General features: G+C 39.1%; 8 protein-coding genes across 15 annotated transcripts; 5 read left to right on the top strand and 3 right to left on the bottom strand.

Annotated features, from left to right (window-relative positions):
- The first annotated feature begins 7,830 nt into the window (after positions 1 to 7,830).
- Positions 7,831 to 11,232, top strand: LOC135462042 (uncharacterized). The gene is made up of 3 exons (XM_064739379.1): positions 7,831 to 7,925; positions 9,846 to 9,977; positions 10,710 to 11,232. The coding sequence occupies exons 1-3, from the start codon at positions 7,850 to 7,852 to the stop codon at positions 10,955 to 10,957; spliced, it is 456 nt and encodes a 151-aa protein (XP_064595449.1). The 5' UTR covers positions 7,831 to 7,849; the 3' UTR covers positions 10,958 to 11,232.
- A 12,545-nt stretch (positions 11,233 to 23,777) lies between these two features.
- Positions 23,778 to 29,483, top strand: LOC135461672 (uncharacterized). Its single transcript, XM_064738863.1, has 3 exons — positions 23,778 to 23,919; positions 26,519 to 26,650; positions 28,625 to 29,483. The coding sequence occupies exons 1-3, from the start codon at positions 23,835 to 23,837 to the stop codon at positions 28,876 to 28,878; spliced, it is 471 nt and encodes a 156-aa protein (XP_064594933.1). The 5' UTR covers positions 23,778 to 23,834; the 3' UTR covers positions 28,879 to 29,483.
- Positions 29,484 to 34,132: 4,649 nt separating this feature from the next.
- Positions 34,133 to 46,409, top strand: LOC135461326 (uncharacterized). 2 transcript variants are annotated; one of them, XM_064738363.1, is made up of 6 exons: positions 34,133 to 34,253; positions 37,146 to 37,277; positions 40,815 to 41,021; positions 42,757 to 42,894; positions 44,682 to 45,760; positions 45,855 to 46,409. In XM_064738363.1, exons 1-5 carry the CDS (start codon positions 34,169 to 34,171, stop codon positions 44,933 to 44,935), a joined length of 816 nt encoding a protein of 271 aa, XP_064594433.1. In that variant the 5' UTR covers positions 34,133 to 34,168; the 3' UTR covers positions 44,936 to 45,760; positions 45,855 to 46,409. The 2 variants fall into 2 exon arrangements, with proteins under 2 accessions (XP_064594433.1, XP_064594432.1); XM_064738362.1 differs by having other exon boundaries at positions 40,815 to 41,039; positions 45,855 to 46,407.
- Positions 46,410 to 50,257: 3,848 nt separating this feature from the next.
- On the top strand, positions 50,258 to 61,428 carry LOC135478834 (putative leucine-rich repeat-containing protein DDB_G0290503). Its single transcript, XM_064758654.1, has 7 exons — positions 50,258 to 50,318; positions 50,960 to 51,003; positions 51,783 to 54,162; positions 55,787 to 55,988; positions 56,526 to 56,636; positions 57,764 to 57,856; positions 60,035 to 61,428. The coding sequence occupies exons 3-7, from the start codon at positions 52,892 to 52,894 to the stop codon at positions 60,302 to 60,304; spliced, it is 1,947 nt and encodes a 648-aa protein (XP_064614724.1). The 5' UTR covers positions 50,258 to 50,318; positions 50,960 to 51,003; positions 51,783 to 52,891; the 3' UTR covers positions 60,305 to 61,428.
- A 429-nt stretch (positions 61,429 to 61,857) lies between these two features.
- On the bottom strand, positions 61,858 to 69,814 carry LOC135482263 (uncharacterized). Its single transcript, XM_064762155.1, has 6 exons — positions 69,522 to 69,814; positions 66,248 to 66,876; positions 64,637 to 64,838; positions 63,733 to 63,861; positions 63,045 to 63,134; positions 61,858 to 62,385 (listed from the first exon to the last, which is right to left on the bottom strand). The coding sequence occupies exons 1-6, from the start codon at positions 69,807 to 69,809 to the stop codon at positions 62,068 to 62,070; spliced, it is 1,656 nt and encodes a 551-aa protein (XP_064618225.1). The 5' UTR covers positions 69,810 to 69,814; the 3' UTR covers positions 61,858 to 62,067.
- Positions 69,815 to 74,367: 4,553 nt separating this feature from the next.
- LOC135476020 (WD repeat, SAM and U-box domain-containing protein 1-like) lies at positions 74,368 to 87,999 on the bottom strand. Its single transcript, XM_064755969.1, has 12 exons — positions 87,960 to 87,999; positions 86,088 to 86,651; positions 85,388 to 85,593; positions 84,914 to 85,012; positions 83,882 to 83,975; positions 82,173 to 82,206; positions 81,766 to 81,806; positions 81,026 to 81,132; positions 79,771 to 79,980; positions 78,959 to 79,039; positions 77,606 to 77,677; positions 74,368 to 76,177 (listed from the first exon to the last, which is right to left on the bottom strand). Exons 2-12 carry the CDS (start codon positions 86,498 to 86,500, stop codon positions 76,023 to 76,025), a joined length of 1,512 nt encoding a protein of 503 aa, XP_064612039.1. The 5' UTR covers positions 86,501 to 86,651; positions 87,960 to 87,999; the 3' UTR covers positions 74,368 to 76,022.
- Positions 88,000 to 88,098: 99 nt separating this feature from the next.
- Positions 88,099 to 120,953, top strand: LOC135464640 (uncharacterized). Its single transcript, XM_064742107.1, is given in 20 exon segments — positions 88,099 to 88,114; positions 88,628 to 88,817; positions 95,440 to 95,488; positions 95,864 to 95,940; positions 100,553 to 100,630; positions 100,632 to 100,677; positions 101,475 to 101,586; positions 101,624 to 101,694; positions 102,224 to 102,390; positions 102,737 to 102,864; positions 103,529 to 103,563; positions 108,306 to 108,332; positions 108,644 to 108,697; positions 109,207 to 109,280; positions 110,841 to 110,927; positions 112,416 to 112,580; positions 115,057 to 115,158; positions 115,456 to 115,560; positions 119,790 to 119,927; positions 120,819 to 120,953. Coding segments are annotated over 19 exon segments (1,719 nt in total). The 5' UTR covers positions 88,099 to 88,114; positions 88,628 to 88,748.
- A 3,600-nt stretch (positions 120,954 to 124,553) lies between these two features.
- LOC135461773 (protein TANC2-like) lies at positions 124,554 to 217,102 on the bottom strand. 7 transcript variants are annotated; one of them, XM_064739002.1, is made up of 22 exons: positions 216,498 to 217,102; positions 177,285 to 177,464; positions 176,095 to 176,316; positions 155,756 to 156,040; positions 155,346 to 155,588; positions 150,051 to 150,221; positions 147,950 to 148,057; positions 142,007 to 142,054; positions 140,152 to 140,273; positions 139,746 to 139,887; positions 137,953 to 139,135; positions 135,315 to 135,546; positions 131,603 to 131,839; positions 130,891 to 131,067; positions 130,436 to 130,520; positions 129,778 to 130,035; positions 129,291 to 129,466; positions 128,841 to 128,973; positions 128,280 to 128,371; positions 127,837 to 127,983; positions 127,440 to 127,540; positions 124,554 to 127,060 (listed from the first exon to the last, which is right to left on the bottom strand). In XM_064739002.1, exons 1-22 carry the CDS (start codon positions 216,556 to 216,558, stop codon positions 126,835 to 126,837), a joined length of 4,629 nt encoding a protein of 1,542 aa, XP_064595072.1. In that variant the 5' UTR covers positions 216,559 to 217,102; the 3' UTR covers positions 124,554 to 126,834. The 7 variants fall into 7 exon arrangements, with proteins under 7 accessions (XP_064595072.1, XP_064595073.1, XP_064595067.1 ...); XM_064739003.1 differs by lacking the exon at positions 216,498 to 217,102 and adding an exon at positions 210,052 to 210,065; XM_064738997.1 differs by lacking the exon at positions 216,498 to 217,102 and adding an exon at positions 197,198 to 197,899.
- Between the last annotated feature and the right edge of the window lie 3,566 nt (positions 217,103 to 220,668).

Genomic DNA, 220,668 nt, shown 5'->3' with positions numbered 1-220,668 from the left:
AATGTTTTAGAGGCTTGTATGCGTGGGTTTGAATCCCGCTCCGCCGTATACCAAACAAAGGCTTTCATGTGGTACAAGGTTATACGAATAGTGTGATCCTAATAAAGTTACTGCATTCCTGAGCCGTCCCCGGATCTATACATAGGTCACTGGTCTTCTCCGGTGAGAAACATACCTTTACTTAACCGTATAATGAGCAGCTATGCACGCATAAGTTTGCAATTAAACTTTTTTGTTTTGTCAAGATTTAACCTTTTTATGTTAATGGTAATCACTGCAGTTAATATTCACATCGAGTGATTAAGCAGTTTGCTGGGGTGAGGGAGGTATGCGAAGAGGCTTTATTATGCACATATTAAATGTAGGTATAAGACAGGTCAAGTGTCCTGGAGACACACACAGGCTGACTTGTTTTGGTTTTTTTTTACGCCGCTGATCGCTCGACAGACTGCCCAGTGATTCGCCAGCGTTGGCCTCTGGTATGATTTCTCTGTACAATGACAAACACCATCTGAACAATATGTCCTTGTGCACATCGTATAATTAATTGTGAGCACTTATTAGAAATTAAGTTTTGCGACATGAAATAACAGAGTAATCGATTCATGTCTGTTCTTTATTTGGGTGTTATAGGATGGATGCTATTACGCGCGTTTCTTGGCATACATCGCCTCCATATCTTTTAATCACATCGGTCACGTGATACGTCCCTGGATCCCCCCTGAGGCGCTAGACAGAAAACCCGTTTGACAACATCTCCATAGAACTATAACTAAGATAAAAGTGTAAGTAGATATCAACTACAGGAATGTGTGCATGCACGGCATATATGTATAGGACCCAGAGGCAAACGTTCTCCGCACAACAATATGGTTAGATTGGTAAAGCCTGTATGATAAGTTTTCATTGCACTAGTGTCCGGACGATAAAAATCAGTACCTTGCATAAGCTAGAACATTGACATTCGTCTGTATATATTGTATAATTAGGCAATGTAGATTAATCAAGAAAAACAACCTAGGGGAATTCACGTATTGAGATCAATCGCATAGTTCCAGTTGCAGGGGTATGTGACTTGTGAAAATCCACGTGGCATGAAAACGGTTTGCTCTCCAGTTTTCGTTACATGGTATGAACACGGTTTGTTCCCCAGTTTTCGTTACATGGTATGAACACGGTTTGTTCACCCAGTTTTCATTACATGGTATGAACACGGTTTGTTCACCCAGTTTTCATTACATGGCATCAACACGGTTTGTTCCCCAGTTTTCATTACATGGTATGAGCACGGTTTGTTCCTCAGTTTTCATTACATGGTATGAACACGGTTTGTTCCCCAGTTTTCGTTACATGGCATCAACACGGTTTGTTCCCCAGTTTGACAATGGTAAAAAATTCTCTAAAACTTTCCTGGATCCAGATCTGGATCATCACTAAGATTTAATGGACTGACGCTTGATCCAAGCTGTGCATCAAATGTCACCCGAATCCACATATATAACGTCTCAGGTTTATCTGCTGACATACAGACAGACACACAGACAAATAGACAAACAAATAAACGCCGGTGAAAACTTATATACATGTAGCCTCATTTAGTAGAGGTAACAGAGGACACACAATCACAAATCGCATATTATATAAGCTCACATCCCTGCAGGTGTTTATATGCACGTATGAAAATATAAACACCTCAGTCATGACAATGTCCACATGCAGTTCTGTCCTCGTGCATTAAGGTATTATCTGTATTCGGCAGACCGAAGTATCAAAGTCGTGGGCCTAATATCCTCTTGTATCATTCATCCTAGCGGAATTTGTCGCTCAACCTGGGCGTTTCACTGAGTGTAGCTAACACCTGATCGTTTATAAACCACACAGATAAAAAAGGTGTATATCATTCTATACATCCTGGCCGCCGGCATAGACATCTCATTTGTTTGGCGTGCAACAAACGATGACTTAGAAAAGGTCATGTGTCAGGTCAATCACCGCGAGACCAGTGTCCCCGAAGTGTTATGACTGAGTATGTGTTTACATACGAGAGATGGCCTGGGTTGCAGCGAGAGACGGCCGGAATCGAGTGGTACACTTAGGCCTACAGGTCACGCCAACGCATTCATTGTCCTTAATATCGATAAATTTATCAGCTTCAAATCATAAAATATGTATCGCCAAACGCACAATATGAAGGCTTTTTTTTTCTTTACTACTTGTCACAAAATGCAGCCTTGAATTCCATTTTGTATCAGTTGCAGTCGGGAAGTCAGTAGCTATAGTAATATGGACGGGCGTCCGTGGTAACTGTGGGAAAATATTTTCCGTTCTCCCTAGGACATCTCGCTACCCTGACCTTTCTAATGCAGGGCGATGCAGCGAGGTAACGAGGTAGCGAATATAGGTAACGAGGTAAAGAAGTAGCGAGATAGCGGTGCGAGGCAGCGAGGTAGCAATGCTAGACTGCTAGGTGGCGAGATTAACATAATCTGCAAAGGACCAGGTAGATGAGGTAGCGATGCGAGGCAGCGAGGTAGCAAGGTTATGTTAATTTCGCTACCTCGCTGCCTTGCATATCTACCTCGCTGCCCTGCATCGCTACTTCGTTAACTCATTACCTCGCGTCGCTACCTCGTTACTTTGCTTCACCACCTCGTTACCTCGCTGCCTCGCCTTCTATTAGAAAAGTCTAGGTAGCAAGGTAGCAAGATGTCCTCTATCGGCTTCCATAACTAGATGCAAAATACCAGTAGAGAAATTTACAGCGAATCAACAATGTGTGATTAATGTCTGTGTGGCAGTATTATACAATAAGTACTTAACACCAGCAGTTCGGAGGTATAAATCTTTCACGGAATTCCATGATTGGGCGTGTAACGACATGGCGTCCTTGGATTCATCGTTACAGTTTTAAGACATGTGACTATACTGTATCAAAGCATAAACGCAACACTTTTGTTTTTGGAGTATTTCACAAGATAAAGCTGTCATTTTTGCCAATATAATACTGAGGGATGGCCAAGAGCAATATGTTACACCAGTGTACATTCCAGCCTCTAAAACCCAGTCGTTTTCAAGCCTATTTACCATTTTGACCCGTTGGACAGGCGGCCCTATCTGTGGTATTCAGTGATCTGTACGGTCTACCCGGCACTCCTTGCCCTCAGATGTGCCAAAGGCCACCTGTACAGTACAAGTTCTGTCAAAAGGCATGATGCCATCGGCATGCTTGACGCGTTATGTTTTCAGATGAATCCCGTTTTCAGCTACTCAGAGCCGATGGGAGGCAGCGCGTTTGGCGGGGGGTCAGCAAGCGCTAGGCTGGCCCCATTTGTTCGACGCCGTGGGGTAACATCTCAGCACGACAATTCCCGTTCCCATGTTGCTGTTGTATGTAGAGCATTTCTCCAAGCCGAAAACATTGAAGTGCTCGAAGTGGCCAGCGCATACACCTGAACTGTCTCTAACTGAACAACTGGGATGTCCTCGGCCGGCCTGCTCTTCGGCGACTTCCAGTTCCGGGTAACATCGCGGAGTTGCATTCGGCCCTCACACAAGAGTGGGAAAACATTCCACCAGTCACAATTGACTACAACTGCGTCGACGATGTGTAGCAGTGCAGCAGGCAAACGGCGGGCATACTCCGTACTGAAGTGTGGAATTTGCCAAACTGACCCCACCCCTGTCTCCTAACCTGCCTCAGTGTTTCCATCGGATGTCCGTTTCTATCAGTTATGGAAATGTATTGCATTTTATGCCCCCCAAGAAAACGGTGTTGGAGGAATATGATAACGCAGTTAATTTTATTAAAATATTGGGTGTTGCGTTTATATTTTTGTTCAGATTACATTCTCTGACTGGTTACTTTCGACGGCCTTCAGATTATTTTGATCATACTGACATCGACTATTAATATCAGTAATACATACATATAGGAACGCAGACAAGTCACACGATCTTCTCGGCGCAACTGTGCAATCCTTGGCACTGTGACAATATCTTGGAGGATGCACGCCATAAAACTTATTAATACAACTTCTCCTTTTGAACAGTTTGCACGTGTTCCAAACATGATCTGTAACCGCCCATGGAAGTACCGGTACTTATTTATACAGGTATTGGCTTAGCACACACATAGGGACACTATATCGTTCTTTCGCTCATTCGTACAATGATGGAAATAACAACTTGATTATTGATGACTAGGCCAAGGGGGTTATGGGTTAGCTCTGTTCACAACCCCCGCGTCCAAAGGCCTGTGTCAAACAGAAGAGAAACATGAGCCTATGGCGTATTATATGGGAAAACACATGGGTAAACGAAATATAATGTAACGGAAAGACATTGAAGCAGCTGTGGTCAGTGATTCCAGAAAGAAATTCTAAGCTCGAAGTGTAATGAACAGGCCTATAATAAGTCACTGTTTGTATATTAGATAAGGCTACAAATATGAGACTGAGCTTTAATTGCATTCGTCTATACATACGGTTTGTAGTTATGTTCCACAACATTGATTTTTGTACAACCCGAGCTTAACACAGCCTAGTTCTTTGCTCTAAGCCTATGTGATACGCTGTTCATACAGCCCTGGCTGCCGGTATAGACGTATAAGGCACTGTTATGAAGCAGAGATCCTGAAGACTTTCTACACACAGGCACCAACAGGTCAACAATAGTGGACTACTGTATACCTTGAAACTTGAACAGGTATTAATAAAAAATATCGAAGGTGTTTGATGGAGTACTAGCTCGTGATCAACTAGTTTATTTCGGGCTTCTAACTTATTACGCATGTAGGCTGCAAAACAAATATACAATATCTGACGTATGGAAGCCGATAGAGGACCATCCGCTACCCACCTGCTTGGTTACCTCGCTGCCTCACTATCCCGTCCTGCTGTACTACAAAGGTCGAAACAGCAAAGGAGCAAGTTAGGGCGACTCACCCTCAATACTTTGCGTTACAAAGGGCAAGGTAACGAAATGTCCTCTAACGGCTTACACAGACTTCAGAAAATAAATATACAAATGACTATATGTAAGCCAATTCACATTATTATAATTCAAAACTTATTTATATGCCTCCAAACAATATCTAAAAGTAAAACCCCTCTATAAAGGTTGTTTCTGAACTGAAGGTTTAACTCTGACACAGCATTAGGTATACTTTTGAATGAACGGCCCCTGCTAAGTTAAACGCGAAGATCAAGGTCGGAACAAAGCTAGACAAAGCGATGGGCAAACTAAAGCTATATGAACAATGCTAAACGTGACATATAGAGACCCAGGCTTAACAAATGTACACTGACAGGGTGTGGTGCTATAGATAAACACAGCAAAGATCACGAATAGCATGCACGGTAACTTTAATAAAGAGTGATGACGGTTGTTAACAAATCCCGTCTGACATCTTCACCCACACAGTTCCTTATCTGTTCAGAGTCCGTATACGTACACAGCCCGTAAGTCTTTTCTGATCACAGATTACTGATTACAGATTACAGGACATGTAGATTTCCTGTAATGAAAAGGTAATCATGGAAGTCCACATATACGTGAACGGGGATTTGATTATGACTGCTAAAAACTGTACCAGTCGACTTTGCATCACAATTAATTATTCAGTACAAGTAACGAGTCATTAAACAAGGGATTTATTAATATATTATATTATATTCCGTAGGGCTGAACTGTCGTCCATAAAGATAAGATATTAGCAGCGGAATGCAGGTTATGGCGAGGGAAGACTTTCAGAGAAATCATACGGATGGATTACATCTTGCAACAGAATGGCTTCAGCATGAACACATGCATAGGATGTGAAATACAGACAACGAAAAACAACATTTAAAGTACAGCACTTGGTTTAGTTTATATCACAACATGACTACGTCAAGACAACGTACTATAAACTGCTTGGTGTAGTGTGCAAATGTGGTTTAGGCTTGTCCTAGCGTCAAATAGACTCACATGCAACAAGTCTACATTGTGTTCATAGCGATGGTCATTTATGCTGTAGTTGGTTAGCGCACTAGCGCAGCGTTATGACCCAGGAGCCTCTCACCATTGCGGTCGATGTGAGTTCAAGTCCAGCTCATGCTGGCTTCCTCTCCGGTCGTACGTGGGAAGGTCTGTCAGCAACCTGCGGATGGTCGTGGGTTTCCTGTCTGTACGCCTTTAATTATATCATTTACCAGTATGCAAGGTCGCATGTTGACATGTGCAATGGCTCAGTGACCAGTATGCAAGATGGCATGTCGACGTGTGGAATGACGCAATTACCAGCACGTTGGATCACATGTTGGCATGTGAAGTGATTTACCAGCATGAAGGATCACATATTGAAGGATCACACGTTGACAGGTGGAATGTTTCGGTTACCAGTGTTGGTTGTCCAGCACTGCACATGTTCACACTGGCTCAATTATCAATATGCCGGATCACATGTTGACAATGGAATGGTTCACTTACCAACCTGTAGGATCACATGTGGAGTGGTTCAGTTACCAATCTGCAGGATCACATGTGGAGTGGCTCAGTTACCAACCTGCAGGATCACATGTGGAGTGGTTCAGTTACCAGCCTGCGGGATCACATGTTGATATGTGGAGTGACTCAGCTACCTGCCTGCAAGATCACATTTTGACACGTGGAGTGGTTCCGTTATCAGAACGCAGAATCACCTGTTGACATGTACAATAGCTCGGTTACCAGCATGCAGACAACAAAATTGTTTAGTACGACAAAGGACACATACATACATACATACATACATACATACATACATACATACATACATACAGCGTGCAGGATCACATGTTAGCATGGAAAAGTTGAATTACCAGCATGCAGGATGAACTGTCGACATGTGGAATGGCTCAGTTACCAGCATGCAGGATGACCTGTTGACATGTGGAATGGTTCAGCTGCCAACATGCAGGATCACCTGTCCACTTGTTGACTAGCTCAGGATGACCTGTCGACATGTGGACAAACTCAGTTACCAGCATGCAGGATCACCTGTCGACATATGAACAGACTCAGTTACCACCATGCAGGATCACCTGTCGACATGTGGAATGGCTCAGTTACCAGCATGCAGGATCACCTGTTGAGATGTGGAATGGTTCAGCTGTCAACATGCAGGATCACCTGTCCACTTGTTGACTAGCTCAGTTACCAGCATGCAGGATGACCTGTCGACATGTGGACAGACTCAGTTACCAGCATGCAGGATCACCTGTCGACATGTGGACATTTCAATACAAACGTGGTAATAGGGAGGGGAGGACAAAAAAGCTAACCAAGAAGATACAACTATTGTAGATAGACGTGTTCAAATTGATGAAAACAGCACGTATTTGAGAGGCCTGGCTGATGCGTGACTGAATGGAGTTTAGTAATAACACAGTGTGCACTAGTCACCTTCCGCCTATTAACTCAGTGCAGAGACACGCTGGCGCCTGCCTTCGGGCAGTACCAGCTACTCAACGTGACCGTATACTACACAGCCTCGAGAACTGTGTCGAATTCACATTACAACGAAGATAATATTAATTTTATACGCACAACTTTCACTCAAATGAGGCTTTGTTACCAAATCAGTAGTCTGCAGAATTTTCATATATACCATCGATGAGTAGGCGTGGGCACTACAGTACAGAACTATAACCTATGTAGATATGCGCACATGGATATAGCTCATGTTCACGCTTCGTTGACGCATGGTGAATCATCCAATCCGGTGAACGTTGCGTGATTAGCATACTGCCATGACCTAGCCCTGTCAAAAAGGTCGACCTCTCCGTGAATCCGTCAGTTGCGGTCCTAGCCTTCTCGTCACAACATCAATATGGTTGCTCTTACCTTAAACCGAGGCTTTGTCCTCCTTGGTCTAGTCGTCGCTATTTTTGGGAATGTTGTCGAAGGTAAGAAATTTTTAGTGTTGCTTTTTTGGATTTATCTCTGACCGGTAAAATTGTGGATGATGTGTTCATGTGACTTTTTCCAAAATTTCCGAAACGAATTAAAATTTCCAGGAGCAAAGGTAGCGCAAATCGTTATAATTAACGGAACAGGTCATTAATATCTACAAAAAAGGGTAAATTGATATGTATAGTTCATTACAATCTGTTTAAAACACACGTTATGATTGAAATGCGCTGTGCAAAAATTGCTTTGTATGCAGTGTAGCTAGATCGAAACTATCTAGCTGATGCTGCTTTCCCTTCCCTCCCCAGAGGTGATTGGCTTGTCACCTTACTTTTACATTTGTTAGTTCCAAACCTTTGCTCGATTGCTCACTCAGGTAACACTTTAAGACAAGTAATACAAATATAAGGAGAGCAAAAACTGCTAAAACGTTCTGTCAGTGCGTTGTCTTAAAAGAAATAAAAATGACGTTGAAGTAGCGTGAAATTTTGATCAGCAGTTAGGTTTTTTCCTATTCGAATTCTATATGTTCATCTATGTATACATTTTCTTTTATGTATATCATTCTTGAATTTTGAAGCCTTTTTAAATACCGTAACTTTGAAACACTTTTGTGCAATCATACAATAGTCGAAAACATAGTTTAATATATGAAACACTTATAGTTGTTTATTAAAAAATTGAAATCATATCTATGTCTTTTTCTTATCTTCTTAACTTTCTTTTTCCACTCTTTCCGCGTTTAAAAACTGCTTCTACACGGAAACACCACTTGGTATAATTTTTTTACAAGATGAATCTCTTCTAGGTTTCGTGAATTGAACAGTTCGATATTAATGTACGTGTGGCAGGCCTTTTACACCAAAGTCACCAATTGGCGTTCTAAACAGCGCGTACATAGTGCTTACACTTGCAAATAGGCACCTTAGTATTATGCATCGGGTGCAAAATTTACCGGGTATGTAATACTGAAGTTACCATTTTCATTTTGCAGCCACACACTTGTAGAAAATCCAGTGTGATGTATGAAACACTTTTATAGTTGTTTATTTTCACATTTGTTAGTTTCCAACCTTTGCTCGATTGCTCACTCAGGTAATATATAAAGAGGGTAATACAAATATAAGGAGAGCAAAAACTAAAAACTTTCTGTCAGGGCGTTGTCTTTCTGTGCTTTGTGAAAATCTTAATGATCGAATGGTTTCAGCTTTCTTTAGCACGTGACCTGTTTTCCACGCCCCCATAAATGTGATACGCACGCCCACACTCTCATGGCAGTCAGAACTTTTCAGTTAATTCTTTTATTTTGTTGCAGTATGTGAATATTCTTTTTAATTTGATCACGACTTAAAATACGTTTCCTACACTGGTGCCCGTAAACCAAGGACTTATTTCAATATTTCTTTTTAAACATGGATTTTCATTCGGTAAATATTTCATAATCGAGTTTCTCCAAATTGTTTACACGGACAAACCTGGTACAGGAAGATGAATTTTTGATACATTTTTCTTATGATATAATGTATGAGGTGGACAAAATTTTAATTCCTAGTTAGGGCCCGGATATAAGTTCTAAAATAGTAATTCGACCATGTACTTCACGCTCCAGTATACAAATTTTCTAGTTACTTGTTTGCATAATAATCATTTGCGGACACCTGACATGGTACTTGATGTGATTAAAAGAACATTTGCTTAGATCTTGATTATATTAATAATTTAATCGCGCTAAGTCAGTACAATTCAGTTTCATACACTTTTATTTGAATATGAAGTATGCATTTATGCTTTAAAAGATTCAGTATTTCCTGAATGAAACTAAATTTCCAGGAAAGCACGAAAAATCACAATGCCACTACAACATAGGCCATGTCCTAATAACTGTTTCTGTTTTTTCTTTTTAAACTTATTTTCAGGTCTGGACTGTTATAAGTGCAAAACGAACGACCCTAATGACCGCTGTTTGAGAAAGCCGGACAGCACCTCTCGGGTGACCACGTGTGTGGGAGGGGTCAATAAGTGTGTTGTGAGGTTAACATATAACACAGGTAAGACGAATTGAGTGCTAAATGTATCAAGATGTGAATCTGTGGTATCTCGACGGGGCTACCTCATACATAACTATACCTCTTGGAATGCTATGCACAAGCTTACTCTAAATGTGTATAGACTGACCATGAGCGGATAATAGCCCCCAGCAAGCATTCCCTACCCCACTGACGCTGTATGACAAGTGGGTGGAGAATGTTGGCCGACCGGGGACGGGTTATAGGCTCAAACGCCTCCCTGTTTGTATGGCTGGTAGAGAGTCGTATTCTGGTTACCGCCACATACACCTGCGTGACCACTGTCTTATTAGACAGGTGAAATCAGTTTGTACACGGCAGCGTATGTGTATAAAAAGCCAAAGTAGGCCGCAGGGTCAGGGGAAACTGGCTGTAATGCGAAAAAACGGGACGAGCTATAGAGAATAGGGGAAAACTGCTGAAAGTTAATTATAGGGGGTTATTCCTGTGGACGTATATTGCTGTCCACTTCGTATCGACTATTTTCGTCTCTTTTTTATCCTTTTTGTGCCGGCCTCTGACCAGCTTTCACCTACCAACTTTCGGCCGCACGCCGATACCACGATATACACGTACATGCATGCTCACTCCACCTTTCACCCAACAACTTTCGGTCGTACTCCGATATCACGATATACATGCATGTTCACTGCACCTTTCACAAAGTTCTTGACAAAGTTTAACGTGTATGCTTGTTTTTGTGTGTTTTTTCAGTGAACAACAGGATGAGTGAATTTGAACGTGACTGCGAATTTAACGCGCCCATCGTCGGCGATGAAACAGAATGTCGCACAAATGGGCAGACCCGCGTGTGTCAGGTGGTCTGCTCTGAGGACAGATGTAATGACATCGACAAAAATGACGTGGAACAATGCGTCACCGACAACTGCAGCAGCGCATCTATCCTCATAGTGTCCCCTCTTCTTTTGATAGCATCTGCCGCCATAAAAATGCTCTTTTAAACCTGCACTATAAATTATTATGGACTGACTGTAAGCAATCAAAATTTGCTCAAGCCCGTTGCTTTAACAGAAACAAAAATGACGTTGAAGTAGCGTGAAATTTTGATCAGCAGTTATGTTATTTTATTCGAATTCTATCTGTACATCTATGCATACATTTTCTTTCATGTATATCATTCTTGAATTTTGAAGCCTTTTTAAATACTGTAACTTTGAAACACTTTTGTGCAATCATACAATAGTCGAAAACATAGTTTGATATATGAAACACTTATAGTTGTTTATTAAAAAATTGAAATCATATCTATGTCTTTTTCTTATCTTCTTAACTTTCTCTTTCTCCTCTTTCCGCTTTTCAAAACTGTTTCTACACGGAAACACCACTTGGTAACTTTTTTTACAAGATGAAACTTTTCTAGGTATTATGGATTGAACCGTTTGATATTTATGTACGTGTGACAGGCCTTTTCACTCTAAGTCACCAATTGGCGTTCCAAACAGCACATATATCGATATAGTGCTTACACTTGCAAATAAGCACCTTAGTATTATGCATCGGGTGCAAAATTTATCTGGTATGTAATACTGAAGTTTCCATTTTCATTGAATTACCGGTATTAGCATAATATTGAGTAAACTTGGTACCTATTCCCACTGGCACTGAATTACCGTAATGAACATGATACTCAGTGAACTTGGTACTTGACCCCCCTGGCAAATGAATTACCGGTATTAGAATGATACTGAGTGTCCTCCCACAATCACTTACGTACTGGGCGAGCCTGGTTACTTGACCCCATCTGCTACTGGACAGGCTGAAGAGAGTTTCCTCCCATAATCATCTACGTCCAAAAGTAAACATGGTTACTTGACCCACCTGTTATCCCCTCCCCCCCTCAATCCGCTACGTGTAAGAGTAAACCTGGTTATATAACCCCGCCAGTTTCTAAACAGACTAAGGAGAGTTTCCTCCGACAGTCAGCTAGTAAGCCTGATTACTTGACTCGTCTGTTACTCAATAGGTTGAGGAACTCTCCTCAACCTGTCACTGTAACAGCTGGGTCACAGTGAGCATGTGTAAAAGAGACCGATGTATTCACAACGTTGTCAGTTATGTCGGCCCAGTGTGGGCATACTACAGCGCCAATGTACCTCTGACACTGTCATCGTTTTGTTGGTTAGTGTATTGAGAGTTCCCCAGTTACTTTACTTTACTTTCAAAATACATGAGTGGAGTGGTCAGATACATCCGGAGTTGCCACAGTTTGAGTGTATTTGGTGAACACAGCCATGAGGACCAATACATTCTCTATTAAACAAGGCTTCTCCAACACTCGGTCAGTACCGGTAACTCTAAAGGCGCCCGAGCACAGAGAGCCTACAGATGGGCTCATCTTCGCCCAGACTAGGATAAAGCACATGTCTGACAGGTTTTCCAGTATTCCTGAAAATTCCCTGTCGTTTCAGGCCATTTACGCCTAGACTCTAGCTAGGCTAAGGGATGTGCACGTTCCTGATGCGGCCCAGACCTCACGAAGTTCTGTTAAGACCGTTTGTCGCAGACTGAAAGGTAGGGACAGCTGTCTGTTTTCACATCTGTAATCCTTGTTGAAACAGGAGTCCATTAACATTTTGAATCCTGCTACAGCATCTGTTACGTCTGTCTGACTTGTACTTGATGGTAAAGTCGAATTGTCCAAGCGCATGCAGTGGCCCAGCTGGATTCCAGTTTTGTTTTGTGGCTCCCAAAAGCATGTCCCGGAAGTTTTTCTTCTCGTTTATCTTTATCACCCACTTGAGGTGAAGTAACTCCAGCTTCATGCTGCAGTACAGCCTTGCACGACTTTTTCACTTGCATGTTCTCCACTAGCATACACGATGACAACGTTTCTGTTTCCATGCTACTGGATGATGAAATAGCTCCAAGTCCGTGACAGCTAGCGTCAATCTTTAGTACCGTTAGAATTCTGAAGCCACCATGATTGATAATGTCTTCACAAATTTTCACAATGACTATCTTGTCTGGAATTCTATTAACTGACATCATTAACCACTTTCCAACATTCCATATTTTTAAAACTTTATAGCTACTCAAACCATCAATAAAAACTATAAATTTCAAGTAGATTACTGATACCAAACAAGAAATCTTCAAACAACAAATACAGAGACAACTAATACAATATCTTATCTCAATATCAGTTTTAATACGCTTTGTGCTACGTTTATCAACTTTCACAACAAGTGCTTCCCTCTCACTTCTTTAACTCAAGCCGAAACTCACATCACTAAACCAACATGATTGCAACATGCGTGCTTATATATATCCTCGGAGAGAACAAGCTGTTTCGGTAAAAACTAATACAGTTCCACGGTATCATATCCCTCAACACCCATTTTTTATCACGTGTCGCCGCTCCTGTTGTGTGGTACATTGGTAGATTACAAAGCAAGCATTAAAACATACTTGACCTCCTTCAGTCCCGCAACGTCACCTAATTGCTCAGAGACATGAAAAAATTTCCGACTGTTTTTTCACGGCATAGGAATCGCGAGATATGACTATCTTCATCCATTCAAATGTCAAGACAGTTCATTTTATGTTAGCTAGGCCATAGGTATGCATTGTGTCCTTTGGACACAAAGTATTTGAGGTTTAATACATCCTGAGTGGTACAGACCAATACGTGACAGACGTGGATTGATGAAATATCAGTGTAATTAATCATCTTTTGGGAGGAGAATCAGAATATTTAAGCACAACTGAATCACCGGTAAATTCTAATCAAATCGAGCAGCGGATCAACTAGAGTCTGAGCAGTGTTGTTCAGAAAAATATCTTAGGAGAGATTTAGTTTTGTGCTCGGTGAAGCTTCAGATATATTAATGCATTTATTGCCTATTATATTGCCAGAATACAATACACATCAGGTATTTTTGAGGACATTTTTTAAAATGTATACTTGTCCCTAAAATCGTTTCCCGTATGTCACTAGGCCTATACAGGTGTAGGCCCCTACAGGAAAGCAGTATTGTTCAACGTCAGAAAATTTTGGAGATTTAGGAAATTTTATCTATCTATCTATCTATTTATTTAACTGAATGATGTTAACGCCGTACTCGAGAATGTTTCACTTATCTAATAAACTTATCCCATAAACCATCAAACCTTCGCAAGTCACTGACAAACTACCCAACGTGCAAGAAAGTTTGGGAAATATTACTGTGTGATTGACTTGAATCTGTTTAATCTTTTTTGCTACACCTGACAGTATGCATGTTGTAAACTTGATATATACATGACTAATACTTGAAACTGTTAACCTTTAAAGGGAAACAGTGATATGAACTCGTAAATGTCACAGCATTTCAGATGAGCTCTCAGGTGTACTTGAATTATAGCAAACGGTGTCAAATCCTGCGGTCGTGTGAAGACCACGGATCGTCATGTTCTGTAGGTTTAACCCACGGTAGGAAATTATGCTTGTCTTTCCGAGGGGTTTCCCTGGGTGTTTTGGGTCGATTTCAAAATAAGCTGGATAATATAACGATGGAATTTCATTATAACAGGACAGTCTGAATTGAGGTCACCATACGTGTTAAACTATTTCATTCCACGAAATTTTATGCTCGAAGACATCACCAGGGAGAACACTTATCGCGTCAACACATAATGACACCAGCTGACCAGATACACTCTCTAATACTATAACAGGAACCAGAAAGTACGGAGAATTTCAATGATGTTTAACTCGACTCGCACATGGGCTGACTCCAGGTGACGCAGTCTGCGTTGCTTTAGAACGACACGCTAGCTGTTGTTGTAAAGTCAGTGACCCAGAGCAAATATAGGGATATTTCGTATCAGGACAATGAACTTGCTCTCCCCGCCCCCCAAACACCCCCCCCCCCACCCCTCTGCATTTCTATGGGAGGTCAATGTCCTTTATAGGTGTACCTTCAGTGCATTTACAGTTTTACTTTTTTTTTTAATTGTGAAGACACATTTATATCGAGACGCCTTGCAGACATGTGGTTTTTGGTAGGTTTGCTCTCTCAGTGAGATGGTATTACCGCCTACATTATGGTTATAGGTTGACTGACTACAACGTCAATTTAATGATGACGCATTAAAATTATCCCCTGTGATGTATAAAGTATGTTACTAAAGAATTCTTTCTTAAAACACTGAGTATTAATTTGTCGACATTTTTCATGTGTCAAAATTATGCAACACGTGTTGTTATATGTGAGTGGCTTATAGTTTATTTACAAGTTGTAACATGTTAGATTACAAAATTCCGATAATGTCGAAAACAATTCCTAAAACTGCTGTTTTTACACAGTGTTAGATTACAAAATTTTCTAAGCGTTTTGTAAAATTGCTAAACTTTAGAAAGTGTTAGTACCTGACATTAGAAAATGTATTTCCTCCCCACCTCTTGCTGGATGTTGTCAAAATGTTGGATTTAACATTATTAAACTCGCATTTAAGTTTTAATGAAAGAGATTAGGATAAACGTCAGTCTTCTTTAGTACATATTTCAGTAGACTGTCCGTTAATGGCTTCTAAAATAAGTAGGTCATCGGTCGATCAGTCAGTAATGTATATACGCTCCATATATGCTCCTTGGAAGACATCAGCACAGTCACGGGATGAGATTATTCTGTTCTTCCGAGTGGGTACATCAAATAATAGCTTGAGTATCACATACCGGTTCCTAAATAGATATCTGAAATGCTGTCCTTGCCATTCGACGCTATCTGCTGATTATTAGACTCGGGTATGAGTCCTGCAGGGTGCCAATGACGAGGAAACGTGAGCGCATACTCCTTACAGCGCACGCGTCCGTCCCTACCTTTCGCTTCACTGCCACCACAAGAAAATTTTGTTCATAAATCTGGAACAACGCCTAGGTCACTGGGGTCACGGTGATGTGGCTGGAAGTGATGTCAGAAAACAAAAACAATCCGTCTCTAATAATACTTTACACATATGAATTCTCTTTATCTAGAGTATGTACAACATAATTCTAACTAAACAGTTTAATGGATGAATGATGATTAAATAGTTCCTCGGGAGGAGACAAGTGATTAGGCTAAGCCTAAACAAATCTACTTGCGTCCCACAGGCTCCAAAGGTCAAACTTATCTATAGGTGGCAGTGATATAAAGCGAAAGGTAGAGAGCGACGCATGCGCTGTAAGGAGTATGACGCAAGTGCAGCGTTATCATGAGACGGTTAGCCATTACAAGTTATCTCCCCTAGTAGCCCCCGCTAGTCTAATGAAGACTTGGCTGTTCTCCACTCGGTGTTTCAAATAGCAATTGAAAGTAAGCCGGAATCGTCATGCAGTGTTTTACGTCATACCACGGTGGAAAGTTTATTGGTGGAGGTACCTAATACACCTCGCTAATTTACAGCTGATCTAGCACTGGCAGTCTATGTTACATGTCCGTGTTAAAATGGAGTATTAATTGCTTACTGTAGACGGACGTAAGCTGTACATATGTGTGATGATTAAATATGTTTAAATGAATGTTAGTGGCTGCAGTGGACATGCATGTTTTCAAGAGCGACATTCATCGGGAAAATCAGAGGCTTTGGTCATTCATAATGAAGTTCTCATTTGTCACGTTGAATATGTCAGTTTAGATAATTTCTTACGATTTAAAAACTATTTCGATGCACTACAGATCCTGTTGTACACTGTACAGTAAGATTCAATTTGCACGCAGGTCTGTGAGCAAACTACAGGACCCAACACAAAGGGAGGGAAGACGTCAGTGACGTGTCACTGAATTGGCTGGGCGATACAGTGAAGGGCACAGGAGGGTCTTACAGAGTGGTTGCACGTGACATCAGCAATAACAATAACCAGTCAGCCATTTTGGAGTCCTGTTTACAGGGGCTGGTATAGCCATAGTATTTCAATACGGCTGTCAGAAACAGGTCATGCAGCCCCTCTATTTGTCTGCAGCGTTGTCCACCAAATTTAGACCATCATTAGTTTAATCTGCTTAGTGTTCATAACACAACAGAAAATGCGAATAAATGTGTAACCGACCTTTGTCAGGTGTACCTAATAAACAGCTTGACTTAAAACCAAAGCGGAAAATATCAGGTCTTTGACCTTAAACATGTTAGATCCAACCAGAAAGTCGCCACGATATGGCTGGGATATAATCAACTATTCATTCTAACCAGAGAGTCGCCATGATACGCCTGGGATACAATCAACCATTCTTTCTAATCAGAGATTCGCCACGATATGGCTGCGGTATAATCAAGCATTCATTCCACCCAAATAGTCCTCACGATATTGCTGCGATACATTCAACCATTCATTCTAACCAGAGAGTCGCCACGATATGCCTGGGATACAATCAACAATTCATTCTAACCAGAGAGTCACCAGCATACGCCTGGGATATAATCAACAATTCATTCTAACCAGAGAGTCGTCATGATATGCCTCCGATATAACCAACCATTCATTCTAACCAGAGAGTCGCCATGATACGCCTGGGATATAATCAACTATTCATTCTAACCAGAGAGTCGTCATGATACGCCTGGGATACAGTCAACAATTCATTCTAATCAGAGATTCGCCACGATATGGCTGCGGTATAATCAAGCATTCATTCCACCCAAATAGTCCTCACGATATTGCTGCGATACATTCAACCATTCATTCTAACCAGAGAGTCGCCATGATATGCCTGGGATATAATCAACCATTCATTCTAACCAGAGAGTCGCCATGATACGCCTGGGATATAATCAACATTTCATTCTAACCAAAGAGTCGCCATGATATGCCTGCGATATAATCAACCATTCATTCTAACCAGAGAGTCGCCATGATATGCCTGGGATACAATCAACAATTCATTCTCACCAGTAAGTCGCCACGATATGCCTGGGATATAATCAACCATTCATTCTAACCAGAGAATCGCCATGATACTCCTGGGATATAATCAACTACTCATTCTAACCAGAGAGTGGCCATGATATGCCAGCGATATAATCAACCATTCATTCTAACCAGAGAGTCGCCATGATACGCCTGCGATATAATCAACCATTCATTCTAACCAGGGAGTCACCAGCATACGCCTGCGATATAATCAACCATTCATTCTAACCAGGGAGTCACCAGCATACGCCTGCGATATAATCAACCATTCATTCTAACCAGAGAGTCCTCACGATATGGCTGCGATACATTCAACCATTCATTCTAACAAGAGAGTCACCAGCATACGCCTGCGATATAATCAACCATTCATCCCAGCCAGAGAGTCGACACGATACGCCTGCGATATAATTATTTCATTCTAACCATTCGTCGTAACCAGAGAGTCGCGACGATATGACTCCGATATAATCAACAATTCACTATAAACAAGAGAGTTGCCACGATATCACCACGATATATTCAACCATTCATTCTGAATCAAAAACTAGTCAGATGAACTTCAGAGATTCAGCAACTATTGATACAGAATGCCACCCACTATTAGTGTAATCAAATGCTTGCTCCTGTTTGTATTATATGTCAATTAAGGTTTATTATGATATAGGCTAAACCGGTTGTTTGTTTGTGCACAGTATAAAGAATCGAATATGAATAGAGTAAATGTTGTTATATCAATAATGTGAACACAACCTGTGGTTTATATCATACACACATATACAGTAATATTTAACGTAAGTACCATTTTTACAAGTTAATTATCCTATCAGCTCAAAATTATGACTCACGTCCAATAAAAGTGATCACTTATAACCTAAAATCCAAGATTAAAATCATCATTGTATAAACTCGACTTTATATTTCTGAATGCAAACCATTACTTAATTGCTATGGTGCAGTCTTTATATTAGTATTGTATACATAACAAGCCAGTCTTAGATGAAATGGAACAGTGTAAAATTACCCGTCAGTTACAGTCATGAGAGCTTTTGACACCTGAACATACAGAAGGGCAGTTCGCACTTAGCAACAATCAAACAAATATCAGCTATCATGTTAGAAAGTATAATTACAAATGGGTCTTTGGGCTTATCTGTATGTTGTTTGACTACGGATCTGGTACGGTAAGGCAAAGAATTGGTCCCAGGGCGGTACGATAAGAAAGTGTCAATTTGAAAATCCCAGCACAATTCTGTAAATTTCCAAATCAAAAGTGTAAAACTTGGTGGAAGCACCCACAAAGTTGTATGATCATAAAAGAAATAGTTGCTTAGTAATAACCTACAAAACTGCACTCTTGATCAAAAACGCCAATTTTTCGTTCAAATGAGGCACCGTATTTTTAATGTACCGAATGAAGATCAACGTTAACCACAAAAATATCTTTACTGAAACCTTCATGAGCGTATTTCTAGGTGCTGTCAAACTTTCGTTTTGGTTAACGTTTGTCTTCATAGGTAAAGCATAACCTTCATAATGGGATCAATTTTGTCATATTTTGGCAATGTTTAAAATCCGCATTTTCACCATAACCTATCGGCCATATTTAATAGTACAGTCACTGTGGAGAACAGGTTGCACCTCGGAGAAGAGACCCTTTTGTGTGGGTATAGATATAGACGGCCTTGCACAAAATAAGTGTATATCATGAAAGAATGGGTATGCTATGGTCTTACTAAACTTTGGCAACTATGTCGAAATCATACGTGGATCCTGTTTGAGACTACATGTGACTCTCGATCTATCATTGACATTAACATGTCATGCGTACCGGAAGAATACGGCAGAACGTTCTATTTGTTAAACATTTACTTAATTGTGGTGCAGTGATTTTACCTACACTACAAAATGTCTATTGCTAAAACAATATTTCAGTGTTTAATACAACAGGCTACCATTTTTTCCATTTTATGACCTATACATCGCTTCAGTGCATGGTTGGAGTTTTACAAGTCGCTTACCATACAGCAGGAGAAGAAGAGTAAAACAAAACTGAAAAAGGAAGTAGCCTTACCAGTGTGACAGCAGTTGTCACTCACAGCTATAACCAGTTTTGAGGTGCATAGTTTCCTGCGCTGAACCGGTTCACAGCCTTACCCTACCAGGCCCTTTGAAAACTCCAAGATTGTGTACATTATTCAGTGTACCAAATATCTACTTTGTACAATTTAGCGCATGTGGAAATAAATATGGCTTATCCTTCATGTTAAAAAATAGTTTTTAACTTGATGAATTGGCAGTGTAAGCATAAAATTTGATGCACGTTCCAAGGTTGGTATCTGTATCAAGTACTACTTTATTGAGATAAACTTTAGTATATTCCCTGTCTAACAACTTTACCTGCATCAAGAAGCTTGTAAGTTATCAGAAAGCACAACTTCTTGGTGATCTGAATACAATTATCGGGCTGTGCCCATTTAGTTGAACTGCCCGTGGAAATCACATATGAGCCCTGGAGATGTCATAAACACAAATGATATATTTTAAATTAAATCCAAAAATAGGGTTAGCGGTTAAACCAGCTGCTCTTTGCATGTGACACCCACCACCACAACCCTCGGGCAATAATGCTGTGTAAATTCTCTGACACTCGCGTCTCGGCTGTCTGCATTTGAAATATTCTTGCCAAATTTGTATCTCCAAGAGGTGTATTTATATGTTATCTGTTATTTAAAGTTTTTTTACTATTTAGTTTGGCCGGAAGGCAGTTCAATAACCGACTGGTTACAGTAGCCTGGCTGACATGAGACAGGCAGTGTGGATAACTAATTGGTTACAGTAGCCTGATTGACATGAGACAGGCGGTGTGGATAACTAATTGGTTACAGTAGCCTGGCTGACATGAAAAAGGGAAAGTGGAGATAACTGATTGGTTACAGTAGCCTGGCTGACATGAGACAGGCAGTGTGGATAACTGATTGGTTAAAGTAGCCCGGCTGACATAAAAGAGGGAAAGTGGAGATAACTAATTGGTTACAGTAGCCTGGCTGACATGAGACAGGCAGTGTGGATAACTGATTGGCTACACTAGCCTGGCTGACATAAAAAAGGGAAAGTGGAGATAACTGATTGGTTACAGTAACCTGGCTGACATGAGACAGGCAATGTGGATAACTGATTGGTTACACTAGCCTGGCTGACATGAGACAGGCAATGTGGACAACTGACTGGTTACAGTAGCTTGGCTAACATGAGACAAGCAGTGTGGATAACGGATTGGTTACAGTAGCCTGGCTGACATGAGACAGGTAGTGTGGATAACTGATTGGTTACAGTAGCCTGGCTGACATGAAAAGGGAAAGTGGAGATAACTGATTGGTTACAGTAGGCTGGCTGACATGAGACAGGCAGTGTGGATAACTGATTGGTTACAGTAGCCTGGCTGACATGAGACAGGCAATGTGGATGACTGACTGGTTACAGTAGACTGGCTGACATGAGACGGGCAATGTGGATAACTGAATGCTTACAGTAGGCTGGCTGACATGAGACAGACAATGTGGATAACTGATTGGCTACAGTAGGCTGGCTGACATGAAACAGGCAGTGTGGATAACTGATCGGTTACAGTGGCTTGACTGACATGAGACAGGCAGTGTGGATAACTAATTGGTTATTGTACGCTGGCTGACATGAGACAGGCAATGTGGATAACTGATTGGCTACATTATCTTGGCTGACGTGAGACAAGCAGTGTGGATTGCTGGTGTATGACAGACATATACATAGACGTAGGCTTTGGGCACAACCAAACTGTATTCACAGTCTGTCATACACAAAATATTGTACATCTATACACGCCGCAATGTCAAACTCGTTAAAGGTTCTCCTAATTTATCCCCTCCATAAAAACCAGACACTTTTCCTTGTTATCTCTCGCCAATTTTTGAATTGGACTTTAGTTGTTTTCAGCTATCATCAGGTCCACGGGTTTGGGATATCCAAATAATGGTATTTGATTTTGACTTGAGTACTAAGGGAGACAACCTTTAAATCTCAAGCTGTTCTCCGCTACATAAACATCACGTTGTACGCGGTTATACGTGTACTTTGTACGTAAGTGTATCTGTCCACCTGATGTCAGAATGCTGTGACAGGGTTGTGCGTCAGGTCTGTGGTCTTTCGTTCAAATTATGTTGAAGCAAAGTTAAACCGAAAGTAAAAATACAAAAAAAACCTACTGTGCTCTAATACTACATGTAAGCCTCTAATACTACATGAAAGTGTCTTTCTTGTACGAAGCCACATTAACATCCGATATGTTTTCAGTTACCTAATAGCCTATATTCTGCGGTGATTTTTTTAAAAACCTTTTTCACTTCTCCATGGGTGGATGAAAAGGGTGCAGATACTGTCTCTCAGACGACTCTTGGCACAGAATGTACAAAGCGTTTGTTTCTTTAAAATAGAAAATAATTGTCTCATGTAATGTTATTCATAAATCTGCGTCTCTTGTTTCTGACACTGGGCATGTCAAATCTAACCATTTCTTAACCAATTGCTTTCAGTACGTTTAAACATAAGATTTCTGACAGACACTAATCACTTTTGCTCTGGGCGCCTTGGATATTGAAGTAAACAAGACCTCACAACGAGCTTGGTGGATCTTGCTGAGATTTCGTCGTCTTCTAGTTTTACTCTTAGAACTGTTTTGAAAAGGAAATGAGAAAAGCTCAATTTAGATGCTCTGCATTAGACCGACCGTAAGTGGAATGCTTAAAATGTCACAAATAAAAGGAAGAAAATACAGTTAAATTAGTAGATGGATTTACGTTTGTTATCAGCACCTTACTTTAAAATAGGATGCTACTGAATCTTCAGTCCATTTGAATCTCTTGCCTTCTATGTTCTAAATATATTTTGGGCGGTGCGTTAAGAGACACGAAGCATATCAAAACTGTAAAATCTGCAACTTCAAAAGTAAACGGTTTGATTGGTTTTGTTTCAAGTAAGGACTATAGCTGATAAGCTGGTTTTGTCATTAATTTACATTAATATTTTGTTACTACTATGATGCCTATGAAGCAGTGCCTGTCGGAGGTTTGATGAAAAGTATTTCACTCAGTAAGTCTTTAATCAAAACTGTTTCACCTCGGCGAATTATCTGATTTGTCATCGCCATTGCGAAATATTTGACTCAGTACAGAGTAAGACCAAAGATTTCGTACCATCCTTTAGTACTTATTTTCGACATAGAGTGCTTTAACGTCATATGGTATAATTTGTAAAATGTGCACTCTAGCCTGCCTTAGCTGACAACTATGTACTTTGATGGTTGGTGATCATTTACACAATCTCTTAAACTCTCCTGGAGGGCGTATGTTATGGAAAGTACTCGAAAACTCACATGTCATTTGATCAATGCATGACGTTTGAATTTGTCCGTTGTGGAGTAAGGGTTCGCCTTAAATTAGTAGCAGTGGAACATCAAGAGAATTCTCCCTTCCTTATATTTTCTGAAATGTGTCACATTTTATAATACTTTATTACACCTCAGATAAATCAGGTAATTAATTTGAGAAATGGCCTTTCCGTTTCCCATACAAATAGTATTTCTGTCTATTGTCTGCTTGTTTTAAGCCAGTTAGGCATGGTACGATCACCAAAATCTCATATACATTTCTTTAAAACAGTGCTTTGGTAACTGGGCGTTGTCATGTCGATGGAGTGGCCTCCTGGACGAATTCATGTCACAAAATGTCTGCCCAACCTGCATATTTCGAGGCCTGACGTCAGAAAAATACCTCCGCGGCCTTGTATTTCAACTCACGTGATCGTCATTGATTGGTCATCGATACTTCGCGGAGTACACCTTAAATCTGGAATAAAAGCTTTTCTCACACAGATAGGTGCGTCTGGTTCTTTCTTGCACAAAGACGAGGAGGTAAAACATGGCGCCGTTCAACCACATAACAATCGGCAGAGCTTTCGTTCTCCTAGTTTGCTTTATTGGACTGTTTCCCAGTACAAATGCAAGTGAGTATAATTTAACAACAAAGAAATTTCAGGATCGGTGATGACCATTATTTACCAGTAAATCATTCAGCGCTAGATTTACCACAGTTTGGTGCTAATCCGGATGTCTTCTTTGCGGGATTATCACAAGAGATTTAATTCGCAAGAAGTTCAATTCAAATCGCTGTGACAATTTTCACCGATAATATTTAAAGTAACACAAAAATGTCATGGTAAAGCGAAACATTAACAATCCGAAAATTTTTTCGCAGAAGATATCATTTATGCTGCAAGTTTCTTTGAATCATCTAAGAAACCAACAAACGTATTACTACGATGCGGTATTTTTGTGCGCTTGGTTTTCATTGGGGAACCTTTACGGTGGAAGTAATTCGAGCCCAAGCTGTGCAGTCTGTTTTTCATTCTTACCTTTGCGGTGATGATTTGCGGACAAACTTGTATGTCTTCCAATGCATTACCAGTGAACAATTATCGCTCCGTTTTGGATCCTAGTCGCCATTGCGCAGGAAAAGGTACCCATTTCAACCACATTAAGCAATATTACGAATACTTCGCAGTCGGTCTGGTATACAACTAAACTAGTAACAAAGGTTGTGACATGGTCATTTTGATGTTATAACAGAAATTATTTGATATAATACGTTTTTCGGACAAACGTCACCTAAGACTTCATGCTGAATGCACAGATTCTAACACCCAGTTAGGATATGCTACGAAAACATCGGACAGTTGACAATGACGTCTATGCTGACACAGCGGGGATTTAGGATGCTTTCCTCTGTAGTATCCATGATATGATACCAGGATTCCGGAGTTGTTAGGAAGATAAGGCTGGCCAGACTTCGCATTGATCACCAAGCTACACACCCATATACACATAACGTGTAACCCAGTCGATACATGTTCAGGATTTACACTGGTTATATGGGATAAGGACAAAATAGAGAAAATCTTATACGCCTCGGTACATCTTGGCCGCACGGTATATACAGGAGCTGCGGATAGCCTCTAATCAACCGTATAGTTTTCTCTCTGACGTGGAAAAATGAAGTAATGTAATCAACTATGAACTTATTGTGAATTTCACCGGTCGTTCAAATGATTTAGGGAGAAATTGCGCAGAATAATTTAAAAGGTACATATACCCACATTAAAACTTATATAAATCCACATAAAAGCTTGTATAAAAGTTGTGAATAAGTAGCGCTTCTACATTAATGAGGACAAGGTGTTTAAATATAAACCTGAAGGCAGAGGCAGACTTTTGTAAGCATTAGGAATGTCAAGATTTTCTTAGACAAGATTTACCTTATTTTATAATGAAAAGAAAAATGTACTTTAAAATATTATGTACCTCGTTTTGCGAAGTGATAAAAGGCCTGTTATATTTTTATCAGGTAAATTCTGACTGACTGATAGATTGCCGTTTTTAAGACTATACTGTCTTAAATTTCCATTGGATAAATTCTAGCTAAATAAAAAATAAGCTATATATCCCTACTCTCAACTCATATCGTAAATTTATTTCATAAACATATGCATGAAGGAACATACTTATTTTGATTTTGATATGATTTCGCAAGATATATGGTCATTATTATTACTAGTTTCTCAGATTTTTTTTACCTAAAACTGCAATGGCAGTCACATAAAATGAAGTTTTATTTACATCTTGATTGGGTGACTCATGAAAACAAATCTGGAATATCCATATAATTCTATACATCGTATCAGTGAAATACTGTTTTATCAGCATTGATATATGTTGAAGGATTTTTTTTCTTCATTAAAATGTTTACGACGGCTGCTTCACAAACGCTTTAATCTTGGACAAAACTTGTTGGTTTTACTTCAAGCCCTTGTGGAATACTTCCAGAGGACAAGCTACTGGAGGTACTGCATTTCTTGTCCTTTAATGATTTCCAGAAAGCTAGCAAGGGACCAGTCTTCAGTGGTTTGTATGGCAGTTTGGCTCCTTTGACCATATGCACACGCCGTGGGCACGATGTTTTGTAATATTTTGTCGTAAGTTGTGATATTGCATCGGTTATATTTCGTCAGTCGTGTAAGTATTTTTCATTATAGCTGAATGTTACAGGCAAAACGACGAGGTAATGACAACCCCTGGGCAGTGACATACCAGTTATGTTCTTGTGAGTTACGTCATATCTCGACACATGCGGAAATCATTCGAAATAACATATATCGCTCAACCACGAAAAACATACGCACATTCCCAAACAAATGGGATACATGACTCAAGGAGACGGTAAAAACCATACGGAAGCTAACTGAAACTACCGGTCTTTCGCCAATTCTCGTGCAACCATTTTATCTTGAGTAAGGCAAATTTTGCATCGCACAGGATGAGTGGGTAAAGATTCATCGACCAAATCCACGCTTACGTCAACAATGCCGTGTGGCCATCTCCTGCAAAACAACAATCACATAAATCATAAGCGAGTCTGGAACAAATAGATATAGTTTAGCGACAAATGATTAAATGGAAGGGGATTTAATACTATTAATAAACGTCACACAATTTATTAATAAAATACGTATTTTCTCATACATGCTGTGTCTGTTTTTGTAATTTCAGCCATGAAGTGTTACGAGTGTGAAGGCATGACCGCAAGCGACTCGTGTGCCACCAATGCGAGTAAGGCAAAACAAGTGAATTGTGGAGGTTTAAATTTAAGCAAGTGCAGCATCACTCGTGTCTCTAACAGCAGTAAGTATCACATCAAATGTGAAGTGGGACTGGTAAGTTACACTGTTAAAAATGACAGATTCATCAGAAGATTTGCCCTTTGTGACTACTGTGCAGTCCTGCCTCAAAGGCATAAATCTCATGTGGAATCGGGTGTTGACTGTGTTTTCATATAAGCTTTATTTAGCATTGAATCATTAAACGAAACTTATATTGTTTCTCGCTCATGATGAGACCAAGTATTTGCTTAGTAAGTGTATAGTGCATACATGCATTATTGTGCAGTGGGGAAAAATATACTTTTTTTTCCTTTTTTCCTTCTGTGTCTTTGGCAGGGGAGATAATAAATATAACCCCGTGGCCGTTGCCATACACATTTGGGACAACGTACACCAACACATACCTAAATATGCATGTATAGATATACCGGCATGCAGGCATTGCTAATTTGTACAACAACAACAACAACAACAAAAAAAAAACGATACACACATACTTTATCTAGTATGTATCTATTCTGTAAGTATATATGCACTTACACGCGCACAAACAAACAAGCTGAAATTTGTACATAGACAATGACATGAATACCGCTAAATATAACTCGTATATGTGTCGACACGACAAATCGAACAGAGCGAATATGGCGTTGTTTAACTCATTGATTCACGAAGGAGGTATTAACTTGTAAATCTCTTTGTGTCTATTATAGATGTGGATAAAAAGTAGGTAACAGTTCATTTGGTAAATTTTTGTGCACATTTTATATTGGTTCTTTTACTGTTGATGGAAAAAAGGCTTTTTGAAAAAAGTTTGTCTGACAGAGAAATGGGGTAATACTGTTCTTCGGTCGCTGTGGATATGGATTACGTGTAGATGCTAAAAATGGAAGTCTATGCGAAAAGCAGTGAGGAGGGTGGGAATGGGTGATTTTGAAAAACATACAGAAATTCGGAAGATACACTTCTTGTCAAACCTGTGATAGTTCTGAGGGAATCTTTTTGGATTTTTTATTGAGCCGGTGTGCGTGGTTTTCGGGAAGATTATTCCATACAACATCTGCATATTCTAAACTAGGTCTTACAAAGCTCTTGTACATTATTTCCAGACTCCTTCTGTCTCATTTATGCTTAAGGGCAGAACAGATTGGTGACTCTCTTGTGGCTGTAGCTATTATATTTTCTATATGTTCATTCCAAGACCCGTCAGGAGAAAACGTAACACCAAGATGTTTATGTGAATCGGATGGGTTGATATTTGCAGTTCATGTGATTCGGATGGGTTGATATTTGCAGTTCATGTGATTCCGATGGGTTGATATTTGCAGTCTGAACGACGGTACCATCACACCTTCGCCTAGAAAAAGTTGGCGGCATTAAAGTCAACAAACCACTCTTCATACCAGTGTTCAATTCTTCGGAGAAGAGATTGATTATTTGGAGTTTCCAAGCAGTTAACTCATATTAGGTTATGATCTTGTCCAGGGAAAGACCACTGATATTTAGTGGTTAATAATAATAATAATAATAGCTGTTAAAACAGTGATGCCGGGGCTCAAGACGGTATTTTGGGGCTATTCGGCATCATTTCCGGTTAGGTAAAATTTTCCTCCTTTTCTAGAGATGATGCCAACTTCTTGTTTTGAGGATGTCACTTCCGGTTTTACAAAAATTGCATTTTCTGATTCACCACAATTTGCCACACATCATCTGTAGAAATGTTGACTGCATTATAGTTACAGAGTGCGTCATGCGTGCAACATTTCTACGTTGAAAGGTAAATGGCATGATGTTCTATATGCAATTCTTTATTTATTGCTATAATTCCTCCGGTGCTCTTTGTTTTGTGTACATTCTCTCATGATTACATTATATTATATTGTATTTTATTGTATTATATTACAATCGATCCAGTGCACATAAAATTAATCCTATGCAACCTAGTTAATTTACAGGCATGTTTTCATAACACGTCTTTGTTTTTTCTTCCTCACAGAAACGAACACACTGGAAAAAATTAAGCGCGAGTGCCATATAAATGTGCTAAACCTTGGGAAGACGGGATGCGAAGAGAAGGATGGAAAAAAGACCTGCACAGTGTTTTGCGACAAAAATTTATGTAACGATATTGAGGAGAGCAAGGTGGACGAGTGTGCCGCAAATAACTGTAAAGGAGCGGCCACTTCCACACGCCCGACGTACTATCTCTTCACCGTAATTATGATGACTTGCCTAAAGATTGTCTTCTGATTGAAGACAAACAGCAATGAACTAATTCATTGTAAAGTTTCATTTTAATAGAATAAAACTGAAGCTCTTTAATATACCCGTATAATAGATAAAGTCTATCAATGTGTACTCATGCGCAAACATGCAATAAGTTGGCAAAACTGTAATGATTTTTGTTGATTTAACATCGTTAGGCTAGAGTAATGACACACTGTGACACACCTGTGTGGCCATTTATCCTATGTAGAAAGTTCTAAGCATACAGCTACGTCAAGTAATTTCACGTGATAATCACGAAGAAAAGAAATCAAGTAGGCCATTGGCCGATAACAGAAAACAAATGGTAAGTTTTGTTCTGATGACGCCATGCACACCTGCTCTTCCATAGATAATTCTGCCCCTTCCCTTTCTTACATTTCTACGTTTGTAGAAAATGCTGTTCATATATCTGAATCCCTTTATATCTGAATCATTGTACAGTGTAGCGTAACCTTGTCCAAAGTTGTTAAATATTAATTCATAAATCATATGTAAAATAATAATGTTGGTATCTTATAATAAGCAAATACTATTTCACAATGTAACTCTCTTGGCTAATTTTGTTAATAAAACTCAGAAATTACGAACTGCGCTTATTTTCATATATATGTATATATAGTGGTACTATAGGAAATTATTATTTTTGGGGGTTCACGTGTGATATTTCTTTTGTCGCTGCAGTTAAGAGAAGGCATTTCATTCCTTGTCAGAAAAAAACGACCACATAAATAGTGAGCCATCTGACCTTGTCTATGAGTCATTGAGCTCACCCTTTGAATCATGTCACCGACTGATGGGGAGATTTAAATAGGTTCATCATAGGGTGGATGACTTAAAGATGGTTGTGTGTTGCGTGGGGGTATTGTGGAGAAGGGCTGGCTTTAAAAGCGTGTCTTGAAGCTGGTTGTTGATGAGGGTATGGTAGAGAAGGGTGTGCAGGACGTGATGACATGAAACTTGTTGTGATGTGGATGTTGTGTAGAGGGGTGTAATGAGCGTGACTTACAGCTGCTTGTGATGTGAATATTGTAGAGAAGCTGAATAAGTCGTGATTACCTGAAGCTGGTTCTGATGTGGGTATTGTGGAGAATGTGTACAGGGTGTGACATGAAACTGGTTGTGATGTGGGTATTGTGGAGAATGTGTACAGGGTGTGACATGAAACTGGTTGTGATGTGGGTATTGTGGAGAATGTGTACAGGGTGTGACATGAAACTGGTTGTGATGTGAGTATTGTGGAGAAGGGTGTAAAGGGTGTAACATAAAACTGGTTGTGATGTGGGTATTGTGGAGAATGTGTACAGGGTGTGACATGAAACTGGTTGTGATGTGGGTATTGTGGAGAATGTGTACAGGGTGTGACATGAAACTGGTTGTGATGTGGGTATTGTGGAGAAGGGTGTAAAGGGTGTAACATAAAACTGGTTGTGATGTGGGTATTGTGGAGAATGTGTACAGGGTGTGACATGAAACTGGTTGTGATGTGGGTATTGTGGAGAATGTGTACAGGGTGTGACATGAAACTGGTTGTGATGTGGGTATTGTGGAGAAGGGTGTAAAGGGTGTGACATAAAACTGGTTGTGTTGTGGGTATTGGAGAAAAGGGTGTACAGGGCGTGGCAAATTGGAAATGACATGGCCTGATTTCAAATTATGGCTAAATATATGGTTGTCTCTTTATTCGAGTATATAGATGGATCACCTGGGGCTGGTTGTGATGTAGGTATTGGAGAAATGGGTGTACAGGGCGTGGCAAATTGGAAATGAGATGGCCTGATTTCAAATTCTGGCTAAATATATGGTTGTCTCTTTATTCGAGTATATAGAGGCGGGTGTCATTGGACGATGATGGAACTATGGTAAGATAGAACCAGCGAGGGTAGACGGGGGCGTCCTAAACAAGCAATCATCAGTAAACATTGCGAACATCGACTTTGCAATGTGGCGATGTTGCGATGACATTCATGAAACCTCAGTTCATTGTTAAAGGCAAAGGAATCACTGGCATGAAGTACATGTAAGAACATAGACAATTAAACACTGTCCAGAAACATAGATCGATCTATTTTTAAGACGTTTAGCATAGTAAAATGCACTTGAAAACTTCTGCGGAGGCCTTTCTTGACCATGTACTGTGATCAGTGACAGTCATCTCAGGTTTTTGGTACTTATTACATATGGGCTATTTGACTTCTGAAATTACACCGGTAGATCTGAGCCACGAATACATTTGTCGAATAGACCTTGAAGCAAACTGTTTCAAGGAAAACTTGCAAATGTGACGTTACCGATGCTCACTGGATCACAACTGACCACCGTAGAATCCAATGTTTTGTTATGATTTTTTTTTCGTTGGAGAAGTTCGAAAAGAGTAAATCAAACTACTTTCCTGAGCGGTGTTTGAAGTTCTTTCATGTGACACATATTTCATTTTAGAGTTCCGTATTTAATGTACAGTTTAACTGCTAACAGACTGGTTTTGGATTGTGTTATTCGTAACGGTATGAGATTACGCAATCACGAGATGTCAAACTTGTTAAATTTTCTCATTCTTTGGAGAAAGTTCCCTCTCCATGAAAAGTAAGTTACTAGTCTTTCCAATATCTCACCAATTCTTGAATTGGACGTTAGATGTTGTCAATAATAATCTGGTGCGTGCGTTGGGAATATACAAATAGTAGAATTAGATGCTGAGGCAGAAGAGATTAACCGAATTGACTTGTGTACTAGGGAAGACAACCTGTAAATATCAAGCTGTCATTCCACCGCTATATTCACATCTGTTACACGTTTATTTATTGATTGACTTGACTGGTTTTTTACGCCGCACTCAAGAATACTTCACTTTATATGACAGCGGCCAGAATTATTATGGGAGGAAACCGGGTAGAGGCAGGGGGAAACCCAGGACCGTCCGCAGGTTGCTAGAAGACCTTCCCACGTATAGCCAGAGAGGAAGCCAGCATGAGCTGAACTCACAGGAACCGCATTGGTGAGATGTTCCTGGGTCATTACGGCGCTCTGGCACGCTACCCTACTTGGCCACGGAGGCCCTATCTATTATACGTGTACGTGTGAGTAAGTGGATGTGTCTATCCTATGCCAGAATGCTATGACAGGGTTGTGTCTGGGATTTTACGGTCGAATTATTTTGAGAGCAAAGCTACCCAAAGCAAAAATACAGACAAAACTACTGTGTTCTAATACAATATATACATCTCTTCCTTGTATGAAGCCAAATTAACGATTTAAAATCCGGTATGTTTTCAGATAAGATACCCTGCTTTTTGCTTTTTTGGATTTTTCAAATCTCAATGCATGTGTGAAAATGGTACAGACATTATATCTCAGACGACAGTTGACGCAGAAACTACAAAGAGCCCTTTCTTTAAAACAGGAAAAAACTCTCTCATATAAATGTTTTTGTCTCTGACAAATGTCAGAAACAATGTCAAAAAACAACAATGTCAAATCTTACCATACTAAGTCGCTTTCAGCACATTTAGACTTGGGATTTCTGACAGATACTGATTACTTTGCTGTGAGTGATTTGGACATCAGGAAAGATTCCATAATAAAGCTGTTTGCTTCTTGCATTGGGATGTTCCTGACTTTCTTGGTAATGGGAAAACATATTTAACACGTATAAGAATATGATTTGTGGTTTTGATAAATGAATGAATATGCTCGTGTGAAGACATTTTAGAAGACAAGTTCTAAATGGCTATCAAATCGTCTTTATTATCTTTTCATAGGGTTTTTCTGACTCACTATTATAATCTGGAAATTCTTTATCCCACATGTCGACATTCAATGTACAGACTGTGCAATTATATTGGGTTATTCTTGAAAGTTCATCAAGAATAGCCTACTCATGTACTCTTGTAAGCATACTTTTACAACTACATGTATGGTGAAAAAGGAATGTCGAAAGATACAATTTATGTTCCGTTTTCAAAGATCCTCTGAGCTTGAGAAATGATTAAAATGTCACAAATGAAAAGACAAATACCGTTCAATTAGGGGATGGATTTACGTTTGTTATCAACAGCGATAATAACAACCGCCTATTTACCGCCAAAACAGACTGATTTTTAGTCTTCTGACATTTTAAAATATTGCCTTCTATGACTAAAACATATTTTAGGTGGTGCGTGAAGGGACACGGAGCATATTAAAACTGTAAAATCGGTAAGTTCAAAAGTAAATGGTTTGATTGGTTTTGTGTCAGGTAAAGTCGATATAAACCTATTATAAACCTGTTTGATGGACTTGTATCGATCATAAATGTTTTCAAGAATTAATATCCTTTGCGAAATATGCAGCTCCGTTTCTATCCTTGAATCAGTCATGATATGATTATTGCTATAATGGCTATGAAGCAGTATTAGTCGTGGATTCGATGTCTTTGACTCAGTTAAAGTCTTCGATAAAATGGTTTCACCTAGGCGAAGTGTTTTTTTTTACTTTTTATCGCCATTGCAAAATATTTGACTCGGTATCATAGTAAGACCAAAGATTTCGTACCATTCTTTAATACTATACACGTGCTCATCATTAAATGGATAGATCCGTTTTGGCTATACTGTTAAGTGATGTAAAAAAATTATTTCATCGTGGATCACTTTTCGTTTCGAGTTTGAATACTTTATGGCATATGGCATAATTTGTAAAACGTGCACTTTAGCATGTCTAAGCTGACAACTATGTACTTTACCCCCAACCCCAAGAGTTGCTGGTCATTTACAAAATCTCTTAAGCTCTCCTGGAGGGCGTATGTTATTGAAAGTACTAGAAAACCCATGTTATTTGATGGGTTGCGGAGTGAGAGCTTGACTGTTGACGATAAATCAATAGTGTGGAATATAAAGAGAATTATCTCGCTTCCTTGTAAGTTATCAAGTTTGTCACATTTGATAAGGCCCGAGAAAAATAGGTAATTCATTTGAGAAATGGTATTATCGTCATGTTTGAAGTGACTGATGTGAGCAGTAGGTCAGTTTATTGCCTTCTTGTTCCAAACCAGTTATGGTACAATCACAAATAACTCCTGTATATTTCTTTAAACAGTGCTTTGTATTGGGGCGTTGTCATGTCGATGGGGTCATCCCATGTTCGAAGTCATGTTACAGATTACTGCTTAAGCTGTTTCAACTCCACTGATTGGTCATCGATACTTCGCGGAGTAGACGTTAAGTTTATAATAAAAGATATTGTCGCACAAATAGTTGCGTGTAGTTCTTTCTTGCTCAAAAGGACGAGAGTGTAAAACATGGCGCCGTTGGATGACAAAACACTCGGCAGAGCTTTTGTTCTCCTCGTTTGCTATATTGGACTGTTTCACAGCACAAATGCAAGTGAGTATTATTTGGTAACAGACAAATTTCATTGAGAACTGCAATAAGTCTTCTGTGCCGGATTATCACGAGTAATTTAATGCGCAAGACGTTTCATTCAAATCGTTATGACACGTTTCACATTAGTTTTCATCATCCAAGAAACCTACCAACGTATGATTGAGACGTGGTATTTCTGTGCGCTTGGTATTCAGGTGTGGGGTGGGGGGACATTTCCCGCCGGAAGTGATTCGGGGCCAAGCTGCGCAGTGTGCCATTCTTACCTCTGATGATGATTTATGGACAAACTGGTAGCGTTGTAGGTCTTAAACTATTGTCGTTCCGGACCCGAGCAGCCACTGTACAGGAGAAGGTATACACATTTCCGCTATATTACGCAGTATTACGAACAGTTTGCAGCCGGGTTGGTGCACATCTAGAGTACTAGTAAAGGTCTTGAACAATTGATGTGGGGGTGGGGGGGGGGGGGGGATACTCGCCCTTGCTAAGTCATCACTAGATAAAAGATTAAAGAGCAATGGAAATCCGTCCTGCAACAAAGAGATACATAACATGCACTCTAAGGACTCCTTCGTCGTCATATGACTGAAAAATTGTTAAGTACGACGTTAAAACACAGGCCACAGGGAATTGTCGCACTTGAGGTCATTCTCCCATGTAAAAGCTGCGTTTTCAGGAGTAAGATGTGGCTGGATCTCTCAAAGTTTCTCATGACAAGCTTCTGAGTGAAAGCGGAATAAGCCTGTTGAAGACCTGGCTTTAAGGCAGATTTTGTAAAGTTTGTTTGGAAAGCCCAGGATAAATTTTTAGATAATTTAACAATCCTGGCCCTAATTAATTACAATAGACCATACTTCTTACAGTGAACGCGTCGCTCTCTACATTTGCTTTACATCAGTGCCACCACTAGCAAATTTTGTACAGAAATTTTGAACAACGCCGAGGTCAGAGGGTCACTGATGAAACAGAAAGTGATGTCAGGCAACACAAACGCTCTGTTTCAACCTTTGTTTCTGATAATACTTTATACAAATATATCCTATTTATCTAAAACATGCACAACATCATTTTAACAAAGACCTGAAACAATTTTACTGATGAGGGTTAATTAAATAATTCGGTGCGAGGATATTAGTGGTGAAGCTAGGTCTATATGCATCGCACAGCCTTCAAAGGTTAAGCTCGTCTGTTTGTGAGAGTGGTGTAAAGCGAGCGTAGAGAGGGGCGAGCTATTCTTCCTAAGCTGAAAAATATTGATTTCATCTAAGATCTCTCGACATTTCTGTGACTCTCAAGGGCTTGTATCACTTTTTTAACATCCTGTTGCCTAGGACAGATTTATCACTGTCGTAACATAACCTACATGCTGCATGCTTTCATAGGTAAGTTTCCACTTCTCGTAGTTTCACGCTTCAAAAGCTAATATCTCGTCACGTCATAGTCGCTGTCGCGTCACAAGGGAAGTAATTCAGAGCAGGCCTAATCGGAATGTCGATGATTTCGCAGACAAGGTGTAGTGGATTTTTATAATGAAAAGAAAGATATATGTACATTTAAATATTATGTTCACCATCTTGTGAAGGGAAAAATTATAGACAGACGAAATACTGATTAAGAGATAGACTACCCGGTATTATTTTTTTAAAGACTGTGCTTAGGCCTACACCACTAACCATACAGAACATATGAAGCCGAAACAATCCCCCACATGGGATACCGGTACATACGTGTAGGAATTATAGTGGGGTATAGATGAAACCAAATCTACTCAGCCGTAATGCTATCTCCTTCGGAGGCAGTGGCACTGTTACGCTTCTGTATATCGTTGTACCGTGCATTCGTTGATGCCATCTTCCAGAAATGGTCAGTTTTATTGAGCTTTAACTTTCGACTTTCATTGGCTAAAGTTCAAATAATATACAAACTCCAGGTATTAAGGACAAGTCTTGTTGCCTTCTCTTCACTTATCGTAATGAAATTTAACCCATTTATCAGTGACTAAGTTTTCATCTACTACATTTACAGGCCTACTATGGACCAATAGTCTTCTCAAATAAGCCTTTGTGTGGCCCAAATATCCTTACATGTAGCTAATATACCTGCTGTCACCATTTGTAATTTAAGATTAACAGACATTTTAAATCTGATTTCTTAGTTATTCCTATAAGAAATACTAATTAAAAATGAGACATTGGTAATGTTACATTATTACAGTAATAACTGTAAACTTCATATCCTGCAAATAAAGCAGTGCATGTTAGATTCTATTTCACTTCATTTTTACTGAATCTCTTGCATTTCCATGGGATAAATTCTACTTAAATATGCAATAAACTAGATATCCTTACATGCAGCACATTAATCTCATATGTCATATGCATGAAGGGATTTTGTTTGTAACCCGTTCGTACGTTGTGATCTATATTTTCATATCATTTCGCAAAAAGGTATGGTCAGTTATTTCCAGTGGCTCAGTTTTTTTTAAAATTTAAAACTGCATTCGCAGCCGCATAAATGAAGTGTATTAACATCGACACTTTTTTTAATGAGCATCGATATATTGAAGGACTTTATTCCATCCAAATGTATATGACGGCTGTCATATACGCTTTCATCTAGCACAAAACTTGTTGTTTGTGACGCCCCTTGCAGAAGAATACTTCAAGACAGACAACTAGCAGGGGATTAATCTTCAATGAGTTGTATGACAGTTTATCATTCTTGTATTTTTCACTAATTATAAGCAAGACTTGAACAAATACAGGTACATAGTTTAGCGACAAATCTTTGATTAATCTTTGAGATTAAAAAATATAAACATAAAAGACAAAGCATCTAATAAGTAAAATACGTATTTTCTCATACATGCTGTGTCTGTTTTTGTAATTTCAGCCTTGAAGTGTTACGAGTGTGAAGGCATGACCCCAAGCGACTCGTGTGCCACCAATGCGAGTAAGGCAAAACAAGTGAATTGTGGAGGTTTAAATTTAAGCAAGTGCAGCATCACTCGTGTCTCTGACAGCAGTAAGTATCACATCAAATGTCCCGTGCAACTGGTAAGTTACACTGTTAAAATGACAGATTCATCAGAAGATTTGACCTTTGTGACTGTCGCCCAATCGTGCCACAAAAGCATTAATTCAGTGTGGTATCTGGTATCGATTATTTGGGGTTTTCAAGCACGTTACTCATAATTAAGGGATGACCTTGTCCAGGGAAAGACCAGGATCAAAGTATTATCATGTATTTTACATGAACTTACATGTACGTGTCTGTTTGAAAACCATGACTAGTAAAAAGATCGGCTTATTTGGCTATTCCGTCTTTTACGGACTATCGAGGAAGACAAGAAAAAGGAAGTATGTTAACAGTGACCTACGTATGAGAAGTACGATGGTTTGATATTGGCTCTGTATGTGTTTTTCTTCAGCCATTTTTCAGTCATATGACGACGAGGAGTCATAAGCTGTGTGTACATATACTGTATATTCTTGTGGCAGGGCGAGCCTAGGCCGCCAAAGTGCTGCCGCCACTGAAGTATCATGCCCAAGATGAGCTTCTGGAGAAAATTTTCTGCTCGTATATCACATTTTTCAGAGTTTATAACAAAGCGAAAATTATTAACAACAAGGGTCGGAAGACTATTACACTTCCGGTTACCACTTACTTGTTACCTGGACCAACGCATATTTGACTGTGGTAGGGCTTTTATCCTATAACTGCCAGTGGACTTTTGAGCTATTTTGATAGTGCGTTGTGCGATGGCTTTACACTTACGATACGCCAGAATGTCATGATACTGACGACTGTGAGTTGCTTTGTTTTTAGCTACTTTTCGCCCACGAATACCATTGGTGCACTCATCGTTCGACCATAGGACAGGAGCCTCCAGTAAGCCTTTCTCTCTTTGTAATAGGCTCAGCAGTAGCTGAATTAATGGCCCATTTTACCATTGCCATTAGCCACAACCTCGCTGGAACAAACGTAATTGACAAGTGTAATGGTCCCTCCTACAGGGGGACAGCTGACCTACTCACCACATAATGGCTGGAAAAAGATTGTTGGAACAAACTTGCAACAGAAAGGAGTAATGGTCCCTCCTACATGGGGACAGTTGACATACTAACAACATAACGGCTGGACAAAGATCGCTGGAACAAACGAAATAGACAAGTGTAATAGTCCCTCCTACAGGAGGACGGTTGACCTACTCACAACATGACGGCTGGACAAAGGTCGCTGGAACAAACGAAATAGATAGGTGTAACGGTTCCTCCTACAGGGTGACAGTTGACCTACTCACCACATAACGGCTGGACAAAGATCCCTGGAACAAATAGTATGATGAAGAGCATACATATTTTCCCATAGAACTTTGCCATAGAGGATTGTGACCATTAGATCTCCATATAACACAGCTGATGGCCATGGCAACAACTTATTATTTGGTCATGGTCAACATAATCTAATTTTTTACAAGGTTTGTAGACGTGTGCAACATTTACACACCACCTGTCTTTCAAGGCAATCAGAAAGCCTTGAACCTTGATTACCTTTAAGTCTGGAAAGTGGATTTCTGTGAAAGAAAGGCCATCTTTTATAAATATAGCCAGCCCTTACCTGGAACCTCCAAGGCGGTTTGTTATTTTTATCGCCTATCCAGGGAAGGTAAAATGCAGCTCTGGTTGCAGAAAGGTCTCCTGATGACATACAATCTCTGGAGCATTATTTTGGATAGACCAATAAAACTTGATTTCCTGTCCATGACCATAGAGTCCGCATATTCTGTTGTAATATGTTAAACAACATTATGCCGATGAGGATAACAATAAAAGTTACGAAATGCCTAAAGTAATCTGTTATTAAAAAGTAAGTCTACTTTGCCTCAGTAGAGCTTACCAGATCTGAAGGAACAATAGCACAGTCCCCTATGTGACGACGGGCTGAGTGTACAATGAAGTTAATAACCTCAGGTTTTTTAGGGACTTTGGCACAGTTGAACAATATTTCAGTGATCAATACTACTGCATTAGGTATGATTGCAGATGGCAACAATTTAATCTGGACGGCCACTTTCTTGTCATTTTGAACAGGCACAGACTTCATTACTGGGCCGTATGGCATTTCGTTGTTATGCCTTCTCTGGCAACCTTCACTTGAGATGATTCCCGTAACCTGGCTAGTTGACTGACTGGAGTGGGGACTTACAGACTTCCCCTGTAGACGACCCGATAGTCCTTAAAGTCTCTGCATATGACACATTATCTGTAATTTTCAAAAACGGGCCCACTTTGCTGGCTGGGTATCTGCTCGTCCGAATTTTCTGACTGGAACTTCCAACAGGTATTGTGATAAGCCTGATAGCATAGTGCAGGTTTATCACAGTATCTGCTGCAAGTTCTAATCAGAGAATTCGGACTAGTTATGTGCTGTGCGCCACACTACGATCACCGCCACAGCTCACACATTTTGGAGCATCACAATTCGAGCAGTCATCAAACTCGCGACGTCTTCCACGGCGCAAATATAGCCCAGTTAATTCCCAAAAGCAATTTCAGTTGCAACCGATCAGCATGCGAAAATACAATGCTATAAGAACAGTATATAGTATCGTACAAGAACCCAAAACTACATGTCTTGCAGGTGACAAACCCGCATGACATTTCACAGAATTTTGCTAATATACATGTACGTTTCGAGAGAGGTTTACGAATTTAATATTATACGTTAGTCAAACTTTTTCTTTCTTTTTCACAAAAGCTGAGAGTTATGAATATGGGAATATAAAATAAAGCTGGTATGGGACGCAGTTTTCATGAACGATGCACGGTAGATCGACAATCGATGTTTCCATCGGCTAAAGTCCTGTACAGTGTCTTTTAAACTGTTGTTCCCATTTTATATTATGATAATGATGTTATTTTATATGTCGACAAAACTATGTACACTTTAGCTATCAATAACTGGGTCATATTTTACCATGTGATAGAAGACATAATATAACAACCTAAAAGCGAATCGTGTACACCAGACAACAATGTATTTCGCAATTTCAGGTTTGTTCTACTTTCATGAAGAAATCTCTCATTCTGTCTTTTGCTGGAATATGTATTGATGCGCACTAGCTGGCTGCAGCGTTGTAGTAACATAGTACATCGCCAGATAGCTCTGAGATCAGCTGGCCATGTTCCCAGCATCTCCCACATTAACCGCTCTGAATATTTATTTATTTATTTGATTGGTGTTTTACGCCGTACTTTAGAATATTTCACTTATACGACGGCGGCCAGCATTACGGTGGGGGGAAACCGGGTAGAGCCCGGGGAAAACCCATGACCATCCACAGGTTACTGGGAGACCTTCCCACGTACGGCAGGAAGAAGTCAGCATGAGCTGGATTTGAACTCACAGGAACCGCATTGATGAGAGGCTCGCTAATCAACTGAGCTTTGCATTTGTAGTATATAATATAATATTATGTGCACATATAATTAGTTATATGCAACCTAGTTAATGTACAGGCATGTTTTCATAACACGTCTTTGTTTTTCTTCCTCACAGAAACGAACACAATGGAAAAAATTACGCGCGAGTGCCATATAAATGTACTAAATCTTGCGAAGACGGGATGCCAAGAGAAAGGTGGAAAGAAGAGCTGCACAGTGTTTTGCGACACTGATTTATGTAACGATGTTGAGGAGAGCAAGGTGGACGAGTGTGTTGCCACTGACTGTAAAGGAGCGGCTCCTTCCACAACCCCGCTAGTCAGTGAGCAGTACTATAAATGTGCGTTTCTGTCACAGTTACTTAAGTGAGACAGCGCTATACATGTACACAACAACACACGAAGTGGGGGTTCAAACCCAGACAACGTACATTCACAGGCTGCAATAGTTCGAATACATTTTGAATTTATATACTGTTAGTATACAGCGACTACGTAAGACTTCCAGAAATTTGTAATATTATTTTACCATTATTCCTATATGAAATACTAATTTTAAAATGAGGTATCCGTAGTAGCAATAGTATTGTAATAGCTTCATGTCTTCCTAATAGCACATTCATGCTGGATTTAAATTCACTTCATTTGGACTGAAGCCCATGCAAAAAAGTCTACATAAATAAACGATAAACTAGAAACCCGAACTCCCAATTAATATCGTGCATTTATTTACTATTTTGTAATCGAATAGGGGGGCCTCTGTGGCTCAGTCGGTTAGCGCGCTAGCGCAGCGTAATGACCCAGGAGCCTCTCACCAATGCGGTCGCTATGAGTTCAAGTCCAGCTCATGTGGCTTCCTCTCCGGCCGTAAGTGGGAAGGTCTGCCAGCAACCTGCGGATGATCGTGGGTTTCCCCCGGGCTGTGCCCGGTTTCCACCCACCATAATGCTGGCCGCCGTGGTATAAGTGAAATATTCTTGAGTACGGTGTAAAACGCCAATCAAATAAATAAATAAATAATCAAATATAGTTTGTTACCCGTTCGTCTCTTACTTGGAATTTTTTTAATTTAAAACTACATTAGCATCCGCATAAATAAGTTTTGTTGATATCGTGACTGAAAAAGTATCTGGAATATTTAAATACTTTTACAGATACATTAATATGAATGAGACACAATTTTATCAGCATCGATATATTGAAGGATTTTACTTCATCCAAATGCATACGACTGCTGCTTTACAAACGCTTTCATCCAGGACAAAACTTTTTTTGGCCCCATTGTGAAAGAATGTACACCTCACGAAAACAGTTTACTGGAGGGCCTACATTCTTTGTCCTTTATTGCTTTCCAAAAAACTAGTTGACGAACAATCTTCAAAGGCCTGGTTGTGTGTCAGTTTGGATCCAGTGGCCATGTGTACATGTAATGTGGATCATATTTTTTTGCAATTTTGTCGCAAATTGCGATATTGTATGGCTTAATTTTCTTCATTCTTGCAAGTATTTCTCACTAGCTCACGGTTACCGACAAAACAACGACAATCCAAGGCCAGTCACGTATCAGTCATGTTCCTGTAATTTAAGTGATGACATGAATGTCATATTTTGACTCTTCTCAAAATTATTCCAGGTAATATAAATGTATGTCAGCCATGAGAATATGGCAAACAAATGCATGGGATTCATAACCCAAGGACAGGGTCAAACCATATACAAGCTAAAGAAAACTGCAGATCTCTCACTAGCTCTCGTGCAATCGTTTTATCTCGAAAACGGCTAACTCGTGCAAATTTTTAGCCCTTGCACTTGGCAGTATACGGGATCAGTGAGTAAAGGTGCAACGACAACATGCACGCTTGGACCAACAATGTCGTGTGTTCGAAACCACTTCCTAAATACATATTACAAAATCATAAGCTACTTTTGAACATATACAAAGTTTCATGACAAATCCCTAATGGGATAGTATATGTAATAATATTGTAAAATGTTAATAGAAGTCAAAAGATTTATTAATAATATAGGCATTTTCTAATTTATACATTATTTTTACAGCTTCCTCCATGAAGTGTTACGAGTGTAAAGGCATGACCCCAGGCGACTCGTGTGCCACCACTCCGAGTACGGCACCACAAGTGAATTGTGGAAGTTTGAAGATAAGCCAGTGCAGCATCACTCGTGTCTCTGACAGCAGTAAGTATCACATCAAATGCCCCGTGCAACTGGTAAGTTACACTGTTAAAAATGACAGATTCATCAGAAGATTTGCCCTTTGTGACTGTCGCCCAATCGTGCCACAAAAGCAATAATTTGGTGTGGTATGTGGTATCGATTAATGGGAGTTTTATGCACATTACTCATAATTAAGTGATGATCTTATTCAGGGAAAGACCCGGATCAAAGTGTCATCATGTATCTTACATTTATTTGTCTTCATCAAATCATCATTAGTACAAAGATTAGCTTATTGACTTTTCCATCTTACACGGATTATCGAGGATGACATCCAGACCACGCTAACAGTGACTGTACACTTTTGAAGTACGATGGTTTTCTGTTGGCTCTGTATGGTTTCCTCTAGCCATAAAATTGACTACCATCATAATATTTCCTTGGGTATTTATTTTAGTAAAACACCAATGGCAAAGATCAATCAATAAGCATTGCTTAAACTGTTCAATCACGCATGTAGTAATGAGCGATATAAGCTCCAAAATAACGTCTCCAAAAAATAGCAAGTTGCGAAACACACGCTCACAAAACGCTGCGTACCGAAAATGGAGTATAAATGACGAGTGGCGAATGGCTTGAAAGCCAATATCTCCAAACCCGGTAAAATCCTTGACAATGACTGACAGTAAATATGACTGCTCTCGAGTGGACTTGAGAAAATGATTGCTCTCGTATGAACTTTCGAAAAATGACTGCGTTCTTCACACCTCCATCGCTCATACTTATAGACTAAAGTCAAGAAATTCTGGATGGTTTGATCGTAAACATGTTTACAACTCCGATACAAATTTCCAGAAGGTATACCCTACACGAAATAAACATTGAAGCCTCGACTTAAATACAGTGCAGGCTAAAAGGTAAACAAAAGGGGAAAATGTAGGACAGACACCTATCCGGTAAAATAAAAAATAATAGTAATACAATATTTAAAAACGGGGTTTCGTAACAATATATATCCTGCAATACAATTTGAAAAAGTTAGAATATGTGAATTACGGCATTTCGTTTTAAGTTTATAGTTTCTTCTGTCACTGGCTACTGCAGCTATTGTGGACAATGACATTGCTTATCTATGACTTCGTCGGGGTACGCCGCCTAGTTAATCCGCACAAGCAATTTCAGTTGGAACCGATCAGTATAGGAAAGCACGATGCTGTAAGCACCTTATACAGTACGTTAACGTAGTATAAGAACCTAAAAGTAGGCCTACATATATCTATCTCATTCGCCCTCTTGGACGTCTTACAGGCGACAAACCCGTATCTCGTTCATCGATTATATTTTACAGGATTTTACTAATCGAATACTAAAAATACGCACCTGTATGGTTCGAGAAAAGTTCATGAGTCTAATATCACGTGTCACTCTTTTTCTTTTTTTCAACAAAAGTGCAGATTTGTGAACATGTGAATATAAAAGTGAAGCAGGTGTAGGGTGCAGTTTCCGGCTTGTTCTAGTTTGGTAAATAAATCACTGTACCTGTATGTTGTAATATTACTGTGTTGAACATTATAGTTACAGGGTGCATCGTCAATGCAGTATTTCTATGTACATTAAATGCTAAATGGCACCATGTTTTGTATGCAATTCTGCGATCATTGCTATAATTCCTCTCGTGATATTGTTTTATGTTATGTTATTTTGGTGGATATGCTATAATATTCTGTACTCATAAAATTAGTTATATACAACCTTGTTAAGACTACACTCAGGTTTTTATAACACGTCTTTGTTTTTCTTCTCCACAGACACACACGTGATGCAATCAATCGAGCGCAGGTGTCATGCGAACAATCTAGTTCTTGGGAAGTCGGGATGCGAGGAGAGAAACGGAAAGAAGATCTGCACAATGTTTTGTGACACTCATTTATGTAACGACGTTGAGGAGAGCAAGATGGACGCGTGTGCCGCAAATAACTGGAAAGGAGCGGTGACTTCCACATCTCCGATGCGCTATCTCTTCAACGTTGTTATCAATGTCTTTGATACACGTGGTAAATAAAAGAGAGTCTATCAGCGTGTCTTTATGCGCATACATGCAAAACTGTAAATGTTGATTTATGCTAAAGTAAACACATTGTATGCAGCTAATCCGGCCTTTGCGGCCATTTATACTATGTAGACAGTTGTAAACATACATCTATGCCAAGACAAGTGAAGTAATTTCATGTAATAATCACAAAGGGAGGAAATCAAGTAGGTGGTTGGCTGTTCTGATGACGTCACAAAGGGAGGAAATCAAGTAGGTGGTTGGCTGTTCTGATGACGCCACACTTGTTGTTCCATAGTCAATTCTCCCCCTTCTCTTTCTTACATCCTAAGGTTTGTGGAAAATGTTGTTCGCATATTTGAATCAGTTTCTATCTGAATAATTTTTTAGCATATCGTAAACTTATCCTAAGTAATTAAATATTAATTCATAAATGTACAATATAATAACATTGGTATGTTATAATGTAGACAAATACTATTTCACAATGTAACTTTTTTGGCTAATTTTGTTTCAAATTAAAACAGAGAAATTACGAACTCTTTTATATATAAAAATATGTTTACTATTAGTAGTAGTAGGAAATTATTTGTTTGTGTTCACACGCGATATTTCTTTTGCCGCTCAGGCAAAAGACATGGCATTTCATTCTATGCCAGAATGAAGCAGCTAGTGCCCCGTCTGACGTTTGAGCCTTTGAGCTTACCTTCTGAGTCATGTCACTGATGGTGTGTTCATAATAGGTTTAGAGCGAAGCAACTAGTGCGTCGTTTGACCTTTGAACCTTTGAGCTTAGCTTTTGAGTCATATCACTGATGGATGGTGTGCTCATAATAGGTTTAGAACGAAGCAACTAGTGCGCTGTCTGGCCTTGTCGGTGAGCCTATAAGCTCACTGTCTGATTTACTGATTGATGGAGTGACCATAATAGATTCAAAATGATGTATGCCATATAACCTGTGAGCTCACCTTCTGATTTGTCACTGTCTGATGAAGTGATCAATAAAGCTTCAGAATCAAGCAACTACTGCGCCGTCTGACCTTTGAGCCCACCCTCTGAGTGGCGTCGCTGATTGATGGAGTGTTCATAATAAGGCCAGAATGAACGCACGGTACTATTCCACCCATGAAAGGGTCGAATTAAAAATTACTTTATATTTGCCTTATTATTTTTTACTGTATTGATTTAATTTGTATAATATTGTATTATTATTGGCAGGTGAGTTATTTTACCCACGCTACTCAAAATACTGCAGACTGAATTCGAGACACTTAAGCCTATTCAGGTAAATCACGGGCATGATGTGTTGGGACGGCATGCGTGTCAGGGAGACATTCTGGCGTTGGTTAGCATGTTATCTTGAAAGTTCTAGCTTAATTGCAATACATAAATCAGTATGACCCACTTAGGCCACTATGGGTCGATAACACAAGACAAAAAGGTCCACACGCATTAGGCCTATTACTTGTAGAGCAATAAAAGAACACATTAAGGTCAAAGGATTTCGTTATACAATCAGGTTAAAGGATTACTGGCAATCAGTCCGCCGCAGGACACGCTTGCACAAAGAGATTGTAGCTACAATCTATTGGAGACCGATTGTACAGATGCGCTTACAATTGATTGTAAAATATGTTGCACAGCTTGCATAAAGAAAAAGGGGAATTTCGAGTTCGAAGTAGACAAACGAAGGAGCTGAAGTTTTCGAACTTGGGAAGTTTCTATAGGATGGGTTCTTGTTTTTGCCTCTGCAGTACTGTAAGACAAGTGATCGGTAAGTAATGGCTACAAAGGTTGTCTAACAGTTTTCCTACGTCACATGATACAGGAGGACTGTTTTTACCTTCAACAAAAAAGAGTTCGAACTCGATACTCCCCTATTGTAAGGAAATTGCAATTTTTGGAAATTTCACTCACGATCGCAGGCCAAATTTGACAAAGGTGGCCTGTGTAAATGGACAATGTACCGGTCAATACCTTTTGTGGGCTTCATTTTAAGATCTACATCATAATGATTCAGCATAATGATTACAACATGTGAAAAAATGGTCGTAACATCTTTTTGAGACAAATGCATGGCACACCTTTGGAAACCGAGTCGAAAAGTATCAACTAACAGTCTGCTTACGGAAAGTATTTGTACTTAACGTTAAGTTTTGGGCGATTGTAAATATTTACAGCAGGGTCGACTCGATGGTAATTTCTGATTTGTAAGTTACAACTATTGTAGCTTACTTATAATCCCTATATGCAAGAGGGTATCGATTTTAAGCTAAGGCTACGATCGTTACCTTAGTGATTTACAGTCAACTTAGGCTTCCAGTCCCTTTGTGCAAGCGGTGCCTGTACTATGCAACATTCTGTCACAAGACAGTTGCTTCAGAGTGAGTGAGTGAGTGCTTGGGGTTTAACGTCGTACTCAACAATTTTTCAGTCTTATGACGACGAAGGAATCCTTAGGGTGCATGCACGTGTAATGTGCCTCCTTGTTGCAGGACGGATTTCCACCGCTCTTTTATTTAGTGCTGCTTCACTGAGACGACTTACCGAAGGCAAGTAAGCTGCCCCGCCCTAGCCATTATACTGATACGGGTCAACCAGTCGTTGCACTGTCCCCTTCATGCTGAACGCCAAGCGAGGAAGTTACAACTTCCTCTTTTAAAGTCTTAGGTGTGACTCGATCAAGGATTGATCCTGGATCTACCGGTCCCGAAGCGGACCAGTTGCTTCAGAGAGGTAGCACTGTTCATGTACAGAACGACATACATGAAAGGTGTTCATACCTGGCGTTGGACAGGGACACTGTCCCCGGCTATCACTGCATGTGGGACTTCGTGATAACAAACTGTCGACAACACTCTTGTGGCAGTTTGTACAGGCTAACTTTTCTTAAATAAATAAATGATTAAATGAACAAATAAATGAATAATTGAACGACAGCAATGAAATTGAGATTTTCAGTTATACTTGGAGCAAGAGGCGTTACAAAAATAATGATTCTCTGGGAAAGCCCAAGGTTTAAGGCCTATTTATTAGCTAGCAGAATTGAACGCACATGTATTTTGAAGTGCGGTAAATATAGAATGCAATGGTTCAGATCTATATAGCGCTGTTTCATTTGTCTTTCGCAAAGTTATGCGTGTTGCAATTTATGCGCGCTTCCGTGTCATGACCATGCATGTAGCTGATTCATGTGTCTTAAGGTTGGACACGTCCAGCAAAGTGGGATTTAATGTAATGGCTTAGTTCAAACAAAAGCAAAACATTACACATCGTTCGAAAAGTATTTATAATATATATTTTCTCACGTTTAATATAAAGGCCTAACTTATTCATGTATTAAGTTAACGATGGGACTGTGGGATGTGTGTCGACACAGCAGACATCAGGGTTACAATATTTTGCCGAACCAGTTATATGGTTCAACGAGTCAATTTATTTAAAGTTTGCATCTCCAGCATGCATGTGCAGTACAGGTACTGTGATGAAAGAAAATTCTGTAATACATTAATAAACTGCCGACAGATCGGCTGATCTGCTATGTTCCGAATTTTATGAGAACATTTTCCCGAAATGATCCTATTTATTTGAGACAGACTTAAATGAGAGTGGGTCTTTCAGGGCTCAGATAGTTAAAGTGCTGACTTACTGTAACCATCGAGCCTCTATGTAAAGAGGTTTCTCAGGTACAATGCGGTAAGTCGGTGGTTTATTCCGAGGACTCCGGTTTTCTCTCTCCATAAACCTAACACTCTTCGATAAAGAAGTATTAAAACGGATACCTAAAGTAATTTTAATGATAAATGCTGATTACAGTTCGGTGCAAGGACATAAGCTAATGGTTAGGCTAAACAAGCCCACATTTGTTGTGCGCACTCCAAGGGTCAGCAAAACGAGTGGAACGGTGCATGCGCTGTATGGAGAGTGAAATACTTCTTGATCACGACGTTAATTTGTTTCACACCACAATTAATTTCCCATTTACTTACATGTTGACGACTGGCCCCACAGCACTGTCCCTAAATCTGCAAACCCCGAAAACTTCGGGCTTGATGGCCATCGTCAGTGCAACTCCATTCAAATTCCCGATAGGGGTTGACCGATGAAATTTTTTAGAAAACTGACAAACAGCTGATAGGAGTCAAACCCACCCAGACCGAGGCCGGTGAAACAGGATTTTTACTACGTTTGCCTTGTGTGCATCTGCAACCATTCTCTGAAAAACACACAAATTTATACCTAGAATGAAACCTTGAAGCCTTTGCTACAAAAAAGATACCACCCAACAAGCAGGAACAAAAAAACGAAAAAAAAAAAAACAAGGTAGCCCAAAGAAGTACAAGAAAATATGTCTAAAAATAGGAGATAACAGCCGACCCGTAAGCATTAATTGTGGAGTGTAGCCAAATACCAACCAAATAAATCAGTGTATAAATACTTGTGGGGCGTGCCATGTCATGATCTGGGATGGTACAAACAGGGGGAGATAACCCACGCAAGTAAACATCTCACCGTGGTTCACCCACTCCTGCACGCTTCACTTGAATATATTATACATATACAGACGCCCCTGATCAGAACACAGCATCATTCCGTGGCCACAGGTTCTGTACATAATTTAATTTAACTACTTAAAAGACTTGAATGTAATACAATAAACTGAGTAGGCCTATGTGGTTTATTCACTAAAGTTCGACATACACGGGAGCTTAAGACGTGCGCGACTCTACACAGTTCATCGTACGGATCGAGTAAGTTCCAGTCACCGATGGCCATGGGATTTTAAGGCAGAGCTCCATATACGTAACAAGACCAGTTGAGTAACGACGTTGTTTGGCATACACGAGCGTTTAAGACCTAACGTACCAGTCGAACTGAGTTGATAGATTTGACAGATGCCCTGTAGGCTGAGGTTTACAAATCGGACAAGATGTCTATGGTCAGACCTGTTATTAAGCAGGTCAGCATGCGTCTGCGCTCCATCTTATATCAAAAAGCTACACAGATCGCCGCAATGGCTGTCAATAACACAGGAGAAGGCGTTCCTTAATAGTGACTGACAGCCTAGCTGCATTTCATAGAAATATTGAGGGTCAAGGTCGTTGGGAATTTTCCACAGAAAACGAAACTGAAAGTACCTCTAGAGCAGAAAAGGGGTTTGCTTGACAACTTGCGTATACAAAAATTTCCGTAAGAGGGGGAAAGACGGCAGCCAAGAGATCACTGTTACGGCTGTCTGTACATATATTACTTCTCGATCTGTAAGTGTAAAGTGTAAGGTGTTGCAATATGTGGAAGTACTTGTGTGGCCCTCTGTCGAAGCGTAGGCCTAGGCCTAAGCAGAAAGACAAAGCCCGAAATGAGAGCAGTAGACCAATTGGAGGTGGACAGGAGGTATGACTTACCGCTTATTATACTAGCTTAGCAATCCACTTTTATTTATGGAGACATGTGTTGCAATGGTTGCAAACTTGCGTTCGGCCCCAGAGTCACTGCAAGCTCTAACTGTGACCATTTACAGTAACATCACAGTGGGCCCATATTCAGTTTTATTTGCCACGAACAGCTAGTATGGTAGTACATGTAACGCCTATACTTAATAGTTACTACAACCTGACTTCACTTTCTACAACCACTAAGAAAAGGGTGGTCATGCCAGGCTGTTTTTTGACATGTTGTGGAGATAGGTAAGTACAAGCTACATCTGGAGGTGTGGCATGGTATAGTGGATAAGCCTATATATTTTGAGCTTGAAGTTGACAGATTTTCTACATAAATATTAAGGAAAATGATGAGTGAAATGATTTGTTTGCCTAGGTATGTGTCAGTTGACAGGTAGAATATAATCCCAAGGCTGTGTTCTAGCCAGAAGTTCAGTCTAGATTGCATATATATCGTGGTTTTCGATATTGGTCTGCTTGTTCATTAGACTTCGTCTTAATATATAATGCAAATGTCTCTCGTTTACTTTTCTTGCTCTGAATACATGATAATTTATGATTTATGTTTTCAACCAAAACTGTGTCTTGGAACAGAAAAGATCAAGACAATATTCGAGTCCCACAGAAGATGAGTCATAGTAAGTTTGTTACTCTTATGTATATATATTCCTATAACTATAACTGTTTATATAAGCCTATAGGTTAGTATGAGCGAAATGAGTTTCTAGGAAACAAACGTGGTCACAAGTATAAATTCATGAGCGATTTAAGTGGGCGTAAAATGCAGACCTCGGCGTACAGTCAACTTTCTACCGTTTTTTTTCGAGATATCTAAGCATTTAATTACATATTGAATGATCTGGAGACGCTTTGATGAAACTATAATATCAATGAATTATCTAGTCAGTGAAAATATCCTGCTTCGTTTGTGTGTAGAAGATGTACATAAATATCGTAATTACATTGAGAATAATGGAAACAAGTGATTGTAAAATAATGAAAATATTTTGCTTAAGTTTAAATTCTGGCCAGGAATAAGGTATAACATTTTAGTTAGCCCGTAGGCCTACAAAGTTAATGATGGTGTCTTAAAAAGCAATGCTTGTATTGAGATGATGTTTTGCATACATGTAAAACAAACAACAGTGGAAAATTTCTAAAATTTCGCATTCGCGTGTCTCCTGCAGGCATGTTAATTTCCTTGCTGTGCTAACAAATCTTCTGGATCGCAGAGATATACAGATATCCGTAGTCATGCATGTCATTCATGCGGTACGTTCAAAGACTGGTGACGTACAAAAAGTGTTGGAAGAGATTGAACTTCAACATTTGATATTGCGAATTTTCTTAAATGCCATGAATACTTTAATTTAAGAACGATTGTTACATAATTCTGTTTTTCATTCTTCTGTATCAGCACAAATCGTTCTGGAGAATGTAGATCCCATACGGGACATGGTGACAGATCAAGAAATATCTCAGTCAGCTCAACATACATGCCTCCAATACAGGTACTGAACCAGTTGGATTTGGCTTCCAAAAATGTAATAATGTATGTGGATCTAAAATACAAGAAGTAATAACCATAAATAAAAATCACGCAATATACAACCGTAAAGGAAAAGTAAACGTAAAAAAAAATCAACAACAGAAGAGAATTATGAACTGCATGCCCAAGATATTAGTTTGATATATTCAGTGATTTAACAGAGTATGTTTTTGGTTTAAGCAATTTGTAACACGGCTCATCATTATTGCGAATTCATTTGCACCACGTGTACATGAACACGTGTTTAAGATGCAGACATTTAGGAATCAGAGCCCGTATATTATTGGCAAATATTTCCTGTCACGTCACTGGACCATAACACTGTCCTATCACCACTATAGAATACAATATAATTTTAAATGCTTCTATTTCGATCTGAAAAAACCCTTAAAAAAGACATCAAACTATTTCCAGGGACATTTGTTAATTGTCACGTTTATTTTTCTGTTAAGTGTATAGTCTCTTAAAAAAGAAAATTAAAATCTTCCAAAGGTGCATAGAAGTTCGGCGGGGGAGGCATCGGTTGTGGAAACTTTTAACCTGTGTAACGTCAGAATGTCGCCAACAGGAAAAAGGGCTCGGTTAACAGGTTCTCATGGTTCTACGCGTTCTTATCCATGGGGAGATAAGCATCTAATCCAGGCCAGTAGCCTGCCTGATGTATCAAAACCTCTCTCAATCACTAGACTTCATTCCTCGCAAGACTCGAGCAAGAAAGCAGCGGAACTGAGTGAGAAAACAAATAAACGCAAACGTCCAGAGGAGAAAAAACTACATGCACTTGAAGCAACGCTTGGGCCAAAGCATGGACAAGGAAAGGAAGAACCCATAGGGATACACTCCGCCAGTTTGCAAGAAGAAAACGCTGACTTACGGCAATATATATACCAGCTATTAAGCTCTAATGAAGAAAAAGAAAAGAAAGTTCAGAATCTGGAGATTGTCTGGAAAATATTAAGGCTGATAAGGCTGGGTTAATGAAAGAGGTAGAAAGCTTGTTGTTGATTGAGAAGAAAGGATTTGAGCTGATTGAAGAGCTGAAGAATGAAAACAAAAAATTGAATAAGGAAAACATGAGAGCAGTCAAAGACCTCACTAACACTGTCGAGGATCTGAGCAGCCATAACCAGAAATGGCATAGTCAATTGGAGTACCTACAGCGGGATAACGATAGACTTAAAGGAGAACGTGACAAAGAAAAAAAGACTGTGAGGAAACTGGTCGCTGAAAAAAATGAGCTTGAAAACACACTAAAGGAGTTAAAGCAAGTACACCCTTTGACACCGGAAGAAAGTAACAAAATAAGAATATCATCAGTACCTGGATCACAAATTGGTATACTTCATCAAATACATGAATATGAGAAGCAAATAAAAGCAAAGAATACTGAAATCAAAAGGCTACAGGAGGAACTTGAAGACGAGTCAGTGAAAGCTCAAAATCTGTTACACGAAAGAGAGAAGTATAATTTAGAATTGACAGACCAACGGTATGAATTCAAATCAGTTACTGATAAGACCAGTAAATCACAGCTGTTTGTAGATAACTTACAGCAACTGTTAAAGGATGCCGGTATTCCTGAATTTGGTGGCGATCTGGATAAATGTGTGGGTCATCTGCTAGCTGTGTATCAGACATGTAGACGAGAGGTGGAGAGGATGCAAAAGGAAAACGACAAATTGGCTCAGCAAACAGACCAGGGTCGAGAACATGAGTCTAGTCTGATGTCACAGACAACAATGTCGTCAGAATTACGTGATCTCCGGCAAATATTTCAGGACAGTCAGAGGGCAGTCAATGCAAACAGGGCTGAATTCAGTAAGCTCCAGCAAAACTATGAAGAGAAAATCAGCTCTGTTATAAACGAGAAGAACGAGTTGCAGCAAATTGTAGAATCACAGTCACATCTTGGAAGTCAACTCGAAATGGTTGATAGAGAAAATAACCAGTTAAAAGGAAGTATAATGCATCTACAAATGGAGCTTAAGGTGAAAGATGAACATCTGGCGCGAACTATCAGTGATTTGCAAAGACAAATTGAGCATGGTGAAAGAAATATCGATGAATTAAAAAGTAAACACGCAAAGATCCAACTGGAGCTTGAAGATAAAAATAACAAATTACGCCAGTGCGTGAGTGACCTGCAGAGTCAATACCAGAGGCTTGAACTAGAGTACAACAACTTCAGACAGACGTCCAGTCTTCAGATACAGGAAAGAGATGACAAACTAAAGCAGTCCTCAATAAGGTGAGTGGAGTTAGCTTTTCGTGAATATATCAAAGTGGGCGGCATCCATGTTTTCGTGAAGAGATCAAAGTGACTAGTGGTCAGGTTTTCGTGAAGATATCAAAGTGGGCAGTGGGCAGGTTTTCGTGAAGATATCAAAGTGAAGATATCAAAGTATGCAGTGGTCAGGTTTTCGTGAAGAAATCAATGTGAGCAATGGTCAGGTTTTCGTGAAGAAGTTAAAGCGAGCAGTTGTCAGGTTTTCGTGAAGATATCAAAGTAGACAGTGGTCAGGTTTTCGTGAAGAGATCAAGGTGAGTAGAGTCAGGTTTTTCGTGAAGAGGTTAATGTGAGCAGTTGTCAGGTTTTAGTGAAGATATCAAAGTGGACAGTTTCCAGATTTCGTGAAGATATCAAAGTGGGCAGTGGGCAGGTTTTGTGGAGCAATCAGGGTAAGTGGGGTTAGCTTTTCGTGAAGATAACAAAGTGGGGATAGTTACCAGGTTTCCATGAAGAAATCAAGGTGAGAAGTGGTCAGGTTTTCGTGAAGATGTCAAAGTGGGTAATGGTCAAGTTTTCGTGAAGAAGTCAAGGTGAGCAGTGATCGTGTTTTCGTGAGGAGATCAAAGTGGGCAGTGATCAGGTTTTCGTGAATAGATCAAGGTGAGCAGTGATCGGGTTTCATGAGGAGATCAAAGTGGGCAGTGATCAGGTTTTCGTGAAGAGATCAAGGTGAGAAGTGGTCGGGTTTTCGTGAAGAGATCAACGTGAGCATTGGTCAAGTTTTTGGAAAGAGAGATTAGTTTTATATTGCAATGGTCATGTTTTTTTTGTTGGAGGTGAGTACTGATAAAGTATTCATGAGAGGAAGATAATTTATCCATTGAGGTGAGATCTTATCATGAGGAGAGGATAGAGTGTCCATCATTTAAGTCCATATCAATATTTTAGTGCATATGAGCACTGTTGAAGAGGGATTTTTATACGGGAATCGGTATGTCTCAATACGAGTTGCAAAGTCGCCATACCGTGACGTCCCATCTTCGCTTCACGGCATGGTGGGGCAAATCGGTGCGTGTTAATATGGGTTGGTGTATACAGTTACTATTATACGATAAATCGCATCATGTGAACGCAGATTAAGGTGACTTAGTTTAAAGATTCTCAAGTTCTGCATTGTCGGCTTTACCTTAAGACTACAATAATGTGACAAGGCGTGCAGTCAGTTGGAAAAACAGTCGGATTATTGTATTGTATTATACAATGTCACATATGTACCTTATCTTTCGAACACCAGGACTAACTTTTTCGAACTGTGAATTCATCGGCTATCTCTTCAGCTCCTAGTTTCAGTAATTCTATATAATCGTCAAAAATGGCTCAAGATCGTTTTAACAACAAAATATGAAAAAAGTTTGCGCTGCTAAGTGCATTTGTATAGACTTCCTAAGCATTCAATATTTTAGGATATAATATCCCAGGAATCCTAAGGAATTGTTGGTCAGTACAAAGCTCATTAAATCAGAAGAGTTGCATGGCTGACAGCGTACATTTGATTTTTTCTTTGAGAATCTCTCAAAGGCATCCGATGATCGTGTGGTTAATCATTGTGCATTTAAATACCCTTTTTACTTGTATCATACAGGATAAGTAAATTGGTGGCGGAGAATGTTGGCAGAAACAATCCGTTCCTGGAAGACCTGGGTTCTCAGAATCGCTCGATGAAAATAGCGGAGAGATTCCGTGGTGACTTGTATGGGGACATCTGGTGTGACACTCTTGACCTCCTCATGGACGACGGAATGCCGGAGGAGGAGGCTCTGAAAGCTATCTGTGATACATTGCTGGTAAGGTTGTTACACTTGTATAGACATGCATAAACCCACAATACCTGCTACACACGAAAGAGCATATGCATAATTTTGGTATCCCTGGCATATTTATTATTGCGACCTATGACAGAATGCACAGCGGGAAAAGCTTGAGTGAACTGACTCAAAAATTTGAGTTTCTCATGCGAACTTTAAATCACACCCATAAGACTGACTCATGTGACCAGATTGGCTGAGTTACTAAAAACACCATGTGATTGTTGTCGTCTTATAAGGCCTCAGTGACTCGGTCGGTCTGGTCAGTCTTCCGAGTGAAATTAGTTAAATTGGATACCTCAGATTTTCGATTGAGTTGACTCTAACCTTCTTCTAACCTTTGTTGGAATACTTACATTTCAGAGTCAGGTGGCCTACACATTTCACTTATATGTATTGTTCAACTGCAGTGTACCGCCAGTACGTCAGCATAGTGTGCTTATCCTGGCTAACGTCGTCAGTTGGCTTGCTCTGTAATAATCAGTGTGTATTTGCGTGTGTTTGTGTGAATTACAGGCTGTATACCAGTTTTGCAGGGATCACTTGGCCCGCGTTGTACAATGCGCCTCTTCCTTCCTTATGAACCTCACCGATACTGGGTTAGACCCCTCCCTCACCGGAACACAGGTATGATAATATCAGCAGAGCCCGATGGAGACAGGTGGTGATAGCGTCTTAAGCAAACTTCTCAGGTTAAACACACTGCAAAATATACTTAATTTCTGCATCACTATTTTTTGTTGTATTGTCAGAAACGTGCTATGTTGTGTTGTGTTGTTTTTTTCTTGGCACACTTTTATCACGATATTCTTCTTTTGATCGCTTAATATAGTTTGATTCACGTTTCATTTCATTGTCGATCCCGAGTGTGATCATACTCCACCACCTAATATCCACAATAAATATTTTCCAGCGTGACGAACAAAGATAGACCAAGCACTGTATGACAACAGTTCTGCAGATACAGACACCCTCGACATATATTGCAGAAATGACAATGAAACTATCGTTGAATTTTAAACAAAATAAACAAACAAAATAAGCAAGCAAATTTTTTCATTTTCATGACATTCTAATGTCGACATTGCAATTTATGAAACGTAGATTTTGGCACATATCATAATCTCATCTAGAACCTCGAACGTGCCGTATGTTTTGCCATCCTGTACCCAACTTCTAAATTCAGTGTGCCGTTGTATAGCCTAGAGAATGAAATGGGAAATATACACCCGTTTACAGTGGTCTCTAGTAGTGTTACATTAGCCTGTTATAATAGTCTCAGTTATTGTAGCCTGTTTTACAGTCTTTGTTACAAGAGTCTTATAGTAGTGTGAAGTGGTAGTCTGATACTGTAGTCTCCTAGGATAGTGGAGGAACTGGAGTCTCAAGTAACTCACGCCCACGGTTGGGATGTACTCAACATATTGTGTATCTCAGCGACTGAAACCCGAGTAACCATAACCTCTCAGCCACAGAAAACGGTTGGCAAATTCGAGAGCAAGATCATAAAGAGCTCCATACCGACAAGTTATGGGAATTCTATATGTGAAACTCGAGAAACTTCCTACAACCAACATGTTAATCCCTAGCATATTTAAAGCACTGACTGAGTGTTATGTCCAGTATACCTCTTAGAGGTACATGTACGTACTGCTCGTACTGCACACCATATGATGTTGAAAAGCATGTCATTGTTCTCACCAGCCAAGGCTTATTATTTACCCACTTGACTTTATCATGTACTCTCGTTTTAGGAGTTGGGAGGTGATCTTGTTCATCTTATGTCAGCGATGAAGGATTTCCTGAGGGCGAGCGCCATGACCGTTACACTTGACAAACTGCTACAGGTGAGTCACAGTAGACAGTTACCGTGCTATGGGTCCCAGTTTCAAAAACAGTACTTGGTCTGATTAAGTTACACTAGACAGACTGCTACAGGTGTGTCACATTAGAGAGTTACTGTGCGATGGTCACAGGTTCAAACACAGTACACAGTCTGAGTAAGTGACACCTGACAAACTGCTATAGGTGAGTCACAGTAGACAGTTACTGTGCGCTGGGTCACAGGCTCAAACACAGTACACAGTCTGAGTAAGTGACACCTGACAAACTGCTATAGGTGAGTCACAGTATACAGTTACCATGCGCTGGGTCTCAGGTTCAAATACAGTATACCGTCTGAGTAAGTCACAGCTGTCAAACTGCTACAGGTGAGTCAGAGTAGACAGACACTTACCGTCCGTTGTGTCACAGATTCAAACACTTTACACAGTCGAACTGAGTAAGTCAAACCTGAAAAACTGCTAATGCATGGTCAGTCTCAGTAGATAGTTACCATGCGGTGGGTTACAGGTTCAAACACTGTACACGGTCTGAGTAAGCCACACCTGACAAACTGTTACAGGTGAGTCACAGTACAGAGAATTACCGTGCGGTGAGTCACAGCTTAAAACACACTACACAGTCGAAGTGAGTAAGTCACACCTGAAAAACTGCTGCAGGTGAGTCACAGTAGATAGTTACCGTGCGGAGGGTCACAGGTTCAAACACAGTACATAGTCTGAGTAAGTCACACCTAACACACTGTTACAGGTGAGTCACACAATACATTTACGGTGCAGTGGGTCACAGGTTCAAACACTTTACACGCTGTAAGTAAGTTACATCTGACAAACTGCTACAGGTGAGTCACAAAATACAGTTACGATGCGGAGGGTCACAGGTTCAAAGACAGTACATGGTCTGAGTAAGTCCCACCTGACACACTGTTACAGTGGGTCACAGGTCCAAACTCTTTACACGCTGTAAGTAAGTTACACCTGACAAACTGCTGCAAGTGAGTCACAGTAGACAGTTACTGTGCACTGGGTCACAGGCTCAAACACAGTACACAGTCTGAGTAAGTCACACCTGACAAACTGCTATAGGTGAGTCACAGTAGACAGTTACTGTGCGATGGTCACAGGCTCAAACACAGTACACAGTCTGAGTAAGTCACACCTGACAAACTGCTATAGGTGAGTCACAGTATACAGTTACCATGCGCTGGGTCTCAGGTTCAAATACAGTATACCGTCTGAGTTAGTCACAGCTGTCAAACTGCTACAGGTGAGTCAGAGTAGACAGACACTTACCGTCCGTTGTGTCACAGATTCAAACACTTTACACAGTCGAACTGAGTAAGTCAAACCTGAAAAACTGCTAATGCATGGTCAGTCTCAGTAGATAGTTACCATGCGGTGGGTTACAGGTTCAAACACTGTACATGGTCTGAGTAAGCCACACCTGACAAACTGTTACAGGTGAATCACAGTACAGAGAATTACCGTGCGGTGAGTCACAGCTTAAAACACACTACACAGTCGAAGTGAGTAAGTCACACCTGAAAAACTGCTGCAGGTGAGTCACAGTAGATAGTTACCGTGCTGAGGGTCACAGGTTCAAACACAGTACATGGTCTGCATAAGTCACACCTAACACACTGTTACAGGTGAGTCACACAATACAGTTACGGTGCAGTGGGTCACAGGTTCAAAGACTTTACACGCTGTAAGTAAGTTACATCTGACAAACTGCTACAGGTGAGTCACAAAATACAGTTACAGTGCGGAGGGTCACAGGTTCAAAGACAGTATATGGTCTAAGTAAGTCACACCTGACAAACTGCTACAGGTGAGTCACAGTAGACAGTTACTGTGCGATGGTCACAGGCTCAAACACAGTACACAGTCTGAGTAAGTGACACCTGACAAACTGCTATAGGTGAGTCACAGTATACAGTTACCATGCGCTGGGTCTCAGGTTCAAATACAGTATACCGTCTGAGTAAGTCACACCTGCCAAACTGCTACGAACGAGACACACCTATACAGATTGCTACAAGCAAGTCAAAACTTTAAGTGAATCACACCTGTCAGTGCTGCAAGTGAGTCTCGGCAACTTTCAGTTAACTTTATCATCTGATAAACAAAGTACATATATATAATCATTATTTTTTAGCCAGTTTCTTTCATCCTCCCTTACAGCTGTACACTAGAAGGGATGGGACAGACATATTACCGCTCCCTGAAGCACTTGTCGGCTTTACCCGGCAGGCGCTGGCGATTTGCTGGTGCATGGTGACCCAGGATCCACCCATGTCTCTTCTCCACACGCTGGACCCGGGGGGTGGGTACGACCCCAGCAGTTTTCAGGCTTACCGTTCATCAGGGATTCGGGCGAAGTTCCTGGTCTGGCCTGCGCTGTTGTTAACCGACTCGGGGCCGCTCATGGAGAAAGGTGTAGTGTTCACATGATAGACGCTCAGAATGGTCGAAAACACAGCACCAGGTCTATAACCAGACGGAGTTTTTCCTTGTAAGGTTTTCTCTACAAAACTAGGTGTTTGCATTTGTCCACAAAGCACCCCACTTGCGGCGGGGGAACTTTTGTAATACAAAGTTTAATGATGTAATCACTATAGGCCTAATTCATGAGGAAATCCGATATCTTTTACACGTGCTCAAAAATCTTTTGACACTTTCTGGGTTGAGTGGCTGTACTTTATGAAAACGTACCATATATCTGCTGGTTACATGATGTGATAGTGATGCAAAACAAGTAAATAGCTAAACAGTAGTTCAGTAGGCCACACTGTATTGACATTTGCCAAAACATGTAATGTGGATCAGATACTGTATGTATACATACGGCAGTATTATAACAACTACTACATTAAATATAACCATTGAATGTATTGATGTGGAGACAATTAGACCTGAATTTCTTCACGAACTCTTAAAGCAGATTATGCATATCAATTATCTCCATGTGAAGGCCGTAGTATTGCAGTTTTGAGCTTATCTCTGTGAGAAGGCCGTAGTATTGCAGTTTGGAGCTTATTTACCTCCATGTGAAGGCCATATTATTGCAGTTTTGAACTTATCTCCATGAGAAGGCCGTAGTATTGCAGTTTTGAGCTTATTTATCTCCATGTGAAGGCCGTAGTATTGCAGTTTTGAGCTTATTTATCTCAATGTGAAGGCCATATTATTGCAGTTTTGAGCTTATTTCCATGAGAAGGCCGTAGTATTGCAGTTTTGAGCTTATTTTCTGTGTATGACGCAATTGTTTCCAATATAATGGTATCCTGTGTTCGCTACTTGCTTATCTTATTTTCTCAATTTGCTTCTGATTTGTCCTAATCAGTTTATTCAATGGATAATTGTATACGCAATTTGTAGACATTCAGTGATTCTTTTTCCAATTTTACAAAAATATACGGAGATTATGCTGTTCCAAATCATTCCTTGAAATCAGGTAGGCCTTTGTAGACCGTCATGACATCCTCTATATCAGTTATATAGGCCTAACGCATGTAAACGTACCTATTCTTGATGGCCTTTGTAAGTTTTGTGGTTATTATTAAACTCTTTCAGAATTGGGCTGTTGGTATCTGTACATTTTAATTGTGTTATCTTTTAGTATTCATTTATCCAAGACTTTCTGGGTAGGAAAGGGACGGAAACGTTGCTCTGTGATTGCATTACACACAAGCCCGTGAATACAATTTTAACTGAAAAACTATGCCCGATGAAAAGCTTTGACATATGTGCTTCAAATGCATGCGTAGTTTTGTGAACAGAAACCCATGCATGTTGGTCAGAATTAAGGGGTTACTAGACTTTAACCCCAGTAGTTTATACAAATCGATCTCCGTCATACTACAACCCATGAGACACTCGCTTACGTTACTTCACTGCACATATATAGACCTCCCACAAAAAAAGAAAAGTGTAAAATGACCAAGGGAGCATACTGATGTTACAAGGTGATCAAGAATGCTGAATGTAGTCATATATAAGTCTATATACCATTTTATTCATCACGGTACATGGCCATGGACTAAATGGTTGGGAGTGACAATCATGTATAGCCTATGAAACACTGAAGTTGCAGAAGAAAAACTTAAGGTCTCTATACCGAGTTCCTAATGAAGACTAATACATTTGCCAAAATGATTTTAGCATTAACTGATGATGGACCCACCACGGTCACATAAGAGAAGTTGTAGTGGTTATTACTCCGTTGGATTTGATCCAGGTGGTTCATCAATAACGAGCACTTCACCCTTACATAACACGTTTCCTGCAGAGTGCAACAACAACGCTGGCCAGATAACACATCTAGCGTGCGTTCCTGCTTTCTTGTAAAACTGGTATAGGCTATGATCCACGATCTTGTCCTCAGGTAACTGGAAGTACAAAACCATTGGCGGTTCCTGAATAGCAAACAACCAGCAGAGTTCCAGAGAAAGGGCAGTGAACGCGGCCATCATCTCCCCCTTAATAGGTGGCGTCTGTGGATCAGGCTGCCTTTGTGTGGCTACATTGTAAAGCTGAAAACAGACAACAGTATGGTTCAAGAAATAACTTAAGTTACATTCACTAGTGTGAATAGCACCTCCAGTGTTTCTCGCTCTGAACAGGACTGAAAGTCTGTGTTCTTCTTATCATTGAATTAAGGCTGAACTGATCTAATGACTGAACAACTGGGTGGTTCTTATCACTGAAAGACAGGGTGGTTGTCATCACTGAAAAACCGGGCGCCTCTCATCCCTGAAAGACTGGGTGGATGTCATCGCCGAAAGACTTGCAGATTGATTGTCACGGATTTACACCAGACTCCCGCCACAATGCTGGACGTCGCCGTATAAGTCGTATAAGTGAAATATTCTTGAGTATGGTATAAACTACCAAATAAATAAATGAATCATTTAAACACTAAGCAAACGGGCGGTTGTCACCACAGAAAGATTGAGCGGTTCAAGGCTTCAGTGAACTTGCGAACATGAAAATGAATTAATGATTATGGCTTGACGCCACTACGGCAATTTTTCAGCCATATCGTTTCGAATGAAAAATATAATACGATATGTGCGACAACACATCCTCTACCGGGAGATTGAACAATGGAGGCTTTCTTACGGACTACTCCTGTACATGTATTAGAACAAGAAAACTGGAACTCTGTCCCCATGTACATATAGATATTTACCTGTTGGAGGGATGCGACCGTCTGTGGGCTGAAGGTTTTCCGTAAAAGATCCATAACTGTCTGCTCAGTCATTCGATCAGGCTTAGCTGCCTGTAAAGAAGGTTAATTACAAATGTTATCACAGTTAATCCAGGCAACTTGTGAGAACGCTTGACACTGTTATTTATTTATTTACTTGGTGTTTTACGCGAATAATCATGCTTATTTAACTTATACAACGGCGGCCAGCATTATGGTGGGAGGAAACAGGGCAGAGCCGGGGGTGGGGGAATCACGTTGCTTGGAGACCTTCCCACGTACAGGTGGAGAGGAAGTCAGTATGAGCTGGACTTGACCTCACAGCGACCACATTAGTGAGAGACTCCTGCGTCATTACGCCGCGAAGGTAAGCTGAGCACCTCGGCCACGGATGCCCCGATTGACTTGGAATTAATCGTAATTGTAAGCTATCACATTCCTTACATTTGCTCTCACAATATCCACGTAGTAATAAATGTGTAGACTTCCGTAATTTTTTATCTCTGTTGTATTTTATACTTACAGTATACGGTCAGTTTATAAAAATTATATAAGCACACTTTCTTGCCTCTGAAACCATTGTGTTTCACAACGAATCATATTTTAGATAAAGGTGTAGTAATTCACAATATGGTCGTCACATCCTTCAAATTGTCACACCTTTACATACCGGATTGCCTGATATCGAGGAAGAACAAACGGTGACATTTTTCTGTGTATCCGGTTTTGAAAAGAACAGATCATTGAAATTTGCTGTCAACAGCCGATGTCGGTGGGTCAAGCTGAATTTGTAAACGTCCTAAAAACAATAAACATATAACCACATATACAGACACATTATGTAACATCTCATACTGTAAAAATCATGTAAGAATTTGCACATCAACGAGCATATTTCTTTATAATACTTTGCTTTTGTGCTACCGCACTCCCTCGCCATCTATCATAAAGGTTCTGATACACAGGAAGGGCGGCAGCGAGACGTCTCAACTCGTCTCATTAGTTCACGTCGCCACCTTGTTATATGGCTGCCTCGCCTTGTATTACAAAGTCCCCTTAGATATTATTTCTTACACATTCTTTGGGAACTTGTATTTTAGGTTATTTGGAAATGGACTGAAACTACTGACTTGGAATGACCCTACCTATACACTTTAGACTCCCTGGGCTTCCATACAAGCCTGTACGTAGCAAAGAACTCGTATTGAAACACCTTTCATTTCAGCAAATCATACAACTGCGGTCGAGCTAAACCTGACTTACTAAACCAGCGCCAACTCTATGACTTGAAGGTGTAAGATGTGTATCATAACGAATGGCATCATCTTCTTGTAAAACCCACCACCTATACAAACGGTTCACGGCCCAGTTCACGCAAAATTAGAGTTCGTAGTGTTTTATATACAATAGGTATAAATTACATCTTTTACGTTTTGTGAACTACTTCCATGCATGAGATAGAGCAAGCCATAATTTCATGCCAACAAGCAATGTCATTTACCTGAAAAGTTGGATGTACATGGGACGAATAACTCTGTTGTGACTGTAGTTACTTACTCCTGTTAATGACTCACCGTGACGGTGTCGTAAAGCCTTAGTAAAGCAGACTCCTCGCTAATTCCACCGTCCGTCAGCTCACACAGCGCATCACACCAAGCCCCGCCATACAGGTCAACCCGGTAGCGATCAGCCAGTGTCAAAGGCCGGTTAGCTGTGCTCAGGTCCTCTAAAGCTGGGTTCCCCAGTCGAAGGTTGTCACTTACTGCCTTACTGAATCTAGAAACAGATCATCCTAGCAGTCAGATGTCTTTTAAAGTGAACATAAAGTCTGTCACTATATATCATAGAAAATATGATGGAGGACATGGTTATCACAGAAAAAATACGTAAAAAAAAATATGAAGTTTTGAAAGCCGAGAAGATGAAGTTCAGCATTAGGAATATGGCACTGACGGACAATTCATTCTGAGTAGGCATGTTGTAGATGCTCTTATGAACTTGGCCAATCACTAGCGCTGAAAGCGTCACGTGATAATTGGCTGAAACATCAAAAAGCCTATTCGCTCTAGATTCTCAGTTTCTTATAGTGGATAGACAGATATCGATGCTATAAAATTGGATTTTGCGGTTAGTTTAAGTGTTAAACTGATGTATTTTGGATCACACATTTATGAACAGGGAACTGTGAACGGCTGCCCGTGTAACAATGCGTACATTCTGGGCAGGATACTGTAGTAACTTGTCAGGGTGATCTGGCAAGAAAACCGCCTCGGAAGAAAAAAAGAAGAAAAATATTGTATCAATATTGAAAAATCTGATTGAAAGGAACTTCTGTTATCAATCAGAAGGTCCTGCTATGTTCGGTAAATTCCGTAAGTCGATACAGCCAGCTTTGCCAAATGCTTACACCCTTGCAGGACGTGGACAATCTGGGCCGCTAAAACATGACGCTTGTCTCCAGGAACATGACCGAGCGCTAAAAGAACACCGGCGCTTTGAACATGAAACAGAGCTGATACTCTTTGGCTGGGTATGGTTGTTTGTATTTTCCCATTTGTTTAATATCGATGGTACGGGTGAGTCTCTAGGTTTTGTGACGTAACTCTAGACAGCTATAACATGGCAAGACGGAGTCACCAAATGAGCGGCTGGATACTGACGATTGTTTGCTATTTATTTTGTTGATAAGCGGTGCGCAATTTTTTTTAGAAATAATAAAACTGCAAGGAGTTGATTTCCTTGGTTTACGTCATGACTATTCATAAACTATACATTACTTCTTAATGCGTGAAAAGAGAGAGAATCGTCTATACTACTAGCTTTAAAGATTGTATGAGCGATTATGCAGTTAGGGACAACTTTACACTTCCGTCAGTGTATAACTTACACTATGCTTTTCACAAAAAATTAATAAAATAAAACGTAATTTTGTTCAGCCTAATAAGAATTTCCAATCAAAATTACAACATACATGTTTAGATTCCATGGAGCTCGTTGATAAGAACTAGAGTAAGATAATGTAACTTTTCTACATTCATTGAAGCTTTCTTTTCTCAGCGGAAGACTTTGCCGTCCTCATGTGTATGCGATCTTAGTGAATCCTAACACGACTGATAAAAATACACCCACAACAACGTGTCATGAAATATGAATTGTCCGTCGTTCTCAGAAGGTTGATGACTTACCGACAGGTCATGTCCTCCAGCTGTTTCTGGCATGCTCTCAGTTCTGACTCCTTTTTTTCCTCATTAGTCCGTAATAACCCAACCTTCTTTTTAAGCTGATTATTTTCTGTGGTAATTTGGTTGAGGTCGTTTACACTCCGTGCATGTTGATTCTCTAATTGCTCACATCTATTTTGCACCTCACTTATTTTTGTAAAATAAGTACATATCTCCTTTTTCAAGCGCTCGTTTTCCACCTTCAGCTTTTCTACCTCTTGTAAATCTGTTACATCGCGTTTTAACCCATCGCTATCATTTCCCAGTTTCTCTGTTCTTCTAGGTAGTTCCAAGTTGTAATTTCGTAATTCGTTAAGTTCTTTCTGTTCACTAGCAGGTGCTCGATTGGGTTTCGGGCTTTCACTGGATTGTTGGATTGTTCCCTCTTGCAGACACTTACGAGAGTCCAGCTGTTCAATCTCCGATTCAGTGTCCACTTCAGCATTGGTACTAGCAGACCGAATTTGACACTGACTTCTCTGGCTGTTGTATTTCACGGTTCCTTCTTCCACACGTGACTCCGCGCTTCCACGTGGACAACACCCGCCCATTCCGCTACCCGACGGCCTACGCTTTGTGACGCACACACCCCGCTGTCAAGCAAGAAAGCTGTCTTATCATCCTGGTCCTGTATTATTTTAGACGTGCATATGCATATAGCCTCTGTTTCACAGGTAAGCAACATAATGTTCACATACGTACATGTGAACTCTGTATATTAGATATGCATATAGCCTCTATATTAGATATACATACTGCTCTGTATGAGAAGTTCATGTACACTTTATGTTAGATGGGCATATATGCTGTACATTAGATTTCCATATAGGCATAAATACAAGAGGTGAATACATACGCTCATTATTAGATGTGTCTATATTAGACCTGCAAATGTTCTGCATTTCCTATTTAACGGTTGTACATCACCTAAGGTTAAATTTCAACTGTGGTCAAGATTTTTGTTTGACTAGGGGTTAATGTCACTTTCAACACTATTTCGGTCATATCATAACGGTGTCTCCTTGCAGCAGGCCGAACTCAATGTCGACATACACACTTATAGTGCTGCCTCACTGGGACGTCGTAGACACCAGACACCATGACGTCCGACTTAGTCACATTGTTATGTTGACACCCACAACATGGGACATTTCTCATATTCTGAACGTCAACCACCATCAAAACGTATGCTCTCCCAGAGCTCCCTGCACAACATGTGCTCATGATCTACACCTGATGTTATCAAGCTCTACATCATATCTCTATACAACAAGTGCGCAGGCTCCACACCAGATGTGCTCAAACTCTACACCAGCTGTGCTCTGGCTTTCTACCCGATGTGATCTGGCTCTACACTAAATATGCTCAAGCTCTACACCAGACGTCATAGACTCTTCACCAAATGTACTCAGGATCTATCCCAGATGTTCTACGGCTCTACATCAGACATGCCGGGAGCTAAATTTCTACATCAGATATGCTCAGGGTCTACACCAGATGTACTAAGGCTCTACACCAGAGGTGCTCAATTTTTACACCAAATGTATTCAGGCTCAACCAGATGTGCTCACGTTCTACATCAGATGTGTTCAGACTCTACACCAGATGCACTCTGGCTCCATACAACAAGTTGGTAGGCTCTACACGAGATTCACTCAGGCTCTTCACCAGATGTGTTCAGGCTCTACGCCAGAGGTGCTCAATTTCTACACGAGATGTGTTTAGGCTCTACACCAGATGTGCCCAGGCTCTACATGAGATGTGCTCAGGCTCTACACCACATGTACTCGGGCTCTTTACCAGATGTATTTAGTACAGTTGATAGAGCGCCCGCTTCGGGATCGGTAAATCCGGGATCAATCCTGGGTCGAGTCACACCTAAGACTTTAAAAGAGGAAGTTGTAATTTCCTCGCTTGGCGTTCAGCATGAAGAGGATAGTGCAACCCGTAGTGTTTGTGGTTGTGGTAAGTCGTCTCAGTGAAACAGCACTAGATAAAAGAGCGACCCGCAACAAGTCCGCCCCGCAACAAGGAGGCACATTACATACACCCTAAGGATTCCTTCGTCATCATATGACTGAAACATTGTTGAGCATGACGTTAAACATTGTTGAACACGACGTTAAACCCCAAGCACTCACGACGTTAAACCCCAAGCACTCACGACGTTAAACCCCAAGCACTCAATCGCTTCACGAAGTCAGATTCTACACCAGATGTGCTCAAGCCATTTACCAGATCTACTCAGGCTCTACATCAAATACGCTTCACGTAGTCAGATTTTACACCAGATGTGTTCAGGCTCTACACCCGATGTGCTCAGGCTCTACACCACATGTACTCGGGCTCTTTACCAGATGTACTAAGGCCATACAACAGAGGTACTCAGGCTCTACATCAGATGGGCTTCACGTAGTTAGATTCTATACCAGATGTGCTCAGGCTATATACCAGATGTGTCAAGACGCTACATCATATACGATCACACACAGTGGCCATTCCCGTCCAGATACAGGTATATGTTCATCTGGATAGAAATGTAAACACTCTCTCGGTACATACACACGTAACGCCTACAATAACATAGCCTAAACCTAGTGATATAACACTCGAACGACCCACTAGACTTAATAAAGCCTAGTGCGGTATGCTCTTGTAACACCAAAGTAGTTCTCAAAACGTCCTGGGCGTCCTAAAAAATCGTAAAAATGGTCTGTGGTCAGCGCAGAACGTGTAACTTTGGCCAAATGATGTCTAAAATATGATGCTCATCAACACATCAAATCTAGGAGCCGGGGCGAGTTGGGTCTGTCTGCGAACGGGATGAACGAAGTACAAACGGACCCTGTGGATGTACACACGTACTGCAATTGATGGCGACTGCACAACGACGCAACACGTTCCCAGTAGGATCGAAGTACGGCAATTCCGTTCGTAGTACGTCCATATCGTTTTAAGTTTATTGTCACTGAAAGGGATAGCCGTTAGACAATTTTGGGCACACTCGAAGTGCTAGTGCACATGAAGTTTGCGTAAAGGCTGTAAAGAGTTGCAACAACGTCCACTCTGTTCGCACGCAGTCCATTCGGCAGTAATTTTAAGAACCTAGTGAGAACTTGTTTGGTGTGATGGGGTATAACTCATATAAGCCAATAACAGAAAGAGTGGGGTAGTATTAAATGCCTCTTGAATAACAAGATTAGCCTACGTTGGCTTAGGTCGTCTGGGATTCTCTTACCTTCTGTTCAAGTCTCTTACCCTCGGCTCTGTGCTGTGAGCCGGGTAGCTTACGATATCCCCACAGCCATGGCAGTCGAGGTCGCGGTAAGGACAGGCCGCGGACTCGAGAGACAGCAGTACCCACGGCTGAACATACGAACTCGACCAGGCTAAGTGTTAACTGTACGCGAATAATCGGTGCTGATATCCAGATTAATGGTTGAACCAGAATAAGTAAAAAGCTGACTGGGTGAGAAAACAAACGACGCACAAACGAACGTTTTCTCCGACGGGGCTTGTCACGCATCTCAAGAACTGTGCGACATCTGTATTTATGATAACAGCGACTGGATGACGTGAGAAGCATACCGAGCAGGGTTAGTTTCATTTTCGATATCCATCGACTGACTTCATACTCTCGAGTTACAGGATGCACATACGTTTGTATTGTAACTGCATGTATTGTAACTGCACCACTCAACTAGTATGGTTTTTAAGCGGTATTAGCCTACATTTGATTTTCATAGTGTCACATGAAATAGAGTCTGACGACTGACTCTTTTGATCTGCGTACACAAAAACATTGCCGGTCCACATCACGTCATGGAATTGTAACCATTCCACATATGGCCATTTCTCGTCAGCTGAGGAACACAATCTTACTTGCCTCAATTTGGTTTCTAATAACGGTAAAACATGCTACACAATTCTGAAGAAGATTAAAAATATAGCACTCACAAATTCATCTCGACTATAGTTTGTTTCTTTTGGAGAGTCGCCTATATTCAGCTCTCTGTATTATCTGTCATACTCGCTACCAAAATTGCCTTCAGTCAGTGACATGTAACAACCCAAGCTGTACACATTGACACGTTAAAGGTCCATATTATTACAAGGAAAATGCATTTAGAATATTTTTTTCTAATTCATAATGTTAAACTCCATGAGCTTAGTTTCGACACCAATAACTCATTGCCTTGGGTGACGTCATAATTATTCAAAGTATCAAAGTATGCAGTATTATTTGCATACTGGACAATGAGCGTATAGAGTAATTTGTTTTACAGTGGCTGCTCCAACAAGCGGTTAGAACAAACTCCACGCAGTAACACAGCCTACACTACTTTGTCTGCAAATAGAGTACATGGCTTTTTTCTTAATATCCATCTCCGTGGGAAGGTCTTCCAGCAACCTGCGGGCAGTTGTGGGTTTCCTCCGGGTTATGCCTGGTTTCCTCCCACCATAATGCTGGCCGCCGTCGTATAAGTGAAATATTCTTGAGTATGACGTAAAACACCAATCAAATAAATAAATAAATAATATCCATCTCTAAATCCATACCGCCGTGAGATCATATACTACAAGAGATAAAATAAAATTCATTTATTAAGATTATATCATTCTAAAACGTGTGAACATTTTCAAATATGGCAGTGTCAGTATTAATAACTGGTGTCACAGTTCAGTCGATAGTTGTTTAAGTAACTGGTGCTGCCCTCCGTCAAAACATGTTGAACTCCGCCCAGTATCCAGCATGCAACTGTTTTTGTAATAATTATGACGTCACCCGAGGCAGTGGGTTCTTGCCGTTGAAAACGAGGTTATGGACTTTAAAATTATGGATTAGAAAAATTTTTTATAACTTCATTTTCTTTTCAGATTTCCAACAATTCATGTGTCGAGCGTCTGCTATTACATGTCACTGACTACAGGCAATTTTGGTAGCGAGTATGACAGATAATACAGAGAGCTGGTTATAGGCGACTCGTTAAAAAAAAAAATAGACTATAGTAGTTCTATACCAGACTAGCGCTCGTTTCAGTACTATTTCAGTAATAATGTATAGCCCATTTCTTTTAGAGAGTCGCCTATATTCACCTCTCTCTAAAATCGGTCATACTCGCCACCAAAATTGCCTTCAGTCAGTGTCACGTAACAGCCCAAGCTCTATACACATTGATACGTTGGACGCCCATATTATTACAAACAATTTGCAGTTAGATTCCTTTTTCTAATTCATAATGTTAAACTTCATAAGCTTAGTTTCGACATCAAGACCTCTTTGTTTCGGTTGACGTAATAATTATTCAAAAGCAAGTTGCATGCTGGACAATGGGCGTGGAGAGTGATTTGTTGTATAATGGTTGCACTAACAAGTGGTTGGAACAAACTCCATGCAATAACCAAGCCTATACCACTGCCTCTAGATTGTGAATAACTAGATCGCTTTAATTTCCTAATATCCACCTCTAGAGCCATACATCCGTGAGATCATATGCAACAGGAGAAAAAATAAAATTCACTTAATAAGATTATATTCCACTAAAACGTGTAAACAATTTCAAACACGGCAGTGTCAGCAACATGGTTTACAGTAAAGTCAACAGCAGTTCAGGTAATTGGTGTTACCCTCCTTCAAAACACGTTGAGCTCCGCTCAGTATCCAACATGCCACTGGTTTTTGAATAATTTTGACGTCAACCGGGGCAACTGGTTCTTGCCGTCGAAACAAAGCATATGGACTTTAACATTATGAATTAGAAAAAGTATTCTAACTGCAATTCTTTGTAATAATATGGAAGTCCAACGTATCAATGTCTAGAGATTGGGCTATTATGTAATACTGATTAAAGGCAATTTTGGTAGCGAGTGTGACTGACTTTCCGGGGAGAAGAATACAGGGGACTCTCAAAAAGAAATAGACTATAGAACAATTTCATCCCTTAACTCGCTACCGACCGGAACATCTGGGAGCAAGACAAATGCCTCAGTTTGGCGCTTACTTTAAAGCAAAACATTTCAGTTCATGACTAAGGTCATAGCCGAGTACTTGGTTAAGACAGATGTCTTTCAATCGCTACATACACGAGGTACATGTATTTGTTCACTCCCACTCAGGCAACGATCCATCTATTCGCCGTCTCTTCTTTTGTTCACTAAGTGGTTGACCGCGCTTGTGTGGTCTCACGTGATCTTTTAGGTGATCATTTCCTTTCCATCAATGAGACATACCCATTTCCTTTCCATCAATGAGACATACCCATTTAAATACGTCACAACTGCTATTGTCAGTTACTGTCAGCTACTTGCTTAAAAAGAAAAGGCGGTTTACTACCCGCATTATCGGTTCCTCCATCCAGTAAAATGACCGCCGCAACCTTGTACAAGTGGACATCAATTTCTGAGAGGCGTTAAATCTACTTAAGATCTAAATAACGTCTATATAAGTTCTTTGTTACTGAACAACTGTCAAGATACCGATACATCTAAATGTACATACAGATCTATAACCAGGTGACCAAGTTTTTGTTTTGCTCTGAATTCTTCTACAGTGAAACTTGGTTCCTTTACGATGCAGATTAGGCCTGTGAGAATATAATATTTTCACTTCAAAAAAAAAGATGAGCTTACAGCTTCTCACGTAAATCAAACAAACACATGTTACAACAATGGTTACATTTTCTTCAAGGTATTTTACACAGGTGTCTGCAATGTGCATTTCATCACAATGCACAATTACTTCACACTTGCAGAAAAAACCATCAGATGCAAACATGTAAATTTTGCATTCAAAAAATTAAAATGGTTAGATTGACAAAATTAAAAGCTGCGATAAATTGACAGTGAATTCTGACAAACTAATAAAGCTCTGCTTAAATTATTTCTGTTTGTATATACACTACCGTAGGTATACGGGATACACGTGGTAGACATTTAATATAACTATTAAATCAAACACTCACATATACTTTGCCAATATTAATATTGCAGAAATTTATATCTCAGATCGCAAATATCATTCATTTGTAGGCCAACACATTCCATCAAGTTCTCAGACCAAATATCTATCACACGTATAACTTACATGTACCTACTGTGTCCAACCTAAGAGTCTGAACATGACTACATATACAAGTAAGGTGCTCATTTTGACTCATTCTGAAAGTTTAATTCATCTCAGATAGATGATTGTTGGGAAGGTTGGGCGATTTCAGCACCACAAACGATATTTTATGACCATTACCTGCCTCCAAAGACTCATTTTTTCTTGTGAACATTTAGGGCACTCAGTATGAACTTGTCTCAAAGCATGATTTTTTCTGATTATGTTTTCAACAATATCCTCTTTGACTCTAAAGTTGATGCATAGTTTTACCCTGAGCAACAATATGTGTGTAGTTTAATATGCCATACAAAGAAGGATAATTTCAGGTGGCTTACGTCAGCTGTGTTTGGTACTTGTTAAATTGATTAACAATGAAAAAAAGAACAAAAAAAAAAAAAAACACAGCACAATCATTAAAGGAAAAACATGTAAATAAACACGAAAGGTCCTTTTCCATGGACCAGGTATAAGTTCCATTCCAGGTACACTGTTTGATTCATTGGGTTCAACAGTGTTTCCTCACTGGAATGCCATGCTGAGGTCATTTCCAGAGCCTATTGCCACACCCACTCACTGTATATTGACACCAAGCGCACCAGGCCTATCCATTTATGCTGCCACACGTTTTGTATTGAAACTTGGCTAGATATTGATTCAGAGCTATGACTGTTTTGTTCCAGCAAAAACCAGATGTTACCCTACAACTTCAGTCAGCTAGACAGTGGTCAATAGAACTATGTAACCATATGTATCAGACACCTAGTTACAATCTCACTGAGCTCAGACCTAAAAGCCACTTCCAGGTCTGACATACCCCTTATCGTATCTGAAGTTATGTTGACATGTGGCCTGTTTGCAGATGCATGTTTCCCAGGTGAGGTGAAATCTTAGAAGCAATGATACAACTTCATTTCCCAACATACATGTACATCCATATAGTAACAATGAATTGAGTCAAGCATATAACAAATGATCTGGGGGTTCATTTTATTTCAGATTTATAGTCTACAGTGATACATCATTACATTTCTCCCTACGGTGATTCAATCTCAGTGTAGTCTTTTCTTCATTTGCAATGACAGGCTGCCAGCCAACTTGTGAATTATGTAGTTCTCATATGTTTCAAGAGAATGATGGCCGACTGACTTAGACCCAAGTTGCCACTGCCCAGGAGAAAAAAACTCACCTTAAAACTGAAACAAAAGTTACTTTTATTATTCATCTGTTTCATTGAAACACACATAAACATGAAATATACTCGCGCAAACGTTCATGTTACCTAGCTTTAGTTCTTCAACCTGGGACAAACACATTTGGATTACCTCTCTTTACAAGTCCTTTCCATGATATAGCTAAAATATTGCTGATGTGAAGTTAAGCCATAATCATTCATTCTTTAAACATCAATGTGCATAAAACACAGTACAATGTAAAATATAAAACTTTATAAATATAGGTAAAACATTTCATATATTAATAAACTTCAACTACACTTGATAATACTTTCAACATGAAAATATGATACTATGACATCATGGATTATAGATTTATCAAGATATACATAATTCACAACAAGTCAAGATGCAAAGGGTACACCTTCCGTCAGTCCTCCAGTGTTTGAGTCCTTTCTTCAATTAGAATCTTGTATACATAGCCTTTCTTTTACTTCAATTTCTATTTTTTGATTTACACTTTTTTGCTCAAATAATGCTAGATCTTCATCACTATCTCAAGACAGTCTGCAATCAAAACAAACTTTTCTTGGACACGAGATAAAAGCATAGTATTGCATAAACATATCAGCTCATCAAATGACGCAAAAACAGCGCTGTTAAGTGACTAACACATACCTGATTAAGTTTTGAGGGCAAAACTGCACCACTTAGCAGGACTTAACAGCAGAGAGTTATCATACACATAATCTAGATTTGCCCTAACCAGGTCATCCAAACATATCACAATATCAAGCTAAATAGCCCCTGTAAAACCCTGCAATGTGCCACCTTCAAGGCTGTGTCCATTATTATATCCAGCTTCAAAATGACTTCAATCTTTTCTAGGTATGAGTCCAGTCCAGGTTTGAACTGATACGTGAAACACTTGGTATTTATTTCTTAATACAGAGAATATGACGTGGCCTAACATACAAAAGTACAAACAAAGCTTCTCAGCTTTCTTCTTGGGGCGTAAAATCGGCTTTGAACTACAGTTTTTCTAAGGCCCCAGCAGTCAGTCTGGAAATTGTGTAGCATGCTGTGATGTCAACAGTTATATCTGTCAAAACAGCTCTGTTGGTGGGAGAGACCGAATTGGTTCTGCTTTCCCAGTATGTTCATTGATGATGTCATTTTCATATATTTCCCCATCACTGACAGAAGAGTTTTTAAGAAATATAAAGTATACCTCATAAATAAAAATTTGTTCTCTTTTCTTGGGGGCATATATTTCTTACCATACTCGTTGCTTTACAGCACCCTTTGACGTATCCTTTAAACCAACTATTTGACTCTCAGCTGTCTATCAGGGTTACAGTGGGTTACACATATGTTTCCATCTGTATGAGCAGTTAAGGTTTCTCTTCATGACTAAGAGCAGGTGTGGAGGATAGGGGAAGAGTTGATGGGAATTTTATCCTCAGTGGCCTTCATGGACATGACGCTGGATTAACATCTTCAGGCTGCGGTTAGGAGTCAGCATGTAGCTAGCCAACACAGCATTTGTCATGGGACTTCTGCTCTTACCACTCTTCACCCAGGACTCAATGGCAGACTTTTCGTAGGTGTAGCCATCTAAAACACACAACGGAATTTCAACTACCATTACATACCAGATAAATGACAAATGAAAGCAGCAGACAAACATTATGTACAACATCATGTGAAAAGATTTATTCATTTATTTGTATTTTACACCATACTCAAGAATATTTGAATTCTACAATGTTGCCAGCATTGTGGTGAGAGTAAAGTGCAAAGGAAACGCACACTCAACCATCCACTAATTGCTGACAGGCTATCCCACCTATGACCGGAGATGAGCTTGACTTAATCTCACAGCAACTGCACATGTGAAAAGAGGAAAATCATTCAAACTCAAGTGAAAACATAAAGACACAATGTGTGGCTTGTGAGTTTTAAATGTTATTCCTTGAAAAGTATTTATTAGATTAGAGCCCAAAACTGTATTACTGCCACACTGTACATGTATTGATTAAATCCTCTATATGAGTGAGTGAGTGAGTGCTTGGGGTTTAATGTCGTACTCAACAATTTTTCAGTCATATGACGACAAAGGAATCCTCAGGGTGTATGTAATGTGCCTCCTTGTTGCAGGACGGATTTCCACCGCTCTTTTATCTCATGCTGCTTCACTGAGATGACTTACCGAAGGCAAGTAAGCCGCATCACCCGAGCCATTAAACTGATACGGCTCAACTAGACATTACACTATCGCCTTCATGCTGAACACCAAGCGAGGAAGTTACAACTTCCTCTTTTAAAGTCTTGGGTGTGACCCGACCCAGGATTGATCCCGGATTTACCGCTCCCGACCAATTGTGCTATCCAGGCCGGTCACCTCCTCTATTTGAAGATATCATTTAAATCTATGTACATGTATTATTACTTACATGTTTACTCAGTAATTGGATACAGAAATATATGGTGTCAGTAATCTTCATATACGAAGGTTACTGACACCATATATTTCTGTATCCTTTCACTGAGTATCATGCAATGAATTTATCCTGCAAAGACCCATCAATTCAGTGCAGAAGACGGATGTTTAGGTGAATTGCTTAGGCCATGTGACTATTGTATTCACAACCCGACAAAAGGGAGATAACCTACTCAGCAGATACATTTGACATTGTCTGCAGGATTCGAGAATATACCTGTACGTCACGTGACTGTTGTTGTCAAATGAAAGCAGAGTGTTTTGTCTGATGCGTGATAAATATATGTACAAAAGTGGTGGGGTGCTTTCAACACCGAGGGGCTGAGTGTAAGTTTCTCGGCACAAAAGGGATGTGATTAGTGTCCTCAAGACACTTGGGACTAGATCCCTGTTCTTCAATTACTGAACATTCTCCCTCCCCTGCCACCCCCCCCCCCCCCAAATTCTATCACCCCAGATATAGGCACTTCCATGCTCATCTCTCAAATCAAGCAGAATCATGAAGTACAATGCACAGTCCATTATGTACTACAGTAGCTCACCTGCAGCTATCACTGGGTCCCTCATGATCTCGCGTGTGATTGGACAAAGGTACTCATCAGGGGCAGATAAATCTGTAACACAAGGGCAAGGATGCATGTTATCAGAAATGGTTAAGTCAAACGGGGATTACATGAGTATACAGTGACTAAAACCCAGATTTAGGGTCAACACTATCCTAGTAGGGTATGTCTTAAAATCATTCGGAAAATTATTATTTCCAGTCAGCTCATAAAATTGCAATATCTCGTAAAGCAAAACCAATCTTTGCAGCTTTAATAAAGAACATTTGAAGCAACTTTTGACGTATTGTGCTGTTAGGTGAGTCGTGGTTTTCACCTAACTGCCAATAAACTTCAGAAATGGTTCTATTTTTCTCCAAAATTCAACATGTGAGCTTTATGTTAGACTACATGAAACTTGTCACTGCAGTTTTCCATGGGAAAGACTATCAACTTGCAACAAAGTATTCTATCTGTTTTTGTTCTTCAGCACCAACTCTGCAACAATGCATTGTTTCTGTCATTTGTTCTATGTTATCAGTAGATGATCAAAGCTGGCAAATCTCTATGCTAGTCTTCCTTCTAGGCCCATTGCCAATGATACCTGGCAGTCTAGGGTTCAAATCCAATACAATGCTTTCTATATTCTTTGCACTTTTTTCTTCTTATTTTTATCATTCAGCATACAATTTTGGCAAAGCATGCAGAGCCAATCCCTGGCATTGTGTGTACACCAGGTACGACAACATAGTTAACTCTTTCTCTAAGGGGAAAGATGTGAAACTACAAACTATCATCTTCACGAATTAAGTAAAATTATATACATATATTATGCATTAATCTTCAATTCATATTAAGTTGACTCATTTTTGCTAAATATCTTGTAATGATAATATATTTTCACACTACAAGGACCAGGAGTTCAGGTGAACACAACATACGCCCCTACAAATGCATTTATTTGAAATGTATAAAAGAATATCAGCAGCATTGTGGTGAGTATAACCACTGAGGGAAATCTTCATGGGTGCTGATGATAGGTATGTAATCACTATGACAACCTGTAAATGATTAAATATGTCCACCAAAAATGAAAATTCTAGCCAAAAACAGTTGGAGATATAGCCCGAACATGAAATCATATCTATTTACATAGTATATATATATAAGGTAAATGGCTATCTGGTTACCATGACAACCATGTAAATGGACAAATGTGAGTTGGACAGATGGTCAGAACTCGCCATACGCTAATTCTAATGGCGGGGTGTATACAAATTCAGATAATATAAATTGACAGGTAAATGAAGAAATGCTGTCATTCAAGTAGAGTATGTGTAATGTTGGCAGTACCTGAATCCTTCCTCTGCCTCACAGGACAGCTGTGAATCTGTTTGACTGCTCGCAATATCTTGTTACGATGTCCAAGAGCAACTATCAGATAAAAAAATATAATATTTATACATTCATTTTTTGACACCATTTCTCATTAAATGATAAATTGTGATTTTAACACTAACAGAATATGGATCAAATCATGAAAATAATTAAAAGATACAAAAATTGGGAACAAGTTTAGTATATTTGGTGTCCCTAGGAAAATTTGATGTTAATTATTGTCAGAAAAGAAACTGTTCATGTAAACGATTTCCACAAGGATTAATATCTACTTCAGTTACCTCCCCTTAAGTACCTTGTAACATACTTAGAGCACGCAAAATACTTAGGAATGACATACTGCTGCAAGACCCCAGGTAAGACATGTGCAATGTATATTTTATCTTTCAGAGTATGTTTTGATAAAATATACATTATCCAATACAGAAATTTCTTGCCCTTTTTTCATCAGCTTATTTTCATGATATCAGTGCATTAACCTATGAACATTTAAAAAAATGTACCTTTGATAAAAGCCTAATAGGGGTCAACCCGACTCAATGAAGCTCAATCTTCAAGACCTGCTAAATATGATGCAAATATTTGGTTCAAAGCTGCCCTTCGTTTGGAAAATGTTGGGGAATTACAGCATGTTTAAGTCAGCAATGTGGACAGGCTATTTCTTCAGCTCCACAACCACTACAGTTTAACCAAGGTGATCAGGGCAAGGGTTCCAGCAAAAAGCAAAATATTTAGAATGTATATTTACAAACAAAACTCCAACTCACCTATTCCCAGGGGTTTCTCCAGTGTACTGTGAGTCAAGGTAAGTAACTCTGTACCATCAATGGCATTGGATGACATTGTTTCCTTGTACTGGGGGAGTCCAATGTGCTCCAGCCAGACACCCACCTCCTCAACACTCCACCTCTCCATGGGTGTCTTCTCAAACACCACCTCCTCACTCAGGTCAACAAGGTTACCATCAGTAGCAGCATCTGCAACAACACAACACAATCCACCTCTTCATTTTTCGCAAGTTATGCGAAAGTTCCACAATCACAAAGCTGTCTTAGGTTAGGGTCAACCTTAAGCTTAACTTCCTAACAGTTAATTGCAGAAATATTGTGATTTTGTCTAGAGACTTTCATGATAAAAATTAAAACTAGCAATCAAATTTAAATCTGTCCAAGAATAATAATACATGTTAAGACTACATCTAACTTAAGTCTAAGTCTTTGTGATCCTCAGACCTGAACACAGAAGTGGGACACATTAACACAATGTTACAGCGATCAGACCAACTACCTCATACATAAAACCCATATCATGCATTATATTTGATGTTTTGCAACAGAAGACTCATGATGTGGAAGTCCTAATTCACCTGCAATGTCATTTGTTGCAAGAGGAAAATATGCCAGTGCCTCAATGCTTTCACAAATAATGGAGGAGGGGAGATAACTCATGGAATATGTATGTTTTGCGAGAATGTAAAAGCGCATTCTTTTGAAAATTGAGATGTGATTCTCATAAACATGGAAAAATTCAACTATGAGCTAACAAACAAACCAAACAAAGCAATAGGTAGCTTTGATGTCGGGTACAAGAAAATGTCAAATATAGAAGTAAAACCTCTGTAGGTATTTTTCTCGGCTGACCTGGAGAATGTAGAATCAGGCAATATTATTTTCAAAATTATTAGTTTGAAACACCTGAAGTCTTCTGTATGGTCTCATGAGACAACAGAGTGTTCTCCCTTAGTGGTGTGATGTACCATAATTCCTCAACCTTTTTCCATGTTTACAAGGTAAGTTTTTATACCCCCTCCAGAAGAGTCAAGTTGTTCTCCTTCATTTGACCTCATGACAGATTAATACAACAGACACAATGGACAGGCACAGGTTTCCAAAAATTGTCATCCAACCAGAAAGTGCCTTATTTGCATTCTGTATGTGATTATCAAACTACTGTTATGGAAAGCCTCCTCTGTCCAATATGATGAGTTTTACACCTGGATCTGTGAGAAGGTATGTAGCTTACCTGACAGGTCAGTTTCTGTGGTCACTCTCCACACCATCACTGTCCTGTCATTAGAACCTGATGCCAAAAGTTTCCCATCCTGGGAGAAGGCACAACACGTGACATACCTGTATGAATCAGTGTGTACAACAGGTGACATAGCAGTATAAACATACAGGTGACACACATGTAAGAGCACATGTATGGATCAGAATGTACAACAGGTTACATAACTGTATGAATCTACAGGCAGCATACACATAAGAGTACCTGTAAATCAAAATGACATACCTGTATGAATCTACAGATAACATACCTGTATGAATCAGAATGTACAAGAGGTGACACACCTGTATGAATCTACAGGTAGCATACATGTAAGAATCAGAATGTACAAAAGGTGACATACCTGTATGAATCTACAGGTAACATAGTTGTATGAATCAGAATGTACAAGAGGTGACATACCTGTATGAATCTACAGGTAGCATGTATGTAAGAATCAGAATGTACAAGAGGTGACATACCTGTATCAGCAGACACATAATACAGGTAAGCATTTAATTTTTGTTGTAAAGGAAAATGTACAACATATCAACTTGTAATAGGTTTGTAAATTCCAGTACATTGCCATAACAGCTAACACTGGGTATATCTGGGCTTTCAAAGAATGACAAAAAATTCAGAGAAACATATTAGTACATCCAATTTAAGAATTTCTTCACATGTAGACATATGCATACACTGAAACAATCACAGACCTGGAATGAGCTTCCATCACCTGAAGACATTCTCCTTTTGCCTGTAAGATGAAAAAACATCAGCCTTTTAGTATGTTTCATGTACATAAACCAGTCAAAATTCTACAAACACTTTGTTTTCATAACAAATTTATTTACACACTTATTTCATTGTTGTCTAACACTATATTCAACACAACAAATTCTAATACTATCTGCTGAATTTCTTTCAAGGTTTAATATTACACCAAAGGAATTAGTAGTTGTACACATAAGGATAAATACATGAATAGGTGAATATTCACATTCTGAGTATGCAGCGTTTTCCAAAAGCGCATGATAGCTACATATACTGAATCAATCCCATTCCTAATGGTGAATCCTGTCTAACTGATCAACAGCAAGTGGAGATTTCACTGGATACTTACCGCATCCCAGAGTCTCACAGTCTTGTCACCTGACCTAAAACAGCAAGACCACATCACTTCAATGTAAATAAGTGTACTGTGTTTGATGTTTAACACTCATCAATCAGTATATGTCACAGATGAGATCTCCATTGTTTTGAGAGATGTCACATAACGCTTACAAATGTACATTATACAATGTACATTATACAGAAAGTGTACATTATACAGACAGTACTGAAGGATGGGATATCAGGAATTGTCTTGAGAAAAATGAATATCACTCAAGTGTCGAGAGCTGACAATTCCATCACCGGCATGCACCATATGTTTTATTATACCAAAAAAATAAAGAAGGGTAATTGCTCACTTGTATGTGGATAGCAAAGATAGCCCTTGTCTGGTTGTTTACATCAAAAACAAGCGCACTCCAGGGATGCATACAAAGGGAGGTCACTTCAGTAGAATAAATGCACATGATCGCTGGCTATTGCCCCATTAACGGGGAATATCACATTGTAAGCATCACACTGTTTTACTTGAGGGCATGATCACTGTATATCATGTTTTGCGGAATATCATGTGACCGTGTATTGACCAGTGGATACCATGAATCACTATGAGGTATAATAATGTCAAATAGTGTTTTTATACATAAACGACACATGACCGTGTATTGACCAGTGGATCACTATGAGGTATAATAATGTCCAATAGTGTTTTTATACATAAACTACACGTGACCGTGTGTTGACCAGTGGATACCATGAATCACTATGAGGTACAATAATGTCAAATAGTGATTTTATACATAAACGACACGTGACCGTGTATTGACCAGTGGATACCATGAATCACTATGAGGTACAATAATGTCAAATAGTGATTTTATACATAAACGACACGTGACCGTGTACTGACCAGTGGATACCATGAATCACTATGAGGTACAATAATGTCAAATAGTGATTTTATACATAAACGACACGTGACCGTGTATTGACCAGTGGATACCATGAATCACTATGAGGTACAATAATGTCAAATAGTGTTTTTATACATAAACTACACATGTATAAACTACACATACTACATAGTGTACATGAACTATGACATCAGTAATACATGCAAATTATAATGCAGACAGATTACATATTTGAAACACCAACACATATTAAGTTCAACAATGTTCATCCATGTCCGCTGTCAATTATTTCTAAATGTACAGATCTGACTTTTAAAATAATCACAGATAAAGCATAAGCCTATTCGGAGTGCGGAAAGTAAAACTAATTAAATCAGAAAATGATTTGTGGAAATTTCTGTATATGCTTGGGCCAAAATTCAGCATGTCAAATCTAATCTCAGAACTTGATATTTTTTTTTTGCAGTTTTGTTTCTGTCCAACAATGATCTATACTCTAAGGGACAAATTATTTATTTATTCATTTGCTTGCTGTTTTATGTCATACTGTAGAATATTTCCCTTATTATTGTGGGAGGAAACCGGGCATAGCCCGAGGGAAACCCAGGACCATCTGCAGGTTTCCGGCAGACCGCAGAGACAAATGAGTACAGGCTGAAAATCTTTTGCACACGGTGGACACAGATAAACAACATAAAATATTTCAACCTGCTGCATATTGTAAATTTGATATTATCATAGGTTCTGTACATCGTTGCTGAATCTCTTTATCTTCACAGCTATAACACAGTGTTAAGAGCCTTACCCAGAAGCCAGCAGAGCTCCTTGTCTGCCAAATGCAATACACATGATTGGTCCAGTATGTCCCAGTAGAGTATCTCGTAATGTCAGCCTCATATCTGGTAAAATCAAGAGCATAATGGACATTGTGTGTTTGGTTAAGGATTGTGTAATTTTCTCATGAGCATTAATTAACTGCTTCCCGCTTAACATGGAATGGCTGTGTTTCACCTAAAGTTTGGCATGTAAAAATCCACTTTCAAAATCACATAAAGGTAATTAAAATGATACTCTTAATGTTAACATTTAAATTTTTCTGATAAGAAATTAATCCAACCTCACAAGAAACTCTCAACAGGCTGTATAAGGTGGATGAATAAATGGAAACCAAGCAAAATGTATCACTTGAAAAAAGTTAAACTTTAGGTGAAATACAGTGTTTTCCATTTTATGTCGTAAATTTTTATTTGAGTTAAATATTCATAAACACATTTACTACACTAGTATGACATTGAAGCATACTGTAAACAAGTGTGTTAATCCAAATTTTGCTAACATTTGATACTTGCACAAACTCTTCAAAATCTTGTGAATTCAGCTTAAATACAATGTTCGTTTTACATAAGCTTATCATAAGATCTTTCCACTTAAAATTTATGATTTATAAAATTTTTTTATCGTAGTTTCAATTTTCTTGGCCAGGCTTCCATGAATGAATGGAAACCAAGCAAAATGTATCACTTGAAAAAAGTTAAACTTTAGGTGAAATACAGTGTTTTCCATTTTATGTCGTAAATTTTTTTTATCGTAGTTTCAATTTTCTTGGCCAGGCTTTATACTTTTTATGATGCCACTCTGGAAAGCCTGTCTGAGATGTTCAAAACAGAGAGTTTCAACTTATTTTATTTATTTATTTGATTGGTGTTTTGCGCCGTACTCAAGAATATTTCACTCAAACGACGGCGAAAGAGTTTCAGCTTAAGATATGTGAGCTTAATTTGTGGACACAGTGTCTAACTAGTACTAAACACTATATACTTGGCAGTGTTGCACATACTTAGGGATCCCACATCTGCCACAAGCTCCCAGATCCTGATAGCATCATCTTGACCAGCAGTGACCAGAACATAGTGAGCCGTCTGAGTTGTTCCTGAGCCTGAAAGCAAGATTAAATACAACTGCTGGGTGTTCAATACCACACTCTACAATCTGTCACTGATCAGATGGTGGCCAAGCTTACGATGAGAAGGAAACAAGCACGGCATGGGAAAAACCACAGCCCATTACCAGGTACACGATAATTCAACAATGAATGCCGATTCATTGGTAAATAGCTTTAGTGACATCACAGCCACACAAAGGGAGATAACCTTGTCAACAAACACACACATACATAATGCATCAGCTGTAGGATACCGGTTTTTACGCATCCTCCACATGACCATTATTGTCCAATGAAAGCTGGAGAATTCTGTCTTATATGGGATAAATAGTAGAGTGCTGGAGTGCTCATTTTTTAACCAGCACTTACTGTTTGGTCCTTGAACGTAGGTTGGGGAAAATTCACAACACGTGACTCCTAGATCGTGAGCATCCAGCTCTAAGAGGAGACATTTGCCATGGCCATACTGACCATCCCAGATCCTTATGTCACCAGCTGGGCTTCCGGAGGCCAGGTAATTCCCATCAGGTGAGAAATCACAGGCCACAACGGACTCCTCATGACCTGTTAAAGTTCTGAAAGTAAGGGGATAACACGAAAATTATTAACTGGGCATCTGTCACAACCAGGTCCTTGTCGAATGTTGATTTTACCTTTGATGTATTTACAGGGAATTAAATGTTATTTAAAGGTGTGTTGCTGTTTAAATCCTGGCCAAGATCCAGACAGCATCTGGATACAATAAAGGTGTAAACTGAAAAATAGTTAAGAAACAATACACAGTAAAAATGTCACAATCATACTGCATTTTTTCTCATATGTCAGACATAAGCAAAACAGTTTACCATCAGAATTTTCAATTAAGGATGTTCAAGAAGCACTATTATATGACTGATATGGACATATGCATTCATGTGAAATGTGTTTGTAAATTATACTGATAGCATACTTGTACTTTAAAGTAATGCATTAGATACTGTTACCACTGGCTCAGATATAAACACACATTTACAACCTATAATACATGACAATGGCTGCTAATCAGTGGCTGCTAATCAGATGTTCTCACTTGGTTAGTTTTCCTGAGGATACCTCCCATAGACATAGGCTGTTGTCATCACTGCCAGACACCAGCATGGACGAGTTGGGAGAGAATTTACACACACGTATACTCGTGTTTGATGGGTGGCGCAACACTGCTGACTGTTCTCCAGTCTTCACATTCCATAGAATAATGCTGCCGTCCATGGAGCAAGACGCCAGAGTTGTACCAAACGGTGAGAACTGACACTTGTAGACGACGTATGTATGACCACACAAGGGAGATATGGGAAGCTCTGCGAAGTCCTCAGTGCTCCACAGCCGTACTGTCTTATCCCCTGAGCATGTGGCCAGCGCTGAGGTAGAGAAGCACAGCCCATTTACATCAGTGTTGTGGGACTGGACAGTGTGAAGGTGTTCTGCTAGAGGCATGTTGGACATGACTTCCTACACCACAAACACCTACACCCTCAAACAGCAGGTGGTGTGATAGCAACTTATACAAAGATAAAAGCTCTGCTTCTTTGTTCAGCTGATTATTAGGTAGTCAGCACACAGCCAAATGTGAGTTCTCGGCTGCAATACATTTTGCCTGTGGATGGAATAAAAAACAAAAAAAATGGTTGATTAACAACTGGTTGATTTACGTAGGTCCTACCATGAGATTAATGAACAATGACAGCAGGGGAACCATGAAATTCCCTGTTCAAGGCTGGATTTGAATCGACATCTCTTGTGCTAGTCCATATAGACACTGTACCAGTGTTATAATGAATGTCAAAAACTTAATGTACATTAACTACTCATGTGCCTGACCTACTGCATTTCAGTAGTTATAATTTCTGTGTCAAGGAGGAACTATAAATATACAGCCTAGTCTGAATTAACAGTAAAGTTTTAAAAGCTCCCAGCACCACAACATCAGCTACCACTTTGCAAGCACTGCAAAGTCCTAGTTACAGAATGGAGTAACTCTTATTGAGCAATGTAGGTGCGAGAGTAACAGAGAGAAAGAGTGCCAAATGTGTTGGATTGACAAAGAGGAACCTTTACCGTTGTTCACGTGCGCATTAAGTCTCCTTAAGTCGATGTCAGCTGCATGTTCCTACAACTTAAGCTAAGTTATAATACTTAGGTTGGCCTAACCAAATATAGTCCACGGCAATAACACAAATTGATAAAAAAAAAGGACAATTTCAGGGTCTATTGTCTTGTGACCATCATGTCCAGAACTTACAAACTGCTATGGCATAGGCTTGGAAAATGTGATTATTTTTCATGAACAGTCGGGACTGTCATGGACCCTTATGGTTTGGCGAGTCTCACAACAGGTTAGTTAATTATAGATCTCAAGGCCACACCCTTGATGCAGATTTACACAAGGGATGATTTCATGTGTGTCAGAACAACAGCAAATGTTCCTTACCATCAATCTGACAAATTTGGGACTGTTTCTCTCGGTAACACGCTAATGCTTGACAAGAGTCAAGCCCACTCCGCAACTAAGCAAAGATGCACACTGCCAGTATTATACATAAAAATATCTGAACGCATAGTTATGCCACAGATCATGCACTTAGGGGTAAAAAATACACAGATAAATGTCATCACCAATTAAGTCATGACATGCCTGTATAGCAGTTTATATTTCGGTCACGATATTTAAGCCATCATCAGGAATTCCCGATGTTACATCACAGCTTCAATATTCGTATCCAGTACTTGTACTTGGGTAAGATACGGAATAACAGGTTAAGTGGACCTAAAATTGTTACCGTGACTGCAGTTTCGACCCCAGACGAAATGACACGTGAAGCCAGAAAACGCCAGAGTGAAAAAAATCGACAGCCTAGTCAAGTTACTATTCTAAACTGCAAATTCGAAGAAACTAACACCTTACTTCATTATTTTCCTCCCGAAACCTCACCACAAATGTTTGGCCGCCATTTTGACCTATCAATATGACGTTCAGTCATGTGATACCATAACGCGCGGACGAGTTCAAAATCAGTTGAAGGGATGATTGCCGCTGCACATGACTGACAAGAAATCCAGGTTGGTGGGAACTTTTGTCTCTTCTTTTGTGTCGCGATTAGAAATAATAATACGTTACGGTCATGAGTTCTGAAAATTTTAAATGTCAGGTTGGGGTTTGATGTGCTGAAGGGTGATAATTGTTAAAAAGCAATCTGTTCATGCGTAAGAAGTGTATCGTACGTGTAGAACATATAGCAGTAGGTGTGATCAAGCAGACAACCGTTGGCAGGTCTGTCTGTCAGTTTGTCTGTCTGTCTGTCTGTCTGCCTGTACTTGGGGCCGTATGAAGGTATAATTAGGTGCAACATAGCAATACCAATTTCTCAAAAACAATGGTCCACCGTGACTGTAAGTTTAACCTTTTTGGCCCTAAAACAGGAATTCAGTTCAGTTTATTTTCCTGTTAACACATATACATGTATAGTCCTAAATTTATCTCAGTTCTGCACTGTGAATAGTGTATGTGTGTTTGAAATCTAGATATCCATTATTATGTGAAATGATTCAACTACTTTTGCATTTCCTTTTCAGGTGCAGATTTTTAGCATTTGGAATATTGCATAATAAACTGAAGTGGGGTGATGTTTAATAGGATGTGATTGTCAGCTGAATTAAAAACACATCTGGTTGTGGCTCACCCATATATCTCAGAATGGCTACCTCCAGCATCAGTGGGATGCAGGAAAACATTACTGCTCTAAAGATGAAACTCTTAAACCAGGTAGGCTGATTGTGATTAAAAGTCTTGTATTAGTATGTATATTATGGGGATTTTGTTTGTATTAATTTTAATGTGTATGGGCAACATTGATCAGTAACAACTGTGATGAGCTACAGTGTGAGACATATAATTTCATTTTAGGTAAAAACCTTTAGGGTTATTTACCTGTGTGTTGATAACATTTATTGATATGTTACTTTCAGAATAAATAAAGATGTAGAGACAGCCTTGAGTGTGAAGTTGGGTACTCATTACCTTCTTCTCTTTCATGAAATGTTTCTAAAATATTGTTTAAATTTTGCCTTTGTTAAATGTAGATTCATCTTTAGTCTTTCAAATGTACAATTAAAGTGTACATGGGTTTGTTTTAGTGTACATGTATACCATACCCATTATTGGGTATTTGGTACCACAACTCTGATAGAGAAAGTTATTATTGTGTAGTTATGCATCTGACAAGGGTGATACTATCAGCTGTATTCTGTCAAATGTAGGAAGATATATATCTATTTGCATGAAATAATACAGTGTGTGACCCCACCCTGGATACAGCCATGCCTGTATTCAGTAGGCTCAAACATTCTCAACTGAACGGAATTTCAACTTGGGACCCATACTATTTTTTTTTACATATATTTGCAGATATGTACTCTTGAGTACATGTACTTGTAAAATTTTCATTACACTTCTGTTTGAGTGATACAATGTAGCCATTATTAAGTAAATCCCTGTTTAGAGGGAGGACTGTTAAGGCAGCAATGTGTCTTCTCTCACTACACCCCCTCCCATAAAAATATATTGGTACCTGGTATCATTTTTATTTTTATTAATTCTTTTTTTCTTACTATGTTGCCATACCATAGGTGCAGGCAGTCACTGAAACGGTATGATTTTGAGCAGATAGACCTTCAGATACATGACAGAAAAAACGTTTATAACAGAACATTATATCCTACCCATCAGAGGACGTACCCTAATCTTTTTTTTTATTTTTCCTGTGCAAATTAAAATATTATTGCATGTAAACATCTAGCTTGTGAGCCAAGATGCAGAAGAATTAGTGTAGGTCTTCTGATACTGATTTGGTTCAGGATTTGTTTATGGTAACCAACACAGAATGACTGTTCTAATTTATGACTGGTGTTCCCTTTGTGGGTTATTGCTTTCACCCTTATGTTCAGTGGGACATTTAATTTCTACTCTAGCTATATGTCAATAAACTGTCGTAAGTGGGATGTATGCGTATGCCTGCCTGTGTGTATACTCATGTCGACCTGATATAAGTATACACACATATACGGTATGATACCTGAATTTACCTAAATCGTTCTCATATATTAGCTTATCACTACACTTTTGGCGGACATTCCTTTGGCATTATATTTGAAATGTATGTATCTGTATTAAGTGGGTAGAATATAAGCTAAGAGTTATCATACTGTAACCAAGGAGATTACACAATCCGTGATGCCCACTTAAGCCAATTAAGTAAATATTTGTGACAGACACTTTCTGTCTTAAATAAATAGTTCATTCTGTGTTATGACAGATATTACACAGAATGTGTATTTCGGGTGTGTAAAAAACTGAAATGTAGGTTTGCCATTCCAGCCATATATTCTTGGATTTACCAGCAGCACGTCTATCACAATCAACCACTAAGAACCTGCATTGGGGGAAATCAGCAAAGCCATTACTGACTAAAAAGATACGTGCTAAGGCACTCTAAGCAGATTATGGTTTTAAGCTAAATCAAAAGAGTTACACCAAAAAAAAAAAAGTCATACTTATGTCTCTTAATAACTCCTGTATTTTGTGCATATTTTCTGTCAATGGCTGGAAATTTTTGGACATCATTACTGAACTTTCTGAGGACCTGGGACCAAATTAGCACCCCCAACCCCCCAATTCACTGTTTGCCCTTCAGAGTTGTTTTGACAACTAACACCATTGAGATCACCACTTCAGGCTACTTACTCTCTGGACTGACCACTGTAGCCTCTGGAAAACTGTAGTTTAAAGCCATTCTTCCTTCCAAAAAGAAAGCCCAGAAAATTTCTTGTATTTCTATATGCTGAGACTCAACCTAAACTGCATATTAAGAAATAAAAACAAACCTTTTAAAGTTTCCATGTAAAAATTTAAAATAAAATATTGGGCATATTTTTAGCTCTAAAAATTTGGAGCTTTAGACTTTTCCAGCTTAGTTTTGTCAAACAGGTATGTTCTGTAATCAGCAGTACAAGTTGTTAGAGCTGCCAGGTGATTGTACCTCAAAAAAAACTCAAAATGTTCAAAGATTTACTGTCAGATTCGGGAGAGATGTCCGAAATCATTAATCTTGGGGATTCATATTAAGGATTATTGGGAATATTTTATTTCTTTTCAATTTCTGGAAGTTTTCTCTTAAATTTATGCACAGCTGGTACCACATAGTTTCCTTCTTGCTGCAAGTTTCTTGTGTCGGTATTTGTAAGCATCATGTTCCATGCTTATATATGTTTATATATATAAGCATATATGGCTATAGTCAGGCCTGAGAGTTTAATGCATAAAATTTTTCTGTTGACATATTACATCTATTTAGCTTTTTATTTTATTTAGTGCTGCCCGTATATGTACCACACGTTTTAATAACAGCAAATGCATTTAATGCTGTGTGGGAAGCTCATTCATGATAATGGTCAAGTTTATTAACAGTTAGGTCTGAATGCCTACTGTACAGCCCATGAAGGCTGGATCTCTGGTATTGTAATAACAGGTAGGCCTATTCAGGTAAATCTTTTGGCTTTTATTAAGCTGTCATTGAGTGCTGATACTTTAGGCACAGAGATTTAATGTACTATGGTTGACTGATTTTGCTGTCTTGCACTATTTAATACTGTTAAGCAGAGTTGTTACTGTTAATACCATGCAACTTTTGATGTCATGGAAAAGGCAACAGCAGATATTTATTTCATATTAAAGAGGTGGGTGATCAAGCTGTCGTTGTACAGGTGTGTGAGTAAGGGATGGATCAGGTGTAGTTGTACCCTGATGTGAGTAAGAGAGGGCTGAGCTGTCATTGTACAGGGTTGTGAGTAAGGGATGGATCAGGTGTAGTTGTACCCTGATGTGAGTAAGAGAGGGCTGAGCTGTCATTGTACAGGGTTGTGAGTAAGGGATGGATCAGGTGTAGTTGTACCCTGATGTGAGTAAGGGAGGGCTGAGCTGTCATTCTACAGGGTTGTGAGTAAGGGATGGATCAGGTGTAGTTGTACCCTGATGTGAGTAAGAGAGGGCTGAGCTGTCATTCTACAGGGTTGTGAGTAAGGGATGGATCAGGTGTAGTTGTACCCTGATGTGAGTAAGAGAGGGCTGAGCTGTCATTCTACAGGGTTGTGAGTAAGGGATGGATCAGGTGTAGTTGTACCCTGATGTGAGTAAGGGAGGGCTGAGCTGTCATTGTACAGGGTTGTGAGTAAGGGATGGATCAGGTGTAGTTGTACCCTGATGTGAGTAAGAGAGGGCTGAGCTGTCATTCTACAGGGTTGTGAGTAAGGGATGGATCAGGTGTAGTTGTACCCTGATGTGAGTAAGAGAGGGCTGAGCTGTCATTCTACAGGGTTGTGAGTAAGGGATGAGTGAAGTGTAATTCTACGGGTGTGTGAGTAAGGGGTGGGTGAACTGTCATTCTGCAGGTGTTAGTAAGGGGTGGGTGAACTGTCATTCTACAGGTGTTAGTAAGGGGTGGGTGAACTGTCATTGTACAGGGTTGTAAGTAAGGGATGGGTGAGCTGTCATTGTACAGGTGTGTGAGTAAGGGATGGGTGAGCTGTCATTGTACAGGTGTGTGAGTAAGGGATGGATCAGGTGTAGTTGTACCCTGATGTGAGTAAGAGAGGGCTGAGCTGTCATTCTACAGGGTTGTGAGTAAGGGATGAGCGAAGTGTAATTCTACGGGTGTGTGAGTAAGGGGTGGGTGAACTGTCATTCTGCAGGTGTTAGTAAGGGGTGGGTGAACTGTCATTCTACAGGTGTTAGTAAGGGGTGGGTGAACTGTCATTGTACAGGGTTGTAAGTAAGGGATGGGTGAGCTGTCATTGTACAGGTGTGTGAGTAAGGGATGGGTGAGCTGTCATTTTACAGGTGTGTGAGTAAGGGATGGGTGAGCAGTCATTGTACAGGTATGTGAGTAAGCGATGAGTGAGCTGTCATTGTACAGGTGTGTGAGTAAGGGATGGGTGAGTAGTAAATGTACAGGGCTATGAGTAAGGGATGAATGAGCAGTCATTGTACAGGTGTGTGAGTAACAGATGGGTGAGCAGTCATTGTACAGGTGTGTGAGTAAGGGATGGGTGAGCAGTCATTGTACAGGTGTGTGAGTAAGTGATTGGTGAGATGTCATTGTACAGGTGTGTGGGTAAGGGATGGGTGAGCAGTCATTGTAAAGGTGTGTGATTAAGGGATGGGTGAGCTGTCATTTTACAGGGCTGAGAGTCAGGGATGGGTGAGTTGTCATTGTGCAGTATTGTGTGTAAGGGATGGGTGAACTGTCATTGTACAGGTGTTAGTAAGGGGTGGGTGACCTGTCATTGTACAGAGGTGTGAGTAAGAGATGGATGTTGTATTAAGATTGTACAGGGATATCAGTAGGAGAATAGTGGCTGTTGTGATTACCCAGATGTGTTTTTTTCTAGGAGTGGGGTGATGTTGGTCTATGGATAATGTGCCTTATGAACTTTATGACATGTACAAATACATTTCACCTTATTTATTTGATTTGATTGGTATTTTGCACCATATTTATGGATATTTCACTTCTAAGGCAACATCCAGCATTGTGGTGGTAGGAAACTGGAAAGAGCCCAGGAGAAACTCCCAACCATCTGCAAGTTGCTGCAAGACCCTCCCACATGACTGGAGAAGAAGCCATCATGAGTTAGATTTGAACCCACAGTGACCACATTGTGGGAGGCTCCTTGGTCATTGTGGTGTGCCAGCACGGTAACCACTATGCAGAGAGCTTACAACATATAATGGAATGTTCATGATTTGGCAAATATACATTCCACAGGAACAAATAAATCCATTTTGTAGTGTTTGAGGCCTGTCAGTGTTTGAGCTCAAATGACTCTAAGAGAGGATGGTTTGATGGGTTGACTACAGAGAATCTCCCCTCTTGATCTCCTAATACAGCCTCAGACCACAAAAGCTGATTGGCAGCTAGTAACATTACACCTGTGTGAAAACAAGTTATGTAAACAGTTGTGTTATGTAAACACAAGATTAATATTCCTCAAAGAGTTTCTCTGGAAGCAAACACATAGGTGTAAAACAAGTTATCTGTCTTGTTTATTGTGATAATATTTAAATGGTATTACATATATGTGAACCATAGACATAACTGCAAAATGCAGTTGTCACTTTCTGTATGGATAAGGGTAAGCCAACCAAAACCACTGATTCTTGCTGTAAATTTGGTACAAAAGACATGAAGGCTTTTGAGGCAAAGGTACATAGTGGTTGCCAAGAGAGAGAGCGTTGTAATGGATGACACTACAATTTTCACCCATGGAAACATTATATTAGGCTTTTGTTACAGATAAACTATGAAAGTGTTGGATTATAGTTTAACATGTGTTTCAAGACCTTAGACCTATCACTTAAACATGTTACGTCTCACTAGTTTTGTATTGTCTGTGTGTCTGAGGTGTAAAAACAAGACCATTAAACTGTTGAGGTCTGTTGGCTTTGAAAGACTTCTAACACAGTTTTATGCTCAATACAGCTGGTTGAACTTACAACTAAAGGTCACCAGTTTCTAACAAACTGAGGAAATTGCACTTCTAGCTTTCTTTTATCAGCCTGACAAACCAGAAAAAGGAATTGTGCACAGTTGCAATCTGGAATAGTTTACCAGCAAATTTTGTCCTGATTTATATAATGTCATGGAATGATTGGAGGTATGTACTTCTGTTAGAAATATTAGACATGCGTTTAGTTTTAAGATAAATTTGTATTTTTGGTATGTGTACTATTTGATAGACACATACTTTGCTATAGAGTGTGAGGCCCCGACGATGCAACAGGATGCTATTGTAGGCTATAGAATGCATTGGTGGGTGTTACTTGTGCTGAGGTTATTAACAAGTTGATAAAGATATACTTGTTCCTATGCTTATGGTTAAGTCTGGCATGGAACATGTGCTAAAGGTACTTTTGTGCACTCTTCAGAGATATTAATTGGTTCTCATAACATGTATGTATGTTTGTTCTTGTGGGGATAGTTTTTACAAAAATCACCAGTGGTATCTTGAAACTGAAGGTTTACATATTCATTAGGCCAGTCTCTTTGGCCACAGTTTTGTTTGGTCGTGCATCTGGTGTTGTATCGTACTTAAGCTGCCATGAATTTGTAAACTGGTAGCTGAAAACCACTTTTTTCATTTCAAAAAATTTGGTTATCCTCACATTAGTTATTAATTGGTACATCTTTTTTTTTTTTTTTTTTTTTTTTGATATAATGCTTTGTAATAGAGGATACCATGGTTCAGTTCTATAAACCTGTACTGCATTGACAACTATGGTATCTTATCTGGAAGGGCTTATACATGTAACTGACAAACTGTGTAATTTGCAGAAGCTTGCCAATGAAAGAGAAAGACTACACAGACCTGACTCTGGAGATGGTATGTTATTCTCTAACACAGTTTGATTATTTCATACAGCTACTCTGCTATAATTTTGTAATTGACTATAAAATGCTATAATGTGAATGGATTGGGCAGGAAGTTCTTTTGCTTGTGGGTCAATTGTTGGGTGTTGGTACATTGTATTTATATGTTAATACATTGTATTCGTATGTTTAATATTACATGTATATTGCATATTTGTATGTTGATACATTGTATTTGAATGTTTAATAGTACATTTATATATTTGTATGTTGATACATTGTATGTAAATGTTAATACAAGTATGGGTTAGTATTTGTATGATTATGAATTGATATACATTACACCCATAGCTGTGCAGAAAGTGATCTTCCTCAGTATTTTCTCCAGGTGAGGCATTGACAGACGAGAATGTCAAGTTACATCAAGCTGTTCTGAGGAGACAGGAGCTTCTAGACAGATTACGGGTGAGCAGATGAGACACTAACAAAATCTTTCCGGCATCGTTTCAGTTGAAAATATATCTGATATATATTTCCTTTTCTTTAAATTTTGTGTCTTTCATGTAAATCTATGAAAATAGTTAAAGACCACCCCTATAATCTTAAAATAACACCATATTCGTTTCTTATTATACAAACAAAAGAGATGCAGCTTCCACATCCCAGGAGCAAAATGGCCTAGCTAATCACATGCATGGAGATATGTACTTGATGTAACATACTGATAACCGCATACTTTTTGTTCATAGTAATGGCCAACTGCTAGGGGTATCAATAATGAATTCACTGCCAAGAGGAAATATTTCTTCACATAGAAACATTCTTCAGAGAGGGAATGTTTCCACATGTTGATGTGTTGCACATGTATCTCTTGTTCTCTTCACTGAGGGAATGTTTCCACATGTTGATGTGTTGCATGTGTCTCTTGTTCTCTTCACTGAGGGAATGTTTCCACATGTTGATGTATTGCACATGTGTCTCTTGTTCTCTTCACTGAGGGAATGTTTCCACATGTTGATATGTTGCACATGTATGTCTTGTTCTCTTCACTGAGGGAATGTTTCCACATGTTGATGTGTTGCATGTGTCTCTTGTTCTCTTCACTGAGGGACTGTTTCCACATGTTGATGTGTTGCACATGTATGTCTTGTTCTCTTCACTGAGGGAATGTTTCCACATGTTGATGTGTTGCATGTGTCTCTTGTTCTCTTCACTGAGGGAATGTTTTCACATGTTGATGTATTGCACATGTATTTCTTGTTCTCTTCACTGAGGGAATGTTTCCACATTTTGATGTGTTGCACGTGAATCTCTTGTTCTTTTCATTGAGGGAATGTTTCCACATGTTGATGTGTTGCATATGTATCTCTTCTTCTCTTCAGTGAGGGAATGTTTCCACATGTTGATGTGTTGCACGTGTGTCCCTTGTTCTTTTCACTGAGGGAATGTTTCCACATGTTGATGTGTTACATGTGAATCTCTTGTTCTCTTCACTGAGGGAATGTTTCCACATGTTGATGTGTTACACATGAATCTCTTGTTCTCTTCACAGAGGGAATGTTTCCACATGTTGATGTGTTACACATGTGTCCCTTGTTCTTTTCACTGAGGGAATGTTTCCACATGTTGATGTGTTACACATGTGTCCCTTGTTCTTTTCACTGAGGGAATGTTTCCACATGTTGATGTTTTGCACGTGTGTCTCTTGTTCTCTTCACTGAGGGAATGTTTCCACATGTTGATGTGTTGCACATGTGTGTCTTATTCTCTTCACTGAGGGAATGTTTCCACATGTTGATGTGTTCCACATGTTGATGTTGTTCTCTTCACTGAGGGAATGTTTCCACATGTTGATGTGTTGCACATGTATGTCTTATTCTCTTCACTGAGGGAATGTTTCCACATGTTGATGTGTTCCACATGTTGATGTTGTTCTCTTCACTGAGAGAATGTTTCCACATGTTGATGTGTTGCACATGTGTCTCTTGTTCTCTTCACTGAGGGAATGTTTCCACATGTTGATGTGTTGCACATGAATCTCTTGTTCTCTTCACTGAGGGAATGTTTCCACATGTTGATGTATTGCACGTGTGTCTCTTGTTCTCTTCACTGAGGGAATGTTTCCACATGTTGATATGTTGCACATGTATGTCTTGTTCTCTTCACTGAGGGAATGTTTCCACATGTTGATGTGTTGCATGTGTCTCTTGTTCTCTTCACTGAGGGACTGTTTCCACATGTTGATGTGTTGCACATGTATGTCTTGTTCTCTTCACTGAGGGAATGTTTCCACATGTTGATGTGTTGCATGTGTCTCTTGTTCTCTTCACTGAGGGAATGTTTTCACATGTTGATGTATTGCACATGTATTTCTTGTTCTCTTCACTGAGGGAATGTTTCCACATTTTGATGTGTTGCACGTGAATCTCTTGTTCTTTTCATTGAGGGAATGTTTCCACATGTTGATGTGTTGCATATGTATCTCTTCTTCTCTTCAGTGAGGGAATGTTTCCACATGTTGATGTGTTGCACGTGTGTCCCTTGTTCTTTTCACTGAGGGAATGTTTCCACATGTTGATGTGTTACATGTGAATCTCTTGTTCTCTTCACTGAGGGAATGTTTCCACATGTTGATGTGTTGCACATGAATCTCTTGTTCTCTTCACAGAGGGAATGTTTCCACATGTTGATGTGTTACACATGTGTCCCTTGTTCTTTTCACTGAGGGAATGTTTCCACATGTTGATGTGTTACACATGTGTCCCTTGTTCTTTTCACTGAGGGAATGTTTCCACATGTTGATGTTTTGCACGTGTGTCTCTTGTTCTCTTCACTGAGGGAATGTTTCCACATGTTGATGTGTTGCACATGTATGTCTTATTCTCTTCACTGAGGGAATGTTTCCACATGTTGATGTGTTCCACATGTTGATGTTGTTCTCTTCACTGAGGGAATGTTTCCACATGTTGATGTGTTGCACATGTATGTCTTATTCTCTTCACTGAGGGAATGTTTCCACATGTTGATGTGTTCCACATGTTGATGTTGTTCTCTTCACTGAGGGAATGTTTCCACATGTTGATGTGTTGCACATGTGTCTCTTGTTCTCTTCACTGAGGGAATGTTTCCACATGTTGATGTGTTGCACATGAATCTCTTGTTCTCTTCACTGAGGGAATGTTTCCACATGTTGATGTGTTACATGTGAATCTCTTGTTCTCTTCACTGAGGGAATGTTTCCACATGTTGATGTGTTGCACGTGTGTCTCTTGTTCTCTTCACTGAGGGAATGTTTCCACATGTTGATGTGTTGCACATGAATCTCTTGTTCCCTTCACTGAGGGAATGTTTCCACATGTTGATGTGTTGCACGTGTGTCTCTTGTTCTCTTCACTGAGGGAATGTTTCCACATGTTGATGTGTTGCACGTGTGTCTCTTGTTCTCTTCACTGAGGGAATGTTTCCACATGTTGATGTGTTGCACATGAATCTCTTGTTCCCTTCACTGAGGGAATGTTTCCACATGTTGATGTGTTGCACGTGTGTCTCTTGTTCTCTTCACTGAGGGAATGTTTCCACATGTTGATGTGTTGCATGTGTCTCTTGTTCTCTTCACTGAGGGAATGTTTCCACATGTTGATGTGTTGCACATGTATGTCTTGTTCTCTTCACTGAGGGAATGTTTCCACATGTTGATGTGTTGCATGTGTCTCTTGTTCTCTTCACTGAGGGAATGTTTTCACATGTTGATGTATTGCACATGTATTTCTTGTTCTCTTCACTGAGGGAATGTTTCCACATTTTGATGTGTTGCACGTGAATCTCTGTTCTTTTCATTGAGGGAATGTTTCCACATGTTGATGTGTTGCATATGTATCTCTTCTTCTCTTCAGTGAGGGAATGTTTCCACATGTTGATGTGTTGCATGTGTCTCTTGTTCTCTCACTGAGGGAATGTTTTCACATGTTGATGTATTGCACATGTATTTCTTGTTCTCTTCACTGAGGGAATGTTTCCACATTTTGATGTGTTGCACATGAATCTCTTGTTCTTTTCATTGAGGGAATGTTTTCCACATGTTGATGTGTTGCATATGTACTCTCTTCTTTCTCTTCAGTGAGGAATGTTTCCACATGTTGATGTGTTGCACGTGTGTCCCTTGTTCTTTTCACTGAGGGAATGTTTCCACATGTTGATGTGTTACATGTGAATCTCTTGTTCTCTTCACTGAGGGAATGTTTCCACATGTTGATGTGTTGCACATGAATCTCTTGTTCTCTTCACAGAGGGAATGTTTCCTACATGTTGATGTGTTACACATGTGTCAATGTCCCTTGTTCTTTTCACTGAGGGAATGTTTCCACATGTTGATGTGTTACACATGTGTCCCTTGTTCTTTTCACTGAGGAATGTTTCCACATGTTGATGTTTTGCACGTGCTGTCTCTTGTTCTCTTCACTGAGGGAATGTTTCCACATGTTGATGTGTTGCACATGTATGTCTTATTCTCTTCACTGAGGAATGTTTCCACATGTTGATGTGTTCCACATGTTGATGTTGTTCTCTTCACTGAGGGAATGTTTCCACATGTTGATGTGTTGCACATGTATGTCTTATTCTCTTCACTGAGGGAATGTTTCCACATGTTGATGTGTTCCACATGTTGATGTTGTTCTCTTCACTGAGAGAATGTTTCCACATGTTGATGTGTTGCACATGTGTCTCTTGTTCTCTTCACTGAGGGAATGTTTTCCACATGTTGATGTGTTGCCACATGAATCTCTTGTTCCCTTCACTGAGGGAATGTTTCCACATGTTGATGTGTTACTGTGAATCTCTTGTTCTCTTCACTGAGGGAATGTTTCCACATGTTGATGTGTTGCACGTGTGTCTCTTGTTCTCTTCACTGAGGGAATGTTTCCACATGTTGATGTGTTGCACATGAATCTCTTGTTCCCTTCACTGAGGGAATGTTTCCACATGTTGATGTGTTGCACGTGTGTCTCTTGTTCTCTTCACTGAGGGAATGTTTCCACATGTTGATGTGATACACATGTATCAGTTGATCTCTTCACAGAGAGAACAGTCAGAACGTGATCAGCTGTTACGGACCTCGACCCCAGAGTGCAGGACGCCGCCGCTCCTCATCCCCACGACCCCCACCTTCACGCAGGTCACTCCCTGACCTCTCTAAACAGCCAGGTAAATTCTGTTTTTTAGTGAGTTTAACCTAAAGTTTGGTATGTCAAAATGCACTTTGAGAAGTAAATAAAAGGATTCTTTTTGTTGCCAGCGTTTTGGTTTTTCTGGTAAGAAATTCATCAAACTTCCCCAAAAAAGTATTAAGTGGTCCTCTATGGTGGAGAAAGCAGTCAGTATCAAACAAAATGTCTCACATGAAACATGCTAATTTTAGGTGAAAAAAAAGTATATACATATAAAGTCTTCCTCCCTGTCCAACCAAATGCTTCGTCTAATCCCACAGAAGATTTAGCTGCAGAGATGTGTATAAGCGGTGTGCAGTTTTATTTTGTGTACTTGGTGACTGTTCATATGACATAGCCTGGTAATCTCCCACATGACCCTGTTAAACACATGCATTCATAGAACTGCCACAGAACAATGTACTGATAAGCAGTTAAAGTGTTTTATATGAATGTCTGAGCATGGAGTCTAGACTTCTATCATCCTTCTGCCTTTTATTGGCACCCTGCATGTGGGACAAAACTTAATTTTGTCAGCCCATGTAAATCAGCTATGACTGACTAAGGTGTCATGTCTAATTGTATCATAGGCAATAGGCTCCAGTGAGGTGGCATTGAAAATGCATTACTTGACTTTTGGAACACTTTTGCTTTGACTGGCTGATTCACAAGAAATATATTTCAGGCAACCCTATGCTTAAACCAGAACAATTTGGAACCAGTGATGAGATTGTTTCACTTACACATAGCATGTATATGTAACATGTATCATGCATATGTTCGCATGTGTTTCAGACCCCCCAGTTGTCATTGTCCCCGAAATGCCCTACAGATATGTGCCAGACCACCAGCTATCCCCACGTGCATATTTCTTGCCACCAGTGCAGCAGGCCCCTCCCCTTCCTCCGCCTCCACCCCCACCCCAGCCTGTGATCATACAACAGCCATACGTCCCTCAGCCTGTTGCCCCCGGCACCTCAGCCTCATCAAGGAGGTAGTTCTTGGGGCAAGGGAGGTAAGACTTGCAAAATGGGACAATTTATTTATTTGTTTGTTGTTTAACGCCATGCCATATTGTGGGCTCATCTTACCATTTAGCTACATTCCAACATGATTTGTGGTTGAGATACTTACATGGGTAACGTAAATTGTAAATCGGCAGTTTCTTAAATGGAATGATGCCCTCACTTCAGACCACTATAGAATACGATGTTTTTTTAACTGGGGTGGAAAAATTGTGAAAAACTTAATCAAACTATTTTCCAGGACAGAATTTATAGGTCTTTATTTTATATACTTATATTTTTTTATATACTTCATTTTGGTATTTTCTTAGCCTTGAAGTATGGCCAAATATCAGATTCATGTAATAGAAGCTAACATTTGTGACAGGTGAAATGTTGCACTGGTATATTAAAACTGCTGTTAAAAACTCGTTAAAACAAGGCATCAGTTCTTGATGCCTAGAAAAAACTAGTTAAGTATATTAAAGGTAATGGTGCTGGCTCTGACTTTTAAGCTGCTGCAATATTAACTTTATTCAGATTTTATTGAGATGATGATGATGCAGAATGTGCAGATGCATCAGATGGTGATGCAACAGATGATGTTGAGTTCATTGCCAGGAAACAAGCTGCCAGGCCCACCAGCTGCAGCCGCCCCTCCAGCACCCCCTCAGCAAGCATCCCAGCCTGTGGTGCAGGTGGCGCCTGTGAGTTTTATAGATATCAGACTGGTAGATGACAAATGACAAACACTGATTCACTTAGCACTGTAGAGTCATTTGCAATGCATTTACTTCATTCTTCACATTATGTAAATTTTCATCATTTAAAGAGTAATGTAAAGAAAACTTTTTTGCAAGGAATCCATATAATAAATTTGATACCATTAATTTTTCACACCACAGCGTGTAACATGTGTCCAGTATCTTTGGAGAAATCCTATTTTACCTTCGTCTTTAGAGGAATATTCGCATGCATAGGCTTTCTTTATGTACTTTAAAAGTTGAAGTTTGATTTTTGAAAGCTTGTAACAAGGTATTTACTAATTTTCAGCTACGTGAAAGAGATGAAAAGGGTCCCCCCGCTGTGCATCACCACCATTATTCCCTGCCCCCGAGTTATCGACCTCAGCTATTGTACCGACCCCCTGTACACCACTACACCCTCCCCCCTATAGACATGTAAGCTTTTGGTTGATAATTATTGTGCTTCATGTTAGTTTAAAATCCTTACCTGAAAAAAACACATATTTCACCCATATCATATGCTCACTAGACATTAATTGTAAGCTTGATTAGGTCAAGGAATTTTACCTTTAGCCTTTTACAGATACTTTGTTTTCTCCCACCTTGGTTTCTCTTTTTTTTTTTCCCACGCTGTTTTTTGCCCTTCAAACTGATTTTGGGCTGGTGTGCAGATCACATTAATATGCTGTGTTCTTTTGATTTATTATTTCTTTGATTGGTGCTTTACACCGACTCAAGAATAGATTTTTTGCCACTAACAATTAAGGTGGGAGGAAACCAGGCACTACCTGGGGGAAACCCACAAACATTAGCAGGTTGCTGGCAGACCTTCCCATGTGCTCTGAGGTCAGAGTGGAAGTGTGTTATGTGAAGAAAACAACTTGAATGTATGTTTCACGTTTCAGCATAATTATAATCAATTTTATTTCTATACTGGCTAAATTTTTGGTAATGTTATCCATGGCCAAGAAATGTCTTCATAAAATTTAACTGTCATCTAGATTATACTATTTTTTTTATTATGGAAATAATATTTATTGAACATTTATAGTTGTCTCCCTTAAATCTAAGTTGTATGACTTCCTTGGGTTTGTTTCAGGCGATCAAGATACTTCCCTGACAGAAATGTGTCAGGTAAGTACATCAGTTCTTCAACAAATATAAAAACATGATTTGTGAATGTGTAGTTCAAAGTAATGGTCTATTAATACTACACTAAAAGAAGAAAATGGACATAAAATTGTATGTTTTAGTGTTATGTGTTACATTAAGTAGTATGTGATATATCAGGAGTGGAAAAACCTTTATCTTAATTATTGTCATCTTTATAGTAAAGGTCTGCATACTTGAGCAGGTTTTATCCAGCTTTTCATAATACAATATGCATGAAGTACATGTGCCAATTTTTCACAGTTAGGCCTACTGATACCGCAGACGACTTGAAGCACGAATCTCATACCAGAGGCAGAGCAATTGTACTATTATTCTGATTCAATAAAACGAACTTCTTCCAGCTCTTTGACTTCTGTTTTCATTTTTCTATATTTCAGGGATAGATCCATATTACCAGGACAACATTTACGATGACAGAGACATTTACCATCCATATGGCTGATGCTCGGTTCAAGGGACATAACTCAAGGCTCAGATCAAGGGAGATAATCCATGCCTTATCCACTTCCATTGCCACATCCAAAACACTAAAGTGATTTCTATTCGTGATGATATTAAAGTTCAAATCTTCACCAGAGGAAGGAAGACTGCAGTAACATAACAAATGTTTGATACATATGTGTGGATTGTGTATGGATTGTTGGCTCCCAGAACAGTGAGCAAGGCCCGAAGCTTGGATGGAGTTAAAGATGACCTCTAATCTACACTTATCTGTCAAAGTCATTCTACTCAGGAATTCTGTCTCCTCAGGAAGGCTACTTTTCTAATTGATTAGCACAGAGTACCTATTGACCTGCATCTTCTTTGTGGACTTTTCCTCCTGGGAATTAAATTATTACCTTCAGCCTGCATTTACTAAGGCGTGAACATTTTTTGTGAAATTTCATAATTTTCCCAGCCAGTTGTCATCTTGTATGATACTGCAGTGCTACTAATGTGAAAAGAGGGAAGAATTTCAGAAAATCATAAAGGAGATTTCCTCTGAGGCAACTTTGTCTTTTACATGAATTTCAAACTCATTTAATTTTTTTCAAAAGCTTCATAAGTAGATGATTTAGAACATACGTATAAAGTACAGCAGGATCATAACCATCAACCCTACACCCACTGTGGCCGGAGGATATGGCGATGGTCGGCCCATGGTCAGCATACGAGGCACCAACCAAGCACTTTCATACGCGTACCGTGGCACGATCCTCCGGCCATCGTATGCGGACTCTCGGCGGACCATCAGCAGGCTGTTGGCTCATGATCTTCAAATGTTTTAACGCTGAATACGGACTGATTTCCTGTAAACCATGATGTCTTTTATGAACACAGTGGTGGATCACAGCATATTTACTAACACATGGATTTTGCACAAAATTCGAGTTTTAATAGCTTACAGTTTGGGACCCCTGCTGCTTTGGACAGCCCCACCCCCACCCGCCACCCAACCCCAATCCACTGTCCTTGAGAACAGGGGATTCAAGTTGGTATAAAACAAGCTATAAAATGTTTTACATATTTTGAGAATATTCCTCTACCTATCCATGTATAAACTATGAAAATACAACAAAGAAAGTAAAAATCACATCGGTAGATTTTTGGTACCTGTAAAAGAAATTCATTAACACAGTTCCAATCCAATTTTTGCTGTTACTTTCGAACAGCCCAAATAAATACCTTCCACAAAATATCAGCCTCGTCTGTGCACATGTTATGTTAAAAATCGGTAAGTTCTAAAAATTTATAGAAAAAGTTGCACAAATAATACAAGGCCTACAGTGTACATCTGAAGTCGTCACATCAAACTCCAGCAAGTGAATGAATGTCGTAAAATGATATGCTGACCATGGCACCATCACGCACGGACTGTTGGCGGACCGTGGGCCTACCCTACGCCAACCCTATGTTGACGGGGTGTTTGATAAGGGTCCGACCAGGGTCAGCATATTGTGAGCGTATGATACATGGACCATCTGAGCACCATGGGCATAGAATTGATAGGATCCGGCAGTACTGTAACTCAGTGGTATGAAATGTTTACCTCACAAAAAGCCTTGTACGTCTGATAAATCCATATGAATTCTTTTTCACTATTATAAAGGAATCATATTTTTAAGATTTAAATAAAATTAAAACATTGGAGACAATCACATTATCACTTTCCTGTGATCTTTTATAAATATTGAATGTAATGTTAGTTTTGGATGACTAGTGGGTTTAACATTTTCCTTAATTTTTTAAACTATTTTATGGCTCAATCTATTCGTTTTACTTTTGAAGAGCTGTGATAAAATTTTATTTATAATTTACGTAATTTTATAGATGCAATAGTTCAGTCATATGGTACATTGTTTTAGTTTAATCCATTGACAAGGTTTAACATACCCTTTGAGTAGCTTCTGAACATTTTACAATTGACCCATCTATCTTATGTGCATGTCAAATAAACTGTACATGAACTCACCTGTAAACAGGCTGTTTATTGTGTTGATGTTTGTTTTAAGAGAATAGTTATTGTACCCTTATCCAATATCTTCACATAACTGTCAGAAAAGTATAAATTAAGGCCTGTGTGCATTAAAAGCCATTTAGTTGTCTGTGAAATTTAAAAAAAAAAAAAAAAGAATCAAGTTATGGTGCTAATTAATCATGGGCAATTATGATTTTTTCTAAACTCTGTCATCATCAGCTTTGACGATATCCCAGAATTGTAGCTTTGAAAAAATCCCGACCATCATATTATGATTTCACATTTACAACATTCACATTTACAACATTTCACATTTACAACATTCAGAATTCACAGTAGAAGGATGTAAATCGTGTAGTAAGAGATTTTAAGATAGTACAATGTAGTTGTCTGTGTGTAAGAATTATACAGTTAATGATGTCACTGGTAGGAAAAAATCTGACAGAAAGACTTATAATTATTGAATAATCATGTAAGCTATAAACTCAAGTTTGTTGAGTCAGCTGCTTCTAGCTTTGACAGGTATTACAGTAAATGGCTGACAGTTTCACCCAGAAAAGGAAGTGACAAATAAGTAATGCAAAACATTACTTCTAGTGCTGAAACTAGGAGAGCAATAGAACTCCCAGGATCAGACGAAAATCTGCCACTTATTTATGGTCGTGGGTGAATTTTTGGGTCATTTATGGTAATGATACATCACATAAGGAATCCTGACACCAGCTACCAGTCATTGATGTATGTCAATCAAGTATTATCTCACGCTCAGATGCTGTTCTGAGTCAAATTTGCGTTATTTGATGCCATTTCTGCCTGATTTAAAGTAAAACAATGCTAAGTATGAAGTAAAGTTCAACATACAGACAACTGAAAACTATGCATGAAAATGCTTTCATTTATTTTTTTAGATTTTTTAAGCGTGTTGAAAGGCATTCAAATATTTGAATACTATGGTGAGCTTTATGAGCCATACTGATGGCATCTAGGAACTCTGATGTCAAATCACCTTTTATCCTGATGTTAACCAGAAGTAATTTCAGTAATTGCTTACTCATAGGTAAAACAAGTTATTCTAACAATCAGTGTTGTGATAGAGTGAAATAAACTTCCTGTGATGTGAATTCCTAATCTCTGACGGTCCATAAAGCCCACCTAAGAATTCAAATGTTTGAGCACCTTAAACTTTCACAAAAATCTAAAAAAAATAATTTTGTGCATAGTTTTAAGTGATCTATTTAGTGATGCCTACCTTGATTTTTAGAGGTCTTTCAACAGCACGGAAGGAGTGTTACTTTCTCCCATCAAGTAAAATGAACACTTCCATAGGGTTGTATAGTGTTTTTTTTTAGTGTAATTCCATTTGAACTATGGTGTTGATTCCATTTTGCAAGGTTTCTTCCTCACATCAATCAAGATTCAGCCTAGCTTCTCTTGGAACTGGGATAGCTCTTCAAGTGTTGTTCTGGGCACACTTAATGGGGACATAACTCTAAAGGCATGCATTTCGAGGACTTTAACTCTTGCATGTGCATTTTTCAATCAAAAGAAAACTTCTAATTACAAATGCCAGTATCGAATATTCTGTATACTGAAGATGAACTTTTGGTTTTCTTCATGTACTCATAATAATGAAATTACTGTCTGTGTATTAAATATATTATTAATAGAAGTATTTGTAAGTCACTTTATATGCAGAAGCCTGCAAACATGTACATGTTATATATCCTATATTAAAAAGGAAAAGATCAGTTTAAGACCACAGAAGACCACATGGACCTATTTTAAGGACAGTTTCATAGCTTTAGCTTTACTCCTATACTGGACTGGCCCTATGAGTCTCAATGTACAGTTGTGTTATTTTGTTCACTGTTTGTGCTGTTCATGTTGATGAGTACTTCCCTCTTGACTGACTTTCAAACTGTATTATTATAACATTGTATAGATATGCCCAGAAAACTTCTGAAAATTATATGTATGTATGTAAGTAAAATGTGCGCTTTTAATGACAGTGGCCGACATCATAAAGTGCTGTACTGAACCAGGGGTAATTGAACAAGGCTATGAAGACACAGTTTGATGAGATTGGACAGGGCCGTGAAGAAACCACTAAACCGCTCTATCCAGCGCCCCTCTAGTGTACCTGACAAACTTCTGGACATAAAGCTATGGCTGTGAATTTTTTTCGTGAACACATTTTATCATTATCTTTTAGATTTATCCTATTTTTTGTATCCTACCTTTACAGGAAAAGTGGCCAGGATGAAGCCAAAAGGTACAGATTTGGATATGTCTATGCTTAAAAACAAAATGGAAATTATCTTAACAAATAATTGTATGAAAAGAGTAAAAGTGAAAGTATGGTCCATAAAAAGGATGCACATGCATGCGGCTGAATGTTGTCACAGTAGTATGCAAAGATTTAAACCATCATGATTGTGTCCATGTAGTCCAAATTAAAAGCTGAGAAAGTGAAACTGAAATGAGTGTAATGAATGATTGTGGTGTAGATATATTCCTAATCCCGTTTTGTTATTAATACATTTTTGTGTGTGGGATAAAATAAGGGATATTTTATCAATTCAGTGCAACCAAAGGAGGTAAAGAGAGATCAGCGGCCCTATCCCTTTCCAGGAAACAGTGAGTATATTTTCTCTAGATTAATTCTGGTCAAAATGGTAAGCTGTCAGTTATTTATGTAGCACCGCCTATGAAAAGTAAATCTGAATTCAGCTGATGTTAGAAGAGAAATGAAGAAGGTTGGTGAAAAATGGAAGTGTCCAAACTTGTCACATCCTTCCCAGCAATACCTAGAATCAGTTTGCCTCCATGTCTCACGTGATTAAGACTGAAAATCTACCTGACAGTAAAAATGTCAGTTGATTGTGACCTCTTTCCACAAGTGGCTTTAGTAATAGTCACCCTGTACAGTGTATGAATTTGTCTGAATTCCTGAGGTAGTTTTCACACGGCATATAATTTATTTACATCATTACTGAATTTTTAAAATTTCCGTGTTTCCTGGAAGCTGAAGTTGTGTATTGTTGTGTTACAGATAGTAATACATGTGGGGTATATAAATGTTAACATTGTTAAGGGGAACTCAAAGATTCATAAGCACTTAGATGTTTTCTACCTTGATTTTTCAGGGCATATTAGAAAACTGCGCCATCTATTCTATGCTGCATGGTTTATAAAAATCCTGCAAGCTTTAGCAAATAAGGTAGAACTACTCTTGATGACTTGGTGAAAGGGTGGAGAAACAGTAATAACCGTTCATTGAATGTATTGTGCACTTTGATGTTAATTGATGAAATAAGTAAATTCTGAAGACAAACTACGTATTTTTCATAAGGACATTTATTTGGAAATGTTCACTTTGTGTTTCAAATATATAACATAACACAAATTAGCCTGTGTGGAGTTAAACAATGTCCAGACATACTTTATGCCTTGTATTTGTAGCTAGATCCTTATATAGTAAAGCTGTATAGAAGCACCTCTGCATCTAGTGAATGTAATCTTACGTTTTGATAAATGATTGCATAATTCCTCCTGTATTACTGTAGTTTAGAGACTAACTTGCATTCCAAATGTAGATGTAGTACACGCTGAGTGCTCCTATAGACTGTTTCTTTTAGAGAGTCGTCTATATTCAGCTGTCTGTAAAATCAGTCATACTCACTTCCGAAATTGCCTTTAGTTAGAGACATGTAACAACACAAGCTCTGCACATGGATATGTTGGAAGTTCATATTCTTGCAAAACAAATTAAATTAGAACACTTTTTCTCATTCATAATGTTAAACTTCATAAGCTTAGTTTCAACACCAGGAACTCATGGCTTCGGGTGACATCATAATTATTAAAAAAACAGTGGCATGCTGAGGATTGTGCTTGGAGAGTAATTTGTTTTACAGTAGATGCATCAACATGTGGTAAGAACAAACTCCACGCAGTAACACATCCTACACTACACTCTCAGCGAATAGACTACATTGTTTTCTATAACAAAATTTCATAACATGCAGATTTGTCATAAGACACTTAATTTGACATGTAAGGAGATGAGTAGCAGCTTGTACATCCAAAAAATCTCACTGTTTCCTTGTTAATGTAGTAATATCTCAGGTTGATTTGGGCTACATCAGTGATGGTGAGTGACACAAAGGTAGATGAGCAACATTCATTTGCTCTGTGATGAGGAATGTTGCACCCATTAGAATGCTAATTAGAAACATTTATTAATGGTGGGAGATCAATCATGAATCTCATGCACTTTACACTATCTGAATCGAATTCCTGTTATACACGCATGAATGTACTACCATGACACACATGAACATGTCAAGCCAGTGTTAGCCTTTCTGTTTTACCATTGGTAGTAAGCACTTTAGATGCTACATGTAATGTCCTGCTAATCACAGATACACTTTAATAATATGCTGGTTCTATCTCCCGGTTTTCCTATAGCTTATTTGTGTCCTTAGAAGTTATGATTTGTTTAATTTCATAATCTTATATACTGAAAACTTAGATATTATAAGAAAAGGAACAAACCTGATGTACATGTATACTTGTGAATAAATGAAAAATTTGAAGTTTTTGTAAAACACAAGAATATTCCTTTTTAAAAATACAGAGCATTGTCATTTTAGATATCATACTGTAGCCACATTCCACAAGGAATTGTATACATATAGAATTCTTTCTTTCTTTGATGGTTAAAGTTTAGTTCACATGTGTAGTATATTGTCCAAGTATAGTAAACTTACTGTTCCAGAACAAAGGTACCCGTCCCAGCACCGTGTTTTTGTTTGGACTGACCCTGAAGGAGATAGTTGCTGCTCTCCACAGGATATACCTGAATGTGAGCATTGCCATAGTTTTATAGGTTAATTTATTTATTTATTTATTTGACTGATGTTTTACGCAGTACTCAAGAATATTTCACTTATACGATGGCGGCCAACATTATGGTGAGAGGAAAACATGCAGGGCCTGGGGGAAACCCATGACTATCTGCAGGTTGATACTAGACCTTCCCACGTTTGGCTGGACTTGAACTTACATTGATTGCATTGGTGAGAGGCTCCTGAGTCATTACGCTGCGCTAGTGCGCTATCTTTATAGGTTGATTTTTGTACAACCTGTCAATAGTTGTTTTGTGGTACATGCTGGTTATGGCAGGTTGTTTTATGGTACATGTTGGTTATGACAGGTTGTTTTATGGTACATGTTGGTTATGGCTTTGTCCCTGTGGTACATGTTGGTTATGACAGGTTGTTTTATGGTACATGTTGGTTATGGCGGGTTGTTTTATGGTACATGTTGGTTATAGCTTTGTCCCTGTGGTACATGTTGGTTATGACAGGTTGTTTTATGGTACATGTTGGTTATGGCTTTGTCCCTGTGGTACATGTTGGTTATGACAGGTTGTTTTATGGTACATGTTGGTTATGACAGGTTGTTTTATGGTACATGTTGGTTATAGCTTTGTCCCTGTGGTACATGTTGGTTATGACAGGTTGTTTTATTGTACATGTTGGTTATGACAGGTTGTTTTATGGTACATGTTGGTTATGACAGGTTGTTTTATGGTACATGTTGGTTATAGCTTTGTCCCTGTGGTACATGTTGGTTATGACAGGTTGTTTTATTGTACATGTTGGTTATGGCATTGTCTCTATGTCCATCTTATATGTACTACATGTAAGTATTGTTTTAAGCATAGTTCCTAGAAAACATCAATCTTTGTAGAAGTGATTCTTCTACTAGATACTAGATTCCAGAAATGAACTTATCAAGATGAGTGTCTTAATTATTTACCACTCACACGTGTAGATACCTGTATGTACCTAATTAGAGGTACATGTAAGACTTTTTGCTTCCTAACAGACTTTCAATCAGTGTGATTTCAGAAACAAGTTAACGTACTTGTACATTTGTACTGATAGTAATTAATCAGGGCCAGATAATTTTGAAAAATATATATATTCCTGCCATGCCATGTTTCTAAATCTTTTTCATGAATTCTAGAAATTTAGTACTTGTAACCTATATAAGGTTTTAGATGAAGTCATGAAAAGTAGATTGAATCCTGCTGGTTTAAAAAGGTGCATTTCAACATTTCTTTTTCCGACCTGTAGATGACTAGTCTCTGTGATATTGTATTCATCATGCTTCAGACAGCAATATTTCTCTCTACCGAATGATATTAAACTGATTTGTTGACCAGTGCGGTACTTGCGTTGTCAAAACATGAAAGTCATGTAGGTCCTCATAAACCTATGAACCCATCTGGTCAAACATGACATTCAGCTGAAGAGAAAATGTTTGTTCTCTTTCCCATTTGTAGCCAGAAGGTGCATTGTTCCCAAAAATACAAGGTCTGATATCCAACAATGCCTTGGACCTCACCCAGCTGGTGAGACCCAGGACTGGAGGAAACCCAGAAAAAGTGCTACTGGATGAATTTCAATATGTGGTGGAGCAGATTGTCTTCCACATCACAGAAATCATGGTGAGTGCAGTGGATACATGTATGGTGGAACAGATTGATGTCCACATCACAGAAAACATGGTGAGTGCAGTGGATACATGTATGGTGGAACAGATTGATATCCACATCACAGAAATCATGGTGAGAACAATGTATACATGTATGGTGGAACAGATTGATGTCCACATCACAGAAATCATGGTGAGTGCAATGTATACATGTATGGTAGAACAGATTGATGTCCACATCACAGAAATTATGATCAGTGCAGTGTTTACATGTATAGTGGAACAGATTGATGTCCACAACACAGAAATCATGATGAGTGCAGTGGATACATGTATGGTGGAACAGATTGATGTTCACATCACAGAAATCATGGTGAGTGCAATGTATATATGTATGGTGGAAGAGATTGATGTCCACATCACAGAAATCAAGACCAGTGCAGTGTTTACATGTATGGTGGAAGAGATTGATGTCCACATCACAGAAATCATAGTGAGTGCAATGTATACATGGATAGTGGAACAGATTGATGTCCACATCACAGAAATCATAATGAGTGCACTGTATACATGTATGGTGGAACAGATTGATGTCCACATCACAGAAATCATGATGAGTGCAATGTATACATGTATGGTGGAACAGATTGATGTCCACATCACAGAAATTATGATGAGTACAATGTATACATGTATGGTGGAACAGATTGATGTCCACATCACAGAAATCGTGATGAGTGCAATGTATACATGTATGGTGGAAGAGATTGATGTCCACGTCACAGAAATTATGATGAGTGCAATGTATACATGTATGGTGGAACAGATTGATGTCCACATCACAGAAATCGTGATGAGTGCAATGTATACATGTATGGTGGAAGAGATTGATGTCCACATCACAGAAATTATGATGAATACAATGTATACATGTATGGTGGAACAGATTGGTGTCCACATCACAGAAATCATGATGAGTGCAATGTATACATGTATGGTGGAACAGATTGATGTCCACATCACAGAAATCGTGATGAGTGCAATGTATACATGTATGGTGGAAGAGATTGATGTCCACATCACAGAAATTATGATGAGTGCAATGTATACATGTGTGGTGAAACAAAGTGATGTCCACATCACAGAAATTGTGATGAGTGCAATGTATACATGTATGGTGGAAAAGATTGCTGTCCACATCTCAGAAATCATGATGAGTGCAATGTATACATGTATGGTGGAACAGATTGATGTCCACATCACAGAAATCGTGATGAGTGCAATGTATACATGTATGGTGGAACAGATTGATGTCCACATCACAGAAATCATGATGAGTGCAATGTATACATGTATGGTGGAACAGATTGATGTCCACATCACAGAAATTATGATGAGTGCAATGTATACATGTATGGTGGAACAGAGTGATGTCCAGATTACAGAAATCGTGATGAGTGCAATGTATACATGTATGGTAGAACAGATTGATGTCCATATCACAGAAATCATGATGAGTGTGGTGTATACATGTATAGTGGAACAGATTGATGTCCACATCACAGAAATCATGATGAGTGCAATGTATACATGTGTGGTGGAAGAGATTGATGTCCACGTCACAGAAATTATGATGAGTGCAATGTATACATGTATGGTGGAACAGATTGATGTCCACATCACAGAAATCATGATGAGTGCAATGTATACATGTATGGTGGAACAGATTGATGTCCACATCACAGAAATCATGATGAGTGCAATGTATACATGTATGGTGGAACAGATTGATGTCCACATTACAGAAATCATGATGAGTGCAATGTACAGTGTATACATGTATGGTGGAACAGATTGATGTCCACATCACAGAAATCGTGATGAGTGCAATGTATACATGTATGGTGGAACAGATTGATATCCACATCACAGAAATCACGGTGATTGGATTGATTTGGTGTTTAAGGCTCAAGAATTTTTATGATGACAGAGGTGTAAACCACTAACCTTCACTGACAATTCTCTTGAATGTGGCCAAAACCACAACAGCAGGATTTAAACATGCAAATCATGTTTTAACCGTGTGAGCCACCAAGCCCTCCATAAATCATGGTGAGTGTAATACATATGGTGGGCAAGATTATTGTCCATGCCGCGGAGATCTCCGAGTGCAACAAATCATCATAGTCATAATGGTGAGTGCAATATAGATATATATGGTGGGGCAGATCTCACAATCAGGAGTTGTGGTGAACTGCAGAATTTTGTGGAACACAGTGTCTTCAGCTTCACAAAATTCAGGCAATATTATTGTTACTGTTTTCTGCAGCAAATTTTTTTATCGTATTAACATAATGGAAACTGTGGTGGATTCTAATATCTGTACAAGAAAACATTTATGAATTCATGAAGAGCCTACATGTATCAAAGGACAATCACTGTTTCAGTGCAATATTTTAACATTCCAACATTACAATAATCTTTTGTAGCCAAAAACTGGAGTACTTGGCACTCATAAAAAGGCTGGTGTGTTCGAGATGATAATGAGTGGGAAGAGGTATCCAGACGGCTATTTCTGGAAGGTTGAAATGGTATGTGTTACATTTTGGATTACACAGAGTGTAGATTCTGCACACCATCATGTATGTCATTGTAGTGTTAGGTCTAGCTTGGGTGATGACACCAACTATGATGTTGGTGCTTTTTAGTATAGATTTTACTGTGTTAAGGTAAACCCTCATTTGCTCAGATTTAGTTTTGTCAAATATATATAAAGGTTTAAATGTATAGTTTGTATTTTACAATCTATGAACAAACTTAAATATTTCACAAGCCTTGATACTGTGTAATGGCCAACAATGTTAATCTTACTTTTTTGTTTACAAAAGGATAAGCTACAGTTCAATGAATCTGGTCGCACGGTCAATGTAGGAGATGCGGAAGCCTATTTGCTAATGACCGGTATATTTTTCTCCCGTGGCTTGGTGTCAACAGTAAGTGTCTGCTCACTGTAGCTTGGTGTCAACAATACATGTAAGTGTCTGCTCACTGTAGCTTGGTGTCAACAGTACATGTAAGTGTCTGCTCACTGTAGCTTGGTGTCAACAATACATATAAGTGTCTGCTCACTGTAGCTTGGTGTCAACAGTACATGTAAGTGTCTGCTCACTGTAGCTTGTTGTCAACAGTACATGTGAGTGTCTGCTCACTGTAGCTTGATGTCAACAGCATATGTAAGTGTCTGCTCACTGTAGCTTGGTGTCACCAGTACATGTGAGTGTCTGCTCACTGTAGATTGTTGTCAACAGCATATGTAAGTGTCTGCTCACTGTAGCTTGTTGTCAACATTACATGTAAGTGTCTGCTCCCTGTAGCTTGTTGTCAACAATACATGTAAGTGTTTGCTCATTGTAGCTTGGTGTCAACAGTACTTTTAAGTGTCTGCTCACTGTAGCTTCGTGTCAACAGCATATGTGAGTGTCTGCTCACTGTAGCTTAGTGTCAACAGTGCATGTGAGTGTCTGCTCACTGTAGCTTGGTGTCAACAGCATATGTAAGTGTCTGCTCACTGTAGCTTGGTGTCAATAGTACATGTGATTGTCTGCTCACTGTAGCTTGTTGTCAACAGAACATGTAAGTGTCTGCTCACTGTAGCTTGTTGTCAACAGTACATGTAAGTGTCTGCTCACTGTAGCTTGGTGTCAACAGTACATGTGAGTGTTTGCTCACTGTAGCTTGGTGTCAACAGCATATGTAAGTGTCCGCTCACTGTAGCTTGGTGTCACCAGTACATGTGAGTGTCTGCTCACTGTAGCTTGTTGTCAACAGTACATGTGAGTGTCTGCTCACTGTAGCTTGTTGTCAACAGCATATGTAAGTGTCTGCTCACTGTAGCTTGTTGTCAACAGTACATGTGATTGTCTGCTCACTGTAGCTTCGTGTTTACAGAACATGTGAGTGTCTGCTCACTGTAGCATGGTGTCTACAGTACATGTAAGTGTCTGCTCACTGTAGCTTGGTGTCACCAGTACATGTGAGTGTCTGCTGACTGTGGCTTGGTGTCAACAGCATATGTAAGGGTCCACTCACTGTAGCTTGGTGTCAACAGCATATGTAAGTGTCTGCTCACTGTAGCTTGGTGTCAACAGTACATGTAAGTGTCTGCGCACTTAACCTTGGTGTTAACAGTACTTGTGAGTGTCTGCTCACTGTAGCTTGTTGTCACCAGTACATGTGATTGTCTGCTCACTGTAGCTTTGTGTCAACAGTACATGTAAGTGTCCGCTCACTGTAACTTGTTGTCAACAGTACATGTGAGTGTCTGCTTACTGTAGTTTGGTGTCAACAGTACATGTAAGTGTCTGCTCACTGTAGCTTGTTGTCAACAGTACATGTGAGTGTCTGCCCACTGTAGCTTGTTGTCAACAGCATGTGTAAGTGTCTGCTCACTGTAGCTTAGTGTCAACAGTACATGTAAGTGTCTGCTCACTGTAGCTTGGTGTCAATAGTACATGTGATTGTCTGCTCACTGTAGCTTGTTGTCAACAGAACATGTAAGTGTCTGCTCACTGTAGCTTGTTGTCAACAGTACATGTAAAAGTCTGCTCACTGTAGCTTGGTGTCAACAGTACATGTGAGTGTCTGCTCACTGTAGCTTGGTGTCAACAGTATATGTAAGTGTCCGCTCACTGTAGCTTGGTGTCACTAGTACATGTGAGTGTCTGCTCACTGTAGCTTGTTGTCAACAGTACATGTGAGTGTCTGCTCACTGTAGCTTGTTGTCAACAGCATATGTAAGTGTCTGCTCACTGTAGCTTGTTGTCAACAGTACATGTGATTGTCTGTTCACTGTAGCTTCGTGTTTACAGAACATGTGAGTGTCTGCTCACTGTAGCATGGTGTCTACAGTACATGTAAGTGTCTGCCCACTGTAGCTTGGTGTCACCAGTACATGTGGGTGTCTGCTGACTGTGGCTTGGTGTCAACAGCATATGTAAGGGTCCACTCACTGTAGCTTGGTGTCAACAGCATATGTAAGTGTCTGCTCACTGTAGCTTAGTGTCAACAGTAAATGTAAGTGTCTGCGCACTTAACCTTGGTGTTAACAGTACTTGTGAGTGTCTGCTCACTGTAGCTTGTTGTCACCAGTACATGTGATTGTCTGCTCACTGTAGCTTTGTGTCAACAGTATATGTAAGTGTCTGCTCACTGTAACTTGTTGTCAACAGTACATGTGAGTGTCTGCTTACTGTAGTTTGGTGTCAACAGTACATGTAAGTGTCTGCTCACTGTAGCTTGTTGTCAACAGTACATGTGAGTGTCTGCCCACTGTAGCTTGTTGTCAACAGCATGTGTAAGTGTCTGCTCACTGTAGCTTAGTGTCAACAGTGCATGTAAGTGTCTGCTCACTGTAGCTTGTTGTCAACAGTACATGTGATTGTCTGCTCACTGTAGCTTCGTGTCAACAGAACATGTAAGTGTCTGCTCATTGTAGCTTCGTGTCAACAGTACATGTAAGTGTCTGCTCACTGTAGCTTGGTGTCAACAGTACATGTGAGTGTCTGCTGACTGTGGCTTGGTGTCAACAGCATATGTAAGTGTCCGCTCATAGTAGCTTGGTGTCAACAGTACATGTAAGTGTCTGCTCACTGTAGCTTGGTGTCAACAATACATGTAAGTGTCTGCTCACTGTAGCTTGTCAACAGTACATGTAAGTGTCTGCTCACTGTAGCTTCGTGTCAACAGTACATGTGAGTGTCTGCTGACTAGCTTGGTGTCAACAGTACATGTAAGTGTCCGCTCACAGTAGCTTGTTGTCAACAGTACATGTGAGTGTCTGCTCACTGTAGCTTGGTGTCAACAGCATGTGTAAGTGTCTGCTCACTGTAGCTTGGTGTTACCAGTACATGTGATTGTCTGCTCACTGTAGCTTGTTGTCAACAGTACATGTGAGTGTCTGCTCACTGTAGCTTGTTGTCAACAGAACATGTGATTGGCTGCTCGCTGTAGCTTGTTGTCAACAGTATATGTAAGTGTCTGCTCACTGTAGCTTGTTGTCACCAGTACATGTGAGTGTCTGCTCACTGTAGCTTGTTGTCAACAGTACATGTGTGTCTGCTCGCTGTAGCTTGTTGTCAACAGTATATGTAAGTGTCTGCTCACTGTAGCTTGGTGTCAACAGTACATGTGATTGTCTGCTCACTGTACCTTGTTGTCAACAGTACATGTGAGTGTCTGCTCACTGTAGCTTGTTGTCAACAGCATATGTAAGTGTCTGCTCACTGTAGCTTAGTGTCAACAGTAAATGTAAGTGTCTGCGCACTTTAGCTTGGTGTTAACAGTACATGTGAGTGTCTACTCACTGTAGCTTCGTGTCAACAGTACATGTGAGTGTCTGCCCACTGTAGCTTCGTGTCAACAGAACATGTAAGTGTCTGCTCACTGTAGCAGTAACTGTAACAGTGAGCAGACACTCACATGTGACACTCACTGTAGCTTGGTGTCAACAGTACATGTACGTGTGTGCTCACTGTAGCTTGGTGTCAACAGTACATGTACATGTCTGCTCACTGTAGCTTGTTGTCAACAGCATATGTAAGTGTCTGCTCACTGTAGCTTAGTGTCAACAGTAAATGTAAGTGTCTGCGCACTTTAGCTTGGTGTCAACAATAATTCTTTGTTCACAGTAGGTTGTAGCATTGTGTAGCATTGACATGGAGGCACTTGTAAACATGTTGCTGAAAAATACACTTGTATGCATCTAGTTTTTTTATGATCAGGGGCAGTATTATGATGTAGCTGCGTTACTTCACACAGTGTAGGTACTTTTTTTTTTAATACTTTGACAGCTATAAAACAGGCTGCTGTGTTGTCAACAGCTTGAATATTTCTGTCAGACTTTATCATTAATGGATTTTGTTCAAAGTTAATTTAAACCCTTAACAAGTGAACTTGCAAGCTCTATGCTCAAGGCCCCATTGATTTGATCGCATTTAGATAATGTTGGTGGTTTCATTGGGACTCCGCCACACCTAAAGGTGATCACCATTAGCATGGCATTAAAACTTAATGAAGAAAATAAATAATTTGTCATTGTATGCTGTATGTAAGCATTTTAAATGAATGTCATTATCTTTGGTATACAATACTTATTGTAAAATAGAACATAGTGACTCTGGAGTCTCTCCCATTAATCTGCTTGTCTGATATGACTCACTCCTAGATACTTTTGAATCCTGAAGAGTATGGTGTGCACACTGGTACCTTGTCCAGCACAGGGGAAGGAAACCTGAAACTGTTAGCTACAGTGATTATGTACCTGGTGAGAAAGGTGGCAGTTAACCCTGGAGCACCACCCATGGTAAGTCTGCATGTGCACATGTGTTTATGTACAGCAGAGGGAGGCATGGTGTATACATCAGCTGGGAGGATCTCTTGTCCTTTCATACTGTCAAGCAGTCAAAGAGAAAATTATTATTACAATATAAGGATACTGCATAGTCATCTCAAGACAAATATTGTTCAAAGAGTTTGGAGCTCTTGTGGAGAACTTTCAATTCCAGATATCCCATCCAACAACATGTGTTTTACTGTTCTTATGTATGGAAAAAATTCATTAAAAAAATCAAAAAGTCTGAAGTAATGCAGACGTTAAAAAACATTCAGAAATATTGCTTGGAGAAGCCAGCTTGTGCTGTACGAACTTTTATACAAACCAGCAGATGACAGAGAGAAGATAAGGGGGGATAACTATAGTAGCATAAATGACAAAATCGTTGGCTATTGCCACAAGATCACTGGCTGTTGCCATGAGAATATGGGATATATTACTTTGAAAGTGTACATGTAGGCTCTTTTCCTTAAGATACTTCCAACTGCACATCAGGATGTTGGGAATATCCTGTGAATATTGTCAGATCATTGAAAACCAAATATCACTGTATGATGTACATGTGTTATAACAAACAATTCAGCCTTATTGCAGATTGTTTTAACGTCAGCTCTCTGTAAACACGCAGTTGTGCTAGCTAGTATGCTCCAAGTACATGTCCACAGGTGTCCTTCATCAGAGTTAAAACTGATGCTCATTCCTAATTCATTATCATTGATCGCCAGTGTATTTGAATGTTCATATGTAACAAAATCAGAAACCAGAGATAAATAAATATGAAATTGCATAGCTAAAAACTTCAAAATACTGTTTTGTCATATTTCTATGTCTTGATGAATGTTTATTTTTCCGGTTGTTTAGGACACTCCGCAAAAACTGACCGAGTTTTTGTTTACGGACAAGGACATAAGAAACATCTTAACAAAGATGAAGAAGACCATGGATTATGCTGAGGTGAAAGCAAACATGTTTCTCTGGCAACTAACAGCCTGGTAGAGTATTATGTAGATAACAGTAAATGAATCACTTCCATGTTCATGTTGAATTTTAGTCATGGAAAAAAGAATGATAGTTTTGAAAGTTGTCTTTCTATGTTTTGGTTGTACAATTAGTACCAGAACTTTTTTACCCGCACTTAAGTGTCCTTCAGTATCACCTGGTGTGGAATGGTTGATGTAGGACTCTGGGAATCATTTAACAAAGTTGGTGGATCAAAGCTTTTGACACACTTTCTAATGCTTCATAATACAAAAGAATACAGAAGAAACTTTTCTGCTCAGAGATGGAGCAAAATATTCTACAACAAATTTGGTTTTATTTCGCGTTGTAAATCTAGTAGCTTTGCACTTGAATCAAAGTTACATGTTTGCAAGTAGCAGTATTAAAGTGTCACTCTGAACTGTCATTTCAAATTATTTCAAACAACACATGCTCATGACATTCAGAAAATAGTTTACTTGATGACTGCAGTTTTCATTTTGAAAGTTCACTTAGTACAACAATTTTTTAAAGATTTATAGAGTTTTGTGTGGAATAAAGATGAATGTGTATAATGAGTAGTAATGATAAAATTTGATTTTCAGGGCTTAATGAGAGACTGGGCTAAAGAGTATGTGAGGAAACTGAGAATAGCTGCTGTTTCCACAAACAAGGTCTAAAACTGTTCAATTTTCACATTAAAATTGGAAGAATCTGGAAAACATGCCTGGACAGTGGTACATCTATGTAACCAATCTATTTTGCATGTGAACAGAGACACATGTTCATAGAAATTATGTGTGTGGTTAATATTCATTTAGAGGCCTCCGTGGCTCAGTTGGTTAGCGTGCTAGCGCAGTGTTATTACTCAGGAGCCTTTCACCAATGCAGTCGTTGTGAATTCAAGCCCAGCTCATGCTGGATATTTTTTTTTTTTTTGATTGGTCTTTTACGTCGTACTCAAGAATATTTCACTTATACAACAGCTGCCATCATTACGGTGGGAGGAAACAGGGCAGAGCCTGGGGAAACCCACGACCATCTGGATGTTGCTGGCAGACCTTCCTACATATACACCCAGAGAGGAAGCTAGCATGTACTGGACTTGAACTCACAGCGACTGCATTATTGAGAGGCTCCTGGGTCATTACGTTGAGTCCCAGCGTGTGGTTAATAGTATGCCATCATGCACATGTGAAGTGCATTGTGGTGTGGCTGTACAGGATCACTTGTAAATGTGCTGTAACACAAATAAGCTTGCTGGGAGAGATATAGAAGGTGAAAACTGCCATAAACGCGGTGTCCAAAATGAAATAACCATCTCCCAAATCAATAAATATCTCCCAAACCAAACATCTCTCAAGCTGAAGAGACATCTCCCTAACGAGATAACCATCTTCTAAATGGAATTAAGGTCTACAATTAAAGTTTGCTGAACAAGCACTTTTTTACCCAGCTCACTTTGGGAAAGTCTGGAAACAAATAGTTGTGGTCTTTTTGATTCTACACTGTCTTAATATAAACTTTAATTTAATATAAGACCGGACAATGCAACTACATGTAGCTCATCCTGAGCTCATGGTACTCGTAAGTTCTTTCTTGGTTTCAATTACAAAAAAGTGCTCCCTGTTTGTTGGGCTAAAATTGCTTCTTTTACTTACAACTTTGTTATGGAGATGCTTATTCATTTTGGGAAATGCTGGTTTGGTTTGGGAGAGGCGTTTTTGGCATGGTTTAGTTTGGGAGATGTTTATTTGGTTTGGTTTAATTCGGGAGATGTTTATTTGGTTTGGTTTAATTTGGGAGATGTGTATTTGGTTTGATTTAAGACGATACATATTTTCATTTGCGAGATGTACTTTTGGCGAGACTTGGCATTTGTCTTCCAGTTTGTTTCAAGGCAACCTACCTTCACTTTGTGTATGTTCATGTTTTAAGAAAGCAAATTTACTACTATTAAAGACAACAGAGTTAGTGTACGTGTAGATGTATTACTTGAGTGTGAGAGCATTTTGCTTGATTTTGCTTTTGTAAGACGTAGATATGTTTATCAGTATATGATTTGTAATAAATCCTGTTAAGACTTCCAAATACAAATTGATGCAATGTTGGTTTAGTGTTATTAAGTATTTACCTTAGTACTTAATATAAATTATATTTCCAAATCATAACTTTGTTGGTAATAATTTTGTCTTTGGTCAGTTTATAATTTCATCTGTTCTTTCTTCAGTTTACCTTAGACATATGAATTAAAAGATCAGGTAAAAGTCATGAGAAAAGTGCATGTATGTTTGTTTCATGTAAGCGAATATATCTTTGTAACTGGTTAGGTTTGTATGTCTAAGGTGACTGATCAGTGTAGTTAATGTCATTAGCCTATAATGTGTACATTGTATACTATTAGAAACCCTAATACATGTATTCTTTTTCGTTTATAATAAAATTCAAGTAGAATGTATTCTTTGTTACAAGCTGATGACCTTTTTTTTTGATTTTTGATACAAGCTGATTTTTTTTTAAAGTTTCTCACATCTGGCTTGTAATCGATTAGTTGATCAACATCTTTGAGCATCTGTCCAATATTATAATCGAATATCACCTGTAACATAGTTCTCACAAATTTGCAATGATGGATGATCAGTGATGGTGCAATTATTAAGGGCATGCAGTGACATGATTGCAGCTCTCTCTACAGATTCATTGTCACTAAGAACATGTGTTGTTTTTCTGTGCCTGCACACATACGTTACCTGGTGACTTCATGTACATCACATTATATCTCCTTAGTTTGTTTCTTTCAAGTTTAAAAAAATACTTTGTACATTATTTTGATCATATTGATATACCCATTTGCAATGTTGTCTGCTTGTAGCAGACTGGCCTTATTCTGCCTCATTGTACTACTCTGTTAAAGACACCAGGTATGACACACTGGTCCGGATGAGCTGTTTATCTTTCCTAATGCCCATATGTGTTTATTTATTATTGGTGTTTTACACTGTACTCAAGAATATTTCACTTGTACGATGGCGGCCAGCATTATGGTGGGAGGAAACCGGGCAGAACATAGTGGGGGGGGGGGGGGGAACCCACCACATTGTGGCTGCTGACAGACCCTCCCACATACATGTTTGTGCACCTTATTGCGTCTTGCCCGTGATCTGGTTTATACTGTCCTCTTTAGTACAAGGTAAGGTCAAAAAGGTCTTTATGCAACTTCCGTTTTCACTATAAGGTGTACTTGTCTGAGAACAGCAAGTCACAAAACAGAACGTTCAAATATGAGAATGCAATGCTGATTTGCACATTTATTTCTTGACTTCTAAACACTGACTTGCTGTCATATGTTCAGGAAATTATCACCCATGAATTATTACACTGATTCTCAACTCTATACACTTGGCAGCCGACATATATATCTGGAGATTAAGACAATATTTACAGCTCATTAACAGTCAAATGTAAACAATGCTAACTTCTAATAATATAACTATACACCTTGACATGTGGAGTACATTCAAGCCTGTGTAAAGATGAAGAGATTTCACCAGCTCCAGGAGCACAGTACAAATACTGACACAGAAATCCATATATATATATATATATATATATGTAACCTAACAGCAGACCTCAGAATCCACTAAAGACACAGAAAAAATCTGTCAAAAATAGTTAACACTTTCAGTGATGACTGAATCTTGTTTGGAACAAGTCTTTTCCTTAAATATCAACACATGACCACTGGATATTGCTGAAGTATTCACTCCACATGACTAATGTCATAATATAATAGATGGGAACAAGCTTCGCTGCTATCCATTATTCATAACATAAAAGAGAACAGAAAATATTACAGTTTAGTGAAAGAACATCAACCTTAAAAAAAACAATGCATGCATAACAAGCGAAGTGCATACAGGTAATAAACAGGTTACGGAGATCAAAGACAGATCTCACCTGTGGAGGCAAGGTGGGGGGGAACCTATACACCAACAAGCGTGGGGAAAGACTTAACTTACATATATACACTATGTACTAATAACATATACAGATTAATTAGTGTAGACTTCTATTGAGCACTAATCACAGGATCTGAGGCTTCACTACCCTTGCTAGACGGACAGAATTCAGGAGGACAACAAGCAGGTGAAATTAACAACCAAATACAGGTGTGTACTAAAAAGATCCAAGTGACTGTTAAAAGTGAATATAAATACATATATAGTTAAATTATTTGCTGGCAACAGAATGGTAAGCCCGGCATAAAACAATGTTGGGCAAAAAAATGGCAGTGACTATCTCTGTTTCAGTGACTAGACGAAGTAAAAATGCTAATTACAGGTATAGGAAGGTCAGTATTACATTACTGTGAAGAAACTGACAAACAGATCTGCTTACAATTAACAGTGCACCTGATCTAACATTACTGTCAATCATAACCTACTATAGCAGCTAATTACAAGGCAATCTCTCACTGGTGCCCTTACTATCTGTCCGAAATGAATGTAAAGATCCTAGTGGGGCTTTTGTTTAACTGCCCTGCGCATCAGGTGGGGTGGTGTGTTGAGGTGGTGTATGCATGTACATACATAATATAAAATATTCAGAGTAAACATCCAGGTGATAAAAATCATTATCAAATCCTTAAAATTTTGAAATAAAAACTATTTTCCAACTGCAACTGTCTTCCACAGTTTAACAGAGAAAGCGAATTACCAACACATTTAAAAGAATTAAAACAGTTGTAGCTGAATAATATATGAAGCAAGCTCTGGATAAAATCAGTCATGAAAATATAAAACAATCCATGAAGAGATAGCATGTAGAAGTTTTTGACTGAAAGAAGGCATGGTTCATGAGAATGTTTTTGCAGCAATTTCTACGATTTACCCGAAATTTTCAAAACCCATGTATCAGTATACTACAGGTATATAATGGCACCACAACAAACACACATTAATGATTGGAGATGGTACTGCTAGCAACATGCTGGGGTGACTATATACATGTACTTGCATATTTATAATTACATGAATAATCCAAGGTATCAAGCCGTCAGACATCACAATATCCAGTACTCATCAGTGTATATGATTTGCATAATTAGGAAGGTAGCTATCACAGTCTGGTACGATAACAGGTCTGACTGTACAAAGATGTCTTCATGTTACAGCAGAATTGAGATGGCATAAAGCAGGCTTGTATATGGCAACACAACTAGATATGGCACATGTTCATGTCCAGCAATTGTAATAAGTTAGCAGTCTGCTGTCTCCCCTGCTAGTCTCCCATGACTACAGCTTCTTAACTGTATTTATGTACAAGTGTTTCATTGGTGTTTTACCTGTACTCAAGAATATTCCAATTACACAATGGCTTCTTACCTGTACAAGTATAGTGTATTATACAGTATTGATTGGGTCAAGTAATTACAAGAATGCAAATCAGTAAGTTCCACACTGTATCAATGCTGTGCTTGGCATGTGCAGTACTGCTTAGAATGTTCCATATACAGATCCCTATGTTCCATATCTCAAGTATTTATACACCGTAATTCTGGTACATATATAAAACAACTGGGTCTTCATATTACTTGTGAACTTGTATTTGCACTGTAGAATATTGATCACATTTTCAATTATTATTGGAGTTAGCAACAGGTACACACATGGACATGTACCAGAGATTACTTTGCACCAAGTTGTATGACCAATGTCAATGTGTACTCCATGGCTGCAGGAGGACAGATTGTAGCAGACTGATACTTCATTGTACTATCACTACACAGTTAGTAGAGTGAATACTGTAGCTTGAGGGAGGTTGTAGCCAATGGGAGTGGTTTTGGGATGTGTTGTTCCAAACGCTCTCAGACATTTAAATAGAAGTCTACAGTATTATGTCATAAGGCAGTTTCCTCACGACGTCGCTCTTGGCGTACGTCTAATCCATCTTCATCCTCAAGGATGCGCTCCATGTCACTCAGAGTTTGCGCTGTTGATCCGCTTTGCAGTCGGGCCTGTTCCTTGCACTCGTCCTTGACCCGCATTAGGAGGCGTCGGAGTTCGCGATTGTTAGGGGCCAGTTTGAGCGCCTCCACAAGATCCTGTAGTGCTGAGGCGTATTGACTGTAGATAAACAACAACACTAACACATTAGGGGCTTGTGTAACAGTTATATGACCATATCAGGAATTATTCTCCTCATTATTCACAACAGTGTTTTTTATTCCATGAAGGTACATTTGTTCTACAAATTTATGCCAGCTTCTTTTAATGATGTACATTATACAGGTACATAACCAAATGCATTTGACTTTTCAGTGTCACAATCTGTTTAATTTAAAACTACTTACAGTAAAGCCATACTTGTGATATAAAGCTAAGAATTCAAAGACCAAAATACATGGTGTATACATATATATGTGTATGTGTGTGGGGGGGGGGGGGAATATATGAATATGGAATTTTCAAGGAAAACAAGTACACTACTGCATTCTACACCTACCCATCATCTCTTTTGGCTCTTGCCCTGGCGTAATATCCCTCAAATGACTTAGGTTTCATTTCTAAGGCTCGTGTTGCCAGCTCTATAGCACCAGTGTAATCCTGTCAACACAGATTAAACATTTAAGTTTCAGTAAGAGACACAAGAATAAATATGAAAGCGCACAAACACTTCATTGGTGCTTAGCACATGCTCCTTACATTCACACATATCAATCAATGTTTAACAGGAGGAATTCTACAGGGTTGAAATAATTTACATACATGTGTGTTATTGTCAATTCCTTACAATGATGTTTTTAATCACCAAGCATTCTCAAAAATGTGACAAAAACAGTTGTGAGCAGTTTTATACATTATGTTCAAAACACCTTCAAATAAAACAGGTATACACTAACCGCCAGTTTTCTGCGACAGCGTGACAAATTTAAACACAGGCTAAGCTTGAGATCACGGAAAGTTTTCATTTCTTCCCCCAGAATGTCCTTCGGGAATTTCTTGAGGGCGTATTGGTATCTCTGGCTGGCTTCTTTGATGCGATTTTTCTGTAATATAAAACATGAAACAGCATACAGAAAACAAATTCTACACAAATCTAACTTTTCCAGGTGGGGTTCACTAATCTCGGATCAAACTGATGTTAATCTCACTAATCTCGGATCAAACTGATGCTATCTGTACTGATCAAGCAGCTCCAATGTCCATCTGCTGTTTGTTCAATCACACTCTTTCTACAGTATTTTGGGAAGTGAAGTTCGGCTTTTCACATCACACATTTTTGTTTTGAGAAGACAAGCCACACTGACGTTGTAAATGACGTTGATCAATACTAGTGACCAACCTTGTAGAGTATATTGCCATCCTCCATCAGCTTGTTTAACAGTAACAACATGACATCTTGTTTGCCTTCTGCCATAGCCCATGTGGCAGGACCTATAAAGAGAAATGATGGTTAATTTCAAGTAGAACTCAACATCATGAACTGACAAAAACCTAAGTTTTCTTAGAGTGGAAATATACTCTCCAGGGACCATTTTTATATTTTGTACTGAAAGCAAGAATTTCAAAACCTGAACTCATATCATGACAGACTAAATAACAGACAATGTCATCAGGTTTGGTGTTGATGATGCAAATACACAGCATCATCCTATGTCAAACTTTTTAAATAAGTGAAGCAGCTCTTCTAATACAATGTTGAGATGAAAAACTAAGATATCATAAAAAAAGTTATAGCTGTGGAAAGTTCAAAGCGATAAGACTTGTAATAGTTTGTAATAGGCTTCTGCTAGCGGGAGTGGCTAATGTCTGCTGATATATTAGAAAGGCCAAAATTTTACGAGGACAAGCAACGCCACACAAAAATATGACCTGTAATACAGATTTTAATTTGAATATTTACCTAGTTTGGCCCCTTTCTTGAGGAAACAGATGATGACAGCAGTATTCCTGCTGCCAATGGCTCTATCCAGAGGCCTCATCCCATTGTAATCCACATGTTCAAGGTTAGCTCCCTTCTCCAGCAAGTACTGCACCTGATTTACACAAAACATACATCCATTATGTGTAGATGATTTCTATCAGACATGCTATAATAATGATCTTATAACTAGTAGTTAAACAATCATTAATTAATTAAACAATCATCATTTTGTGCATTTTCAATGATAAGACTAAAAGTACAGTAAAGCACCTAGATCCATCTTCAACGTGGTCTCTGCTGGATGAGACTGCTTACAAAATCAATATTTAATATGCACTATTTAATACTTCCCAGGAAATAAGACAGGGGTGCTATTTTGTATTAACCTATTGCCCAACACATCATATCCAGAGTCCATTTACAACTTACCACCTGTGGATCTCCAAAGAACGCAGCCAAATCTAGCGGCTGGCGTCCTGACTTGTCTGTGTGATGAAGATCTGAGCCTCGCTCCAGCAGAGACTGAACAACATGTAGGTGACCCTTCAGGCAGCCCCAGCACAGGGCAGTCAAACCCTCCTTGTCTGTCACAGTCAGAGAGGCCCCTGTAATTGAGAAAAACATGTGGTCAGCATGAAAATTGGAAAGCACTGAGTTATCCCCCCTTACGCCAATAACATGTCCTTGTGTACATGAGGAACCTTTCCAGCCTAGAGTATTTGCTGTGTAGCCAACTATTCACCCCAACAATTGCTTTGGTGTTTTATGTTTTACGGAGCAATGGTCAATTCAACATTGCAGACATTTCAGAATTGTACAAATAAGAGTGGCCTGCAGATCAAATATAGCCTTAAACTGTACTGGTACTACATTTATAACAAATTTCTCTGAGTAGTGAATATAAGAGAATGGCTACCTTTAGAAAGAAGCATTTCTAGCACTCCAATGTGGCCTTCACTTGCAGCGATCATCAGAGGTGTGCGCCCATGCTTGTCTGTCTGCTCTATGGATGCCCCGGTCATCAGTAACAGGTCTGCGATCTCCCACTTGCCCGCCTTGACGGCACACATGAGTGGGGAGAAGGTGTTACTGTTAGCCAGCTGGGTATCCACACCCTGGGAGATAAAGAACCGCACTATGTCCTTCCTACTGTTCAGGCAGGCTGCTGTCAGCACTGGACAAAAACAAGGTGCACTGAATCACTCAAAACTGACATAGTATGAATGAATGATGAATGAATGTTGAAGCCATATTGTGTTGACTGATGTACTATTGTATGTCATGATTGTATCAATGTCTGACCTATTGAATAACAGAGTGCTTTTCAGTTAATTATGCATATTTATTACAATAAACCATGTCTTTTTCTATAACAGAGAATAGAACCTAGCCAAATTTATGGCATCAACTAAATTAAAGTGTTTCAAAGCAAACAATTTTTTTAAAATTCTTTTTACTGTATAACAAGGCGAAAATTTTGTCTGATTTTCTTTCAAATCCAACAGAATTTCAAGCAATCCATCTGATAATTACATCAGGAACTAACTTTGCATACACAGGCATGAATGAGCTACCTGTTTCTCCCTGGAGTGTGTCGATGCTGTTAATCCCATAGTCTTCTCCTCCACCTTTGTTAGATTGTAGCATGTATTCACAGATCTGAAACAAATCAAATCAATTCCAAGTCAGATGTGTTTGGTTTTTGCATGTAATATTTGTCACTAAGCTATAGGTACAGTGTGTTAACAATGCTGGCAAAGGAAACATCAACAGTGCTCTTTCCTCTACCAAAAGAGAATGACCACTGTCTGTTCTGTCACTTCACCAAAGTCAAAATCTTCATTATCTTTTTTTTCACTTCAATTATCCATGTAAATGCCCATTTCACGTACACTGAAAGATAACACATGAATATACTTTCTATCTAGTCACTACAAGAAACCACATGTTTTCTGAACTGAAAAGACAAGAATATGGTTTTGTGGATACAAGTACTTCGTTGAGTACAGAGGATACATCATAGGCTTACGTTTTTATGTCCCATGGCTGCCGCTGCGACCAGAGCTTGTTGCATGGCTTCCGTCCTCCCGAGCTGGTCCTCATGTGTCTCCCAATCACACTGCAGCAGGAAGGCCAGGACATCCAGGTGACCATGCTGAGCCGCGTGGACCAGGGCACACTGACCTGTGTTGTCACGGTGACACAACTGTGGATAAGCACAGTAATATCAGAACTCATGTACTATCACAATTTGCACAGTATATTTAATTGGTCTGTGATGATGTTGGAAATCAATTTTGTGGAAATGTAAACAGGAAACAGATTACAGATTCCAAACACATGTACTATTAAACTACTTTAATTTTAATTTTAAGAGCATTTATTCACTCTGTTACCGATACTACACTTAACATCTGGCTGACAATATTTATGACGTGAATAACACATCATCAGTGATATACATATAAAGTCGTAGGCCTAGTTGTTTGAAAGCGCATTAGCTAATACTAGAAATTAAGTCACAATATATGTTTAAGATTTTAACCAAATTTATCAGCTAAACGCAGTTGACTAGTCAAAGCAGTCAAAAAGTATAACAGCCAGTAAATTTATATAATTATATTCTGTTTCAGAATTATTTTGGGGCAATGTACAAAATTGAATACTTGACGTTAAGTTAAATCTGGTATTAAGTCTTAAAATGGTTTTGAACAGCTGGGCCAGGTGGTAACTAACAATACCTTTGCTTGTTTCAGACAGAGAAGGCGTATAATCTCGGAGTGTCCATTAACTGCCGCATGACACAGTGCGGACATGCCATCCTCTGAGGAGTTGTCCACACGACTCCCAAACTCCAGTAAGAGCGCCACCATGTCTGCAAAGCCTTCTCGCGCTGCCACACACAGGAGTGGGGCATGATTGAGAACATCAGTCCGCGTGTTAGGGTTACCACCTGACAGCAGTATCAAGCGGCTTACCTGTGGGGCAGGATTATGAGCACACCTTGATTACATTTCATTTGGAACTTTAAATGCCTTCATGACACACACAGTGTGTGTGAATACACCTGTTATGATCAGAGAATACTATAGCTCTTCAGCACTTCTATACATACATGTATATATTATAGCACATATACAATGTACCTACTGGGGATGGCAGGACAGAATTTTCTAGTCCAACTTCATCATATCAAACATTTATTTTGTTCAACACAATGTCATCATTTGTTCATATCTTACCACATTCTGTATCAGTGGTTATCCTAAAAGAAACTGTTGCCAGTTGTCACATAGTTTGATCCACTCAACACAATAAATCAGTGTCCTCACTGAAGTCTAGTATTATTCCCAGGATAAACATCAAAAGAGCAAGCCAGTGGATGATAAATGTATTACAACGCCATCCTTCATCAGGTCAAAGCAAATCAGGGAATCAAGATATCAATCCACACAGGACCGTCCTTTAATGAGTTTCACATTGTCAATTTGTCACAATTTATGAGAAACTGTCACAAAATATTGCAAAGTTTGCCTTGGCCACATCTGGTTACCTAAGCTAATCTGTTAACATGCCTAATAGCTCTGCTGTACAGCCTTTACTTGGGTTATGTATGTATATGTCAACATCAATCTAAGCACTGATAATTAGAAGAGCTCTATTTGCATAAATTTCCCCATTTGCCCCACATCAAAAGGAATAATCCATTATGTACACTTCCTTTCATGAGTCAAATGTACCACACACTGACAAGACTGACAAGATATTTATCAAATTATGCCATGAAAGATTTCTGTAAGAAGAGTTTTTGTTTTATTTTGCTATCATCATTATGAGTAATAGCTTTTCCCCTCGATATCTAACTATGTTGCCTGTACATTGCAGAAATGGGATAGAAATTAACCCACCCATTAAACCCTATCCTGTGGAGCCACTCACCATTACAACATAAATACCACAACCTGCTAGTTCCATTAACTCTGACAGGATCAAATCAATCTGAACAAAGATCAGTTTATCCATCTCAACTGAAAAACTTCTATTTGATGTTGTCAGTAAACAGCTGTGTGTTTGTAAGGCAAGCAGATCAAGGTATCTTATGACTGGTTCGTTATGGCATTGAGGAGATCAGTTTCAGGAGATACCACTGAATCAAAACAAACAGCCCAGCAGGCAGAGTATCACAGGGTAGACACAGTACCATGATACAACATTACCCAGACTACCTTCACCTCACTGGCTACAGCAGTACTCATAACATTACCAATAATAAGGCTTAATCAGGTTTGCCACGTGCAAATCTCTAAAACAATCACTCTAACAAAGGTGAAAATTACACAGCATATCCTTGTTGTCAACATCACCTTAACACCAACTACAAGCAGTAAAACCCTTCCAACTGCAAACTGCAGATCTTAATTTTATCTATCATTACATGGCCAAGAACATTTGCCACTGGCCAATAAGTTGTGATTTCCAATCCAGCACCTGTTTATTCAGCTATGGCTGTAAGTCAAGATTTTTACCAGGTGAGATGTGGTCTGCCATCCATAAACTTTAGTGCCATCTTAAGTATGACATAAAACAGCAATTAAAGAAATATGTAAAAGCTAAATGTACATGTACAAAAAAGGAACTAACCAGGGGTAACTTTCACAAAACTTAAACTTAAGTCACATTTTTCCTAACTTTTTTCGTAAAAGACTTTATCTAGATTACAGTGCCATAAGGTGATGTCTTTTACGAGAAAAGTTACGAAAAACTGATTTACGCAGTTTTGTGAAAGTGACCCCAGTGCATTAGGTGAGATATTAGGTATGGCCTGAGAAAGTATAGGTAAGGCACCATCAACACCTATCTGTGCTAGGCTTTCATTCTGAATGTCAAATGTTTTCACTATGCATTGTTAAACAGATACATGAGCATCACAGACAAATAATGCAACGTGCCATGGAGTAAACAAAACATGTGTCCCTTTACTATCTCACCAGGATGTGTGAAGGGTAGAGATTGCGGTGCATGGCCAGTGACCTGGTGACTATCTTACATGTACCTTAACATTTGAAGAGTAGAGATTGCGAATCATGACCAGAGACTATCTTACCTCAACATATGTAGTAACGAGTGAGTGATTGAGTGAGTGCTTCGAGTTTAACGTCGTACTTAACAATTTTTCGGTCATATGACGACGAAGAAGTCCTTAGGGTGGATGTACGTGTAATGTGCTTCCTTGTTGCAGGACGGATTTCCATCGTTCTTTTATCTAGTGCTGCTTCACTGCCAAGGCTTACCAAAGGAAAACAAGCCTCCCTGCTCAAGCCATTATACTGACATGGATCAACCAGTCGCTGCACTTTCCTCTTAATGCTGAACACCAAGCGAGGAAGCTGTGACCAGGCCCAGGATTGACCCTAGATCTACCATTCCCGAAGCTTGCTACCAGGACCAGTTGAAGAATAAAGATTGCAGTGAGTGACCAGTGACTATATTACCTAACATTTGAAGAGTAGAGACTGCGAAACATGACCAGAGACTATCTTACCTCAACATATGGAGACTGCAGTGAGTGACCAGTGACTATCTTACCTTAACATTTGGAGAGTAGAGATTGCAGTGCTTGGCACCTGACAATCTTACCTTAATGTATGGAGAGTAGAGATTGCAGTGAGTGACCAGTGACTATATCACCTTAATATATCACCTTATCTGAGATCTCATGTATAGAGAGTAGAGACTGCAATAAGTGACCAGTGACAATATCACCTTAGCGTATGCAGAGTGGATACTGCAGTGCATGTCAATCTTACCTTAACATATGGAGAGTAGAGATTGCAGTGAGTGACCAGTGACAATATCACCTTAATGTATAGAAAGTAGAGATTGCAGTGCATGGCACTTGACAATCTTACCTTAACGACAGTGAATGACCAGTGACAATATCACCCTAACGTATGGAGAGTAGAGATTGCAGTGAGTGACCAGTGAAAATATCACCTTAACATATGGAGAGTAGAGATTGCAGTGAGTGACCAGTGACAATATCACCTTAATGTATACAGAGTAGAGATTGCAGTGCATGGCACTTGTCAATCTTACCTTAACATTTGGAGAGTAGAGATTGCAGTGAGTGACCAGTGACGATATCACCTTAATGTATACAGAGTAGAGATTGCAGTGCATGGCACTTGTCAATCTTACCTTAACATTTGGAGAGTAGAGATTGTGGTGCATGGCCAGTGACTATCTTACCTTAATGTTTGGAGAGTAGAGATTGCAGTAAGTGACCAGTGACTATATCACCTTAATGTATAGGGAGTATAGATTGCAGTGCATGGCACTTGACAATCTTACCTTAACGTATGGAGAGTAGAGATTGCAGTGAGTGACCAGTAACAATATCCCCTTAACGTATTGAGAGTAGAGACTGTGGAGTGTGACCAGTGACTATCTTACCTTAACGTTTGGAGAGTAGAGATTGCGGTGCGTGGCCAGCGACTGGCTGAGGTTAAGAGCAGACAGACACATCCAGTAGGCTTGCATGTCCCGAGAGGAGTAGCCCAGCTGTTTACTGACACTCTTGTAGATGTGTGCCTTCAGGATGTGATGGCCCAACTCTATTGTTTTCTCTGGGTTGAGAGGGGCACAGGCCCGCGTCAGACGGAATGCCATTAGCGCATGACCACTTCTGAAACAGACAAACCCCACAAACATTTAACATGGAACAGTTCATGATGTATATGTGCACAATACACCAGCCAATGTCCAAGAGAAATGCAGTTAATTTCATAACGTGAAAAAAACGTAGTTTATAAAACTTTATTTCTTGTATTTGTATTTCATTTGACTAGTGGTTTTTTTTAATAAACATCTACATGTATTCATTAAAATTTTATTGCTTTATCTGAGATCTCATTTTCATACACAGTGACACAAATATGTATGTATCCTTAACAAGCACTAACAATACTGTGTATAATAGTGACATTACGGAGCAGTTGTCATGGATACAGCACTTCAACAGACTGGTGCATTTACCATCACCAGAACCAAACTACTGGTGTGACTTCAGAAGCACAAAACAGTACAGATTATTGAAAATGAAGCCATTTCATTATGCACTCCCTAGTGCAAGCAAATGTACAGTTATTATGCCTGCATGTGCAGGGACAACAACACAGGCAACTCGTTACAGTACTTACATAATAAAAGGGCCGCAGTTCAGTGTATAATGAGACCAATCTGCTTTGTACATGCATATCATTAAAACTTAATGTCCATTAATAACCTCATTAAAGTAAAGCTATTTCACAAATTAATCTGTCCGCAATGTGTAATTAATTCTATTGTAACAACATTATTTAAATCTAACTGCATATTTGTGACCTTAGGGGTTATTTCATAAAGCAGGCACACCTTCATCACACATATTAAAGTGTCTCGAATGATAGCAATGGTATTTATTACAGTGGATAGCTATGTATCAACAACAATACAAGTTTTATGCTGGTTACATGCATACATGCCCAGGTATTACTGACCAGGTTTTACACTTACTCGTAGTCATGGAAGTACCAGTAAAACAGCATCAAAACGAATTATACGTAACAAACTTCATTCAACAAACAACTGAGGAATTCCACTTGTAACCAGTACCTTTCCATAAACGTACATCGATAGGGAATTTCAAGCTTAACTCAATGGATTATTCCAAAAATATAAGAATTTAAATACTTTTTTCTGAGCAGTTCCTGGATAGGTCTACTAAAACAGAATAAAATATTTTTTAAGGAAACAATTTATGCTAATTCTCTAATCTGCTGAACCTATATCAAGATAAGTAGATCCCGTAGAGGTACATGTAGTGACAATGATTGGTACCCTTGACATCCAGTGTTTGAGGATACCGTTTTTCTCTGTCTATGCCACACCGAGCCAACAGTTTGATCTAATGCAAGACTCAGAGGGGTCAGAATGAGCAAATAATCCATTAACTACACAAAACCTGAGGATCACATCTATCTCGTCTTATCTGGATTATTTGTGGTGTTTGGAAGTAAAGCAGACGACTCTTGTAAGGAGTTACCATGGAAATGGAAGCAATGGGTGACATATGACTACATGGACAGGAAAAGTTGGCCAAGAAGGGTGATTGATCAAAGTAAGGGAGCCAAAAATGACACACGAAACATTCTATAGATTCTGGTAAATTCCATTTTGCTCAGTGGCTTTTCAATAATTCTGATTATCTATCAACAGACACCACACTTACGCAAAGACCAGATTCTAAATCACATGATTAGGTTTGGTCATGAGCACTATCTGAATTCTCTATCTGGAAAGAATGATCCAAACTATCCACACCCAATTATACAAGTTCAGCCAATTCCTCCAATGGTTGTATAAACACATTCTGTGCCCATACATGATTTATAGCTTTGACAAATTGATTATTTTTCCTGTAGTAACTACATGTGTGTGGTGAGAAAGCTAGCGGCGGGACGATAAGAGATAAGGAGAAATCAATAGCACTGGGCAGAACAGCCTGGAGATGAAATCTGCCAAATTTTACCCCAGGCTGATTGCATTTGTATCTGTTCCGGGATGGACCTGACAAAACTGACCAGGCCTATCCTCAACACCTCATCCCATTAAAACCCATTCAAACTCTTCTCCCTCTAATGTCTTTTTCTCGGGGAACTATGCCCCAGTTGGAAATTGAAAAAAGCTTCAATTTCCAAAAGGTGAATAAAAACAGTTTCCTTTTTAAAACCCAATGTGGATGCAATTCTTCTCAGCCATTTATTTCCCTCCCAATTCTTGTGCGTATTGATTGGTTTGCTTGTGAACATCCTGATAACTTCTTTCCTTCTGAAGCCAGCCTGTAATTGCCTGCCACATATTCAACTTGACATTAAAAACCCTCCCTTCTCAGAGCACATGCTGCAAAGAAAACAGGAGGGTCTGAATCAGGGAATATGGGTAAAAGCCATTAACTGCTTGTCCCTAATTTAACCACCCTGTCTTTTTCAGCCCAAACACTTGACAGCCCAACACCATGAATGATGGATATGTTCATGGACATCCAACTTACCTCAGATCACAGAGGAACTTTGGATTTTCTGATTCTTCTCGCCGCACAAGCCATTCCCTGAACGCTGGGTGAAAAAACATGAATGTGTTGTCTTTTCTACGTAATAAAAATCCAGATAATATTCCCATTCTCTCTTTGAAATCGTCCCATGTTACATAACGCTGTGTCTTCCCAGAATTCACTGCCTCATAGATTTCCTCCTCCTTAAGCGGGTACAAGGACGCAAGGCAAACTGTCAGGATCGGACAAACTTTCTCAAAGGATCGTACACTTGGGAACTTAAGATTGAAGTGTAAGAGAAAGACTTCAGACACATTGACTGGCACTATTTTGTAGTTTGTACTCTTAAGCACAAGGTGTCCTTTCTCTATCAGATCTAAGGCAAGTTTGCAGTAGAGGAAGCAGCCTTTACTCAAGGCCTGAAGGTGAGAGCAGAATTTCATCTGAGTACTGCTTTCCAGTTTGCCATTCAGAGCAATGTTGCTCTTGATGGTAGCACTCGTGTTGATTCTATGAAGCACATATTCCTGTAGATCTCTCATGATGTAGTCACTTGACACAACTTTATCTAAACTGATCCGATAGAAAGGAAGGGGTTTGACTATGTCCTGTAGAACAGTCCTCACTGTGACAACGACCTTTAGCCAGGCTGGGAACTTGCTGATGTGCCAAGCCAGGAAAGAAGCGATTGTATCACCGTAATCCGGTTTGTGAAACTCTGCCTCATTTAACGAGTCAATTAAAATGATGCAGCTTTCTGAATAGATCTTGCCTGCTTTTTTCAGGCTGATTAGAGGTTCAAGGACTCCTTTGATGAAGGAGTTGGAAGGATTCTGTAAGCACTCTTGTAACTTTAACACATTCTGTATCTGGGGTTCATGTAACAGCAGCTCCTTGTATGCAGCCAGCTGAGGTGACTGAGCCAGGTACGCTGCCAAACTCTGCACAAACTCAGGCACCATGCACGTCAAATTATTGTCTGCCTGGCATATGTGATAACCCACCACCTGCGAGCCCAGGTTTTTTAACGAGTCATAGGTGAGATTTTGCAAACTCATGGTGGAGGCGCTGAGGTAGCCCGATCTGTTCCCACCAGAGCCCCCACTTGACTGGCTGCTCAGTGTTCCACAGGGGCTGGAGTGGCTGCCGTTCATCCTACCACCATAGTCAGTCAAATGTAAATCTGCACAGAAAATAAATATATACAAAGATGCAAATGAAAAGTGATGCAAAATGAAAAATGCCATACTCAAGAATATTTCACTTATATGAAAGGGGATAAGAGAAACCTGGCAGACCCCAGGGGAAACCCCAACCATCTGAAGGTTGCTAGCAGAACTTCCTGGGTGCGACCAGAGAGGTTCAGTATTTGGTATAGACTACATAAAACAATATACATTTAATTTTCTTTTAAAATGCTGCAATTTGCTACCACTTTCATTAAAATTTGTGATAAGATGTGCTTGTACTAGTCTTAACACCTTTCTCATGACAACTGAAACATGGCAGCAAAAGTTATGCCTTCGACCCCCACCCCTCCTGGATTCCTAATAAGATGTGACTAAAGTTGTGACGCAGGTTTTAATTTTAACAGTTTTATATTTATATATTTACCAGTTGGCCTAAATGCTCAAGGGGCTAACTCTTGCCACTACACAATTAACGTGTCCAAGTAACTATCACCTAGATGGTTTGGAAGACAATCAAATTGTTCTGTTCAACTTACTGAAAGCTGTAGGGTATGACTGAGGGCTGCACCCTCATGACTATAAGCAGAAGTAAACTGATCTTACCTCCATTCTGAAGCAGCCCACTTTTTCCTGTGGCAAAGCAGCTCATCTGAATGAGCTGTTCAATAATAGCCGTCTTCCCGAAGCCTACTCCTCCAGCCAGAACTACACCCCGTGGGGATGCCCCACCCTCACTGCTCAACCCCTACACAACAGCAAAAGACAAACAAAAAATGATACAAACATTTCTAATGCTAGAAATACTACACTTACCACTTTTTGAAGCATCTGTAATTAAGAACAGAAAATTACCCAGTCTAAAATACTGAAAAACAATTCCAGCTTGCATCTTTTAGACTTATTCATAATGGATTGTTTATACACACACTGCATGATGAAGAGCAATTCTTCTAGAAACAGGTATTCTTCCTTATAACAAAAGAAGCATTTTTACCTTTTCAATACATACCATTTCAATCTCCTTGAAAACCCACTCTCGACCAATAAAAAGGGGTCTGTCTTCAGTGTGTGGTACCTCAAAAGTCATGGGCTGGATTTGAAGCTGAGGAGGTCTGATCACCGGAAACTTCACTGGTAACATAAAATGAAAAACGTGTTATACAAATTCCAGAGTGGAACTTGAATGTGGACAACATCCATTAAATGAAACTTTTTTTTTCACTCTTTACACTCTCTTTAATACAAGGGATTTCTTGGTGAATCTGCTATCTGCTTTCACATCCCTAAGATTACTGTAGGAAAATTTCAAAATATGTTTGTTATCTCATTTTCCCACACGAAGTTAATAAAACCCATCACAGCAGATGAAAACATCCATTCACATATGGGTATGGTAGGAGATATTAAATTCTGGGTTCAGCTTTCCATACTTTATTGTAAAGCCTTTTTGAACTGCTAACTATGCTTCATATAGTGTACCTGTATACGATTAAGATATTCTCCCTTCTTTTTTGATGTATCGATACCAGTAGCTTATTTGATAAAGTCTCAAAGGGCAGGGCCTGCTTGATAAATCTATGCTAGACTGAAAACCATACAAGTGAATTGATTTCTATTTGAAATTCATTTCTATGTGATGCATTCAGATATCATTTGTAGTGACAACAATATTGATGGGTCCATTTCCCCAGTTAATGGTATGAATTAAGAAGACTAGATAATATGTACTATCATATTTCAACTAGATTTGCCTTTACACAAGTGAATTAATAATGTTTTGGCATTCCTTCATTCACTCTGAAACTTGACCCAGTTCTAGTGACAGTGCAGAAGTACAGGCTAGGTCAGGTTATTGTGAGGCTGAGAGAACAGGTTTGACTGATTATTAAACAGCATTGCAAAAATGATGAAGAGTTGAGTTGTAGGAGAGCAATTGACATATAACCACAGGAATAAAAAGGCATTCCTACTGTATATGTAAAAGCCTTGTCAAACTTGGAACTTACCTGACCCTCCGATATCAGGAGAATACAAGTTTATGGAAGAAACAGAACTGGGAACATACATGTCTATGGATGTGCAATATGACACTGTGACTTCCCCCTCGTTCTGCCTAATTTCCTTACAGATTAGCTAATACATAAAAGGCGGAGCAATACAGGCCTATCACATTTCCTTAGCCTTAGACTGATCTATATCAAAATAAACACTGATGACGAAAGACAGTAAAACTAATACCAAAAGAAACCACATAATTGCCACCATTAACAAAACATATCTACAATTTGTTTCAAACACAACCATCTTCAAATCTTTCTGGAAATCACTTCCATCGCAAAGACAAGATTTCAATTATGTATTGCTAGAACTAAACACGCATACATTGTACACTGTTTACTAAAGGTAACATACACCTACATAATAATTAAAACTGAAAGATAGACGGCATTCAAGACACAAGTCATTTCTGTGTGACAATACTGATTAATCACAATAAGACAGTGTCATGCAAGGCCACTGGAATATTCATGACCAAACATCTGGCCAAAGAAGGAGATGGCACATCGTAGGGAATTAATATTACCAATAAGATAACTGGTAACAACAACAACAAAGAAAGAATTCAACCACTACATGTACATACACAATGTGGCATTTTATCATACCAAGTACAAAGTCATGATCATAATTCAATTTGTTTATATAATACATGAAAGTAGGACAAAGAAGAGAACCATGAAACCGAATTTTCAAACCAAAAGACACTATACTGAGACTGGACCAAACACTGGCTGCAGGTCATGATGCACAAGGAAACAAGGTCAGTGTTGATGTTGAATCAAGCTAACATGACTAATATATACCTGGTAGTGTTGAGGAGGCCGACTTAAGAAACCTCATTCGAGCTGAAACTTAAAAAACACTCACAGGGTAAAATCTTAATTCTTTCAGAGTTCTGATGTACCAATTGCTGAGGTTTTGTTAGTCGATACAATGGCTACACAAGGTGTAACTATGCTCTTCAGCTAATTAAATCTTGTGACCTTTCGCAAGATGTTTGGACTCTACCTAGTCTTAAATCACAAACTGTAACAAGGTAAATAAAAAATTAGTACACACTACTACATAACTAGTTTGCCTTTTTGGGAATATATTTAAAAAAAAAACCCACTTCATCAAGCTCCAAGTAAACTAAATGAGGCATGATAACTGTGACCTGATATTCCGCATCAGTAAAGCTGCCACCACTAATTGTGGGAAAACTTAATCTTTCTACCCTTTTTACTGGTTAACCTTAATTAGAGACAAGAATTATGCACTTCACAAATCATAAACTATTGCACTATTTTCCAGAGTTGGCTTAACATGAAATACAGTGTGCTTGCTATGTTAATTTTGGAAAACTATGAGCAATGGTTTGTAAATGTAATGTGTGTTAATGCTGGACAGGAATTAACCAAGCTTTGGCCTAAAGCAAGAAAACCTGTATCCTGTACATGCAGGCCGAACAAAACAAAAATATAAACCTACTGCCCAATGCCTACTGGCTATGGACATGTATGGAGTAAGATCTGAATGATATACATGTAACTGTCCTATGTCTACTGGCTATGGACATATATGGAGTAAGATCTGAATGATATACATGTAACTGCCCAATGCCTACTGGCTATGGACATATATGGAGTAAGATCTGAATGATATACATGTAAATGTCCTATGCCTACTGACTATGGACATATATGGAGTAAGATCTGAATGATATACATGTAACTGTCCTATGTCTACTGGCTATGGACATATATGGAGTAAGATCTGAATGATATACATGTAAATGTCCTATGCCTACTGGCTATGGACATATATGGAGTAAGATCTGAATGATATACATGTAAATGTCCTATGCCTACTGACTATGGACATATATGGAGTAAGATCTGAATGATATACTTGTAACTGTCCTATGTCTACTGACTATGGACATATATGGAGTAAGATCTGAATGATATACATGTAACTGTCCTATGTCTACTGGCTATGGACATATATGGAGTAAGATCTGAATGATATACATGTAAATGTCCTATGCCTACTGACTATGGACATATATGGAGTAAGATCTGAATGATATACATGTAACTGTCCTATGTCTACTGGCTATGGACATATATGGAGTAAGATCTGAATGATATACATGTAAATGTCCTATGCCTACTGGCTATGGACATATATGGAGTAAGATCTGAATGGTATACATGTAACTGTCCTATGTCTACTGGCTATGGACATATATGGAGTAAGATCTGAATGGTATACATGTAACTGTCCTTTGTCTACTGGCTACGGACATATATGGAGTAAGATCTGAATGATATACATGTAACTGTCCTATGTCTACTGGCTATGGACATATATGGAGTAAGATCTGAATGATATACATGTAACTGTCCTATGTCTACTGGCTATGGACATATATGGAGTAAGATCTGAATGATATACATGTAACTGTCCTATGTCTACTGGCTATGGACATATATGGAGTAAGATCTGAATGATATACATGTAACTGTCCTATGTCTACTGGCTACGGACATATATGGAGTAAGATCTGAATGATATACATGTAACTGTCCTATGTCTACTGGCTATGGACATATATGGAGTAAGATCTGAATGATATACATGTAACTGTCCTTTGTCTACTGGTTATGGACATATATGGAGTAAGATCTGAATGATATACATGTAACTGTCCTATGTCTACTGGCTATGGACATATATGGAGTAAGATCTGAATGATATACATGTAACTGTCCTATGTCTACTGGCTATGGACATATATGGAGTAAGATCTGAATGATATACATGTAACTGTCCTATGTCTACTGACTATGGACATATATGGAGTAAGATCTGTCTACTGACTATGGACATATATGGAGTAAGATCTGAATGATATACATGTAACTGTCCTATGTCTACTGGCTATGGACATATATGGAGTAAGATCTGAATGATATATGTAACTGTTCTGTGTCTACTGGCTATGGACATATATGGAGTAAGATCTGAATGATATACATGTAAATGTCCTATGCCTACTGACTATGGACATATATGGAGTAAGATCTGAATGATATACATGTAACTGTCCTTTGTCTACTGGCTATGGACATATATGGAGTAAGATCTGAATGATATATGTAACTGTTCTGTGTCTACTGGCTATGGACATATATGGAGTAAGATCTGAATGATATACATGTAAATGTCCTATGCCTACTGACTATGGACATATATGGAGTAAGATCTGAATGATATACATGTAACTGTCCTATGTCTACTGGCTATGGACATATATGGAGTAAGATCTGAATGATATACATGTAACTATCCTATGTCTACTGGCTATGGACATGTATGGAGTAAGATCTGAATGATATACATGTAACTGTCCTATGTCTACTGGCTATGGACATATATGGAGTAAGATCTGAATGATATACTTGTAACTGTCCTATGTCTACTGGCTATGGACATATATGGAGTAAGATCTGAATGATATACATGTAAATGTCCTATGCCTACTGACTATGGACATATATGGAGTAAGATCTGAATGATATACATGTAACTGTCCTTTGTCTACTGGCTATGGACATATATGGAGTAAGATCTGAATGATATACATGTAATTGTCCTGTGTCTACTGGCTATGGACATATATGGAGTAAGATCTGAATGATATACATGTAAATGTCCTATGCCTACTGACTATGGACATATATGGAGTAAGATCTGAATGATATACATGTAACTGTCCTATGTCTACTGGCTATGGACATATATGGAGTAAGATCTGAATGATATATGTAACTGTTCTGTGTCTACTGGCTATGGACATATATGGAGTAAGATCTGAATGATATACATGTAACTGTCCTATGTCTACTGACTATGGACATATATGGAGTAAGATCTGAATGATATACATGTAACTGTCCTATGTCTACTGGCTATGGACATATATGGAGTAAGATCTGAATGATATACATGTAACTATCCTATGTCTACTGGCTATGGACATGTATGCAGTAAGATCTGAATGATATACATGTAACTGTCCTAGGTCTACTGGCTATGGACATATATGGAGTAAGATCTGAATGATATACTTGTAACTGTCCTATGTCTACTGACTATGGACATATATGGAGTAAGATCTGAATGATATACATGTAACTGTCCTTTGTCTACTGACTATGGACATATATGGAGTAAGATCTGAATGATATACTTGTAACTGTCCTATGTCTACTGACTATGGACATATATGGAGTAAGATCTGAATGATATACATGTAACTGTCCTTTGTCTACTGACTATGGACATATATGGAGTAAGATCTGAATGATATACATGTAACTGTCCTTTGTCTACTGGCTATGGACATATATGGAGTAAGATCTGAATGATATACATGTAACTGTCCTATGTCTACTGGCTATGGACATATATGGAGTAAGATCTGAATGATATACATGTAACTGTCCTATGTCTACTGGCTATGGACATATATGGAGTAAGATCTGAATGATATACATGTAACTGTCCTATGTCTACTGGCTATGGACATATATGGAGTAAGATCTGAATGATATACATGTAACTGTCCTATGTCTACTGGCTATGGACATATATGGAGTAAGATCTGAATGATATACATGTAACTGTCCTATGTTTACTGGCTATGGACATATATGGAGTAAGATCTGAATGATATACTTGTAACTGTCCTATGTCTACTGGCTATGGACATATATGGAGTAAGATCTGAATGATATACTTGTAACTGTCCTATGTCTACTGGCTATGGACATATATGGAGTAAGATCTGAATGATATACATGTAACTGTCCTATGCCTACTGGCTATGGACATGTATGGAGTAAGATCTGAATGATATACTTGTAACTGTCCTATGTCTACTGGCTATGGACATGTATGGAGTAAGATCTGAATGATATACATGTAACTGTCCTATGTCTACTGGCTATGGACATGTATGGAGTAAGATCTGAATGATATACATGTAACTGTCCTATGTCTACTGGCTATGGACATATATGGAGTAAGATCTGAATGATATACATGTAACTGTCCTATGTCTACTGGCTATGGACATATATGGAGTAAGATCTGAATGATATACATGTAAATGTCCTATGTCTACTGGCTATGGACATATATGGAGTAAGATCTGAATGATATACATGTAACTGTCCTATGTCTACTGGCTATGGACATATATGGAGTAAGATCTGAATGATATACATGTAACTGTCCTATGTCTACTGGCTATGGACATATATGGAGTAAGATCTGAATGATATACATGTAAATGTCCTATGTCTACTGGCTATGGACATATATGGAGTAAGATCTGAATGATATACATGTAAATGTCCTATGCCTCAACTGGCAGGTTACATTACTTGTACTTTTTTTCCAAGCACTGTTTAAAACATGTAATGAATGATTCAGCTAAAGGCCAGCAAAATTCTGTTCTCTAGGGAGTTTGATCAATTAGTTTTAATGGCAGAACATATGTACTTATGAATATTCAAATAATCACGTAATAGTTCAACCCAAACAAACCCACTTGTCAAGTACCACTATTGTAACACTCTCAACCCAACTAAATATTGATCCATTGTTAAGATCAACACTGAATGCCTCAAAATATAAACATATACCTTGAATTAAATGAAGTCAAATCAACATGTACATGGAACATTTTCTCAATTTTTTACCATGAGTTATCATAATAGTCAATTCTGAATAAAACATACCATAATGACAACCCCAAATTTAAAACAATTGTTCATTTCAGTAAATTGTTCACTTTGAAGTACTGCTTTGTCTTTTCCACATTTGTTACTGAAGTGGAATCTGCCAATGGTAAGTTGGTCAGTATAAAGCCAATCAGTAAGCCAGACAGGCACTAACCAAAAGACATTGGCATGCAGCACAGCATTCCCAAACAGACAGCCTGATTATCAGAGTGTGTAAAACCATCCATCATGTCAGCTGACTGGAAACCTGTTAGACACAATACCAACAACTATCTAAGCACTAGATTGTATCTGGGTGAGAGAAACTCTATCTGTGACATATGGCATGGGTCTAGAGATAGGGTTAAGGTTCAGTGAAGGTACAAACTTCCACTCGTGAACAGAACAAGAACGCCTACAGCAGAATCTACACTGACTAGACAGGACTAGCACACCATGTACAGATCATATTACAACATACCAGTAAAATACTGCTGTAGGAGCTTTACATATTTCCATCAACATGCATGTAAATCTGATCTGGTCCTGTGTGCTAATATACAAAGCTAAACAATACACACATCTAGTGAAAAAGCATAAAACCTCTGGTAATGGTTTACACATGAGGATGATTCAGATGCACGCAATGATTTGGAACATTCAATGATAGTGTAGTATGTGCAAGGTAGTAATTAGGTAAGGTAACTATGGACTAAGCCAATAATCATAATAAATAAATACATTGATGTGTTACCAGGATATCTCCAGTCAGTAAGAGAAACATGCCGATCTTGTTCAAAAGCATATTGTAAAATTATGAGCATGTACAGATGTACAAGAAGATGTGCCAACATGGTTTGTATTTATTTTTAAAAGGAAAATGTAATTTAATTCATGACTAAAGGCAGGAAAAAAAGGTCTGTGTGTGAGTACTGGACGATGTGCAAACAAACTTGCCACCACGATATGTACCTTTACCTTCTGAGTAATGTCCCATATGACCTCTGGCTGACCTTCGCAGAGCAGAATGGCGCTTTCCACCGAACAGATTGAGTTCTTCAATGGGGCCAGGTGCTGTGGCTGGAATACAGACAAAAAACTGTAGGGTATCTTGTGCAAAAGAACATTTTTCAAAACATCCTAACATGTAAAATGCAAATAGTATTTCAGCTAAAGTTAAGCAGTTTTCAAATAACAGATTCCGCTTGATTCATCGACCTTATATGGCCACTCAGGGATTTTTTGAAGTTTTGATTAATTTCTTATCAGAAAAAACTTGTGAGTCTCAAAGGTACCATTTTAAAGCCTTTATGTGCTTCTGAAAGTGTACTTTAACATGCTAAACTTCAGGTGTGATACAGAACATTACATCCCATTTACCAGAGAGGATTTATACAAATGTTCTCAATATCCATCCCTGTAGGAGCAGGGGATGAAGTAATGTGCACATTACATCACTTTACCAGAGAGGCCTTACACAAATGTTCTCAATATCCATCCCTGTAGGAGTAGAGGATGAAGTAATGTGCACATTGCATCCCATTTACCAGAGAGGCCTTACACAAATGTTCTCAATATCCATCCCTGTAGGAGCAGGGGATGAAGTAATGTGCACATTACATCACTTTACCGGAGAGGCCTTACACAAATGTTCTCAATATCCATCCCTGTAGGGGCAGGGGATGAAGTAATGTGCACATTACATCACGTTACCAGAGAGGCCTTACACAAATGTTCTCAATATCCACCCCTGTAGGAGCAGAGGATGAAGTAATGTGCACATTACATCCCATTTACCAGAGAGGCCTTACACAAATGTTCTCAATATCCATCCCTGTAGGAGCAGGGGATGAAGTAATGTGCACATTACATCACGTTACCAGAGAGGCCTTACACAAATGTTCTCAATATCCACCCCTGTAGGAGCAGAGGATGAAGTAATGTGCACATTACATCCCATTTACCAGAGAGGCCTTACACAAATGTTCTCAATATCCATCCCTGTAGGAGCAGGGGATGAAGTAATGTGCACATTACATCCCATTTACCAGAGAGGCCTTACACAAATGTTCTCAATATCCATCCCTGTAGGAGCAGGGGATGAAGTAATGTGCACATTACATCCCATTTACCAGAGAGGCCTTACACAAATGTTCTCAATATCCATCCCTGTAGGAGCAGACGATGAAGTAATGTAGGTTAACACCATGTTTGGTGAAATCTACCTCTTCACCTTCAGCAGATTTATATGAATGGAATTGGGAACATGGGAAGTGTGCTAATTGTGAGCTAGTCAGTAGTGCTACATACAGAGAACCTTTGGTCTCCTGAGTGCTGCATATACATATACACAAAGATTAACTTTACATAAAACTTTTACCAGTAACTTTATCCTACACACAAATGGTATGCAGCTTCATGTCCCATGTATGCTACTGTATAACGTGACCGTGCTTTAAAAGTTTATAAATACACACTGTACATGCAGCAGAATTCCTCTAATGAGTTTAATTATTGCCTGGCACAACCAGCCCTCGGGCATACTACAAGGTCTGGAGACAGAAACAGGCATTTTCTCTACAACGATGAAGATTTTCTCATGTCACCCAAACCACTGGAGAGCCTGATTTCTTTTTTCTTAAGTTTAGAAAATTAAATGATGATGATCATAATCTTATAATTGTGACACCTTCTAGTATTCTACCTGATTAGTTTCAAAGAATTACCTGTTCTATACTACCATTCTTTGTGATATTCTAAATGAAAAAAAAATGTCTAAAAAGAATATGCTCTTACACTGCTGTATTCACACCAACTACTGTATGCTATAATGTACATAAATGCTAAGATGCCAGAGTAAGCTGCATGTGTAATTGACTGACATAAATGCTCAACCAGAGCACTCCAACCTCCACATGGCTGAGCAACCAAATGGAACCAGGGAGCTGGAGTTTAGACCATTACAGCTACTGGTTGTCATAATACTGGCTTTTATGACACTATCCAATGACTTATTGATGACTGACTATGTACATATCAGATGTCAGTGAGGGGAAGCATTAGACAGCCTTACTGGTGATGGAGTGGGGCCTCTGGGTGGTAGATTGTGGACTAACACTGTTGCCCGTGCTGGAGCTCATCAGTGACGTCATACTGTCCGAACTGGGGTCACGACTTGATGGTCGGAACATGGGGTTGTATGTCATCCTCAGACTGGACAGGCCTCTCTCACTGCCAGAAGACACTGAAACAGAAAGTTTAGTACATGTAACATGATGACATAAAGAAGCGAAACATAACCCAAGCCATTCTGTCCAGAATAGAGTTATATCTAACACCTAAGATTGGTGATCTTGACAATATACCTCGCTTGGCTCTCAGCATAGGTGAGATATACTAATATACTAACATAGTAATGGTCCGCTCGGCGTCAGTATAGTGTGACTGGGTGGGGTCTTATGTCTGGTATCTTGGTGTTCCACTGAGGCAGCACTATATATTGGTATTGGGCCTGGCCTGCTACAGGGAGATACATGGCTATGATGTGACCAAAATAATGTTGAAAGCGATGTTTATTCCATTTTCACATGATTTCTATTACTTTAAGAACACCCAAACTTACAACAAATCTTTCTTTATCTAGCGCCAATACAAAAGATAATGCAACTAAATGTGAAGTACATGCTATCCATGTAGTCTGTTAATAGTGTTCACCTGTGGTGTGGGTAATATATCTATATCATATGCGTACAATCTTAAGGGCTTATCTGCCATATATTTGTATACAAACACAGATCTCTATAAACAACATGCTACATGCAAAGGCTTGGGTCATGAATAAATACATGTGTGTCAGCTATCCTATCTTGACATTTAACACCATATTGTGCTGGCAGACACTGATAAGATACATAACGGCCTGGCCATTAATCCTACAGGTAACACATACCATACTTAACAGGTGGGTAATCAGGGTTAATCTGCGGCTGTAGCCCCCTCTCACACTTATTGTCCACTACTTGCTTGGTTTTCACATCAATGCCTCAGCACAATCAGAGTACCGGCTGTCCGCAGCCATTCTCACCTGACTGACCCAGATTCACCTGAGACACTGACCCAAATAACATCTCCACAGGTACACTCTACCTGTGCCATAAAAATCCCTCCTCCTTCATTGTGGGCAAACTTCAAAGGAGTGGAGTGGTTGAGTTACCGCTTATGTTTGGATATAATCACACAAGGCAGTGTCAATTAGCTCTCTTGCATCCTCATTACTGGCTACAATGAGGGCTTCACTGATCACACAGCCTGAGGAAACATGCAATGCTAGCAGCTAGTCCATCCTACAAACTGTATGTACATGTACACATTACACCTAGGCCTGAACCTTTAATGGATTCCAGTCATCCTTATATGCTGAGTTCTAACATCGTCATCAAGGCACCTCCTCTATATACCAACAGCGGGCCAGCCTACTCATTTATCTACACTTTAATAGCAAACAGGTAAATACAGGTAATGCAATTTATATGGAAAATACAAAGGCTATGAAGGCAACTTCAGTTAGCACTCTTTTAGGATTACGTTCAAAGTTACATGTTTATATCTCATTAGATCAAGTCAAAAGAGAGTAAATATCTAAAACCCTCTATATAAGTATATACTTCAAGTGTTTTGGACAATGGAACAAAATAAAATAAATATAAAACCAAAACAAAGAAAAAGTAACATCATGTTGTTTATGATTTGTTGATTTATATAAGAATAAATCAAGTTAAATATAGCTTGCATTTTAAAACCCTCATTAAGGTAGATGAATGAACCTCTGAATTTCATTAATTAATTTATTTTTTAAAGTTAATTAAAGTTGAAAAGGAGAAAAGGATCTGTCAGATGGTGGGGACAACAAGCACAGTTGCTGTGGAATGGGGGGGGGGGGGGGGGGGCGCTCAGCGGCAGTGCTGTGTGAAGAACAAACAGCCATATCCCAAGGCAGACTGGGAAGGAAAAAAATGGCTCACAACATTATAACAGGTAACTGGCCATATCAAGTTTGGGCTTAACTCTGTTAACTTCACAGGCTTAATCACCTTCTACAGAAAAGGCCCATTATCCTGGAAACAGCAGCTAATATTTGACGTCAAACAAGCATATTGTGGACGTGTACACAGTCAAGTACCTGTAGAGCTATTAAAGTAAGCTGCCCTCCGTTGGATAAATTATCAAATAAAACTGGCTGGCTAGCTAGCTGATTCATTCAACGATTTGGGCGGACAAAGTAACATCTGAGCAGTTTTCTGAAGAGAGACACTCCATGAATTAAACGTTTTTTTACAGAGAACATCTTGTTATATACATGTGCCTCACTGAACTATTATGAGGGGAACCGACTTCGGTCACAGCCTGGGCAAACACGATAACTGCATGTACTTTTTCTTGGAGGACTGCAGAGGGAGATTGGACACAGGTGTGCTGCTCAGACTATATTTTACATCCCAGGCCAAACCAACAAACAACACAGTTGTGAAACTAGGCCTCCTGTTATTATCAACATCAAGCAATAAGCCACAATATTTATTTTGGGTTGTGGAATTTCTGAACTGATGACCTTTGGGGGTAGTTGATCTGCCAGATCTGACAGAGGGCCTGGGGCAGACTATAAACTGGACAGACAGTTAGCCAGGGCAGGAAACCCAATATGGGGTGGGGGGTGGGGAGGGTAGACACTCTATAGGACCATGTAGCTGTAAATGCTTCAGTCATAACCTGCTGTCAGTGTGTAACAAAGCATCAGGGAGAGTGAGTGTAACAAAGTCTCAGGAGAGAGTATCAACAGCACAGTGAAAGATCCATCATACAGTCCTCTACATGTTTGTGCAAACATTTCCATTTGATCATTACCACTAAAACAGTCAACAGTACAAAGAATATTAAAATAAAATTATGTCTCCTATTTCCAAAAAACTAGGTGTATCCATTTTTCTTCTTCATTTCCATTTGTACACTTGTTTTTGCTTATTTACCATATCCAATGCCCTCCATGTCCACACTGGGGAATTTATGGGAACGAATAGAGAAGAAAAGCCTTACGGTTTCACAGGTAACTAAACATGGTCAAAAATCCATCATTACTGTACACAGAGCTGGAAAAAAAACTGCTCTAAGCCATGATACATAAGTAGTATATAACCAAATATGTCATATGCAGCAGTCACAACAATTCAGCCGGCAAATCTAAACAAAATGTCTCTCACACAACAAGGGAGGTTAACTCATCAACAGGCAGAGAGAGATACATCATGTAAATAATTGAAGAGCCCAACAGCCTGGCACACAAGTTAGTCTGGTGCTGGTAGACTGAAGCTGACAGCTTGCCCAGCTAATTTGGTTAACCAGTTACCAGTCAATCTGGGGCCAGTGAGAGACCTAAAATACCAGAGTTCGTACACAATGGCTAGGAGTGAGTCTAGCAGGAGTGCAACAGACTCATTGTATCATCAGACAACACATGTAATCAATTTGTGAGAGCAGTTACCACATCCTCATGATGGTGACAGACTGACGTTAGTATGCGCTGTGCTGTAACTAGTCACCGATAAATGTAAAGCTACTTGCAGGCCGAAGAACACAGGCCTCTCAGAATGTATAACTGATTTCTGAGTGGTCACCTTTCAATGTATCATGTTCTACTTCAAAGACATAACACCTGACTTTCTCAGCCAGTGAATTGACAAAAATGTTCTAAGCTGGCAAGGATGAAAGCTCTTCTGTTAGCTTTTAAGGTTTAACCAGCTAGTACAATAAAAACAGCAATCTTGACTCTTAAATACGAATCTAGATGACACAGCAAATCAATAATGGTCAAAGCAGAGGTGAAAAGTGAATATCTTTACATTCTTCAATGTAAAATATGTTCATCTACTTGATTATTTCATATGGATCAAAAAATAACCATGTATTCAAAGTATGACTTAACTGGGCTAGATCAAAGTTTACATGAAACGATAAAGAAGTTTTCAGGGTAATTCAGAAACTGTAGCCTCTCGTGACAAAATCATTATGAACCAAATCCTGCAACAGATGTGGGTGACAGACTTTCCCTAAAATGTCAAGTGTTTGCTGCAAATGCTGCCAAAGTTACAAAAATGCCAGCTTGTTTGTTGGCATGGAGCTGCTCAGTCTTTCAGGTTTTCCAGCTGATTGACCTACAATGAAATCCCTTGCTTTAGTGCTCACACAACACTTGTCTTACACCTATACTTAGTAATACTATAAGGCTATTTACATTAGGCCTATGGCCACTGCTTAGACCACGAAACTTCAGGACAACCTTTCAAAAGCTTGGTGAATCAGAATAAAGTACTTGATTGCAAAGTCTGTTGGAAAGCATTGTGAAGAGAAGCAAACTAGAGGTGTGGAGACAGGATGGCGCCTATCCCTCAGACATAGCATACACAACACTCTACCCCGGTCAGACTTCAATAGCAATCTCTTACTGTTAGATGCTTAATCAAACCTGGTATCTGCTAGACCAATACACACCACTGTAAAAGTTGCTACCAACAGATTCATATTAAACCTGCACTGGCATATATCCTTACAAGCAAGCAATCAACTTCAAAGCAAGGAACCACCTTCATAGCAAATAGCTTACACACGCTATATGCATGGCCAATTTGCTCCTGATCGATCTCTAGTGAATACAACCAGAAATTAGCCTAAAGAAAATGAGCAAAGTGACAACCATGACAGAAAGTTCTGAAGCAAAGAAAATGATGAAATGCTGAATATACTTATCTGATGTATTGATGTAATACTGGTAGAGCTACATGTATATTTACAAGACTGGACACTACATGTATTTGTGCAAGACTGGACACTACATGTATTTGTGCAAGACTGGACACTACATGTATATATATGTACAAGACTGGACACTGTATTTATATGTGCAAGACTTGACACTACATGTATATGTGAAAGACTTGACACTTCAGGTATATGTGCAAGACTGGACACTACATGTATATGTGCAAAACTTGACACTTCATGTATATTTGCAAGACTGGACACTACATGTATATGTATGAGACTGGACACTATATGTATATGTGCAAGACTGGACACTACATGTATATGTACGAGACTGGACACTATATGTATATGTGCAAGACTGGACACTACATGCATATGTGCAAGACTGGATGCTATAAGTATATATGCAAGACTGGAAACTACACAAAGATGGTCAACTGTGCTCCTCACCACTTTGCACCTTCCTGATGCTGGTGATCAATAATCGATCAGATATAATCAAGGCACATTAAGCAGACTTCACAATGACACCACAGCAGGTACAGTAACTCACCTGTCAGTGTGGACATGGGACTAGTGTCAGAGATTCCCCGGTCATGGGTCATTTCACTGCTGGCCAGCGAGGACACACTGGTAAACTCTTCCATGCGGTGGAACCTACGATGCTGTGGACTGCCCAATATGGGGCTGGACAGTCGCTCATTTGACCGGTCCCCCAGTAGAAGTCCTAATCTGACCATAAGGTCATTCTGCGCTATCTCAGGTGGTGGTGGGGGAGGGCTCTCCATACCACAGCCTGAAACACAACATTGTCGTGTACACTACATGGATAAAACATGGACCAACCACAGAACCATTGCCAACGCTGAAAACTTCAACTGTGGTCACAGTCAAAAAAAAAACAAAACACAAAATACATATCATTTATTGATTTGATTGACCAAAATTCATGCCCAGCTTTACCTTTTCTGTCCATGTTTCCGTTGACTTCTGCCATGGTGTTGTCTCTCTCGGACTCCGGAATTTCATCCAGGTCTGTGATAGCAGACACAGAAATACTGCTGATGTCTGGAGAGCCTAGGGCACTGTCGCTGCTGTAGTGATAGCCCTCATTCTGATCCGTCAGACCATAGTTCTTTGGCGGTGGAGGTACAGGCGGTGCGTCTGGAGACTGTAATAATGGGGCAAACTTTCCGAGGCCAACTGTGGGTTTCCTAGGCACAGGTGGAGGGGTGAAAGGGGATGGTCCTGAAAGGTACAACCGCTTTCAATCAGCATACGACTACAGTGAGATAACACCATGTCAGACGGTGTCTGATTTCTTCAGGGAAATACACCCTAAAGTTAATCATGCAAAAAACCTGGAAGGCATCTAAGTAATTTGTCCATGGAAACCGCACAGCAGTAATGTATGTAAGAGCACAATCGTCTGTAAATCAGCGGCCTCGATGCACGGCGAAGCAGCAAACAGTGGGATTTAGCTGCCTCACTGAGGGGATCTGAAGTAGCAATTAGTAAGATGCACTCTCCCATGTCTTTGATTTATCACTTCCCAAGTTTCAATGAGGATACATCAGGTATTTGCACTTGTTTCATACAGGCCACAAATCAAGCAAGGGCTTGGAGAAATGCCTAGCAACTGATGAATTTCCATGTGCTGCCTTCTTTCCTCATTTTCTATGGTTTACTGCACCACTAACCCCAATCTCCATAGCAACAGCCCACCCCAATGTATGGGCCCCATGAATTACATCACCATCAATACCACAGATTATGTGTTGTTGAAAATACTGTTTACCTTCCTGCTGAATGCAATATGCATTTGCAAGATTGATGTTAACAATGACAGTAAGTTTCCTGGGAGTATTAAATTAAGAAAACATCAAAACTCCAGTGAAATGATTTTGTCAAGACAATATTATATTAAAACAGCATTATCAGAACGTAAAAAAAAGCTTTGGTCAGTAAGATCAAATTTTATGCTAAAGCTCACAATGAAATGCTTTGAATTCTTGTTGCAAATCCATGTTCCTACATGAGCATTTGGTGGAGTGATTTTTTACGCTTGTCCACACCTATGACTGATTAAGAGTTTTCACATTTCATGACGAGATCTGAGCATGGAAGAAAGACTTTGTCAGGTTTCTGTTCTCTGAAGATATTACTTCCTCTACAGCAAACCATCATTTATATCATCACCTTTCTTTCAAACAAAAAATCAACGGAAGGCAAACAACTGTAAGGGCAATCAATCTGAACTTGACAGTGTGTCTGTCAGCATCTACTGGTCCAGTACTAGTTCTTTCTTCTTCTGTCTTATAAATAAGGACCATGTTAGTTATTGTCTGTTTCATCCTGAACACATGATTGATTAAAATTGTCTTGGAATGAAAGTTCTTAGCCACTGCTGATACATTTACATTACAAGCTGAAGAAACAGTATTGTCATAAGTCTCTCATACTGATTTCATCAAAGACTCACCAAAGCCAAACCAAGTCAAATGACACTGTGGTTGATTCCACAAAAATGTTCATGTCAACACAGATAAAAAAATCTAGACAAAAGGAATAACATGAAAACAAAATACAATATTCATGGAATGTCCACCTTCACCCAACATTTATAAAGTCTATCCAGAGCTAAGTGTCAGTCAACTGAGACTGGCAATAAGCAGGAAGACTAATGCCAACAATAATGTATGACAGCAAAATTTCTCATAAAATGAACTTTTAACAGCAAAATCTTTAATATTTATATCTATTACAGTCTTTTTCGAAATCAAAAATGTTAATGAACTGCTTCAAAGTAAACTACACAATACGATGTCAGTAATGCAGAAATGAACTCTTTTTAACACTACGTAATTAGTGCACCATCAACTGATTTTAGTCCATGGACACATTCAAACTGTATTAAAACAGCACATCAAAATTTTAAATGAAGCTGTGAATGCATGTGAGCTTTGGATGGGTTAATGGTAAACTCTTTTCATGACCTGGCTTTAATACAGTGCAAACAAGTACATGTAATTAAGCAAGTGATGAGAAGACTAGAACACAAAATTGATGAGAAGACCGGAACGCAAAAGTGATGAGAAGACTAGAGCGCAAAAGTGATGAGAAGACTAAAACGCAAAAGTGATGAGAAGACTGGAACGCAAAAGTAATGAGAAGACTAGAACGTGAAAGTGATGAGAAGACTAGAGTACAAAAGTGATGAGAAGAACAGAATGCAAAAGTTATGAAAAGACTAGAACACAAAACTGATGAGAAGAATAGAGTGCAAAAGTGATGAGAAGACTAGAACGCAAAGTGATGAGAAGACTAGAACGCAAAGTGATGAGAAGACTAGAACACAAAAGTAATGCTAGAATGCATAAGTGATGAGAAGACTAGAACGCAACAGTGATGAGAATACTAGAACGCAAAAGTGATGAGAAGAGCTCAGATGGTAGCAGTTTTATGCTCCATTAACAGTGTAACTAGTCTGACACTGGACTAAGGAGCATATACCTACCTCCCACTATAAATAAGGACACTGCCTTAGCTCAACATCCCACTGTCACTACTTCCCACCATATGAAGCCAATAACAGGCAGGCTGATAATCAGATTAGCTCACTTGTAGACACGCCAATTAGGCCTAATAGACTTATCGTACTGACACAAATAACCTTCAAATTGCAGCAGTTTAACAGGCTTTGGGCTGAACACCCAGACAGATAGGAGACCACCAGCTTCATGGCCTACTACACACACGTATGGCCCATGATCATTCAGATCACAACTTGTATATATATTATATGCTCTGTTGAATATCCAGTCAGTATATGTATGTCATGCTATGTCCTGCAGACATGAACACATTCAAAATGCAATAAAACAATACATGACATCCCTTCATTAAATGATGACTGGATTATGCAACTAAAGGTATATATTGTGCATGTGAACGCCTAATATACAGGAATGAGACACTTTAAATCATGTACCTGCACTGCCATCTACTCATCAGACACCTGTGTTCAATATATTGTCATAGAGAGACAGGACACTAGTAATCTCGTACCTGTACAATGTAGTGTTATCTAAGGATGAGGCACTTATAAACACTGCAATGACATCTGATTCACTGTCACTACATCAATGATTCCAGTTCCATGTAGACTGCTGTCAGAAGAAGAGAGATGTTGGTAAAGCAGCCACAGGTAATGACCAGTTAGGCCAGCGAGCAGGGATTGAGTAAAATGTAGCCTCTGCAAGGCATGACAAGATGGGGTGGGCACAGAGTGGGCGACCAGCATGTACATTTTAGGAAGATTTGGTTGGGTTGCCCATCAACCTGATGGAGTCAAGAGGTAACAATTTGGGGCCATGTTTAAAGGTCAGGAAGCCCACCTGACAGGGCTGGCTCGGGCTTTAAACTGCCATTCTATTAAACATGCTCACTGAGACTACTTCGCAAAGGACAATTTTTTGTGAAGTCCTGGCTTAAGCCAGCCTTAAGGGATATATATCATCGCCATCTTTTCACACTTGTACAGTGGGAGCTAATGGAGGCTGGATGTCTCTTGAGTGGTTCATAAACCATGTAACAAGTTCTTTTTTTATCAGGAGACATAAAACACACATGAAGTGCTAGCATTTTCCTATATTTGACAGAGGAGATAAACCTGGTCAGAGGAGTCATTACAAGGGCATTCCATTTCCTCAACTGCTTGTCCACCTGCTGGCTCTATCAGCCCAACTTTATAACATAGGGCAGGTGTGGGCTTAGATAGACTGGCCAGTTCTCATCACTTCATATCCCTCACACATGATATCTGACACTCAATCCCAGACAAGCATGCAGTATACAGGTTAACTTAACACGAAGCCTATTTCTGGTTAAACACATTCTCCAGCCATAATAAAAATAGGAATGAACTAAAATAAGTTGTAGAATTCCTCAGCTTTTAAGAAGCGTTCAATAGGTGAACAGACCCAGCTGACAAATACAGGCGTAACTTACTGATGGCAGGCAAGTGTTGCAGCAGGCAAACTGACAGAGGTGAATCTGGAGACTGTGGATGAGTGCATGTGAGAGGGTAGAGAGCTCTGAAATACAGCCCACCTGTGTCTGAGGATCTGGCCAGCAATCCTCACCCCAGTCCCCTAGTCACACTTCACACATGGTACACATACACCAACAGGGTCAGCCAGAGAAATAACAGCAGATTATCACTTCACAGTACCACCCACCCCTAACCTAGGCCAACCACACACTAAGCCCTCCATAACCGTAACTGATGAACATGTAATGCACAGCAGGCAGAGAGAGAGAGAGAGAGAGATAGAGAGAGAGAGACTGTCTGGCTGCCACAGCCAGAACCCTCTCTCACATTCACTGCTTATTTATTTTTAACATTTAAAAAGAAAAGTTACTAAGTACCAGGAAGTAAGGCTAACCTTTAACAAAGGTGAAATGTATGCTTTGGGCTATTATTCTGAACATGTATAAAAGTGAAAGAAACATTTACACCTGCTAACACAGCTGATCTAGCTATTTGTTGCTGGCCATGTGAGTTTTGTGTTTACTGTGGTGTATGACAAAGAGATGCGACCAGCCATGTACTATCTCTTATAGACGGTCAGGAACTGTTTTCTTATCAACAGGTATATAATGAGCACTGCAGCCTTAATAATGCTGTGTTCAAGTACATCAAAGGTAAAGAGGGTGGTAGTGATTTGATACCAACTAGCTATCTCCAGTTGCTCAGGAGACTGAGATACTCTAATACAAGTTATTACAATAGCCAGGATAGTTCCCTTTCATGTTTTTCACCATAATCCAGTCCCCAACAAGAGACCACAGCAAGCAAAGGCCAGCACTTCCGTCCAGTACATTAGCACCAGCTCAAATTCTAGTCTTCTAATTTGTACAAATAGCTCACAAGTTGGGATAACCTACGGTGCAATTTCAGCTAGAGAAGATTCCTATCAGAACAAAAACACAGGAATCTTCTTAAAGAAGATCACCTTCACAGCACTAGATAAGATTTCTTTCCACGGCTAACTGAGCACATGGTTCTTGGAGTTGTAATGGAAACAGGTATAACCTGAGAGGCAATTTCCCACGGGAGTCATAGCAAAACTCATATGTTCAAATTTCTCGCAGAAATCACGAGATGCCACTTGGCTTATTTTTAACATAAACTTCTGCTGATTCATATCTTCTTCCTCAAAAATCGTCATGGACAGGATTCATCTGATGCAATGAGTTTTTGCAAGACTTCATAGATAATGATAGGCCTTAATCTAAAATTTTGTGAAAAATCCTCCCTCAATGTCATCTGATACCTCATCCAAGATGTGAAAGCTGATATAAAGAATTTCTAATGCCAAACTGCATTCAACCAACTGTCTATCATTTTGCTAAGCACGCAAAGCCATATGACAAAATGTTATAGGCATGTTTCCATGGCCAGACAATGATTAAGATTCCATTCCTGCAATGCAATAGAATAGGACAGAGCCATTAGACTGGCCAAACCCAGTCTGCCACTTCACCAACAGACATCTGTGTGCTTTTCTACCAGTTAGCTGTTATACCAATTAGTAGTGAAAGCTACCTGGAGATCTGGTACTGGTCAGTAGAAGTACACCAGACAGGGAATCGAGGGCTAAGGAGTAAATCCACTGTCTGGGAGCCTCCAGACACAGGTTCAGGGTATAGGCCACCTTGTAGGTTAGATGAGCACTAACTTCAGCCTTAGTCCATGTGATTTAGATTAGATAAGGGGTGTCTGGTTTCATCAGGTATGTATGTGACCTGGGAGGGTGTATATCTTCACCTCCTGGCCAGCAGGGGACAGAGTCTGTGTGGCTGCAATCCTTATCCATTCTATACAAATTTACAGTGTAAACGCACATCAACCCATCATACAATGTACATTCATGGCCAGAAGTTTACGATTCTGCTGTCCATTTCACATCTTTCATCTTTCTGGCCAGATTCCTTTCCATCAAATATTTCAAACATGACAGGTTTAGATGAAATCTCCCAATTCCTGATGCTGAATGTGTTAATACATGCAAATTCACAACTATAATGCAAGAATACTAACAATCTTCCATCCTATCTATATCTTTTTGAAAACCAAAAATGTATACGTCTTGCCTAAAAACATGGATATGAAAATCGGATATTCATGAAGTACATGTACAACATTTATTAATATAGGCCACACTTCAATTTTTGGTCAGAATTATGTTCAGATATATTGCACATATACATGTAAGTCTGGCCGTTGACTGGAAGATGTCATTTTTGGGGGTCTTATTTGGCTCTATTCACACTTCCACGTCAAAATAAATTGGCTTTCCTTCTTAAACATACAAGGTACCAGGATTCCAAAATGAAGATAAATAGCCAGGCCAATTTGTAAAACTGGATAAATGTCAATACACAATTGATTAATTGATTTGTGTGGCTGTCGCCCACACCACTCCATCCAGATACATATTTATATCTCTAGGGTTAGTTTCTATTAGGCGTAAGAAATTGCAGGAAGTGGCTGCACTGCAAATAGGCTAATTTTCCTGTTCAAAGAAAGGTTACTTGCTGTAAGACTTGTTGTTACTTGTTGTGAAATTTTGGCAATGATTTACATGTATGCCAGTGTTTGCGGAAAGAGCTTTGACACCTGAACTTGACTTGTAGCTTTATCCACAAAGAGTTTCCCAGTCATTTCATAAATAAGCCAACCGAAGCTGTACTGCAGCTCCCAATACCATGTCAAGCGAGTCTTCTTTGAAGCTAATCAAGCACTTCACTGAATGCTCTCTCATGGTCAAAGGAGGAATTTAACAACTGTTTCTAATCCTGTGTGAAATTAGTCTTTTCCAACTTTCTTTTCAAATTTGGGCCCATTATGCGGTTATACTTTACTGTTGACGGATTTGGGCACTCACTCAGAATATCACTGCATGTATTCCTGAAGGAGAACAGCAGCAAGAGGGTCTTGACACCTGAATGGGAGATTGAGTGGAAAGCTGTACCATTAAGGTCATTCAAACTGAGCGGGTTATTGGTGCCTAACAAACCCAATCTCAACAGGTCTTCAGCGGTCAGAAAATCAATCCTCTCCGTGGTGAAGGGCCAACCGAGACCAAATGTTTTACACTTGTGTGGGATTAAGGGGAATGGAATCAGGATCATGAAATCAATTCACAGCATTGGTCAATATGCACAGTGGGCCTGCAGCTAAATGGCCCCAACAGTCTCACTTAGTCAGTCCAAATTTGATCTTCCTGTAGGAGTAAAATAAATGTGTGCACAAAAATTATGTCTTGATGAAACTGGATTGAATTATCCTTATCCAAAGCTGCAGTTAAATGCATCTGGCAACCATAAAGGTCCTTATTATTCCTTTCCTCACTTCCATTTTCAGTACATTTACCTGTACTGAAATGCTGGACTTATGCACCATTTCCAAACAGCTAAAAAAAAAAAAAAAAAAAAAAACATGCACAGAACAATTAATTATCTGTCATTGGAAATAGGTCATCATCCTTCATTTCAGTATCTATTCCAGATGTCTAGTTATACATCAAAAGATCTCCGCAGTGAGGGAAACTGTTGGTGGTGGTCGTTTTTTTTTTTAATCCAAAATGATGCAAACAGATTGCTTAACAATACTGCTCAAGATTTGAGACATAGGGAGTGAAGTCACCTCTTTCTACACCAAAGACAGAAATTTAACTGAAGACCGTTGAAGTTAATCTATGCTGGAAAGCCACAATGTATAAATGCTTCACACCATTAGGGCAAGGTGGCTCCATGATCACAATGACGAGGTTACAGGACAGGCAGAATTATGTATAGATCATCAGCATCCTCCAGCTAACAAGGCTAACTGTGAGGATGGCCAAGGCTAGAGGGTGTTTTAAACCTGAAACAATAGTGATATCCACTGATTACCTTTGGTATCCCGAGGAAAACACTGCCATCCCATTAGGTTCCTAGATGAACACCTCAAAGCGGTATGCTCAAAAGAGTTGAGCGGCCTTTGTCACGAGAAATCTACTTCTCCATTTGATGTCCCACAGGGACAGGATTGTCGGCTTCGTGTAATTTCCTATTATCCCGACATCTTTGGAAAGTCAAGTTATTTCCGTTTGAGATGAAGCACAATATAATTTGCTAGTTAAATGAGTAATACCTAGATTGAGTTATCGAAAAATGGATTTGCGAGAGAGCATTGACAAGGGAGGCAAAGGTTAATCTTTCTATCAATACTTGTATCCATCCAGCCCAAGTCCATCTAGGAAGTAATAATTCTGGAGGGTCCAGTTTAATGCCCGAGCTGCTATGTTTATGGAGATGTTAGCCTGAATGGTTGCCGCAGGCAAGGCCAGCTGGATCCACAGATACAGGGGCAGACATCTGCTACATGATACACACTCATTATGGTCATCTGCCAGGCATAGTTAACCTACCATTACCTGGGAATGCATGCCAACCTCCCTAACTACAGAAAATGGTACAAAATATCGACCATTAAATTACAAACCAGCTTGAAGGTGGCAGTAATCTGGGAAAGTTTTACCCTGATATTAAGCTTGTGGCCAGCATTCTGGTAGCTGTTCCTCTCCGGCGTTTGTCTGTCTGAAGCACAATCTTCCTGCTGCTGGCAAATGTTTCACATACTTCTGAGATACGGGATAAATATTGCATTTTTCCTAAAAATTTACCCAAAATAGTGCATTTTAGACGAAAAAAAAAGGTCAGGAAATATTCCATTTAATGATGAAAGTTATCTAGCTGTGTAGTAGGATATCACCCTACTCTCAAAACAAACTTCAACTCACTTTTCTACGATCTCTGTCCAAATCACCCCAAATCAGTGGCTTAGCCATGTATAAAATTTCAAGTCCTATACAGTCTATGAGAAGCAGGCTACAGAAGTCTTAAACATACACCATATTATGTGTGTGGCAATAGCATATCAATACTCTGAATTACATGCAACCTAATTATAGCAAGATAATTGGCCACATATGTGTACATCATAGCATTTATACTCCTTAATCAGTAAATTTATGGCAAATTTTATTTTTCTGCCCACACAACATTTGACAAATTCAAAGTGTTATTTCCATAAGATATTTAGCAGGATGGCTTTTTTTTTTTTCGTCTCTTGCAGTCAGCTCTTTTATGCTGGAAGTACAGTGCAGCCTAATTCTAAACACAAAAGCTGACAGGATGACTGAAAGTCAGGACAAACAGGAACAAAAGAAAAATTGAAGTTCAGCTACTTACAGCTATGGAAAAAAACATCAGCACATGAAGGATGACAGAAAAAAATTATGGTGGAAAACAAACCAGATATCCGGAGCGCATCAGTCGCCGCAAACGAGGGCTTTATTAATGAGCTGATATCCTAACAAATTTCATAGCAGGAAGTCTCCCTTGTGACCTTTTGATGAATGTGCGAAGTTGCAGGGTCACAGGGGACTATGGAAAGAGGCTTTGGGCAGACATGACAAATGAAGGTGCACTGAGCTGATCTGTGCATGGGGACTTCTTATAGATACAAGCTGTTTTATGTGGGATACTCTTGGCCAACCACTACACTGCTTTCAAGAAGGGCACATCCTCTACTTCACCACAGTGACTTCGATGAATATATGTTTATTTTTCAAGTGCTGTGAGACAGTGTCTTGAAAGGAGAACAGTTCTTGCTTTAAGAAATATTTGTTTCAGTACAATGCATCCATATCTATATTTTCCTTTCAGTAGTAAATGGTTCAGAAACCAGATTCTATCAAAATGAAAAGTTTGAAATAGCAGATAAAAATGTCTATGTACATACAATTCTTTATTGCATACATGAAACTTTAAATGAAATTTCTTTCAAGAACACTTCAAAAAGAAGTCAGTTGTTAAAACTTTATCTTTTCAGGCTACACTATGCGTTATACTGAGTTATAGAGTTGGAGTGTCAACTTGTATCTGGTAAAAGGTCAAGAGATATCGTGATTTACAAAAGAGATTTACTGGTTTGCGTTACAAGTTCAGATCAACAGGAAAACGTTTCAAGTTTCATGCACACAAATACATATGAACTTATGTCAACCTGCATGGGAAGCTACATGTAAAATAGCCTGACCTGGAGTGCTATATTCCAGCTTCACACCCTGTGCCCACAGATGGTGTAATAAGATAGGCCAGACACCATTGTCTCGGCTATCCAAGCTTCCTCTCCAGGGAGATGCACACCATCACACTGCTTTAAAACAAACCTCTAAATTATTAATGCCTGACTCCTCATCCTGGGCATTCTGCATCATTAAACTTCAATAGCAGCAGCTTTCCATGGGATCAGTTTGGCCTGATTAAGGAGCATGTGTTTCCACATGTCTGCTCCAAGGTTCCATTAGCCACAGATAAACTCCAGCTTCCTGATAACGGCATACCTGGCCAATCCGAATCTGCTCAGGTGAAATAAAAGTTACTAAACCGGTCTACCCTTCACACCTTCCCCTGTCTGGTGAATATCTGATTCATACCATTTCATATATTTGTTTTATGTATTTGATTGGTGTTTTACACCGTACTGAAGAATATTTCACTTATCTGACGACTGCCAGCATTATTGTGGGAGGAAACCGAACAGATCCTGGGGGGGGGAAATCCATGACCATCCCCAGGTTGCTAGAAGACCTTCGTACGCACGGCCGGAGAGGAAGCCAGCATGAGCTAGAAGTGAAAGTGACCACATTGTTGAAAGGCTCCTTGGCACATGCTTAAACGCCCTCTACCACTGAGTACTATATCAGGAAGTAGTAATGCCAGGTACATGACCAGATAAGCAAATTAGGGAGCTGTGATGACAGGAGGATGGATAACCATACCAGGGAACAGCAATGCCAGGTGATTGGGTAACCAAACTAGAGAAAAATAATACCGGCTACCTGATTGGATAACCAAATCAGGCCACAAAAATGCCACAAAATTGGGTAACTAAATCAGGGAGCAGTAATGCTAAGTGACTGGGTAACCATATCAAGGAGCAGTAATGTTAGGTGACTGGATAACCATATCAAGGAGCAGTAATGTCAGGTGAGACTGGGTAAGCAAAACAGTAATGTCAGGTTACTGGATAACCATATCAAGGAGCAGTAATGTCAGGTGACTGGGTAACCAAAACAGGGAACAGTAATGTCAGGAGACTGGGTAAACATATCAAGGAGCAATAATATCAGGTGACTGGGTACCCAAAGCAGGAAACAGTAATGACAGGTAACTGGGTAACCGTATCAAGGAGCAGTAATGTCAGGTGGCTGGGTAACCATATCATGGAGCAGTAATGTCAGGTGACTGGGTAACCATATCAAGGAGCAGTAATGTCAGGTGACTGGGTAACCAAAACAGGGAACAGTAATGTCAGGTGACTGGGTAAACATATCAAGGAGCAATAATATCAGGTGACTGGGTACCCAAAGCAGGAAACAGTAATGACAGGTAACTGGGTAACCGTATCAAGGAGCAGTAATGTCAGGTGGCTGGGTAACCAAAACAGGGAGCAGTAATGTCAGGTGACTGGGTAAACATATCAAAGAACAGTAATATCAGGTGACTGGGTAACCAAAGCAGGGAACCGTAATGACAGGTGACTGGGTAACCGTATCAAGGAGCAGTAATGTCAGGTGGCTGGGTAACCATATCAAGGAACAGTAATGACAGGTGACTGGGAAACCATATCAAGGAGCAACAATGTCAGGTGACTGGGTAACCAAAGCAGGGAACAGTAATGACAGGTGACTGGGTAAACATATCAAGGAGCAGTAATGTCAGGTGGCTGGGTAACCAAATCAGGGAACAGTAATGTCAGGTGACTGGGTAATCGTATCAAGGAGCAGTAATGTCAGGTGGCTCGGTAACCAAATCAGGGAACAGTAATGACAGGTGAGTGGGAAACCATATCAAGGAACAGTAATGACAGGTGACTGGGTAACAATATCAAGGAGCAGTAATGACAGGTGACTGGGTAACTACATCAGTGAGCAGGAATGCCAGGGGACTGGGTTACCAAATCAGGAAGCAGTGACAGTCAACATTTTAAGCCTAACTTTCAGTTCAAATTATACAATCCCATGTAATGTAACGTAACAGAAACTGGTAATGAAACTACCGGAATGTTGTCTGACCTATCAAACAGTTGACAACCTGACCCACAATATCCTGTCAGCCATAAGAACGTCATATGGCGTGATGACACCACAAAGCACTTAAATCCTACAGACAGGAGAGCTCAGATACCACATCAATTACTCTGAGTGGACACAAATCCAGCCTAGCACAAAGCTGCCATGTCTTACTTCTTATGTATTGATACTGATGTTATAATGAGAACTCTTCATGAAGGTAGGCACAATTCCACATCATAAAAAGCAGATGCACACATGGTCACATCTTTCTTCTGGCACTATAATCAAAATGTCTATTATAGGAACAACTGAATTTTTTTATTTACTTGATTGGGGATTTAACATTGCATTAGCCCACCTGCTGGAGTGACCAAAGACGCAATGAAAAATGAGCATCACCTCCACAGTGCTTCTTCATACCACTGACAAGCAACTGACTATACTGTAATTCTCTGTATTTAGACACACAAACACTGAAATCTTTGATGAACTTTAAAGATACGTGCAAGAATCAGTAGCTGTAACAAAGCTCTTCCACTGCACATATTCCTTTAAGTAACTCTGATTTATATGAGCCTAGCAGCACCTGTAGCTTAACCTGCCGACCCTTTGAAATAAGGGATAAGTTCTCATTCCGTTTTGATACATACAGAATGCTTACACTGGTCAAGGTTTTGTTCAGCTGAAATCATATCTACATACATTACTATACTTCCAGGATGTGTCTTAGCAGTTTATGACATTCTGAAGCGTATAACATAAAAATAAGCCATTAACCTAATCACTCATACATGTAACCTGTCTAACATGCAAATTAACCCAGCAAAAAAAAAAAAAAAACCACAGCCTGAAGATGTAGCAGGATGAAATAGCTGATGACACAAGCTTACACTGCTTGGAGAACAAGGTCTTCTCTGGCCATCAAAATACAGAACCATAATTTGCCACATCTTGTGTATAGGATTCACTAAATTGTGATTGTTTGTAAACTACCCAAAGCATGCTATATCTAACTCAGTTGTTCTGGATGATATCAATTAATCTTTTCTCCAGGTTTTGAGTGTCATCAACCTCTAACCATCATACAAACTAGATATTAGTCATATAAACTTATATCTTCACATGGATCACCAGGAGTTCAAGATGCTCTAGGGTCACACTTGAAATGTCTACATGTGCCAATAAACACAGAATACATGGGCATGACAACCCACCAAAACCACTCACAGAATACACTTCAATGTCTCATTGACCGTACTCCCGTAACATGTGATAGAAGTCAGCTTAACAACTGATAGGTCTCCCAGAGGCAGATAATTCAGAAAATTAAACAACAGACTGGCACACCCTGGAAACAGCAGTCGTCATTACTCAATGGAGAGGGGAGGGTCTTAATGCTGGAATTTATTACACTGAGATACTGTCAAATATGTCTGTTAAATGAGCAACTCGTCCATCAAGTGTAGCCAGTGAATGATGGCTATAAATGTGCCCAATACAACACAGTCTGTGATCCCTGTGCCTCCCTGTAGCCCTCTCTTTCAAGATATGGGTCAGCTTGTGAGTGGAATTCCAAATGTACCAGGAAACCACCAACTAGTCCCAAACTAGCCATGACCTGTGACAGCTGGAGAACAAGGGCCGAAAAAAAAAACATACACAAACACACAAGACTTGTGTGATATCTGCAGACAGAACAGGCTTTACACTGTGATATTAGAGCTAGCAATGTAGTGTTAGAGCTTACCCCGGTATCTGTACTCCATCCTCCTTGTCTGCAAAACCTCTAGAATCCAAACAAAGACCAAAGTGCACTTGTGTTCATTTTGCTGTTAACTCTGTCAAGAGGACTAGGATTCTCTGCTTTAACAATGGTCAGCAGATTAGGAGCCCTTGCACACAGACTAGTCCTTATACACAGAGTGGACCATGGTCAGTCCAGCCACAAGTACACATGTCCAAACAAGGCCAGCCTGAATGAGGGGCCTACCCACATGAATGGCACTGGGTCTACGGCTAGTGGGTAGAGAAAAACCCTCTCACAATAAGTACATGGGATTCCACAACAGGCTTTTCGAGGCCTGGTGACAATACTTCTCTGGAGACACCTCTGGGACAGGACAACTTTCAGTAGAACCAGCTGCAGGCTGACTGGCTGTCCAACTGAATGCAGACCCTGTCAGCATAGAGCCATGTGCTCATTCATGCCCAGCTCTTTACAGCATTAAGACAACACTTGATAGAGAGCAGCTCCAGCTCTTCCAGCTGATATACTCCCTCCCCCACTACCAGCTAGGGTATAGTAGGAGGATCCCACAGCTGTACCAGTTGTAGGGGTGATACACTAGTACGAATACTGCTAGGTTCCAGCATTGTGCAGTGCCTGTGTAACAAATCCCTCTATGTCACAACAGCCTGTGCTTTCCCTCTGTCTTAGCCTGGTTATGCAGAAACACTAGCCCCACAGCCGTGCAAGGATTTAGGCCAGAAAATCAATAAAACACTCTCTCTCCTGTCTCTTTGTTGATCCATTCACTGACTTAAAAAGCTGCCATGCTGATAAGCCCTACTATGGTGGCGAGCCCCACCCAGCACCCCTCACTCCCTGCCTTAGACTCTCCTGTTATTGTTACATTCTAAAATGCACTAAAGATGAGGACGGAAAGCCCTACCTGCCTGTGGAGCAGCTTACTGCAGGGGTGTGAGGATGAATGCTCTGTATCAATTGCCTGGCTTAATCACCATATGGTATACACGTAATGGTTTAAGACGTAATACACACTAAGCAAGATACTGCATTTCACCTGAAGCATAGGTTTAAAAATGATACTTCTGAGGCCAACACTTAAGTTTCCCAGACATTAATTAAACTTCTCAAAAAACCTGTGAAGTGGGGTTATATGGTGGGTGAATTAATCAGAATCAAGGAAAATGTGCCGTATGAAAAATGCCAAACTAGGTGAAATACAGTAAGCACATGTAAATGCTGGATAGACGCATAACTCTGCCATTAAAGTGCTCAGCATGCACTCCTCTGTATTTGAGATTTATATATATTTATTTATCCATCATAACTGCTGCAGTGGACCCACTTACAGGACGCCAATAACACTCTATATACACATGTACAACACTTCAGTTCCATTTACAGACATATTCAGCTTGTCATTACATATCTTGCTTAACAGAAACTTGACTGATGCATAGAAATACGTCTGATTCTGATGTTAACTATCCATCTACATGTATAACTAATTATACCCTGTAATGTCCCATTAACTGGTGCAGAACCACCTTGAAATAATTAGCAGGTGAGAGGACTGTTCAGGCCAGACAGGTGAGTCATACACTTAGGAGCACTTTTACAACAACAACAGCCTTGTTACATCATCACAGATCATACTGATGACGGAAGCAGACAGGAACACATTTAGATCAGCCGAAAACAAGGGTACAAAGTAAAGGCAGCTAATTTTAATATCACTATGCTCAATCAGATGTCCCAAACCACAACAGTAAAGAAACATGTTATAAAATGAATCTTCACACAGGATTTCCCTTGATTTGTTGAGCCACTGGGATATTTCCGACAACCCTGGCTTAACACATAGCTCAAGGATTTATTTAGACTTACAAACAAAAAAGTCTAGACAGTATGTACACATAAATAATGAAGTCAGTTTTATGGCAACTTACTTAATTTTTATGACAGTTTTATGACAACTTATTTAATTGCATAAAACAATATTTCAGTGTGATATCGACGTAAAAGCTTGCAGTTATACAGAAACCTTGCTTAATGCAAATAAAGAAATTGTCATTTCATACAACTGATTTGATATTATACAACTAGCATCTACAAGCTACTAAAACAGGATAATATGCACAAGCATTTTAGTTCATGTTGGCTTATTACCATATTACCTCAGTTAGTAATACTGACATTTCGGCTACATATACCGCTTGTCACGTAAAGACAATACAAATGGCTCAATCCAATGCTTCATGCTAAAACAAGGTTAAAAGCCTCTGACATGCACATGAGAATAGTGGAATGCTTGTTCACACCCCTCTGTCCTCAACCAAACAACATACAGGTGATTTACATTACTCTAATGCATTCCCTGCAGCAGAAATTACATGCACATTTAACATTTTTACACAACACACTCTATTTTCTGAACCAGTAGAAAGCTAACCATTGTTCTTGACATCACTAGCATTTAGTACACCTGACAATACTCCGGTAAAGTAAAAGGCTCCATCTGATAGGTAGCAAGACCATTAACAATGGAAAAAGTTGATATACCACTGATGTTCGGCCTAAAACTTTAAAGTGTGTTTACTTTGTAAAAGAAGCACTGATAGTTCTATGCTTCTTCCCAATTAAATCAAATTATTTTTTCCAAAAGAGACACAAGTATCCAATTGTTAACATATCCTAATTTTTGTCTGTACTGAAGCCAATCAACATACCTATTAAATACACTGCATGTAATGCATATTGTTTTGAAGTTTTTTTTACAGTGATCTCCTGATATATACTAATTTTGATACACAAACAACTGTCACAAATGTCTGCCTCAATTGAGGTGGCTAGTGGAAGTCTTGTACACCATCAGCATCAGAAAATCTATAGCCAAATCCAGCGGTCATTATGATATAGTTTGTGTGCGGAAACCTTTTGGTGCACTGAGGTATATTGTCAATGTGTCATTTCCAGCCAGGCCATTTATACCCAGTACCATTCTTTCGGGTCAGCTCTATAAACAAGGCATGGCAGCAGTGATGCCAAGTCTGTGAATTCTAGCCCCACACAGTAAGAGAAGAGGGGATCCAGTCACACCAGCCTGGCGCACAAACTTGTATCTATCATAGGGACGTGGTCGCTATTAGGTTATACATATTTCCCCCTGGCTCCAGAATGTCTAACTCCATGTTCCAGTAGTCACTTGTGCCAGAGATTGCATGTGGGCCTAAACTGGCAAGTAACAGTTTAAACTGTCTTGATGGTTATTTATCTATCTGACTGGACAATTCCCTGCTGGTCATAATATATTACACATACACTCTGCTATTACTTTACCAACCCTAACGAAACTTTACTGCTTCAGTCCATTCTACCCTTAGAGTACAAAATGAAGGCTCCACATACTGTTGTGATTTTACTCTCCTATGAATGCATCCATTATATACTGGTACAGCTTGGTACTACTGGAAATATTCTATGTCCATGTACTACATGCACCCAGTACTAGTCCATAAACATCTAGCGTTGCCTGCTGTAGTGCAGTTATTACCACCTTATGTAAAACAATTTGATGCTGTTTGAAAATTCTCTCCTACAAATAATTAACCATATACAATGTATTTCATGAACTTGATTTGCAAAATAAAAAACACAAGCACCTTGACCACTGATGTGCTGCAGCTTATGAATGGTCAGAACTCCCTCTAGCTCTGTAGTGATTACATGTACAGTCACAGCCCTGTCTTGTTCCATAAGCTTAATTGGAACACCTCAGTTCTTCCCTTGATGGCTTTAATATACTACTGGTGGGCATCAAATAATTTGTCTGTCCATAGCCATAGTCCTTTCAGCTATCAATTCCAGGTACCGGTAGATGTTCCCATGTGTCATCAGTGATAAATCCACACAAGCATGAAACTAGTGGAAACAGGATAAATCTGAACTCCAACCACCATGTTTCAATGCATACTCCTCACAGTGAAGCGAATTATGTATACAATTTTCTCTGCCAGTATTAGGCAAGTTAGACCTTTTGACATGTATACTGTATAATTGTTTAGGATCAGTTTCACCTGTTATGACATATAGGGAACAACCCATAATGAATAAAAACAATTAAAGAATAGATTAAACAAGATGTACAAAATATACATGCTGCTAGTAATGTCAGTAGTTATCTCCCTTGTATGGGCTGCGGGGAGTATGCAATCAAACACGGTGGTTGAAGTTAGAATTTATCCACTTTCCGCTAGTTTCATGCTCGTGTGCATTTAGTAGTGATGACACCTGGGAACACCTAACTGGAATTGATAGCCGAAACGACTATGACTTCGGACAGACAAATTACATGTATTTGGTGTCCAGCAACAGTATGTTAAAGCCAGCAAGGAAGGTGTTCAAGGTAAGCTTATGGAACAAGACAAAGCTGTGATAGTATACGTTATCACCGCCCTACAGAGCTAGAATCCCGTAATCCCTAATCTGTTGCAAATTATAAATAGTCATGAATCACTTAATCCCTATTTGCTGCTGCTTATGAATGGTCAAGAATCCCTTAATCCCTAATCTGCTGCACCTTATATATAGTCAAGAATCCCTTAATCCCTATCTACTGCAGCGTATGACTGGTCAAGAATCCCTTAATCCCTATCTCCTGCAGCTTATAAATAGTCAAAGAACCCTTTAACCACTAATCTGCTGTAGCTTTATTTAATAATTAAATATCATCTAGATTCCCAAAACATACTCAGCTGACTGATGATGTTCAGGAATCTGATGCTGATAATTAGAAGAGCTGCTGATTTTATCTGGTAGAACCACAAACAATCGATTCTAGCTAAATCATGAGTACATGAACAATTATCCATTTCATGTTATTAACCCTCCCTTACCATTAGCATGTATATGTATACAGTATGACCGAGACAATACAGTGGTCAGTGGCATGTTACATCTAAATGCTGTAGTCAAACAGGTGTGTTAAACAACTTCACTCTCTTCAGAAGATAATAGAAGAATAACAATGAAATAGCAGGCTTCAGTCTGTTATGGTGGACCGTGACTCTTAACATACAAGTGTAGCAATCATTGTGAATCGTAGTCCAGTACAATGTCTATTTACACTTGACATAGCACAGTACATGGCTTCAAAAAGTCAGAATCAATAACCTAAAGTGGTTGGCATCCAGCAGGGAGAATATTCAGTAATGAGTAAATAGGCGGACAGCAGAAAAAAGCTGTAATTGTGCTGCAGATGGTGCGATAAACAGGCAACTTAAGTGAGGCTCTGAATCTATTGAACTAGTTAAAGGCTGGAATTTGTGTGGGGCGAAATTCAAAACGACAAAATGGGGAAAAATTGCCAGACTTCCGGACTCCACTGCCATTGAGTGGTGGTGTGAACCTGCAAGAGCAGGGATAAACCAAGCGATTGGCCTATAGATAGGACTACAGCTAACCGGTTACAGGCAATTGAACAACAAGGCCTCTGATCTCAGCCATATGCCTGCTGTGCATATCAATTTCATTCTGGATAGAGTTATCTTCCTTGACCAAGTAAATGACTCTCTAATTGTCTCCTCTATTGATTTTGTTCGCCAAGAACAATGCTGTGTCAGATAAGAATGATATCTCCTAGTCAATAGCTTCCATAAATCAGTCTGTAACTACGGTTTTATGTGTCCAGAAAGTCCTGCCATTTATGACAGGGATGCAGTAAAAGTACCATTTCACTGCAGCATTAGCACATGATATATGGTAAACTGCTTCTAACACATGAAAAACAGCAAATAACAAGAAAGGGACTACAGTTTAAAGGAGATACAGGTTTTGAATGAAACTGCAAAAGTCATATAAAATTCTCATATATAACAGTAAGTTAGAACCAAGACATATATATATTTGATACATGTGGTATACAATGTGTTAAAATGTCAAACTCTTTTTGTTCATATATAGCCATAATCATTCCTTCATATGAGAATCACTGGACATTCATTACAGCTATAAGTGGACATTAAAGGTGAAATTATTCATACAAATTTATTTTCATCCCAAAATAAGGTAATGACTGGGGATTTTTTGAATGCCCGGTAGCAGAACCTTGATGTCATTTTATTGATTTCAAATGTTCCTTTCCCAGTTCATCATGATAACATCACATTAAAGAGAGTACAACCTTACAATAGAAACCGATACACTGTAACAATGTAGACACATTTTTGACATAACAATGGTACAAGGTCCTACTTCACACAAGTACCACCTCACCGGATTACAAAATATGCAGCCTCCCCATTAAGGGAATTGCTGGACAAAAGAAGCCCTGCTGCTAAGTACAAGATAAAATATGCACTTACCTTTGACAGGTAAGAATGATGGTTTCCGTTTAGACTGTGGGGTGAGTGGTGCCGCCAGACTGTACTGAGGGCTGGGTGGGGGGCTCACGGGGAGGTCTTGCCGTGTCTGCATGTACGTTGTGAAGTGACCATTCGTTTTCAGCTTTGGTCGGTACGACGAAAGAACGATGGAGTCACTACTTTGTCTCAGATGATTTCCATTTTGACTTTCAACTGAATACACTGCGGAAAGAAAAACAACACAGTGTGTAAAGGTTTAACAGATCTATGTGCAACAGAGTTACCTCCCTTCACCTACCCACAACTCTGAAAATTTTAAAGTATATATTTTATTAACTGGTCAATATTGTGTCCTTATCTGACAAACTTGCAGGGCAAATATTGCTTATATTTATAGTTACATGTGTACTTTTCACTAAAAATGTTTTAAGATCAGCTTCCAGGCTTGGAGTATGCAAGTCAAACACATGTCAAGTCTCATGGCACATGTGCACAATGTCATCACTTGCCATGTCGTCAAAGTTTCCACAAGTCATTATCCAGCAAGTCATACTGGTGTCCTTTTGACAGGTTGAGAATTTTAAGTGGCCTGTCCACTCTCATTAGGCCTGAGCCCCTGGGGCAGCTCTAATTGGACAGACTTCCTATGCACCTGGGAGCAAGCCCTGGGTAGGTCTAAGCTTGAGCAGAATCTCTCTGGGCCTTTCTCGCGTCTGACCAGGCAGACTTTAATCAATCTCTTCTCCAATCACTTGTACTTGGGAAGTTGAGAGGAAAACAAGCCAGTGCTAATTAAATAGCACCTGAACAGTTTACCAATGAGGCAGTCTAATTAGCCCACTAATATGGTCACGTTCACACCCTGGAAATGCCACCGCACACAAGACACACATGCCATCACAGATGTCTGTCCAAAGCTAGCTGGCAATCATACACACTTTACATCAGAAGGTTTTATCTAAAATATTGGTCACATAATATTAAAGACTGTAAGTGCTGACCAGTGCGGACCAGTTCTGAAATTTCCAAGCTAATTATAGTTTTCAAAATAAATTTCACATTTACAGACAGCAAATACTCCAGTAATCTGCAATACTTAGCTCTGGCAAACGTGGTCTGTTCAAAGAATGGTTCCGAATATTTCAGAAGTGTAAGTATTACTAGTACTACTTGTATCCCAGAGAACTTACCTTGGTCTTCACAGAGTGGACACTGGTCTGAGCTAAACATACAGGTGTAACATCTCTCATGACCACACGTATCTATCAATCGTCGCTTCTTGCCTTTGTCAAATGGCTTATGACAGACTGGGCACATGTCTCCCACTGCAGACACCTCCATCCCACGCAAGTTACGAATCATTTCTGCATCTGAAAACATAACAGCCAAGCCTGTAGCATAAATTTCTATCCTGTAGTATTAATGGGGCCATTTCCCCCATACAATGACACCTGATCACTGCATACCTGTAATTTATCACCTGTATCAAACTCTCAAACACACATTACGTACATAATGGTGTTCACAATGCCACATAGACATTTCTGACACAAGCTAGTTGCAGTAACTATTTTCTTCTGTTTTAAACATTTTTTAAAATTACCTCCATAGAAAATGCAATTAACCTGTAAACGCTGAGAACCATGTGGTAATAATAATTCAAACCTCTTTATCCCTCCTCATAGATTTTCAGACAATAAAGGTCTGAAAATGACCCAGTATCACTCCATTCATCGCAAGGTGTAATGTTACATACAAACACAGACACATACACTACGGCGTACAGAGTATATCCTAAACCAGTGTTCCCGACCAGAGTATAGCTATCAAATCAGTGGCAGTGCTTTAAATGGCTCACCCTAATCCAGAAAGTAACTATAGAAATTGAGATGAGGAAATGAGGACATCTTGTTTTCACATAAATACCTAATGGATTTACGTCCAAACCTGTTATAAAATCATTCACAGTAATATGATAGAGCCTTAATATTGACTGCTTCTTGAACTGCATGGCCATTAAAATAAAATGCTTCAATCTCATTTGCCTGTCGATACAGGAGCTATTTCCCGGAGGAGGGGAATTCCATACCCTCATGTTACACTGCTATCAGTTCGTCTAAACTCAATTGTGGACAGGGGTGTTGAGGTGTGGTTTGGTCTGCAGACCGTTCACAGCAGCTATATCATCACACAATCAAACCAATCCCCTTAACTCCCACTGATGCTAATCCCCACCCCCTGGGCCCATGCTTGTGATTGCTGTAGTGAGGGGAAAACAAGATCAATGTCACCCAGAGAATCTAGCAGCATGGACTCAGGGACAACCATCTAACAGTGCCCATGTCCAATTCCCTAAACAAACCAAGCTAGTATTGATCATGACTTGGCCAACAGCATGGGTCTATGTTAATCCCTCCTTAGACCCTTATGTAACCCACAGGGGAATGCTCTACTCCCTACTGCCAGGACGCACCCGACACTCACAGATAAAACTAACTTGACAACATAGGCAAATCTATGAATGAGAAATGACATTATTCAGCCCAATGGGACTAACCCTGAGCCTCTCTGAATACATACACAATATGCCCGTTATCCAGGGCTATACATTAATCATCATACACCATCTGTTACAATACTTTAACCTCATATACCAATACTATAGTACATAGATACTTGTGCTTCATATGTGAATGAAGTACCTCATACTACATCAGTCAACTATGAAACTGGCAATTAAGTTTGGATGCCATGCAAGCGTTCGCCAGGGCAGTTAACGTTAGGGTTGGGCAATGTTATGAAAACCAGGTAAAGATAGATAGAAACACTTTGTTCTTGCATGTACAATGTAGGGTATGTGACAATTAGGTTCTAATTACAATGTTTAATTAATATATTGTATAGTATTTTGTGGCATGCAATCAACCTTTTCAAACTATAAAAAGTAATACTGAGATATTCAAACTTGCAATTACACATATACTGGTAATATATGTTGTACAATCCATTGGTAATGTATATATCTTATTCCCAGGTAAGCAGTAAAGCAGAGGAATTGTGAGAAATAATTACAGTCAGGTGCAAGGGGACACTGGGTGACTTTGGTGCTTGTGTGAGACACATATGTAACTTGAGTTTACCTTCTGTGAAGTCTGTTTCAACATTCACTTCTAGTATCTACATGATTTATGAGAAAAACATACAAGCACTGTATATCACAAACAGGTAAATTGACATGTATCACTAACACTCCCAATGACAATGAACAGACCGCTATGCATATGTGTAATACATGTTACCTGTAACACCTGGCCAATACAAATAATGCTGTAGATCCTCATTACCTTGCACTGGTAAATTTAGGAGTCGTGAACATTATGTGCTAAGGGCATAGCATGTATCTGTACAATATATCAGCTATTAGTTACTGACTGATACAGCAGACAAAGAACAAATCTGTCAATTAAGTCATGCTCAAAAGCACACAGACAGGTTAAATCAACAAACATGGCACCTACATTTTTTCTCTGTCATTCACCTAGAACTATGGCAGCCATTGAAGTTTCGTCATCAACCAAGAATAACTTCTGAAGTAGGCCACAAGTTGTCAGTCAAGCAGCAGTCTGGAAGGAATGTTCGCTATAAAATCCAAAACTTGACCGCCTAAAAAAGTTCATTTAACTCTGCAGGCATAAATCATACGCATGACAGAATGGCCGTGTGAGAAGGACACAGGGATATCACAGGCCTGTGGACATGTACCTGAGCCGAGGACTGGAATGTGGGCTGTGCAGGATCTAGGCCAATACCTGTGGGGGCCCATGAACCAGGTAAAGGCAGTTCTAACAGCATGCTCCCTCACCTTAACACAAGGGCCTAAGGGAGGCTTGCTAGCAGGACTGACAAAATGGCCCTCCAGCCACCCAGCTATTTGTTCTTTACTAAAAGGACCAGCCCACAAAGTTTATGATCAGAGATTGTGATAAAGAGCTAGTGGAGTTCACAGGGTACTTAGCAGTCTACCTATTGTTAAACTCCACCCATTCAACAACTCCCCTATTGCACTGCAATTCATACACCATTCATACCTGTCCAACTGACAAGGTACTACAGCCGTTGAGTGCACACGTTTACTACCACTGAAAATTCAGTCATGCACCTGAGCAGGCCAAGCCTCTTACAAAGGTGACACATTCATATATAAAGTTACACTTGGTTGGCTGAAATACACAACAGTCAAAAAACCTGTTACACAACCAGCAACCAGAAAAAAGTTGAAAAAAAATTTTACTCCCTGCACATGCAAAATCTGTAAGATTGTTCTGGCAAATCCAAAAGAAAATCCAACAACAAAGAAGGAATATACAACTGCTATATGATTTCAAATCTTTCTGAAATTAATGCCAAGAAGACTACAGCTTAGGTCTACATGAAGAAGAATTCAGACCTTTATATAAATCCTGAATACCACGTTCTGCCTGTCAATATCTTACATCTCATGTAACTATGTCAAAGCATTAAACTTTGCAGGTTTTGAATATGTTTTTCACAAGACAATACTTCCAGACAATGTAAATTTAAACATATTATATTTGCATATTTCACCTTTAATTACTAAATAGAATAAACTGTTTTACCTGCTTGATGATATTCTAATGGATGGTCATTTACCAGAGGCACAAAGTTGGCACTGACAGGTCAGAAGTTTCCCTCAGGTTCATTGATACAGATTCTGATTGATGTGTTACTGTCAGTCCTCAGCATCAGCCTAAGCCGTGGGGGGAGGGATGGGGGGTGTTAAGGGTCACACAGGTAAATAGAGAGTATCTGGTATAAGATAGCCACACAGTGCTTAACTGTCTTCACCTGTATCTGGGACAGGGACAGCAAATCATCATCCCCTACCTTCACAGGTATCAGGTATCGCCACCACTACCACAAAACACTGTAAAACATTTGACTACATTGCCTATAACCACAATGGCCCTGCCAAGTATTCCAAGCTAGCAACTCCAAAGCTGACAGGTAATTCCTCATACAATACTCAGCTCCTCCCAGGTGAATTTGTAATTGCTCACAACACAGTAACATGTAATACTAACATTAGTCTGTGGTCTAGGCAAAAGTCCTTGTATTTACCACAATGTCTGCCACTGGTCTCAAGAAACCACTGACCATTTGAGCACTGCTCTCAGTCTGTGTTGATATGTATAAACACTACACCTCTCTCTGTCTAGCCTAGTCCCCCAGGTGCACTATAAGTGTCAGCTGTACTGTTTTCAGGGCTGATTACATCTACTTGTCAGAACTTGTGACATCATAAATGTCCCTCTTCTCCCCAGGCAGTCTGCTGTATGGTCTTTGACACTACAGGCTATACATGTAGCTATTGGACTGAAAAGTGGTTCTAATTCAGCACTAGTACTTGTTGAGATCAAATGAGAGCCTCCCACAGGCTGGCACAATGGCATGGCCCTCCCACCATGTTGTAATAACCACTGTGCACCAGAGCTAATTCCCCAATTCTCATACACTTTACCTCAAAACTACAAATTGCACCACGCGATAATTATTACGCTCAGCTCCATGTTATGACTTCATTTTTATCTCATTTCCTGATAAAACCTCCTTGACTCTGACAGAAAATCAATTGCCGTTAACACCTTCACCACAAAGTATTATGTAAATGATGATTTAAAAAAATCAACAGATGGCAATAAAGTACATGTAGCTTTCTAATTACAGAAAAACACATGCCATTAATACTGTACACATTTCATTGTCATTAACAATAAAATAAATGGCTGCACTAGATGCTCTTTTTAAACGGATAAATATTTCACTATCACCATGTAATTATGCAGTTTTATTGTGCAGCTATGAATGCTTCAATCATGCTGGGGAAAGGCATAGATGCAAACAAAAGACAAGAAACGATTGTTGCATTTGAATTCAAAATACCAATTTGGATTTGGCAGCAAGGCTACTATACAGTTCACCTGTAGGAGATACATGAATGTAAAGCTTCAATCCAGTATATAAAAGACTTAAATATTTACCTTAACTTGGATTCTAATATACAAGATGTGAAGGTCAAGAATTTGGTAATGTATAGAGATTCACCAATGAAGCGACCACCTCATGTTATTGTGCTTAAAATGTTCAGGAAACCCGAGTTAAATGTACACAGTGCTGTGCTTTCTGAGATCAGAGTTTGTCTTTACTTGAAGTATTATTTCTGATCTTTCATTTACACCTAAGAAAACTCTTACTTCCTAAAATAAAACTTCTTAAGGTCACAATAAGTTACATTTTTTTTGTTTTGAAGTTTGACTTGTGTGTAAGGCAACTTTGCGATCATTCTTGATCCGGGGTTTTAACACACAAGGATGTAACATCCTGTCCCATATCTCTCAAGTATTCTGTGAAAGACCTTTACAGATGCACAGTTTATAGTATCTCTCTAGGGTGAGCACCTACTATATATAGACATGTCCAGCAATAGAAAGTCACACTCTGACCTTATCATAAAAGACAGGTGACAGCTGAACTTAGTGAACTGATGATAAATGAGTGTCTGTAAATTCAGCTTTAAATAAGTCTTCTCCTTCTGGTGGTGCATATGTCTATAGGTGATCAACTAAGTCTTCTCCTTCTGGTGGTGCATATGTCTATAGGTGATCAACTACTGACTGCGGCTTAATGTTGGTACAGAGGTAACTTCAAAATGGATCGACTGTAACAAGTATTAACTATTCAGCAATTTTGTTCCATGACCAATGATTTAATTAAGTCACATGTTAATATACTTCATCTTTGAAAAAATACTGACCAAGGTAATGGATACCTGTATTATAAATATTAGGTACAGGATAGACCCCAAGATAAAAACTGCACAGGTACAGGAATGTGGTCAGACCCATCTTACAATCTAAATGCCTGTGTGTGTGCCTTCCACTGCACAATGCACTGCTTGCAGAAAAATGACATAGTGTATCATGTAACATCATGTAGAATCAAAGGCTTACTGCCTGGACAAAGGCAAAAAACCCCTGAAAACACTGAACAATTAAAGGAAAGAAATTGTTCCTACCTGTAATACCATAAGTTGATATGTTCAAGCTGTTACACAGGTGAGACACTTTGGTAACAATCCCTGGTATTAGGTAGCCATGTTGTATTGAGCTACCTACAGTTGAACTTGTCAGTGAAATAGAGATATGTATACTGGTCACTCCCTGCCCTTCTGGGGGAAGGTGTGTCTGCTGTAAATCTCTATCTACCTGTCTGACTGTGACGACCACCTAACACCCGCTGACTGACTATATAACGACCTGGCTATTGTATTTCACTCTGCCGGAGGCTAAGTCCCACATGCTGGGATCACTGCTGGATTGTATCTTATTATAGTTCTGTCCTCTTCCACACAATACAAGCTTTCCCCTCCAGACATAAATACAAGGCTTTTACATCAGAACTCACTCTGCCCATATTTTCAACTAAATCTTCATACTAAAATAACAACTGCAATTAATACACCTGAATGAAAGTAAAACCACACATGCCATGTATTGGCCACTACATAATAAAAACAATGAGCATTAATACTGACCACAAGCCTACACCACTACATGTAAACTGCCATTCAGATCGACACATGGACACAAATATTATCAGAAATAAATCATAAGGCAAATACATGACAAAACGCACATTTCTGATAGCCCACCTGTGAAGATGTAGTGTTTATTGTGTCTCCAGCATATCCGGTGTGTTGGGAATCTGGAGTGCTGATGAGCTGGCCTGCTGGACTAAGCGACAGCCTGTGTCTATAGTGATCAGCACTGACAGGAGATTAGCACAGTTCTACTGAATGTCACTGTCAGCCGAGGTATGGCTCATTCTGACTCCTGCAGCATTATTCCACATCGCTGAGAAACATAGCTTAGAATAAACACGACCAAATCCTACAGCCATATTCATACAAAGCCAAACGGAAGACAGCATTTCAATGTTGTCCATGCCGTTTTTTAACCCCTTTCAATGTGTGCAAAGATCTACTAAAGTATTTGACAGATCAGCTGGTTTCTACAAACAGCTACAGCTTAGAAATTGACAGATCTAAATGTGAAATTCCACAATGAAATACAAATATGCTTATATAATATGTGACTTCTTCAACCTTTCTGCATTTAAATACCTAGTTTTGAAAACAATTCATTTGTAACACGTAAATAAGGCTTATGTACACCTAAAATAGGTTTACAAACTTATAAACTTCACAATAACTGTATTTACTCTTTGGAATGTTGCCCAATACCTCATTCAAGGATACTGACAGCTCTGATTTAAAGGTTAAATAAACGAGCAGGACCTGGTGAGAGAAGATACCTCATAACGAGTCCTCCTAATGTAAAGCTATATTCATGCCCAGCAGAAGGCTTCTTTCAAAGGCTGCATCATGGTTGATTACACGAGAGACTACATTAGATATTAGATAGCTCTCATAAGTCTCAGAATATGACTTTATTAACAAAAAATTAACAGCAGCATACATAAGTACTAAGGTGCATGGAAGGTGTTCCAACTAAATTATTACTCAGTAGCTTCTTCATTTACACATTCTGTTATCTAGGCATAAGTATTAAGGTGTAAGAGCTTATAACTGTTATGTCCATCAGCATATTTATGAAATTTGTAAGAAACTAAACTACATGTATTAGAAAAAAATACAAAACACAGCACTGATAAAAACATAACTTTTCTGCCCACTCAACAACTTTCAATCTTCTACTTGCCAGCAGATGTCATTTAGAAATCTTAATTGGTGTTTCCGTTGTAAATTATCAAGAGATAACTGCATTTCAATTGTTATAAATCAGATTGTAAGGCTGATAAATCTAAGGCCAGAAGCCATTTGCAAGTGCACTTATTAATGAGATGTAGATTAGCTTCAATAGAGATGGCTTTGTGTCGTTAACGTAACTCCCATCACCTTTATAATGCAGGTGTTACAAGATTAACAGGCTACCTGAGCACCTTAATGAGAAATGTTACATGTATTGAATACCTGATGCTCCTAAGGCCAACATCTCCCACGAACATCTATCTGTTGCAATAATAGTTTTCTCACCAAAGTGAATTTTAAGTCTATTCTATATTTTCACCACTTCCATGCTTTTCTCAAAATTTTTTGTAACTAAATTTTCAACCTGCATCATTCCAAACAAACATGTACAAAAATGCCTCAAAAAGCAGACTCAAAATCCAATGTTTGATTTCACAATTAACATGAATTTTCTTGAAAATTATATGCTTTAAAAAGAATCATACATGTACATTACTATTCCACAAGTAGGAGATAAATTGTACTGATGGCCATATGAAAGAGTAAATATTATGAAATGTTTAGGCCAACTTGAATCTTAGGCAACTATGCAGGAGAAATAACTCTTTAAAAAATTCTTGGATAACTCTGTATAGTGTACACGGTTCGTTCAGCTCTTTGTCAGGTGTCCCTAAAAAAGGGACATAACTCCTGAGTGTAAAACACATGTACAGTGTTTGCGATATGAGTTTTGTATGCTTGCAACATACAAAGCAATTCATAACAAAACATAGGATCAATTTCTTAGTGGCTGGAAGATTAATTAATAGCGAGGTCCATGACACAACCATGACAAAGTACACAGATTATTTTTTCTCTCTGCAATTACAGATAACTGTTCTGAGGTGCATGTTCCAGCTGACTGTAACAGCACTGGTCCTACAGGAAAACAATTATGTATGGACTTGGAAGAACAGAAAGAACAAAAAGGGGCATCAAGTGCATTTTTTTTCAGCGAAAAGCCTGAAAAATGACTTTACAAGATGACAGCACAAATTTTTGTGTCTGCAACAAAAGTTTGGCTCAGATTAAACCATTAAAAACAAGGAAAAGAATCTTGGAAGGATGAAATCTCTACATTCTTAGATCTTAAGTTGATTTTTTCCCTAGGAATTTTCACGGACATGTACCACTGCTTTTACAAGCTCTTACAGACGCTTACAAACTTGCACATGAACAAAAGCCTAGAAACTTTCAAATAAACAGCTATTTGCATAAAACCTTAAGAAGTACTTCCAATGTCTCTGGTTGTCAGCAGGAAAATGTACAGCAGTAATTATGCTAATGCTTTAGCTTAACTTTTATAAAAGAGTAAGGAGCCTGTAATGATTAGTCCAGTTTGTATTGACTGTTCACAACTGTATACAGGTACATTAACGATCAGGGTAACGCCTATGTTTGTCCACACTGTCACAGAAGCTGGGTTAAATTCCTTACATTGTTCTCCACACTACCAGGAGTTAGTCAGCTATTTTTACTTGTCCACTTTTACTATCAAATTGTTCAGATGAAATAACTGAGTGTCAGGCTTCCTACAGTAATACTAGCTGTTTTCATTCAGAGTTGTCTGCAAGGGGCCAGCAGCCAATCACACGATACAAAAAACATCTTCATGTGCTTAACAGTATCAGGTGTTACGTGCTAATGTACAAATTCTACAACAGAAAACAGAAAAAAAAATTGAAGAAAGAAAATATACCTTAATCTCAACATTTAGGTAAGAGAAATCACTTGTATCAAACACAGACACAATCACCAGCTGAACAGATATTTCTTTTCCACATCAATGACAGAACTTGATTAACATTTTTGTGAACGTATTCGAAGTGAAATAACATAATGACAGTTCAACTTCAAGAATACTTAACACCTCAGGCAGGTCACATAAGCTAACTGCCACATAAATCTTCCTCTGTCACATTTACATACAGCACGGCAACAACACTGGGTCTTTGGCTAAGATTATTAGGAGACAAATCAGGTATTTAGTAGCATTTCTAATAGCAACACGTTCTACACTACTTAATACTTATGAATATGTTTAAAAAATGTTGTTCATGTGAAATTGAAAAATGTTGTATGTAAAGAAGGCGAGCTTACAGACCAGAGTAAAACATGATCAATGGTTTACATGTACAACCACCAATGTTTGCAATAAAGAATTGATGTCCTGCCAAGTATTGATTGCCATACATCGATGCTTATCATCATTTGTATAATGACCGTGCAATACCAGACTGGCACTGATCAGCCTTATTCATTACTTTATGCATGGGCTGTGGATGCTAAAACTACATTCTACATGTACATGCATTCTACTTCCCCACATGATTCTGCAGGATATTTTCACATTACGAATCTTCTCATTCATGAACAATTTGTGGGAATAATGATTAAAACCTACATGTACTTATAAAATATTTAGCCCTCTTACAATAGTATACAGCAGGTCACTGGAAGGGTGGTTATTTAATCAGAGGTGCAGGAAAAGAAGGCTAATATTTCTGATCTGATTTCAGAGGCCTAACACAAATAAACATTACATGTCTTTGTCAGTAGCTCGGGATGCAAATAGAAAACTGTGCTGAATGCTTGGAGGATTTCTGATTAGTCTTAGCGACTTGAACCTGTAACATTCTTTCAGGCTGAGACAGATAAGCACCTGTTATGTCAAACATGCATGCACATGTTCCGATGATAAACATAATGTATGTCTACATACTGTGATGCAATGCATAAGTCGGCTTAAAAACATTTGTGGTTGGGTGCTAAATAGGAAAACCACTGGCAAAATGACGCTGCAAAAACAAACTGAATTCCATTTCTATTAGCTTAATGAGCTCATCAATCCAGGCTGACACTAACGGGGAAACTTGTCTGTGATGACTTCACCTAATAGCCACTACAGTAACTACTTTATCTTTGAGCAATCATCCTGCTTCCAGTCTCAAGTTTCAATATATATTTAGGTAATATGCACCTAATTGTATTAGTCATCTGCTCATAAAATTTATTAGAATGTCTACTTTAATAGCCAAAGTCCAAGCTCTTTCTGTGAGTCCATGAGTTGATGTGATGTGATAATGAGAATCAATATCACACCCAGTAATTATACCAATCATATTCAATAAACAGAGGGATTTTCACCAAACATAAAAATGTTCGGCACGCATGTGTACATAAAAAAAGGCAATCAAATGTTGCCAATGATAATAACACATTGTTCTCATAAAATACTGCATACCATAATTAGCATAAAAAAATTTTATTGGTTGATTGGCATTTAATCCTGTACTGAAGAATATTTCATTAATATAATGATGGTCGCTTTCATGGTGTGATGTATCAAACTGGAGTGCTTGGAGTAAACCACCAACCTTTGGCAACAAACTGACAAACTTTACCCTTAAGCAGAGCTTACATGCCATATGGATGGAATTTAGGCAAGCAACCTCCAAATAGCCACCTAAATGGCCTTCAGAGTGTTGGCAACTCCTTTTTACCATTCAGCAAGGGGCCTGAGAGCCCTGTGTCCAGTGAGGAAATATCCTGATTTGTAAACGTACGTTCCCCATCATGTGCATGTCAGGAATCCGCAAATTGTAACAAGATCACAGAACATTGGACCAAGAAAATAAAGTTATCAGGATTATGACTGGTTTGGTGCTTATTTCCTATTTGAATATCTGGAGAGAGTACAGAGAATTCATGCCCCATATCAAAATAACTCTTGCATGGCCTTTATCAAAGAACCATATCACAGACATGATATAGAGTGAGAGTGATCTCTGTGAATACAGGTTATGTGTACTGAACTGTTACAATCAGATATGTGATAGAGCAACATTCAGTACCCTGGTGTACATGTATACCATTCTCAAATACAGAACATTCAGGAATTTCATTCAACCTCAGATTCAGAACTTCCTCATTCCGTACCTTTCATCATCATTATATTTACATTCAGTGGTTTGATCATACATCCTGTGGGAACGGCTTGTACATGGTTTGCCTCCAACATCCTAAAGCTGTATTCTTGTGGCCTGAATTGGTTTCAACTGACATCCTGTTTGAAGGACGCCTGTCACAGGGGGGATGTAGAGTTTTATTTAGCCATAATACAATTCACCAAATGTACCAGTAGCATGACCACAGTAACACAGGAGATGTTTAAGCAAACTTCATACAGGACATATGTGGACCAGTATGGTTCCACTTTTTACTTTAAAGTAATGTGGACACATAACCACAGCTTCTACAAAACTATTGTAATTATGAATTTCAGAAAAAAACATACCTTTGCGCATAATTGACCTTAATTTGGAGCAATAGTCAAAGTAAGTTGCTAAAGTTCACTCACAAAAGATGTACTATTTACCTCAACCCGAGAAAATAACAAGTGTGTTTTTGGTGAAAACTTTCACAGACTGACAACACTTAACTCTTATCGCATTTGCTTTCAGCTGTATGTTTTTCTCCACATTCCTGTGGCTAGTTTGTGAATTCTGAAACGCATGTAGCTGATGGATGAATTTACCACAGACTTGGGATGTTAGATCTAGTTATATCGGGAGCAGAAAAAGCCCTGTGTGACAATGAACAATGGGTATTAAATCCCCTATCAGGGGCAAGAATTGACATTTCCTGTTTGAACAGCCCACCTCAAACCTATCAGAGGAAGCAACGCCCTAATTCTGGCCATATTGTGTTCTCCAGTCTCAGCCCTACCTTAGGTCTACAATATACAAAACTATGTTTTAACCACCTAAATGATGGGCAGACCTGACACATGGGTTATTAACCAGCCGACCAACCTAAATTTGACCAACCTAAATTTGTAACGGTAATTCAAAGATCAAATTCCATACACACAATCAGTGATATCCCTTTAAAGGAAAATAGCTAAAATATTTACTTGACTCACCACATATTAAGTATGTCTACACGTACATAATACATCACTATTTGTTATATATGTTTCATGCTCAAAATATATTTAGCTTTCACGTTCTGTTCTAATTTTACACAATCATTTAAACCACAATAAAACAGTTTACACAATACTTATGTGGAAAAAAACATGGCATCTCTGAAAATATATATCACAGTCTCAAATCTTACAGACAATTTCACCAACTGAAACTGAACAAGTGAGTGAAAAAAATGTAACCATTCTATATGCACCTCAATCATTTTCATACACCTTAGTAACCTCTTTAATGAATGAAGTTTTCTTGCTTAAGCAAAAGTGTTTTGCTTAGGCAACTTAACTTTATACTTATGTAGTCTTCCAGTGAGGTTTATTTGAGAGACACTCCATGATGGACCTGTGCTAAAAACCAGTAGAGGACTTAAGAAAATTTATAAAAGTGAAAAGTGAAAATTTCAGGAAAATGGGCTCATAAGTACACACTTATTCAATGTTCCAAGATCAAATTATGATGTTTTCTTTACTATGACAAATACAGTGCATATAGCTGTATTATAACCAGCTCTGGTAACAAGACTTTGACTGGCCAAGTATTCTGTGGATATGTATATGTATGCTGACTAAACATTGCCTTCATTTCTCCTCCAGCCCTTCATAACTGTGATCAGACCCACTATCACCCAGTGGGACACCAATCAAGAACTCGTCACCAGGCATGATTAATGGTGATAAAATAAATTGGACAAGCCAGATTAAGTGATTGTAATTGGACAAGTATAATTGTTGGTTCTGGAATTGCAATTTCTGTCCTCTTGGGATCACTGTTAACCAGTGAATGTAGCCACAAGAACCAGCAATGTCTTTTGCTCGTCTTAGTTGGCTTTCTGTTCATCACCTGAAATTTTTATGATTAAGACCTAAAAACATTCCCACTTTTACTTTAAAATAATTTTTATTGGCCTTAATTGCTATCAACTCTGCACTGGCATCCATGCATGTACATGTACAGCATACCCAAAGCAGACTAGGACAAGCATTTCTGGAGTACTGGGGGCTTAATGACAAAATCCCGTGAGGAGCGACCTTCTTGGCAAGGCTGTGATAGCCAATTTAGATCACTGTAAACGATCCCCCAGAAAAGCTAGTTGTGTAATGAGCCATAGCCGTTTTACACAAGGCTGTCAGCTGTGTGCAGCCACTTAAGCCTGGGTACACAAGCTGAGCCACAAAGTGATCAGCCTGATCATGGCCAGTGATTAATGACCACTGATCACCAGGCCTTAAACAGTGACACAGCACTCAAAGCTGTCCCACTCTCACATGGAGGAACTGTGTTTATAGTCTGACCCCCTAGCGCCCTTCAGATATGTATAGGACTAACCCCAGCCACTAGAGGAACCCAAATACAATATGTAAGGACATCACTGGCAAACAAATTCACTTCATGGCCCTAACTGCCATCTCTTACAGCTCTTGTTTTAACCAAGTCACGGCCCTGGTCTGGAGGAGAAGATCCCTAGGAAAGCCCACAGGGAATGTCAGGCCAATGAGGACCACTCTCAACCCAGCCCAAGTACATCCACATGTCTCCACAAAAAACACACACAAAACTTAATGAAATGTCACATTCTTCTACAGCTGGTAAATTTAAAAGCTGTAAAGCCTTTATCCTGTCTCTGCCACAAAAATGTCAACTGACAACTAAAACACAAATTTTAAGCTTAAACATGACACTTTAAGTCATAACAAGCGATGAAAGAGGATGAAAAAGTCTGAAATATTTGGAAGCAGTGTCAATATTTCATGCTGTGCTATCTTTAAATTTTAAATAAGCCCTGGAAAAAAAAAGAGTGAAAAAAAAGTAATTTAAAGGTAATGATATAATTTTTCCTTAACAATACCATGCTGCCAATGAGTTATGGGCATTTCCACTGTTTACAGCCTAAGCCTCAATAATACAAATTACTCCAGGTTTGTTGCTGTTGTTGTTCAAATTAAGACTGGTGCCACTCTACTTGCCTTTACAACAAACGCAAAAACTCGAAATAATCTCCAAGAATAGCCAACAGAGAAAAGCAGATGAGAATGTATTAAAGGGCAATGAGTTCTGGTCCGGGATCCAGATTCTGCCAATGCCACATAGTGCTAGTTTCATCTTGAATGAAGCTATACCATACAGTTTAATTGTACAAACAAAGTGGACACATACTCATATTCTTCTATTTCAATCTCTTTCCATAACAACTCTTTAAGTGTCACAGAACAAACTGGTAATGTAAACTTGGAAAGCATGTGATACTGTAGGGTTACATTCTATTTGTGTCGCAGTTTAGTATTTATTCAACTAGAAGCAGTTGGGCCATCAAACCAATCTAAACTTATAGAAAAGCAAACTGAATATAAAATTCCAACAGTTTCAAGATGACATCTCATGAACTTTCATCCAGACAGAAAAGCATTTATGGCCACCTATAATGGCAACTAACCCAGAGCCCACTTCCCATAAATCTGTCTGTACTATGTCACAAGGGACAGCTTTATAAATAAAACACTGCTAGTAACTTGTCTGCCACATGATGGCATGTGTTGTGTAGTTAGTTATTTTTGGCAGGAAATGACACTCTGATATAAGACCATTGATCAGTTATAGATCTATGATCTAAAACTGACCTGTTGTTCACATGACTAATTCTACCGTCAAACTAAATACATCAATATGTAATTTAACATGCGAGCGGAACTAATTGTGTATAACTTATGAGAGTAAATGTACATGCTTTTTACTTTAATGATAAGATATGTGAAGTGTTTTTACTCTTCATCAGTCACCTCACATGTGCACCATACAGAACGTACTACTGTACACATAACCTGCAGTTTTACTGACATTATCTGGAGTTGTATATCTGGCCAGGTCAACCTGCCACAAGCCTGTCTGGGTAAGGATTTACACAAGTAAAAATTTCCAGTCACAGGTGTTGCCATCAGATCAATAGTACAACTGTGATGCTTTCAGCTACATATAAACACTCTGGCTCATGTTATGTTTGTATATCCCTGAGAGAAAAACTTACATGTAATTACTATGCTTCTCTACCTTCAACAGTTCCACCCAACAGACCTGTTGTTTAACACTGGCTGCTCAGATTTTACTTGTTTAAACTTATGTTTTTCAAAGGGTATAAGCCTTAATATAGCACACATTTTTCATATTCACAATTAAAATATTTTCAGGTAAAATAAGTCAATCAAACAAAACAATGAGAAATGGTACCTGTAATAGAGAGCCTACACATTAGTGTAGCTGACAGGGTAAGGTAGAGTAAGACTGTATCTGATTACCTGAGCATATGTCAGCCAAGTGCAATTGTCATTCCAACCATTCCCCCATGTTCGGCTAATAACATTTTATTACCTTAGACTTTCCCTGCTGATACAACTTTGCTCATCTAAATTATTTCTCATATGTCTCATCTGCTCCCTGATTGAAAACCTGTGATTCCTGACGGTGTAAATCCTGAAAACCTGTGATTCCTGACAGTGTAAATGCTGGTTAGAGCAGCTCATGACCTCCACTGCACTTAGTATTCTCTCTAAATTATTTATCCAGCTTCAACTACCCCACAAGCATTAAAAGGCCTGTGATTACAGCACTGTAACAATTTATATGTAGGGTAGTGTGAATGTCAGCCATCCCGTGTAGTCTCATTAAACTGCATGTACACTACCATCTCTTGCGTCCTAGTATTTCACTGCACACAATTATTTACGAAGTAACAAAGGTACATGTATTATGGGTTTCCAGTTATATCCTTACAAAAAGATATCATAGAGACTACACAAAATCAACAGAGCTTCAATGGTGACTATGACATTCTGCATCTGTATATACAAATCATGTATCATATGCCACATAAAAACACACTAATCACACTAATATCCTCGTCATTACATTAACACTCCTGTATTATGGAGATATTATGTAATTTATCTGGTAAAATCCTTGGGGCAAATCATGTATTGGTATTCCAGTAATGTCTGTAATGTGTCCTACTATGTAGGCTCCTACTGACACTGGCTCAAGTTACTTTATTATATCTCCCCTTTGCAAGCAAAGCCGTTTCCCTTAACATAAACACCTTTGGCAACACTAAAGGGATCAGTGACAGGAATGTGTTTATTTTGATCTATTTCTTTTATATTAATTATTTACCCTGAGATCAGGAAGTTGGTTGAGTTCTGTGAGCCTGTTCACCACATGTAAGGACAGCAAGCTGGGAACAGCTGACAGACCACAAATACATGTAACTTCCAGTAGACAAACCTAACTCTGCAGACACCAATACTACTGACTTACTAAACATGATGGTATTACACAGATCTACCCATGTCTAAAGTATTATGGAGAAATTGGCAGAGATTTCCTAGAAATTGACTTCATCTGAAGGCAAGCTGTTTCAATAATTGTCTGGGTTGTGTCTGGTCTTCAAACAAGACACCTTGAATAAAAAGTGGATTATACAGTTCTTTTTTCATGAGACAAAAGTTCCAAATCCTTTTAACCTTTCAGTGGCCTGTGGTCAGTGTCTGGCAGAGGCAATCCAGACCAAATATACAAAAGACACAGGGACAATATAGCCCAGTCTATTAACCTGGCTGTTCTATAAACCACAGAGACTGAGCCGGGGATCAAAGAAACACAGATAACGCCAACTGGGATAATGGATTTAGCTCAGAGTGATCGAGGCATGAAGACATCCATATTACAGAGAGACAATAAACGTAACCACTGTGTGATTGCCAAAGGACCACAGTTCCTCTGCTCCTCTCTCTATAGAAGAACAGTCCACATGAGGGTGTATGATAAGAAATGGTAACAGGAGATAGACTCAGATTCTTAGGATCAGACAACTGCTAAAGTCAGTTCACACATGCGTATAATTCTGGTAAATGCACTAATCTCACAGCACTATATCTTAACAAAAAAAAGAAAAGAAAAAACACAGAAAAAACAGATAAGAATATCTAAGTATTTTGATAACAAATGGTATATGCCAGTAACATTTTGGTGCCAGTTATGTTTTAACAGCATATGAAGTTGTGCAATCACACATTGTTTTTATCTTCTGGGAACTACCATCTCACAACTCTATTCCACAGACATCCATATCTTTCTTACTTCAAAGTTTAAAATTTGTGTTCTTTTCCTCTAACTATATAAATCTTTCACAGTGATATAAACTAAAAAAAAAAGGAAAACAATTAACAGATTTAATAACACTAAATGAGTTTCAAAACAGCTGATCATAATATTGGAATAACTCATATGGATTTGAGTACACATAAATGTACACTGCAAAGCCTATTCTCAGAAAGCCAACATTAGCATGCTATTTCATTGGATCCTTATCGGCAACAATCAAATAAACACCAGTAATATGTGATAATTAGTAAAGCACTTGTTGTAAAACTGTTTGTCTCACCCAGAACTGACAAACCAGTTAGTGAACACCAAACACAAATGTAAGAATGAATATAGTTTTGTGTAAGAATTTCAAGGTCACAAAACCATAAAGATCAACAACACTGGGGCTTCATACATGTATTATGACCATATCAGCAACTGGAATGGTCTGTATTCTATAGCAATAATGGCCTGAAATGACAGTACTATATCAGCAATAAGAATGAAGGCCACATAAAAAGCATCCACAAACCCCAAATAATGAGCTAAGATGATTCCAACCACACCCTGAGGGCAAAATTGCATTTACAATTACGTGACATGAAAGCATCATTGCCAGATGTAAAAAATCATAATGCCATCTGCGTGCACAAAAACTTTGACCAAACATAAATCCAGTGTAGTGGCTTTTTGTTGAGAGTTTTATCCCTGGTTTGTAGGGTAAAAAGTTGTCTGTGTGCTTGTAACCTACACATACTGTTGCTATGCATACATCTGCAATCGATAAAGCCTATATCTATTGGAGGGTATTTTCCCCACTCTAGTGTGAAGTGAATTCCTTGCCTGTCAACTTAGGGACATAATAGCTGGTCCATAGTAGAAGTTATGGGTGAGGTCAGTTCTCTAGGGCCCTATGAGTGCAATATCAACTGAGACACACATATGATATCCATCTGTGAAATACTTAATACATAAGGAATGTAACAGTAGGAGCTGGGCTAATAGGCCTGTTACCTGTAACAACACACTGATCCCCATACCTGCGATACCTTAGCTAATCTAATGGTTAAACTAACGCCCAGTCAAAATAATTGAAAATAAAACAAAAGGAATTCTCTCACTGGAATTCCTTAACCCAGAAATGACAACAATTCCACTTTTCCTCTCTCTTTTTTTTTTCTCACTACTTTAAACAAATGGCTGGTCATGCAGTTGTTTCGTTGAAGCTTACAAGCAGGTGTGATAATGCCAGGTACAACAGATTTTACACCAGAATCATTTTATATTAACTTCATCAAAGCCAGAAGAAAACGTTTTTATCTTCAAAGAGAAATTCTCGACCTGACGTGAAATAAAAACCTGGTATTATCACTCAACAAAAGCACTTGGAAAACTTTTTTAAGCGTGTTTCATTTTCTTGGTATTTCTCTGATCAGCTATTCTGGGCGTATAAATAAGAAATGATTTACATCACACTGCTCATCATGTACAGAACGCTTTCTACATTAATTTAATTAGTCAAGACTCCCAAGAACAGCCTTGGCTCAGTCTCTGATAAAGTAACAGCTTAACACAACACCTTCACGTTTTTTTTTTTCACCTTGTTCATTAAATGTCAGCTGGCGTGGTGCCGACATTCCCATCTGACTACTCAGCCTGGCAGACAGTTTCGATCACCTGACAGGCAGGTGTAATGAGAAAAATGTCACCATCACACAAACTACAGATGTATCACCAACACAAAGCTTTAGTCAGTTTACATGTAATAGTCTCAGGTATATGCAAGAGGTAACACAATACCTGAGTCTATACATCTTCATTCCTGACCAGGTAAGCACATCGACTGCCAGCAGACAACAAAAGCACACCACTCCAATTATATGACAGTTTATCACCACAGAAAAATCTATCCATCAGAATATGCCAGAATCATCCAGCTATGGAACACCAGCTTTGTTACATTGGAACACACGTTACTTTGCCTATGGCTCCCTGAAGAAAAATCTAGGCCTGCTTAAAAATGAACTCACCACATCAACAATAAAGAAAGTCTGAGAGCAGCCACAATTTAAAGAAGATATAACTGTAGCACTGATCTTACCTCTTATTACATGCCTCGGTGGGAGAGGCCTGTGGTAGGCCCCAGGCTGGTGCAATGGGGGGTATTGAGCTGGGTGCAGACAAGACACGCTATGACTCCTTGCCCGAGGGTGACTGTGCTCCTCTATAGTGGGCATCTGCCGACTGGAGCCCAGTAAATTCCCATTGCGTGGTGACCTGAGGAGGTACCTGGTATTAACCTGGTCAGGGTGTTGATAGGCCAGCCTCTCACTCTGACCATGGACAGGTGGGTCCAAGTAGGTACTGGAGGAATTCTGAAGATCCGAGAAAGCCCGGACTCTGCTTGCTACCTGACCAGCAGGTATGTCATGTCTGGAAAAGTCGCTGAATTTCTGAGGGCTGTTGGGTGCGGAATGAGCATAGCACTCATTTATATTATTGTTATCACGAATCCACCTAGCATGTACAGATGCCATTTGGCGGTCAGTCATAATATTACCGCAGTGAACAGGTACCGAGTTACTTCGTTCACGAAACACATCCTCTTGAGAAGAAGTGACTTGACTAGAGTTCAAATCCTCAGGGTGACGTCGATGAAGGCGGACACTTGATGCTCCCATTCTCACCTGGGAACGATTTCTCTGGGGGCCAAGTTCAGTGACTGAGGCCGAGTAAGTCCTGTCAGTCAGGTGTGAGAGGCTCACCTCATGGAAAGGTGACCAGGAATGTCTGCTGCGATCTTCCCAGGCGTAATCTGTCTGGCTGTCATACCTGGGATACCTGTAGCCAGCCATGTACACACACTGTTCTGAGAACGGTTCCTTCATGTTGGACAGTGACCAGCACCTCTGCCAGCTAGGCTGACCCTCCTGGCTGCAGCCCGTGGGGCTGGTCAGCTCAGGCTCTGAGGGGTAGTTATACATAAACACATCCTGCTCCCGTGGCCTATTCCTCCTGTCCGCTGCCGGTTCAGCCAGGTGGGCTTGCTGACCGGTGATATGTACTTGTGCTTCTGATACGATTATCTGTCTGTCTCCCACAGAATGCCCTCTCGCTTCCCGCTCTTCTATCTCCCCTGGTCTTGGACCTTGTCTGCGATTGGGGACAGCAAAAGTGCTCACAGAATTCTGTCTCTGGTAAGACTCTGGGTGTGGCTGGACAGGTATGTCATATGAATGATCGTATGAATATGAAACCTCACTGCGCTCTCCCCAACACTTCATAGTCTGCCTTGTTTTCTCAAGCCGTGAGAGAGAGCCCTCACTAAGAAGGGAATCTAGCTCTGACACTGACATACTCTTTTCACGCATGAGTTGACTCCCCCGCTTACAAAGACTCGACTCATTATTACTTATATTCCGCATTCCAGCTTGGCTTATTGTGCGTGATGACCCGCTCTTATTGCGCCTGTCATTTTTGGGGGTAGTCCTGTTGACTTTCACTATCGGAGACGATTCTATGTCCTCTTCCACATACTTATTGCCACTTGTCTTACCTTTCTGGGGACCCATCCAGTTGTGGGTGACCCCGAGTTTGACAGGTTTACGGGCTGGCGAGGTAGAGTTGCCGCTGAACGTCCAACTGCGTGCTCTCACCGCAGGGTACACCTGCTCGGTGTGACCCCTCTCTTTGTGTGATGCAATGCGGTTCCCCATAGCTGTTCACATCTAATCCGTTCCCCTTCAGTACCTTGATAAAATTCCCCTTGTCAAGGCTCTCTGTCTAAGGTATAATCAAACAGGGGAGAGAAAGCCTCTCAGCCACGTGGTTGCCCCTCAGCACTAACGCGTCCATGGCCTAAATCAATCAGGCCTCTACACACAAACCGTATTGTTCAATTTCCTGCGCCACCCTGCCTTCACTCCTGACTGCAGTACTAACACAGCCACACTGCTCTACACTATAGATAAAAGTGTGAGAGAAGAAATGTGCTGGCCGGCCCTTCCCTTTTGTGTTAAATCAACAGCTGCTCGATCATACCGGCTGCATCAGGGCCTGTATGTAATACACTAAACACTGGTGTGAACAGCACAGAAACAGGCAGCCTAGCTGAGATGTCATGCCAATTGTTTAACACTAAACCACTGGTACATGGAGTTCTAAGAAAGTCTACCTCACCATTCTGTGCCCTACCCCTCGTGTAGAAACTAGCAAGCTACAGAGGGTAGAGGAGTAACCTCCTATTGGGTGTCCTTCCAACTTCCCATGGCCCTGTTCAAACTGAGGGTGAGGAGGGATTTGCCCCAAGCACTGTACCCCTGTTCTAATTGTCAACCAATGACCTTTCACCTATGGCTCAAGTGCAAATAGAGTGAAGTGGCCAGCCAGTATCAGGTTAGTCCAGGAGGTCTGAGGTAGCCACTAATCAGTAGGAAGTGGGGGGGAGGCACCTGTTGACCAGATCAGCTGGGCTGAGGGACCACAGCAGATAACACAACCTTCAGCCTCATGTAACCCACACTGCTGTCAGCTTCATTACTGAGGGATTTGCCTGAGGAAATCCTGTCCCATGTTACAGTCAGAGAAACCCATATACTGCATACAGTTGTACAGAGGCAGTCTGGTGTTACAGAGCCCTAGCAACTGCCTCCAGTGGTTTCATGGAATGGGTTTCTTTCTCAGCTAGTGTTATGTAATCTAGGGGACAGTGCTCAGACCAGCTGTGTGGGCTCTGCTGATACAATTAACCAACAGAATCCCCTCTCATGGGAGAGAAGGCCTCAGGCCCACCACACCTCTGAGGGGCGAGGGGGGAGGGGAGAGAAGCTTATACTCCTGTCTGTAATTTTTTTTCCTTCCACACTGCTCTATAGAAGACCTTTAATTACATGAAGAACCATGGTCACATCCAGTTTGAGCTCTATCACTTCTCTGGGATGACAATAAATTATCCCATCCTCAATTGAACTCTTACATGTCTACTTGAGGAACGGCCAGTACCCTTGACAATGGTTGACTTGGGACATTGCTAGGGCGATGGTAAATGTTCTGTCCTTAATCCAACGTGTGGAGGGCTTAAATGAGAAGCTGTCCCTAATGACAATTAAATTTCCCGGTAATCTGCGGCACTAGCACTGATCGATGGGCTGTGATATTGTCCAGTAGGAGATAGGCTGTATCAACGGGGCTATGAGGAGTGCCAGGAGCTCTCACCACCCAGATCTCCCCTGTCATTACCTCTCGCAAGCAGCCAGCTCTTTATTGACAATACCAACTGTCTAATGGATACAGTACACACCAGCACTAACACTGCTCCCTCCTTGCTGCATGTCTCAGCTAATAGCCTTCCAAACTCAACTTTCTCAAAGGTTAGGGAGTCGAGGCTGTTTTTTAATTTTTTTTTCTCTGGGTTGATTCTGTCTGAGCAGAACTCAAACTACCCGGTTATCACATCAGGCCGATCCATCAGAAAGGTCTCTTCTCCATGTCAGCAGCTCTGATGACTTCCAACCAGCTTCACAGGAATGCCACACCACCGTGTCGGCACAAAAAAAAAGACACAAAATCAATTTGGCATTCCTGTCTAAATTTGATTCCACAATGAGTTCATAAAATTGAGTTATCCATTACATTCCACATTGTACATTGCAAACCCAGTGCCTCTTTAACGTTTTAGATTTGATCCTGTCATAGATTGTTCACTTCCAATAGACGTCTCATGGATACTGTATATTTTCACAGTCCAAAGAAACCATCCAACAAAGCGTTAATAATTAAAGACCTTTGGTGTTTCACACATTCAGACTACAACTATTCCATTTTGCTAATGTGCAAGAGACATGAAATTTTAAATCACACTGAACAACGACTGTGGTAACCTGGATAAATGTGTCTTGGTATCAGCCTCTTGTGGTATGTCCTCGCAATTCTTGCATCTGCAGGAAAGAGAAAACTATCTGGGGAACTGAAAATGTCCACTGAGGGTTCCCTGGTTCACTTTTCAGTCATACTGGCAACGACTTATTGCCCTTTAGGCAGGAGATGGCTTAAGATTTGCCACCATAACTGCCAGTTTTAGATAAGTAGATAAGAGGATTTAGATTTCAGTGCCTGAGCTTAGCTTTCACCCATCATCCAGGAACACAGAGCCATGTGTGCAGAAAAAATATCAGCTTACAAATCAGGATGAGTGGAGCAAGGTTTTAAATCCTGAATCTCCCCCTAAAGTCTCCAGCCAAGCTTGGAAAACACATCATCTGGTGATAATTGATTCAATGTCCAGCATGTCCATGTGAACAGAATTCCAAGAGAGTGCATGTAGCAGTCCAGTTATTCAGGGTATTAGTCAAGCCCATCATTCAGGAAACAGTTAACAGAGTTGGAACAGTCCACATGGAACAGCCTGTCCACATGGAACAGCCAGCTGCTGTGACACACCCTGTCTCTGCACATCACCATGTAGACTAAGTACTACTTGGGGCAGATCTACATTTACATGTAGTCATGTCTCCATGTCCTTATGCATGGTACCAAATAGAGCTATCAGCCCTCCTCAGTCATTCAGAGAAACTGGGGCGACTTCATCTGTATCTATCCACAATCCAGTCATCAGTTTTTCAGAGTGGAGATAAAGAGAGAACTCTAATCTGAAAAGGGTTGCCCAGAACTCACTTTTGAAAAGTGTCATCAGTAGGGCCATTCAGCTCTTGGGGCCATCATGTTTTTTCTCGCCCACTAATCCCGAACAATCAATGCTACAGCATAGAACAGCTTAGCGGTGGCAGGATGAGGAGTTGGCAGTGAAGAGAGGAGGAGAGATTGGTGGATTGGTACAAACACAGCTAACTGACAATTCCGACGCTGACCAAGGATTCCATCACGGCTCGCTCACCCTACAGCCCTCCCATCTCATTGAGAATGATGGCCATTTCCCCAGCTGTAAATAACCCAGATCACTTTCTGCCTCAACTAGCCACCTGCTTGATAATGTGCCCACTTGCCCCACCCCCTCCTCATCACCCTGAAGAACTAAGCCTCTCTCATTACATGCTACAATGACTGTCTTCATATCTCCCTGGCCTACTGTTATGCTTTGGTCTGCAGCATTCTGATACCTGTTGCTATCGTATTATTTACATCAACCTTACTAACCGCTGTACAGAAAAATAATTAGCAAGAGTGACGGACCCAGAAACTCATTATTACTGCACTGATATTGGCCACATTTATGATCATAACTATTCGCTGGACACAAATCCACAGACACATTAGCACTGTACACAGAGCCTAGTTCTGGTTAGTACAAAACTAATTTACTAATTGCTGAAACTGCACACAATTCAGGTGATAACCACTGCATGTATGAGATCTGACCAGTTCTATACACACAAACGTTTATAATGGGTAAATTACCATTCAAATCCACTCTTTGCAAAAATCCTAAAAAACACCTTTACTGTTATTCACAAAGGAGTGCAATTGTAATGCCCACACTGTCGACGGGATGCAGATGAATAGCAGTGATAGGCCATACACAGTATGTGTCGGTGTAGTGTGTGTATTTACAGCATCTCTCTATATGCTTCACAAAACACTGGATCAATGCCCATGAAGTTTCAGTGGAAAAAAAATTAGAAGATGAATATATTTACAACTTCTGACTGGCAGAATGGTCTGGAGTAGTCTGTTAAATGGAAAAGTAATTATAATCTGTGTGAAGCCTGGGAAAAAAAGGCAGAAAAACAGTTACATAATGAGACTGAATCCACATAATAGGCAGCACATTTAAAAGTCTCTTAGCATGCATGTTTGCTTGGAGCATATGCTACGGTTGTGTTGACCCCATAACCACACATGCTTATAAATACAGAAACTGGGTCATATTACTTTCCATTTCATCTTTTTTTTTTTAGTTCTAATTACATGTTGCAAACAGTTTTCTTTTTGTACGTTAAAGATTTTGATCCGAACTTGGTTTAGTGCCAAAGATATTCAACCGTCTCAACGAGCACTCTAGGAGACATTGTATCACACCGAAGTGAGCTATAATAAAACTCAAAAATGTCTGATTCAATTCAAATCAAGCGCAATAAACTATGATGACGTCCATATACATAAATATATTTTTTTTATTTTTTCACATTGACTACTTTTCTGATTTTAGTTTGCATTCAGCAGAAGAGACTTGTGTTTATGGGGAATTCTAACTATCTCCATGGAACTCTATAGTTGAGCTCACAGTCTTATACATGTTGTCACACCACTAAACAGTAGCCCTACAAGTATTATACACAGAGATTAAGAAGTATTAATTTTCAGAGCACACACACCAAGTATCACCACAGTTAAAAATGGAGAAGCATAAAAAGGCCTGCCGAACCCCAGGGAATACTAAGTGTGCTTGGAGAAAACTTTCAAAATGTGTATTCTGAATGCAGAAAACTAATTCAGACATGAGGCTAACACTTGCCTATAGGTTAGCAATGTGATTAGGATTTCATTTATTATCATGCCATCTGCATGGAAGAATTGATTATCTCATGGGGAGGGAGAGAAATAAATTGATGACATGTGGAAATTTGCAATGAGATCAATAGCCTTCTCGCTGACTGGTGATCGTGTGATGATTTTGTATTGAGAAATTGAGGCCATTTCAACCATGTCTGTGTAGATGTAGTTCGACTACATTAAGCACTCTTGTAGTACACCCATGTACAGCATGTGACTTCTCCTGAGTGTCGTTACAGAGCTAATCAAGCGGCATCAATAAATCACAGCAACTCTGTTATACAATTTAACTCCCCACTGGAACGATTGCCTAAGAAACCATAAAAAACAGTTCTTCCTAGCACATGGGTCGTTAAAAATAGTTGATATATTCAGCTTTCCTGATTATCTGTCGGTAAGACCACCATAAACATCCACAACGTATCCATTCCGTGAAGGAATCAATAAACACTTGCTTTTCAGCAGGATTTTTTGTGGTCAGAATTACTTTAGAGTCAATAGACTTGGCCTGTTCATCCTGATCCCTAGCTGAGTAATAGAGAGTGTTTTCACAGATATCAGCCTGTGAATGAGGCATACTTTCCTCATGAATACTGACAGAGAGGGCAGTAGATTTCGTTTTAACCGTAATATACATGTGCATACACGGAAGACTAATAACCTCAGTCCAGCTAACCAATAATGTATCTGTAGATATTATTCTGTATTATTTACTTTTCACTGGGTCAACTTTGGACACGAGTGGCTCATTTCTCTGTAAAAGGCCAGACAAAGTTGACAATTCAATATCAGTATATCTTCTCACAGGCCTAATATTTTACTTTGGCATAATTCTGCAGGGATGTGTTAGGACAACTTATTATGCCTACATTTCAGCGGACGGCCTAGTCAGATTAACTAAACATATCCTATGTAAACCTTTTTGCCCCAAACTTCTCTTTTCTCTCTGTGACCTGACAAATCCACTTTGCTAAAGGTGACTACATGGCTCTCCCTCTAAACCTGTCTTACCAGACTAACAGAAGTTTCTTTGCCCTCTGCCCATTTCCTTACATAAACAGCGGCACAGGTGAGAGTGCCAAACACAAAGTCATGATCCCGCATCGGGCAGGCTAGATCCTGCTGGGGACTCACCTCTAGGACACAGATAGCTTACTTATCCACTCAGTGTTTACTTAAGGCCTCTTATTGTACCATCAAGACAGTGGTGATGGAAGAACCTAGGGACAAATAAATTAACAACCTGGGGCCAGGTGAAGTAATGACCAGGGGACAGAGAGATTGATGTCTGGTAGGAGAATAAAGATTGGATTAATGATCTTTGTCCTGTGTGGGTGAAGTTTAAGAACAAATTACTTGTGAGGTAAAAAACTGCCATTAATCAACAGCCTGGAAATAACTCCCACATGTAGATCACAAGACAAGCAGGCTTCTCAACATATACATACATGTAGTCATAGCTTCTCAATAAAGCCGTAATCGCTGGTATCACTGCACGAGTGCACCTATGTCAAGTTTTTGTTGTCTAATCTGATGATAATGCATGGTTAACCAATCATGAAAACTGGTCTGTATGCAATACAGTTACGTCTGGATATCTCTGTTCTAAATCTATGAATGATCAACCGATAAGAAGGAAACCTATGGAGACATCATGCACACATACTTCCTGTTACTACCAGTTAGTGTATGTACACGGTTAGACTTCACTACTGCATGGTGTGTCACCAATGCAGTATGCCTACATTCATCAACTTCTTACTCTGCGGGTTCATTGCCTATAAACAACAACATTCATATTTATCATAAAGCATATTTGAAGTGCAGTAACTTTTCTACAAGAAGATAAGAGAAAATTTACAAACATATTTATTACAAACCTTTATAATTAAGGTTGTAATAAGATTTTTATTTTTACTATTTTTTGTCAATTATAAACTGACTTTTTTGTTTTTGTGGAGAAAAGGAAAGAAAGGACAACTTAGTCCAAAAATATTAGTCAAAGACCAAAGTTACAAATTAAGACAATTTTGCAGAAACATTAACTTAGTAACATTACAATTTAAGTCATAAGGTCTGCTGATATTATTTTATTTGGAAATATGTCGCATTTCTAGTGGTTGATCTCTATAACACATCTCCATTCTGTCACATGTCAACCAGTAAGCCAGGCAGACATGTTAGCACTTATGTCAACAACAATTTTACATACACGTGTGTCATGATCTTATCATTTATCATTCAACATTATCTTTAAATGCTGGTTTGAGATCTTTAATACTAAGCTGACATAACATTTCAATGGATTTATGTACTCTGAAATGAGCTGAAACATTCTTGATTGTCAAAACAAGATGGTAACATAACCAAAGTGTCAAACTGATCCAAACAAATCTACATAGTAGATTTTCTTAAGATTCTGTCATTCGCAAATTTCAAATGAAACTGCGGTTAACAAAGCATTCTATTAAGCTGATCCACTTCAATCTGCATGTCTAAAATATTTGGTCACAAGCAACACAAGAAAATATAGCATATAACCAACACCTGAAGTGCCTTAACTGATTTCCATATTTCTGACTAAAATTTCTGCAGGAATAACCTCAAGCTACGTCTAAATATAATATACATGAGATTGGAAAGTAGGAAAGCTTACAGAAATGAGCCAGGTTTGTGAGAGTAAACAGGTGTTCAATGGAAACATCTACAATGCTGTGACCGCAGGTCTTAACTGACAGTAATGCATGAACATGTCTTATGTGTATTGTCGGCCTCTGGAAGCCAGGCTGAAGAGTGACACATTCTGAGAGTCTTGTTCTCAAGCCTTAGAGCTAGCCCAAAGAAGCCATCCATCGACAATTGTGTGGTCAGGCCATTAATACAGTCCAAGGAATCTATATCACAGCTCTCCTATGACTTTACACTGGACCATCACTCACTGCCTGACACAAGACAACTACCTCAGTGAGCCATGTGGCCATTTTCTTCACACATCTACTATGATGGCTAGATAATTTGGTAACTGGACACAGACTTATTATGGATACAGAGCAGGCAGTGGACAAAGTGGTTTTATTTATGTTCCTTTAGATGGTTTGTCTTTCAAACCTTGTTATCCTCAATCTGTAGGAGCTTAATAAGGTTGACCAAGGGTCAAGAATGGTGCCATGGACTGGCAAAGGCCAGTTTTGGCCCCAGAAATCCAATTTACCTCTTAAGGTACCACAGAGGAGATGAAGACTAGGCCATAATCAAATGGTACCATCACCTCACCACATGGTACAAATACATCTATACCAAAATATCTACTATCAGCCAATAACATGTACAGTTAAAGGGCATGTGTTATTTACTTACTTATTTGAATGGTGTTTAGTGCATTACTAAAGGTTACACATGCACAATGATTTTCCTCAACTATATATCTATATATATATGAAATATATATTCATTAACTTTCACGTGGTCCAATGCCATACCATCACATGCAGCTTACACTTTTCTCTACAACATATCAAAACATCAAACAAGCATGACCACCATTTTTTTTTCGTTGTGGTTGCTGGAAATGAAGTCATAGTGTTTTTGTCACCTTGGTAAAGTAACATTGACAAAAAAGTTTCTAGTTCTATCGAAAACAGACAAAATTCTGATATATTTTAACTAGATACAATATAACAGTGCAGAAATTGATAGGGTATCAACAACCTAGCATGATGTGTGGCAATATTACCTAGCTAATCAGTGCTCCTTTGCTCTTCCGTTCATAGGCAAATCTTGAACCCAATTGCCCAAATTGTGTACATGTAACCTAAAGAAGTTTTTCACTTAGATGATGGTGGCCAGGTTTATGGAAGGAGAAAACCTGAGTACCTGGAGTAGACATTAGGATTTAGTCAGGATAAGCCCTTAGTGCAGATTTAAGTCGAAAAGGATAACCCATGGGATGGTTATCTAAATACTATTCTTTTAACTCTATAAATCTGCTTACATAATTTAATTGTCTTTCAAACAATTTATTTTCAAATCTGATTTTTCAAGAATATTTCAGCAATACTGTAGCCATATTGTGGCAAACTTAGTCATGGAAGGATAATTCTTAGCGGTAACAGAGATACACATGTGCATGACCACGGGACTTGCGACTTTGTTATCAGATCATAGTAAGATTACCAGTCATACATTCCAGGTATGGGCCAAGCTGGTTGATCACAGGGTGAATACAGCGTGCCATGGTTAAGCCTCCTCTATATTCTCAAACAGAGATCACAAATCTACCTGTAGGCTTTATTTTGCTGAAGATGGTTTTTGAGACTAGACCAGTCCAACAATAGGTCAAAACTTTGGTTCCTTATGCTTAACAAATCAGTCAGAATGTGTGAAACATTAAAAGAAAGACAAAAACACCATTCCACCTCCACATCCACCCAAAAATCCCCTTAGCAACAAAAACTACAACACATAAATGGTACAATGGGAAATAGAGAAAGTCCTTGTAAACGTACCATGGATGAGACCCATGTACAAATTGCCAAAGTCTTTCATCTTCCTTCATTAAACACAACAATTTGTTGAGAAAGCAATTTCTAAATGGGGAACTCTTTCTGTATATCTTCAAAAGAAAGAATAAAATTTCTCAAGAGTTCGAAATTCCCAACAAGCCTCAGGGCTGAAGTCTTTGAAGTGACTTGAAGGTGTCTAATGGGAGTCGGGTGCATTCACTGTGATAATTGTACAAAGGTTTTCATGCTGTACGAGAAATACTGTGGAGATTATCAGGCAATCTTCACAGGTTTAATGTCAGTAACTTGTTGCAAAGTCAAACATTCTACACTATTTCATGTACCTTCTGGCTTACAGATAAATAACTAAGACAGTCTTAGGTGAATGTCACAAGAAGTGAGAGTGGTGTCTGCTGTCTTCATGTCATGGACACATGGCTGTTATCTTTATAGGCTTAGGGTCATGCATCGGCACTCACTCCCATACATATCTGTACCTACATGCAGTCATACCCTGATCATATCTGATGTATAAATAATTTCCTTATCATTCCAGATGGCCTCACTTGCACATTTACAATTATTTAATAAACAAATAAAGGTCACTGGATTTAAATATTTCCTCAGGGTGATAGTGTCCAAATTAAAGATGTATGTGCATACCTGATGTGTCGTCTCTCCCAGACCACATAATGATGATGACACCCATTCAGCTAACTTTATTTATCTATCACACATCTAACATTCTGAAAAAATACTACCACTACTCTGCATTAAACATGAAGAATTCGTAGTAAGCCATTTGGGTAGAATAAACTTCTTCATACCGTGGTCAGCTATTAACAAACAATACATGTACATGTAAGTATGCACAAGTGCATATATAAACAATAAAACTTAGAAAATTTACATGAACATGTATGACAGAATGTTAAAAAAGCCTGCCATGTTGAGAATGCATGCATAAAGTTGTCAGGGTGTAACTATAAAAAAGTGTTTAGTAATACTCAGAATATGCAATTATGAAAATCTAAGCACATGTAATATTGAAAAGAAAGTAAAACTGCATGCATGTCACTCGTCATTTCCAGAATAATATTCATCACTGAATTTAATAAAAAAGGACACATAATGCTCACATTAGTGTATTGCTAATGCCTTACATCACAAGGTTATTAGCGGTTGAATATTCCTAATATCAAAATCGATTTCATGGTGCCCAGTATTCTGATCTTCCCTTGCCAGTGCTTTTTTTTCAGCCAATTAGGTATTTCTAAAGAGGTAGCCAGAATCTGATGGCGGAAGAAATCAGTGAAAGCCCTGAGGAGTCTCTCACACCTCTGTGATACGTGTAACTGTGTGATTTTCCCACGTAGCAAGTTCAAAGTAATCCTCCTCACTACACGGATGCCTGCAGCACTCTCAACACAGAGGTTATGTAAAGTCCCTACTCGGAATATTGTGTCACATTATCCCTTGGCATTAAGCAAGCCAGGATGAAAGGCAAGACACAAAACCAGATCTTCAAAAACACTTTGAACATCTTACTAGGTTTTTACCCTTTTCCTGTAATAAAACACACTGATTAGTTCATGCGTGCATGTACATGACCTATAATTATAAGCTACAGGGCCCAACAGCATTAGTATTTTTCATCAACTTTGTGATTTAATTACCGCAAGACTAAGACTAGAGAAATGAGCCAGAATCCGGTGATCAGACCGGGTCAGTCTGTGTGACTCCAAGTTAAAAGCCCTCTGGCACATAGAACAATCATGATCATATTTACCCACATGTACTAGACAACATCAAAACAAAAATCACAAAGGACGTCAAAGTTCAAAATAGTACCAGTCAAGACCGTACAAAAGTTTCTGATCTGAACGACCAGCTGTGGCCATCTCAGAACAATGGAATAATAAAGGTGTTTAAAATGTATACCTACATCAGATATCAGGCTTCAGGGCACCCTCAGGCAACTGAACAAACACCCGGCAGTATATGGATAGCTAGGCTATAACAGCAAGAAAGCTATATTCAACAAGCACAAGCCTCTACCAGCTGCGTAATACTCATTTCCAGAAGGTCCTGCACAAGGCCACACAATACACAAGTCACATGAAATAGCGAAAACACAAACATACGGGAGCGAGGAAATGTAATATTCTGTACATTCAAGTGGTTGTCTATTGTTCTTATCCCCAAAGGGTATGCTTCGGCTTGTGTGTAAGTCTTGTGTTATGGGTGTGCAATTAACCTGTAGAGTATAGACTGATAGAGGCTGGATTAGGGTTAGGTCCCGGTCTGTAACAGCCTCCTGTATATCACACATTGTGTGTACATGTTCATGACAGCCAGACATCTCCAATACAGAATTACATCCGCAGAGACACAAAGACAGGCCTTAACTTCTGAATTATCATCCCACAGACTACCATGTAACCAACCTTAACACAGAGTAATGTGAGCACACAGGTCAATAAATTAACTCAAGCCATATGAATGAAACATTTAAGTAATTAGGAACAAAATATTCCCATACCTGAACAAATAACCTAAGTAAGAGCTGCTCACTGATCATGGGTAAGTCTTAGTTTTGGGAAGGTGCTCAAAGTGAAATGGTGGGATGCTAATATCAATCTTTATATCATAGGTTCATAAAAGGGTAAGTAATTTAACTGGAATCCACATAACTGCACAAAGCCATGCTAAAATATTACCGATTATAAGAATAGGGGTGGACAGGTATTATGTTTGTTTTATTACACAAAGTACTGGATTAATAAATATGTTTACATATTTGACTGTGCTGAATTAATGTACATGTATATTATAGGCTACATGAGTATGAAATATGGGTTTGTGTTAGCTTCAGTCAATGGTATCGCACACTGCCTGCCTTCCCATTCATGTGAAAGCTCTGGCCCTTATCAGTCAACATATACATGTAGTTGCACCTTAATAATGCTTACAACATGTTACCTAAATTAAATCTCTAATCAATGCCACAGTCCAGCAACAACTCTATCTATACTCATTCCATAGCTTAAAGTAATATTGTCTGTCAGAGGGAACTAAGAAGATATGAACAGCTCTCACAAAGCAAAGACTTTTTGTCAAACACAACATGAGCTTTGTACATGTATCAACCTAACTGACCCTACCTTGACAGGTTGATAAAATTCTGCTTATTTCCTTATAAAGACAAATACTGGAACATTTCTATTTTATACACTAAAGCATTTATCCAGATATCAATGATACATTCGAGGACAATGGGGGCGTCTAAATCAAAGGTACGCCTTATCTGGCATTGTTAAACTAGTGACATCAATCAGTACAAGGATATGCTGTCAGCACCTGTATGGGTAGAAACTTGACAGGTACAGTTAAATGACAGAGTTGGCATCACTAGCCATGTAGAAATAATTCAACACACATTTTATCCACACCACTATAAAACCATCCTATTTTCTAACACAGAGAGTTGCCTGTCTGGTTGACATATTTATAGAAATCTCACAAGTTTGTATCATCTCGCCGGGATACCTGTAGTAATGTCACCTGTCAACAGGTGCCCAATCTAACAGGTAAGTGGACAAGACAAAGTGACGATACTTGTTTACACTTGTTTACAAGGAGCTGAACCAGCATTTTCTTGATGTGATGCAATAATACATGTTTCTCATGCCAGGAATACCAAGCTGTGTCAAAATGATCTGAATACTTTCATTTCATTGAGAACAGGTACGGTACATGTAGCATATTTACCTGCAAGTCTTCATACTGTACAGAATCAATTGTTTATTTAACTTTCTTAGTTCCTTGGCTCTGCCAAAACAGAATTCTTTCTTGTAAAGTTGCAGGGCTTTATTCACTGGATACATTTAACCTCAGAAACTAAACCGAGCTGAAGACAGAGGTAGGCAAGGGCATGAGAGTTACCTCCCCTGAAACAGCCTTTTATATCTTACAAGGGCACTTTGCCAACTTCACAGCCTATAGACATCCATGGTGAGTGACATGCAGAGATATATAGTTTAAATACTGCATTTCATGTACCTTGTCTGGACGATAAACATATTATGTGATAAAACACCTATATCAATACAACAACACCTGTTTTAAAGATACACAGGTAAGGTTCAGCTGTGACAGGATTGCAGATACTAAAAGCAATGTCAGTATGACCGAGACCCCACATTGGTGAAATTGGCAAAAATCCACAATAAACACAACACCAATTCAAATTAATGGGGAGAATAAATTTTCTTCTGATGTTGGAGGAGGGTATAAAAGTAAAATCTAATTTGTTGGAAATGTGGACGATTCCCAGCAATTTTTACAGTTTAAGGCATATTTACATGATCAGAAAGCTTAGAAAACCTGGAAAATCATTAAACATAAGTACGGACAAATTGAAAATGTGGACTTTCAGTTTTATTTTTATTCTATTTTTGGGGTTCAAGTTTTTAGTGTTAAAATAAAGTTAGTCTTGCCTAAAATAAACCAAGTCACATACCAGCTTAAAGTAGAAGGACCTACAAAGATGGATTCTGTTATTCAGTATATAACCACATCTTCAAATGCATTTTTAGCATTAAAAAATCAGTCTGTTATTGATGAAGCAGGCAAATTTTCACCTTTATTTTATGCTGCCTTATTCTATTGGTGATTTACAAATATTTCTCCAATATTTAACAATGGTGATGTTCATGAACTGAAGAAACAGAGCGTAGCCCAGAGAAAATCATGAACTCTTGACACACATTCTGACTTTTATCCAAGCAGCCACAGCTCAATTTGTAGATGCAAGCTATTAATTGGTCAGGGTCTGGTGCTTATGGAAACCAGTAGACCACTTCTGCAGGTATGGATTCTCATATACAATAGTCTGTTAAAATACCACCTATAATAAATATCATGTAGGGTTTGCAATATTTTAGAAGAATGAAATGTGAACACCATACATGATATTTACCGTTTAAATATTTCTGAGAATGTCGCATGTAATTTAGTCAGCAGGAAAAAAAATGCACTGTTTTGTAAAAGAAAAAGAAAAGAAAAAAGACATATTTAATTACGGCTTTGAAAATATCAAAATTATTTCCTATTGTTTAATGAGACATGTGACTAGAAAACCAGTAGTAAGCAGCCCTTCTGTAAACAATCCTATACACAAGGATATACTTAAATGAGTGATTCTGCCCACCCAAAATTCAGACACTTTTCTTCAGTACATAGATCCCGTTAAAAACAAAATATTGGAAGAGAAAGACATCTTCAAGACACAAAATGCTGTCTCTTGTTGCTGCAGGCCACCTTGTCTGTGCAGAGGAAAACAAAGTGCTCCTCATGCTCTGTTTACAAAAACAAACGGATATACACAGAAATAGACCGCTGGCAAAACCCTTGACACAGTTCCACTGTGCCAGCCTGTTTCAGATCTAGCGAGTGAGGAGTGGTTTATGCAGTAGATACACCTTTTTCCGCTCTGGCATCTTAACTACATCTCTTCTAACTGTCTACCTCCATCAGCAGACCAGTCCCAGGAGGCAGATCAAATCAGCCTTGTCACAATGGGAGCTTTAGCCAGTGGCTAAAGTGTGAAAAGCCACAGTAGACCAGGGTTTGGGGAATACACTAAAAGACAATAGCGCAATAAGGATTATCAGTTTTAGTCATAAGATGTCAAACTCTGGCATCTGCTGTCTTATACTACAGTCCACATGTTCTAAGCACCCCAGGTAAAATGAGAAACAATCACATATGGCTTAAGTAAAACTGGCACCGAGGCTGTAGGTCCAATCTGATTTTGTCATGGTAAATCTATCTTAGCTGTCGTACATCTAGCTTACAGTAACCATCAGGGAATGGTTACATATGCACTCCAAAACATAGCTATGCTTTAACTTGGAACTTCAGTCTTATGCTGATCGAGTCTTCAGTTTCATCGTCGTCATATGACTGAAAAATTGTTGAGTACGACGTTAAACCCCAAGCACTCACTCACTCACTCTTCAGTTTCATTTTCTTTTTTCCATGTACTTATGAAAGACAGTTATGATGACATAAAATACATGTAAGACAGTCTCATCAACAGCTGCATATTAAAGTGTTGATTTATTTATACATGTAACTGTAAATTTACTTTAAAATTGAGGTCAAATTATTTTTTTCTTTGTTTTACCTTGAATACATGAATGTGTAACTTCTAACTCAATTGACTCAACTCCTGCCACATGTAGGCTTAGATATATATGAATGCATGTACATGTGTAAGAAGTATAGCATGTCATTTAAAGTGCATGGTGTTGCATCACAACAAATAACATGGGCATCATACATAAACTTAATGTATAAATATAGGATATATGACACATAGCACAAACATCTGACTGTTATGCTGAGATGCATTTTTGTTTTTGGGTTTATTTGGCTTAAATGGTATAGTACAGAGTTCTTCGTGAAGCCCTGGAGGGCAGCTTAACTATGTCGGATGGGCGTGCAGGAAAAACAGAACTGGTGGATTTATTGATAGCCCTCATTTGTCCACTTAATTAAATAGTGGCTACAGCCTGCACGCAAAGGCTGACACATCAATGTGTGTATTGTTGTAACACGATAAGGATACAAACCACAGGATATGTAAATAGAATACTTCTGTGTCCTGGCCACTTCCTGCTTTATCACTACCACCTATCTTGTGGTGAGACTTGACCATAAAAACATTCTGCTAATGACAGGTTTCATAGGCTTCGCTATTTGTCACTTAATAAATCGCTCACAAAAAACGTGGTAAATTATTACTGCTGTGTACATGTATATTTGATAACAAGAGACCCAGTATAGACCTGCATTATACACTATCAAAATCCATCACTGAAATCAACATTATTTGTCCCACAAATTAAAACAGAAAATTCTAAAACCGTTTAACACGATAACAATTTGTTCTACCAGCACGCATACTACCACTGGTGAAAATCTGCATGGCTAAAATTAACAATTAACATACGTAAATTTAAGTGATTCACTCCAAATAACAGGATAAAAGTCAGAGATAGCTGACATTTAAGATCACAGCTGAACCGAAAGTTCCTATAGACAGCTAGGCCATCCCAATCTACAGGAACTGAGACACTTGCCTGAGTTTATAAACTGTCAGAACTAATATGGGACTCAAGAATTCTTAGTGGTATAATATAATATGTAACATTCACAAACAAAAAAGTTTTCTTTCAACTAGCCCATACAGAACTCGCAAAGAACTTGTAAAGTACTTGCTAACCTAACAGTTGGTGTAATGACTTTTTTTACAAGTTCTTTGATATAACTGGTACAGAGACACAAGTTTAGCACAAGTTCACAATTGTATTTTTGAAAAGAATAAATTATCAACAATTTATGAAGATATTGTCTGTTTACAAGGAATGTACTAACAAGTTAGAGACAAGTTGTTAAGTTTGTCTCTGTTTCATGCATGCAGATAATATAAGTTAACAACAAGTTATTAAGACAATTCTTTTCTTGACCACCCAACAGTACAAATAAAATTACAAGTGCTGCTAAGCATATCCACCACACGATTTCAACAATGGGAGAGAGGCAATGTACAGTGAAGTCCAACAAAAATAGATGACAACTGCAATTAACACTGTGTAACGGAGCAAGATTCTTTCACAGGCAACATGGACAGGTGTGAAAATGTTCAGTCTGAAATATTTAGATTCCTGTAAGAACAATTTATAGCCTACTTGTTAAGGACTTCGAACAATGTGAAGAAAAAGGTCAGACAATCACTGCAATTCAGTGTCACAGATGACGATTTTGACAACAGTTGCATTCAAAGACACAGGCCACTCTAAAATAAAGTACATATCATCTATGAAAAACCATCAAAAACTGTCCAGCAAGACAGATGAACTTATTTCTTTGAGAATTTTCCTAATGGAGTAAAATTGTGTTTAAAGACCAGATTCTGCTGTGGTCTGTTTTGACCCCAAAAATATCAATTACCTCACATCTATACTTTATTGTCTGAAATAATTTGTTTTAAGGTCAAATCAGCGAATTCATTCATATATCTATAAGTATATGCATTTTGAATGATGAAATGCAGCAGTCTAATGTGTATTAAGTAGCAAAAGCCGTATGTGATGTCTGCACTGGTCCCAATGTGTGGTCAGAAAAGGTACCATAGAATAAAATATTCAAATGCATTTTACTAGGTTACACGAATTGTAAACAAAATAAAAACTATTTTCCTGGACAGTTTTTAACGATTTTCATTTGACACATACTTTTTAGAGTGGTCTTTGCCTTTAAAAATGAGCTTGGGTAACATTTGACACCTGTCCGAGGATAACTGTGATGAAAACTGTGACTCACCATTATACCACTGACACTCTCCATACGGACTGTTGTGATTCTCCTCAGGTATAATCTCCATGGTATCGTCCACTCAACCAGGTAAATCACAGGCGATTCTCACCAATACAGGTGTGTGTATCCCTTCATCATCAGACTGTAATGATCACCACCTATCATGACCTGGGAGAACAGGCAGACAACTGAAACAATGCCAAACACTAATATAAATATGTAACAGTACAAAAGAAGACAACCTTCAAGCTAGAATCATCAGGGTAAGTATGAATTAATCTATTATCTGATGGGTGTTTACAGACATACTTAAGAATGTTACATTTACAATCAAATTTATAGCCTTATTCACATTGTATGTATTATTAATCAAAGCAGTAATGTGCCCCTCACAGTGCCAAAACTGACATGTATACATGTGGGTGATTTACGTGGTTTTCAAAATTTTTTTTTTTTGTAATTTAAATTTCTGGATAATAGTTGTCCATTCAGGGCTTCATGGGAAAGTCATAGCAGCCGAATCATTGTATTCTTCTTTCACACCTATGATCTGCATCAATCACAATGTATTCATCGCTCACAATGCATCTCTAATACCTGGAATGCAATATTTTAACAGCTAATACTTATTACCTGCTTTTTTCTCACCTTATTTTCACTGAAAGCAATAGCAATATTTTCAGTAGAACACGGAACCTACCTGTACATTTAAGCTTCAATTGCATTTCATCAACACTGAATATACCTGTCATAACCCATATTTGTGCACACACACATACAGATCCTTAGCACAGGTGCTTCACAAAACATAGCACCACATCAGCCGGGGCAAATGCTGGAAATAATTAGTATGTAGAGTTGTAGATCACTAAATTCCAAGGCCCTTTTAATAGCTACATATTACACTGTCACAATGTGGGCAATTTGTCAGTTTTCCCTGTAATTACCAATTACACCATTTTCAAATAACTGTAATTTGACAGGAGAGCAAACACAGAAGCACAGATATTAACAATGGGACAGGACATGCTTTAATATTGGTATTTCCACTGAACACAATAGGTGGTACATGTGCGTACTCACTGGCCTCACACAGGGGGTCCAGGCTATAGGCTCTGTCTGCTGGCAGAGCCAGGAACACCTCACAGTTCCACAAACGATCAACAAAAGCTGCACTTTGTGAACACACCTTTCAACATGTGAAGTAAGCAGTTCTTTAATTAACAGGATTACCTCTGTTCGGGCTCTCTAAAAATATACCTTACCTGCCCTTACCATGTACCGGTCAGTGACATGAATTACACAGATGTAAAGAGCCTAAATACATACGCAAATTTAATAGCAGCATTTGGGTATAGACTGACTGTTTCCAACCTTTTTTTGTGAACAAACTCAGAAAAGATCAGGATTGCCCTGTAAGACTCAATGTGAAGCATAACACACAAATGCAGGTGATTTCCACACCACCATCATGTACAATTACCCAACCAAGAGCAGTGATGATCACATAGTAATACTGTTGTGACATAGCAGGCACTGCTTTAAAACAATGCAACTCTGTAATATTGAGCATTTTAGTCACTGAATATCATTGTTATCTGCCCATAATAACTTAATTAAATATATGTCAACATAAATTAATCCAGCAAGTAGTAAGGAACTTTTTTATCAGATATAAACTGTGCACTGATAAACAGACAAGCCATGAATAATACAAGTCCAATTCTTGCAACCTTAAACATGTGCTCTCTGACTATAGGTTACATTTATATTTTTGAGCCTAGGGTTACAATATTCATATCAGTCAGATTTTGTTCAGTGTCAGAACAAGCTGATCTTCAAAGGAGGTAACATACAGGTACATAGATTCTGTGCATCTAATCAACCATTATAAACTAATGCCTATAGATGATATACATATGCATGTGTTTGTAGTGTAAAAATGCACTTTCAGAAGAGAAGGACTTAAAATGATCCTTGTGATGTCGACATTTAAGTTTTTCTGCTAAGAAATTAATCAAACTTCACAAACTTTAGATGAAATACAATGTATAATGATAGCCTCACAGCTGACAAGCATACATGTATAGATAACTCAGTTCACCCGACAAAACACAAATGAAGCAATATCTAGACACAGCAAATAAATTAAACTTAACCACAGGTAGAAAATGGAGATCACACATTGTGCGATTTCCTAATTTTTAACAGAAAAGATATATATTCAGCCTTTGTCATAAAATATATGTACATATCACACAAAATAGTTTATTTCCTGTATGATGTCTCTGGTGCGACAATGTCCATACATGACATGAAAAACAATTACCTGTACTCTAATTTAGTTCATAATGTCTTTTGCCTATATACAGGTCAAACAAGTTCATCTAATCATTCAACTTCTGATGAAAAAGGTTTCGAACTTACCAGGCAAACTGCAAATGTTGGTCTTCACTATGTGCAAAGCAGTATTTTTTGTCTTAGTTAATTAGCCTATTTTGATTCATATTCTGATGTGCACTCTAAAAAGGTTTTAATTACACTAGTGTATGGAAAAACACATACAATAAGTTTCCACACAAAAAGGAGTGCAACAATTCTTAAATATCTCACTGGGATGTGTCAGTGATAAGATGTGGGTCAAGTCAATCTTCAACTCCTCAGCAGTTGTGACTTTGTAAATGTATGTACATTGTACTCCGCAAATATACCCGGCTCCAGTAGACTAAAGCTGTTTAAGCCCTACCAACAAGAAAAAAAAATGAATAGCGATAAAACATGTAGAAATACATTACACAACCCGAAGTGGAGCCAGAGTTACATTTACTAAGAGCTAGATCACACCCAATGTCTACATGTAAGCAGGCACATATTTGAGCTGTCCCCGATAAATTTAGCCAACCTGAAGCTATAACAATCACATTCAGCAGAAAGGTAGAATTTCAGGGAGACAGTACAGACATACCGAAAGAAAAAAAAAAACCCAAGTGCAATCAGACAATTAAGTGAGTCAATAAATTACAAATCCAAAGCCTGACATTTTTCAATGTAAGCCCTCAAGAAATGTAAATGTCTAGATATTAGTGTTTATAACCTTCTTGACATTTGCTTGGTGCTAACAATCTCAGACAGGGGTATTGTTATTCATAACAGCACTTTCCATACAACAGATTGCAGTGCACATCCATCACAGCTGAAGATAAATGGTTCCTATCAAGACAGATCACCCCTAAAGAAAACCCTAATTCACAGCAGCTTATTACTGGACATGACAAGTGCACACATGTACTTTGTTTTTTTCCTGTTGATTTAACCACATCAGAATTATTCATTCCTAACAATTTAAAGTAATGCAATGTACTTTAACTATATTGATCTCAAATTCAATTCCCAATAATTGGCCAATTACTTGGAAACACCAGACAAAAAAAGAAATGTTTTTACATATGTCTCTTTCCTTCATGAATCTGCTTTATATACAAGTAGCTAATAAAGTTATAAACTATAGTCTGTTTCTTCTTAAAGGAATATGTAGATGTACTATTGTTTAAATGGTATTCATTATGTTTAAAAGTTATTCATTTAAAATGTTTATGTTATTCATTTGAAATGTTCATGTTACTCATTTGAAATGTTTATATTGTATGCACTAGCTCCAGAACATTATATTAAAGCAGCGTAGGTGTACAAATTACAAACATGTCAGTAAATGTATATTGTACATTGCACATGTGCATCAATCATGCACCATCTACATGTATAACAAACACAGAATGTGGATATATAATAAGCAAGATTATCATTTAACACCATTTCCCCAAAATATTAGATTTTAGTCCCTACAATTTTGTCCATGTACATTAGCTGTTGATCTCAATTCCTTGCACAGTTGTAGGCAGCTAGCCCTGCAGATAGTAATGATTAATCAATGATTAATCAAACACCAGGTCTTCAGAAACAACAACCTGTAATGAGGTTTATTATCTCTTCTTGCATCAAGTTTCGCATAGACAAAACAATAATACATCAAAATTGCAAATTATTATTAAACCAGAAAAGCTCAAAAATTTGAAAAGATACATAGAATTAATTACGTTTAAATGTATTCTTCTGAGAAGAATATGTTATATTAAGAGATAACAATTTTGATAAAGGCAGTTAATTGTGCCAGGTTATT

Source organism: Liolophura sinensis, chromosome 1 (assembly GCF_032854445.1).
Source record: "Liolophura sinensis isolate JHLJ2023 chromosome 1, CUHK_Ljap_v2, whole genome shotgun sequence".
In the NCBI taxonomy this organism is placed as follows: domain Eukaryota; kingdom Metazoa; phylum Mollusca; class Polyplacophora; order Chitonida; family Chitonidae; genus Liolophura; species Liolophura sinensis.
Note: the sequence above shows the minus strand (reverse complement) of the source record. Positions and strands in the feature narration are given on the sequence as shown.

Excerpts from the sequence above, each read along its gene's own strand:
- LOC135462042 (XM_064739379.1), top strand. The coding sequence starts at position 7,850 with ATGGTTGCTCTTACCTTAAACCGAGGCTTTGTCCTCCTTGGTCTAGTC. Across the intron at positions 7,926-9,845 it reads TTTTGGGAATGTTGTCGAAG|GTCTGGACTGTTATAAGTGC; the intron begins GTAAGAAATTTT and ends ACTTATTTTCAG. Across the intron at positions 9,978-10,709 it reads GAGGTTAACATATAACACAG|TGAACAACAGGATGAGTGAA; the intron begins GTAAGACGAATT and ends GTGTTTTTTCAG.
- LOC135461672 (XM_064738863.1), top strand. The coding sequence starts at position 23,835 with ATGGCGCCGTTCAACCACATAACAATCGGCAGAGCTTTCGTTCTCCTA. Across the intron at positions 23,920-26,518 it reads GTTTCCCAGTACAAATGCAA|CCATGAAGTGTTACGAGTGT; the intron begins GTGAGTATAATT and ends TTGTAATTTCAG. Across the intron at positions 26,651-28,624 it reads CACTCGTGTCTCTAACAGCA|AAACGAACACACTGGAAAAA; the intron begins GTAAGTATCACA and ends TCTTCCTCACAG.
- LOC135461326 (XM_064738362.1), top strand. The coding sequence starts at position 34,169 with ATGGCGCCGTTGGATGACAAAACACTCGGCAGAGCTTTTGTTCTCCTC. Across the intron at positions 41,040-42,756 it reads CAGTGAGCAGTACTATAAAT|CTTCCTCCATGAAGTGTTAC; the intron begins GTGCGTTTCTGT and ends TTATTTTTACAG. Across the intron at positions 42,895-44,681 it reads CACTCGTGTCTCTGACAGCA|ACACACACGTGATGCAATCA; the intron begins GTAAGTATCACA and ends TCTTCTCCACAG.
- LOC135478834 (XM_064758654.1), top strand. The coding sequence starts at position 52,892 with ATGAAAGAGGTAGAAAGCTTGTTGTTGATTGAGAAGAAAGGATTTGAG. Across the intron at positions 55,989-56,525 it reads CTATCTGTGATACATTGCTG|GCTGTATACCAGTTTTGCAG; the intron begins GTAAGGTTGTTA and ends TGTGAATTACAG. Across the intron at positions 57,857-60,034 it reads CACTTGACAAACTGCTACAG|CTGTACACTAGAAGGGATGG; the intron begins GTGAGTCACAGT and ends CCTCCCTTACAG.
- LOC135482263 (XM_064762155.1), bottom strand. The coding sequence starts at position 69,809 with ATGCGTGACAAGCCCCGTCGGAGAAAACGTTCGTTTGTGCGTCGTTTG. Across the intron at positions 66,877-69,521 it reads GTAAGAGACTTGAACAGAAG|CGGGGTGTGTGCGTCACAAA; the intron begins GTAAGAGAATCC and ends CTTGCTTGACAG. Across the intron at positions 64,839-66,247 it reads CTGGAGGACATGACCTGTCG|ATTCAGTAAGGCAGTAAGTG; the intron begins GTAAGTCATCAA and ends ATCTGTTTCTAG.
- LOC135476020 (XM_064755969.1), bottom strand. The coding sequence starts at position 86,500 with ATGTCCAACATGCCTCTAGCAGAACACCTTCACACTGTCCAGTCCCAC. Across the intron at positions 85,594-86,087 it reads TCCTCAGGAAAACTAACCAA|AACTTTAACAGGTCATGAGG; the intron begins GTGAGAACATCT and ends CCTTACTTTCAG. Across the intron at positions 85,013-85,387 it reads CTACGTTCAAGGACCAAACA|GCTCAGGAACAACTCAGACG; the intron begins GTAAGTGCTGGT and ends TCTTGCTTTCAG.
- LOC135461773 (XM_064738997.1), bottom strand. The coding sequence starts at position 197,777 with ATGGGAGCATCAAGTGTCCGCCTTCATCGACGTCACCCTGAGGATTTG. Across the intron at positions 142,055-147,949 it reads ACATTACTCAGAAGGTAAAG|TTTCAGCTCGAATGAGGTTT; the intron begins GTACATATCGTG and ends GTGTTTTTTAAG. Across the intron at positions 135,547-137,952 it reads AAGTTCCTCTGTGATCTGAG|AAGTGGTCATGCGCTAATGG; the intron begins GTAAGTTGGATG and ends TGTCTGTTTCAG.